Genomic DNA, 228,662 nt, shown 5'->3' with positions numbered 1-228,662 from the left:
AATTCATGTTTTTCAGCAAATTCCTCAGGCCTTCTCAGTCTGAGATCACCTTTGCTTCCCCGGGACCGCGTCCATCTGATACTGAGACGAACATACTAAAGACCTATTGGGAATTATTTCATTCATTTTCCTGCTTTCAAGAAAGGATCAGGCAAAGGCATTGGAGGCTGGCAATGCAGAGTCATAAAAAGTGGGAAATGCTGTCTAAATCCCCTTCCTTTACCTACAATTTTGCTTGAGGCTATTCTGACCCGGGCTTCTATTGAACAAAGATGGCGCCGGAAACAAGCCCCATACAACTCTCTCCCATATGGTTTAGGAGAGAAACACGGAGGCCAATAACCTCTAAAATGGCATGTCTTCTTCTTATTTGAATAAGATATTTATTGCTTACTTATCTTATCACAACCCACAACTTCTGTATCGATTATGCCGAGTCACATTGAACTCTCATGGTGAATTAAACGACTAGGGTGGGTTGGGTTCCCAGGAAAAAGCTAGATACACCCTCCCCATTGCCCAACACCCAAGTCGTTTCCAAGGAACTATTTTTAAGTAGTTGGATAAAGTATGGTCAGGTGGTGAAGAAGTTGGTAACTCATTATTTTATTTCACGAAGAAGTACTTGCACTTCCCCTCCCAGTGAGGTGAACATTAACTTTCTAGATGGAAAACTGCAGTCCTAATCATCTCTGCAGCACTCCGGTCACATGACATATCTGGGGGCAGCTCCAGATGGCAGCATGCAAAACAAATGGTATGAGCCTCAAGCAGTATTTGATTAAGAATTGTTCTCTTTGTGGGAGGCAATCAGCACTCAAACCAGCAAATGCTGGTGAACTCTCATGAGCCTGCTGCCCTGTTGGGATGTTTTGGGAAGTTGCAGAACAAAAAATACCCCTCACTGCGGTAGGTGAGAGGAGGTGAGCCAAAGAAATGGTCACAGGAGACTCTATATAGGGGGGAAAAAAAAAAGAGGACTTCAAACTGAGACCATGAAGTGCTCACCAAAGCGGCAGGACTAAGGAAGGAAGCATACCAAGTCTCTCCATCCCATTGTCACTCCCCTGCCCCAGGCCACCACCTTCCATCCCTCACTTAGAACCTACGACCGGCAGCAGTTTCCAAATGATTTCCTGCCTCCAATGGTCGCCCCTCCATTCCATGCCATGTTCTTGCGGCCATCAGGCTCTTTCTAAAAAGCTGTTCTGGTTTTATCACTCCCCTACCTGAGCCCATTACATGGCTGCTCATTTCACCCATTTCTCTGGATAAAGTACAACTCTGAGAATGCTGAAAAGGTCTACTAGGACTTGATTTCTGACTACCACTCCAATTTTAAAGCTTGTCACTCCTGGCTCTCATTCTTCACTATCTGAAACTTCTGGTTTGCTTAAACCAGTAGCTTCGCCTCTCTGGAAAGTGTCTTCCACTTCTTTTTCTGGCTAACTCATTCTTATTTATCAGGACTCAATTTAGATATCTATACAAGCACCCTAAGCTTCTCTACCATGAGTTATTACATCCCTTCGGCTGTTTAATTACCTGCCTTTCTTGCTGGCCGATATTAGCGCACATTGAGTGTTTAATATTCACCACATCCTATTAAGCATTTTCCTTAGCATATCTCTTGTGATTCCCACAACAATCCTGTGAAGGAGACACTTGATTACAAATAATTAAACTGAGGCTTATGTGAAGTCATTTGCTTAAGTCCTACAGCTAGAAAGCTCCATAGAGCAAGATGTTGGTCTTGCCTGTCATTTGATCCCTAGCAACAAATGTATATCTAGCCTTTAGTAACTAGCACTTACATTGCATTTAGGATGTACTGGGCATATTACAATCTTGTATATCAATAGCATGAGGAACCTGAGGGATAAAGGTTAAGTGATGTGCCCATGGTCACATAGCCAAGTAGCCAGGCTGGGATTTAAACCTAAGCAGCTGGCTTCAGAACCACTACACTCTTAACCACTGCCCTGTTTTTCCTTTGCATGAGCAGAAATATTAAGGAAATGAATGAAAGAGTCAATAAAGCAAAGCAAATTGAGGCCACCATTTAATAAGGCAGTTCGTTAGTCTTAGGACTGCTCCCATGAAGTATTTCACAGCACCAACAACTGAATGCACAGTTCCTACAAAATGAAAATAATTCTAAAAGAAAGAATTATTTTTTAACTGGCACCATCCTGATTTCACTGAGTAGTAATCAGTGATTTAAAAAAAAAATCAGCTAAAATTTCCTTTTTCTTTTGCACTGAAATATGTACTCAAATCACATTCTCTAGAGAAAATGGGGAGAGAAATCCAATGGAATTATGGTGAGAAGTTGAAGTCAACCAACTATACTGGAAGAGGACTGCTGTGGTCTAGGGAGGGGGAAAAAAAAAGAATGGAAAATCCTTGCAGTTCCTAACAAGGCAAAAAGTTTAGTTTGGCCTTGTCAAGTACAAATAGAACTTGGGTGGCAGAGAGAAAAAAAGCAAAGGAATGCTTTCCTACTTGTGCTTTTCTCCCTTCCCCAAATGGAAAATTTTATTGCTGTTTCTTCTGATTTCTGCATTGTTTTGGTGGTTTCTGCCACAGTGAATTGTTTTAAATGATCATCTCAGCATTTTTTTTTCCTCTTTATAAAATAGAAGAAATTTGAATTAATGGGAAAAATTTTTCTTTTTGGAGGATAATGACTTGGAGCATATGAAGGCAAGAGTGAGGGCCCCTCCCCCAATCATCAAAAGATATGTCCCTGCTGCTGTTGGTGGCCATGCAGGAGACCCCTAGTAATTGTCATGAATTTGATGCCAGAACTTTATTTGACTTGGTTGCTATCTTTTTTTTTAGAGACAAGAGACAATGGTTGTTGACTAGGGATGTCGGCCTGCAGAGATGAGGGGTAAGATTTGTGCGTGTGTGAGAGATATAAAATAGGCAGATGGATAGATGAGTCTGTAGATCAGAGGAGAGGTGAAGTCTGGAAATATTAATCTGGGAGTGGAAAATAGTTAAACCAATGAGAATTTGATGAAATTACCCAAGGGAAAGTCACGACTAGGAAAGAAAAGTTCTGATATTAACACCTGGGAAACTCCAACATTTTGTCCTCAAGTAGAGATGGAGGATGGAGAAACCAATAAAGGAGGCAGGTGATTAGAAGCAGTAATGTGGGAGAAAACCAGCAGATGTCTGAAGAGGAGTGCCGCGTGAAGGAGACAGGGATCAACAGTGTCATCTCCTACTGGGTAGCTCGGTAAGATACGTTGAGAAGAGCCTCCACCACACTGGCAATCATAGAGATATTTGCTGACCTTGGTAAGGACAATTTCTGGGGAGGGGCGCCTGGGTGGCTAAGTCGTTGAGCGTCTGCCTTCGGCTTGGGTCATGGTCCTGGGATCGAGCCCTGCATCGCGCTCCCTGCTCCACGGGAAGCCTGCTTCTCCCTCCCCCACTCCCCCTGCTTGTGTTCCCTCTCTCACTGTGTCTCTCTCTGTCAAATAAATAAATAAAATCTTTGAAAAAAAAAAAAGGACAGTTTCTGGGGAGATGGAAACTAAGGTGGAGTTTGCCAGAGGGCTTGAGGATATAAGGGGGGACTATATCTTAATACATTTCCACCAAATAAGAAAAGAGGAACAACAAGAGATAATAACCCACGAGGTCAAAATTAATGGGAAAGGAGGCAACAGCAAATAAGGCAATGTCAACACATTTTTGGAAGATGGAAAGCAAACGAAGTAAAGCTGACTTGACTTAAAGGGCATGTGGATATACACCTAGGTACCTGGGAGCAGTGGGAGGGTTGAGGAATTTTGATGAGAAACAAGTCAGTTTGTCCTGTAGAGCTCTTTAGATGTTCTGCATTTGGATCCAGCAGGTACTTCAGAAGGTGGACGTGAGTGCCTGGATGAAAACAGAGATGTTGGCTGAAAGTTTTTATACAATGATTGAGCTCCCTGATCCCCTTCCTTACATGACCCAGCCAGAGGACTATATTCCCACATGCCCCCACCCTGCTCAAGGATTTGTATTCTCTGGAGAAACCAGATTAGAGAGAGACTCTTGCCTTTAGGACACCCACTTCAGTGAAAGGACAGGACAAGGCATGGAGTTGTAAGCATGAGGACAGAATGAAAATTTTCATGCTGAATTATAGTCCTTGGACTCCCTTCCCCTACTACATTCCCAGAATTCTGTCAATAGACTGGAAAGCAGATTGGAGGATTCTTCTCTGGAGAACCTAAATTAACCCTAGGAAAAGACTGACAAATACTGATCTTTTCAGATTCACCCAGTGAAAAGGTACTGCCTTAGTTTTCTCAGACACTATAACCAAATGCCATAGACTGAGTGGCTTAAACATTTATTTATTTCTCACAGTTTTGGAAGCTGGGAAATCTGGTGAGAGCCCTCTTCCTGCTAGTTGTGTCCTCACATGGTAGAGAGAAGGATTTCTTTCTCTTCCTCTTCTTATGAGGTACCAAGCTTATCCAATTAGGACCCCACCCTTACCACCTCATTTAACCTTAATTACCTCCTAAAAGCCCTATCTCCAAATATAGTCTTTTAATACATTTTGGGATCTGTTTATCATGGTGGGATGACCATGATAAATTCAAGGGGATCCAACAGAAGAGAAGAGTGAAGAGGTTGTCATGCCCCGAGCCGTTCTAGGGGACAGCCAACCTCTCCCAACCAGAACAGAAGACAGAGGGCTTTGGGAGGGAGGTCTCTAGGTGGAAAAATGGAATGGATGTGTTCAAATGTTTGGGAAGAATTATTCAAAGAGATTCAGCAGATCTTTGGAAAGCATTTAGAACAAAATAAATGGTAGACATACGGGAAGCTAAGAAATGGCAGTTTTGACTCCAGGAAAAAAAGAAAATGTATGAAAAGGAAATATTCATTATGTGCAACTTGGGTTGAACAGTGAATATTTCCTGGTTATAGTAATGTAAATGACTGCTGACAGCCAAAAATTATAATAAAGCTATACTGAGAGGATGAAGAAGGAAAGGGATGGATATGTGTGTGTGTGTGTGTACATCTCTCATGACTTGCTTTAACTCCTGTAACAGGAAGTATATAGGAAATGCTTAAAATAGATCAATAAACAGTGGTGTAATCGTATAATTTTACAATACATAAATAATTACTAGTAGAAACAACATAAAAGTTGAACTTGGTTTCCACTGCGAGTGGGGTGGGGGGTAGGATTGTGGACTGGGCATTGGAGTGTTAGTTTTCACTAAAGCCTTTTAGTACTAGCTGGATATTTAAAAAACTGTATTATGTACTGGATAAAAATCAGTTATACATTATAACTTTTTAAAATACATTGAATGAAAGGTGAGAAGGGGGTTGGGAAGTGTGGAAAGCTCTTTAGGGAAACAAAGAGCCCCCAAAGGGGAACAAAGGTATGTTTGCTACAGCTCCAGTATTCAAGGGTGGACTTAAACATTTTTTAGAAATTAAAGTCATATTGTACGGTGACTAACATAACATAATAAAATTAAATTAAATTTAAAAAAGAAATTAAAGTAATAATAGTTCACAAATCAAATAGTGCAGGGTTTATAAGGAAAAGCAAAGTTTCCTGCCCCACCCTTCCCAGCTCATGGTTGTCCATTCACTTATAAACGTTCAAACATATGGCCTCGGGGCACCTGGGTGGCTCAGTCCTTGAGTGTCTCTCTTCGGCTCAGGTCATGATTCTGGGGTCCTGGGATGGAGCCCCGCATCGGGCTCCCTGCTCAGCAGGAAGCCTGCTTCTCCCTCTCCCACTCCCCCTGCTTGTGTTCCCTCTCTCGCTGTCTCTCTCTCTGTCAAATAAATATAAAATCTTAAAAAAAAAAAAAAAACAAGCTTATGGCCTCTTTCAGCGAAGTTTGCACGTACATTTTCCCACCCTGGGAGAGGGAGGCTCACACAAGATATCCACAAAGGGAGAGGGGGGTCTCACTAGCCTGTGAGCAGCCCCGCTCAGCTGCTCAGCCCAGGTCTCACCACCTGGGGCTGGGTGCCCCCTCGGAGGGAGGAATGCCCAGCGGGCAAGGTAAGAAGCAGTCAGGGCATTTCGGTGGCACTGCTCTGCGGAATCCTGTGATCTCTCAGAATCAGTGTCCTCACTAGGAAGATGCCTCGTGCAAGAGGAAAGAAAAACCAGTTCCGTGTGTCGCATAGCTTCAAGTGGTGAGGGCTGAATTCCACAGGGGAAGTAAAAAGAGTGATTTCCCAACTCTGTCCCTCTTGAGACAAAAGGTGAGGAGAGGCTCGCAAAAGCTTTCTGTTGGTATCTTTGTCCGGACCCTGTGTGGCCATACTTATGAAGAGGCAGAGAATACTTCTTGTGGTCACAGCTCCACAAGGGTACCTATGTAAGCATCCATTTTATTGCACTCCAGTGCCTATAACCATAACAGCATGTTGTAAACATACACTGTTTACTTTCTGAACATTAATGAAACTACCATACTACTTTAGAAGAACAATCAAAACTATAAAAGATTTCAAAACAAACCTAAAAAACCCCAAAGGGAAATGACTTCCCTGGCCTACAGATCATTATCTAATGATTTTTAAAGATTACATTTTCAATTATTTGGCATCCTATGCTTCTCCTGTTCCCAGCATATTTAAAAGAATGACAGATCTGCCGAGTTTAATGTAATATAATCCATTATAAAAATTACTGAACTCAAATGCCCTATAGGCAGGGCTAAGCACAGGTAGGTGCCACTGCCCGGGGGTGGGAATTCATTCTGGAGGGAGGTTGTGATAACCAACTTGGGAAGAATCAGCCAACCATTTCCAGAGGGATATTTCATAGGTATTGCCCAACAGAGACCCAGCTCTCAGGTTTTCCATGATTTTGTCATACTGACACGTTAGTAGAGGAGTAGAGGCCCTGCATCTTTTAGCTGTGACACGTGGCCACACCAGCCTAGAAGAAGGAGACTCAGACGACTTCAAGGACCAGGCAGGTAAGTAAAATGGATTGATGTTGGGACCCAAGAGTCCATGTATTAAATTGAACCTACTTTTCAATGATAATCCCCCTTATCCATGGGGGATACCTTCCAAGACCCCAAGTGGATGCCTGCAATCATGGATAGCACCGAGCCCGATATATACTATGTTTTCTCCTACACATACATACTTATGATAAAGTTTAATTTATAGATTAGGCACAGTAAGAGATTCACAACAGTAACTAATGATAAAATAGAACAATTACAACAACACACTGCTATAAAAGTTATGTGAATGTGGTCTCTCTCTCAAAATATCTTTACTTACCCTTCTTGTGATGACGTGAGATGATCAAACACCTATGTGATGAGATCAAGGGAGGTGAAGGATGTAGTTTGTGGTGACACAGCATTAGGCTACTATTGACCTTCTGATGATGTCAGAAGGAGGATCATCTCCTTTCAGACCACTGTTGAACGTGGGGAACTGGAACTCTGAACAGCGACACGATGGATAAGAGGGAGGAGTGCGTCCCTACATATATACCTACACATACCAGCCGCACTGTGCTTGTCAAACAAGAGCCCCTCTGAGGGGCTGCCAGTCTGTGATCTTTGCTTAGCTGTGGGAATACTGCCCCTGTACAAACTTTAGGATCATAACTGACCTCCAGAGTCTCCAGGGTTTCTGACCCCCTCCTGGAGTAGAACTGATTTAGGCCTAAAGTAGTTAATCCAAAATAATTGCCTATCCTTCAAGTCCTGCTCAAACTCCAACTCGTCCACGATCTCTCTCTCCCCCTCGGAGATGTAGCCTTGTCTTCTGCTGACCTTGCTTGGTTTCTTTGTTACAGCAGCTCCACTGTCCCTTACTGCAATGGCTTGGGTATGTGTCAGCTTCAGCCCCTGAGTGGCCCAGCCTTACCTATGAAAACTCATATATAACTCTTTGTAAAATTTAAGTGAAGGAATTTCTTAGTGTTTTCACTGATATATAGAAATTACAAAAAATCCTTTATCTGTATCCAAACCAAAGAGTATCTCCCCCACCAAAGTAGTCTCTCCATGTTTCCCAAACTGGTGTTCCTCAGAACATTAACCCCAAGAGATGCTTCTTGAAAATTCAGTGCTCTGTGGCCAAATGCTGAACTCCATATCCTGAAAAAGAGTCATAAAGCACATTGGCATTGTAAAAGCTCTGAGAAGATCAGGAGAGACTAAAGAAATGTTTACTTTTCTTTATCCAGAGTTCTCTTCATATAATCGACCACGAGATCCCTTTTTAATGGATTATTTAGTGGCTTACTCTCAGAATGTGGCCTTTGCAGAGGCAGAGAGGATATAGTCTGGCCCCAGGCTGCCTACAACCCAATCCTCAGCATTCATTGTCCTTGGTAAACTACTTGACTTCTTGTTGCCTAAACTTTCTCATCTATAAAATGGGCATAATAGGGGTGCCTGGGTGGCTCAGTCGGTTAAGCGTCTGCCTTCGGCTCAGGTCATGATCCCAGGGTCCTGGGATGGAGCCCTGCATCGGGCTCCTTGCTCAGCAGAGAGCCTGCTTCTCCCTCTCCCTCCGTGCTCCCCTGCTTGTGCTCTCTATCTGTGTCAAATAAATAAAAAAAAAACATAAAATAAAAAAAATAAAATGGGCATAATAATAGGACATACCCTTATAGGGCTGCTGTGAAGGTTAAGTGAGTTAATACATGCAAACTATGTGCCTCCGCCTAGATGTGGAATTTAGGTTAGAAAACCAGGCCTCTGTACTTCAAATCCAACAACTGAGAGATAAGATACTGATCTAACTGTTGGCTTTGCTACCAATAAAAGCCGTTTAGAGAAGGAGGCATGTTGATGGGTTTGCTAATATGATCCACCACCTCCCTGCCTTACCCACCCCACTTCACCCATTTTGATTCAAGCGTCTCAGTCAGAGGCCAGGATGGACAGGCAGTCTTTCTTTGTAGGGGCAGAGTGAGCAGGGAAAGTGCTTGTCTTGGTGTATTAGTTTGCTGGGGCTACTTAACAAAGTATCACAAATGAGCAACAGAGCAACAAAAATTTACATCTTACAGTTCTGGAGGCTAGAAGTCTAAAATCAAGGTATTGGCAGGACCACAGTCCCTCTGAAACCTATAGGGGGTAAGAATCCTTCCATGCATCCTCCAGTTTCTGGCAGCCCCGATGTTCCCTGGCTCGTGGCAACGTAATTCCCACCTCTGCCTTCATCCTCACATGGCATTCTCCGTTTCTCTTGCTGTGGACTTCCCTCTATGTGTGTCTGTCTCTGTGCCTAAATTTCCCCTTTTATAGAGACACGGTCATGCTGGGTTAGAAACCACACTAAGGCCCTCATTTTAACTAGATTATCTCTGTAACCTAGACCCTATTTCCTTTTTTTTTTAAAGATCTTATTTATTTGACAGAGGCACAGCGAGAGAGGGAACACAAGCAGGGGGAGTGGGAGAGGGAGAAGCAGGCTTCCCATGGAGCAGGGAGCCCGACATGGGGCTCAATCCCAGGACCCTGGGATCACGACCTGAGCTGAAGGCAGACGCTTATAATGACTGAGCCACCCAAGGTGCCCCAGACCCTATTTCCAAATAAGGTCACATTCTGAGGTGGTGGGGTTGGGGTGGGGTGGGGTTAGGACTTTGACGTATCTTTTTTATGGGGCATGATTCAACCCATAACATCCTGAGACCAGGTGTCTAAAATAGAGGAAAAGGGACTGAAGGTAAGTTCTGAGACTTCTTCTCCACATCACCAATCAGAGATATAATTTCTCCTTGTTTGGGAATCCAGAAGAGAATCCAGAAGTGATGCAAGTCCTTTCTCTCTTCCTAGGGCTGGAATTTAGAAATTTACCCTTATCCCAATAGGGAAAATGAAGAAGTAGGGAGGAAAATGTCCCTCCCACCCCCAAGATGTAGCTCAAGGATAACTTTGGGATTAAATAGGTCTTTTGGAACTGCTTGTGGTCCTGCCTTAAAATTTGTTAGTTCCATCTCTCCTGGGGCTCAAGAGTATACCTGTGTGTACTGAAGAAAACACTCGTTACCTAGACACTGGAAGACCTGAGTACTCCTTGGTGTTGCACTTGGGGCCACCTCAATTGGCTCTGCCCTTGGGACCTACGTTCTTTCAGGCCTGATTTTTTTTTTTTGGCAATATCCTCATTAGTCTTAGAAACAACCTTTAGCAGCTAATGCACAACAACAATATGTATTTAGATTTTTAATAAAGTTTTGGGGGAAGGGATGGCTATTCGATAATGGAAAAAAGTGGAGTTATACATGGGGCAGATAGTGTTTCAAATAGCAATGTATAGAACAAGCTAGGCATTTTATTTATTTATTTATTTTATTATTTATTTATTTATTTATTTTTAAAGATTTTATTCATGTATTTGACAGAGAGACACAGCGAGAGAGGGAACACAAGCAGGGGGAGTGGGAGAAGGAGAAGCAGGCTTCCCGTGGAGCGGGGAGCCCGATGTGGGGCTCGATCCCAGGACCCTGAGATCATGACCTGAGCCGAAGGCAGACGCATAATGACTGAGCCACCCAGGTGCCCCTATTTTTTATTTTTTTAAAGATTTTATTTATTTATTCGACAGATAGAGAGCACAAGTAGACAGAGTGGCAGGCAGAGGGAGAGGGAGAAGCAGGCTCTCCACTGAGCGGGGAGCCAGATGTGGGGCTCCATCCCAGGACCCCAGGATCATGACCTGAGCTGAAGGCAGCCGCTTAACTGACTGAGCCACCCAGGCGCCCTAAAACCAGGCATTTTAGTCCAGAGAGAGGAGCTGGCAAGTGGTAAATGCTTACAAAGTGCTTGACTCGTATTGACTCACTCAATTCTCATGCCCTGTGGGGCCTGATGGTGGGCTGTGGGTTGGGGCAATCTGTCTTCCAAGCTTGCACTTTTAAGAACTGAGCTATATATCCTCCTCTGCTTGAAACAGAGGACATTTGCTCTTATCCTTTTGCCCTGAGAGAGGTTTGTGTAAGTTCTTCCACAGTACTCGATTCATTTGGAATTATTCTCTCCCTTGTTGTGAGACCCTCTAGAACAGGAACTGGTCTGCACTCATCTAATTCGCTGTCACCTTGCAGATAAGTTTTTAGTTAAATAAATGAGTAATTTTTTGCCAAAGAATCCTTTGAGGATTTTTCTGATCCACACAGATATTACAGTCTTGAAAGTAAAATGATTTATGAATTGTAATTGCTTCACCCCCAGAAACAAAAACGTCTAGGCTAATGATCTATATTCAGAGAAGAGACATTATGTTGACAATTTTTTATCATTACCAAGAACTTTCCCCAGAGTTTAAACTGAGAAAGCCCAGTTTCTCCTTGGGTCTCTTCATAGAAGTGTCCAGGGCCAGGTGCTCAGTGCTGGTGCCTTAGTATCTTCAGGCAACCAGCTGAGTGATCACTTGCATGGGCTCTTTCTAGACTCAGTGGAATAAGGTGACTCTCAGTCATTGTCAGTAGAGAAACAGGCTATCTGGTGTCCCATTCAAACCTGAAGTTCCTTTATATAGTGGATTTTAGAATGCAAGGTGTTGACTGACCTTTGTGTTACATTCTACTTCCTATCAAGCACCTGATTCCTGGAGCCCCCGAAGCACAGGCTGGGTCTAATTAATTCACAGAAGGAAACTCACATATTAGAAGAATCTCAAATGAAAATCTAATGGCAACTGACCTTGTGACTTACTTTGGGAAATGGAAGGGGAAGGAAGCCCTGGCTAATTAGCTGTTTATAAACCCAACACCCTGGTCCTTCTGTTATTCTAGACAATTTGTTCCTATAGAGCAAGGGGAAACAACGTATTCATGGTAAAATAGGTACTGGAGGCTGGGTGGGGGCCAAATGGTAGGAATGGTGGCAAAGAGTATGTCTCTTCTGTTTTCTAAACTCAAGAGAGAAAAAATGGATATTCCTTCTTGTTCTGGTTTTCTTTCTTTCTTTTTTTAAGATTTTATTTATTCATCTGAGAATGAGAGAGAGAACACGAGAGGAGAGAGGGTCAGAAGCAGAAGCAGACTCCCCGCTGAGCAGGGAGCCCCTTGCGGGACTTGATCCTGGGACTCCAGGATCATGACCTGAGCCGAAGGGAGTCGCTTAACCAACTGAGCCACCCAGGCACCCCGGTCTGGTGGTTTCTGGCAGGCCTAGGGCTTCAAATATTTGTTCAGTAGCTTCTCTTTCTTAATTTAGTCATTCATTTATTTATTAGTTTATTCATTGAATAACTTGAATAACAAACATTATTGTCTACCTACTGTGTGCCAGGCACTCAGCGGCATACTTAGAATGTAGAGATGAATGAGACCTATTGCCCATCTTCCAGAGTTCGGGGAAGAATTTAAATATGGAAACAGAGTAGACAAGAAACACCTCGAAGGCAGGAATACGACTTATTCATTGGGTAACACCAATACCTGGCATGGTGACTGGCACATAGTAGGCATTTAATAAATGTTTATTGAATATCTCAACGAAGGTATTGGTCATCCAGTAAGAAAGCAATGATCACACTTTGGTGTTAAACTGCAAAGTACATATAATACAGTCAAAGACTTCAATAAATGTCAAAAAGTGATTTGCGTGGTAGTGATTTAATTAGGTTTGCTGGTTGGAAAAGTATCCCAACGTGAGCTATACGGTATACATTCGTTAATACATTGAAACTTCAACTGCTACAGTGTTGCTGGGTTCGAACTATGCTTTAAATGACTCATCCTGAGTTAAAAGTCTCAGGGCAGAGTGCTCTTCCTTAACACTAGCTGATACTTCATTCAGTGGTGGCTCAAACTGAGCGAAACACCTAATATAAAAAGGGCATCAACTGTCCTAGTTACCTCTGTGAGAAGAATAGCATGGCACGGGATGGCAGTTGCTGTGAGGACATTTATAACAGTGGTGTGTTTATATTCTTATTGATTTCTGATAGCACTTTTAAAATAGAAGCCATAAATTATGTATGGCCAAGACCTATTAGGGACTGCAAGGGAACTACACTTAAAACAAATGGCCCAAGAAATGTAAAGTCAGCTGGCTTAGAGCAAGAATTTCTAACGATAATTTATTCGTAACGGCTACTAGTCATGCTCATGGCCTTACTGGATGCCAAGGGCTGTCTCTGGTGTGGCTACAGCCAGGGGTCAGAGATCAGCTGTGGAGAGCATGCGTGTGACCCGGTGCCTGCCCAGCACTGGGAGTTATTACTACCAATGGCGGTAGGATTATGCTCATCTTCATAGATGACTGCCTAGAGAGGACCACCAAGTTCCCGTCATGAGACTGTGTCCTTTATAACTAAGCAGCAGTCTCTTCATATCATGATGTGGACAGAAGAGCATGAGATGGGGCTGCACATGTCCAATATCAGGGCCAGTGACATTGCTGGCTTGAACATGCTTCAGCCACGGCTTCCCCATGGTCTTGAGGCAATAGCTGTCCTGCAAACAAGTAGTGGCATGTACCTTAAGCTCCCCTAGTCACAGAACTCCGTGGATAAGGGATTAGACTTGGCACTTCTAGGAAGTGGTCTCCTTGGAGTTCAGGCTCGATAGCATGTGACCATTGGAGTTGAGGCATGCAAAAATAACATTCCTTAGCTTTCCCTAGCATTTGAAGACATACAAACAGCTGCTGGAAGTGATTGAATGTCTTCTAATTGTGCAAGTGGTGGAAGATGTCCAGGAGAAAGTGGGAAAGTGTACAATCTGTGTGGATTGTACCCGAGGGAAGCATGCAGATAGCCTCTGACTATCATGCACAGGGACTTTGTGGCCACCTGGACCCAGCGTCCTCCGGCTAGCACCAGTCAGGGAATGAGCTAGTTGTTCTTCTGAAGGATGATTGAATGACCAGGGCTGGATAACAATCTCTGGGCACGAGCTGGCTCTATGACAATTAAAAGGCATATCCTGGCCCTTTCCAATAGCTTCATCATAGGGCAGGGACCTAGAATCGGGAAAATGGTTGGCCAATGTTCTGAAACCTTTCTTCCTGGCATGTAATGTGGAAGCAAAGTGCATTCTTTCAAAGAATATTTATTTATTGTTTGCTACATGCTAGTTGCAAGGATTCCAGAGGAGAGAGACCCAGATTACCTTGATGGTGTTTGCTATTAGCCTAGTGAGAAAGAAAAAAAAAACAAAAACCCTTTAAAACCAAGTCATAAAAATAAATACATATTTTCAAATAGTGATATGTGATTTATTTATTTATTTATTTTTAAATTTTTAAAAAAGATTTTATTTATTTATTTGACAGAGAGAGAGAGCACAAGCAAGGGAAGTGGCAGAGGCAGAGGGAGAAGCAGGATCCCCACTGAGCAAGGAGCCCGATGTGGGACTCGATCCCAGGACCCTGAGATCATGACCTGAGCTGAAGGCAGATGCTTAATCGACTGAGCCACCCAGGTGTCCCATGATATGTGTTTTAAAAGAGAAGTATGGGATACTTTGAGGCATTGTTATAGAAGAGCCTAAATTAAATTTGGGGGTTGGGGAAGACCACCATATTTTGAGTACATTAATCTGAGAGTTGAAGGCTGGAGTTGAAGTTAGCAGAGACAGAGAGAGAGAAAGAGAGAGAGAGAGGACATGTGCTTACGTGTGTGTAAGGGATGGGAGATGAGTGCTGGGAAGATGGAAAGTACCCTGGGCTGAAAGAACAGCAAAGGTCTTGTGGGGAATGTCTGGCCCTTTTGAAGAACGAAAGCAAGCCAGGGTGGTTGTCATGTGGTGCCTGAGACAGAGATGGGTATGACTTGAAGCTGGAGATAGGCAGAGAACATGCCATTCATGATTTTGTAGGCCATGTTGAGCATTTGTGATTTTATCCTAAGGATGGAGTGTGGTTGTCAGTGACCTGCAGTGGGCAAATGGATTGGGGGATACTATAGCTACTGACCCAAATGATAGTGTTTCTTAGCAGTGTGTGTGTGTGTGTGTGTGTGTGTGTGTTATAGGGATTGGAGTGTGACCTTGGGTATGATACCAGAGAAACAATGTCACATTTCATAGCATATTACGTAGATTATCAATGATGGTGATAGTGCTTTATCAAGGTTGTGAGAAGGGTATGCAATCATGCAGGAAAATTCTTCATGTTGACTGGATCTCCCACAAAGCTCAAATGCCATGAGCACATGGGTAGACTTTCAGGAAGGAGGAGCCGGTAAACAGAGAGGGTCCCTGCTGAGAGGTGAGTCTGAAGGCAGTTGTTCCACCAACATCCTGCTCTAACAGAACCTCTCCTTGCAAGATGCTCCCTCCCACCTGTCAGCTCAAGAATTAAAAGGGAGTTTAAGTAACTCACTCACTGACCCTTCTCTTAAGCCTGAAAAAATTTTTTCCTGTATGTTTCTTAGGAAAGAGTAACCAAAAAATACCAAGCTGCAAATCTTTAACACTCCGAAGAATGCTTGTGATGCTGCCCACATTTGCAAAATCTGAGCTGGGATTTTTGTTTTTGATTAAGATCCCAACAATAATCCCAAGGAGCATGTACTTTATAAGATGTTTTTTGTAAGTATGTGATTCAACATGTTTTGCATTTCACCTGGGAAGTGATTGCTTTTTCTTTTCAATTTGGTGTGTGGGAAGCATATGTAAAATTATGTGTCAAAACCTACAACCCCAACGAATCAGGGAAAACCTATGGATTAGTAGAGGAAAGGATTATCATTTCAAGTTATGTTTTTATGAGTTCAACCATCAAATATTAAAAAAGGAAGCTGTTGTCTAAAAGCATTATTTATAAACTATCACATAAAATATATGACCTATTGTTTACAGATGTATTAGGTCAGAAGAATAATAAATTCTTGGTTTTAAGTAAATATTAGAGATGACAACCATGACTGCTACAGAATGAATCTGAATGGGTTGGAGAGGCAATGGACTAATTGTTTCAGAAGATTGAGAATAAGGACAAAAAAGTGCTAGGATTGCACAGTATGTATGAACTCCATACACTGCTCGATAGATGACCGACAGCCTCTAGTCCTAAGGCAGTAAACCTGAACCAATGCTTAGCTTATTATGTGCCTTACTCCATAGAAAAATAATTTCATGTTCCTGTTTCATTTGCATAATCTTAAGAGAAATGGGAAAGTGATAATAACCTACTTGACAACTAGAAGTATGGTCACAAAGAAAAATGATTCTAAAGCCTTTGGCAGATGGGGGCTGGATCCACAGAACTGAGCAGAATGAGGTTTGAACAAATATTTATCAAGTCCTATATGCCACAGGATTGTGCAGTTGGCCTTCGAGAAAACACAGCGGGCCAATCTTATTCCCAAGCTAGTCTTGGACCATGAAAAGTGGATATAGCCAGCTTGACTAGGCAGTCTACCCATAAAATGTGATATGCACAATACAGACTCAGTATTACATAAATGCTTCATCATTACTAATTCTTGATTGTCCATTAAGCCCCATTTTATTTTTTTAAAAGATTTATTTATTTGAGAGAGAGAACATGCACAGAAGTGGGGGGGGGACAGAGGGAGAGGGAGAGAGAGAATCCTCAAGCAGACTCCCCGCTGAGTGCAGAGCCTGACACGGGCTCCATCCCAGGACCCTGAGATCATGACCTGAGTGAAAGTAAGAGCTGGCTACTTAACTGAGCCACCCAGGCACCCCCATTGAGTTCCATTTTGAAACTCCAGAGATTCCATACTAGAGTGCAAGAGAAATGAGCACTTCTCAGCCGTGAACATGACTCAAAGGTGAAAGGGTAAAATTCAGATTACCATTTAGAGCCCAAGTGATTCCCAAAATTTATACCACAATTTAGTTGTTAGAAAATTAATTTTTCTTTGCAGTTACTTAGTTTTCAAGAAACTTAAGGACCCATTTAGGTAACATGCTAATATTTTAAGGAATGATTCCTAAAAGAGTTGGTCCAATGATTTATTAATTAGTATTTGAGAAGTGCTGGTAAAGAAGGAAAGTGTTCATCACTAATCACTGTTTTATTTAGCATTGCATAGAGATCCCTTCTGCTTTTACAATTTGTGTTGGTGCTTTGTTTGGTGTTATAGTTAAGGTATATTTAAGTATTATTAAAATGGAAAATGCTATTTAATTTCTTTGTTTTATTGTCTCACTTTATATGAAGATTCTTTTTTTTTTTTTTTAAATCTTATTTATTTTTTTGACAGAGAGAGACACAGTGAGAGAGGGAACACAAGCAAGGGGAGTGGGAGAGGGAGAAGCAGGTTTCCCACTGAGCAGGGAGCCCGATGCAGGGCTCGATCCCAGGTCCCCGGGACCGTGACCTGAGCCGAAGGCAGACACTTAATGACTGAGCCATGCAGGTGCCCCTATATGAAGATTCTTTATAATCTCCAAACAAGAAGTTGTGAAGTCCTTAAAAATAAAAATAAGTAAATGCTGAGAGCATCAACATATATAACTTCAATAAACTGAGAGTTTCTGAGATAGCCATAATCAAAAAAAGAAACTTCTACAATAGTAACTATAAATCTACTTTGTATATCCTACACGTTAATGTTTTACATATGTTAATAAATTGTAAATCCGATGAAATCCAAAATTCTTTTAGTTATTTAAAAGGGAAGGACTTGAAGAAAAAATCTGGAAGCTGATTTTTTAGCTATAGCAATTGAGCTATTCGTTTTACATGTACAATTGAGAGGCCCCGTCTTCCTGCCTTGCTCCCACCAGCTGCCTTTATTTGAACACCCTTCATGGGACACAGTGAAAACCGGAGGAAAGGGTATTCATCTGAAATGGTTTCTTTGGATTCTTTGGCAGAGGAACAAACTCACTGCTTAAAATATCATGAATTCTTGCAGTGAGGCAATAATAAACCTTTTTGATGTGAACCATGGTTATCTTCAGATACGTAATACATTTCATTTGCTGAAAGAGTAGGCCTCATTAACAAATTTTTTGTGTGTGTGTTTGTATTATGTTTATATTCTGATGCATAACAACATAAATTCTACTTGCTAACTGTAGGAATTAGCTTCAGTTAAGTAATTCTGTAAGACTGAAAAGGACTTAAGAGTTTCTTAACTTTAGATAAAGCACAGTAATGTTACTGCGAGGCTACAATTAATCTGCGAGGATTAATTTCAACACCTGAGATTATGTTTCCTGCAAAGATCTATGCTTGGACTTTGGATTGTAGCTTTTCCACACCCCTGCTTCTACATCATTCAGTACTCTGAAGGTCATTTCATAGATTGCTATAATCTATTAGAAGGAGGAAACTGAATCCGTTGTTTTATTTCAGGAGTTCTAGAAATTGAGGAGATAAGAACAGGAAACTCAGTAACAAGTTTCTTTCATTATACTATTTAAGGGGTTTCTTTTTTCCCTTGATTCTCAATATTATTTCTGCAAAAATTTGCAGGTTGCTCTGAGCAATAAAATAATAAAAGTCTAAAAATATGGTCTGTGTGTTCTGGGCAGTTTCTGTCTGAAGCAATTAGTAAGAATATCTGGGACTTGGCAGAGACTTTCAAATGGAATTTGCCTCAGCCATGCTTTAAGGAGCAAACTAGTGATCAATGGTTTATAAAATACTCTTGGGTTTGCACACTATTGAACAGCCTGGTCTACCTTCAGCCTGTAATTTACCTCTGGGACTCCAAAGTGGGTTTGGTTGTCATTCTGGACACAAATGAGTTGTGTAAATAACAGGTAAGGTGGAGACTATCAGCTGCTCACCAAATTCTGTTCCACCCTTTTCTAAACTATAGAGTTCTAGGTGGGCGCATAGCTTACAAGCGAAAAGTGCCATTTCCAAACCCCCATAGAGCTAGATATGACCATTAGCTAAGCCTCCCTAAGAAAATATAAATGGTAGTGATGTGTGCCATTTCTAGGTTCAGACCCTGAAACACTACATGCGCATGCCTCCTTAGACCATGGAGGAGAAACAAGAATCGTTCATTCTTGCAGCTACTCCTTGCAGGCAGCATTCTAAATGCTGAGGATATATCAGTGAATAAGAGACCAGAATCCCTGCCCCCTCCCACGCCTTGAGTTCAGATGGACAATAAAGAAAGGTAAATAAGTATTATGTACAGTTTGTTAGAAACAAAGGCAAAGGAGAAAAATAAGGCAAGGGGGCGCCTGGGTGGCTCAGTCGGTTAAGTGTCTGCCTTCAGCTCAGGTCATGATCCCAGGGTCCTGGAATCCAGTTCCACTTCAAGCTCCCTGCTCAGTGGGGAGTCTGCTTCTCCCTCATCCTCTGCCACTCCTCCTGCTTGTGCTCCCTCTGTCAAATAAAGAAATAAAATCTTAAAAAGAAAAGAAAAGAAAAGTAAGTCAGGGAAGGGAGATTTGAAATGTTGACTAGGTATTAGGCCATTATAGGAAATGAAAAGAAACCAGATACAGGTATAGACAAGGTAATGGGAGGAGAAGCTGCTGCATTCTGGATGTATGTTGAAGGCAGAGCCCAAAGGATTTACTGAGGGACTGGATATAGGGTATGAGATAGAAAAAAAGGAAGAGTCAAGGATGACATCAAGATTTTGGCTTGAGGAACTTGAAAAATGGTATTGTGATTAATTTAAGTTGAGAAGGCTATAGGAGAACTTGGAGGGAAATATCTGGAATTTGGTTTTGGACATTAGATTCCAACTGAGGTGTTAAGTGACCAGTAAAAATATGGTCAAAATAGACTAAGAGTATTTATTTGGGAATCATCAATATAGATGTTATTTAACATGGCAAGACTGGGTAAGATCACCCCGGCAGTGAGTGATATAGAGAAAAAAGATGGTCCAAGGACTGAACCTTGTACCCTAACCTTTAGATGTAGAGTTGATGAGGGAGAACTAGCCCTTCCAAAACTGAGGAAAAGAGGCAAAAAAGAGTAAGAAGTCTATCAGATAAGTGTGATGATCTGAAAGGCAAATGAAGTGAGTTAGAAATATGGAGAGAACTTGGATCCCTGAATGACTATGTAAAGCACAGATGCCCCCTTATTCACCCTGTGGGACTGTTAAATGAGAGAAAAATAGACTTCATTATTTTTAGTCCACTGAGGTGTTGAGTCTCTTTGATAAAAAAGATTTTAAACTTTTACCCTAACACCAGGTAAATAGCAAATAGTATCGCCAGATAGATCTTCAACGACAACAAAATCAACATTCATAAAAATCTCAGATACTCGGGGCACCTGGGTGGCTCAGTTGGTTAAGCGTCTGCCTTCGGCTCAGGTCATGATCCTGGAGTCCTTGGATTGAGTCCCGCATCGGGCTCCCTCCTTGGCAGGGAGTCTGCTTCTCCCTCTGACCCTCCCCCCTCTCATGTGCTTTCTCTCTCTCTCTCAGATAAATAAATAAAATCTTTGAAAAAAAAAAAGAAAAAAAATCTCAGATACTGACTTTGAAATGTGATGTATATACGTGTGTGCACGTGTGGGTGTATTTGGAAGGGTATGAACATTTCAATAATTAAAAAAAAAACCTCATATCATTTGGAGGTGACCCTACTACCACTTTTATGGTCTTAGAGAAGGACTTGTTTCTGGCTAAATAGAATCTACTTAAGTGTACATAGTAAGCACCACTAGCTTTGTTTTCTTCTGAACTATCCAGAGGGTAAATTGAGATAGTGAGAAATGATTTATTTGAAGAGCCCTTATCAAGAGCCCTTTTTGTGATCTTTGACCTTAGTTTTCCTATGGTTCGGTTATATTAATTCTCTTGACTTTTTTTTTTTTTTTTTTTTTTTAAAGATTTTATTTATTTTTTTGACAGAGAGAGACATAGCGAGAGCAGGAACACAAGCAGGGGGAGTGGGAGAGGGAGAAGCAGGCTTCCGCAGAGCAGGGAGCCCGATGCGGGACTCGATCCCAGGACCCTGGGATCATGACCTGAGCCGAAGGCAGACGCTTAACGACTGAGCCACCCAGGCGCCCAATTCTCTTGACTTTTAAGGGCCGAGAGGTATACCTCCTCAACCAACTTCTACTAATCATTCTGTCTGAAGGAAATAAACATAGAAAGATAAACTTATTTTGATACTCATGACTTTGTTACATAGTAAGCTTTCAAATTTTGCTTCTGTGCCTAGATACTTTTACAGTGGGCACATCTTCACAGCCCAATGACTAAATGTTTACATGAGGAAACGACTCCAAGACTTTTAGACAAAATCTGTTTGCTGTTATTCCTTTGCTCCCACATCCTGTTATCAACTCTTAACCTAGAGACGATGAGGATCTTTGCCACCATTTTCAAGCAGTGCTGATTTTATTACCCCATAATCTTCCCTTTCGCCAAAGAATTTCCAGCATGGTCCCAGTGTTTTGCAGGGTTCAAATGCTATAAGGTACTCCTTTTAAAAGATGACAGAGAGGGCGCCTGGGTGGCTCAGTTGGTTAAGCAACTGCCTTCGGCTCAGGTCACGATCCTGGAGTCCCTGGATCGAGTCCCGCATCGGGCTCCCTGTTCGGCGGGGAGTCTGCTTCTCCCTCTGACCATAACCCCTCTCATGTGCTCTCTCTCATTCTCTCTCTCTCTCTCTCAAATAAATAAATAAAATCTTTTAAAAAAAATAAAAAATAAATAAAAGATGACAGAGAACTCAACAACAGCAACGAGAACAAAACAGAGTACAGTTGCAAATGCAAAGCTGACTTTATCAAATGCATGCAAGTCAAACCTTGAATAGGAGCCACACCTTTAGATCTGGCCAAAATGGAAAGATCCTAGCTCAGAGAAATAAAGAGGAGAATAAATAGTACTCTGAGTAGTAGATTGCCAAATTTCCTAACCTTCTATCCAAGAACTGCAGATTGCTAGAGTCTAGATGGCATCACATCTTATGAGTCAGAAGACCTGGGTTCCCGAGTCAGCTGAAACACACACCAGCTGTGGACCTTGGAATTCAGGGAAATACCAAAATCAAGGGCAGAAGTAAAATTGAAGGCCAGAGAGGGAGCCCATTGAGAACGCTAGGAAGTGGTATCCGTGCAGGTTGCCAAGACTGAAGGAGCCAGAAGCATTTCTCAAAGCTCGGCTCGTGTAATCAGAAATGTGAAAGTCAGAAGAAGAGACCAAGGGCAGTCAATGGTGTGCTTTCAAGGAGGGAACGTTCCAGGGAAATGGTCTGGAATGGGTGTTCACGAGTGACCATTATGGGCCAGATGTGGGATGAGCCTTGGGTGGGTGCATCTTTCCATATGAAACAATAAAATCTGTCTCGGTTACATTGTTTGATTCTTCCTTCACTTGTACACTTATTCCTTCACTTGTTCAACAAACACTCGGATGCAAAAGACACAGAACTAGGCAGTGAACATAAAATGGTAAGCAGAGTAGACGTGATTTCTTATCCTCATGGAATTTACAGTCTAGTGGAGACCCACAGAATTTAATCGAATCATCCATTTAACTTACAAACATATAGCACTTTAGTACTTGCCAGTTCCATTGTTCTAACCACTTCACAAATATTAACTTATTTAATACTCAACAACCCATGAAGTAGGTACCATTACTATCCTTGTTTTATAGGTGAGGAAACTGAAGTATAAAAAAGCCTGCCCAAGGTCACACAGCTAGTGTGTGTTAGAGCAGGACTTGAATCCAGGCAGTCTGGCACAAGGTCCATGCTCCTACGCATTTATTTACAAAGCCTCGTAAGTGTTCTGGAGGAAAAGTATATGGTGCAATGTAATAGGTTATAACGAGGGGATCTGATCTAATTTGGGGGGAAGAACTGAAACTAGAACAGAAGTTCAAAAAAAAGGTGTGGTCATTAGTGTTAAGTGCTCCATGAAATTTATGACAGGACATTGATTTTTGCAAAAGGGAAGTCAGTGGCAAATGTAATAACAGTCTCAGAGGGACCCATTGCTGCCAGCTCATGGTTAATGGTTAGAGCTTCTCAAAGAAGGATGGGTTGCTTTGTAAGGTGGGGAGTTCCTCCTTTTGTAGATTCCTTCAGAATAGGCTAAAAACCACCGACAATGGGACTATCACATAGTATGTGCTCAACAAATGAATGCTTACTAACTGGTAGGGATGTTATAGAGTGTTGCATTGTTGGACCAGTTAAACTTGAAGATCTCTTCCAACCTTAAGATTCTAAAATTTCACTAATTCTGGATTTATGGTAACAGTGAATTTGGTTACGCTGAAGTTTCTCTTCAAGACCTATCAAAATGGCTTGATATAGAAATTTATAGTGGTGTAAGATTTACAAATTGTTTTCAAATCCTGGGGGTCCAATTTACATATAGTTAATGTGTTAATCTAAGACAAGATACTCTATATCTTTTATTAAAAATTTTGGCATGAATCTTGTGGTAGTTTCATATATATTACTATATGAAAATAATACAATTCTGTTTATTTAAAGTAAATATATAGTCTAGACATTGATTTTGCTCTTTCCCCATCATTCCCTAATTAGTTGCATTAATGAAAAAGGGTAGATAATTTCTAGAAAATGCACACAATGGCTGGCTATAATCCCATTCAAAGATTTACAGTAGATGTTGCTCAATTACTTTCCAAAAGATAATGTTTTGCTCACATTCTGAAATGTTTGCCGTTCATGGTATAACACACATTGTAACCCTTGTCCCTGGATCTCTCTGCTTGGGGACAGTGGCTATAAAGGACTTTCACTCTTTTCCACATGCCTCCCCAATTTCTGAAAACCATGGAAATTCTGGAAGGACCCCCGTGGTGGCTCTGGTGTTTTAAAATGTGATTTGGGGGCAACCCTCTCGGGTCCCCTCCCTCTTCGGGAGCTTTCTACTATCACTCAATGAACTTCGTTTTGCTGCCCCCCAAAAAATTTTTTTAAAAATTAATAAATAAAATGTGATTTGGATATCCAACTGCCACTGTCACACTGCACGAGAATCTGGAGGGCAAACAGAGAATGTGAATCCCTTGTCACTTTGGGGAAGAGAAAAGCATATTTTAAGAGTTGCAGTAGAAAGAAACATTAAGGGTGGATTAATTTTACGGCACTCTTGGAACATTTAAAGAAAACAAATAATGACCCAACCTAGCTGGTCGGTCCTCCATTTAGTTGTAGCAGCATTACAAAAAAGCTCATCTTACGATCTCTCAGTGATACTCTCTGAGGTAGCAATGGAGGGGTTCCAGAAGGCAAACTCACCGAACGTGCTTTAGGCTAAGACAGCTCCTACAAGGTAGTCAGACATCCAGTGGAATGAAACTCAACGAGGGTGGGCACCACTTCTATGTCCCCAACACCTGCAATAGTCCCTCACTGATGGACCTGTAAGTGGTTTCTAATTTTTCTCAATTACAAACACTGGGCTACAAATAGCCTTGTGCATACTTTTGTATTTCAGTAGGTCTAAAGAAAACGTCTCTCGAAATGAAACTGCTGATTAAAGATTCATTATATTTTACATTCCTACAGCTATTTCCAAAATGCCCTTCAAAGAAGTCATAGCAATCTATACTCCTGAAATTTGTGTTTCAGAAATATTGACCCAAGAAGAAAGGCCCTGGGAAGGCAGTTATAAGCTATGTCTGTGTGTCTGTGTGTGCTGATTAGAGATGAAAGCATCCTTCATTAGATTCCTCTTGAACTCAGCCTGGCATGCTGTCCATTCTCAGAGATCTGGGTTGATGGCAACTTTTAGCTCTACACTCAGACTTGAGACATGGTTTCCTGGTGATTTGTTATATTGTTTTGTGTGTTTTGAAGAAATGCTTGGTTTGTCTGGTCATTTGGGTTTTGCTGCTTTTGCCAGTTTTTTTTTTTTTTTTTAAGATTTTATTTATTCATTTGAGAGACAGAGAGACAGAGAGCACAAGCAGGGGGAGAGGCAGAGGGAGAGAGAGAAGCAGACTCCCCCCTGAGCTGGGAGCTTGACGCGGGGCTCGATCCCAGGACCAGGAGGTCATGACCTGAGGTGAAGGCAGCCGCTTAACAATCTGAACCACCCAGGCGTCCCTTGCCAGTTGTTTGTTTGTTTGTTTGTTTTTGACAAGGGGAAGACAGGGCAGAGAGAATGATAATCATGGGGGAGGTAGGGAAGGAGATGTAACTCCTTTGCTTTTGTGTGTACTTCTACCTAGAGCATTAGGTATGGGGCGCAGAGAATGACCAGAGAACCGCTAAAGGGGCAGATTTTGAGCCCACGAAGAAGGAAGCACAGTGGGGTTGCCGAGCTCAGTACTTGAGGTCACAGGCACTGTTGGACAGGTACCACAAAACGATGGAGGAAACATGCAGAAAATCCTTGTACAGTTATCTTTCACGGCTATGCCTTTTTATTCTTGCCGACTTTTTTATATTTTAGGATTTTCCTACAGTGTGCATGTGTTATTGGAATGTATTAGATTTCCAAACTGGAAAAGAAACAGGAAAAGGAAAGGAAAACTGAAGAACTTGGGTTTTAGTTCTGTTACATCCTAATTCTGTAAACTTGGGCAAATTTTAAAATCTTGGGTAGCCACAGTCCTCTCATTCTTAAAATATGAATAAATAAGTTAATCGTGAGGATTAAATGAGGTAATATAGAAAATGCTTAGTATGGACAAAGGACCTGGTATACAATAGGGCCCAATGAATGGTCTCATCATCAAAATCTCTATTATTACTAGCAGTGCGGATGGTAGTAAACATACATAGAAGTAGTGGACTATTCTAAAGATATCAGTTGATAAGAACTCCTTCAGATAACTCATAATTGAAAAAGCATTGTGATTCTCAGGAAATGAAGTACAAGGTGAGTAAAGATAAATTCTACAGTTTTCTCAAGAAAAAATGCTTTCTTACAGGTGGCTTTTGCATAGAGGTTAACTTTAAATCTGAGGAAAACTTGATGTATTTTTAATCAATATCTTCTAACAGGTGATATGTACTCACCAGATTTTCCTCACGAAACACAATTATTAGCTCTCGCTTTGGAATCAGACCAATATATGTTACACAGGTCATAATGCTTGCACTGATATTTATTGTTTGGGTGTTCAAATAAAGCCCAAGATATTGTTTATGCCTTTTAAGGTCACACTCTCAGCTTTTATGAAAGTGCCCCTTTATGGATCAAATTAAGGTTCTTAATTCATTTATTAATAATCTGCAGGTAATGTCACTTAACTTTGGAGTATCTTTTGCCTTTACAGTTGGATACGGATTGTTATGGGTTCCTTAGAATTTCTATACCAAGAAAAATAAAGCCACATTAAATTTCTGGTTGAGGAAGTTGGGCACTTTTCCTTAATTTTAATTGTTCCAAGTCATCTCATCACTTCAATTTTTCTCCTGATGGTAGGGAGCCTCCTCTCTCTACCAAAAAGCACTAGCCTGAATTGGTTTCTTTGCATTTTCTTGCTTTTCAGCATTTGTGATTTCCATTTCCTTTGTGTTATGAGAGGTCTCTTGGCTTATTCATAGTTAAATGATGGACATTTTTACTGTCCGGATTTTTCATTAAAACCTGATTGTGTATAAATCTGAGAGGAGGCTTTTTGGCCATCTACTTTCGACTCAGAACTCTAGTGATGACCCGAATCTTAGAGCCTCATTTCTTATTAGCATATATTTTAGCTGTTATTGCCATTTATGTTCTTACTTTTCAAAGTCTTTCATTTTCAAATATTCTTGGATTCTTAGAGCCTAACACAGTGCCTGGCATGTGCAGGCCTTTTGTGAGCATTTATTGGTGCTAAAGCAACCAGTTCCTTTGGTTAAAAATCTACCCAAGTATTTAATTGGTTAGATGTAGATCTGTGCTATCAGCCCTCTTGCACATTAAAACCATCTCGGTGATTTGAAAAATGCAGGGCGTAGGCCCCACTGCAGGACATTTTAGTCAAAGCCCCAGAGGGGTGGGACCCAGGCATTTCGTCGTATTTAAAAGCTTTCCAGGTGATTCTAATATGTACTGGGGCTGAGAACCACTCATGCAGGTCACATTGTTTTTTTGCCATTTATTTTAATGTTTACCTGATTACATTTTTCCTTTTGCAGTCATTACGTTAATATCCAATAATCTAGATTTCCTATGAGATTTAATGTAGGCATTTGCCCAGCCTTTTATAAGCCAAGAAGAAAATCATTTTTCCACCTTCTCCTCCTTTCCACTTTTATTTAGTACATTTAAAAATTCAATGTGAGAAGGGCACCTGGGTGGTGCAGTCAGTTGAGTGTCCAACTCTTGGTTTCGGCCCAGCTTGTGATCTTAAGGTTGTGATCTCAGGGTGGTAAGATGGAGCCCCATGCACTCAGTGCACGGGATCTGCTTAAGACTTTCTCTCCCTCTCCCTCTGCCCCTCCCTCTGCCCCCCCCCCCAATCTGCACTCTCTTTCTCCCCTCCTCAAATACATAAATAAATCTTTTTTAAAAAATTCAACATGAGAGGGCGCCTGGGTGGCTCAGTTGGTTAAGTGACTGCCTTCGGCTCAGGTTATGATCCTGGAGTCCCTGGATCGAGTCCCGCATCGGGCTCCCTGCTCAGCAGGGAGTCTGCTTCTCCCTCTGACCCTCCCAACCCTCCCCACTCTCATGCTCTCTCTCTCTCAGTCTCTCTCTCTCAAATAAGTAAATAAAAATCTTAAAAAAAAAAAATTCAACATGAGAAAGATAGAGATCTTGAAAGCAACAGGGTTGCTCTCATAGCCTTTGTTCTATCCACTGGTGTATTATGTCCTCCCCCTTTGGTCACTAGGATGGAAATGAGCTCTAGAAATGGTATTTGGTAGGTACACATACATGGTGAGGGGTGTCCCTTACAAATGTTGCTTGTAATCCAACAAATAGTGACTTTGGGACTTGAAAACTTCAATGAGAGACTAGAGTTAACATCTAAAAACCACTTAGAGTTCAAGGAGTTTTTGCCTTCAAAGGCAAAGCAAAGTTAAATTAAGGGGTTTGAAATCATAGTTCTGAGTGTGACGTTTTTAAAAGACTTATTTTTTTGTAGCTAGTTTAGGGCATAGTTTTGTCTACGATTATAAACACTGCCTTCTAATCTTTTTTTCCTCCATAATCCTAGGCTGTTTTTATGACACAGGGGCAAGAAGTTCCAGAATTAAAGGGCTTTTTGGTGTCCTTTTGTAGTAAAACACTGTATTCTTTCCATAGTAAATGAAGCAGCCACAAAAATTATGATCCCACTCATAAGATAAATATTCGGATAATTAGAGTAGTTTTTAAAATAACTATCCCACACAAGAATATAAACAAGAAAATGTTTATTTAGTGAATAAAAATATTCTATCAGGAGAGCACAAAATAGAAGGTATTTGTTCTATAGGAATTAGCATTTTTTGAAAATCATGAAAAATAGGTCACTTCAAATTATAAACAAGTACCTTTGTACTAAGTTTACCAGCTACAAAGTGAAGAGAAAAATTGACTAGTAAGGGAAAATTTAGGAGACCAAACTAGATCATTTAGATCATCCAAATTCATTCTAATTGAATTTAGTTAAATTAGCTGGATAATGACCAGTTTTTAATGTATTTTTACATTTTATTTTATTTTTTAAAGATTTTATTTATTTATTTGACAGAAAGAGAGAACAGGAGTGGGATGGGAAGGGGTAGAGGGAGAGGGAGAAGTAGACTTCCTGCTGAGCAGGGATCCCAATGCCGGGCTCGATCCCAGGACCCCAAGATCATGACCTGAGCTGGAGGCAGACGCTTAATTGACTGAGCCACCCAGGTGCCTCAATATTTTTACATTTTATAAAATTATTGTCATTCATTTTAATTACTGTGTATGATTATAATTTCACTACCCAGTAAATAACTGATTTCCAAAATTTTTTAAACATCTCAAACAGTACAACAATCTTATTATTTCTTTTAAGATTATAAAACTTCTAAATTAACAAATCAAACTACCTAATCGTTTGGTCAATACCTACCCATGGAAATGCTTTGAAGTAAGCAAGTCTAAAAACTAAACTGAATTAGCCTGTATACATGAATTGGTGCTTCATTCTATGTGTTCCCTCATATTTTTCATTGTTTGTATGTGAACTAAATGGATTCAATATTTTAAAAGTTTTGGAAAGCTAACCAGAAAGCATACCTGTAATGTAGTCAAACCATTGTGATTGTACATATATATCAAAAGTATTAAATAAGTAGATTTGGACGAACAATTAAGTTTTGTGAAACAAATAGGAGACTTCTACCCGCAAACATGAAGTTGTGGCATATTATGATCGTTGCTCTGCTCCTGACTATACATTTTCAGTTTTACTCCCTCTTTTCTTTTCTTTCCTCCATACCTGCCCTCCTGTCATCCTCCTCTTCTCTACTCCCTTCTCTTCTTCCTACTTCCCTCCTTCCTGTCTCTTTTCTTTCCTTCCCACACTCTTTTCTTCTAAGAAAAACGGAGCGAGTCCATGCTATGCGCCGCCTATCGTGCTAGCTGCGGGGACACGTAATGGCGATTTTATATTCTAAGTCAGAAGACTTACGTGGACAATTGGGAAACTAAATGAGGAATTACAGTAGCGTCAAATAACGATAATAATCAGCAAGTATTTTCTGTGCCAATGCTGTTCTAATCATTTTACTTGTATGGTCTAATTTATCCTCAACAACTCTATGAAACTAGTAGTACTGCCTGCCCTCTCCTACAGAAGGTGGAACTGAGGCTACGAGGAGGTTAAATAACTTGGCCAGGGGTGTGGAGCTAGGAAGTGGTGGAAATGCCAGTCAAATGCAGGGAGCCTGACTCCAGAACTGTAGTCTTAACTGTTAAACTGTACTACACAGTAGAGAAATTCTTTAGTTGGAGAGAAGGGAGGGATGCCTGGGTGGCTCAGTTGATTAAGCGTCTGCCTTTAGCTCAGGTCATGATCTCAGGATCCTCCTGAGACAGAGCCTTCGACCAGGCTCCCTGCTCAGCTGAGTCTGCTTCTCCTTCTCCCTCTGCCTGCGGCTCCCCCTGCTCATGCTCTCTATCAAGTAAAAAAATAAGTCTTAAAAAAATAAATAAATAAAGGCGATACCCATACCTTAAAAAAAAAAAAAAAGAAGAAGAAGAAGAGAAGGGAGAAAATGAAAGAGTTTGGTTGGTTTATTTTGACCATAAAAACAACAACAAAAAAATGTTTTTCTGTGACTTTTATATAGATATAATTTTAACCTAGCTCAGCAGTGAAACTTTCATCTTGATTATGTGGTTACTATGGATTGTTTTACTAGGGTTTAGTTCATAGTTATCTTTTTATATATGGGATCCTGTTGGGCTTGAAAACATGCTCCAAATTTTGACTGTAGGAGTGGAAGTTGTCTTGGCTGCAAACTAGATTGATCAACTAAACCTTCCAAATGAATTGTTTTTCAAACAGGTTTGGCAAAAGATATGTGTTTAGTGAGGATAAATGTCATGTCTTAGCATTGGTAGAGTGTTCCCTTAGGAGAGATGGTTAATATTGCACAACTAGCATTTCCCATGGCAATTCTGAGATAAATAAGGGAATCTTTCAGTTTGGGAATTGATGTGCTATCTACAATTATAGCCTTATCCAATAGCTCATATTTCAGATGCTAAAGATAGATGCTTCAGTTAGAGTGTGTGTGTTTTAGATGTATCAGATGGTTTCTAATTTTTTTCATATAGAAATGTGCCAAATAATTCTAGAGGGGAAAGAAAAAGAGCTCTTTGTATATTTTGGATAACAGTCCTCCGTCAGGTATGTGCTGTACCAGTATCTTCTTCCAGTGTGTGGCTTGTCTTCTTATTTTCCTGACATTGCCTTTCTCAGAGCTCAGGATTTTAATTTTAGTGAAGTCAGTTTATCGATTATTTCTTTCATAGATTGTGCTTTTGGTGTTGTATCTAAAAAGTCATCTCCGGGGCGCCTGGGTGGCTCAGTCAGTTAAAGGACCGACTCTTGATTTCAGCTCAGGTCATGATCTCAGGGTCGTGGGGTTGAGCCCCACGTCAAGCCCCGCGTCAAGCCCTGTGTCAAGCGCTGTGTTGAGCCCACATGGAGCCCTGCATGGGGCTCTGTGCTCAGTTGGGAGTCTGCTTCTCTCCCTCTCTCTCTGTCTGCCTCTCTCTCTGCTCATGCTCTCTCTCTCTCAAATAAATAAATCTTAAAAAAAAAAGTCTTCTCCATACCCAAAGTCAATTAGATTTCCTCCTATATTATCTCCTAGGAGTTTTACAGTTTTGCATTTTACATTTATGTCTAAGATCTATTTTTGGTGAATTTTTGTGAAGGGTGTAAGGTCTGTATCTAGATTTTTTGTTTTTTTTCGCATGTGGATGACCAGTTGTACCATTTGTTGAAAAGATTACCTTTGCTCCTTTGTCAAAGATCAGTTGACCTTACTCATGTAGGTCTATTTCTAGGTTCTATGTTCTGTTCCATTGAACTATTTGTCTATTCTTTCACCAATACCACCCTGTTTTGATTAATGTAGTTCTTGAGTACATAACATAATAAAAAAAAAATGTAGCTCTCTAGTAAGTGTTCAAGTCAAGTAGTGTCAGTCTTCTGACTCTGTTCTTCTCTTTCAAAATTGAGTTGGCTATTCTGGGTCTTTTGCCTCTCCATGTAAACTTTAGAATCAGTTTGTTAATGTCTACAAAATAACTTTCAGGGCTTTTGATTGCGATTGCACTGAATCTATAGTTCAAATTGGGAAGAACTGACATCTTGACAATAGTGAGTCTTCTTAATGCATGTATGTGGAACATCTCTCCATTTATTTAGTTCTTTGATATCTTTCATCAGAGTTTTGTAGTTTTTCTCACATAGATCTCGTACATATTTTGTTAGATTTATTTCATTTTTGGGGTGCTAATGTAAATGGTAATGTGTTTTAAATTCAAAATCCCACTTATTCATTTCTGGCTGATCTAATTAAGCCCCTCTGATACTTAGGGTGATAACACATCAAAATACGAAGTTGATTTTCATTACCTAATGAACATACTGATGATCCAAAATGAGTTCAACTCATTTTTAGGTAGAGAGGACTGACCAGCTTTGCCAAGCCTCCTGTTCCTTCTGGAGCAGTTAAAAAGAGCTGCTGGAGTGGACCATCTATGAAAATAAAGTAATAATTCCCTAATGAGTATTATTTAGATAATTTATATTTTATTTTTCAAAAATAACAAAAGCAATACATGTTTGTGGTAATTCAAATAATAGTGAAGGTTATAAAAAAAAGTAATAGTTTGTTACATAGTCTATATTAAGAGTTTGTTACATGGTCTATATCTATTTCTTATGTATGTGCAAACATCTATGTATATCTTCATTATAAATACACCCATACAACATTTTTCCCAAAACAATGAGCTCCAACAATTTACCTAAGCTCCTTTCCCACCCTCACCCCACTATTCATCAGTTTATCAACACAAGTCAACCCAAACAGATCTAACTCATTATTTTTAAACACCATATAATATGTTATATACAGGTATACCAAAATTTATTTAGCTATTACACTATTGTGGATCATTTAGATCATCTCCAGTTTTTGCCATTAGATAATGCAGCGAATAGCATATTTATGTTTGCACACTTTTATAATTATCTCTCAAGGATTGATTCCACAAGGTAGATTTATTAGGTTAGAGGATATGCACATTTATTAGGTTAGAGGATATGCACATTTTAAATTTGATAAGTATTGTCATTGCATACGATTGCCTATTTGCTCACAGCCTACTGAAAAAAACTGGAAAGAATTATAAATGATTAATGATAGAGACACAAATAACTATGGTATTGCAATAGATAAATTCTTATATGGATATTAATACATGGATTATTGTATTAATACTAAAATGTGAAGTGCAAAGAAGGATTTACAACATGAAAATGTTTACAATGCCAAGGGTAAAAAATAGAATGCTTTGTATGTAAAATTACGTATGCATGGGGTTGAGAAATGGAAGAGTACATGAACAAGTGAAAATAGAGTGATGGAAGTAGAGATAATTTTTTCCTTTCTTGTTCTTTGGTATTATTATGTTGTTTGTACAATAAATGCAATAAAAATGAGAACCTTTAAATAATTAACGGAAAAGATCAATATAAAAATTTTTTATCAGATTTATTGGCTTTTCTCAATCTAGCCTTAATTTGCTATTTATCCCTTCCAACAGGCAATGACAAATTATATGTGTGTTCGTGTTGTTGGGACTGGGTGCTTTAAAAAGATGATCATTCCTTCATATGCCATAGGATGGCATAATGCTGAAAAAAATCACTGGCACATCACATTTTGAAAATTACTGGTGTGTGCCAACCCAATAGATTGAGCACAATCTCTTGAATTTGGACAAGTGTTCATTTGTTTAAATTTTCTTTTGGCCCAAGTAGGTCATAAAAGGTATCTTTCATTCAATTTTTTTTCTTCTGTAAGTTTTAATGATAAAAACCAAAGTTTCAAAGATGATAAAATAGTAGAATTATGATAAGAAATGTCTTTGCTCCTCTTGAAGCAGGTTTTGAAGGACAGGAAAACCTTGGCCAAGTCCAGAAGAGATGGGACCAAGTATTCAAGCAAGCGCTTGACCTAAAAGATGAAAGCAAGCATGGCCCAGGGTATGTATGCCTGGTTCTGAGAGAGCCATCCAACTTTACAGGAGTTGCCCATTGTGATATAATGGAAAATAAGGTTAGGCAGGTAGAGTGCAGGGAAGGAGAAGAACAGGCGTGGAAAGCCAGAGAGAAGTTTGTATTGAATGCATTAAATTTGATTGATTGAAATAAGGAGACACTAAGATCCTTAGCCAGGAAACGAGAAAAAGTGAACAGTTGTTATCTTTGCAAGGATGGAGAGGCATGTTCTTATTTAATTCTGGAGTAGGGGCAAGAGGGGCATGTTCAGTTTGTAGGCAAAACAGCATTTTGTCTCATTGCTTTAAATTGTTTTTAGTCACAAAGTTTGTTGTATTCTAATCTCCAAATAATATTGAAAGAATACATGGATTTGGTGGTTGTTTTTTGTTTGTTTATCAAATGGAATCATAGGTTAAATTATGTTGAGAAACAGAGAATGTAAGCCCATGTATTAGTACTTTTCACTAATATAATTAAAATAAGGGAATATAATAGTTTATGAGTTTTTTTGACAGTTACAATTTTTCAGAAATGACCCACCTCTCCCTGTGCCTAGTCTCACCCATCAATTTCTGATCTTTACCCTATGTCTTCCAGTATTTATTTTTCTACATAAGAATTCTATATTATGATGCTATATCTTGATATAGCCATTTTATATGTGATCGACTGATCTTTTTACATTGGTAAATAAAGATTTAGCTCTTATACAACCATCCTGCTTCCCCTCCTTCCAACTTCCCAATATAATTAAACCACAGATTTGTCTGAGTTTTATCCCGTATTTACATTATTTTGACTGTCTACGTATTTTTCCCTGCTGAATCTAGTAGTGTACCATGATTACGCTACCTTCTTTTTCCCTGGTGTTAATAACTGTGTCAATTATTCATTTGGTAGTTATCTAAATAAGTTTTCATATAACCCAATACTTGTCAGATAATCTGAATTCCATTTTTAATTTATTTACAGAAATTTTGCTCTGCTGCTCCAATCTTGACTGATTGTTTTCTAGCCCCATTTTATGATTTGTCATTCTTCACTTTCTTTTGCTGTTATCCTGGGAAATTCCCCCACCCTCTTCTCTGTTGGATCCTTTGTTTTGAGAATCATGTTTTCTTCTTTACAGGTTTTCTCCCTATTTGTTTGAGACTCTGAGTGCCTAAGAATGGCTTTGAGTCTGCACAGAATGGCCATTCAGTTTCTGCACAGAAAGAGACTCAAGTCTTGTGCTTGGCTGCAGGTGTTTGGGGACCTGGATAGGGAAAGAGGGCTGGTGATGGGTGAGGATGTGTTTCTTTGATAAATACATGGACTTCTACTTAATTTAGCTATTTTTTAGCCCCTCAGCTCCCCTGGAGCTTTCTGTACCTACTGTCTTTAAGCTCAGAATCTTTTTGATTCATGCTCTATGGGAATCAATCTTAAGTCTGAGAATTTGGGAGGGAAAGTCACCAGGCTCTTTGAGATCTAAATGTCTCTTAGGCAGACTTTCAAATGATTCTCTTAATCCCAGATCTGCACCTCATATCCCCTTCTGCAAAACCCCATTCTCGAGCTTTTGCAGCTTGGTTCTCTTTCCTTTTGCTGAAGACATTCAGGTTCAGCTTCTCCTACTCTCCTAAGTCAACAGCTTTCTACCCTCCAAGGCATGTTGATATTTCCTACCCTCTGTGTCTTCGCTCTGGTTTTTTTTTTTTTAATCTTTTAGACCTATATATTTTAAACAGGATTATTGTCATTTTAATGGACTTTCAGGAGAGAATGGAAGTGATGCATTCTGTTCACCATATTGAATCAGAAATTCCCATTTCTATTTAAAATCCTGTGATAGCACGTTATTTTCTTTCTTTATCTTTCATTATGAAATTTGTTTTTCAACGATAATTTTCGCAGAAATGTAAGTAATGAATTGAGTCATCCTTTTTCTGATCATGAGGATTAAAATAAGAATAACATTATCATTCTTTGAGCTGCCTTTGAAAATGTGATTTTTAGTTGTTTAGTTTTATCTGTCTCGAAAATCTTTTCCTTTCCCCAGTGCCTCCCCATGATCAGTTTATCACATGGATTCAAATAGAATATTCTTAAGTCTTAATCCCTCCCCATATTTTCCAGTTACTCTAAAATTGCATTTCTCAGTATGTTTACATTAGTTATTGTAACTTCTCTCCTTAATTATATTTCTGGAGAATACAGTGACTGATATAAAACTGTCAAAGTAAAAACAAGGCAATGGTTGGGTTACTAATTCTAGTACATGTAACTCCAAGAATTTTATAATGAATTTCTTTTAAAATCCCCAAATTTAATATTATGTATGCCTGCTTTCATCTCTGGAATTATCTGTGTATTTATAGTATATGAAGCAAGGAAAGGAGAAATCATGGCTAAAACTGTGTTAATGAATATGTGTTATATCTATAAAAATAAGGTGGTAATAGTTGATATATAATTTAAATAATTAACATTTAAGAAATTAAACACCAAAGCAAGTAACCAAAAGCATCTCCTAGGTACCAGCAGCTAGGATAGTCATTCTTTGGCAATATCTCTAGTGACTTAGGGTAACAGATTATCTCTGTATGCTATCTAAATGGAAAAACAGTTGGGGTTTGAGATGGCCAACAATTGATACTATTGATTTCTTCACTGAATTGACTGTTAGGAATATATAAACATCATCAATTTTGATCTACAGTTCACACTTTATGATAAATGTTACATGTGTGATGAGCTTAAGTTAGCTGTGTGTATATACATATACTCATTTTTATAAAGCCATTAATATTGAAAAATTAAAATTTAAATCAACTGTAGACTGGCTTATAACAGCTCCTCTATGATATCCCTTACAGTAGAGCTACCCTTAAATGAAGTGGCTGCTCAATACATATTTGCTTGCTTTTTTGTTGTTTTTTGCAATTTGTTCAAGGTTTTTGGTATATAAAAAGTAGCTGAGCCATAAGGGAATTTGTCCAAACAGGGTGTACATATATCATGTAAGAGTTATTTTTTATGTGCTACAAAAAAAGGCAGGAATGGACTCACTTATTCTGCACTGGGAAAAGCATTTTTCTGCTAGGTGTGCTTTCATACAGAGCCTCTAATTAATCTACTAAATTATCAGCTCACTTTATATCTTCCACCTCCTATAAATAGTCTCCTTTCTCAGAATTTTAGATAAAAGAAAGCTTACTGCTTAGGCAGGATGCCCTGACCAGTTAAACCTGCCATACTCTCAACAGACTCTTCTGCTTCACTGACCTTCCTCTAGACCATCCAACATAAATATCTGTTTTTTTCCAAGTCTTACTTCCAGATAATGGAGGCAATTTGGAAAAAGATACACAAAACTCATTGGCTCTGTAATTATTTGGGGCATTTCCAACATGAGCTCAGTTTTATTCCCTAGATACCCTCCTTCCCAATTGGCCATATAGATGATGCGAAACCGCTATCACTTTAACCAAGCTTACGGCTATAGGTATACTCCCCCTATCTCTGCCCTATCAGAGAAAATGAAAAAGCACCTGCCACTTAATGAGCACTGACTGCCAAGCACTTTCAATCAAACTGCACAGTGGGTCTTTTATTCCCTTTTCGTAGGTGAGGAAAGTGAATTTCAGGGAGGAAAAGAAGCATGCTCAAGGGCATGTGGGTCATACATACACAAAGCTCACCAGATACCTCTGAATCATGTCTTATGTTTTTTCTTTGTTTTCCCTTTTATTATCTTCTCTTTTTTTTTTTTTAAAGATTTTATTTATTTATCTGAGAGAGAGAATGGGAGACAGAGAGCATGAGAGGGGAAGGGTTAGAGGGAGAAGCAGACCCCCCGCTGAGCAGGGAGCCCGATGTGGGACTCGATCCCGGGACTCCAGAATCATGACCTGAGCTGAAGGCAGTTGCTTAACCAACTGAGCCACCCAGGCGCCCCCCTTTTATTATCTTCTAAAAGATATTATTTGATCTGGACAAAAATATATACTATATATCATTGTTAAAGCTAAATAATAATATGAATGTCCATGACCCCATTGTTTAATTTAGGAACTGGAACATTGTCAGTACTGCTGCATCTACTTGGGTTCCTCACTCCTCCTTCCCCCACTCCCTGGCCTCCCCTCCCTCCTTTCCCTTGCTGTTTTTTCGCTTTTTATTTCAAAACAATTTAAAGCACAGAAAAGTTTTAAAAATCTTACAAAAAATTCCTGTGTAACCTTCAGCAGATTCAGCAGCAATCATTTTGCCATATTTGTTTTCTCGTTCTCTTTCTCTTACGCATATTGTTATCTCTGAAGCATTTGAGAATAAATTGCAGATAGCATGCCCCTTTGCCTCTAAGTACTTGAGTGTATGTTCTCTAAACACGAGGATTAAAAACATTCAGTTATCAAATCAGAAAATTTAACACTGCTTACATTACTCTATAATCTACAGTCCACTTTCACATTTCACCGGTTCCCCTGATAAAATATGCTTTATGCTCCACCCATCCCGTCCCTCAGCCCACACCTCCACCACACGATCCAGTCCAGGGTCACATATTACGTTGAGTTGTCTCTAGTCTCACTTGATCTGGAACAGTTCCTCAGTCTTGGTGATTTTTGACCTTCACATTTTTTAACAGTTCAGGCCAATGATTTTGTGACTGTCCCTCAGTGTGGGTTTTCTTCATAGAATGTTTCTTCATAATTAGATTTAGGTTGTGGATTTTTGGCAGGATCACTATGTAAGTGAGGTCGTGTCCTTTTCAGTGCAACACTCAGGAAGCCCATATGTCATTTTTCTCCATTTTTTGGCAATGGCAACTTGGATCAGTTGGTTAAGGTGATGTCTTCCAGGTTTATCCACTTTAAAAGCACTATTTTCCCCTTTGTAAGTAATAAGTAATTTGTGGAGAGATCTTGGAGACTGTGTAACTATCCTGTTCTTCATCAAATTTCAATTCAATAGTTTTGGCTTCCATTGACAATTTTGTCTGAGTCAATTATTACTACAGTGCTTGCCAAATGGGGATTTTCTACCTCCATCATTCCTTCTGCATGAGATTCTACTATAAGGGAAAGCTTTTCCCTCTTCTCTGTTTATTTATTTATTATCAGTAGAAACTCATCGGTTTATTTAATCTAAGCTTGAACTTTCATCACTGATCAGCATGGCCACGTCTGTCATATATCAACTTTCCATGTGTTCTTGGATCTTTCTGGGCTCTCTTGTTCAATTGGTCATTTGGTCTTCTCTTTGCCAAAGCAACACTATCATTTATCAGGACTTCACCATTAGTTTCAGTGTCTGGTTGGCCAAGTTCCCTCTTTTTATTAAGGAGTGCCTTGGATATTTCCCATTGCCATATAAAATATCAGCTGTCATGTTTCACAGAAACCTCTGTTGATATTTGGAACTATGTTAGCTCTGCAGGTCAATTTGGGGAGAATTGTATTATTTATATTTACATAAATATTAATAATATTTATCATTGTATTTGACCCAAAAATCACCCAGTAAGTACATTTTTGTAACTTAAGTTTTGTTGTGAGCATCTTCCGTTGTCAACACTTATTTAATACATCTAATTTAATATATTTAACTATGAAACTGAATACATTTATGTATTTAATTGACTTAATTTAATATATTCCACCATATAGAATACACCATATTCCCCTCAATAAATCACCTTCTAGTAGATATTTCAGGTAGGGTTTTTGTTTTGTTATTTTGTTTATTGCTGCTATTCTAAGCAATGCCTCAATGGTAATTCTTGCTAAATTTTGTGGACCTCCTTATTATGTCCACGTGAAGAAACTGGCTCCTCAGATTTAAGTGACCCACAAACTGCTGGTGGCTGGAAAAGCAGGAAGTAGCTGAATCGGGACCTATCCTGGGTCTGTGCTTGGCAGAGTGGGAGGCGCAGGGCCCCGGGGCCTTCCAATCCCACCTCCACAGCTCAGCGATGTGGGGCTCAGGGTAAGTTACTTCACCTCGGGTTCCTCATCTGCACAACAGGGTAGCACCTATATCAGAGGGATGTGTTGAAGACCACAGGGGCTAATGTAATAACATATCTGGCCCTGACCGTAGCACATAATTTTTTTTTAATTTAAATTTTAGTTAGTGAACATACAGTGCAATATTGGTTTCTGGAGTAGAATTCAGTGATTCATCACTTACATACAATACCCTCTGCCCAGTCACAGATGCCCTCTTTAATACCCATCTAGCCCATCCCCCAGCCTACCTCCCTCCATCAACTCTGGGTTTATTCTCTATCATTAAGAGTCTCTTAGGTTTGTTTCCCTCTCTCCTTTTTTTCTTCTCCCCCTTTCTGTATGTTCATCTGTTTTCTTTTTTAAACTCCACATATGAGTGATATCATATGGTATTTATCTTTCTCTGACTCACTTATTTCTTAGCATAATACATTCTAGCTCTATTCACATTGTTGCAAATGGCAAGATTTCATTCTTTTTTGGTGGCTGAGTAATATTCCATTGTATATGTATACACCACCTCTTCTTTATCCATTCATCAGTCAATGGACATTTGTGCTCTTCTCCAGAGTTCAGCTATTGTTGATAATGCTGCTGTAACATTGTGGTGCATGTAGGCCTTCAAATCTGTATTTTTGTACCCTTTGGGTAAACACCCAGGAGTGCAACTGCTGGGTCATAGTGTAGCTCTATTTTTAACTTTCTGAGCAACTGCCATACTGTTCTCCAGAGTGACTACACCAGTTTGCATCCTCACCAACAGCGTAAGAGGGTTCCTCTTTCTCTGCATCCTCATCAACATCTGTTGTTTCTTGCCTTTTTAATTTTAGCCATTCTGACAGGTGTGAGGTGGTATCGCATCATGGTTTTGATTTGTATTTCCCTGGTGCCGAGTGATGTTGAGCATTTTTTCATGTGTCTGTTGGCCATTTGTATGTCTTCTTTGGAAAAATGTCTATTCGTGTCTTCTGCCCATTTCTTAACTGGATTATTTGGTTTTTGGATGTTGAGTTTGTTAAGTTCTTTATAGATTTTAGATACTAATCCTTTATCAGATATGTCATTTGCAAATATCTTCTCCCATTCCGTAGACTGCCTTTTAGTTTTGTTGATTGTTTCCTTCACTGTGCAGAAGCTTTTTATCCTGATGAAGTCCCAATAGTTCATTTTTGCTTTTGTTTCCCTTGCCTTTGGAGATGTGTCTAGCAAGATGTTGCTGTGGCTGAGCTCAAAGAGGTTTCTCCTTGTGTTTGCCTCTAGGATTTTGATGGATTCCTGTCTCACATTTAGGTCTTTCATCCATTTTGAATTTATTTTTGTGTATGGTGTGAGAAAGTGTTCCAGTTTCATTCTCCTGCATGTTGCTGTCCAATTTTCCCCACACCATTTGTTGAAGAGATTGTCTTTTTTCCATTGGATATTCTTTCCTGCTTTGTCGAAGATTAGCTGACCGTATAGTTGTGGGTCCATTTCTTCCGGGTTTTCTATTCTGTTCCATTGATCTATGTGTCTGTTTTTGTGGCAGTACCATACTGTCTTGATGACTACAGCTTTGTAATATATCTTGAAGTCCAGAATCGTAATGCTTCCCACTTTGCTTTTCTTTTTCAGGATTTCTTTGGCTATTCAGGGTCTTTTGTGGTTCCATAAAAATTTTAGGATTGTTTGTTCTAGCTCTGTGAAAAATGCTGTTGATAGGGACTGCATTAAATGTGTAGATTGCTTTGGGTAGTATAGACATTTTTAAAATATTTGTTCTTCCAATCCATGGGCATGGAATTTTTTCCCGTTTCTTTGTATCCTCTTCAATTTCTTTCATAAGTGTTCTATACTTTTCAGAGTATGGATCTTTTACCTCTTGGTTAGGTTTACTCCTAGGTATCTTATTGTTTGGTGCAGTTGCAAATTGGATCAATTCCTTGAGTTCTTTTTCTGCTGCTTTGTTATTGGTGTATAGAAATGCAACAGATTTCTGCACATTGATGAAACTTCACTTTTTAAAAAAAATTGAACTTTCTTTTCCACAAACACAGCATATTTCTCCATTTACTTAGGTCTTCCAAGTGTCTTTTTATAATATTTCATAATTTTTTTTCTGTACAGGTCTTATATATCTTTTATTAGATAGAATTTTGAACATCTTATATTTGAGCTGTTTAAATGGAATATCTTTTTATGTTTTTTATGTAATTGTTGTTATAGAAATGTTTGCTGAGTACTTACCAGATTTTATAGAAATGCAACCGAGTTTTGCATATTGATCTCCTGGTAAACTTGTGTTATTGCTAGTAAGTTGTCTTTTGGATTTTTATGGAGACTATCATATCATTTGTGAAATAATGAAGTCCTTTGTCTTCTTTTCCAAACTTTTGTCTTTGATTTATTTTCTCCCTGTCTTTCAGTGTAAGATTAATAAAATGAGTAGGAGAACCTGCTCAGTCCTGGGGCTTTAGCTTCACTATTCACATCCATCCTGGTCCCCACTGCAGTTTGGCACCATCTGGTGGTGATTATCCACTCCAGTTTACGCATTGATGGGAGCGACTCCAGGTCTGTAGCTGACTGGACTTGAGGAAAACATCTATGATTCCAGGAAATTCCTGGCTCCAACATGCCAGTTTTTTGGGTCCACTTTGGGAATAATGAGTTGGGAGATTACTGAGTAAGTAGGATTCAAACTCCACCTCCCCTCTGGGTTTCATGTTATTTTTCTGCTTGGCTCCCCCCACTCTACCTGTCCCCTATACCATTTCCCAATCTCAGAAAGTAAGAACTTTATCCTCCTTCCTCCCTTTGTTTTATCTGTGGGGTTGGGTGGTAGATGGGAGCAAATATTCCATTTTATAATCTCAGAATTCATGAAATTTAGTGTATATTTTTACAAGGTTTTATTGTATTCATTTGTATATTTTGCTCTCTCCTTTCATTATAAAATAAGCTACAAAAGCTTGAGGATTTTTTTGTTTTATTCATAGCCATGTCACCAGTGAGTAGGACTTCCTAGCAGGTAGACACTCAAACATATTTACTGGATAAAATGAATGGATGGATATTGAAATCTTTGATTACATGGTAGATTTGTTAATATCTTCCTGTAAGTCTATTACTTATTGCTCTATATTTTTAATCCTGTCTTATCAGATGCATACAAAATTAAAAGTATTATATCTTCTTGATGAACTCAATCTTCCTTAATAATGTTTTGGGTTTTTTGATTTCCGTTTGGTTATAAAATCTATTTCAATGCTAACATGCCACCAAGCTTTCCTTTGGCTAGTACTTGCCAAGTATGTCTTTTCACTTACTTTTACTTTTAACTTTTATATGTCCTTATGTTTTATGTCCCTCTCTTCTAAACAGTATTTGGCTGGATTTTTAAATACAATTGAACAATCCATCATTTAACTGGTGAGTTTAGTTCATTTATGTTTATGATGATTAATGATGTCTCTGAATTTATTTCTATGTGTCTTAAAACCTGTTTAATTTGCTTATAGACTTTTTTCTAATTTTATTTTATTTTTTAAAAGATTTTATTTATTTATTTGACAGAGAGAGACACAGCGAGAGAGGGAACACAAGCAGGGGGAATGGGAGAGGGAGAAGCAGGCTTCCCTCTGAGCAGGGAACCAGGACCCTGGGATCATGATCTGAGCCAAAGGCAGATGCTTAACGACTGAGCCACCCAGGTGCCCCGACTTTTTTTTAATTTTAACATTACATTTCTAGAAAATACTTTGCTTCTTTTTCAGGTCAGATTATTCCTGTTAGTCTTGTTTTGCCTGCTTATCTTTAATTTCATTGTTTAATTCCATTGTAATTTAAATAATTTCATCGTTTATTTCAGTATTTTTTTAAAAAGATTTTATTTATTTATTTGTCAGAGAGACACAGCAAGAGAGGGAACACAAGCAGGGGGAGCGGGAGAGGGAGAAGCAGGCTTCCCGATGAGCAGGGAGCCCGGCACGGGGCTCATCCCAGGACCTAGGGATCATGACCTGAGCGAAGGCAGACGCTTAATGACTGAGCCACCCAGGCGCCCCTCTTTAAAAAAATTTTAGGGGCACCTGGGTGGCTCAGTCGTTAAATGTCTGCCTTCGGCTCAGGTCATGATCCCAGGGTCCTGGGATCTAGCCCCGCATCGGGCTCCCTGCTTGGCGGGAAGCCTGCTTCTCCCTCTCCCACTCTCCCTGCTTGTGTTCCCTCTCTCACTGTGTCTCTCTCTGTCAAATAAATAAATAAAATCTTAAAAAAAAAACCTTTTTTTAATAACATTTTATTTAACCCTGTATCCCCAAGGTATTATTTCAATGAAGTACTCTGTTAAGAACTTTATTTAAATGAACTCATTTAACCCTCATTTTCCTGATTAATCCTCTTTCACAGATCAGGAAATTGCAACAAAGAGGTCAAAAAATTTCATCCAGGTCACATAGCAGGCAGATTCTGAGCTGGGATTTAAACTCGAGCTGTCACTATATTCTCTCTAATACTCAGTATAAGAGGGAGGAAACCAAACATTCTTTTTAGATAAAGAAAATTTTACTTTTGCTTTTTTTAATGCTTGTGGTTTTCAACTTTCTTCATGTGGTAGTTGACATTTTGCATTTCTTCTTTAGTTCACTATTCATATCCATTTTTTCCTGGAGTCCTAAATGAACTTCATATTAAAAGCTCCTTTCTTTTAAAAACAATAAATGTATTTTTATTTAATAAATTTTACATTTTACAAGAGATGAAATCCCTTAATGTTTTAATTTCCTAAGGAAAATTAGAAGATTTATATAATAATATCCTTTTTTTTTTTAAAAGATTTTATTTATTTATTTGACAGAGAGACACAGTGAGAGAGGGAACACAAGCAGGGGGAGTGGGAGAGGGAGAAGCAGGCTTCCAGCTGAGCAGGAAGCCTGATGCGGGGCTCCATCCCAGGACCCCGGGATCATGACCTGAGCCGAAGGCAGACGCTTAAGTCTGCTTAACGACTGAGCCACCCAGGTGCCCCAGTAATTCCCTTTTCAAAGTACAAACTTTAGTACATATATATGTCTTTCATATAAAAATTCCAAAGTAATTCCCTTTTCCTCTCATCCTCACTATGAGGAAATTCACAGCTATTGTTTTCCTGTCCTGAAGCTCAACGTTCCATAAGAAAAACATAAAAAATGGAGAAAAATGTGTGTATCCTTCTGTTATGTCTATCATGTAAAATATTATTTCTGGATGCCTGTGAGATTAAATAAAAATTTATTAGTTATGTCAAAGAACTAAATTTGCCTAAAATTCCACAAACAGAATATGACATAACTAAAAAAATAGACACAACTTATATTTCTGTTATTTTAAGGAAAAAACCAAGCAAGATTCAAACTTTTTTTAAAAGGTAAAAATTAGTGATCATACAAGGTATAAATAGGAATAATTAATTCTCAAGAATGAGCCACTAGAGTTCCTTTATTGAGATATCCAAAGGCTTATTCTAGTTTTAAATTAGAGCCAAAATATTTAAGAAATTAAGAATTATACACTCCCATTTTGAGGCTTCAGAAACCAAGCCTTAGGAAAACAGCACAATTTAGGAATGTTGCCATCTAGTGTTCAGTTTTTGAATTGGCACCATAAAATTAGTGTAATCTGGACAGATTATTTCAAAATGTTAAGATCTTGACTCTTTGACATTGGAACCAGAGATCAAGAGAGAGTTTCCTGAGGTAACTGAGCAGTTTTTAAAATTAAGAAAGGAGGAGGTTACTAAAGATGTGTGTGTTACATACATGTGAGGACAGCAACGAATGAGGATAGACAATGGGAGGAGAAAATGGCAAATACACAGGATCCTTTAGGGAGAATAAAAAAACGTGAGGAGAAGGTTGAGGGTCAAATCTTTGAAGTGGTAGGAAAATAGTGCAATTGGCCATTGAAATATATTGGATGGGAAATTAAAAAATAAAATGTATTTTATGTTTATAACTTTTGAGGGATTTTTTTAGATAATAAAAGCTCCCACTTGTTGAGTATTTAGTGAGTGCCAGCTATTCTAAGTGCTTTGCATGTAATACATATTTGACTTCTATATTTACTCTGTTAGTAATCCCCACTTAAAGATGAAAAAATTGAGGTACAAGCTGTGCTTTGTCTAAACCAAGGGGCTGGCTCCAATGTCCATGCTCTTAATCCATGTGCTATTCTTCCTTTTAAAATAACTACAGGGATGCCTGGGTGGCTCAGTCAGTTAAGCGGTTGCCTTCGGCCTGGGTCATGATCCCAGGGTCCTGGGATCGAGTCCCACATCGGGCTCATTGCTCAGCAGGGAGCCTGCTTCTCCCTCTCTCTCCCTCTGCTTGTGTTCTCTCTGTCGAATAAATAAAATTTTTAAAAAATTAAATAAAATAACTACAGAACTTAGGCTGAAGTCACTATATAACATTAGATAGAAAGTTAAGTCAAATATCTAAATAATTTTGACAAAATTTTATTATTTTTATTATCTGGATCTGGGGTTAGCAGTGGTAAACTCATCCAACAAGTGCTCAATTTTTCCTTTTACATCTGTTATGCTCTCAACAAACTTTAGTACATATATATGTCTTTCATATAAAAATGTTACAGTGGGACGCCTGGGTGGCTTAGTCGGTTGAGCATCTGCCTTCGGCTCAGGTCATGATCCCAGGGTCCTGGGATGGAGTCCTGTGTCAGGCTCCCTGCTCAGCGGGGAGCCTGCTTCTCCCTCTCCCTCTGCCTGCTGCTCCCCCTGCTTGTGCTCCCTCTTTCTGACAAATAAATAAATAAAATCTTTAAAATATAAAATAAAATAAAAATGTTATAGTACTCTACTCTTGTTTGTAAAGTATGTATATTGGCTTCTTCTTTAGTAGCAGTGGTAAATTTCTTCTCCTCAACTCGATCCTCTTTCTGATCACCAGCCCACTATGGTGACTATGATGAGTTGAGTTGCGTCCCACCCCCAATTCATGTATTGAAGTCCTAACCCCCAATACCTCAGCAGGTGATTATATTTGGAGATAAGGTCTTTAAAGAGGTAATTAAGTTAATATGAGGTCATTCGGGTGGCCCTAATCCAGTATGACTGGTGTCCTCTTTTTTTTTTTTAAAGATTTTATTTATTTATTTGACAGAGAGAGACACAACAAGAGAGGGAACACAAGCAGGGGGAGTGGGAGAGGGAGAAGCAGGCTTCCTGCAGAGCAGGGAGCCCAACGCGGGGCTCGATCCCAGGACCCCAGGATCATGACCTGAGCCGAAGGCAGTCGCTTAACCAACTGAGCCACCCAGGTGCCCCAGAAAAGAGGCATTTCTCAAGGAAAAGTAGATGGCTCAGAGAATCTTTAGAGGACTAGAGAGCCAGGTTTGGAGGCTAGGCACTTCAGAAAAATAATGTCTAAATCACATTGTGAGATTGTGCCAGTAACCACCCCATGAAACCAGATGCTATAATGCATGCCACTCACTCTAGACATGAGATGCCAGAACATCTATCTTCTGATCATGATGTAATCAGGGCCCAAGGGTGCAAGAGCACCTGGCTCCGGGTGTCCCAAACAGACCAGGTTAGACCACTCGCAGCTGACAAAATACAAAGGCAGAGAGACCCAGTGGTGAGGGAACAAGAAAGGGATCATTTCTGTGAGGACAGCACCAGGAAGACAGGGGACAAATGTCTCAAAGGCTGTCTTCAAATACTTCTAAATTTATATAAGGAAAATGTGGGTCAAATATTGGTGGGTACATGCAGGTGGCCATGAAGGTCAGGTAGATCATTATTGGTCTTGGGGTCAATTCTGCAGAGTCTTACAAGGCAGTCATTATTGCTTGAGGGGTAGTTTGGGTTCCCATCAGGGGATGCTTTGCCCATGAGGTCTTTTGACTCAGTTAAAACATAAGCTGGGAAGAAGAACTTACTCAGTTAAAAAGTACAGACTGAGGTCAAAATGAAGGTAGTTAAAGGTAGGTAAAGTCCTCTTTCAGTGAAAGATGACATCTAAGCTGTCACCTTGGCAAAAACAAATAAACAACAACAAAGGATTTCCTGCAGTCCTTGCCTTGTCATGTAGCTCATTTCTGGTTTGATGTCCCACATGGGGGTGTGTGATTGGAGGAACCTAGGTTCCATGCCTGCAACCGAGCTGTGAGTTGAGTGTGGGAGAGTATTCTGGCTTCTGCCTTGGAGAAGTGGATCAAAAGGCAGGAAATTGCCCAGACAGAGAAAGGGTTCTCAAAGGGTGGTGGTATGCCAGAAAAGGCTCACAAAGGGAATCAACTTCAAAACCTCAGTGGTATGATTCTTTGACCAACTGCTCAGGTGGCACATTTCTCTGAGACCTAGTTGTCATTTCCATAGTCCTTAACCTTTTCTTGAATCTATTTTTATTGTCACTGGCAAAACGCTCCCTGGTCTAGAATTCAAATTACTATTAAGCACACATAGCTGGACCCCTTACCCCCCCACCTGTTACGTACCTTTGTAAGAAAGAAAAAAATCAGGCAGGTTAATATGAAGATGTTGGTGGCCAAGTGTTCATTCATTCCTCCTTACATTGGTAAAAGAACCCCCAACTTCCCTCAGTAAGTCGTTCCTTCCCCCCATCTTTCCCTGTGGTTTTTGTGGGATAACATCCCTACTCTGCTACTCCTGCCCAAGTTCCAGAAGACTTATGACTGAGTTTGGCCACAGAACGTACCATATAGCATCCCTCCTCCCAAGCCCTGTGATTAATTTAGAATAGGTAGGCACATTGTCCAGGACAGAAGAATGAGACTGAGTCCCAGGACACTTCCTAGGACTTCTCTCTGGCTCTCTGGCATCTCTCTGGCTCTTCTCTTTCATCTGTGGTTGCTAGGCTAGGACATCAGCTTTGAGTCGCTGCTGATCAAACTGATATTTCTTTTTTTTTTTAAGATTTTATTTACTTATTTGAGAGAGAGAGAATGAGAGACAGAGAGCACGAGAGGGAAGAGGATCAGAGGGAGAAGCAGACCCCCTGCTGAGCAGGGAGCCCGATGTGGGACTCGATCCCAGGACTCCAGGATCATGACCCGACCTGAAGGCAGTCACTTAACCAACTGAGCCACGCAGACTCCCCAAACTGATATTTCTTGATAAAGACTTTCTTGGGTGTAAAGCCGGCACAGAGGGAAGTAGAGCCAAGGGATAGACAGAAACAGTCCACACACCCTTGAGCACCTAGAACCAGCTGTGCCAACAGTCATTTTCAGCTTAAATCCATTTAGATGATTTTAGTCGCTTTCAACCAAAAGACTTGACTAGCTTTGTTGGTTAAAGAAAATAGTTAATTGGTAAGCACAGATTTTTCCTTAAAAATTCTGCTTTAACAAACATTTATATGTCCAAATGAAAAAACTTGGCCTTGTTTTTATACAGTATGTATATACCAGCCCCATCTCCCACCTCCACACCTCCCCACCACAGTCGAGTGTGCGCGCGCACGCACACACACACACACACAGTAAGGGAAAATGGAGTAAATATATCAAAGATTCTATTCATCTTGGTTTCCTTCTCTTCAGATAAAATGACCTTTTTAGGATTTGATGAGAAATAAAACATACTTATATATCTCTGTAATTTTTGCTTTATCTGGGTTTACTCTTGAATGTGACACAGAATTATTTTTCTCTTTCTTGCAGCCCAGTGTTTGGATGTCAGCATAGTGTTAACTGCATGTATTTTGTTTCTTTTTAGCATATGTGACTTCATTCTCTTCAGGTTTGACCTTTCAGTCTTTTTCCTACATTTTACTATTCCAAGGTAAATGCTGGGGTGTAAACACATATTTAATAGAGGAATATTACAATTTTGGGCAGACTTTCATCTCTTTATCTCCGGTAAGATTTCATGAGTTCTGTCAAGTAACAATAGTACCCTACTGTACTTTGTTTCATCTTTTAGCTTGCGGTACCTGGTTTAATTGTCCTTTGTCTTCTTTTCTTTTTCTTTTTTTTTTTTTAAGTAGCCTCCATGCCCAGCGTGGAGCCCAGCCTGGGGCTTGAACTCACAACCATGACATTGACACCCGAGCTGAGATCAAGAGTCGGATGCTTAACTGAGCCACCCCGGTGTCCCGTTGTCCTTTGTCTTCTAATCATAAATCAGATCCTACTATACTAATCTTAAGAGAAACCTTTGTATTGAAGGAAACAGATCACTATCACCAATTTATATCTTTGCAGGAAATATTTCATTAAAGGAACTATACCTGAATATTTATGGACTCTGGTTCTTGAGTTGTGTTTCTGCATAAATTACACACTGAGACATAAATGAGTGCCCTGGAGAAACAATAGAAATAAGCACTGTCTTAGTCCATTTGCACTGCTATAACAAAATACCACATACTGGGTGACTTATAAACAATAGACATTTATTTCTCACAGTTCTGGAGACTGTAGTCTAAGATCAAGTCACCCGCATGGTTTCCTTCTGGTGAGGGCCATGTGACTGGTTCATAGTTGGTGCTTTCTTGCTGTGCACTCACGTGTTGGAAAGGGCTAGGGATCTCTGTGGGGTCTTTTTTATAAGGCACTAATCTCATTCATGAGGGCTCTACTCTCATAACCTCAGCCCCCAAGAGCCCCACCTCCTAACACCATCACCTTTGGAATTTAGGATTCAATATGAGAATTTTGGGAGGACACAAACATAGAAAGCACTATGAAACATTAGTTTGAAGAGCTTTGTCTCTGATGCTCCACAATGCCTTCCTTTCTTCCAGTTTTTCCTTTAACAACATTAACTTTGTGTTTTATTGGACATACTGTCATTTAGTGTGTCTTTTCATATTATCTTGAAATGTGTTTCTGTAATTCCAAAATAAAAACTTAACTCCTAAATATTTAAATTCTTATTCTACAACCCTGCTTTCGTGAATTTCATTTACTCAAATACCTATATGGAATAATTTCCATGTGAATATCTGGGAGCTGTGTCCAATAAAGTCAGCCAAGAATACAACTTTTATGTACGGCGTGAAGAGCTCTGATATAGGATCCTATGCATTTAATGTTGCTACACTGCCCAACCTAGAAAGGGACAAATCCTAAAGTGGGGGATGATTTCTTGCTATTATAGTAACACAAGGTCTGGCCTTCTGAGCGGCTGGTTTGAAATGAATGCAGGGGTTTCTCAGAATCTTACCTCACAAACACTCAGGCCAGTGTGACCTACTCAGTATTCTGCACATTAAGGAAGAAAAGAATTAGGGATGAGGGGAAGGCAGAGCAGAAAGTAAGGGGAAAGGAGGAGGAGGAAAGAGGATTGTGTTTAACATTTTATCCTTTGTAAATAATTAGTAAGTAATTAGTATCCCCAAGCTTGAAATAAAGGATAATATTCCCTGACTGAAATTAGGATCTTGTTTTAATGTTAGGAATTTACAATTTCCTAATTGCTATTGATATTTGCAGGCTAAATGGAGCCGATGTGCTTTTAAATTAGATTTGCCAATTATAAACAAATGGATGCCTCAAGTTCAATTTTTTCTTAGTTCCTTATTGTATGAAGTATTTTAATTTTGTTTACTGCAAGAAGTATGCACAGTTAAATGGGCTTTTCTGTGATTAAATATTTCAAAACTTCCTTTATTTGATTTTTAATTTTTACTGATAAAGTGATTATTTCCAAAAATAAAAGAAGGTCAGTGATAAATACCTATATAGGTAGGTCTATAAATAAATACAGATAGATATATAGATAAATACCTATATTTCCTCTAAAATGGGTCATTTCTGAAACAGACACATGTAATCATGAACATAATTTAGACAAAATATATTAAGTTTATACAATAATTTCTTAAATTATTTTTTATATATTTTTGTTTACCTATTCCTTTCAAACAAACTATTTCAAAATAGTGGCTTAAAACAACCACCATTTAGGGGCACCTGGGTGGCTCAGTCGTTAAGCATCTGCTTTCGGCTCAGGTCATGATCCCCGGGTCCTGGGATCGAGCTCCGCATCGGGCTCCCTGCTCGGCGGGAAGCCTGCTTCTCCCTCTCCCACTCCCCCTGCTTGTGTTCCCTCTCTCGCTGTCTCTCTCTGTCAAATAAATAAATAAAATCTTAAAAAAAAAAAAACCAACCACCACCATTTATTATGCCTCACAGTTCTGTGGATTGGGATTTGGCCATGGCTTGTGGACCAGAATGTCCAGGATGATTTCTTCATACACACGTCTGCCATTTTAGTTAGGATGGATTGAACGATGAGGTTTGGCTGGTATAGTTCCCACTGGAGCCTGATATTTGGGGCTTTGGTCTTCCCTGTTGGTTGGATTCCTTGGTCTTTCCCATGTAGTATCAGAGCCTCTCTTTCTCCACGTGGCTTCTTCATGTAGAACTTTGGGCGAGGTAGCCAGGTTTCTTAAACTGTCAGGCTTACGCCTGGAACTGACACAGTGACTTCTACTACAATGTGTTCGCTATAGTAAGTCATAGGGTCAGCCTAGATTCAGTGTGAGAGAGGATGACACAAGGCGGTGAATACCAGGAGGGGTGGCTCATTAGGGGAGGGGAGGTACCTTGTGAAGACTGGCTACTACAGCACATGTGTCCTTGACAACATCACTTCCTGGGACCTCAGTCATACAATCAAGCATTTCTCAAGATGTATCTTTGATGTAATCTGAGGCTTAAGAAATGCTTTTCAGAAAAAAGAGAACCTGGTTTAAAAGATTTGGGAGACAGTGCAAACTATAGCCCTTCTCTTGAACTTATAATGGCATGCTAAAAACAGGATTTTGCAGTACAAAATTTATTTTGTTTAACCCACATTTCTCGCACATTTTTAAGTGCATAGAACTGTGCCTGGCACTTTGTAATCGCTTATAAATATTTGTTGAATCAGATTTATCACAGGACCCTTTTCCACAAAACACACTTTGACATTACAAAGAATGGGTATTTCCAACAGAAGGAACTTTGGGAAAATAGGTCTATTTTGTGAGAGGAGAGTATATGATTCTGAGTTTCTTCCAGACCTACAACCCTCATCTAGGTGCTTTCTAATGAATGAATTGCTGTACCTTAGACTACAGAACCCCATCTCCTGGTTGCAGGTGATTAGACTCCAGATGGACACCTGAGCTGGAGGCACATATCTGTAGGCTAGCCAGCAACTTAAAAGATATGCTGGCATGAGAGCTTTTACCAGAAGGGGTAGCCTAAGTTGGATTGTGATAGGCAGATCAAATTAGATCCTGTCACTTGGGTAGTTTGTGAGAAAAATCAGTTAGTTGGTAGAGGTAGAACTAGTAGAAGCAGAAGTGAAGAATAAAGGAGTTTCCACTCTATGGAGAACTATGGTGCTATTTCTTTTTCTTTTTTTTAAAGATTTTATTTCTTTGAGAGAGAGAGAGAGAGAGTGTACACATGGGTGGAGGCGGGGGAGAGGCAGAGGGAGAGGGAGAAGCAGGCTTCCTGCCGAGCAGGGAGCCCGATGCGGGGCTCGATCCCAGGACCCTGGGATCATGACCTGAGCCGAAGGCAGATGCTTAACCGACCGAGCCACCCACGTGCCCTTGGTGCTATTTCTTTATTATCCTATTTTGTGTGGCTGCTGAAAACTCCTCTTCTTTCCCTTTCTTCTCCCATCTTGAGAATAAAACCCCATTATCTAAGGTGGCCATCTGTGTTTCTATTTCTCACTATCTGAAAGAGTCTAATTAGTACATGATGTCAGGGAGTGAGACCTATGTTCTCTTATTCAGAATGAGAAAACACTCTCTTCAATTGTATAGTCAGGGGAGTAGTGTCACTCTGACATGGGCCCTCGCGAGCGTGCAAACACAGTACTAGTACTACTAGTGGGCCCGACAATAGATAAGACAGAGTCAGCTGGCAAATAAACTGCTCAGTGTTTCAACTGTTGTAGGAAACTCTTTGATCAATAGCTGCAGAAGAAACTGGCTATAGGTGAGGATGTTTCTTTAAAGGATCTCAGAAATATGTGATGAAAATTCTAGTTCTGGACATGTTATTTTTCCCCACTGACTACCAGAAAAAAATATGAAAAAATTAATTATAGGAGGAAGGTGCAGGCAGAAGGAAAGAGCACATGGACACCAGGGAAGCTGAAACTATGCAAATTTCACTACGTATTAAGCAGAGCTCTTCTAGGGAACGGTGGGAAAGAAGGAGTAAAGGATTGCTGGCCTTTGGTCTAAGCCTATGGTGGAGTCAAAATGCAACTACTCCCTAGGGTATTTATTAGGTGAGGGTGGTGAGCAGTGAACAGCACCAGAAAACTCAGATTAAGTCCACAGAAATGCATGTCTAGAATGTCAGTGAGAAGAGACAGAGTATTGACATCCAAACACCAAGTCAAACAGTGGGCACCGCTGCAATTTTCAGGAGGGAGAATTGGGTTGAGAGGCCAGGAGTAAACAGAACTTGCCTGCTATTGTCCGGACAGGCTCAGTGGATGCGAACCATTTGGGGATTGAGCATTTGGTGTCAAGATTCCTTTTTTAAAAATAGTCTTTATTCTTTAAAAAGTTTTATATTTACAGATGAATTAAGCAGATACCCCCACACTCAGTTTTCCCTATTGTTAGCATTTACCTTTGTATGAAACATTGTTACACTTAATGAATCAATACTGATACATTATTAACTAAAGTCCGGGGTTTATTTGGATTTCCTTAGTTTTTGAATTTCTACCTAATTTCTTTTTCTTTCCCAGGACGCCATCCAGGACACCACATTACATTTGGTTGTCATGTCTTCTTAGGCTCCTCTTGGCTGTGACAGTTTCTCAGACTTGCCTTGTTCTTGGTGACCTTGGCAGTTTTAAGGAATACTGGTGAGGTATTTTGTAGGTTATCTAATGGAATTTGTCTGATGTTTTCCTCATGATATGACTGGGCTTATGGGTTTTTGGAGGAAGATCACAGTGTAAAGTGTCATTTTCATCACATCATACCAAGACTACACACTATCAATGTGATTTATCACTGTTGATGTTGATCTTGCTTACCTGTCTGAGGTAGTATTTGTCAAGTTTCTTCACTGTGAAGTTATGGTTTGTTTTCCATTTCCATAATGTAGAGGAACTGAGCACAACCCATATTTAAGGAGTAGAAATTTATGCTCCCTCTCCTTGCGATTTGAGTATCTACATAAATTATTTGGAATCCTTCTGCATGGGATATTTGTCTCTTTTCCCCATTTGTACATTTATTCAGTCACTTATGTATCAATATGGACTCAGATATTTATTTTATACTTGTGATAATTCTATACTACTTTATTTTGTTCCTCAAATTTTTTCCAGCTTTGGCCATTGCGAGCTCTTCCACTTGGCTTCTGTGCTCCTTTGTCAGATCTACAGGAATGCGGTGTTTTGTTGTTTTGTTGTTTTTGTTTTTTATTTTTTGCACTTCAAAAACACTTGGGCACTCCAAGATGTTCCAGGCTCATCCTGTATATTTCTTCACTAGTCCTAGAATCAGCCATTTCTCCCAAAACCCTGGTTCCTTTGATTGGAAATGGTATTAGAAACCAAGATCTGGACTCACTCTACTGGGGTGCTGTTTCCTTTGAGTCCTCTCAGCAAACAGAGCAAAGAAACATGTATATCACTTACGTATATACACATATCTATAAATATTTCTGTACATAATCACCTGCATCTGTATTAAGCTAAACATGAGTTCTTACTAATGTGTCCAATTCAAATCCATTACCAAATCTATTACCTCTTCTCCCTGCCCTCCCCCCCGCCAGCTTATCTGACTCTCACTCCAATGGTGAGAAACTTGGCTCCTACTTTGTGCCATCCACTTACATAATTGTTTAATTCCATTACACTTGCATAGCAGTATCAGAATTGGTAAGCTGTCCCCTTATGGGAATGACTTTATCAACTAGCACAGCACTTACGTGCAGTTCCTTTTGCCTTTAGTTTCAGACTCCACCTATTTCCAAATTTACTTAGGTACACCCTACTCCCCTTTAGAGGCACTATAAGGAAATGAAAATGATGAAGAAGTACATATACAGATTAAAATCATTTTAAAGGGGGTACTTGGGTGGCTCAGTCAGTTAAGCGCCTGACTTCGGCTCAGGTCATGATCTCCGGGTTCTGGGATCAAGCCTCACGCTGGGCTCCCTGTTCAGCGGGGAGTCTGCTTGTCCCTCTCCCTTCTCTCTCCCTCCCTGCTCATGTTCTCTCTTGCGCTCACTCTCTCTCAAATAAATAAATAAAATCTTTTAAAAAATAAAATCATTTTAAGGACATAGCACACTTTTAAAATTGTCAAGACTAAATTATACCGTCTAGGGATATATGTTAAATGGTGAAGCTTAAAAAAAAAAAGCAAAGAAGTTATTACTCTACAAGTAGCCACATAAAAAAAGCAACTTCTACTTCTGGGAATATAAAGTATCAGTGATTGGATGTAACCTCCCACCAGAAACAATGAACAAAGCCCACTGCAATAATAAATGAAACAATGGCTTCCCGACATTGGATACAAGGCAGTTCAGGCCAGTGACCCCTGAGAGACCAGGAAACAAGGAGGTAAGCCTTACAACTGCCTCAGCTTACTATCTGGAGAGAGTTTCCTGGCCACAGTGCAGGGAGGGGAACCCAGGCAGAAATCTGTAGTCCTGTGGAGTGAAGAAGTTGAAGCTGGGACTCAGGGAAATAGAGGATAGAGTACTTGAGTGGACAGAGCTACCACAGAGAAAGCTCCAGAGAGGCAGAAAGTACACTGGGGCAAAGGCAAATGAGGAAACTAATGTAGGACAGAGAAAAATACCATCCAAAAGGAGCAAGGTTGGGGGGGCACCTGGGTGGCTCAGTCGTTAAGTGTCTGCCTTAGGCTCAGGTTATGGTCCCAGGGTACTGGAATCGAGCCCCACATCGGGCTCCCTGCTCGGCGGGAAGCCTGCTTCTCCCTCTCCCACTCCCCCTTCTTGTGATCCCTCTCTCACTATGTCTCTCTCTGTCAAATAAATAAAATCTTAAAAACAAAAAACAAAACAAAACAAAAAACCCAAAAAACAAAAGGAACAAAGGGGAAAATACCCTGAGCTCACAACCAGCAGAAAATAGGTCGTGTTCCCACTAGCCAGAGTAGAAAACTGTGGCTTTGGGCAAAGTACTCAAAATGGTATTCTGAGTGGTGGGGCACAATTAGTCATAGGCTAAGGCCTTGAAAGGACCAAACTATCTCTGAGTAACTTAACTGTGACCCAGAATAAAGCTGAAAAATATTTATAGGACTACAAAAATATGCAATATGCAACAAGGTAAAATTCGCAATATCAGGGGTCTGGTAAGGAGAAGGAAAGGGGCAGGGAAAGAGGAAGATATAACCTAGACTGAGAAAAATGAATTGATACAAAGAGATGTAAACACAGAAAACAGAATTAGTAGATAAGGACATTAACATGGTTATTTTACATATATATATATATATATTTTTTTTTTTTTTTTAAAGATTTTATTTATTTATTCATGAGAGACAGAGACAGAGAGAGAGAGAGGCAGGCTCCCAAGGAGCAGGGAGCCCGATGTGGGACTTGATCCCAGGACCCTGGGATCATGACCTGAGCCGAAGGCAGACGCTTAACCATCTGAGCCACCCAGGCGCCCTTATTTTACATATATTTAAACAGGTAGGAGAAAGATTGCTTATGTGAAATGGAGGCATGGAAGACACATTTTTAAAAAGAGGCCCATGTTGGGACACCTGGGAGGCTCAGCTGGTTAAGGGCCCCGCTCTCTATTTATTTCTGCTCAGGTCATGATTTCCAGGTCATGAGATCGAGCCCTGTGTCGGGCTCTGCACTGGACGTGGAGCCTGCTTGGGATTCTTTCTCTCCCTCTCCCTCTGTCTTTCCCACCCTCCCTCAAAAAATAAAAAAAAAAATAATAAAATGAAATAAAATAAAATAAAATAAAAGGAGACCCATGTTGAACCTGTAGAGATGAAAAATAAAATGTTTGAGATGGAATATATACAGAATTTTCAAAACTCAGTAATAAGAGAACAAACTATTCAATGAGAAAATGAGCAAAAGATCTGATCAGACCCTTAACCAAAGAAGCTATACAGATAGCAAATAAGCACATGAAAAGATGTCTAACATCATTAGTCATTAGGGAAGTGCAAATTAAAACTATAATGAGATACCACTGCATACTGTTACAATGACTAAATTAAAAAAGACCAACCATACCAACCTGTTGGCAAGAATGTGGAGCAACTACAATTCTCATACACTGCTAGCAGGAGTATAAAATTGTACCACCACTTTGGAAAATGGTTTCGGCTGTTTTTCAAAAAATTAAACATAGCCTACCATATGGTGCAGTCATTCCCCTGATATTGATATGCCTAGATTTTTTTCCCCTGGGGGTTGGGGGGGGGGAGTGGGGAAGAAAACATATACTCACACAAAGACTTGTATATGAATGTTCATGGCAATTTTATTTGCAAGTGCCCCAAACTGAAATTACCTCAATATCCTTCAGTAGATGAATAAACAAATCATGGCATATGCACATGTTTTGAGTTTAACTAAACCACTCCACAGTATTGCTGCCTTGGCCTCTATTTTGTTTGGCCAAGGGACCTGCAGGGACCTTACACTGACACCAGCCCCTCATGCAAGCACATACCCTAGATAACAGCCCACGGAGTCACACGCAAATGGAAGTTCCTGATACGACTTCCCCAACTGCCCTTGTGATCAACAGTCTCCCCTGCCTTCCAGGACTTTCCCCTATGTGCCCCTTAGATGAGACCCCCACAGGGGCGCCTGGGTGACTCAGTCAGTTAAGCATCTGCCTTCCGCTCATGTCCTGATCCTAGGGTCCTGGGATCGAGCCCCTCTTTGGGCTCCCTGCTCAGGAAGGAGCCTGCTTTTCCTCTTCCTCTGCCCCTCCCCCTGCTTGTACTCTCTCTCATGAATAAATAAAATCTTAAAAAAAAAAAAAGATGAGACCCCTGCAGAGCATATGAGAAATCCTGCTCTCTTTGATTTTAATTAATAAACCTGACCTTAGCCAGGGAACCCCAGAGGATTCCGCCTTGGGATCCTAATAAAGGCATTTGCCCCAGGTCCTGCCTCTTTCTCTGCCTGCACCCTGCCTTGTGTGGCCCCTCAAAGTGTGCCATGTACTTCCTCAAAGACCTATGAGTAAAAAACTTCTTCTTTTTTTTTTTTTTTAAAGATTTTATTTATTTATTTGACAGACAGAGAGGGAACACAAGCAGGGAGAGTGGGAGAGGCAGAAGCAGGAGCCTGATGTGGGGCTTGATCCCAGGACCCTGGGATCATGACCTGAGCCAAAGGCAGATGCTTAACAACTGAGCCACCCAGGTGCCCCTAAACTTCTTTATTTCTTTTGTGTTCTGTTGTTGAGCCACAATTTACCATCCAGCACCTGTGCTCTACTTAACAAATGTTAATTTAACAAAATCCTAACACCGTACAACAGCATACTAGTCATCAACAAAATAGAATAAACTATTGATATACACAACAACATGGATGAGTTTCATCATAATTATGCTGAAAGAATCTAGGGAAAAGAATATATGCTGTGTTGGGTGTTGCTTCCCATTACTTACTACTCAGCTACTTTAACATACAGAAATTATTAACACAATGTTTTAACCAGTAAGGTGCTTAAAGATAATTTGTGGGTTTGATTGAATTCTTGTTTTCAGGTACAGGTGACACCTAAATTAAGAACCTAGAATAATTTTAGAACTGAAAGAATTCCTTGAGATAAATTTATCCAACCGATGCCCCCACTTCACCCCAGAAGTTATATGATTTACCCAAAGTCTTTTAATTAGTAGAAAACCTAGAATTCTAGCAAGTTATTTCTACTCACTGTGAAAAAGATCTCCTTTGAATTATGAACAAACCATAATTCTAAAACATAACAATTTTTAGTAAACTGTCTTCTGAAATTCACTATTTGGGGGCTTTTTTTCTAAGGTAAAAAATGACAATAACCACCAGGGAAATGCTTCAGATGAAATTGGTGATGTTTCAAGGATTTTTTTTCAGTCCTATTTCTCTTGTTCTTTATTCAATCAAATCCCCCTGCTGGAGAAAATATATCTTTAGATACCCTCATGTATTTTCTCCACATAGCAAAATGTGAAGAAATGGAACTGCCTTGACCAGAGGGTGATTTTCTCTACAAACCAGCTTCTGGCAGGCCCAGAGACTTGAAGTGAGTAGGAGGAAGGGAATTTTCCAGAATCTTCAGTGATTCCTTCCAGAGGGAAATAAAATATCCCTGCTTGCCTCCAAGTCAGCCCACCAGTTTCTCAGTTGGTGGGGCTTGAACTAACAATAGGGAGGGTAGAGGGTGAATGGGATCCTCGTGCACATTACCTCTGGCTTGTGCAGCAACTTTTAAGTTCTGTCCATCCCAGACCATCTTCTGAGACTGATGCTCTGCTACTACCCAGGTGAGTGACTTACGATATGATATTACCAAGCTTTTACATAACTATCACCCTCTTCCCGAGAATACCTGTGTTCCTGAAAGGGTTAAGATACACTTTGCTCTGGGTTTCCTAATTTTTTTTTTTTTAAGATTTTATTTATTTATCAGAGAGAGAGAGACAGAGGCAGGCAGAGGGAGAAGCAGGCTCCTTGCTCAGCAAGGAGCCCGATATGGGACTCAATCTCAGGACCCTGGGATCATGACCTGAGCTGAAGGCAGATGCTTAACCGACTGAGCCACCCAGGCGTCCCTGGGTTTCCTAATTTTTATAGCTCCTTGGTTTAGCTTAAAATATTTAATTTGCTCTTTTCAGTTGTGATGACTGTTGGAATGTACAGTATGTTATGAGGGTAAGTTTCTCAGATATCTAGAGACGCCCATTCATTATTTAGAGCAGTAGTTCTCAAAGTATGGTCCTCTCTCATTAATGGCTTTGCCTCATACTTACATGAGAAAATAAAGATCCTCAGTAGAAAGTCTCTCATTTTCCCACCTCCTATACAAATGGGCTGGCATCTGTGCCTATCTTCTCTTTTCACTTTATTTTGCAGGGATTACCTACTCCGCGTCAAAGGCCCACCTTCACTTGTGCCTTGGATTCCAACCCTCAAGGACCTCCATCCATCAGTTAATTACCTTTGCTTTCTGTTGGGTCATTCTCATCAGCATATAATTTGCTCTAGTTTATCCTTTCTTTTTCAAATATCCTACCTTGATTCTGTATTGTTCTTCAGCTCTGTCTCATTTCTCTGCTCTTTTTTTCAGCCAACATCTTTTTTTTTAAGATTTTATTTATTTGAGAGAGAGAGAGAGAGCACAGGCAGGGGGAGCAGCAGAGGGAGAGGGAGAAGCAGGCTTCCCGCTGAGCAAGGAGTCCAATGTGGGACTCGATTCCAGGACCCTGGGATCATGACCTGAGCAGAAGGCAGATGCCCAACTGACTGAGCCACCCAGGCACCCCTAAGCCAAACATCTTAAGGGTTGTTCCCACATGCTCACTTCATTTGACCTTAATTCAGTCTTTTAAAAAAGTTTTTTGTATGTATGTGTCAAAATTATATATCCAAATAGTTTAGACTCAAATGATTCTATAAGGAATTTTAAGACAAAGAGCAAATCCCTGGTCATTTTCATCTCCTCCCCCAGTTTTCCCTCCCTAGAGGCAAGCACTCTAAAGTCTTTCAGGTAAATCTCTTGGTACATATCTCCATATCTTGAACTAATAGGTGTATCGTTACTCTTGGTCTTTATGTTTTAGGCAGTATCTATTGGTTTCTCACCTTGGAAAATGAAGATTTATCCCTCTTTCTTCTTCTGTCACCACCATACACATGCGTGCATGTGTTTACATTACTATGACCAAGTATGTGTGATTTAGAGCTGAGCCATGTAGTAAAACTATTACCATCCTTCCTTTCCACCATGATAGTTTTACCCTGAAGATAGTTTCTTTTTTTTTTCTTTTCTTTCCATATGTGTGTGTGTGGTTTTCTTTGTGGAGTTCTTTATTGTTTTTACTCTTCTTAAAAATAAGAAACTTCTTATGTAAAAAAAGAAAGAGTAGAGACATATGCCCTTGCTTTTTTTTTTTTTTTTTTGTCTTGTAAAGAATACTTCGTAAGTGGTTATAGCCAACACTTCTGATGCTGCATGCACATCCTCTCAGCCTTTACTATTGTGGAACATACCATCCTGACTTCCACTTGTGAATAAACCTCCATTTCTTTGCATGAACGCTTTCTTTGGGACCAGTGCCCTCTCTACTTACGTGCAATGCAATCCAAAATTACCAGGGAATGAACATTCCACTTCCTAGGAGTAGTCCTTGAAGAATGACGGAAGGGAGTGGTATAAATACACCAGCTCTCTCCTCTCAGGTAATATATTTTGAAGCACGTATTCAACACCGTTTCTCGGAGTTACTCAGTGGGATTAAGCTCCAGTTACCCACAATGGCTGCTTTATCGACTGCCTTCATGTTCCTATATCATGTTCCCCCTTTACTAATGGTGTTTCCTGGGCTCACCTCCTATATAAATGACTTGCACTCAAATCCTCCTTTCCATGCCCTGCTTCTTGAACAACACAAATTAAGACAATTAGTGCTGAGTATTTCTTATTATATCACATTTTAGGGTACATGATATCTGGTGTCCCAGTTTTAGAAGATGCTAAAATTGATTAAGTGGGTGCAGGTGGTATCAGCCTGATCCCTCCATTATAAAATTCCCTTTCCTACCTGTATTAGAGTTTTCCAGAGAAACAGAACCAATAATATAGATAGATGGAGATTTATTATAAGGAAATAGCTCACGTGATCATGGAGGCTGAGAAGTCTCAAGATCTGTAGTCAGCAAGCTGGAGATCCAGCAGAGCAGATGGTACAGTTCCACTCCAAGTCCCAAAGCCTGAGAATCAGAAGAGCTGATGGCCTAAGTTCCAGTCTGAAAGATAGCAGGCATGACCCCCAAGAGACCAATGTTTCAGTTCAAGTCTGAAGGCAGGAAAAGACCAATGTCTTAGCTCAAAGAAGTAAAGGAGGAGTTCCCTCTTACTTGCAGAAGAGTCATCTTTTTGTTCTAATTACATCTTCAACTGACTGGATGAGGCCCACCCACATTAGAGAGAGCAATCTACTTAGTCTACTGATTCAAATGTTAATCTCATCCAGCAGCACCCTCACAGACTTACCCAATATAACGTTTAACCAAATATCTGGGCACCCTGTCACCTATTCATGTTGATCCACAAAATTAACCATCACACTATCTTTCACTGAATACTTTTAGCAGACACTAATGATTATTGCCTATATTAATTACCTCATCAGGTGTTTAAAATGGTGATTTTTATTTCTTTTTTCTTTTCTTTTCTCTTTCTTTCATAATTTAAATTTTAGGTAGTTAACATAAAGTGCAAGATTCGTTTCTGCAGTAGAATTCAATGATTCATCACTTACATACAACACCCAGTGCTCATCATAACAAGTGCCCTCCTTACTACCCATCAAAAATGGTGGTTTTAAAATGCTAGCGTTCCTTCTGCATTTATTAGTTAAATTTTATCAGTATAAACTGTTCTTCATCAACTATTTGATTACCCTGAAATAGTTTGTGTGGAAAGGGTTTGATAGGGATGCCTGGTTGGCTCAGTCAGTTGAATGTCTGCCTTCAGCTCAGGTCATGATCCCAGGGTCCTGGGATCAAGTCCCGCATTGGGTTCCTCGCGCAGCGGGGAGCCTGCTTTTCCCTCTGCCTGCTGTTCTCTCTGACAAATAAATAAATAAAATCTAAGGGGGAAAAAAGGGTGTGATAAATGTGTCCTTTTTGATGACTTACATTTCTAAGTAGTTATCACTAATATACCCCCAAACTCCTTTTCAGTTGTCTGAATCATTTTCAGTATGATCATTTCCATCAGAAGCTCTATTAATTTTGTCTTCCTACACAAGGCTCTCCAAGGGCCTTCCGACTCCTTGGAGAGCCTTCTGACTGAGTATCCTCTAGACCCAGTACATGGCTAACATCCCTGGATCTTCCTTCACCATCAACCTGGGAATTCCCTTTGGGCAGTCTCCTGTGTGGAAACCTTTGTTCTCTGAATGCCATGTCTCCCTTTTTCCATTTAAGTGGAGCATATCTTCCACTATTTCCTTGAGAAAGGGTGTATAACTCCAAATTCTAGGTTGGAAATTATTTTCTTTCAGAACTCTGAAGGTATTGTTCTATTTGTCTTCTAGCTCTCAGTGTTTTTCTTGGTACCCTCAATTCATTTTCATTCCTGATTCTTTGTTTTTGAACTCTCCTTTTCCTTGGAAGCTTGTAGGGTTTCCAAACAACAGTGCTATGCTTTGTATGTTCAATTTTTATCCATTGAGCTGGACAGTCAGTGAAAGACTCAAGTCTTTCACTTCTAGGATATTTTGTTGAATAATTTCCTTGGTTATTTCTTCCTGTGATTTTTCTCTTTCTGGAATTCCTAATATTTGGATGTTGGGTTTCCTGGACTGTTCTTTCTTTTAAAAATTCTATTTCTATTTTAGAGGATTTTTGCTCTGCATTCTGCGAGATATCTTCACCTTTTCTTCCACTCCTGCTATCTTGTGTTTAATTTCCAAGAGCCCCATTTTGGTTCTGAATACTTATGGCATTGCCATTTTATCGATAAATCCTTCAATATGTAGCTTTAAAATCACTCCTTAAAAAATATAACAACAAAGCTATTATCACCAAAAAATGTAAGCTTTAATATCAAGAATCCAGGGACTCTTCAAATTTCCTCTCTTGCTATATACATTAAAAATTCTTCTCTACGTGAGTCAGTGGTCAAATAAATTCCATTTATTTTATTTAATTATATAATTAATTATTTTTTAGGATTTTATTTATTTGAGAGAGACAGAGAGGGTGACAGATATAGCAAGAGAGAGCACGAGCGAGGAGGAGAGGGAGAAGCAGGCTCCCCGCTGAGCAGAGAGCCCAACTTGGGGCTCAATCCCAGGACCCTGGGATCATGACCTGAGCCGAAGGCAGATGCTTAACTGAGCCACCCAAGCACCCCAAATTCCATTTATTTTAATTGCTTAATAGTTATCTTAGGTTTTCTTTTAATCTTCAGTTCTTTATTTGTTTTTTTTTTCCCTTTAATTGAATTATTTAAGAATCAGGTCATTATGATGTAGGGTTTTCCACAGTTTGGATTTGGTTGCTTGCATTTATGGTGATTTTACATCTTCCTCTTTCCTCTGCATTAACTGTAAACTGGTGATTAGGCCTGAAAGCTTGATTAGGATCAGGTTTGATTGCAAGGGGGCATTAATACTACAGGAGGCAAAAAAATCATCAGGAGGCAAAAAAGTTCTGATGTTCTTTATTTTCATGATGTTAGCAGCCATGAACATCATTGTCTTTAGCCATTATTTCATTAGAAGGTAAAAATGGTGATATCATAATCCTCTCTTTCCTTCTTCATTTATTAGCTATATTTCTATAAGGAGAACTTCCTTTCATCAATGTTCTAAAAAGATTTATCTATTTTAGAGAGAGAGAGTGCATGAGGGGCAGAGGGAGATGGAGACAGAATCTCAAGTGACTCCGTGCTCAGCACAGAGCCTGACATAGGGCTTGATTTCAAGACCCTAAGATCACGACCCAAGCCGAAACCAAGAGTTAGATGCTTAACCGACTGCACTACCCAGGTGCCCCTCTCATCAATTTTTTCATTACCTGACTTACAGTTAATGCAGAGAAGGCAGGGCAAATGTTTAATTCTTTCCCTTTATTTATCAATTTTCCAAAATAATGAGTTGGTTTCCTAGCATCCTCCAAAGATGACAATGGGTTCTCTTTGAATTATAATCATTATCAGCATATCAACATCTACATTTAAACATATTTTGTGTCAATACCTTATAGTTATTATCCCTTTGTTGCTCTAATCTAATTATGCCATCTTTGACTTGAGAAAACTACTTGAAGTTGGCTTCTGAGTCCTTTTGACATAATCCTGTGGTTTTTGTTGTTGTTTTTAATTCTAGTGTTTTTTGATAATTTCCTTGTTTCCAGTTTGACAAGATGTTACAGGCTCATTCGCATGACTGATGCTTGGAATCATGAATTTGAACTGAGACTATCAAAGTAAACTCATAATATATTTTAACCCTAAAAATGTCTTTCATTGGAAAATCTCAGAAATATGGACTGAGAAGCAATAAGCACAACTAGAAGCCCAGATTGTGATGTCTTTATATCATTTCCCTCTAAATATCATTTCGTAGGACTTGCTGGAAAAATGGCCGATTCCACATGTGGTGCTGTGTTCTCATTTGAACTTCCAAGTTCATTCCTGTTACTGGCAGAATTGAGAATTATATTGAAGTTCAGTTCTATATACAGACTTCAAATTGAACATCCCCTAGAAAAAGCTATAGGGAACCACTGACATTTTACATGGTCAAGTAAACAAAGTCAGATTTCCATTTTAGAAGTACCACTGGGACAGCAATTCAAGAATGGTGTGTGTGACAGGGGTGTGGGCAGCAGCCCACAGGTGGGAGGATGCCTAGTTAAGGGTACTAGTTGTGATTCGTCTTGGATATGGGCAAGGCCTAATAAAAGACAGTAACAGTGGGGGAAATAGAGAACTGATTTGCTAGCTGTTAAGAAGCAATAGCTTCAGGTCTTAGTGATTGAAGATGGTGTGTGTGTGTGGGGGCGGGGAGCCTGGAGGATGGGAGGTGGAGAGTACTGGGTTACCGAGAACTTCAAACAACTATTTTTGTGCCAGAGGTAAGCTGTGGAAAAGTCCTTAAGAGTAATGGGAGGGGGGCAAGAACTCGTGGAGGAAGCCCCCCCATACCCCAGCCCATTTTCCTATGAACTAGCCTTGTAATAATTAGGTAAATTTGAAAATGTCCTGCACAGGTGGGCATTCTAACCTGTGGTAACCAGCAGCCTTCAATAAGCCTGGGTTTCAGTCCTCTTAAGAATTTCCGGAAAAGCTAATAATATAGGGGCCCTTTTGGCCTACCCGGTGAGACTTACTGGACAGAAATCTCCTGATATGAAGAGAGAGGTCTCCCAAGTGGGGAAGGAGGCACCTTGCAGATAACCACGAATCCCAGTCAAGATACTAATCATTGATGACCAAGGATGGGGCATTGACTGTTTTTTGAAGTTGTGCGCCGCCGAGCAGAATTTTAAAGCCACCAAGAACGTGTGGCGACTGAGCTGTCCGGTAAATCATTTCTTCCCTTTGCGAGGCTGTAAAATCCCTTTTTTAAATGTGGCCAGGTGGGTAAAGGGGGGCCAGGGTGACAAGGATACAGATTGGGCAGACAGGAGACCGGTGGCCAGGATTAAGGAGGAAAAGCCACAGGGGCAAGAGACTACATCAATGTCTTCTCCCAACCAGCATCAGCTGCAAGGGAGCCAAGCACGCTAAGTGCCGAGAGCCAGGTATCTCCCTTGCCCTTTCGTAGGCGGCACACGCCTGGGACTCATGTCCAGCCTCAGCGCCTGCGCAGCACAAGACGGCGAGCTGGGGAGAAGCCAGGAAACTTCCACGACTACCTTCCCAGGCCCCGCCCCTTCCTCAGAATCAAGAGGGAGGAGCGTCGCGCGCGTTCCGAGCGCCAAAGCCCCGCCCCCAACTCCGGCCTAAGGTTCGCGCCCGCCGCTTCGCCCCTCCCCACATACCTCTGCTCCGGACCCATTTCGGAGGCGCGGCCGACGCGCCACGCAGGAGGCACGAGCACGAGCGCGTGCATACGTAAGCGCGTGCCGACCCCAGCGCGAGGAGGCCCCGCCTTCCCGTCCCGCCCCCTCCGGCCTCTCCTCCTGCTACCCTCCTAGAGCTGAGGATCCCCGCACCCGAGCGCACTCTGCGGCTATGGAGGTCCCTGGGAGCCTGTGCAAGAAAGTCAAGCTGAGCAATAATGCGCAGAACTGGGTGAGTCGGGGCAGAGGAGCGAAGGAGGCTCTGGGAGGCTGTGGCTGCAGCTCGTTCCGGAGCCGCTGCTTCCCTCCCGCCTCTTCTGCATCTTCCCTGGAGCTCGGGGATGGTACCCGAGGCCGTGGCGCCTCCCAGCTGGGGCGGTGTTGCGCGGGGGGGGGGGGGGTGGTGCCAGACGGGCTGGCGCGGCTGGGGTCTCCGGCTGGGCGTGGTGTGCGGTCCGACCCACCTTCTGGGGGGGAAGAATGCCCTCTTCCCCAGCTCCTCGGCTCAGAAGAGACCTGGAAGAGAATCTTTTGGGAGTGAGCTGGCGGCTGCTGAAGCGTGCACCCCCGACGGGGGATGCTGCCCGCATCCCTTGAAGTGGCCTGAAGGTCTGTGGAGGAGGCGAAGGCGGGCGCATTCGGTGCGTTCTAGTTTTTCTTGGCTCTGCCAGTGCGCTTAGCCCAGGTTTGGATCCATCTCCACGTCTTTCCATTTCTGAGTTTCAGTGTGAAGGGAGAGTACCCAACAATGTGGCCATTCATGAGTTGAGACTGCTCTGAACTGAGGTTCTTTGTGGCTCGGTATTAAATTGGAATGTCTAACAAATAACATGGAGTCTTAAGGACTCGATTTCCGGAGACAGTAAGGTATGGGTAAGACTAATGGTTTATAACGTTTAGCAAGAACTGCCAGTTGGATTTGATGGTCAAGTGCTGTGCCCTCAGAAGGTTGCTTCCTTCCTTAATTCTTTGATGATCAACAGCCTTAAGATTTTGTAAGTATAGAGCAGATTGCAGGGGGGAGAGGGGGAGGGGGGTGTCCAACTTCGGAGTCAGGAAACGGTTTTAAGATTAGATGGGTTTTTATTTCACAGTACAATACGATCACGAGGTTTAATTTTAAATGCAACCTTGCAAATCATCATTACCCTTGATGAGTCAAAGAAAAAAAAGCCATTTCAGGCAAATGTTCATTTGAAGTCGTGAATTTACCGTATCTGTTGTTACCAAGGATTCTCGTGTGATTCCTTTGTCCTTTTAACCTTATGTGATAAGGAGGGAAAGGAGATAAAAGGTGAATTACAACATTGGAAAGAGCATTGGACTACTGGCATGGTCGCTGGTTCCGGCTTTGCCATTTAGTAGCTGAGTGCTCTTGAGGAAAAACACTCTATGTCTTTAAACCTTAGCCGACTTAACAAGGGTGTAATAGTGTGCACTTCACTGGGCTGTTTTGAGGAGTAACGAAGATAATGAATTTGAAGGTGCGGTGAAACCAGTACCATGTAACTTAGTATTGTTCCTGTACCTTGAAGTATTTCCTAGTTAGGGAAATAAGGTTGGCTAAATTAGGGTATTTACAGATAATTTCAGTTATACCATCCATAATTTATTTATTAACTTTTGCCAAATAGATGTGTGTTCTTTGTAGAGACTTGTGCTGCTCTTGGAGAAGATGAAAAATGAGGGACTCCGTGTTTGCCTTCCAGTTGCTCATGGCCTGGTTGGGCTTGTAAGTGGCATTTGCCAGGTGATGAATATCGCACCACAGTGAGTGGTGTAAGACGCATTTTATTGCAATTTAGAGCAGAGGTTAGTTTATCCTGGGTGTTTGGAGAGGGTTTATGGAGGAGAAATGTGCTCAGATTTGTGAGTCAGAGAGGGACTGAATGAATAAGGGGGCTGGGAATAAGAATTAATATTATTTTTACTCCAGGAACAATGAAGAAACCTGTTTAACTACTCGGGAGATTTTTTTTTTTTTAAGATTTTTATTTATTTATTTGAGAGAGACGGGGAGAGGTCCAGGGAGAGCGAGTGGTGGGGAGGGGCAGAGGGAGAGACTCTTCAAGCAGACTTCCTGCTGAGCATGCCACCCACCGCAGGACTCAATCTCCTCACCCTGAGATCATGACCTTGGCCGAAGCCAATAGTTAAACACTTAACCGACAGAGCCACCCAGGCGCTCCTACTCTGGAGAATTTTTATTGAGGAGTGGAAATAAGTTTGAATGGGTAGGGTGGGGCTAGGTTGTGCAGTTGTTAACGTGTGGTTGCTGAGTTAAGACTTAATTCCATAGGAGATTTTTGAGGATGCTAGAATTTTTAATTTTATGGGCCTTAGAAGTCTTTTTTTTGCCCCAATAGAGACCATCCCTCGTATTTCCCTTTCACATACGTAAGTTAACTAATGGACATTAGTGTGAAGAACCCATACACCTTTAAAGTTTCCATCACATGACGAAATTGGATTTCCAGGAAGACTGGGCTACTGAGGAAATTAAATACTGCTAGAGTCCAGATGTCAAAGTCCTGGAGAACAGACAGGGTTATAGTGAGGTTTCAATGAATTAATAGATTTGAAGCATGCCTCTTGCCTGAGCACTATTTAAGTTATTCTTGGTATGAATTCAAGTGTGAGGGTACAAAGGGCTGGGCTAATGTGGTAGTGGGAATAGTGGAATAGGTGCATTAAAAACATTCAAAGAAGAGTAAGAAGGAGCTGACTAGAATTAGGGGATGAAAGAGAGAGGCGGGTTAAAAGTTGATACTGAGGATTTAATCCCGGGACATGGGGAGAAAGGTAGTGACATGCTGGGAAATGGGGAAGTAGATTGGGGGCTAGGGTAACAGTGATGATAGTTAAACACTGAAGGAGAGTTTACTCTGTGCACGGTACAGTTTGCAATGTTTACCTAAATTAACTTACTGAGTTTTTGCAACATTTCTGAAGTGGATGTCATGAGAGAGAGTTCTCTAAAGCTGCCTGGGCTCAGATTTGGGCTCCACTATTTACTAACCATGTAACCTTTGGCTAGTCACTGAATTTCTCTGTGCATCCATTTGCTCGTCTATAAAATGGAAATGCTAGTCTCACTGGGGTATTGTGAAGATTGAAAGCTAATACATGAAAAATGCTTAGAACAAAGTCAGCATATAGTAAATGTTGTGTCTGGTTCTTTTTTTTTTTTTTTTTTTTTTTTACAGTTACCCTCTTCATTACAATTAGTATTTCTACATTATGGATGAAGAAACTGAGGCACAGAGAAGTCATAGAGTTTGTTAGTGGTGGATCAAGTTTTCAGCATGCTGAGTGTGAGGGACAGCTTTAGTAGATATGCTATCCAGTAGAAATATAATGTGAGCCACATATATAGTTTAAAATTTTCTAGAGGGCCCTTTAAAGAAAGTAAAAAGAAACAGGTTGAAATAAATTTTAATAATATGTTTTATTTATCACAGTATATCTAAAACAGTCACTTCAATATAAATGTAACTTCAATACTACCATAATCAATATAAAATTACTAAGATATTTTACTTAAGTGTATATTTTACACGTACACATCTCAGTTCAGACCAGCCTCATTTCATATACTCAGTAGGGAGATGTGGACAACACAATGATTGGGACTGAATTAGGTTAAGGTTGGAAATAAAGATGTGATGGTTGATTTTGAGTTAGAGAATACAGAGAAAAAAGTAAGTCCTAGGCTTTGGATAGTATCTCCTGTGAAGGAGCAGGTAAAAGAAGTGGATTCATGGGGCGCCTGGGTGGCTCAGTTGGTTAAGCGACTGCCTTCGGCTCAGGTCATGATCCTGGAGTCCCGGGATCGAGTCCCGCATCGGGCTCCCTGCTCAGCAGGGAGTCTGCTTCTCCCTCTGACCCTCCCCCCTCTCATGCTCTCTCTATCTCATTCTCTCTCTCAAATAAATAAATAAAAATCTTTAAAAAAAAAAAAAGTGGATTCATGAGAGATAGGCAAAGACATGGGAAAATGTAATGTTACAGGATTGGGGAATGTTATTTAGTATTAACAGGAAGATGTCTCCATATATCTACAAGAATGGGAAAGAGAAATCAGGAGTGAAATTTCCCTGTTAGTTTCCTCTTAGCTCAGTCGGACAAAGCATCGGATGTAATGAATATCATTCTCCATCTGATAGAACCTTTCTCCAATGGGATCAGCTTTTATCTGCCCTTGGGAGTATGTTAGCTGGGTTGAGGGAAATGTGGGGCACTCAGTTCAGGCCCAGGTGTTATTCACCCATTGGGTAGAATCCTTTTGGGTTACTTAGAGCTGCCTTACAGTGGAGGTGAAGCCTACTGCCCACAGAGTGATCTGACATTCAGAAGCACATATAGTCTCACTCTGATTTGCCTTTCCATTCCCTTCTCTCCCACCACTCCCCAAATTTCCATAGCTCCCTATTTCCGCCCCCAACTTTCTCTCTGTACCTTCCATCCTCATGGTTTTACACAAGCCCTTTCCTTCTGCCTGGGATGCCTGGTAACCTTTATCACTTACTAAAATCTTCAGAGCTGTGGGCTGCTTTACCATACGGCGCGGCCTTCTGAGTGCACATACTCTTGCACGTTGCCGAATTGTTTGTGCACCCTGTATCATGTTGCATGCTGCTGTTACCATGTATTATGTAGTGAGATTTCATTACGGATGTTCTGTGTCTACACGCAGCTCATATAGCAGGATGGGGGTAAGGAGTGTGCTACAGAGTAAGCTTCAGTGCTTCAGATATTAAAAGCCTAGATAACATAAGTATCTCTGTACCGCTTAAGTTAGAGAATAAACTCCGTATGTGGTAGGATTCAAATTACAGTTTGGTCATTTACCACCTGTGTGATCTTGGGCACATTACCTAACGCCTCTCTGCCTCACTGTCCTCAAAGGTAATAATGTAGTTAATAAAACATAGCTTATAGTGGAGATAATAGTGCTTACCTTCCTAGGGTTATAGTAAGGTTTAAATAAGTCACTATATTTGAAGCACGACGGGGGTGCCTGGCACATGAGCACTATTTAAGGTGTTCTTGTTATTATTTATTAATCAAAAATATTTAACACCAACTTTGTGCAAGCCTTTGTTTAGGTGCTAGGGATGCAGTGGTAAAAAGACAGAGTCCTACCTGCTCTCGTGGATATTGCATTCTGTCTGGGAAAGAGTTAATTAAAAGGCAAACAAATGAATAAGATAATTTTCCCTTTTACCAGTTCTCCGTTTTTGAGCAGTTTGTTCCTTATACTGCTAGATGCCTTTCATAGAAGGCCAGTAGCCCACTCTGGATTTTGGGGAAGACCGAGGTGGAACAGAAAAGAAACAAGCATTTAGAAATGGAACATACAGCTGATGAAAAGCTGAGGAAGAGGCCAGTATATTCATTCTTCAGAACATTGGCCTGACTGTGTTCAGGGGCAGGTATTGATCTTCCAGGGAGATGCTGCTGGAAAAATTGCCCGAAGAAGAGGGAAAGCTGGACTTCTACTAAGAGCGGACTCTTAATGTTGACTAACAACAATAACAAGAAGAATGATGGCAAGGTCTGGATCTGTGTTGTCTAATCTGATAGCTGCCAGACACCTGTGGCAATTGAAATTTAGCTAAAACTAAGTAAAATAAAAAATTCTTTTCCTTTGCTGCATGTGCTACACTGCCATATGTAGTTAGTGGCCAGTGGAGTGGACAGTGGAGTAGAGAACATTTTCAGGGTCTTAGAGCACTGTATTGGACAGGGCAGGTCTAGAAAGTTCCTTTGGGATAGCTGCCAACACTTTTTTCTACTCTCTATGTATTTATGGATTCATTTTTACTTTCTTTCGGGGCAAGGAAATTTCGAGAGATAGTGGCTTCTTTGGAATCATGCTTCTGGGCGATTCTGCAGACCTGGCTTCTGGCAGGGTACCAGCAGTGTTAGCCTTCCCTTAGCAGAGTTGTGTCTCTAAATGTGAATTGTGAAATAAGCTTTGCCTGGCTCTGTTACATTTGAGTTTTGAGGGGTAGTTCTCTACTCCAACGGTTCTCAACCAGGTAAAATTTTGCCACTCCTAGGGGGGTGTTTGACAATGTCTGGAGACATTTTTGATTGTTAACGTGTGTGCACGCATGCACTGTGGGGCTTTTGGCATCTGTTGGATAGAGGATGCTGCTAAACATCCCACGGTACACAGAACAGCTTCCACAACAGAATTACCTGGTTCTAAAAGTTACTAATGCTGAAATTGAGAAACACTATTTTATTCTTTGCTTTGAGTAAGAAAAAGGGAAAAAACTGCATAACTGTGAAATGCAAAATTAGTAATTTAAAGTAAAATCTAGTTGATAATACCATTTTCTCATCCACCAGCCTGGAAGTCACCATCTTTTGCTCTGAGACAGATCAATTATTTATAGCATACCAGTGACGGAATAGTCAAACTCCAACCCTGAATTGTTTCGAAAGCAAGTTACTAAGTAAATTAAGTGAAGAGAAAAATTTTTCTTTTTGGTATTTACTTAAGTGGTAATTATTTCTGTGAAATATCGTTTAAGGGTACAGTTCTTTACCAAGTGAGTTTTAACAATAAAAATAGTGGGAATATTAGACATTATCTATAGAAGTCCAGTTTCTAATTTTTAGATGAATGTAGGCATTATTCAGTCTCTTCTCTCTAGTTTTTTTCATGCTTGCATCCCTTCCCTGTGTCTTTATTTCTCATATGTTTAAGTGTACAGTTCATTGTTTTTTTAGTATATTCATAGAGTTGTACAGCCATCACCAATATCTAATTTTAGAACATTTTCATTGCCCCGAAAAGAAATCCCATACCCATGAGCAGTCATTCCCCTTCCTACCCCTTCCTACCCCTTCCTCCTCTGTAGCTCCTGACAACCAGTAGTCTACATTCTGTCCCTGGACTTCTCTTCCAGACTTTCCTATAAATGGAATCATAAAATGTATGCCCTATTGTGTCTGGCTTTTTAAACTTAGCATGATGTTTTCAAGGTTCCTCCATGTTGTAGCATGTTATCAAACTTCATTCCTTTAGATCGTTGGATAATATTCCATTTTATGGATATATGCTACGTTTTGTTTATCCATTCGTCAGTTGATGGACGTTTGAGTTGTTTCTCTTCCTTGGCTATTATGGGTGATGTTGCCGTGAACATTCGTGCACACATTTTTGTGTGTACTCGCCTATGGTTTTAGTAGTTAATTTCAACTTCGAGGTAGATGTTAGTGTATTTTTGTCTGCCCAGCTTCTGAGCTGCGTCTTATGTGTAGTCACCCTGGTGGGAGGCGCAGGGGTCTGTCATGGTGTAATGATTTCTTTATCTGTTTATACTTTGTCTCTTCTCTGAAAAAATTTTTTTTAAGATTTTATTTATTCATTTGATAGAGAGACACAGCGAGAGAAGGAACATAAGCAGGGGGAGTGGGAGAGGGAGAAGCAGGCTTCCCAATGAGCAGGGAGCCCGATGTGGGGCTCAGTCCCAGGACCCTGGGATCATAACCTGAGCCGAAGGCAGACGCTTAATGACTGAGCCACCCAGGCGCCCCATTCCCTGAAATTTTTTTTAATTTAATTTTATTGTATCTAGAAGGGCTCGATCACCAGATAGTCTTAGGAATCTTCTAGGAATCTCTTAGAGCTGGGTTTTCCACCTGGAGGTCATCCAGGGGCCCTTCCATTAAAGGTATTGACTTTTTAAAAAATCTGCATTAATGTTTAAAGGTTACTTAACATTTAAAACAGACCCGTTGGAGAGCCGTCATGTATATACAGAGCACATGCATGATAGTTGACAGCAGTCAGGAAAGCCTGCCAGTAACTTAGTTTTGATTCAGGAGGCCTGGGGTAGTGATTCACTTTCTGACCAGAAACATCCTTCCAGTGTTGCTGTGCAACGTGTTTTGCAGTAGCAAGTTTTTAAGTATAGCATTTTCAGATTTTCTCAGCCTCCAGGAATGTATGATCTTCTCTTTTGCTGTTTGTCTTTAGCTTGTTCAAAAGGTTAACTTCAGTTATCAGTAACTGAACTAATTGATCAGTAACTCTGTGAAGTAAAGGCTTCTTCTCTTTGTATGTACTTGACCATCTCTTCAACTTATTCACATGATACTCTGCCATCTCTCCATAGTCTGTGTTGAGACATAAAAGAAACATGACTGGTAATCATTTCAGAGATTCTCTTGGAGGAGCACACTGTTTAGCAGTCAGTTTAAGGTGGGTGGTGGGGTGGGTGATGGGTGTTGAGTCCAGAATTATGCTTGATATTTGGTATATGCTCTGTGCTTTTACAGATTTCACTTAAAAAGGCAGAGTTGTTCATCAAATCATAGTGAACTCACAAGGCATTACAATTCTTTAAAAGACATCATAGGAGAAGTTAATTTCTCCCATAGGGAAGTGGATAAAATAAAACCACCCATGTGGAAATTAAGGTGGGTCAAAAAGGCACACAGGGCCACTTGTGTACGTCGTGACAGAAGTTTGTAGAATGTGTAGAAAATGTGCACCACAAATATCAGAGGCCTGGTGATGTTAGCCTAGTAACAGGACTGATGGTTGTTTAACCCCAAGTGTAGAAAGTGAGTAAATTCTCTTGAAATGAATTGTCCCACTTCTGCTAAACTTAAGGTTTCTGAATGTCAGTCATCATTTCATTTGCAAGTTATACAGAGAAAACAAATCATGCTTTAAAATAAATGCCTCACATCTAACTTTTACTGAGCACTGACTAGGCACAAGGAAAGAGGTTGGGTGCTGGGGAAGATAGAACTGTAACTCATGTGCTTGACCTACCCTCCCAAGGAAGTCAGAATATATATACATAGAAAGACAGCTGAAAGTATAAAATAGTCCCTAAAGAACAAATCATATAGGCAGTAAGTTATTACAGGGACTGCCTGGGTGTACGTACCAAGCCACATAAATATTTCTACAACCCACCCAGCCTCTTACGAAAGAAATTGTAAGCCTGATTTCTCCATCTTGTGGAAAGAAGCTAGGCCATTGAAGACCGAGAGTAGGAGTGTGGAATTGGAAGGAAATAACTCACTCGCCCTTCAGTGACTCACTAATGTCCTTTCTTTCGGGCGGAATTATAGGAAGGATTTGGCTAGCATGGGTGGAAAAGAAGGGAAGGGGGACTGAAAGAAGATTGCTTGTGGAAGTGGCCTTTAGATTCTCAGTAAAGTTCAGGCATAATCCCACCACTTTGCCTTTCCAGTAGTTTTAAAAAATGCTCTTTGATTTACTCTGAGAAACTGGGAGGTGGGAGGTTGTAGAAAATCTTTTTTTTTTTTTAAGATTGTTTTTTAATATGAAAAATCTCAGACATACACAAACAATAAGCCTCCTTAGATTGCCATATCTGCTACCAGAGTTTTTTAAAGGTAGGATGCAAGGAACCCTGAGGTAGCGTTCTTTTCTTGTGGTTAAAACAGACAACCTGTGCTTATCTTGTATTTTCTCCAAACCACATCCTCAGCCGTTTATAGCTTCTCAGATAATTTTATGCATTCTACTCAGTTTAAAAAGAAAAACAGGAGCTATTTTACAGGGCCAGAATGAATTAAAATTCATTAGATGCATGTTTCTTCTTGCCCCAAAGCAGAATAACTTGGAATAAACCCCAAAGCAAAATGACCCCAGTCAAACAGGTTCTGTCAGTGTAGGCAGCTAACTATCTAGCACCCTCCTCAAAACCACTCCCTCAACACCCCCTTCAGTCTCCACTCCCTTCTACCCAGACACCTGAGCTGGGAGCTGAAACTAGTGACCCATGGGAAGAGGTGTCCCTGATTCCCAAGAGGTGAGGATTTCCATGTGTGGAACCTTGTTTTTGTTTAAGATCTTGGAAATGTAGAGCTGGAAAGTAATGTTTGCTTCATTAGTTCATCGAAAAGAAATAGCTAGGGAGACCCGCGTTACAATTTTTCAGAAATGATTATTGAACATGTAGAGCATAATTTTATTGGAAATGCATTTGTTAATGCGATGATTAGCGGAGGAGGGGTACAGCTTTTGTCGTGCTCCTATTCAAAGAATTGTCAGATTGCCCTTTGGCCCCAGAGGATTTTCTGCAATGAGTGATAGTAGGACTCAGAAGGGCAGAGATGCTTTGTCCTGTACACTAGGAGGATCGGGGAGGGAGAGGTGGGCAAAGAGATCTGGCACCTCAGGCAGACCATTTTTAGAAAGGAGTACCATCCAGAAGTTGAAGATCTGGATAGAAATACATTCCTTTACAAAGTTCGTACTTCTAAAACAAAACACACACCCCCCAAAAAACCCCCCCACAGTTCATGCTTCTATAGCTGCAAGGCTGTTTATTCCCCATTTTGAAGACCCCTGGGCCAGACTACAGCTCTAGTTGGATCCACTCCAATTGCTCCTGCTTCATTTTGTGTCCCTGATGTGGCTGTGGAAAACATGGTCCTGGTGACTGGTTTTGCTTTGAATTGATGATTGTTGGCTTCACGTGAGTCGTTAGGACTGCCCAGCAACCATTCTAGGTTTCCCTAGTCACTTTTTCACTCTTCTTGTGCTCATTCTGCACACTGTGTGGAGATGCTTCCCCCAGAAGTCATCACAGGTGTTAAGTGCCCTCTTTTTTGGTGAAGCCTTGCCTGGCCACCCTGTCTGAACGTCACTTCTCTGAAATTTCTTCACAGTTTTGCTTTATTGACTTTTTCTCTTTTTGATACTTATTCCTACCTTAACTTATTTATCTTTTCCCCCAGCTCTCCCATTAATCCAGTGGCTTTCAAACTCGAGCTTGCTTCATAATCGATTGGAGGGCTTTTTTTTTTTTTAAAGATTTTATTTATTTATTTGACAGAGAGAGAGAGAGCACAGGTAGGCAGAGAGGCAGGCAGAGGGAGAGGGAGAAGCAGGCTCTCCACTGAGCAGGGAGCCCGACGCGGGGCTCGATCCGAGGACTCTGGGATCATGACTTGAGCCGAAAGCAGTTGCTTAACGACTGAGCCACCCAGGCGCCCCACGATTGGAGGGCTTTCAAATACAGATTGTTGGGGCTTACCCCAGAGTTTCTGATTCCCTTGGCCTGGGGGCAGGACCTGATAATTTGCATTTGTAACTGTTCCCTGGAGATGCAAAAGCTGCTTCTGCAGGGGCCACACCTTGAGAACCACTGCACTAGGCGGGAGGACTAGATAAGTCCCATGAGGACAGTGATTTTTATTGGTACTGTTCACTCTTGTTTCATCAGCACCTAGAAGAATTTCAGGCATGTAGTATGCATTCAGTAAATAGTTTTGAATGAATGTTGAATAATATAAGCAGTATCAAATACAAACACCTTTCAAAAAAATGCTGTCACATATCTATTTTATAAAGACATGCTGCTAAAAAGAACCTAAATTAGGGGCGCCTGGGTGGCTCAGTCGGTTAGGCGTCGGACTCTTGATTTCTGTTTAGGTCATAATCTTGGGATTGTGGGATAGAGTCCCATGTGGAGCTTGGTGCTCAGTAGGAGTCTGCTTGAGATTCTCTCCCTCTGCCCCCCCAACCCCCTGCCCCTGCCATGTGCACGGGTGTATGCTCTCTCACATAAATAAATAAATATAAAAAAAGAACCTGAATTACGTTTTTTCTCCATAGGAAGATAAAAGAGAGACTCTGTAATTCCTTTTTTTGTTTTTTGTAGAAAACAGCTTTATTGAGATATAATTTGCATACATTCATCTGCTTAAAGTGTATGGTTTAAATGGATTTTAGTATATTTACAGAGTTGTGCAGTTGTCATCACAAACAATTTTAGAGCATTTCTATCACCCCATAAAAGATCCCTGTACCCATTAGCAGTTACTCCCCCTGCCCCTTGGCCCCCAGTCTCCCAGCCTGAGGCGATTACTAATCTGCTTTCTGTCTCTCTAGATTTTCCTGTTTTGGACAGTTCAAATAAATGGAATTATACCATATGTGGTCTTGGTGACTGACTTCTTTCACTTAGCTTAATGTTTTTGAGGGTCATTCAAATTGTAATGAGTTTGAGAAATTCATTCCTTTTTACAGCCAGATAATATTCCATTGAATGGATATATAAATTTTAAAGTATTTTATCTAATTTTCAATTGATGGACGATTGGGTTGTTTCCACTTTTTGGCTTTTATGAATAATGCTGCTGTGAACTTGGTATATATGTTTTATGTGGATGTGTTTTCATTTCTTGTGAGTATACATCTATGAGTTTAATTATTTGGTCATATGGTAACTGTATATTTAACATTTTGCAAAAGTGCTGTTTTCCAAAGTGGCTCTACTATTTTACATTTTCACTAGCAAATGTATGAGGATTCTAAATTCTCAGTATTGTCACTAGCACTTGTTACTGTCTTTTTGATTATAGCCATTCTAGTGGGTTATAGAGGTATCTCCTTGTGGTTTTGATTTGATGTGCCGTTTTCTGATGGCTAATGATACTGAATTTTTTTTTTTTTTTTTTGAGAGAGAATGGGGGGCAGAGGAGAGAGAATTCCAAGCAGGCTCCACGCCTAGTGTGGAGACCCATGTCGGGCTCAATCTCACAACTCTGAGATCGTGACCTGAGCTCAAATCAAGAGTCAGATGCTCAACTGATTGAGCCACCCAAGTGCCCCTGAACATCTTTTAATCTGCCTAATTTGTCATTTGTATTTTTTCTTTGGAGAAATGGCTATTCAGATTCTTTGAGGCCTGTGTAAATTTATGTTCTTTTTGTTTAAGAAGATAATTTGGAAGAAAAATTGCATTCCACTTTTTTTGTGGAATAACCACAAATAAACAATGCATCTATTTTTTTTTTTCCCATCATGCATTTCATGATACCTACAGACCTTCCATACTTTGTTCAGGAGTCTGCTTAGATGCTACCTTCTTGGAGGCCTTTGTTGATCAGCCTGTCTAAAGAGGCACTCCTCCCTGATCCCTCTTTCCAGTCATACCCTGTTTTATTTTCTGTAATGCACTTGTCACTCTTTGATATTACAATAAAGTTTTATTGCTTTGTCTCCCCCAGTGGAATGTAAGCTCAGTAAGGGCAGGGACCCTGTGTTTAGTTCACTTGGTATACTGGTAGGGCCTCAGTAAATACTGGTTGAATGAATGATTCAGTGAGTGGAAGACTGGGCTCTGGAGAGCCTTCCCTTGTTATGGGAACTTTGGTCAAGCCATTTAACTTTTCTCAGGTTTAATATCTTCATTTGTAAAACCACAGTAGTAAGAGTCTTTACCGTCCTGGCTCTGAGGGTTAAATTCATGGGTGTATGTAAAGCATCAAAGGCCATACTAGGTGCTACAAAGAAAAGAAAGCTGTTAGTTTTAATCTCTTTCTTTGCTTATGGCATGTTATATAGAACAGTGACAGCGAAGAATGTGTGTTTACTTTTTAAAGGACTCAGGTGAATCAGAGTTTTGTTTCTTTTTTCCAGGGGATGCAGAGAGCAACTAATGTCACCTATCAAGCTCATCATGTCAGCAGGAACAAGAGAGGTCAGGTCGTGGGGACCCGAGGTGGTTTCCGTGGTTGCACAGTTTGGCTGACAGGTACGGTCAAGAGAGAGAAATTAGTTAATTTCAAAAGTAGCCTTGAACCAGGATGAAGCATATTTATTTAAATTCTGAGCTGTTCTTGTATTTGGAACATCACTACATGTAACTAACAATGTTGCTTAATTGTAACATATTTCCTTTTGGTAATTCCTTTTGTTCTTTACAGAATTGCTGTTGAAATAAAGGGAAAAACCCGAATGCATCTTATTTATTTATTTATTTTTTAAAGATTTTATTTATTTATTTGACAGAGAGAGACACAGCGAGAGAGGGAACACAAGCAGGGGGAGTGGGAGAGGGAGAAGCAGGCTTCCCGCAGAGCAGGGAGCCCGATGTGGGGCCCGATCCCAGGACCCTGGGATCATGACCTGAGCCGAAGGCAGAAGCTTAATGACTGAGCCACCCAAGCGCCCCCATAACACATTCTTAAATTTTCATAATTCTCAGTCTTAAATTTAAAATTTTCATAATTGTTTGTGTTTGAGTTCTGTAAGTAAATTGATTCTATATCCATCAACTCACCATTAGTTCTTTTATTATGGCGTTCAATCATGAGCTCTTTCTCTGGGTCCAGTTTTAAGTGTTTATATTTCATCATTAAATTGTTTTTGTAAGATAGTGCTCACTGGATTTTGAATTCTCTGAGTTTTTATATTTGAGAATGTCTGCCTGTCTTTTACGACGATTTGACTGGGTAAAATATATATTTGATTTGTACTTCATACTTTTTTTGTCTTGAAATTCTTAAAACATTATTCCACTGTCTTCTGGTATTAAATGATGTGAAGAAGTGTGAGACTAATTTGATTTTTTTTTTTTTTTTCCTTTTTAGGAGCTTTCCTTTTTTCATCTGGGTCCCAGAAAAATTGTTTCTTTTCCTTTATTTAGAAGTTTTACCTTTCTCATTTAGGCCCTTTATCCATCTGTAGTTGATTTTTGTGTGTATATGAGGGAGGGATCTATTTTCTTTTTTTTCCATGTGGATAATAGTTTGTCTCGAGCATATATTGATGAGGTCATCCTTTTTTTTGTGCAATGCCAGGTGTCATATGTCACATTTCCACTTATGTGTGGATTTGTTTCTGGGCTCTCTGATCTATCCTACTGGTCGATTCCTCTTTTATTGCCACATTGTCTTACTATATATTTATAAGTCTTGAAATCCAGTGAAGTAAGTCCTCTTACCTTATTCTTCATCAGGAATATCTTAACCTTTTTGGGGGGGGGGGCTCTTTACATTATTGTGTAAATTTTGTAATTGGTTTAACCAGTTCCTCGAAAATCTGGTAGGGATTTAGTTTGGGATTACATTGTATCTAAAGGTCAATTTTGGGGAAAATTGATCTTTACAATATTGGGTAATCCTTTCCTTGAACATGGTTTATTCCATTGATCTGACCACTTGTGATGCTTATAAATGCTGTTTTTCAGATTTTTTGGTGCTTGTTTTATGATCTCGTAGACAATCAGTTTTCGTAAATATATATTTGAAAAGAACATCTATTCCCTGACGTGTGCAATGTTCTACATATGTTCATTAGATCAAGCTTGTTAATTATGTTATCAAATCTTCCGTAGCCTTTGTTGATCTTTTTTTTTTTTTTTGACAATATTGTTGGAAATGGAAGTAAAGATTTCTTCCCTTTTCTTGCAATTCAGTAGCTTAACCAGGATCCGTCAAGCTATTTTGAGTTGTTTGCCATTTTCCTGGAATGCAGTTTGCTTTTTCTCAGATTTTTATTTCCGATAAACTTTCTTTTATATTTTTACATTGGTTGGTGTACTAGTTTCCCAGGGCTGCTGTAACAAATTATTTTACACAGCGGGGCGGCTTCAAACACCAGAGATTTATCCTCTTACAGTTCTGGAGGCTGGGAGTCTGAAATGAAGGTTTTGGGGGGGTTAGTTCCTTCTGTAAGCTCTGAGGGAGAATCTGCTGCTGCAGGCCGCTTGCCCAGCTTCTGGAGGTTGTTAGCAATCCTGTGTGCTGCCTGGGTTTGTAGATGGAGTGCTCCAGCCCCTGCTTTCATCCTCACATGGCCTGGTAGGGACACCCATCGCTGGATTTAGTGCGCATCCTAGTACTGTATGACCTCATTTTAATTTAACTAATTACATCCACAAAGACCCTGTTTACAACTAAGGCCACATTCTGAGCTTCCCGGTGTGTATGAATTTGGGGGGGTGGGGAATTAGTCAGTCCAGTACATTTGATTCCTTTTCTTCAGGTATACTAATTTTCCTTATCTCGTTTTGGATTATCTCTCTTGTAATTGTGTATTAATTTTCTCTAACTGCTTTAATTTCTTTGCCTTTTTGTCTGTGTTCCCTGTAATCATCATCAATGAAACTTCCTGTGTCAGTAATTAAATTTTCAGCAGTCTCTTTTTTTTTGTTTCTCTCTTTACTTTGTTTCAAACTAAATATATACATAAAATGAGTATATATACACGTATGTATAAATAGGTACTTTTGTTATCATTTAGGTTGTCTTGTATAAAGTCTAAGAGTTCAGGTTTCAGGGTTGTTTTTTTTTTTTTTTTTCTTCTCATACTTAGTGCTCAGCTGCTGGTTAAAAACAACAAAAGACAGAACCCCCTGCCTCCATCTCTTTGTTCAGTTATTGTTGCTGTGTAACAAATCACCCAAAACCTGGTGGCATAAACCAGCCGTTTCAATTTGCTTACCATGTTGTGGGTAAGGAATTCAGGAGGGCTCAGCGGGGTGATTTTCCCTGACGTCTAAGGCTCACCTGCTGGAGTCGGTGATCACTAACTCACTTGATGCTCCCTGTCAGCTGGGGGCTTAGCTGGCTGAACCACCTGCTCGTGATCTTGCTAGCATGGTGGCCTCGGGATATTTAATAGCGGGCTTCTCTCAAATGGAGGGTCCAAAGAGAAACTGCGTAACAGCTTTTTCTGACCCTGCCTTGGAAGTCACACACTGTCATTTTCACTGCATTCTTTTCATGATAGGTGAATCCTAAGGCCAGCCCAGATTCAAGGGCAGGGAATTAGACTCTACCTCTTGATGTCACCGTGGCGATGTTACATTGTCAAAGAGGTTGCAGGGTGGGAAATTCTGTTGCAGCCGTCTTTGGAAAATAAGATCCGCTATACAAGGTTTTTTATTTTTTATTTTTTTTTTTAGATTTAAAGAGCATGAGTGGGAGGGGCAGAGAGAGAGGGAGAGAGAAGCTCAAGCAGACCCCACACTGAGTGACCATGAGATCCTGACCTGAGTGGAAACCAAGAGTCAGATGCTCGACCTACTGTACCACCCAGGCTCCCCAACATACAAGTTTTTAATATATAAAGCAGTTAATACTATTGATCCTCCTAACACATAATCCACTTTTTTTTTTTTAGTTAGCCTTCTACCATCATGACTTCTTTCAAAGGAATCAGTACGTGAGACTTCCATTTTTATCTCTTGCCTCATCACTACCTTAGTTGTGAATTCTGTGCTTGCATACTCATCGAGATGGCATGTTCTAGTGCATACATACATGCTTTCCTTTTCCTTGTTGTTTAGTGAGTAAACGTCATTGGTAGAGGAAGGTGAGTTGAGGTAAGGATGTTCTTTCAAGGTTAATTATATTATAAATTGGACTCCCAGATACTTTTATCATGGTAGTCTGTGGAATGTATTGATTCTGGGATATAGAAATAACTTTATAATGTTTATTTTTACTTACTTTTGTCCTTTTTCTTACCTCCCTAGAAATAATTTGGGCATACTACTCTGTTTTTACTTTGGCATGTAGCATTGGAATAGTGGTAATGAGAACAAAGTGAATATCTACCCTCTGAAACTGAGTAATTTCTAGAATACCTTTGGGCACAGACAGGAGTTATTAAAAACATAAATGCTTGAGTAGGCAATGCTGTAGTCTTGGGTCAAAATGGCAAACAGGCCTTGCAGCAATAAGCTGGTGGCTAGAGGGTATTCAGAAATGGTATCACGATGCCACAGGGTCCAATAAACTGGAGTTAATGCGAGATGATACAGTATATGAGAATGATGATGTGAAAGAGGCCATAAGGCTTCCTGAGAACCTGTACACCCACAGGGTGTTTCACACTGAGAGAGCACTGGATCTGACTAGGAGGCAGCAGATCTTGCGTAATGAGCAGTGGACAAAATATGAGCAGGATCAATTCTACCTTGAACCCCATCTGAATGAAGTTGCTCGGCAAAGAAAATAGAGGAGTAGGAGAAGAAGTAATCATGGAGTTGAAATCTGTCGTTGCAGCTCTCCTCAAATATTTTTAAGAAGTTGGGTAGACCTGAAATGTGCAGTTTCGAACTATTTGAGCTGCAAATGTATTACTTTAAATAAATGTCTGTTGTAATTTAGAAAACCCAAAAAACATAAATGCTTATTTTATTTGAACTACAGATGTTTTTCTAGCTAAGATGTAAATCTTATAGAGAAATGTGGGAAAAGTGTTACTGAGAGATGGCTATGAATAATGAATGTAATTAAGGCTGTGATTTAAATTCTTTATTACTAAGTGGTTATCCTTCTAATGCTGCATCTGAACTGTGCTTGGACTGTTCACTTTCAGGCTTATCTGGAGCAGGAAAGACCACAGTGAGCATGGCTTTAGAGGAGTACTTGGTGTGCCATGGTATCCCATGCTACACTTTGGATGGTGACAACATTCGTCAGGGTCTCAATAAGAATCTTGGCTTCAGTCCTGAAGACAGAGAGGAGAATGTTCGACGCATTGCAGAAGTTGCTAAGCTGTTTGCAGATGCTGGCTTAGTATGCATCACAAGTTTTATATCACCTTATACTCAGGTATGTGGCTTTTGTGCTATTGCTGTTCTCATGTCATTGAGAGTATGCTATCAGGTAGAACAAACAGTTTAAAACTGACCTGTGCTTTGAAGCTCAATTCAAATACTTTATTTTATTTTAATTATTTTAAATCAACCTACGGCATTTCTGTGCTGTGACTTTCTGAGTAAATTCAGTTTTGATAAAACCTGCTGTGACCCTTCCCTTCCCAGTATAAGCAAACTTGTTGACCTCAAGCCAGTGGCCAAATTATTTCAAGCTTGACTTTTCAATTCAGTAAACACATAGTAAATACTCAACATGTGTCCGACACCAGGGAAAGTCTTCAGTTTTTTCACATGTGCCTGACTATGGCTACTTTGCTTCTAGATCTTCGGTCTCCTCTTTTATTACACTCTTCCTCTTATTTTAGCACCATTTCACTTTTTTCGTGTTTCTCTTAAAAAACCGTGTTGTTTCTCACCGTGAGATTTTTTTGTTCCCCTGCCTGAAAGTTGTTCTTCCACCGATCCTTCTCCACATCAGTTGACTCCTGTTTGTGCTTTGAGACTCAGGGTAGGTGTCTCCTCCTCCTGAGTACCTTCCCTTTGTCCTTTGGGCTTTGTGGGATACCTGTCTTTGGTGCCCTTATTGTGCCATAACGCATTGTTTTCCTGTAACACACCATCATTCTCATATGGTATCGTCGGTTGGTGGTGCTAATAGCAGCAGTAGTAGTAGTAGTAGTGATAAAAATCATAGCAGCTAACCTTTATTGAACACCGACTGTATACTATGAATTAACTCCTTTAGTGCTCACAGCCAGTGAAGAAGGCAGAGGTGGGGCTCCTGGGTGGCTCAGTCGGTTAAGCGTCTGACGCTTGGTTTTGTCTGAGGTCATGGTCTCAGGGTCCTGAGATTGAGTCCTGTGTCGGATTCTGCACTTAGTGTGGAGTGTGCTTGAGATTCTCTTTTCCTCTCCCTCCCCCTCTGCCCTGCCCCCGTTCACTCTCTCTTTCAAATAAATAAATAAAATCTTAAAAAAAAAAAAAAAAGGCAGTGGTGAGGAGACAGGTGTAAATTACCCAGGGTCACATACTGTACATGGTAGAGCAAGGATTTGCACCCCGACGGTGTCCCTGGAATCCATGCTTTCACCCACCATGCCTCGTAACCTCTAAAACCCACTGGCTCCTCGACGGCTGAAACTACATCTTATTTGTCTTTATAATCTTGTTGCCAAGTCCAGCTCCTGGAACACAGTAGATATTTAGTGTTTATTAAATGACGGCATAACTCAGATGTGAAAGAACAGGTGAATTACTATGTGGTTAGAGGCAGGAGCTTTGGGGCCAGAAACAGTGGGTTGGAAGTCAGCTCTGCCAGTTGTTATGACCTTGGCCAGTTGACTTGACTTTCATAAGCTCAGACAATGCCTACTTCATAGGGTTGCTCAGAGGATTAGGTAAATCATGCATCCAAAGCTCTCAGCGCAGTGCCTGGTGTGTGGTAAGTATTCAGTAAATATAACAAATAATAGCACAGTTCTAGTACTGTATTGTGAATTTGGATGGTTATGTAGACTTAAAAGCGACACCAAAATATGAGCTGTTAGAGTTATAGGTAAGTATCAGATGGAGTGTTAATTACAAAGATTCACTTAATTGAACCATGGCAGGAGTCCTGAAAGGTCCTGTGAGGACTAGTTACTTTTCATTTTCCTGAAACATTGGGAACAATGTTAGTATATCAGTTTAAAGTGTACTAGATAATGAAGTGTAGAAGAGAATGATAGTTTGAGTTCTTGAATCCTTGGATATGAAGTTTTCATAGTAATATAATAACTGATATTCTTGCACTTTGGGACTTTGTGCAACTCTTGGAAGAGGGGAGAGTAACACGGGATTTGGAGAGCTGTCAGCTGGGTCTCTAAAAGTATATGCTGATCTGCTTTTTGGCTCCCTTGTTTCCATAGTATGGAGTAAAATTGTGTTGATCTCATCTCTCAAAGCACTAAGAATGGGGTTTGGACTATGCTTAGGATGTGTCAAAATCTGTGATATTTGCATCAAACCATATAATAGAGGATATGTGTATTATTCCATGTCACCATTGAACTAGGGCATCTTGGTTCTCAAAGTAAACCTGATAGTTCCTAGCTAGTCTGGTGGGAACATAGAGGTGTGAACAGTTACAGTACGTTGCAGCCGGCGATGAGGTAAGTATGTATGAAAGATGCCGTGGAGGACTCACAGAGGAGGTGCTGCTTGGACTGAGTCGTGGAGGAGGAATCAGAGCATACCAGTGAGAGGGGAGGGAGAAAGCTATTTCGACAGAGGAGATGGTACAGTGTCTGCGGCAGCATGGAAATGTGAGGGAGTTGGAGCTTTTGGGGAACTGTAGGTAGATGTTATGACTGCGGTGCAGGATGACTGTGAGGGGAGATGAAGCTAGAGCGATTCGCAGAGGTCCAATGATAAACCTTCACTGCTCAGAACTTTGCCCCACAGGGGACTAAACAGTTTGAGATTGTACTAGGGAATGCTGTCTCTGGGTTTGCATTTCAGTAAGTTCCCCTTTGAAGCCCGGAATAAGAGTGGCCTGGAGATAGGAGATGAGTGAAGAGGCTTTTGGAGTGAATTCAAGCAGCAACAATGGGAATGGAAAAGAGGGGGTGCATTTGAGGGCTCTTGAGCCCATAGCATCAGTAGGACGTGGTGCCTGGTTGATTGCTGAATTTGGGGTGAACATGAAGGACGGTGCTTTCTGAATAGAAGATGGAATGATTGAGGTAGAAAATACAGGATGGGAAGGGAGGAGATGACTATTTCTTTTTAGGTGGGTTAGGTTTGAAATCCTAGTGGCGTATCTAAGTGGGTCATTGGAACATTGGTTCTGGAGCTCAGGAGAGTTGTGTAGAATTGAGATAGATTTAGGAATCATTAACTGTAAATTGAAACCTAGTTGAAATTGAGTATATGGAGGAGTTGTATAGAATGAGAAGAGAGCCATGGCTACAAACTTGGAAACACCTTCATTTAAAAGGACAGCTGGAATCAGTTAATAAGGTCACTACTTAGTCATTCTGCTACATGCTGTGGCTAATGAAAAGAGAATCAGAGTATCAGAATAGGATCTATGACAGGTATATAGTGGGTTCTCCAAGAAGCCAGAGGAAGCAAGGGCCCTCCATCATTCTGCGGATGCAGGGTGAGCTTCCTGGAGGACTTCACCACGGATCAGATCGGTGCTGTGAGATGCATATTGCTTTAGGCAGAAGAGAGGAGAGGAGGGTTTCTGGCAGGGGGGATGGCTAAGGCATAAGGCCCAAACAGCCTGGTAGACCAGGCAGGTATTAATTACTAATAGAACATCAAGTGCAAGACTGAGAATGGTGGGGCCAGGTATAGAAGGCCTGAAGCCTCCCGCTAAGAAGTTTGCGTTTTACCCTGACGGTGGTGGGGAATCTCTGAAAAGTTAGTGACATGGTTGAATTTGCATCGTCTGTCATCCAGGGGACAATGTTAGAGTATGGCTTTGAGTAGATCAAAGCTAGAAGCCAACAGACTTTTAAAAGGGTGTAGCATGACCAGATGAGGAATGAGGTGAACTAGGGAGTAGGGAAGCAATGCAAACTGGGTTGGTGTATTTAGAGGCAAAATCTGAAGGACTTTGTGACAGAATGCCAGGGGGTGGGGGTGTGGGGCAAAGGGAAGGAAGCAGAACAACTCTTGGGATTCTGGGTGAATAGTGTTGTCATCTTTGATTTGGTTAGTATAGGCGGGATTCCAGCTTGGGGGAAGAGAGAATGGACTCAATTATGGACATGCTAAGTTTGAGGTAGCTGTGGGATCTCCAGGTGGGTATATTTAGGAGGAAGTTGGAAACGTGTTTAATTTCAGGAGAGAGGGCAGGGCTCAGGCTTAAGTGTTGGTGTATATGTTGTAGTTGACATCGTGAAGGCAGCTGAGAAAAGTGCTCAAGGACTTAATGTGAGCAGTGGGTTCCTGATGGACTGTGGGCAACAGCAGTGTTGGAGGGATGGGAAAGTAGGAAGAGTCCAGGGGAGCCTGCATTAGGAATGGTCAGGGGGTAGCATCGTTGGCATACATAGGGTTAGTAGTGTGAGATACAGCAGAAAGTCCTGTCATTTAAGGGCTGAAAAGTACCCATGATTAAGGGATTTTGTGTGATTTGTTAGTTCTCTTGTTTTTCATGGATGAGTGACTTGTACTTGTTTGTTGCCCCGGGGAAAAAAGCTGGCCGAGAGGGCAGAGGCTGAAGATTTCAGATGGAGTAGGGATAACGGGTTGAGCAAGATCAGGGGATAGGGCTCTGGAATCTGAAGGGAGGAGTGGCAGGACTGAGCGAGACCAAGGTAGTGGGCATATAGACACGCTTATGTAGCGGAGAAGAGATGGGGCGTATTCGTGCTTCATTCGGAGCGATGAAGATGATTACCGGTTAGGGGCTTAAGGGCAGGGCAGAAAAGTAAAGTCTTGGGAATGCTTGAGATGAGAAGTGGCCATAGGAGCTTGTGTTTGGCAAGTGAATAAACCCCCCTCAGGGTTCTGAATGGACTTCTTGGGAAGTGAAGTTGCTTTCAAGCCAGCTCAGGCTGAGGTTGAACGTGTTATGAGAGAGAGGCCTGATGACTCCTGCATTCAGGCTGGGCTTTGGCTTTGGTTCCTCAAGAAATTTGGTGAAAAAAATTTTTTTTCTTAATTTTTTAAGATTTAATAATTTGTTTATTTGAGAGAGAGAGCTCATGTGAGAGAGAGCACAAGCAGGGGGCAGGGAGAGGGAGAAGCAGATTCCCCACCAAGCAGGGAGCCTGATGTGGGGCTCGATCCCAGGACCCTGGGATCATGACCCGAGCCAAAGGCAGACGCTTAACCGACTGAGCCACCCAGGTGCCCCTTGGTGAAATTTTTTATGGGACATCTATTGTTTTCCCTCCTGGAACTCCCCAATATCTTGGATTTTTAGAATAGTATACCCTTTAAAAGTGTTACAAAGAATGGGTATATTAACCTTATAATTTCCTGGATTTAATTTTTTTCAGTTTATGTATATATATATTTAAAGATTTTATTTATTAGAGCACAGCGAGGGGGGAGGGGCAGAGACAGAGTGAGAAGCAGACTCCCCGCTGAGCAGGGAGCCTGACTCGGGGCTCCATCCCAGGCCCCCCGGGACCATGACCCAAGCAGAAGGCAGATGCTTAACCAACTGAGCCACCCAGGCGCCCTACATATATATATATATATATATATATATTTTTTTTTTTTTTTTACATCTTTAGAGACACAGCGAGAGAGAGAACACAAGCAGGGGGAGTGGGAGAGGGAGAAGCAGGCTTCCCGGCAAGCAGGGAGCCCGATGCGGGGCTCGATCCCAGGACCTCTCTCAAATAAATTAATAAAATCTAAAAAAATATATATGGGGGTGCCTGGGTGGCTCAGTCGTTAGGCGTCTGCCTTGGGCTCAGGTCATGATCCCAGGGTCCTGGGATCGAGCCCCACATCAGGCTCCTTGCTCCGCGGGAAGCCTGCTTCTCCCTCTCCCACTCCCCCTGCTTGTGTTCCCTCTCTCGCTGTGTCTCTCTCTGTCAAATAAATAAAATCTTTAAAAAAAAAAAAATTTGAGAGAGAACACAAGCGTGTGTGCACAAGTGGAGGGTGGGACAGAGGGAGAGAGAGAGAGAATCCTCAAGCAGACTCCCTGCTGAGTGTGGAGCACGATGCTGGGCTTGATCCCAGGACCCCAAGATCATGACCTGAGTCAAAGTCGGTCAGAGGCTTAACTGACTGAGCCCCCAGGCGCCCCTCAGTTTATATTTTAAAATATAAATTGTTTTGTCTAGTATTTATTTTCCACTGACTCAGCTGTATGTCTTTTTTCTAAGGATCGCAACAATGCAAGGCAAATTCATGAGGGTGCAAGTTTACCTTTTTTTGAAGTATTTGTTGATGCTCCTCTGCACGTTTGTGAACAGAGGGATGTCAAGGGACTCTACAAAAAAGCACGGGCTGGAGAAATTAAAGGTAAGTACTATTTTTTTTCCAGTTTCTCTTTGCTTGCATTTTTTTTTTTTTTTTTAAATTCTATTTTTTAAGTAATCTCTACACCCAACGTGGGGCTTGAACTCAATCCTGAAATCAAGAGCTGCGTGTTCTGACTGAGCCAGCCAGGCGCCCCTTTGCTTGCATATTTTAGCCTATCATATTTGAGACGGATCATCTTTACTAAGAGATTGGCAGTATTCAAACAACTTGGAGCTCCTTGAGAAGAAAAAGTGGGTCTTACTACACTCTTGCGTCTCTGAGGCCTACCAGCACTACCTGGCGCTGTGTATACTCGGGTATTGTTGATCAGATTGGAATCCTACTCACAGGACAGAGTTTTAGAAGGTTGGGACCTCAGGGACTGCTGGAAACCTACTTGATATAATTAGGTGCCTAACTTTAGACTGAATATCAGTTGCTAGCTGCTGTCCCTTCTGCTTTTTGTTCCAGTGAAAATGAAGGAAATTCCATAGCTAATGGGAAAAATGCCTGAATTAGAAACATCTTGAGAGCAAAGACAGTGTCTTGTTCTTATTTATATCGTGGTGTTTGGAATGGTCCCTTATTCATTCTGTGTACAATTGTTGAATTAGGTTGAATTAATATTTTGATTCCATCAAAATAGAAGTACCTTGTTTTTTAGATTTTATGGTTTGCTTCTAGAGTTTCAACTGTGGTGAACATTTGGACATAAGAGACATTAAGAACCTGTCTGCTGTGGCCTTTGATACCAGTCGTATTTATCTTCAAGACATACTTGGATATTAGTACTGTTCTATTGTTAACAGAGGACATGCCAGCATTAAAAAAAAAAAAAAATCAAGGATCGATTACCCAGTCAGCACTGTGTAGGGATCAATGATTCATGCAGGTAACTTTGATGCGTTCCCAACAGAGGGAGTATGATAGCCTGGGACGATCACAGGAGCTGCCCGGGGCTCTGCAAATTTGAGATTTTGTCACTCAGCTTCTGGCCCTGCATAAGAAAAGGTGGAACAGGAAGGGCAATTCTTTTTATTCTGGGCTCTTCTCTAGTTGGACCTGGGGACACGTTAGCAGTTGGGGCAAGTGCCACCTGCCGTGTGAAATCTGGTTCCTTAGGCCAGCCTGACATCCAGTTGTGCCACCATGGAGACGCAGTTTCACCCATTAAGCCTGCAGTTTTTGACTCAACAGGTTGTCTGACCTGAATAATTTACGACATTGGGAGGGAAACCAGTTTAGCTCTTTTTATCATCTGTATCACCTCTGTTTGTTGATGGCCAGTTTTCACTTCAGTTTTTCATAGTAGAGATTTGGCAAAGAGAAACGAAGTGATGTGTCTGGGATCCTGAAGTCTAAATCTTATTTTAATTGTAGTTGGTTTTGTTGTTTTTGCAAGGATGGATTGGTGAGGGAGGTAGATTTGTCTCTCTGGCTCTGGAGTAAGCTACTGTGGACAGGGGTAACATCTTGACTGTTTTTCTATCATTAAGAGTTTAGCACAGTGTGAGGCCCAAAGCCTAATGCCTGACACACACATAGTAAATGCTTGTTGGATAGATTAGAAGAAGGAGTGGAAATTGGATGTTCAACACACATTGATCAGTGCTTTCTATTTCTGAGGTATATATTTGGTGCTGGGATGCAAAGATGAATAAGGTCACATGCAAAATACCTTGAGTCATTTACAATTTGCATTCTCTTTTTGGGAGTGTGATTGTATTAGCTTAGTTTTCTCTGTGTTACTTGTTTATTTTCCTGAGTGTTTTTAAATTCCTCCGACTAGGGGCACCTGGGTGGCTTAGTCAGTAAGCGTCCGAATCTTGGTTTTGGCCCGGGTCACGATCTCAGGGTCCTGGGATTGAGCCCCGTGGTTGGGCTCCATGCTCAGTGGGAGTTGGCTAGGGGATTCTTTCCCTCTTCCTCTGTCCCTACCCCTGCTGTGCACGTGCACGCACGAATTCTCTCTCTCAAATAAATCTTAAAAAACGAAAATCCTCTGAGTAGACATTGATAAAATGTTCCTTAGGTTAATATATATATGTGTGCCTGTGTACAAACATAATGTTTGCCATGGTGTTAGAGTTTCTGATTGTAGAGTTGTTTGTTTTTAAAAATCGTTTACTCATTGTCGGAATAGTGCTTGAAAGTTCCCTGTCAATGCAGTCTCAGAGCTGTGGTGGTAAATGTCTGAGGGCAGAAGAGATTGCATACATTCAGCGGACCTCAGGCTTTTGTACGCCTTTATGTGACATTTACTAAACTGTAAATGTATCCCTGTGTCAGCCATTCTAATGCTAGATTATTTTCATGATTACTACTCATAGTTATTATCTGCTTGAATATAAATGTTCTTACGTGTACATTTATTATAATCGCAGGATAAATTAGCTAGGAAGGGAATTCCTGGACTTCTAAAATGCTAAGCCAGGTCTTCTAACACAGTGGTTTTCAAGGTTTGCTGCACATTAGCATTACCTGGGGAAACGTTTAAAAATCCGATGCCAAAGCTGTACCAGTGAAATTGGAATCTCATGGGGGTGGGACCTGGCGATTCCATTGTGTGCATTTGAGAATTGGAGCTTAAGAACTAGTGTTCTAGGGGCACCTGGGTGGCTCAGTCAGTTAAGTGTCCAAGTCTTGATTTCGGCTCAGGTCATGATCGCAGGGTTGTGAGATCAAGCCTTGCATTGGGCTCTGCACTGGGCGTGGAGACTGCTTAAGATTCTCTCTCTCCCTCTGCCTCTCCCCCCTAGACACACACTCTCTCTTAAAAAAAACAAACAACTGGTGTTTTGTTTTGATCAGAATTATTTTTCCCCAAATATTTTACTGTGACTCTTTTAGGAATATTGGTAATGCAGACATCTCCTTCTTGGATTCAGGACTTCATGTGATACTTAGAAATATGAAATAGAAAAAAATAAGTGGGCTGTAGACTTGTAGTATATATTTTAGAACTCTCTTGGTGACTGCTCCTCTGAATAGTGATGATTTTAAATTAATGTTTACCATTCTACCCCAAGGTTGACCTAAGCACTCCAAGGCAGACTGGCCTTAAGTGACTTATGTATGAGGTGATGGAATGGCATATGTTCAGCTCAGCTAGCCCATTCTTGAGAAACATCATGTATTCTTTCTTGGCAGTTCCTTGGTAACACATATTTAAAGGGAAAATCTAAATAGGGGTTAATATCTAAACTAATTATGTTTGGTTGTGGAGTATATTTCGTGATACAACAGGATTACCGTTCTTATTTATGTTTTGCTAAAGCTAGTAGTAGTTAATTTGTCTTGCCTGAACACTTAATCCTGGTGGCAGAAGCAGCCTGCAGAGCTTCAATTTGGCCATAGATCATCCCTGTGAATATAATGGACAGATAAACTTTGGTGTCAGTTTTTGCATGGAGAGGAAGAAAACCTTGTTGAGTTTGGCTTATGCCCAGGGGTTAAGTACTATAATATCCTGTATTCCCCTGGAGAAATTGAGATGCTCTGGATCCCTTGGTATTCATTCCTATTTCTCCATTGGCAGTTTAGGCATTTAGGCGCAGAAGAAGAATCAGTCCTCATCCTTTGGAGAGTCCATACTTGCAAGTTTTTCTACTCACTAAAGTTTTTTAACCCCCACATCAGTACTCACGGTGCTTTGGCAGTCACTTGTGGACACATGCAGAGTGGCAAAAGTTTTAGCCACCCCAAGTATGTGTTCCCAGCGGAGGTTGAACAAAATGACACTCGGCCTTCGTGTTTCAGCTTTCGTACCACAAAGAAGGGTCAGAAAATTTTGTGATGACTGAAGCTTGCAGGAACCTAACCCCATGTTTCCCCTAGGAGCCTGTGATTCAGGATTCACTAATTTAGTGTTTGTGAAACGTTATTGAACTGCGAATGGGAATCGACTGTATGTGTTTAAAGGCGAAATGAAAGTTTAATCAGAAATCTTCTCCCAAGAAAGAAGTTTCAGTACCATAACCCTGTAACTCAGAAGGGACAGCATAAATACAAACTTTGATGGAGCAGAGACTTGCAATGAAGAAATAAGCCTGTCTCAATTTCCACCCCCCTCTCTCACCTGGTACCTTTCATAGGTTTCACTGGAATCGATTCTGAGTATGAAAAGCCAGAGGCTCCTGAATTGGTGCTGAAGACAGACTCTTGTGATGTGAACGACTGTGTCCAGCAGGTGGTGGAACTTCTACAAGAACGGGTAGGAGAAGGTCAAAGAGGGAATCCTCAATAAATGTATTTGTCTTGTACTCTTTCCCCTGCCAAAAAAACAGGTGGTGTTGATACGGAGTACCGTTTGTGTTTCAGGTTCTTTATGGTGCTGACAGTTTTCTGAGTGTGTGTATGTCCCTGTGTTAGGTGTTGTGGGGGCACCACTGTATACAACATGTGCAATATCCTGGTCAGCATAAACCACAGGAGGCTTGAGGGCCAGAGGTTCTTTTATCTATTCTGCCAGTAATTTTACCACGCAAATACCTAATACATTCAGCCGTGATTATTCAGCTCTACAACTTGACGTTATTATATTTTTTTAAGTTGAGGTACATAATCTGGCTAACTTTTTCTCGACTCTAAGAGAGTGCCCGGATTTTCCTTGTGCAACATGATGATAAGGATGGTTGAGTTTTAGGAAGGGAAAGGTTCCAGGACATAAAGATCTTTCTCTGGTTCCTTCCTGAGCATATATAAGCATAAAGAGGCTGGCTGTTTTCCCGAGCACTCAGGCCTCCGTGAGGTCCATGATTCTCCTAGAGTTTAGTCCAGTTACAGTTTTTAGAAATTGTTTTTCTTTTCTTCCCTGCTCCTATCTTCACACTTCCCTGGTCCCAACGGAGGGTCATGCAGTTTACTTAGTTGGGGAGGATCTGGCCTTTGTGTGGGTGTCGGTATTACTGCCTTCCCCTGGATGTCCTCACCTTTGCTGCCTAGTGTTGTGCGGGGACTCCTGATGTGGTACACAGTGATGCGTCGTTGTGTTCCATTCTGTCCTCTAACTGTGGCCTAGGCATCTGAACACCCTCTTGATTTTTGAAATCCTATTACCATAAACCTCTTTCATCTAGTATCTCTTACTGGATATATTAGACATACAACTTAAAAAAATTACCTGTGTCTGGATATATTAAAAATGTTTAGCCTTAGAATTTTTTTCATATTGTAAAATATCTGCCAGATGGTTAACCTGGGACTCACCTTCTTAATGTGAGTCCTCCCTTATCTAAACATTTTAGCTGAGTGAAATGACGTGCTTGTGAGTGAGTATAGAACTCCTGGTGACGGGTTCCCAGGTATGTGAACCTGTCACACTAGTCCTCACTCAGCCTTGAAGAGTGCTAAAAACATTTAGCTGTTTTTTTCTTTCCTGCTTTTATTGCAGCCACTTCTTCCTCCCATGCGCACCTGAAGGGCACGTTCATAGGTCTTGTCTTTTCTTGCTGGGACTTGTCGCTCTTTGGAAGCAGTTCTTGGTACTGCTGTCTGTAATTTATTCTGCCACTTTATTCTCAGCTCTGTGATGGGCTCGGGAACGTTCACGATTCCATAGATTAGCTGGCCTTCCTCCTGTTACGTGGTGTTCTATTCTGGAATCTCTGTTTAATTTTCAGCCAGCCGTCTATTCTTGCTCTGCTTTTACTCTTCGGGGTTGTCTATGTTTCCAGTATTTTTCCTTTTTATTTGGATTGTAATTTTGTTTGCATTTTTTTGTACATTGAGCCTATCTTTTTTTTTTTTTTTTTTAAAGCTGGAGATTTGTCTTATCAATGTTGGGAAGCTATACAGAATTTTACTTTCTGTTAGTTTGGGTTCCCTAGTTTTCATATCGAATTAGTGATTTTTAAGTGTTTTATAGAACCTCAGGAAAATATACAGATATTCTCATATATAGCGTAGGGGGCTCAGGAATCTCTGAAGCCATTTTAGGGACTACAGATAATTCCAGGTGCTCAGACACTTATATGGGGTTATTAAACATAATGTGTGGTGGGTGCTTCACGTAGCTCCTTCTGTTACATCTTCCCTTTTATTCCCAACCACTTCTTTGGGGCCTGGGGTAGAATAGCGTCCTTTGGGTTTGATACTTCACCTATATAGAGTGGTTTTTTTTTTTTTTTTTTTTTTTTTGTAGTGAGCAGATGATTTTGCTGTTCTTGTTTTAAAAAACTATTTTTAAAAAATTTCGCAACTCTTCTGTAAGTCTAATAATAGTACAGAGAGTGCCTATATATCCTTCACCCGGCTTCCTCTTACTTTAATGTTTCACATGACCGTAGAACATTTCTCAAAACTAAGAAATGAACCCCAGGAAGATACTGTAAACTAAAGCACACACTTATGTGGCTTTCACAAGTTTTTCCTGTCCTGTACTAGGATTTGACCCAGGATCCCACACTGTATTTAGTCAGAAATCGGGTTTTAACCATGATTCTGTGAAATGAAAATACAGACTTCACATAGTGTCTGTCGTGCCTGGGACTTTGCAGTTCCCCCTCCCCCCCAGTGCTTAAAACTTGAGGGCAAACTGTCCCTGTACGATTTTAGGCTCACACTACCTGATATTCCCTTAACTGGCTACCCTGCTTCCAGTTCCATATGCCTTTTATGCCATCCTGTATTGTTCAGAGAATCCTCTTTCTCAAGTGTAGTCTAGTTGTTTTGGTTTTTGTATTTTTTTTACTCTAAAGAATTTATTGATTTTCCCATGGTTTATAGAATTAAGGTGATTTGTGTTCAGGGTTCCCCATAGTTTGGCTCCAAGCTGCATATTTTCATATTATTGTCCTTAATTTATTCTGCCACTTTATTCATTCATTCATTCATTCTGTTGCTTTCCTTAGTCTCTGTAACTTTATTTTTTTAATTTTTATTTTTTAAAAAATATTTATTTATTTGACACAGAGAGAGAGCACAAGCAGGGGAAGCGGCAGGCAGAGGGAGAGGGAGAAGCAGGCTCTCTGTGGAGCAAGGAGCCTGATGCGGGGCTCGATCCCAGGACCCTGGGATCATGACCTGAGCCACCCAGGCGCCCCTGTCTCTGTGACTTTAATTAAAGCCTTGCTTCTGATGTTTGCCCCTAATTAATGATTATACTAATTGCTTTTTTATATGGATGTACTCTATATTATGCCTGCTAGACAGTCTGATAATTGGACAGTTTCCTTCAAGGTTTGAAAAAGAGGGATAGATAAAAAAACTAACATTTACTGAGTACTTACTATAAAGGTCATATATGTGGAGCCTTGTGGCTTTTAAAATATTTGTTTTGATTGTTAGAATCTGAGGGCAAGTGGCCTTTCTCCTAGTTTAGCTTCTAACCACTTCTCACTCTAATTACTGTGACAGCTTCCAAGTGGTCTTTGTGCTGAGTACTTTATATGTGTTTTCTGATTTTATTCACAGAGTAAACCTCTGAAGTATTTTAGAGATATTAAGTAACTTGCTCATGGACATACTGGATTCTATACCTAGGATTCCAGGTGTATGATTTCCTAGGATTCATTTCCAAATGCCTCTGGCTTTTACTTTGAGCAGTGTTCTCATTATACCTAAAGTGCAATGTAATTAAATCTACAACCAGAAAGGCGTTCTGGTTATATTTGTTTAACGTGGAGAAATTTTCTTTTGAAAAATTATTTATTTTTATTGTAAAGCTCAATGATGACAGAAGAGATGCAAACGGCTCCTTAATGCAGTTGCTTTTTTGTTTTGAGAGAGAGAAAAGGGGCAGAGGGGGACGGTGAGGGAGAGAGAGAATCTCAAGCAGACACCATACCCAGAGTGTAGCCTGATATGGGGCTTGATCATATGACCCTGAGATCATGACCTAAGCCGAAATCAAGAGTCAGATCCTTAAGTAACTGAGCCACCCAGGCACCCCTTTTTCTTTTCTTTCTTCCTTCATTTTTTTTAGTGAGAGGAGGGGCAGAATGCAATTGCTTTCTTTTGGTACCACCCTCCTTTGGGGTTTTCTCATTGAAAGTATGTATTTCTGTGTTTTACTTGGTTGATTCCATTAGTTAATTTAACAAATACTTAGTGCCTTACATGCTAGGTACTGTTGTAAAACACTGGGGATGTGGCAGTGAATTAAACAGTAAAAATTCCTGCATCATGGACCTTAATTTTTGGTCCTTATCACCATTATTTATCGTTGTAGACTCGAATGACAGTATAAATTAATCCAATTTTTTCTTTTAAAGCATGAAAAAAAATTTAGGAACACAGTTGAAAGAAGACATACATACACACAGCCATTGTACAGAACATTAAAAACATATTTTTCTTGGACAGTGAAACTTAAAGAACATGACTACTCCTGTTCTGGCATTTATTCTCCTTTGATTGTTGAGGGTTGAATCTCAAATGAGCATTAGGGCATGTAGGTAAGCCGGTGAATACCTGACATTCAGCTCGGAGTTGATGGTTAGCTGGTGATACAAGGGGTCTTTGCCCGCCGCACCCTGATCGCAAGGGAACTTAGTGCAGTGTGCACCTTCTGGAGCAGCCTGTCCCTGGGGACCCAGGGTGGCACATACCGTGCAACTTCATTGTCATCACAGCGGCATTTGTGAGGCTTCCACAGGTGGGTTATGGGAGCTCACAGAGTAGAGCTAAGCTCACAAAGCTAGATGGGGAGGTGAAGGGGCTAACGATGCAGAGTGCAGGAGTGAAAGCGAGGAGTGAGGATATGAAGGTTAGAGGTCCTGCCCTAACCAGCATTACGTGTAAGACTATAATTGTGTGCGCTAGAAGGCAATGTCGCGGGCAGAGATGGAAAACAGCAAGAACTCCCACGGAGGCAAGGCCTTTAGTAGCTGTTTTAGTAGCATTCATACATGTAGTGTGTTAAAATACTCTGAAAAGTAGTTACAGTTGTCCTCAGTTTACTGATGGGAGATGACTCAGAGAGGTGAAGTTGTGTGTCCCAGGACAGCGCCGTGGGGGTAGAGTCGGATTTGAACACAGCGAGATGGATGCTGCGGCTCACTCTCTCCTACACTGCCCTTCCTTATACCTGGATTCCTTCCATTTCCAGTTTGTTTATGAAACCTCAGTCTTTCCTGTGGCTCTCTTGCGCATGCCTTGACCATTTCTTTCCGAAGTGTAGTTGGGATTGAGAACTTGAGAGTATTGGGTCTTAGAAGGAGTTAATATTTTTAGAATACTTTCAAAGGACTTCAGAGCAGTTCAGGCAGCACCGTCTGGGTGGGAAGGAATGTTGACCTTGTAAAGAAGTAAACTGCCTGTGCCTGTCTCCGGTCAGTGTGAAATGTTTATTCTGTGTAGTGCGAATTAGGAAGTGACTGTCGGTTACCTGATATACCTTGCAGAGCTGGGGCCCGTCGTGCCAGATGGATTAATCTACTTAGGTCCTGAAACCTAAATCTAAGTGGTAAATGCGTGCCTTGGGTTATTAAGCCATATAAAACAAAATCTTATTTTAAGTACATTTTATTTCCTCGGGCTCCATTTGTTAGACTTTTGAGGGTTTTTTTTTTTTTTCCTCCAACTAATTGTCTGATCCTCTGACGCTAACTGGGTGTTCAGCAATTTGATTCTGTGCTGACACCAAGTGTCCACAGTTAGCTCAGACACTGCAGATTAGGGCTCAGTCTCACGGGATTGCTTCTACGTCAGATGCCCACTGTGAGTAGGGTGCCCAGATACCTGCATTTCTGCCTGGCTGGCTGCCCATTCACGGGCGACCCAGACCCCCCACAGCCTGGTTCAGTAATTTGACTCACAGAACTCACGAAAGCACTTTACTTACCATTACCAGTTTATTGTAAAGGATACAACTCAGGAACAGGCAAATGGACGAGGCATATAGGACAAGGTAATGGGGCAGGGAGAGCCATGATGCCTGCTGCACTCTGTGGGCACTGTCACCAACTCAGAAGCTCTCTGAACTTGTCCTTTAGGGGTTTCTACGGAGGTTCCATCACAGAGGCATGATTAAGTCTTTGGCCATTGGTGACTGAACTCAGTTTCCAGCTTCTACCCCAGCCCAGAGTTCTGGGGATGGAGTTGAAAGTTCCAACCTACTCACCTAAGTATGGCGTGGTCTTTCTTGAGGAGCCCCTTAGCCTGGAGTCATCACATCATCACACCACACACCCCCCTTAACCACTCAGGAGATTCCAAGGGTTTTAAGAGCTCTGTGCCAGGAACCAGGGACAAAGACTAAATCTGTATTTCCCATTGTAATATATGGGAAACTTTTTTTTTTTTTTTTTTTTTAAATAGGAAACTTTTTAAGCAGAGAGGGTAGCCTGGTTTCGGGCTTTCTAGAGAACACAGATGTTTGAGAAGTGCTGTGTCCATGATAGGCAAGGAATTTTTCTATCTGATGCTTTGGTATTGCTTTGGAGAGACTCTCCTGAAATGAATTCTACCAGGTATTGCTTTTTTAATGTTCTTTACTCTAAGTTTCACTGTCCAAGAAAAATATGTTTTTAATGTTCTGTACAATGGGTATTTTGGGATGATGGGTATTTTGGTTAGTGTAATGTTATGTATCCTCAGTCATCTTTGCATTGTCTGTCTTCTTGTTCGATCTGGCCTGTGTAATATAATTGGGATAAGGAAATGTGTTTGTCTATATAAATACTTAATTTCTCAGTGTTTGGTCAGAGCATCTTCATTTTCTTAACGTGCTTCAGTTGGCATATTTTTGTATTTTTATTCAAGAAAATAGAAGACACTGAAAAATATTGAGGATTTTTGGATTTAAGTTTTTTCCCCGAACCCTTAGATGGTCACTAGATGGCCTGCTGGTATTGCATTTTAACTTGGTGTGTTATGACATAAGGACGTAGGCTTCTTGCTGCTGGTTTTAATCTAAAGTGATATTTTAAATACTGTTTTTAAATCTACTAAGAACTTGAGATTTACTAGTGCTATAAATTATTTAAAGGTTTGTCTTTTTATGAAATGGTGCTCTAAATGGATTTTATACTGCACATAAAAACCTGACTTCGCAGCTCAGTTTTAAAGTGTTGCCAGAATGTCGTTTGGTGTTCATGCTTTGGATGCACGTAGTTTAGATAATAGAAATTTAATAGTTACATAAAATATGAATGAGCTCTTGCCTTGAAATCTGGTGAGCAGATTTGGCTCAGGAAAAAAGTGCAGAAAAATACTTAAAGGCAAAACTTAGAATGTGGAATCATTGTGTTTATTAACATGTTCACAGTTCTTTAGGAAGATTCGAAAGGGAAGACAAGAACATTATTATTTTCAGGTAGTGAATGTTTGTTCCATCTGTCGGTTTCCAGATAAAAACTAACAACTGTCCTTTTGAACAAAGATTACAGATACAGTATATGTTAGCTCTTAGATTGTGTTTCATCAGTCAAGCAAAAAAAAAGTTTTGAGTACCTACGTAACATTTTAGAATTAATATTTACACATTCATAATATTTAAATATTTCTTGACCTCCGTGATTAATGGTAGCATGTGAATTGTTTACTGGCCCCCGACTCAGGACCCCCCCCTGTATTCCTTTCACCCATAAATGCTGGGTGACTGCAGTGCTCTCAAGATTGGTGGTGAGGGGTTTAGGTATATAAACACTTGCTCCAGGCCCGACTTGTGGTCTATTTTTGCTTTAAAGGAAATTCTGTGAAATAAAAGGTTTTATATGTACACGTTGAAGAAGAACACATTGTTTTCTAATAGCTGACTGTGTCTCTGGAAATCTTAATGAATCCCAAATAAAATGGACCGCTCATGTGGCTGGGACTTCACATTATGTTGTCCAGATATCTTGTCTCACTTTGAGGTGGGTTTTGCTCCTTTTAGATGCTTAATAGTGGTTTTGGGAACTGAAAGATTTGTCGGTAGAATGTGCTAGAAACTGGCTGTGTGTATATTTAAAAAGTTCTTTTTTTGTATTCCTGATAGAGAGTTCTCTTCTCTCTACACATAGAATCTATATAGAACTCCTTTCCTTTGAGCAAATGTTCTGTGTGCCTCTTGATTCATGCTGTTATGTCCCTTGATGTATTTTTTTTTTAGAAGAGAAACAGTAGCAACCTCTTGAACTTTAGTTTTGACTTTAGTTAGGCATCAGAAGAATTTTGTATTTAAGTTTTGAGGCTAAAATTCATTTAAAAATATTGCTGGATGTGAATTTTGAAAAGGGAACAATTGTGTGTAATGCTTATAATGAAAAAATTATTTTGACTCAAAATAAAAAAATTCACCCTTTCTTGAAAGGAAAGTGATTATAGCCTCTATGTTCATGCGTATAAAGCAGCACATTAACTAAAAATGTCTTCATCCCAGATGGGTTCATGGCTTATATGAGTGCACAAAACAGAAAAATATTTTGGTTGAACTCATAGTATAGATAATATTCTTTCTTGTTCAAACTGGTTCTCTTGGAGACACAGATTTGCTCACAAATTATTTGTGTATTTGTTTTCTTAACTTAGGATATGGTTGGAAGGAAGAGATGATATATGGAAACATTTGTTAGTTCTCCGTTCTTCGAACACGTCTTCAGAGGGAGTAGGTTGACATACCTGGGTGTACGCTCCAATGTGGTTCTGGAGAGGGGTGATTCCAGGGTAGAGACAAGGAGCACAGCCCCAGCCATGTGCCTGGAACATCACAGTGGGCCGTGGTCCCTACTGCTGTTGATCAGTATTTGTGAGCTGAATCTAGTGGTGCCGGCTTAGGAAACCAGCTAAAAATGCCCTGTTGTATCCAACAAAGATCAAAAGATTAGTCTGTCAGATGCTCTCCTCTGGCCCTCCAAAACTGTTGACAATGATCAGCGGTAAATGTAGTGGAAGAGGAGAATAGTCAACCCCTACAACATTTAGATCTCTTATCCTTACAGTAAGGTAGGCTCCAGGGATGGCAAAGAAAACTTTATGTAGAATTGTTGGTGTCAGTGAAATTCTTATCTTCCCTGGAGTCCCTCTTTCATTTGTTACCCGGCTTTGGATTCTGGATTTTGAAGTTCTGAGGGGTCCAACATAGTGGAAATGGAGGTTTTCAATGTATTTACAATGATGCGGTTTGAAAAGTTGTTTGAAAATCGCTCACTTACCCTTCCTAGAAATGTGTAGGCCTAATTGAAATATTGAGTATCTTTACTTTTTGTCTAGAACCTTATCAACACACAAAGATCACATACCAACAACCCTGGGAATTGTAAATGTTTAATAAAATCATGAAGATAAACTAAGGACAATTTGTGTGACAAAATGTGTCATAGCTTGTTTTCATGGGAGAAACAGTAATGGTTATTTTTTATTTTTTTGGAGGAGAATAGTATTGGGACCTCAGTTGGAATCCCAGCTCTAACATTTATCAATTAACTACATGACCTTGGAAAAAAATACCGAATTTCTCTGGCTTCGGTTCTCTTGTATGTGCAATGGGAAGTAATAATAGTGCCTGTCTTAGAATTTTACTGAGGATTCTCTGAGTTAATACATGTAGAGTGCTTAGAACAGCTTCTGGAATGTGGTACACATGCTGTTTTGAGTATTTATTGTGTGTTAAGTGCATTGGAAGACAGAATAGCAGGGATCCAGGGCCAGTTATTAACCTCTTCTGAGCCTCAATTTCCAAATCTGTTCAAGGAAAATACTTCTATCTTCCTAGGTAGGATTGTATGAAGATTAAATGAATTCGTTCCTAGGAAGCCCTTGGGACAACGCTGGTTTTGTCATTAAGCATCCAGCTAATGTTAGTCCCTGCAGTTCAGGTATTTTAATTTACTGAATTTCACAACAGACCTGTAACGTATGTGCATATATATCTGTTTTAATCAGCTGAGAAAGAGATCGGTTCAGAGATGTGGTAACCTGCTCAAGGTTGCAGTGGTAGAGTTTGAACTCAAATCTTAGGTGTAAACATCAGAAATAACTAACCTATAGACCCCTGTTGCTTTCTCTTGCCCTGTTTTGGTTGAAGATGTGCCCCTAATGTTTTGTGATTAATGTATTTAATTTTAAGTCTGTTTTGTGGAACTTTATCACACTCTTCCTCATGAAAGTCCTAATAATGTCTAACTTTTTGTGTAATTTAAGTTTAGCATTTGTTCCAAGTGTGGAGGATTTCAGTTCTTTATTTTACAGCTGGAAAAATGGGTATGTCTCAAGAGGTCTTTGAGAGCTTTACATATCCAAGAAGCTAATTGAACAGATAGGGTGCGTTCAGTTCTTTTAATGCATGTCATATTGTTCTTGTAGGAAAAGTTGATTCTGAATTTTTATTTTCAAGTCGATGAAATAATAGGTTTTGTATGGACTCCTGAAACCACCAATGCCCTGTAATGGGAAGGGAATATATAAAAATGACAATGATAACCATATGTGGGATGATTTGTTTTTCTCAATTCAAAATTCTCTTTACTGCTCTAATTTAAAATAAATGTATTAACAACCATTCCTGGAATTGTTCCTTGTTATTGCACAGAATGGACTACCTTAAGCTATTTCTTTTGCTAGATTATAAGAAGAGTCTTTTTTTCTTTCCAGTTTTATTGAGATAAAAGTGACATACAAAGAAAACAAGGGACTTTTCTATATGTGATTTCCTCTTCAGGTACACAGTGAAATCAAGCATTATGTATAAATTGTGTATATATATTTACCACTTCTTTGAGTCTGTTGGCAAATTGAAGACATGACCTCTTTAGCCTGGTGTTACTAGAAATAATATGCCTCGGGGTGCCTGGGTAGTTTAGTCGGTTGAGCGTCTCACTCTTGGTTTTGGTTCAGTTCATGATCTCAGGGTCCTGAGATCAAGCCTTACGTTGGGCTCTGCGTTCAGCAGGGAGTTGGCTTAAGGATTTCTCTCTCTCAAGCCCCCCCGGTGCTCATGCTCTGGAGAGAGAGAGAAAAAAAAAAGGGAATAATCTACCTCATTAATACAAAGTTGTATAGTATTTATATCTACAGGAAGAGGAAATAGAGGCAGCTGGTGGAAGGTGTCATTCTTCCTTCACCATTGTCTTAAATACCCTCATGTAGTATTTGCCCTGTAAACACAGTGGATACCCTTCAGTTGTGGGTGCCTGCTGGAAGCTTCACTGCAGAAAGCAGGGAAGGTATGTGAAGTGCTGTGCATGGTTTATGTTTTAGACACTCCCTTTTCCACTTTCCTCCTCCTCTGAGCAGTGGAATGCTCGAGGGACAAAGGGGGCCCCCAGAAAGTACCCTTCATGTCTGTACACCAGAACAATTAGCTAAACTTAGTATTGTAGCAAGCAGTGTTTCTTTCCTGTATTTAAGTTTTATTAGTTCTTTTCTCTTTTCCTTCATGTTTACTCTCTTTATTCTTGGGTTTATCATGATCGGAAGCCTTGAATTTACCAATGGGAGCAGACTGATTTTGACACATGATTTAACTGATGCCGAACTGTGTCTCTTTTGTTCCATTTTGGAGGAGAAATGTGGGAGAATCAATCTTTCTAGATTTTCAGAACCCATAGGGGCTGCTTGAGTAGTGGCACCAGGCCCTTCATGAGATCATCTAGCTTTGATACACATATATGACTGCTTTTTCCCTCTAATATGAAGATATTAATATAAGTCCAAATATAAGTTGGAAGTTTCTTCTCACACTTGGTCGGGAAAATAGCAAGGTGTGTCTTCGAAAATCTGGTTCTTCCATTGATATTCATTTTGAATTGCTTTTGTTGTTGTTTTGCATTTTTTTTTTTAAGATTTTATTATTTGACAGAGGGAGACATAGCGAGAGAGGGAACACAAGCAGGGGGAGTGGGAGAGGGAGAAGCAGGCTTCCCGTGGAGCAGGGAGCCCGATATGGGGCTCGATCCTAGGACCCTGGGATCATGACCTGAGTCGAAGGCAGACACTTAACGACTGAGCCACCCAGGTGCCCCTGTTTCGCGTTTTTTTTAATGGACTATTTTTGAGAACAGTTTTAGGTTCACAGCAAAACTGAGTGGAAAGTAGAGTGAGTTCCCATATACCCCCTGCTCCCCTCCCCAACAAGCACAGCCTTTCTTATCAATACTCCTCACCAGAGTGGTACATTTGTTACAGTGGATACACCTACTATGACACGTTGTCACCCCAAAATCATAGGTTACCGTAGGGTTGTACTTCTGTGGGTTTTGACGGATGTATAATGACATTTACCACTGTCATAGTATTATATTGTTTCACTGCCCTAAAAATCCCCTCTTCCCTTCATTTCCCTGCAGCCCATCCTCGCCCGTAACTCCTGGCAACACTGATGTTTTTATTGTCTCCATAGTTTTTCCTTTTCCAGAACGTCATATAGTTGAATCATACAGTAGGTAGCCTTTTCAGATTGGCTTCTTTTACTTAGTAATATGCATTTAAGGTTCTTCCATGTCTTTTCATGGCTTGATAAATTTATTCCTTTTTAAAAGTGCATTCATTGTCTGGATGTACCAGTTTATCCCTTCATCTACTGAAGGACATCTGGGTTGTTTCCAAGTCTTGGCAATTATGAATAAGGCTGCTTTAAATATCTGTGCAGGTTTTTGTGCGGACATAGGTTTCAGCTCATTTGGGTAAATACCAAGGAACACAATTGCTGGATCGTATGGTGTGTGTTTAGTTTTGTAAGAAACTGCCAAACTGTCTTCCAAAATGTCTGTACCATTTGCGTTCCCATCAGCAGTGAGTGCGAGTTCCTGTTGCTCCACATCCTCACCTACATTTGGCATTGTCAGTATTTTGGATTTTAGCCATTCTAATAGGTGTGTCGTGGTATCTTGTTGTTTTAATTTGCATTTCCCTGATGACATGATGTGGAGTATCATTTCATATGCTTATTGGTCATTTGTATATCTTCTTTGGTAAGGTTTCTGTTCAGGTCTTTGGCCCATTTTTAAAAAAAATCGGGCTGTTTGTTTTCTTATTGCTGAGTTAGGAGTCCTTCATGTGTTTTAGAAAACAGTCCTTTTTCAGATATGCCTTTTGCAAATATTTTCTCCCAGTCTGTGGCTTATCTACTCATTCCCTTGAGAATTACTTATTTTGAATAACAAAGTATTGCTTGGATGAGTACATGTATGAAAAGCCCTTAATCATTGCCAATTTTGTGTGCTTATAAAGGTGACCTAATAGATTTGGCTTAAAAAAAAAGTTGAAGTAATTAAACACATTATTCCTCGGGGTCTGACAAGTGTGAGCAAGCCTTGTAAAGATCACCTAAGGAGCTGTGTTGTGGTAATCAGAAATACATTCTTTCTTGTATGTTCTTAGAGATAAGCACTGTCCCAATGTTGTGTAAATGAGCACTCAGAGGTCAGATAAAAAACTTCTAGACTGCATTTCACATGGGATCAAAAAGTGCTGTTTCTCAAACCACAGCAGTGGGAGTAAAGTTGACACATTCAGGAGTCCCATGTGGCATGACTGAGAAGGTGGTGTTAGTGACAGTAGGGATAAAGACGCATACGAAAGCTGAAATAAAAGGGTTTTGTGATGTGTTAAAGATGAAAATGATTATATTTAGAGTGATTTTTGTTTGTTCCCAAATTCTTTTTATTGGAGGTCATCTGTTCTTTGCAGTTGCTTGATTTTGACATATGTGGCACATTCTCGGAATTTATTCTTTGTTACTAGGTAATGGGACATGATGCTTAAGGACTTCTTGTACGTGGGATATTATGTGTTGAGAGTAGACCAACCGACATTAGGAAAGTTGACTGGGGAGGCACAGCATTCAGAGCTCTCTTTTATACTTCGTTTTTGAAGTCTCGTTTTAAAATGTTAAATTTTCTTCATTAAGACATCCTTTGGAGAACTTTAAATTGTTGAATCATTTAATTGTACTTTTTTTGTTGTATAGGATATTGTACCTGTGGATGCCTCTTATGAAGTAAAAGAATTATATGTGCCAGAAAATAAACTCCATCTGGCAAAAACAGATGCAGAGACATTACCAGCATTGCAGATTAATAAAGTAAGTGCTTTGTTGCTTTTCATACCAAGTGACTTAGCCTTATATATGGTCAGTATCTGTAAATTTTGTTTGATAACTATGTTTGAGGGTGTGGGTTGTGGGTGGTAGGGGGGATAGTTGTAGTTTATGTCACAATTTCCAGGGATGGGAAATGTATTTAATTTGTGAAGCCATATTTCCAAAATGTCATGGCTTTGATTTGGTTTTAGTCATAATATTTACCTTTTTTTTTTAAGTGGGGAGGGGAGGGAGAGGGAGAGTGAGAATCCTCAAGCAGGCTCCACGTCCAGCATGTAGCCCGATGCCTGGCTCCATCTCACGACTCAGATCCTGACCTGACCCGAAATCAAGAGTCGGAAGCTTACCTGACTGAGCCACCCAGACGCCCCAATAATTTTGAAATAGCAAAGACCAAAGATTGTGTAAAAGTTTTCGGCTTATCAGAAAGAATGGGTTCTTAATGCTTCAAAATGCTATAAATATAATAATTAAAATGAACATTTTCTCTCCTCCAAACAAGTTTCATAATCCTTTGCCAAAACCCTGAATTTCTTTCTTATTTTGTTAAGAGTAATTCTGTGTATGTCTTAGCTCTAGTATCATTGAGTGCCACCTCCAGAGGCCCCGCACCCCCCCAAAAAAACTACTGAGCTAAACTGGATATGATGACAATGGAAACTATAATTTATCATTTTCAAATATTAGGGGATTTTAAACTGTATCATTTAGATGTACTTTAAAAATGGGGAGATTAAGGGCTAAGAACCTGGATCAGAAGTTGAATTTCCCAGCATTTATTTTAGTTAGTAAAAATCCAGAACACCCAGGGAAGTGCCAAAATCTTAAAGTGGAAAAAAAAAAACCAAAACAATGCCCACCAACAAACTTCTGGGCTTAGAGAAAGCCTCTTTAAGTAGTTATTCAAATCCCCCATGAGGAGTAGACTACTTGATGCACTCTGTGTGATTGGGTCTCTGACCAGAAGCTAAGACATGCTGGGGGAGCAGAGAGGGAGGGTCAGAGAGCAGAGCCACTCAGGAAGGTGATCGTTGCAAAGGAACAGATGTTGTTGCCGACATACTTTGCGTGGAATGAACACACACACAGGGAGAGAGAGACTATGAGAATGAGAATGAACGAATATGAATCCAGGTCAGTTAGACTCTACAACCCGGAAACACAGTAGCTCCTTTAATATAGTGGTTTGTTCTTTGCATGGCAGGATGGAAAGTAATTAATTGCAAAATCCGTCTTAAGTCAGTAGAGTATTAGCCTGGCGTGCCATCACCAAGACGTTAGACCGGATGGGGTACGTTCTGGTCCTCTCACCGTTCTGGGGGTTGGAAAGTCTAAGATCAGGTTGCTGGCTGATGCGGTCGCTGGTGAGCCTGTCTTCCTGGCTTGCTGACAGCCCTCACTGCCTGTGTCCTCACCGTCCTCACCGTCCCCACCGAGTGGAGAGAGCGAGCCCTGGCGGCATCTCTTCCTCTACCTGTGAGGGCACCGGACCTGTTGGAGAAGGGCCCCAGCTTTAGGACTTCGTTTAACCGTATCCCGTCCCCGTGGGCCACGTCTCCAAATAGAGTCACACTGGGGACTAGGTCTTCAACATCGGACTTTGAGGGGGACACAGACATTCGGTTTGTAACACATACCATCTAGAATTGGATGTCGGTGGAGACAAATAATGGCCCCTGTCCGCGGTTTAGGAATAACTGATGAGAGGAAAGCTTGAAAGTAAGTGACACAATTGGGTCTGTGCAGATGATCTTTCCTGTGACTTGAAGGAGGGGGGGAATACCTGTTACTTGATTGTAAAGTGGGACACATTGACCAACATACTTTGGGAACAAAGAGTAAGCTACATCTTACTGCACACCGGTTGGCCAGTTGCTTTATCCTTTCTCATCTGAGAGCCACGGCTGTGTGCTCGTGCGCGTGCGCGCGCGCGCACACACACACACACACACACACACACACACAGAGTACATGCGCACACACTCGGTTAAATGAGCATGTCCAGCTTACGTTAACGATACATAGTCCATCAGTTCCTCAACGTTCTGGTAGGAGATGCTAGAGATCTTAAAGAGCAAAAAATAATACAGTCTTTGTAAAATGAAGGGTGCTGTGCCATTGGTGAGGCACTTGTTTTGATAAATATTTTTATGTAAAGTTTGTTCTAGTTTAAGGCAGCAGTTATCAAAGTCTAATTTCCAGACCATCACTGTTCGGATTTTCTGGGAACCTATTAAAAATACAAATTCTTGGGCCCCACAGCAAAGTGATTGAAATAGAATCTCTGGAGGTCGAACAATCTTTATTTTAATAAAGGCCTTCCGAGGGTTTCTTATAACATATTAAAGCTTGAGAACCACTAGTGGAGGAGATGCTGTCCTTATTAGAAATGCTTTGAAGCCTGATGTTATTTACATTTGTTAGGAGAAATGCACATTTTCCTAGTGCCCTTAATCTTTATTAGATTTGTATGATCTATAATCATTCTTGAGGTATTTGTTTCCATTGCTTTCAAAATTAAACTCCTAAGGGTTATTACTGCTTTTGTTCCTAAGCATATGGAGTAGAAAACGTTCCCGTCTCGTTTACCAGGTGGATATGCAGTGGGTGCAGGTCTTGGCGGAAGGGTGGGCAACCCCACTGAACGGCTTTATGAGAGAGAGGGAGTATCTGCAGTGCCTTCACTTTGATTGTCTTCTGGATGGTAAGACCACTTACTTCTATAGTAGACATCGAGCATGGAAGAGAAATGACGCAGATTTATCACTATGTATAAAAAATAGTGGTGATGTCTAATGGAGGTAGCATTTTAAGACTAAGTTATATCAGTACTAAATACTTCAAGCAAACCGTGAGATCTTTTCTTTCCCCTGCTTCGTTTTCCTGAATGTCATTTATTGAGAGAGAAGAAAAACCTGGGGTTGGGGCTGAAAATGGATTTAAAAAGCAAATATAGTTTCCCTATGCTATATCCACCTGAGCACCGTGGAAAGTCTGTCTCTGAAAAGTGCACATTTATACTGAATTTTGCTCTACTGAAATCCATGCTTGAGTGTTCTAATAAGGAATCAGGAAGTCCAAGTTAAGGAGTCCTGAAATAGATGGTTAAAGGGATGGTTCTTCCTCCTCTTTTAAAACACTAAAAAAAGAACAATTGCCAAAGAAATTGTACATTGTAATGACAATTCAGCTATCTGAAACTTTATATACTGTTGAAATTAATTTATTACATTAAAGAAAATATTTTTGAATGTCACAGAGCCCTACTAAATTGCTACCGTGTTCTTCTGTGTTGTGACTTCTTTTACTTAAGGAGTGAGGTCGATACTAGAAATTATAACTCCTAGTCATTTTTCTCAAACTTTATCACATAAAAGTGTTAAATACTGCTCTTTGATTTTTCTTCTTTGGAACCAGTGGCAGAGTCTTTGTGGACTGCCTCCTTAGTAATGATTTAGTCTGGGTTTGGTGCAAATCTACCTGTTAATTTTCCCTTTTAAACTGTACCTAGTGGTGGTAACTTTAAAGCAGCCAAGCAGTTATCATTGATTTTGTTGACATCTTTTGTAAGAGGCATGCTATGATTTCCAAAAGAATATGCTTTTACTAGGTATGTAAATAAGATCCACATATGAACTTGAGAGTGCATTTTATTTTTCTAACCTGGGCACAATGAACAGAAAAGAAAACGTTTAGAGCTTGAAAGGTTGGAAACTGAGAATGTGCTTTTTGTCTCACTGACCATACATTTTGGTTGAAATAGAGGCACTGATGACTTCCTTTGTTTCTTGGCCAGTAATTGCTGACATTGGTTCAATTCTGATTAAAAACCAAGAAATAAAAATACCTTTTGGGTGTTTTTGTCTTCTTATCTCAAGGAAATCCAAGTATCCCAAGTATACTCAAGTATACCTAACTTGCCACTCAAAATATAGTTATCAGAAAGGTTTCAGTTTTCCTGGAAAGGCCCTGAAGCATCATTCTTTGTCTTATTCATATATTGGAGGTGCTCATTATATTTTGGGTGACATTAGGCGTAACTAGCTGAGTCTTCCTTGTTAAACAGTTTCTTTTACTTCTGTGATTTTTATGCCCATTTTTTTCTCCCCAAAGACAGTTTCATGAATTGTTGTAAGAAGTATATTGCTACACAGTGTTGCTGCTCTTAATGTTTGCTGTTTTGTTTTTTTTTTTTAACCTCTGGAAGTTGTTTGTTCTCTCTCCTGATTTTCTGTGCCAGATACTGTCACTGGACCCATAAATCTATTATTTGAAGAGTGTCCGCTGGAGCGTCAGGTGGATGTGAGGCCTGCTGAGTAATCCAAGCTGTGTGCTTCATGTTCTTTTGTGCCCTGCAGGGGGGGTCATTAACTTGTCAGTGCCTATAGTTCTGCCGGCTACTCATGAAGATAAGGAGAGGCTGGACGGCTGTACGGCGTTTGCTCTGATGTACGAGGGCCGCCGTGTGGCTATTCTTCGCAACCCGGAGTTTTTTGAGCACCGGAAGGAGGAGCGCTGTGCCAGACAGTGGGGAACAACATGCAAGAACCACCCCTACATCAAGGTCCTGAGCAAACCTTGCTGCATTTTATCTCGATGTGCCAATAATGTTTGTGCCGAAGTGTGGGCATTACCTGTATGTTGACGATTCCACTGGAATTGTTAATATTTGGCAGAATGGACACTGGATCTTAGATTAGTGTGATGAACACATGATCTTGTCATTTTGGTCCGGATAATATTTGTTCAGTAAATCTTTTTTAGAGGTAAAAAGGGGGTGGCTGTGGGAGAGGGAGAGAAAATCCCAAGCAGGTTCCACGCCCAGTGCAGAGTCCAACATGGGGCTCGATCTCACTACCCCGAGATCATGACTTGAGCTGAAATCAAGAGCTGGATGCTTAACTGATTGAGCCACCCAGGTGCCCCTAGTAAATCTTTTTTAAACATCTTCTGTACATTAGGCACTGCGTTAGGTGCTGGTTCTGGGAATATAGGGCTGATGTAATGGTGGGCACAGTCTTTGTATGGTTGGAGCTTACTGTCTGGTGGGGAGCAGACATCATGTACTTACAGGTAGGCTGTGAGGGCAGGGTGCTTTGGGAGCCTATGGCAGGGTGATTTTGTCTTGTCTGGGCCTTTAATTGAATGCTGTGTGTCTGGTATGAAAGCAGTGAAACCCAGTTTGTCTTTCCAAAGGGCCTCATATATCTTATGTGTTGTATGTGAAATGTCATCACTGAAGTAAAATTTCTGTCACTTGTTTTAAAGTGTACTTTGAGCTTTAAAAGAAATGAAATTTTAGTAGCTTTATCTAGAAAATATTTATGACATCTGTTTAGATCATGTCAATATGCTAAATCTCATCTCATAAAGGATTAAAAAGTGATAAACTTTTTAAAATAGGGAGATATATTGTTTTAGAAAATAAGGAGTTTGAATTAGTGATAGTGTCAGACATTCTTTCGACGTTAAAATTCTACAGTTATTAATAACAAATAGTAGTTTACAAAACATGCTTATGTAAATTCTTTGAACCACAAAGCAAACCTATAAGGATGGGTGGCATTTCCATCCTACATATGGAGAAATTACAGGGGATAAATGTCTTGACCAAATTATACAGCTAAAGGGTGGGATGAGGGTTTGATTTGCATTTAGGACTTTGGGCTTCAAAGCCATCTTCGATAATCTGTAGCAGAGAGCAGTTATTGGTGTATGTGCTACTTTTATTTAGAGTAATCTGCAAAACTTCTTAGGATAGTTAGTACTTGGTATGCAACCTTGAGGAGCCAGTAGGATTTTGATAGGAGAAACTGTGAGAAACGGAATTTCAGTTTTAGGGAGCAGGAGGAGCAAAGACTCCATGCCTTCGAGAGATGACTGGTTGGTAAGCAGGAGAGAGGACCTTGAGAAGACAGAGGGGCTTAGCATTCTACCCTGAGATATTAAAATCTTGTTTAGTCATAATAGGGGTTTACATGTATTTATGCTTTGTGCTTTTCCAACCACATTTCTGTCGTTTGGTCCTTAGTGATCCTTGGAGGTAGAATCCTGAGGAGTCTTAGGCTGGGTTCAACTTGCCCAGAGCTACAGAGGCGCCTGTTAGGAGTCAGGGTTAGACTCTGTCTTAGGTCTTTTGTGCCTTGCTAGGAGTGGAGAGGTCACAGGCAGCCTCGGAGCATGAGTGAGTCACAAACGAAGTGGTGCTTTAAGAACCTTGGCCTTGTGGTATTGTGTAGGATGTCCCCAGCCCACCTCCACTTGCACTGGTACTGGCCACGCTCTCCAGGTCTCCAGCCTAGACGGTCACGGCCGTGCCCTGGCTGTAGTCTGCTTCCTCCATGTCCACTGCAGTGTGTTCTCCTCAGAACAGCCAGAGCGAGCCTTTATTTTTTTTATTTTTTATTTTTTCCTTTTGATCATGGAGTTATTTAATATATACCCCCCCATATATATCCAAAAAGGACAATTTTTGTTTGTTTTCTGAATATGTTTTCTTTGTTTGTTTGTTTCTTTTCTTTTTTTTTTTTTTTACCAAATTAGCTTTATTTTTTATTAACATATAATGTATTATTTGTTTCAGGGGTACAGGTATGTGATTGATTCATCAGTCTTACACAGTTCACAGTGCTCACCATAGTACATACCCTCCTCAGTGTCCATCACGCAGCCACCCCATCCCTCCCACCCCCCTCCACTCCAGCAACCCTCAGTTTGTTTCCTGAGATTAAGAGTCTCTTATGGTTTGTCTCCCTCCCTGGTTTCGTCTTGTTACATTTTTCCCTCCCTTCCCCTATGATCCTGTGTCTTGTTTCTCAAATTCTTCATATCTGTGAGATCATATGATACTTGTCTTTCTCTGATTGACTTATTTCACTTAGCATAATACCCTCTAGTTCTATCCGCATCGTTGCAAATGGCAAGATATTGGTTTTTTTGATGGCTGCATAATATTCCATTGTGTATATATACACACATCTTCTTTATCCATTCATCTTTCGATGGATATCTAGGCTCTTTACATAGTTTGGCTATTGTGGACATTGCTGCTATAAACATTGGGGTGCAGGTGCCCCTTTGGATCACTACATTTGTATCTTTGGGGTAAATACCCAGTAGTGCAATTGCTGGGTCGTAGGGTAGCTCTATTTTCAACTTTTTGAGGAACCTCCATACTGTTTTCCAGAGTGGCTGCACCAGTTTGCATTCCCACCAACAGTGTAGCAGGATTCCCCTTTCTTGACATCCTCGCCAACATCTGTCGTTTCCTGACTTATTAATTTTAGCCATTCCAACTGGTGTGAGATGGTATCTCACTGAGATTTTGATTTGTATTTCCCTGATGCTGAGTGATGTTGAGCACTTTTTCATGTGTCTGTTGGCCATTTGGATGTCTTCTTTGCAGAAATGTCTGTTTATGTCTTCTGCCCATTTCTTGATTTTATTTTTTTTTTCTTTGGGTGTTGAGTTTGAGAAGTTCTTTATAGATTTTGGATACTAGCCCTTTATATGATATGTCATTTGCAAATTTCTTCTCCCATTCTGTCATTTGTCTTTTGGTTTTGTTGACTGTTTCCTTTGCTCTGCAGAAGCTTTTTATCTTGATGAAGTCCCAATAGTTCATTTTGCCCTTGCTTCCCATGCCTTTGGCGATGTGTCTAGGAAGAGGTTGCTGCGGCTGAGGTCGAAGAGGTTTTGCTGACTGTGTTCTCCTCAAGGATTTTGATGGATTCCTGCCTCACATTTAGGTCTTTCATCCATTTTGAGTTTATCTTGTGTGTGGTGTAAGGAAATGGTTCAGTTTCATTCTTTGGTATGTGGCTGTCCAATTTTCCCAACAGCATTTGTTGAAGAGACTTTTTTCCATTGGACATTCTTTCCTGCTTTGTCGAAGATTAGTTGGCCGTAGAGTTGAGGGTCCATTTCTGGGCTCTCTATTCTGTTCCATTGATCTATGTGTCTGTTTTTGTGCCAGTACCATACTGTTTTGATGATGACAGCTTTGTAATAGAGCTTGAAGTCCGGAATTGTGATGCCACCAGCTTTGCTTTTCTTTTTCAACATTCTTCTGGCTATTCGGGGTCTTTTCTGGTTCCATACAAATTTTAGGATTATTTGTTTCATTTCTGTGAAAAAAGTGGCTGGTATTTTGATAGGGATTGCATTAAATGTGTAGATTGCTCTAGGTAGCATAGACATTTTCACAATATTTGTTCTTCCAATCCATGAGCATGGAACCGTTCTCCATTTCTTTGTGTCTTCCTCAATTTCTTTCACGAGTATTCTATAGTTTTCTGAGTATAGATTCTTTGCCTCTTTGGTTAGATTTGTTCCTAGGTATCTTACGGTTTTGGGTGCAATTATAAATGGGATCGACTCCTTAATTTCTCTTTCTTCTATCTTATTGTTGATGTATAGAAATGCAACTGATTTCTGTGCATTGATTTTATATCCTGCCACTTTACTGAATTCCTGTATGAGTTCTAGCAGTTTTGGGGTGGAGTCTTTTGGGTTTTCCACATAAAGTATCATATCATCTGCAAAAAGTGAGAGTTTCACTTCTTCTTTGCCAATTCAGATGCCGTTCTTTTTGTTGTCTGCTGAGGCTAGGACTTCTAGTACTGTGCAGTGGTGATAGTGGACATCCCTGCTGTGTTCCTGACCTTAAGGGAAAAGCTCTCAGTTTTCCCCCATTGAGAATGATATTTGCTGTGGGTTTTTCATAGATGGCTTTTATGATATTGAGGTATGTACCTTCTATCCCTATACTGTGAAGAGTTTTAATCAAGAAAGGATGCTGTACTTTGTCAAATGCTTTTTCTGCATCTATTGAGAGGATCATATGGTTCTTGTTCTTTCTCTTGTTAATGTATTGTATCACATTGATTTGTGGTTGTTGAACCAACCTTGCAGCCCAGGAATAAATCCCACTTGGGCGTGGTGAATAATCCTTAAATGTTGGGTCCTCTTGGCTAGTATTTTGGTGAGAATTTTTGCATCCATGTTCATCAGGGGTAATGGTCTGTAATTCTCCTTTTTGATGGGGTCTTTGTCTGGTTTTGGGATCAAGGTAGTGCTGGCCTCATAAAATGAGTTTGGAAGTTTTTCTTCCATTTCTATTCTTTGAAACAGCTTCAGAAGAATAGGTAATAATTCTTCTTTCAATGTTTGGTAGAATTCCCCTGGGAAGCCATCTGGCCCTGGGCTCTTGTTTTTGGGGAGATTTTTGATTACTGCTTCAATTTCCTTGCTGGTTATGCATCTGTTCAGGTTTTCTTTTTCTTCCTGGTTCAGTTTTGGTAGTTTATATGTCTCTAGGAATGCATCCATTTCTTCTAGATTGTCTAATTTGCTGGCATATAGTTGCTCATAATATGTTCTTATAATTGTATTTCTTTGGTGTTGGTTGTGATCTCTCCTCTTTCATTCATGATTTTATTTATTTGGGTCCTTTCTCTCTTCTTTTTGGTAAGTCTGGCCAGGGGTTTATCAATCTTATTAATTCTTGCAAAGAACCAGCTCCTAGTTTCGTTGATCTCGTCTATTGTTCTTTTGGTTTCTATTTCATTGATTTCTGCTCTGGTCTTTATTATTTCTCTTCTCCTGCTGGGTTTAGGCTTTATTTGCTGTTCTTTCTCCAGCTCCTTTAGGTGTAGGGTTAGGTTGTGTATTTGAGACCTTTCTCCTTTCTTGAGAAAGGCTTGTATTGCTATATACTTTCCTCTTAGGACTGCCTTTGCTGCATCCCAAAAATTTTGAACAGTTGTGTTTTCATTTTCATTTGTTTCCATGAATTTTTTTAATTATTCTTTGATTTCCTGGTTGACCCATTCATTCTTTAGTAGGATGTTCCTTAGTCTCCATGTATTTGAGTTCTTGCCAACTTTCCTCTTGTGATTAAGTTCGAGTTTCAAAGCACTGTGGTCTGAAAATATGCAGGGAATAATCCCAATCTTTTGGTACCAGGTTGAGACCTGATTTGTGACCCAGGATGTGGTCTATTCTGGAGAATGTTCCATGGGCACTAGAGAAGAATGTGTATTCTGTCGCTTTGGGATAGAATGTTCTGAATATATCGGTGAAGTCCATCTGGTCCAGTGTGTCATTTAGAGCCCTTATGTCCTTGTTGATCTTTTGCTTAGATGATCTGTCCATTTCAGTGAGGGGGGTGTTCAAGTCCTCTACTATTTTTGTATTATTGTCGATGTGTTTCTTTGATTTTGTTATTAGTTGGCTTATACAATTGGCTGCTCCCATGTTAGGGGCATAAATATTTACAATTGTTAGATCTTCTTGTTGGATAGACCCTTTAAGTATGATATAGTGTCCTTCCTCATTAGAGCGAGCCTTTAAAAATCTATATCTGAACATATCACACCACCTTTTGAAATTCTCCAATGGTTGCTCATTGTAATTAGAATAAAACCCAAGTGCCTGTGAGGCCCAGTGGGGTCCGGCCCTGGCCTTACTCGTGGTCTCTCTCACTCTATCTCTGTTCCTCCCCCTGCTCTGACTTTCCTGGCCTTGGGCCACATTCGCCTTCTTTCCACTCCTCAAGGACTTAAAGCTCCAGGACTTCGTTTCTGCTTCGGACTCTGTACTTGCGCTGCCCCTCCGCCTGAACTATTTGATCTCCATGGCTGGTTCCTTTTAGTCATCTCGGGTTCAATGCCACCCTCCTCAGAGAGACCTTCACTGACTCTGTTCTCTGAAATGTCATTGAGTCTAATCCCTGGGAGCTGTGCTCCATTGCCCTGGTTGTTTTCTCTGTAATGCTCTTCATTAGCCCACACTTGTGTGGTTTCTGCTCGGTCTGTCCCACTAGAATGCAAGCTCTGTTCGAGTGAGGCCTTTCTCTGTCCTGTTTGCTGCTGCATTCTGCAGTGCCTAGCGCACGTACCAGCGCACGTACCAGCGAACGTACCAGTTACTCGATGAATACTGAATGAATGAATGGTTTGATGGATGGGGAAGGACTTTCTAGCGAACAAGGCCAGGTAGGAAGGGACCATAGCAGTCTAGGTGCATTATTAGCCCATAAGCTGAAGCGAGGGGGTGGGGGAGGAAGGGTGAGCTTTAGCTGTGCTGTGGAAATGGACAGGTCCCAGAGGTAGCATCCTTCCTCACAGATGGCAGGGAAAGAGCATGAGTGAAGCTGTGAGAAATTTGAAGTGGTGTGGAGATGGGAAGGTATGCGTTTGTGTCCAGCTCTATCATCATTACTTGGATTGCTCAAAAGTTTAGGATTGGAGAACACAGAGGCTGGGGTGACCCAGGGTTACAAATGTTTCTGTTCATCAGCATGCAACAACAGTGAAGAGAATGTTTTTGTTACTTAACAAGTCATAATTACTCATTTTGGTTTTATTGGCCTTTCATATGTAAATATCATAGTTGTGTCACAGAGCCCTCTGAGAAGTTATAAAATACATTGTGATTTTATTTTTTATTTTATTTTTTAAACTTAAGATCTTTTTTTTTTTTAAGATTTTATTTATTTATTTGACAGAGAGAGACACAGCGAGAGAGGGAACACAAGCAGGGGGAGTGGGAGAGGGAGAAGCAGGCTCCCTGCTTAGCACGGAACCCGATGCGGGGCTCGATCCCAGGACTCTGAGATCATGACCTGAGCCCAAGGCACACACTTAACGACTGAGCCTCTCAGGCACCCCTACATTCTAATTTTAAAGCGTCTCTAATCCCAATTCAGTTGATACAGCAAACAGATTTACCATTGGCCTTAAGATGAGGGTAACTTGCAACTATATGTAGCTCGTGTGAGAAATGTTCTTACTTATTTTGATCTTGGTTTCTGTTTAAAAAATTTCTTTCTTTTCTATTAGATGGTTATGGAACAAGGAGATTGGCTGATTGGAGGAGATCTTCAAGTCTTGGACCGAATTTACTGGAATGATGGTCTTGATCAGTATCGTTTCACTCCTACTGAGCTAAAGCAGAAGTTTAAAGATATGAATGCTGGTAAGACATGGATCTCATTATCTAACATGGGACTACTTGAAGTCTCTGCCTGATGGGGAATTTCCAGAAGAATTTTTCCATTGCTTACTAAAGTGTAAAAGAGAATGTTGAGTAAAGATAAATGCAGGATGAAATATGTTGGAGAGGTAGTCTATCTAAACCTGTCTGGGTAGTTTTGTTATATTGGTGCAATTTGATCTAATGTTATTTTGTATACTGTATGGGAGATGGTTGCCAATAACAAATTGACCTTTTATTTGTGTATTATAAAACTTACATGCTAAAGCTGAATAGAACTATGGAAGAGAAATTATTTGAGTAATTCACTCATATCATTGTGCTTTATATTTCAGAATATCTTATGAGTCTAATATGTCACTCTAGAAGTAATAGAACAACAATATCATGCTGGCTGTTCATTCAGCAGATGTTTGTTGTGCATCTTTATGCCAGGGTGCCAAGTGCTGGGGATCCATAAGTAAGTAAGACAGGAGCCTGTGGTGTAGAAGAGAAGGACTTTAAACGGATAACAGGAAAAGTTGTTGAAGAGTAGGTTAGTAGTGGTTTCAGAGTTCTGGATTAGCATGAAATGGAGTAGTAGGAGAAGAGTCTGTAGATGCTGTTCTTTATAAGGTACTCCAGGACAGGGATTTTTATACCTGACAGCTTGCGATTAGCAGGTCTTTTACACAGAGGTAGGTGAATGATGTGTTTATACCGGTGCACCCGTACTCACAAATCCAAGCTCCCATGTCAGGCACCCACATTACTATAGAGCTTGGGAGGCTTTTTTAAGATCTGAAGAATTTGAAAGATCCACTACAGAAGAGGTTAAGCCCTAAACCTTGGTGCCGCTTTTTAAAAATATTTTCTGTGTAGAAAGGGAGTGGGCAGGGCTGAGAAAAGTTAATGTGGTGGCTTTTTAAGGAGCTAGCCGGCTACCCAGCCATATTTGTTAATCAGAAGCCCTCTTTCGAGTGGCTACAGAAGCTGGGCAAGAGCACTTATTTCAGGAGTTGTGTCTAGCTTCTGTGAACTCTGGTTGCTGCTTCACTTCCTAGAAGTCATGTGGTTGTGAAGAAATTACTCTCTTCTCCAAGTCTCACTTCCTTCGGTTGTAAAGATGAGGACAGTAGTAGTACTTAATGCATAACATTTTATTTTATTTTATTTATTTTTTTGAAAGATTTTATTTATTTGACAGAGCGAGAGAGCACAAGCCGGGGGGACAGTAGAGGGAGATGGAGAAGCAGGCTCCCCGCCAAGCAGGGAGCCCGATGCAGGGCTCGATCCCAGGACCCTGGGATCATGACCTGAGCCGAAGGCAGACGCTTAACCATCTGAGCCACCCAGGCGCCCCTGCATAACATTTTATTTTAAAAAGCAAAATGAGGGGCGCCTGGGTGGTTTAGTCGGTTAAGCATCTGTCTCTTGATTTCGACTCATGATCTCAGGGTGGTGAGATTGAGCCCCATGTCGGGCTCTGTGCTGAGCATGGAGCCTGCTTAGGATTCTCTTCTCTCCCTCTCTCTCTTTGCTCCTTCCACCCCCATACTCACTGTCTTTCTCTCTCTCTGAAAAAAAAAAAGAAAAAAAAAAAGAAAAAAGTGAAATGAGATCATTGTGTAAGGCACTGTAGATAGTACCTGGCCCATGGTAAGAGGTTAACGTGTCATAATTTCTGAGTCTGAAGCTAGGCTGACCTGTATTTGTGTAAAGGTTAAAGAAAGAATATCTGTTTATTCTTAAACTCTCCTGTACTTTGCTGATGTTTGAAATGAGAGCTTAAAATAGATCAGGAACTGGAGGCCACAAACTGTTCAGAGCTGTGCAGTTCCCACTCGGCCCGCCTGCTCGGCCCGCCTGTTTCATTCACAGTTTCTGCCTGGCCCCTGTACGGTGTCTGAGCATAGGACCCCAGGCCCCCTGCCCCTCCTTAACTTCACTATCTCTGGATTTGAAGCATGGCTTAAACTACTTGTGCAGGAGTTTCTCTGAATGCTACACTTGATGCCTGCCCATACTATAGTGTTTGCTTCTTTTTTGCTAACATGTTTTGGGCCCAGTCATAGGGGAATATATCGTGATTGCTCTAAGTCAGTGAGGGCACCTCATTCACTGAAAAGAGAATTTAAGGGTCCTTGTGTAAGTCTCTTCTGCCATTGAGATGTAAGAGCTAGGGGCTTCTAGAAAAGGGTTTTCTTCTTTTTTTTTTTTTTTTTAAAGATTTTATTTATGAGAGCGAGAGAGAGCGCGTGTGTGCATGAGTGGGAAAGGGGCATAAGGAAAAGCAGACTTGCCTTTGAACGCAGAGCTGCCACCATGGGGCTCGATCCCAGGACCCGGAGACCGAAGGCAGATGCTTAACTGACTGAGCCACCCAGGTGCCCCAAGAGTTTTCTTCTTGATGAGAAACTGGCTTAGGACAAAAAGTCGTCTTTCCCTGTCTTTTTTCTTCCTGCTTCAGATGCTGTCAGGGAAGGGGACAGTGTTTCGAGCTCTGGTAACTATTTTCTATCTGTGAGAATCCATGAGAATCTTAGACTGTCTGAGTTTCTGATCCAGTCCTAGTGTCCTCTGTATCCAGATTTCTAATTCAAAGACTTAATGTATGTTTGAATTATTTAAGACACTTCTAGTTGGATCTTCTTTAATTTGCAACCAGAATTATCTGAAGGTTTAGTACATACAGGCTTTTGCTTTTTTTTTCTGGTGAACAAGAATATGTTTAATGGAAGATGTGCTGAGCCCACCTCATTTACTTTAATTTTTTGCCAAAATTTGAATTCATAACTGTAATTCATGTTAGTAAATTAGTTGTTGGCACTGGTGAGGGGTCTTATCAAGGAATTATTCATAATTGGAGTCTTCAGTATTACATCTGTTTTTCACTCTTCTTTCGGAGCCAAACATTTTAAATCATTTAGAGAATTTGTTGCATAATGAGTGATTGCAACTTTGTTTAAAGTAGCTGAGAGCCAGTTATCCTTACATCAGACAACAAAGATTGTGGGTATTATTTTGTTTACTTTTCCATTTTAGACTAAGGCAAATAAGCAACAGACCCAGGAGTTTCCTTTGTAGTTCTTGTTCCCTCTTAAATTTAGGAGCCGTTAACAAGTCCTCTGCTGGGTGTCTGTGTCACGTACATAGTGCAAGGAGAGAAAACGGAATCTTTATTTTTTCTTTTACCAGGGGTTTCTTTTCCTACCTCTTCCTCTTCTCCCCTCATCTTTGAAGAAGAATTTTGATATCGGACTTGGGCTGTTGTCTTGTGTTCATTAGTGTGATCGCTTTTGCTGTTCTGAGACCATTCTGTAGCTGGAAGGTTTGAGTGGTCTTTAATAGCCACATCAGTGATTGCAAGGTGATGCTGTTCCAGAGGGCAGGTTCTTTGAATCACTGATGGTTGACCACTGTCCTGGAAAGGAAGAACGGATTTCACTTAAGCCAAGTAAGAGCCAGTTAGTGTTTATTGCACACAGAATATTGCTCTCTTGCTGGATTACCAAGGGAAAAGTTGACCTAACTTCTTTCAGGCTAGTACTGGTATCACAGTGTTGAAGAAATCTTTGAGAAGGCTTTGTAGAGTTGTTGAACTTACAAACACATTTTATTTTTTATTTTATTTATTTTTTAAAGATTTTATTTATTAGAGAGAGAGAGCACAAGCAAGGGGAATGGCAGGCAGAGGGAGAAGCAGGCTCCCCGCTGAGCAGGGAGCCCAATGTGGGCTCCATCCCAGGACCCTAGGATCATGACCTGAGCTGAAGGCAGACGCTTAACCGACTGAGCCACCCAGGTGCCCCCAAACTAATACTCTTACACCCCAAAGTATGGCAGCAATAAATTGTTTTCCATTCTCAAGCTTAGAAATGCTTTCAAATTGTAGTAAAAAGGAGTTGAATATAAAGCTTTTTGTCAACTGGGCTCTGTGCTTGCTTATTCTCCATTCCCTTTCCTGTCTGTTCTGTCTTATGTCTGTGTGTTGGGGTTGGGGGGAGGTATCCTGGGGGGGGGGGGGCGACTGTATCCTGCCTCCATCGTGTGGGAAACATTAGCAGGTAACCAAAGAATACAGAAAGTTTGGGGGAGCTCTTGCCCCAGTAGCATCCTGCTTCAGCACTGTGATTCTGGCCATGCCTCCATGCCCCTACAGCCAGCTTCCAGTCACTGCCCCTCCTCACGGCTTCAGAAACACTGTCTCCTTCCAGTGCCCTCAGGAGTGGTAACAGGATGCAAAGCTGCTAGTCCCCAGAGGTCTCAGCAGTCCTTTTGGGTTCCCTTAACCCTGACCAGCACTCTTGAAACACTCGCTTTGTTAACTTATGTTGAGAACCTCATCTGAGTATGCCTTGACCAGACTGATGGAGGCTCCCCACACTTTGGATTATAGTATCTCCAGCTCACTGCCATTTATGGTCAAGAAAGTCTAGTGCCTTCAGAGACTTTCTGCTTCTGCCTCAGCCTTCTCATGTATCATTCCCAGCTTTACCTAAAATATCCTTCTAATGTCTCCATCCATTCATTAAAATGTAGTTTGTTGGGATCGCCTGGGTGGTTCAGTCGGTTAAGCGTCTGATTCTTGATTTTGGCTCAGGTCCTGCATGAATCCAGGGGACTCCGTGCTCATCCTCTTCCCACCACCAGGAACAACTCGTGGTTGCCATTTCCTTCCCCTGTCCCAAATCAGCACATGCTCAGGAGAGCCACCTTCTGTTCTTCTTCCCCTCCCATCTTCTGGAAGGAAAGAGATCAGACCATACTGGTTTCCATAGTGTATTGGCTGCTGGACTGGAGGGAAAGGGATAGAACCTGCTATCCCTGGGCTATCCCTTTCCTTAGACATGAAATATAGAAGGGATAGGTTTTGGGGGTTAGACCTGCGTTTGGCTTGAGTAATGGTGAAGGTGGAAGGATTGAGGGAATGGGGACAGTAATGAGCAGTATATATTGAAATGCTTTCAGTCATAAGTTGCTCTAACTGATGAATTGGACCGTCCGGATTAGAGATGCAGCTAACAGAAGCCATCTGTGTGTGCACAGTAATTGAATCCAGGTGAACGGGTAAGTTTCCAGAGTGAGTCCATGAGGAACTTCATAGGACCTAGCAAATGAACCTATTGCTCCAAGAGGGACCACAAGATGTCAGAAACAGGTGATTGACCCAAAGTGGCCAAGCAGAGTATAAAATGTCATACATATATGATTACAAGTGTGTAAAAACAAATATATGAGGAGAAAACTAGGAGATTGAGCAAAACAACCAGGAACAGCTATAGGAGGATGGTGCATTTATGGGTGATCCCCACCCCCTCCCAAATGTCTTCAGTGTTTCATAGTTTTTACTTAAAAGGATAAAGAAAAGGCTGGTGTCACGGTTAGCAGGCCCTGAGGCTATGAAGATGTGGGGTTGGGTGCGTTGTCAGAGGCAGTGGGGAGGACAGGAAGGTGTCTCTTGGATTTGGCAGGGGTCTCATACTCATGAAGTAACAGCAGGAAGGAATTGGTTGAGTGAATCCAGTCCTGTTCTTCCATCACTTGATCCTTCACCTTGTCACCAAACTTATCTTCTGAAAACAAAGATGCAGTCCTGTGCTGTTCGAGTTGAAGGACATATGTTGCTTTTATCACACATTTATTCTCTGATGAGTGGATGCTTGCTTCTCCTCTCTGACTGGATTGTAAGCTCCTGGGCCCAGGACCGGTTTCACCGTTGTTACCTTAGGATGGCATATCTAACACGGGATTTCCATCCTGTCCCAAACTGGTTTCTTCCCTGCCCCTGCCTGCTCTGGGGGCTGCATGGAGTCTGGATGGAAGAGGGGACCGGTTTGTAGCTGAGTCTGGTGAAGAGGCGATGAAGTTTGACGCAGGGATACGGGGATAGTAGAGCCCGTGTGGCTGAGATGCAGGGACAGGGTGACTCACTGCTCATGGAGGTTGAGGGAGGGAAGGGACTCCGAGGCCCTGGGCTGGATAATGGTGCTGTGCTCTGCGAGCGGGGTAGAGGGGGCCTGGAGGCCCACAGGGAGGCCGGCAGGGAGGCCGGCAGGGGTGGAGACACAGGTGGCCATGGTGTGCTAGGAGGCAGGTGGGGAGACCGTGTGGGGCTTAGGGGAGAGTTTTGGTCAGAGGACGCATATTGGAGCCACTAACATAGAGCCGTGCTTGGTGACCTCAGGCGTGGGGGGCGTGGGATGGGGAGAGGGCTCGGAGGGGTACGCCTGTCTTCATTGTTGCCGCACTGTGACCCCCATTCACCAGCGTGTAGGTTGTGGTCCATCCGATGAGCCTGTCTGTATCCTGGGCGGGGGGAATAAATGAGTGTGTGGAATGGATGGTAGAGTTGGTGGAAGTTTTATTTTATGTGGAAACGTGGGAACATGTTCCTCAGCCACAGTCTTCCGATTTTGCTGTCTCTCTACTTGCTCTGCCCTCCCCCACGTCAATCCTGCACGGTCCTGTGCAGACTGATTTTCTGTAAAACATGACTGATTCGCTTATAGCCCCTGTTTGGTACACAGTATCCTTCCTTAAGCTGGCATTCAAATTTCTCCATAAGAATCTTGTGCCAGGTTTTGGATCCATCTTTGACAAAATGGGTGATTGTCTGTTCTCCAGATGCGTCTCTGCTTTCCTGTCTTCACGCTTTTGCTCACACCAATCTGCTTGGTTGCAGTGCTCTTTTGACTTCTATCAGCCACATTTCATTTGTCTTGCAGAGGTCAATAAACAACAGCCTCCAAGCCAAATCTGGCCTGCTGCCAGTTTTTATAAATAAAGTTTTATTGGGAAAGGGCCAGACTCACCGGTTATCCATCGTCTGTGGCTGTTTTTGCACCCCTACTGCAGGGTTGGTATAGTTGTAGCGGAAACCCCCATGGCCTGCAAAGCCTAAAATATTCACTCTGGCTCTTTATGGAAAAGGTTTACTTTATACATGGTGTCAGCAGCTTCGCAGTGTACCCTCCAGAAGTCAAGATAATAGAATTCCTGGTCTTTTCCCAGGAACATGGGGACAGAGGGCCTAGAAAGAGATGGAAATCATAAATGTCAGTATTAAATTCCAGTCATCTTGTAGATCATCTCCCATATTCAAGCACAGTTGAAACCATGGACTTAGGTAGAACAGTCTTAAACTAAGCCTAAGGAATTATAAGTGGAAAGGCAAATATTTGATACCGAGAGTCGTGTGACAATGTGGAAATCACCATCCTTTAGAAAAAGAGGATGAGGATGTGAGGCTATAAGTATCAGTGGCCCCAGGTCCATTGTGACCCATAATTTTTTTTTCCATCCTTGATGGAAAATTGATGGATGAAAATTTAATAGTGATGCATATTGGGTTGTGTTAGTTGGGACAGCACCCTGGGAATGTACGCTTCCAGTGGATCAGGTACTCTTATTACATCGTTCATCCACGTAGGTTCTCTAGTGGAGAAACCAGATGGTAGGGATGAAAATACAGTCTGGACCTAACAGACAGTTAAAACCATTTGTGCAATTCATTGATAAATAGTTAAAAGGGATTGAATAGAAGTTTAGGAAAGACCTGGTAATATTGGCAAGAAAAAAATGGGCAGACAGATCAAATGGTCATTGGATTTCTGAGTAGAACTGATATTAAGGAAATAATTCTACCTGGAAGAAATTTTGGCAGTAAAATCCTTTATATGCTGCTAATGTGAACTTTTACTAAGTCATCCATCTTCACTTTATCTGTTAAATGTCCAGTGTGAAGCTAGATTAATTCTTTTTGGAAAGAAAGCCTACATAGATAAATTATTAGGATCTGTGAAATATGTGTATTTGAGACCATTTATTTTATATGTTTCCTTTTGCACATCCTGTCATATAAATAATCCTGCCAAATGGTGATTTTACAAAATCAGATTTGACCTGATTGAAGTCTAGGCATGTAGTCCTCATATACCTGAGATGTAACACCCAGGGGTCCTATGCAAAGACGGACGCCTGTTCCTGATTAAGGAGGACAAAAGCTAATGAGCACAGAGCTAATACATCCTCACTTTGGAGACATTAGCTGAGAGTGTTAGTTTGTACCAGAGTGGACCTTCAGCCACTGGTAGAACAGTGGGTTCAGTTTCTTGCCAGGAATATTTAGATGTGTTTTTTTCTCTTTTCTTTTCCTTTTTCCTTTTTTTTTTTTTAGGATTTTATTTATTTATTTGACAGAGAGAGAGAGACAGCGAGAACACAAGCAGAGGGAGTGGGAGAGGGAGAAGCAGGCTTCCCGCTGAGCAGGGAGCCCAATGTGGGGCTCGATCCCAGGACCCTGGGATCATGACCCGAGCTGAAGGCAGATGCTTAACGAATGAGCCACCCAGGCGCCCCTCTTTTCTTTTCTTTTCTCTTCTTCTCTTTTCTTTTCTTTTTTTAAAGAATGAATTAAGGAACTTAGATTTACAAGGGACTGCAGTATGCATCTCACCATGCTGGGTACTTTATATTATTTTGTCTTCATAACAATAACCTTAGTATCATCCCCATTTCAAAAATGTGGGAAGTGAAATTCAGTCCTTAAAGGCCACAGTCCATGGCTAGAAACTGGTGTACTTATGATATGAACCCATAAATAACCCTGTTCTAAAGTAATGCTTCTTTTGGTACCCTGCATATATCTTCTCTTTTAGAACTTGTTATGGAAAATTTCAAACTTAGCTACTTGTAAGTAGAGGTCATAGTATAATGAATCCCTGTGTGCCTCTAGCCCCGCTTCAGTAGTTATCAACTCTCAACTAATCTTGTTGCATCTTTACCCCCCTCCCTACCTCACCCCTGCATGTGATTCTGAAGCAGAGCTCATATCCCCTTTATTTCATCTGTTTGAGTACTTATCTCTTAAAGGTAAGGACTTTAAAAAGGACAGCCATGATACCACTTTTGCAGCTAAATAATAACAATAATAATAATAGTTAATAGTCTTAATATAGTCAAATATCCACTCAATGTTCAAATTTCTAATAATTTCATAGTAGTCACTTTTTTTAATAGTTTGTTTGAATCAGGATCTAAATAAGGACTCTGCATTGTATTTGCTTCATATGTTTCTTGTCAAATTTTTTTACTTTGTTTTTTAACTTTTTATTTTGAAATAATTTTAAATTTACAGAAAAATTAGGATACAGAATAGGACCAAGAACTCCTATATATTCATACAGAATCCATAGTTACTAACATTATACTTTATTTGCTTTCTGGTTCTTACTCTCTTTGAAAGTTGTGGACATGATAGAATGCCTCATTATCCCTTAGTATGTCCACATGCATTTCCTAAAAATACCAGTCTCTTATCTAACCGTAGCGTGCTCATCCACATCCAGAAGATAACATTGGTGTAGCACTGTCTAACCCCTATACTCCGTTCAAATCATGCCATTGTCCTAATAAGGTCCAGTATGGCAAAACCAACAGCAATCAGGTTTTTTCTTTGCCACCTTTCCTTTCTGGTTCAGGACTCAGTCATGTCTCTTTATAGTCTGCTTCAGTTTATTTAGTCTTTATTGTGTCTTTTACGACCTTGACATTTTTTAAGAGTACATATCATTTACTTTGTTGAATGTCAGTTTGGATTTATCTGCTGTTTCCTCACGATTAGGTTCAGATTACACATTTTGTCAGAGATACTATCAAAGCAGTTGTGAGTTGTCAGTGCATCATATTTGGTGGCTCACAATTTCGATTCATCCTGAACTTTTGTTTTAAGGTTAACTTCTTTAAAAAAGTTTACTTTTGGGGCACCTGAGTGGCTCAGTCAGTTAAGCGTCTGCCTTTGGCTCAGGCCATGATCCCAGCGTCCTGGGATTGAGCCCCTCACCGGGCTCCGTGCTCAGCAGGGAGCCTGCTTCTCCCTCTCCCTCTGCCTGCCTGACTACCTACTTGTGATCTCTCTCTCTCTCTCTCTCCCCCTGTCAAATAAATAAATAAAATCTTTAAAAAAAAAAAAAAGTTTACTTTTGTCTCTTGTTTAAGATTGTGTTTGCCAGAATTTTCTGCTATAAAGTTAACAAGTTATTTTGTACTTAATAACTAAAAAGTATTTTGGGGGAGAGATTTTGAAACTATAAATATCCTGTTGTTACCAAACTTTTACCCACTAGCTTTTTTAGCACATTACAAATATGGCCAAATGGTGATTTTTCTAATTGTCATTCTTCCTATGTTTATTAGTTGACCTTCTACCAAAAGGTAGAGTTTCCCCTTCTCTCCATGGTTTATTGATTTATTTTATTCTTTATGGACTCACAGATTCCTATATTACTCAGTAGGTTACAATTCATTACTATTATTATTTATGTTGATGTTTAACTTGGCCTGGGTTGGCCGTTGGGGTTAGTCACTGGGTCAGACTGGTTGCTATAAACTTTTGACATGTCCCCATCATTTTTTGAGCACTTCCTTTCTTTATGACACACAAGATGTCCCAGCTCATGTTGTAAATTCCTTGCCCTAGCCCTAGAATCAGCCATTTCGCCCTCGGTATTTAGAATGTAAGATTTGTGCTTTTGTTTGCTCATCGTCATTGGGTAGTGGTTGCTTATAGGACCTTTCAGTGGATAGAGCTAAGAAATGTACATTATGTATAGGCATACAGGCACTTAGGTACCAACACACATTTATATTTATTCCTGTCTCCTCAGTGTAACTGAAAACCCTGAGCTCGCGCTGATACTTTCAGTCTTAATCTGGCACCACATAGTCTATTCTAACCTTTCTCCTTTCTGTATTTATGCCTTCCATCTCCTGCAGTTGAGAATCCTGGCTCCCATTATCCTCGCTTACGTATTTGCTCTACCTCACTGTGTGTAAGTGGTCTCTCAAACAGGCTGTCTCCTGGGGCCCTGGGGCTTGCAGGCTTGTGCTGGGCCAGAGTCCTCTCTCTCCGGTGTGAGTCTGGAGTCTGTCCCCCACCCCCATCAGTGCAGTGACTCACATTGGCCTAGGAGGAGGATACATTGATGCTCAGTAAGTGTGTCTATTGTGAGCAGGCTGTTTATTTAAAGTATTTATTTTATTTTTGCGAGAGAGAATGAGAGAGAGAGGGAGAGAGAAAATGAGTGGGGGGGAGGGGCAGAGAGAGAAGCAGGCTCCCCGATGAGCTGGGAGCCTGATGCGGGACTCCATCCCAGGACCTCAGGATCATGACCCGAGCTGAAGGCAGACGCTTAACCGACTGACCACCCAGGCGCCTGTGAGCAGGCTGTTTATAAAAAAATGGGTAGCATAAAGTGAAGGGAAGAGAGGAGAGAGCTAAGTGAGTGACAACACTTAGGCCAGAATCAGAGTGGATAAGTAAGGTCAGGCAGTAATCTCCTAAATGGGGAATTATACCTTCTTCATTTGTACTTTTGTGAAGGACTGGAGTATATACAATAGAGTCAGGAAATAAAATTGCTTCTTGCTCCCAGGGGTGGGGGAGCTCTGGAATTTTACTTAAAGATCAAAAGGGATGTTTGAGGATTTTTTTTTTTTTTTTTTAAAGTAGACTCCATGCCCAGCGTGGAGCCAGCACGGGTCTTGAACTCATGGCCCTGAGATCAAGACCTGAGCTGAGATTAAGAGCGGGATGCCCAACCAGCTGAGCTACCCAGGCACGCCCTGTTTGGGGATCTTTTTATATCCATATATAAAACAAAATTTGAAGTAAATTCAGGGTAGAAAAATTTTCAGGTTTGTACCCCTCTTCCCATCTCCTTAAAGCAGAATAATTTTAAATGCTCATATATTTGTATCAGGACTTTCTTTGTACCTTATATCAGCTATTTCTTGGGTGAAAACCAGCCTTGTTCATGTATAAAAGGTAACTTGAGAACTTCAAAGCATAACAGTAATGCTGTAAATCTTGGAATATCACAGGATGTGGTTCCCCCCCCAAGAAACCCCCAAACCCCTGGTAAGTAGGGTGCTACAGATTTCGTCCTGTGGCCTTTTGTCATCATGATAGAAGAGGGTCAGAACTGACAACAGATTGGGGAAGACGTTTATACTATTTGGCTTAAAATTGTTAGGAGAGGGGAAGATATTCTTCTGTCTGAGTCAGGCTGGATCAGCATGGCTTGATGCTATACCAGATGTTGGCAGGGCAATAAAATACAGAGCTCTTCTAACTGGGTTACCACTCTGTTCTGTGAAATTTCTCTGTGACCCCAAAGAACCATGCTTTCTGAGAACGTCTCCTGATAGCAGGCCCCATGCAGAGTAGAGCCAGGGTTGTAAGCAGAAGATACAGAGTTAACCAGTTTAATTCATCTAGTAGTTTTCATTGTTCGGGTAATAGCAGTGGCTCTTGTAAGGGATAGTGTTGTTGCTAAACTGTAACCCAAAATCCAGACCTGGCATCACAAAACAACGTTGGGTTCCAGTCAAACAAAGTAATCAGTATAAATGAGCATATTTGGATAGTAAGTAAATTTTTAAAACTATAAATTTCTCTATCTTTCTGTCTCTCTCTTTTTTTTTTTTAAGATTTATTTGTGAGAGAGAGAATGAGAGACAGAGAGCATGAGAGGGAGGAGGGTCAGAGGGAGAAGCAGACCCCCTGCTGAGCAGGGAGCCCGATGTGGGACTCGATCCCGGGACTCCAGGATCATGACCTGAGCCGAAGGCAGTCGCTTAACCAACTGAGCCACCCAGGCGCCCCATCTGTCTCCCTTTAATAAAGCAGTGTCTTAGGTCCTATGGAGGGATTGACCTGGTGTGTAATTAAGGCACAGGTCAAGCACTTACATCCATTGTAAGCACTTAAACCAGGAAGTTGGGACCAGAAAGTCTGGTGGTTATTCTCGCATGCCACGAATGCAGAAAACAGTTGTTGCAAATCCATGACCATTCTGTTAACACATCCTCAGGCATGTAAGATTTGTAAAGTAAAAACATGGCAGAAGGATAGGTCAAGTTGGCCTTGGAGTAAATGGTCAAAGCAGGACATGTTTTTTACCAGTCTCTGATTGTGGGCTCGTCTGTTTGCTTAATCCCATCAGACTTCAGGAAGAATTGCTTGTCCTTTGGAAGGTAAGACGTTATATTCTTGACTCTGGAAATTCTCTTTTCAGATGCTGTCTTTGCCTTTCAATTACGCAATCCAGTGCACAATGGACATGCTCTGTTAATGCAAGATACCCATAAGCAACTTCTAGAGAGGGGCTATCGGCGCCCTGTCCTTCTCCTTCACCCTCTTGGTGGCTGGACAAAGGATGATGATGTTCCTTTGATGTGGCGTATGAAGCAGCATGCCGCAGTGCTGGAGGAAGGAGTCCTGAATCCTGAAACAACAGTGGTGGCCATCTTCCCATCTCCCATGATGTATGCTGGGCCAACTGAGGTAGACTGCTTTTAAGATTTTCAGTGCAGCAGAAACCACATTTACTAACACAACTAGTGTTGATTCTCCTCTGACCTGTTGGTCTGTTCCAGACATTGAGCATGCCTGGAGTACTCTCATGCTCCTATCGGGAACGTTCTTTATTTATTTTATTTTTTTTTAAAGATTTTATTTATTTATTTGACAGAGAGACAGTGAGAGAGGGAACACAAGCAGGGGGAGTGGGAGGGAGAAGCAGACTCCCCACTGAGCAGGGAGCCCGATGCGGGGCTCGATCCCAGGACCCTGGGATCATGACCTGAGCCGAAGGCAGACGCTTAACGACTGAGCCACCCAGGCGCCCCTCGGGAACGTTCTTTAGAGGTGACCCCCCAAAAGCAGTCTTCTTGGGAACAGGAAGACAGGGAGAGGCTTCTCTTGCTGGTTTTGTGGTTCTTGGTCCCAGTTTTGTGAAGGAGGGAACGCTCCCTGCAGACAGAGGGCTGGGTGAGCTTGGGAAGGTGTGACAGAGGCGCCTCTGAAAACTTTTGGCCCCGTTTACAGGCAGAGCTCTGATAATACCCATCTCAGCTCTTTAACAAAGTACTGTCATTCTTCCCCAGAGACAGATTGGGTCTGATTTTTGCTGCTTCTGAATTTTGGAAGGGCCAAAGGTATTTCAGTGGGAAGGTAAGCATGGTACCCTTTAAATAACGTTCAGAAGACATTCTTCGTCTTTTGTTTTGTGAGACTGGTGCATGGTAGAGTCAGGAAGTAAAATTACTTCTTGATACTGTGTGCAGAGAGGGTTCTGGAGTTCTATTTAGTGGTCAAAAAGAATGTTGTGAGATCTTTTTATGGCCGTACATATAGACAAGGACTTAATCGGGTTTTTGCTTCAAGGCAGGATAGGCATCCAAAAATGAATGACTCAACAACAGTGTGTGGGGAATTCCTAGCCAGCTTCTTGGTGAATTTTCAAGATAAAGAATGGAATGCACATTATTATTGCATTCTTTTTCAGCCCTTGAAGGGAGATGGATTTATTTAGATTTATTTGGGAGGCAGACCCTCTTAAAAAGGATCTAAATAGTTTTTATATATTCTGTGATGTCTTTCTCCAAAAAAGTTTAGGAAATCCAAGCGTGTTTGGCTATTCTTTAGGCTCACGCCTAAAAATTTTCACTGGAGCTTAGCTGTGGGTTTGTATGCTCTTACTGTCTCTTTATCCAAGAAAAACAAAGGAAAAATAATAATAATAAAAAACCCTGAAAGATTAAAATGTATTTGACTCTTCTCTTAGATCCAGTCTAAATAATGCATTGGAACTTCAGTAGGTCAAGCTCCTCATACTCTTCTTCCCTCTTTGTTGGTATCAAAGGTTCAGGAGAATTAGGCAGGGGATCACCCTTTAAGTTTCCTATAGACCATCACGACTTCTTCAAAGAGGAACTACATTGTCTTGGAGATAAAGTGACAAATTTTCTTCCGGTAGTTCTCCAACCGTTCCTTTGGTGCTGTCTTCATCATCATCATCATTTTAAAGGAATCATTTGGTCTCAAATTCTCCAGAGTTATAGGATGAATGGTTTTTAAAGTGGGAGTGACCCAAGCAAGTTCAGGGTCAGGAATAGGCCACTTAGGAAAGGAAAGGGATTTACCTTCCCAATTCAGGACATATTTTGTCCCCTTTGTGTTTCGTTTCTTACTCCCTATCTAAAAGGGGAAGAGAGATGACATTTTAACTAAACTGAAAATTGTTTTCAGAAAGGTGAAGATGAGAGGATAGATAAATAATAAAGGTAGCCAAGCTGTGCTAAAACAGATAATTCTTTCCTGAGAGAACACCACAAAGAATTAAAGCATGCTGTTTTGTCTACATTGGAAAGATTCTTACGTCTTCTGATTTCAGAAGCAGGTGTGTTTCTTAAGAAAGATTCAAAGGTGAAGGTACACAAAGGTACCTTTGGGGTGCTGCTAGCATTTTGGCTTCCCTGAGAGCTGTGTTTTTTGCAAGCATCGCTGACTGGTCAGTGAGCTGGCTGCAGCAGGCCCTTCCATGGCTCAGAGTTGCTGCCTGTTGCTTCCCACCAGGGTGTGGTCTGGTGAAGACAGTCCAGCCCTGCCATCGAGGAGTGGCAGCATGGTTCTCGTTTGCCCCCAGATGGTTTGTAATCTGAGGCTAGGCTTCTTTAGACTTCTCTGGGTTATGTTTGAGTGCACCATAAATGGTTATTTAACCGGTGCACAAGGAGGTTGGACTAAATATTGTTGAAAGGTCTGTTCCAGGGCATTTTCTAGTTTGTCTCACTTTCTTTTAACTTCATATTTAAGTATAGTATACATGGGAAACAGCACACATTTCATAGATGTACAGTGAAATGGATTTCTCCCATTTGAACAGTCATACAACCAGCATCCAGACTTTTAAAAAAAAAAAAGACTCTTATCTGCATCCTAGAAGCTGTCCTTCCTGTTTTTCTGTTCCCTCCCTGTTCTCCCCCAGTGGTCCCCGGTATCCTCATTTCTCACCTCATGGATCCAGTTTGCTTGTGCCAAAGCTTGGATACTCTGAGAGTGAGATTAGCCTTAGGGAAATTTATTGGCGAGAGCCCTTGGGATCAACGCCAGTGAAGAGGAAAGAGAGGAAGGGAGTGGGATTGGGCAGAGGGAAGAGTGAAGCTGTGGTTCAGCCTTAGTGGAAGCCTCAGTTGCCCATGTGGAGTTCTGGAAAGGCCTGCAGAGATGTTCCATGTTGCACAAGAACTAGGCATTCATGCCCTGGTGTGGAGCAGCGATTGGCCGCCCAGGGAAGGGGTGTGCCCTCGGGCCCGGCTGCTGTCTGCGCGGAGGCCGTTTCTGAAGAGGGCTGACAGCTGCTGAGTGTGTGCTGGCCCCTCTCCCAGATGCTGGGGAATAGTCCTCTTTTACTCCGGGGGGGTGGGGGGGGTGGGGGCGGACACCTGAGGGTTGCCTCAGTGTCCGGTCCAGCCTTTGTGTAACTGAAATCCTGCAGCATATACTTTTTTGTGTCTGGCTTCTTTCACTTTACATTGTGTTTCTGGAACTCAGCCTTCGTTGTGTATCGTTGGTTGTAGGTCGGTCGTTCTCAGTACTCGTCATGTGACTCCACCCAGTACTGTGGGTGGGCGTGTGGGCAGTTTCCAGTGCTTTGCTAGTAAGAGTAGCGCTGGGATGGAGATTTTAGTGCATGTCTTCTAGTGGACGTTTATGTCGTTGTATACCGAGCGGTCGCATTGCTGGGTCGTGGGGTATGCGTTTGTTCAGCTTAGTAAATGCTCGCAGTGGATTTTCCAATGTGGTTGTGCCATTTTACTCTCCCAAACGAGAAAATAAGTATTTCCTCATACTTGATTATCTTTTTTTTTTTTTTTTAAAGGATTTATTTATTTATTTGAGAGAGGGAGGGAGAGTCGCAAGCCAACTCTCGGCGGAGCGGAGCCCAACCCTGGGCTGGATCTCACCGCCCCGAGCTCACGACCTGGGCCGGAACCGAGAGTCAGACGCTTAACCAGCTGTGCCACCGAGGCGCCCCTTGATGATCTTTTTCATTTTAGTTAGTTTATTCCTTTAGCCTGACTCTTCAGCCACGCATTTTCTAATAATTTACTATTTCTTAACCAGCCTCAAAAATGTTTTCATTGAACCGGCTTCACTGAAGAGGAAATGGAGAAGCAGTAAATGAGTTGTATTTATATATAGTGATTGAGAAATAGAATATAAAAATAGCTCATTTTCAGTGAGCTTTTACTGTATCTGCCTGGCAATATGTCAAGGGTTTTACTTGTATTAGCTAACTTAATCCTTACAATAACACTAAGACGGTAGGTATGATTATTATTCTCAGCTTACAGATGAGGAAGCGGAGGTAGAGCTGTTAAAAAACTTGTTTGAGGGGCACCTGGGTGGCTCAGTCGGTTAAGTGTCTGCCTTCAGTTCAGGTCATGATCCCAGGGTTCTGGGATCGAGCCCCGCATCGGGCTCCCTACTCAGCGGGGAGTTTGCTTCTCCCTTCGCGTGCTGCTCCCCCTGCTTGTGTTCCCTCTCTCGCTGTCAAATAAATAAAATCTTAAAAAAAAAAAACAAAAACGAAAAAACAAAAAAAAACTTAGTCCACATCACAGGTAGTCTACAGATAATCTGGTTCCAGGTCCATGTACTATAACTTCCACAGAATGTTTTTTGTGTCTTGTGGTATATTGTTAAAATAGGTTTTAAAATAAGTGGCCACATATGTTTTGAAAGCAGACTGGAAATAAATTCTTAAAATACCCCATAGGAGTTCCAAAGCAGTGAGGTAGGACGGCCCTGGCTGGCGTTCCATTAGAGGAGGAACCTCTGTACAGTGGCTTCCAAACTTGTGTTTTATCACAGCCTGGAATTGGGAGTTGTGATATTCTGTGTTCGTCTGTATTCTTGCTCTTTGTATTCTTATGATACCTACCTCATGGTATTAGTAATATCTGCCAGTGCTTTTGTTGTTGTTATGAGGGGTGAATAGGATGATGTAAATCATTTAACGCGTTGCCTAGTTGGTGACAGCACAAGGTGATGAATATCAACTGCTTTTACTAAAAAACAATAACAAACCCCTTTGCTGCAAGTTCTCAACACCCCTGGGGTTCTGTCCCCACATCGAGGGAGCTGCCTACACCTCAGGGCTCTTGTCAGTCTGTGTGAAGACCTAGAATTTCAGCTTTGGCAGAGAGCCTGGGGTGACCTCCTCCAGAACAGACTTCATGTCACAGCATGCATCCTTTGATTTGGAATGTCCTTCGGTGTTTGAGATAATACATAAAGAACATGAAAATAAATAATAAAAAGACAATAAAAATAACCACATTTTGAGCACGTGGGTATGTGTCACACACTGAATAGATTCTTTTCCTCCATTGTATAACCTCATCCCCACAACAACTCGGTGAGACAGCTTTATTCCCATTTTGCAGATGAGGTTGCTGAAGCTCAGAGAGGCCAAGTGGCAACAGTAGGCCATCAGAGAACATCAGAACTGGGAATAGTTAAAGTGGTAAAAGCAGATTTTATTCAGGAACTATTGCAGTGGGGGAAAAGAGACTTCAGTGTAGAACTGGGCTCAATCCTGAAGAGGATGTAGACAAGTGGGGATTGATAGGCAAGGGGCAGAGTGGGTGGTGGTGGTAGGGGGGTGTTCAGTGGATTGAAAATCACCAAGAGGAAAACATCAGAAATTACAGGCAAGAGATGATTGTGGTTAAATAGACCTTGCAGGATTCTTGCTGAAAGCAAGCCAGCTGATCAAATATCACTTAGGGGATGGTGGGGAAGAAGGATTTGAACACGTGTCGAGGATAGGGAGTTTCTGCTAGCAAGAGTTTTGCTAAAACTGGGTAACACAGGCCCTACATGGATGGACACTGAAGGTCATCAGGCTTTGAGGGCTTGGAGGAATCTCACTAGAGTTAGGTCAAGCAGAGAGACCCTAGAGTCACTAAGCATGACTGCAGAGCTGGGACCGAAACTCAGGCCAGTCTAACTCGATGGCCTGCTGTTTTCTCCAGATCTCTGTGCCGCCTGGAAGTCTCTAAGGGGCCTGTGGTGGGTAGTGGGTGGGAGGGCAAAGAAGTCAGGTGTCTGCACAGAGCCCTCAGGTTTTCTAGAAGGGTGTGAAAGCACCTTAAAGTTGCATCTGCCTGTAGATCTCTATTTGGAGTTAGGAGCTAAGAGGTGTAGTTCTTGTCGGGAAGCACTGGATCTGGTACCTGAGCAAAAGGCAGATTTTCACTTCTGAACTTTTAAAGAGCAAACTAGAAACTCTAGTAAACCTCTCTGTATTTTAAACCCTTCAATGTTTTACTGATTTATGACCTGGCAGGATGTAAACGGTTAGATTGAGTGGCTTGTGAAAACTATCCATTTCTTTTTCTCAAGTACCCCCCTTGAGTGTTTGACTTATTTGGCTTATTCACAGCCTTAAGTGAAGAATTTTTTTGTAATTAAAAAAACATTCATTTTTGTAGCTTTTCCAGTGACATCAGGAAAAAGTCTGCCAGTAATGCTTATTTGCCAACTAATAATAATAAAATAAAAACAATGACTCTCCTTTCATCATTTTCTGTAGGTCATTTAGAAGGCGTTGGTACCAGATTTGTTTCCCCAGCACAAATGCTTTTCAGAGCAATGAGCAGCTGTGAAGCCTGTCTGGTTATCAACACGATGCCCCTGATTTTCCAGTCTGTAAAGATTTAATAGCTTTGATTCCTAAATTCCATTTTAGAAATTGGGTGGGTGGGGGGCAGCATGTGGAGGGAGAGTTACTTTTCTAATGCTAAAAAGGTGTTCTATTGTGAGGTATTCATCGACTGTAGGAGATTGTGGTTGTCCCATCTTGCAAAATGCTAAGTCCGTTTTTGTAAAGGATAAATAATGCGTGAACGTGCTGAAAGTATGATGCATTTTGGAATGTGACTATGTGCCACTAAAAGCCTTATCCTCGGGTTAAGACATTTGAATAAGGATAACCCGTTGAACTTTGGAGGAAACATAGAGTTGGACGTAGGGATTTCTCTGCCGTGAAAGTTAGGCATGCATTAGTAAATGACTCCTTAATAGAAACTGTTTCTGTGCAGATGAGCAGATGCCCTACACTGGGACAGCAGGAATATACTGCCCCCCGGATGATAGTGTATTTGTTTAATTAGTCTGTGCTTTATACCAGTATCTGCAGCTTAAATAGGATGTCTGTTAGGATATAAATCTGTTCCTCCCTGTAAGCACTTCTAAGAGTTCCAGCAACCTAAAGGGACATTACTTCTGGAGATTTAAGCCTAATTGTAAGAGCCATAGACTCCCCAGTTTTAATTGTTAACTTTGGTCTTCTTTGGGGCCTTTGATAATTTTGTCTTCTCATTTATCTTATTCGTGTTTCTGGAGTCGTGTGACACAGGCCCTTCTCCAGGATCTTTGGGGTCACGTATTACCTAATTCTCCTGGGAGATAAAGCACATTAATATTTCTGTGGCACAGTGAATGATTTTTCACACCAAGTGGGATCAGTAGAGCCCACAACTAACTTCGTGTCAGTCTTGATCAGGTTTTGCTACTAAATTAGTTTTAAAAACTAGGTACATAGAGGTTTTTAAATTTCAGATGCATGTGTTACCTGATTGTGGTAAGTTCACAAAATGTACATAGGTTCTGTTTTATACCTTAAACTCACACAAGGTCGTATGTCAATTATATCTGAAGAAAGCTGGAAAAAATTGGATTTCAGGTTTTTCAATAAGCAGTTGTGGGTCTGTACCACAAAAGCATTTAGAGTCTGTTGATGTATTTTGAAAGTAATTTTGGGGGTCTGTGTAGTCTGATATTTTATATATTTGTAGCTTATATCTAGTTTCTTGATAACCGAAATTACTAATTTAATTCAGAGGCATTAGATTTTACAGATGTTTTAGGATGCTTTTCACGGGGGAAAATGCCCTTTTCTTCCTCCTGATTTTTCTATAGATTTTCTGCTCAGCATCTGTTCTTGTTTCTTAGTGAAGCAGCATCATGTTCCAATATCGTCTGTTAGTCTGGTTTTCCTGCAGTTAGGTAATCTATACTGTTCCTTCCCTAAGTGTAGTGCTAACCAGGATTTGTCCTCCTGACGTCCTGTCTTGCTGTAGGGCTTGACACAGCGTGAGGGGCTCAGTAAGAATAGGTATGCATGAATTTGGGGGTTGGAGATACCCAGGAGTAATACTTGCTCTTTCAGTTGTTCATTTTGCACCTTAGACATGTTACTGAAACTTGCCAGGTCTCAGTTTTCTTATTTGTGAAATAGGAATAGTAACTGATCAATTTGCTGAAACCATTAAATGAGATAATATTTATAAAATACTTTGTACAGTGACTAGCATATTAGGAGCTCAGTCATTGGTACCTATTTTGATCTTCTCTCACCCTAGTAAAGAACTTCATGAAATGTTTTCCAATGCCTTACCACCTTTGGTTCCTTAAGATAATAACTGGTGAGAGGGTGGAGAGGCAGAACAAAATCAAGCACTTCTTTCTTTTATCAAAAGCAAATTTGGGGGCCCCTGGGCTTGAGAGGCAGGAGTGAGATGGGGGGCTGGGCCATGGTGGATTTACTCTCTTTCCCCTCGATCCTCCTAATCTGCAAAGCTGGGCTCAGCCAAGGAAGCATAATTTATGAGAAAAAAATTAGTTTGGGTGCTGATGGTTCTGAACAAATACATCTCTTACATTTGAGTTGTGTTATTTCAAAGACTCAGACAGTTGAGATTTCTTGCACATAAAGGGAATCTTTGGGACAACTTGTAATTTGAATGTCACATCTCAATTTCTTGATTTGCAGAATGAAGGATTTGGGTTCCACAGTCTAGACTCCCTTTCAACTCTTAAGATTGTGTGATGAGAGTAATTGTAAATTGTAATTCTCTTCTACAAGCTGGAGAATGAAACATCTAAGTAGAATTTGTAATTTTTGCATTGCACATCATCAGTGTGACTCTTATGAGGACTGAATACTGTTCAGTGCCCGTACAGAGTAATAGAAATTGGTAGAAGCATTCAGAGTACTAGTTGCACAATTAAGATAGAAAGCCATAAGGACCCAGAATCTAATGATGGGAAGGATGAACCTCCTTTTTCATTTGCCTCTCTAGATTTTCCCAGTCACTTGAAGAGTGTAAAATGATTCCTACTGTTGAGACATCAGGAGACAGGCCATTATGATTTGGGAATTTCCGGAAAATAGATTAATATTAGAAAGATGTGATAGTGTACAAAGAAGAGAGAGGGGTATTTTAATATGGAATTTGTGAGATGAATGAAGGTATAGGTTTTTTACCCAACAAAAATAGGTCATGGATTTGACTTTGTAAAGGATTTTTGTACATTAAAATAAGTACACTTTTGATAGTTTGGAAAGGAAAACTTGCACATTTATGTAAGAAAATAGTTTCTGTGCCTAAATTCTTTTATAAATCAGTTATTTGAGTTTTGCCATATGGAATGTTGAATTTAATAAAATTTACTACACTTACATAAAAGCAAATTTCAGAGTGAATATATAAAGAAATAGGTCACCTAAGCTGGACTTAAATTGTTCTATTTATTATCCTCAGTTTTTCTCTCTCTCTCTCTTTCTTTCTTTCTCTCTTTCTCTCTTTCTTTTTCTTTTCCTTTTTTTTTCTTTCTTTCTTTCTTTTTCTCTTTCTTTCTTTCTTTCTTTCTCTCTTTCTTTCTTTCTTTCTTTCTTTCTTTCTTTCTTTCTTTCTTTCTTTCTTTCTAAGAGAGCGTGCAAGGGGTGGGGGGAGGAGGTAGGGGCAGAGGGAAAGAGAGAATCCCAAGCAGGCTCCATGCAGCCCCAACATGGGGCTCGATCTCATGACCTTGAGATCATGACCTGAGCTGAAATTGAGAGTTGGAAGCCTAACCAACTGAGCCATCCAGGTGCCCCCCTCAGTATTTGTAATTAAGAAAAATTGAGGATATATACTTACTCTGCCAGGCTTCTGGGATAGTGGAATTTCTCAATTGGAGCAGGAGAAGATGGTGTAGTAGTCACAGTATTTTATGTAAGTAGTATAGTCCAGTTATATGTTTTTGTAATATAATTTTAAATTGGAAAGTTTGTTCATTTTTTGTTTCAGAGATTGTTGAAAATAAAATTTACCAAAATATTTGGGAGTAGGGGGATAGATGATGGATACCATTTTTCTAATGGAGTCAGGGAGCAAATGAGACTTTATGTTTATCAAAAGAGATGTCAATTAAAAATAGGTAAGAGGAAAAAAAATGAGTAAGAGACACTCTTCTAGGTAAGATGGCCATATTGGGACAAATCAAGAGCAATTCTAATTCTAAGGAATTTACATTTTAAATATTGTGTATGGAGATGTATAATTTGGGTTCCTAACAGTAATCTTTTGGTTCAGTAGTCACACAATATCTTAATAAATCTGTGATGGGTGGTAGGGAGTAGGCATTATAGGATTAATATTTGCATAGATAAATTACATTTCTTTAAGAGGTAATTATAATTTGAATTATAAACTACTTCTCTTTTATCACTATTGGACAGCAAAACTTAAGTAAATCTGATTTGTATTACAATATGGAAATAAGAGATTTGAATAAACCTTAGCCCCCAAAATGTACTTTGGGAGGAAATTCTAAACAAATATCTATTTTAACTCGAGTTACTGATTCTAAGTAGTCCATATTCTGTGTAACATTTTGATAAGACAGTTCTCAAACCTTATTTAAAAGTGAGGTAATTGTTGAACCTCCATTTTAGTTAGAATTTAAACAGGGGAAGTTTAAAGAATTACTAAACTTCAAAAGGAGAGTGATTATAAAAATGTAAAGTGAACTCTAATCTAAAGATTACCCTAGGGTTGAGGGAGATTACCAAAGGAAAGATAAACTTGGAAAAGGGATCCCCCTCCCTAAGACTGGGCTGCAGACCTCATTGGAAAAGACATAGTTTCCTCCCACCAGATGGTGGAGAAATTCAGTGGACTGTCTGGACCACAAGTGGGCTCACAGAAACCAGAAAGCAGGAAATACCCTCTGGTGAACAGGCTAGCTGAGGCTGGCAGACTGGTGCTCAGAGTGGGTCGGGGCATTGGGAGGGAGCCTGCTTGCTGCCAGAGCAGTGCACAGTGTGATACCTGTATTGAGGTGGATGCAAGAAACAACCCTCTGGGACACAGGTGAGCACAGGCTGGTGGGTGGGTGAACTGTGGGAATCAGGGAGCTGCTGCTGGTGGGAGGCTTGGAATGCACCAGTATCTGCACTAGAAGGGCAGCAGTGGGGTGGGCCTTGCGCTCAGGCTTAGGCTTTGGGGTCGTTGAAGGCTTGTGTACTTTGGGCTTGTCCATGGAGCAGAGTGCCACTCAATATCACCATACACAGGGATCTTTGACACCCCCTTCCTCCTACAATGCCCCTATGATGCCCTCTACTGATAAAACTTAACACTGTGCTCACTGTAAAGGGAGAAATACTTAAAGAGTTCAGTTCATTATCTCAGAGCGAGTACTAAAGGGTGAATTTGGAGTTAAGGGACAATAGATTGATAATTGGCACAAAAAGCTATAGAATTATGGGGCACCTGGGTGGCTCAGTCAGTTAAATGTTGGACTCTTGGTTTCAGCTTGGGTTGTGATCATGGGGTCATTGGGGTAGAGCCCCACATGGGGCTCTGCCCTCAGTGGGGCGCTGCGTTCAGCAGAGAGTCTGCTTGGGATCCTCTCCCTCTGCCCCTCCCCACGCTTGTGCTCTTGCTCGCTGTCAAATAAATATCTTTTTTTTTTTTTTAAGATTTTATTTATTTATTTGACAGAGACATAGTGAGGGAGGGAACACAAGCAGGGGGAGTGGGATAGGGAGAAGCAGGCTTCCTGCCGAGCAGGGAGCCCGATGCGGGGCTTGATCCCAGGACCCTGGGATCATGACCTGAGCTGAAGGCAATATGCTTAATGATTGAGCCACCCAGGTGCCCCTCAAATAAATATCTTAAAAAAAAAATGCTAGAGTGACATCCCCAACAAGGAAGAAATAAACCTCAAAAAAAAAAAGGTGCCAGTAAATTACCTGCCAGCTAGAATGAAGCTGTTGACACTCTAAAGGAAAACAACACAATTCAGACTCCTTAGAAGAAATCATGCACAGGTCCAGTATACAGTAACAATGAATAATTACAAATATGAAGAAGCAGGAAAGGGTGATCAATAATCCAGAATAAAAGCTGTCACTAGAAACATACCTTGAGATGATGCTGATGTAGGAATTAGCAGTTAAGAGCATTAAAGCTTCTTAAAAGCAAATATGGTCTTATGGATGAGGAATCTCAAAAATATGGAAACTATTTCAGAAAGTGTGCAAGCGGGGGGCAGGGGGGGCAATCAAATGGAAAGTCAAGGGCTAAAAAAGTAGATCTGAAATGAAAACATTTATTGGATGGATGTAAATGCAGACTAGAGTTAGTAGAAGAAAAGGTCAGTGAGAGAGAAGTCAGATCAATCAAAGTAACTTGAAAAGAAAAGGAAAATAGATGGGAAAATGAGCAGAGCCTCAGTGACCTGTGGGCAGTATCAGGCCATCTAACATATATTTAATTGGAGTTCTGAAAAGAGGAGAGGGGGAAAAAATGTGGCAGAAAAGGTTTTTGAAAAAATGGTTAAAAGTTTTCCAAAGTCAACCTACAAATTCAAGAAGCCTAATAAATCTTAGAATAAATCCAAAGAAAACTACACTTAGTCATAGTCAGTCTCCTGAAATTTCATGATATAAAGAGGACCCTTAAAAGCAAAGCTATAGGGGTTCCTGGGTGGCTCAGTTGGTTAAGTGGGGGTTAAGGGTCTGACTCTTGGTTTCAGCTCAGGTCATGATCTCAGGGTCATGAGATCGAGCCCCCTGTCTGGCTCCGTGCTCAGTGGGGGAGTCTGCTGCCCCCCCCGCCCCCCCGCTTGCACACTTTCTCAAATAAAATCTTAAAAAAAAAAAAGGCAAAGCAATAGGGGAGGGAGGGAGGAAGAGGAAACAGTAGGGAAATAGGAATGACGGCTGACTTCTCAGGAGCAATACAAACCAGAAACATGGAGTAACATCTTTAAGAGAAAAACAAAAAGAAATGTCTGTTAATCTAGAATTCTATATTCAAGCAAAAATAAAGGTGAAGTAAAGACATTTTCAGATAAATGAGGGTTGAGAATTTTATTAGGGAAAAGGCTTTCCGGGTTCTTCCAGCAGACTTCCTCAGAGGTCCCATTATTTGCTCAGAGGCCCACACTGTATGGCCGTATGGCTGTACAGCAGGGAAGGCTGCAGAAACAAGGACCTGACATTTTCATCTTCTAGACTGGTTTCTGTCATCAAGAAATAGATCAGGGCAAAGAAAAATCAGTTGTTTGTATAGGCAACCAACACTATTTGCCACATAGGAGTTAAATTACTTTTGTAATCAGAAAAAAAGCCAATCTGTTATTTGGCACGCAGATGCAAGTAAAGTAGAAAGTAAGTCACTTGTTAGGTTGGCCATTTACAGATCCTTAGAAGACTTTATAGGAAAGCTGTGGACATCACTGTTTTCCTTCTTCATATGCATTCAGTATTCCAAACCTGCTTGCCACTGGGCATAAAAAGATAGTACATCTTGACCTCATGTGCTGGAGAGAGAAACAGGCAGCGCTCACAGGGTTTTAGTGACCACCTTCTAGGCAGCATGTCATCTTTTTCATAGAGCAAATGAATCTTCTTTAAAAACACTGGCTAGGAAGCAATTAAATGCAACCGGAATTGTCATGGACTGTTTCACAGAGTAATAGTAACAGTGGCAGTGTTTGTGACTGTCCTTTGTTGAGGGCTAAGTGCTGTCTTGAGTGTTTTCAAATCTCCCACCAGTCTGATGTGTTAAACATTACCCTTGCCATTTTATAAATTTGGAAACCGAGGCTTCAGTTTCAAGTCCAAACTTGACTAAGGGCATTCTGACATTAAAGTGCAAAACCAGGATTTAAATCTAGGACAGTCTGATTCAAAAGCCTGTGTTCCTAAACCAGATACGGGGGATGGCTATGGGCTGACTTGCATTTCTTTTGATTAAAGCATATTATCTTTTCAGTAGGTTGTAAGTTGATTCACACCAGGCATTCTTGGAAGAGTTACATGTGATTTGCTTATTCCTGGTTGTTCCAGTTTTAAAAAGTATTCTCATAGGGAAACCATTTCCTAGAATGTAAATTAAAATTATTCAGTCACTTGCAGGAGAATGTTGACTCTGCCCGTGTTTGTTGTGTTTACCTTTAATTTACTCATTTAACCTCTAGAAGAAATTAAAGAGGCAATTAAATTTCCTGGCTATTTTATAAGCCAAAGTTAGAACTGGCCACTGCCAGTTGCTTTGTGATCCTGTAAGGTACTAATTTTTCTGGCTTTGGTTTCCTCTCCTTTTAAAAGGGCAGAGAGGGTTGGATTAAATGATCTGAGCTTCCTTCCATGTTAAAATTAAGCCATACATCCTTGGTTCATTGACCATTTGGTACTTGAATGAATTAAGTATATAGATATAAATATTTAATGAGCAGAGTAAGTTCACCTAAATTCAGAGAACTTCGATTGCCCTTTTTAATTTGACTCTGAAAGCAGCAGCTAATTTGCATGAGGCTGAAATGATTTTCCACTTAAGTGAAGTTGCAAAGTAGTTAATTGATGATTGATTTTGACTGACCCTTTGATAAAAATTCTGAGTCTGGACTAGCAAAGGTCTTGTGTGTCTACAGTGAAGGGGCAGAGGGGAATGAGCAGAATTTTCATGAAGCGCTGAATCTGAAGGTGGTGGGAGGAAGAGGTGGCATATATGAGGAACAAAGGTCTTCTATCATTGTGTTTTGCCATCTTGTTCATACAGAACTATTACAGCTCATTGCAAACAGTGGTAATGCTGCATAGTAGAAAACATAGAGTGATAGGACCTTGGGGTCCTCTTTATTTAGCTAACATATGGGGAAAGAGAACTAGGATAGTACTCAGGAGGTTTTTAAATGTTCCATGTTTGGAACTGGCACATACCATTTGGGCTGTCATTCTTTCGGCCAAAACTCTGCCACATGGCTACACTGCAAGGAGTAGTAGGGATCATATTAAACTGTGTTCTCAGGAAGAAAGGTAGTATAAGGTCCTTAGAAATACAGGTATATGGAAAAATAGGTGAGTGAAAAAAAAAGTCAAGACAATTATTAACTCTAGGAAGAACAAACAGTTGTACAAGGAGGGGAATAAAGTAAAGATGGTAATGGCTGACATTTTTTATGTACTTTATACCAAGTACTATTCTAAGCCCTTACATTTCATATATTAATTTTCTTACAAGTTTTATGAGATAAATACAATTGTAATTCCCCTTTTACAGACAAATGTTGATTTCACCAACAGTGGTGATATCACTGTATTTATTGGATAAATGGGATAGGGAATGAGGAGAATGGAGTAAGAGTCAAGCATCTTCATACTAGGTAATATAAATAATGTAGAAGTAATATAATATCTAAAATTAAATAGTCAAATCAGCAGTATACACATGCCATTTAGAAACACAGGGGCGCCTGACTGGCTCAGTCAGTGGAGCACAGAACTCTTGATCTCGGGGTTGTGAGTTCAAGCCCCATGTTGGGTGTAGAGATTACTTAAAAATAAAATCTTAAAAACACACACACACACACACACACACAGGTAAATATCACTAGAAACAACTGAAAAAGCTGCAGCTCCTCAGGGTGATCAGTTTGAGTGTGGGGTCTGGGATTGTCCTTATGCTATTGCACTTTCTAAACTATGTCAATAAAAATATGTCTTGGTATAAGACAAACTGTCAAGAGAGAGCAAATGACAATGGTGTGTGGGTGGTCATCATTTATACCTTATTTTCACCTAGACCAGAAGTGGTTTTGTAGGTTACTACGTGGTAGAGCTTAACACCGAAAGGGAGGTGAGGCCAGATTTCTAGACCTGGGTTTCCTCTACACTTTCTTGGCCAAGTCGCTTAACCTTTGGGCCATTAGTTTCTTCATGTTAATGAGAATGATGATCTCTGTACGGTTACTTTAACTTCTAAAGTACTACAATTCTGGATGTTAAATGAATAATTTTTTTTTATTTTTCAACAAGTGCTAGTGTGACTGCATCAGCTTCAGAGCTAGTTCTGGATGCAGCGTAGCTGAGGAGTCACGACCAACACCCGGTTTTCTTCTTACCGGGTGTCTTGGGTAGGAGTCACTTAGCTATAGGGTTTTCTCAGTGCCAGTGTATGTAAGGATTCATAAAATTGCAATCCTTTTCCTCCGGTAGCTTTTTTTTTTTAATCTATTCAAATATAGCATAGAGAAGAGTGTGTACCTTACAAGTTTATGTACAGTTCAATGAATTTTTATAGTGAACATACTCTAATTACCAGCACCCAGATCCTGGATCGAGAAACAGAACATTACCAGGGATTCTTAGAGGTAACATCAAAATGGATTAGGTACAAGCTCTTACTTGTCGAAGTTTGTCGAAGGATCCATCTTGTAATTTTCAATTCAAAGCATAGTTTTCAATTATGAGATGAGTAAGTTCTGAGGGTCGAATGTTGCACTTGGTGATTATAGTTAATAATACTATATTATATACTTGAAATTTGCTGAGAGTAGATCCTAATTGTTCTCACCACACACATACACACAAAGGTAACTGTGAGGTGATAGATGTGTTAATTAACTTCATTGTGGTGAATATTTATCAATATCTATCAAATCATGTTGTATGCTTCAGATATATACCGTTTTATTTGTCAATTATACTCAGTAAATCTGGGGGGCAAAAAAGAACATTACCATTATCCTGGAAGCACCTTCCAGTTGCTTCCCTCAAAGGATCAACTGCTAGCCTGACTTCTAATAGACTAGATTTTGAACTATATATAAATGACATGTGGTTACGTACAATCATACATATAGACACATGTACATTTACATATCTCTTAAAGAGCCAAAAATATTTATAAATACATACACATAAACATCTATACACATTTATGCTTTTAGGTTTTGGTGGGGAGGGCTTGCCAGTTTTGTTTCTGGCTTCCCAAGATGACATATTTAAACTTGTTGAGATTTCGTACTGATATTCATTCTATAAGTAGTCCAAGTCCTTCTCAACATATGATGATGTTATGTCCTGATAAACCCATCATAAGTTGAAAATACATTAAGTCAAAAATGCAATTAATACACCTAACCTACCAAACATCTAGCTTAGCCTAGCCTACCTTAAATGTGCTCAGAACACTCATGTTAGCGCAGTTGGGCAAATTGACCTAACACAAAGCCTATTTTATAGTGAAGTGTTAAATAATTCATTGAATGCTGTATTGAGTGTGAAAAAACAAGAGTGGTCGTGAAAAACAGATCGTATGGGTGCAGAATGGTTGTAAGTGTGTGGGTTGTTTACCCTCGTGATTGTGTGGCTGATAGAGAGCTGTGGCTCACTGCCCCTGCCCAGCATCATCAGAGAGGATTCTACTGCATATTGCTAGCCTGGGAAAATACCAGAATTTGAAGTTAGAGGTATGGTTTCTACTGAATGTGTGTATTACTTTTGCACCATCATAAAGTTGGGGGCCTTAAGTTTGGGGCCGTCTGTATACATGCATTTATTATCCATTTACTACTTCTAAGTACTGGCATAAAAGCATAGTTATCAAATATGAAAACTTTTATTCTAGGTCCAATGGCATTGCCGAGCACGGATGGTTGCAGGAGCCAATTTTTACATTGTTGGACGAGACCCTGCTGGCATGCCTCATCCAGAAACAGGGAAGGATCTTTATGAGCCAACTCATGGTGCCAAAGTGCTGACAATGGCCCCTGGCCTAATCACCTTGGAAATAGTTCCCTTTCGAGTTGCAGCTTACAACAAGAAAAAGAAGCGTATGGACTACTATGACTCTGAACAGTAAGTTTTATATTCACAGATCTGTGAAACACCTTATGCTCTAAGCTGCTCCCAGGGCATATTGTCTCAGCTTTATAGTAACTTGACTGATGGCAGGCTTTGTTGTACCCATTTCAGAGAAAGGCCAAACCTAGGAAGCTAACTTCTCAATATGCTAGCAGTTAGAAGTAGAAATAAAAATTGAATCTGGTTTCATGGTTCATGATTTCAGGAATTTTGTTGTGGAGCTCTTTGGGGCAGTATGGACATTTCTGTGTCTGCCGTATCTATGTATCTATGTATTATGTACAGAGCACGTAGAAGGAGTCCAGGGACTTAGTGATGATTACTCCGGTAAGCCCAGAAAAATCTATGTAGTGAGAGAGAATTTCATATTTTGGAATCCCTATGTGACAGGCACTGTCCTAATTGCTTTATAGGTATCAAATTATTCCCCACAATATCCTATGGTATTGTTATTATCCCTGTTTTATAGATTAGTAGTAAGCTGAGGCATACAGAATTCAAATGCCTTGTATAAGGCCACAGAGTAGTAAATGGCAGCCCAGCAGTTGAACCCAAGGAGTGTGTTTCTGGAGCCTGTGCTCTTGACCGCTAAGAGCGCAACTTCTTTCTTCAAAAATCTTAGGAGGGGCAAAAAACGAACAAACTTTTAGTACAGGTTATTGGTAGTGTCAAACATGTATCTATGGCCCTTCTGTATTAATCTTTATCTATAGACAATGTCAATCTAAATGTAGAGTGGCAGTGTAAGGCTCTAGAATAGGAAGTTAGGGGTTCTAGCCCTGTCCTCGACTGGTGACTTGAGAGTCCTGTGCCTGTCTAGCCTTGTTTCTTCTCTAAAATGTTGGCAGTGGATGAGTTGATTCCATCTTAGCTTAAAATCTGTACTTCTTTCCATGATCTGTAGCACCTAGTTATTTTTACATTTTAGCAGATACTTGTTTTGTTGATTGATGCTTATTTAGTACAAATTACATCTCCTTATATAGTATACCTACTTTTTTTTAGCACAAATTACAATTCATGTTCAGCAAGTAGAACATGTATTTTTATATATGTTTTCTTACATTTACTTCTACTGACAGGTACTAACTGAAAATTGACCGTGGTCTAATGACCTTTAATCTGAGAGCCCTCATCCTTTCTTCTATGATACTTTACAGTTAATTCTGTATTCAGGAATAATGCTGATCTTGACCCTGTGTCTTCATTTGGTGTGGCCCATTTTGTAATGATGGGGACAAGAAAGAAAAAGAAACCTTTTATAGATCAAAACATTTTCTTGTTTCTAAAAGCAACATAAAGTTCGGTGTCATTGAATTTCTTTGTGATAAATGATAGATTGTCTGGGTAAAGAAATACTATTATTTACAGTAGACTTTAAGGGATTTTTTTGGCTTCTTGTTTAATGGTCTAAATAATTCTGGAGAAAAACAAATGCACAATTTTAGGTGATTGCAGGCTTTTCAGAGTGATGAACTATAGCTAAAATATGGGAAAATCTTAGGAGTCAATGAACAGAAGAGGCTTATATAACTGCAGGCAACTCCCAGCTGTACCTGTGGCCTAGGTGTGGACTTCAGGACAGGAGCTCTTCTAGACTATTCTTTCCTGAAGATCTGAAATATGGCCCACATTCCAGTGTACTTCTGAACCACACGAAGAGAAGAATTTACAATAATCCAGACCATTTTTACTTTTTTTTTTTTTTTTTTAATGTTTTTTTTTTATTTATTTATTCATGAGAGTGAGAGAGAGAGAGAGGCAGAGGCAGAGGGAGAAGCAGGCTCCCCGCCTAGCAGGGAGCCCGATGCGGGACTCGATCCCAGGACCCTGGGATCATGACCTGAGCCGAAGGCAGACGCTTAACCATCTGAGCCACCCAGGCGCCCCAGACCATTTTTACTTTTATAAAAGACCAGCGTTTGTCAACACATAGAAATAGTTCTAAATCGTGACCATGTTGTGTTTTGTTTTGTTCTGAGAATATATATGTTTGTGTATGTTGTTTGTATGTGTGTATATATACATATGAGTGTGTACATACACTTACATGCACACACACGGTGCAATTTCACAGTCTTACCAACAATGCAGCTATAAGAGGGGTGTGCTGAGAGTTGCAAATGGGCCTTTTCTTCCAAAGGGATGCCTCGGAAGCTTTAACAAGAGAATTTTAAGAAAAATAAAAGCAATTTTAGTAAACCTTGGACTATATTATCACAAAAGGTGATTGAAGCTAAAAATATAAATTAAATATTAAGGAAAGTAAAAAAAAAAAGTTTCTAATACAGTCCTGTCCTTTTGTGGTTAAAATTATATAGGGTCATCATCAGAGATTCTAATTTACTTATTCTGGGGAGAGGCCTACACACCGGCAGTTCTTTTGAAAGGCTCCCCAGCCGAGAACCCTCGATGGAGGGTAGCATTGCTTTCTACAAATTTATAACATATAGAGTGTCCGAGGTGAAACGCTGGGCTGGCAAACCTTTGAGTTCTCATCCAGCATGCAGTTGATCAGTTTGTGTACAAGACGTTATGAACATAATCTTGTTCTGAAAGTAATGATTAATTACAGAGTGAGAAAAGAGAAATAGAATCATTCTGCTAGTGGCCAAGTAGTTAAAACTTAGGTGAGTTTCCATGCTGATGAGTTAAGGAAACAAAACTAACTAGAGTTGAGCTTTTCTTTTACACTTCTTGTTTTGATGTCTCATGACTGTGGTTTCTTTCCATGCATGATCAGGTGATTCAGTCACCTGCAAGACCCAGAACCCATCTGTGTATCATTGACTGATGTGCTGGGAAGCCCTTGATAACTTTCGTGTTTTGTTAAATCTGTGTAGTATGGCTTTAAATCTCTCTTTTAATCATTCAAAAGCTAAATAATTACATCAGTTCTCATAAGATTTTCCAATGATGAATTCTATATTAGTTGCATGAGTGGCTCATTTTCTTGGAATTTTTTTGAGTTACCAAATCTTAATAAATTGTAACTTGGGAAGCCTTAAAACTGCCTTAGTTTTCTTATTTTTTTATATTTGTGTTCAAATATAATTAAGTTGATGGGAATATGTTGGGAAGTGATTAAAATTTTGTGGAAAGGCGATAGTCTTTGATGTAGTGAGAAAACACAGTTATTAATTATGCACATATGAGGTTGTCTTATGTTTGATTAATGGATGTTATTCAATGCCAGCTTTTATGTAATTAATGATTTTGTAGCTTTTGATTTAATTAAATACTAGTGTAAAACAAGGCTTAGGGAGAAAAAAAAACTTCATGAAGATTTCAAGCAAGATATTGATAGGAATTATGATAAAAATCATCTGTTTTTACTTAGGAAGTTAAGTGGGTTCATATTTGCTATAATAGTGACTCAAGGAAATTCAGTTTTCTAGGACTACAAGATTAAACCCCATTCTTTCAGATATTACAAACAAACTTTAAGAATTCAGTTATTTTTTTATTTTTATTTATTTATTTTTTTAAGATTTTATTTATTTATTTGACAGAGAGAGAGACAGCGAGAGAGGGAACACAAGCAGTGGGAGTGGGAGAGGGAGAAGCAGGCCTCCCGCAGAGCAGGGAGCCTGATGCGGGGCTCGATCCCAGGACCCTGGGATCATGACCCGAGCCCAAGGCAGACACTTAACAACTGAGCCACCCAGGCGCCCCAAGAATTCAGTTATTTGTAATGTTTTCTCCTTTATGCAGTAAATCTTTGTATGTGGGTAGAAAAATGCAAAATTATGGTTCAGTTATTGAAATAACGACTCAACAAAAAGAGCACACATGAGTGAGAGTGTCTTGTGGAAGTGGGTAAATGAAGAGACAGGTGGATGAAAGTGTTTGCGGTCTGGTTATTTTCACATTATCAATAGAGTATTTTCATAGTTTTAATGCTGGAGTAGATCTTAATCCATATATTATCGGTATCATTTAAAAAAATACTCCTAATTGTAGGCATCTCTCAAGGCTTTTTCATACAGCCTTCCCTTTTGTATACCTTCCACAGGAAAGCTCATCTTTTCTAGTGGTTTCTGTGTGATTACTCTTAAAGCTATACTTCAGTGTTTCCAAGTTGCTAATTGTGTTAGCTTTCTAATGCTGCATAACACATGGCCGCAAATTTAGTGGCTTAGAAGTCTGGGTGGATTACATTGGATTCTCCGGCCAGGCTGGGCTCTTATCTGAAAGTTCTGGAAAGAATCCACTTCCAAGATGACCCTTGCTGGCAGAATTCAGTTCCTTGCAGCTGTGGGGCTGAGGTCCCCATCTTCTTACTGGCTATTGGCTAAGGATTGCTCTCTGCTCCTAGAAGCCATTTTAGGTCCTTTGTTGTGGACACCTCCATCCCAGCAAGAGAACCTCCTTCATGGTGAATCTTTCTCATACTTCAGATCTCTCTGACTTTCCCTTCTGCTATCAGCTGAGAAAAGTCTTTGCTTTCAAAAGGCTTCAGTAATTAGGTTAGATCCACTCAGATAATTTCACTATTTTAGATCATTTGATTAGTGTAACTCATTGCATCTGCAAAATCCCTTTTGTGGTACAAATGACCTCTAATGGTAGTAACATTATTTGTCTTCATTTTTTCATAGACCCCTCTTTGGAAAACATTCTGGAGAAGTGAGAAGCTTATGTTTTCTAGAAGTAAAATAAAAGTAATTTTTTTTCTCTCATTGTTAATACTAGGAATAAATAGATAGAATATCCTAAGGAGATGTTGTGGTATTTTCATTATAAAACCCAGTAGTACTCATGTCCTGCTTTTAATCAGTTGTAACCTCTGAAAGAGAGAAGAGGTAGGGGCAAGGAGAGAGAGCCACGCATTGAAGGGTAACCAACAATGTAAGGTCCCAATTAGAACTCTGCTGTGCTGGAATAGACTATATGAAAGATTTATTTTTTTTTTTAATGCCAGGGACGCCAAAGTAGCCTTGAACCAAAAAAGGCCAAAGATCTGCTCCTTCTCTCTACCCCAAAGCCCTGACCAGTTTTGACTACTCTTAGGAGATAAATGGACATAACTATAAGTACTAGAGAAAAAGTAGGAAGAGCAAACGGGACAGACCTTGGGAAAGTATTTTCCTTAGTGCTTAGGATAGAGTAATCTGGGTTTCCCAGTAGAGCAATACAAGGTGCTCTTAATACCCCAGCCTGGTGGAAGGAAAATAGGCTTCAGTCACGTGTGCTCACTTTTTCAAACCTTTGTTCCTAGAAAGTTGCTTCTTTCTGGGTGAGTGGGCTACCCTGATTTTGATGCATTTTTGGGTGGTAACAAATGAAAAGGATGAGTTCCAGCAGTGGTCAACCAATTAAAAACACCAAACAAACCAATGTTTTTTTAAAAAAATTATAAAAGCATTTAAAAGGAGAAAAAAACAATATTAACAATTTAAAAATAACACTCATGCCATCACTGGTTTTTTTTTCCCGTGCTTTGATTTTACTCTTTTTCTGTGCATTCATTTAACATAGTTGAGTTTATAACAGAATTTTTTTTATCCTGCTTTTAATTATTTACTTTTCATGAGCATCTTTTCACGCGATTAGAAGCTCTCTGTACACATTGCAGTGGCTCCTTACTGTTCATTCTGGTACCAGACTGAACCACAAGTCCCCGTGGTTGTGTGCACAGCACAGGGCTGAGCAAGGAAGTGCCGAAGGCCCCTCTGTGCTGCAGAGCAAGATTGGCCTAGAGGCTTCCTTATAGCTCACTCGTGTCCTTAGGTAGCATCTTCTTGTCGTACCTGGTCCCACCTCTTGCACCTGTTGTCCAGCACACATGGAGTATAGTGTTTCTACATCTGGACCTTCAGACCCTGCACTGTTGAGGCCTGGCTGTGATCTCCCCTTAGACTGTAGAGCGGTGCCGTGTCATCCCTGATCTCGCTTACTGCAGGGAGTTCCGGGAGGAAAGAGCCACAAGTATTGTGTTTGGTGTCTTGATTTTTTTTTTTTTTTCTATCTGCTTTTCTTTTTCCTGTGACTTCGGGATCTTCTCATTTTTCTTAAGTTTTCTGCCTTTTTGGAGGTAGGACTGAGATTTCCTTATTATAACAATATCAAATCAGTTTCTTTCCTAACAACATGCCGTTTAGTAGGCTTTCTTAATCTTGGCATTATTGACGTATGGGGCCGGATAATTTGTTGGTTGGGTGGGGGGGTCTGGTGCATTCTAGGATGCTTGCCCTGGGGAGGGAGAGGTGAGGTTGCAAAATTACCTCTGTTGAGAATCAAAGATTTGTAATAATATTGGCATATTTGGGTACTTATTTTCTTTTTAATTATTTCATCATTAGTCACAAGTCCAAAATACGCTCCTTTTTTTTTTTTTTAATCTCTCCAGACTTTTTACTTTCATATTTGGAGCTGATGTAATAGAAGTCCTGGTTTCTAAATAAATGAGGATAGTCACATGTGTCTCAAAAGTAGAAAGCAAATCACAAGACGAAGTGACAAGTATAAATGAAATTAATATGGTCAAAGCACTGTCCTTATTATCTCGCAATGTCCTGGGTTTACCTGATTTTCTGGTTAACTCATGGATGCTTAAGCTGTTTGGGTCACTAATTTTGAAAAACCCCTTGAAAATGTATTAATTCTCTCTCTATAACCTCCTACAACTAAGTAGGCTATATACTGGAAGCAGGACCCAGGGACATCAATGTGCTGCTCAGAAGAGGCCAGGGCAGTCTGCTGAAAGGAAGTTTTCATATAACCAGAGTTCAGCCATGTACTTCTTACCAGATAAGTTCATTTGGATGATGGGTATCTGAGAGCGTCTGAGTTTAGCTCTCTGAAAATTGGAATCCACTGTTGAGTAATCAGAGGCTTCTTTCAGAAGCAGGTGAAAATGGATATGCTCTTGTTCCCAGTTGAAAGCACAAAAACCCCATTTTGCCCATTAAGATATTTTTGGGTCCTTTTGAAACCTGTCCTTTGGTACTCAGTTAAAGACCTCCATTTGCCTTCTGTGGTAGATTATAGGTTTCATGACCGTCTTTGGTAACGAAAACTGAGTTGACTTCAGTACGCTTTTTAGGACAATCCTGGAAATTTGTTATTTGACTCAATGTCTGATAGGAGCTGTTCTCTAGCTTTTACTTATAAGATAGTGGTGCTGGGAGGAAAACATGATGAATTAAGGATTTTGGTATAAGTAGGTTCTAGATAATTAAATTTTTTGTGTATTTCAGTTGGTCTTTGGTTTGAAACTAAAAATTGTTAAATTTGTCATGTACTATGCTAGCTGGTGCTTTTTAGTTCCTGGAAAGAAAGCCGTTAAGTAACTGTTTATCTGGTTTTGAAGAGATGACTTTTGACCTCATGCCTAAGAATTCTTAGTGTTTTGATCTACATAGTATCATATATGAGCTGCTTTCAAGTTGGATGAAAAGTTAATTAGACCCAAAATAGTTCTTAGATTCATTTGTAAGTTACCACTATTATTTTTAGTTCTATCAGAGAAGAAATTCCCCTTTGCTTCTCTGCTTATTGTCCAGTTAGCATTTTTTAAAAAGCCGATCTAATTGAATATGAACCTTCAAAAGATACACTTGATGGGCTGTCTGCTGACCCCAGCTCTTGTCCGTTTGAGCAACTCGTGCTGGTGGCTCTGATGGCCACATATGTGGACTAAGAGACAGCAGATGGTTGTAAGGATAAAATCTTCAACAAGTGGCCAAGAGTCATTGTACTTTGGAGTCAGTCAAGATGCTGGCCACATGTGGTTAGTACATCCCACGTGGGACAAGAGGCTGGTCCGACCCACAGGGTCCCATGTAGCTTGCTAGATGGTGTGCTTTTCCCCCCCTCCCTGCCATTCGAACCCCTTTGTTTCTTGAAGAGCTGTGGATTGTAAGAATCTATGACCAAGTGGTTTTGAGAAGGAAAAAAATCCAACATACTTGTGTTTTCTTTTTTCAGGTGCCATGGGAGATTGGTTAACTAGTGTAATTAGATGGCTTATTAGAATTGCTTTGTAGTGAAAGCCCCAGCCGGGGTCATTTATTTAGTAGCCTTTTCTGCTTCTGGCAGATTCCTGATTACTCACAGGTAAAGTGGAGAGCTAATTTTAGATTATTCCCAGATATCTGAGTTTTTACTTGATTTAATTATTTCTGTAAGGTGATGTCTAATTAAAGATGAACTGTGAAAAATACGATTTGATTATGGGTAATGTGACTCTTGTGCCAAGTCCTTGCACCTGACTTCTGGTAAAAAGCAAAATCCTTCTGTGACAGTACAAGTGTGAGGCGGAGGAAAATAAATGTGTTTTCTGTAGCCAGGGTGGAGTGGAACCACCACCCTGTGGGAGCAGAAACTCCCATTTCATGTGATGAAGAAATGTTTGTGGCATGCAGGGCAGATGGAGTGTGAAAGAGCGTCCGGAAAAGAGGTACCCAGGGACCTTGGTTTTAAAATGCAATTTCAGAAGGAATGCAAACAAACTTCTGGATTCCAGACAGTTTGGCATTGGTGGGGGGTGGGGTGGGGGGGGAAGAAATGGCTGTAATTGGTCTGGCTTTTTTCCTTTCATCAAATAGGACAGAGTCATCCCGCAAGCTGAGCTCTCACTTCTTTCTCATTGCCTTCTAGAACGAGCACTTGAGGCATGGGACACAAGGTTTCCTTTGTTGAAATCAAACTTTAAAATTTACGTGGCCATAAAGCTCTAGGGTCATAATTTTCCTCAGCGAAGCTCATTTTAGGGTGCTGATAAGTGAACCTCCGGAGCTAAACGAACTGATTTGATATCGGGTTGGAGTGAGGATGTTTAGATACAGTTGGATAGCTCTCTGGACTGCTCTGCCCTCTTGGCTTCCTTTCTGATCTGGGCTTTGCTAAGCCCTGCCCTCAGGGGTAACCTGGCTGGCCTGGAGTCAAAGTCAGGAGTGTTGATGGATTCTATTATTATTCCATTCCCACACAGCTTCTTGTTACCCTTGAAGGCAGTCTTCACAGCTTTATTGAGGAGGTTAAGACCATCCTGCATTAACTGCCTCGTCTTTTTCTAACCCCACATCATCACTGTTTCTTCTTTCCTTCATTCCTGATGCTCCTCCTTGTCAAAGCCCCCCTTCCTATGTCCTTCATGCCAGACTTCCTTCTCCATCTTTCATTTCTCTCCTGGCTTTCATCCTCCCTTTTCTCAGTCTTTTTCCCACCTGTATACTTGCTTAAAGCCCCCCCTTTTCCTTTTTTTTTTTTAAAGATTTTTATTTATTTTATTGAGAGAGAGAATGATAGAGAGCATGAGTAGGGAAGAGGGTCAGAGGGAGAAGCAGACTCCCCGCTGAGCAGGGAGCCCGATGTGGGACTCGATCCCGGGACTCCAGGATCATGACCTGAGCCGAAGGCAGTCGCTTAACCAACTGAGCCACCCAGGCGCCGCCCCCCTTTTCCTTTTAAAAAAAAAACAAGTCTCCTCTTTTTTCCACTCTGTATCTCTGCCAATTTACTACTCTGTCTCTCTTCTTCACCATCTACTAAAACTCTTCATTTAAGATTTAAATTCTGATTTGTAAGTCCAGTAGGGTTTTTTTCCTCATGGTCATTTTTCTCATCCTCTCTGTGGCCTTAACACTTTAGAACTTCTCTTCTTCTGTGACCTCCGTATCATCTTGATTTTCCTCCTACTCCTTTGACAAATGCTTTTCCTTTTGCTGAGTCTTTCTTTGGAGAACTTACCTAACGTTTTCTCCAACTCAGTTTTCATTTTAGTGTTGATAAATTTACAGATTGTTTCTAACCCCAACCTTACTGAATGTTTTGAAATCTCCTCTTGCAGTCTTGCTTCTTTTCTAGGCCCATCTCACATACAGTCAATTTCCTTTTCTCCCCTTAGGTTGTCATTTGTATAAGAGAAAGATGTTGTCTTACTTCCCATGTCAGCTGGGGGAACCAGCCATCTGCATGGGCCCGCATGTTATAAAAGATCTCACTTGTCTTGCACATTGAACAGATGAGAGAAGTGAGAGATAGTCCCTAGATTGAAACTGTTTGGATCCATCTTTTAAGCAATATCTGTTAACCTTTCATTTTTATTGAACATCACTGAAAATTTATATAACATTTGAAAGAGTAAGTTTTAGTTTTACTTAAGCAGATGAGAGCTGTTGAAATGTTGAGCTGAATGCGTATGTATATCTTCCTGTCCTTTTGGTAGTTGAGGATTCGAATAGGAAGAGCAGGCAGGGTGACTAGGGGAAGATGTTGCATGCCTAAATTTAAGTACGGCTTTTCTGCTTAATGGTAAGAGATGATTTTCCTGTGACTGATGAAATGAGTCACGCTATTTTGTATTCCTATCCTCCATGTATAGTATTCCAGAATAAAATTTTCAGATATGTTTCAAAGAGGGTTGGGGCATTCACTAAAGTCAGGTATCTCACTGGGGAGTGGGGCCAACAGCGAATCGAAGAGGTAGAACTTGATTCAGGACCAAGAGTCATGTGGATCTTAGGAACTAACAGTTGTGGGCAGGCATAGGGCCAGGCCAGATGAAAGAGGTACACAGAGCCTGGTGGTAATACCACCAGTTGCAAGGTTTAGAAGCCCCACGAGCAGTGGGGTCATTGAGCACACAGACAAAATCAGAAAAGCAGAAAGAGCGACCAGAGACCGGTACACAGTTTGGATCATGAGGAAATCACAATACTTGGTCTTTCTTGGTTTGGAGCCCACAGTCTGAGAGCTCCTAGGTAGATTAAGTGAACCAGGTTAGGAAGGTGGTATGTGGGTTCCCCTGCTTAAAGTGGAGGTGAGCAAGGTCAGAGAGAAGACAGATCTGAAGATGATTATGGAAGAGCTCATTATGAAGGTCACGTGGAAATCGCTAACGTGAGTAATCTAGATTTAGATAAAAGGGAATATACAAGTAGCTCAGATTCACCACAGCAATAAAAAATCCTGTATTCCCCCCCTTTTTTTTGCCAGAAGATGAAGAGTAGTGACTCATTTAAGACTATATGTGGTTCTGTATTGAACCACATAGAATTTTTCTATACAGACACCTTTTCATTCTTTTATATTTCACCAAATATTTATTGAGTTCCTGAAATGAAAGCTAATAAAGTATTCGAGCACTGGTTAGTAAATATTTCTTTGTCCTTAGCGCCATTCAGATATACTCTTTATTGTTGATCAATGCCTGCTGTGTAAGTATGGATCACTAGCCATTATAACTACTGTGAGACCAGAATAGGAAGCATAATGCTGTAGCAGCGCCTCATGTAGCTGCTTTCCTCAGGGGCAGTATTCCAAATGATGGAGGCTTCAGGTTGATTTAAGGTTAAATTTTTAAAAATTATTTAAAGTCACTTTGGGGAGAGATTTTTTGAAAATAAACTTTTAAAAATAAAACTCATTATAAAATTTCTGATATTTTATATTTTTTATTTAATTTTGATATTGATAATTGATAAAAATCATTGTAGAAAACTACAGAAAACATGAGCAAAATTAAAAGCACTTGTGATAATACTGTGTAGAAATAACCACTATTTGGGTGTATTTCTTTGTAGCCTTCTCTCCACACACTCTATTTTAACAAAATTGCATTTGTATTGCACATAAAGTTTTGTGTCCCGATTATTTTACTCAGCGCTGTACCATAATTTATTTAGAACCTTCAACCTTCAGGTCATTTACAATATTTTACTATCCTGAAACGACTTTCAGATAGCTCCCTTTATGCATAACATTTGTGTGCATCTGGTTATTTCCTTAGTGTAGATTCCTGGCAGTGTGATTATTAGTTAAAAAAACATACTTGGCATCTGTCTAGAAGCATGTGGCAGTTTATGATTTACGATCCCCAAGTTAACTCCACAAATAATGAAGTGGGGAAGGAACATAGAGCTCCTAACGAGGAGTAAACACAGCCTGTGATCTGGTAACCTAAGTGATCCAGAGCTCTTGATGGGTCCTGGTCTGCTATGTAGGTTGGTTCTCCTTGTTTGAAGGAAGAGGATGAAATTACTGGTAGACAGTATGTGCCATGGCCATAGGTGCTCAGTGCTTACTGGTTTAAGGGCCTTTGTGTTTTTGTTTTTTTTTAATTTATTTGACACAGCGAGAGCAGGAACACAAGCAGGGGGAGTGAGAGAGGGAGAAGCTGGGATGCGGGGCTTGGTCCCAGAACTCTGGGATCATGACCTGAGCCAAAGGCAGATCATGACTTAATGATCTGAGCCACCCAGGTGCCCCCTTTGTGTGTTTTTGAATATAAGAAGATGAGAAAAACTAACACAACTTTTATGGTATCTTACCAGTGGGATAGTACCCATTATTGCTACTTAACTTGCTTTTGCTGTAAAACAATTGTAATTTTTCTCTTAATGTCCCATTATGCATTTAACCTTTCAGATTCAAATTTCCTAAAAAGTTTTCAATCTGTGATAGCTAAATTGGATTTAATACCTTTTTGTTTTTGTGACTTTCTAGTTCTAAGTTAATAGTTGGCATGGGCTGGGGAGGAGGACGTAAGCGGGGAGAGGTGGGTATGGCTAGAACAGGGCAAGCCAAGGGATGGTCGTGGTTTTGGAATTGTTAATACATCTTGACTATGGTGGATACATGAACCAACATATGTGATAAAATTGTATAGAACTAAATACACAGAGCGTAGATAGAACTAGAGAAGTCTGAATCAGATTGGTAGGTTGTGTCCATACTGATAACCTGATTGTGATATTATGCTATAGTTTTGCAACGTATGCTACCATTGGGGAAACTGGGTAAAGGACACGTGAGCTCTCACTGTGAATATTGCATGTGAATATACAATGATCTCAGTAAAAATTTCAATTAAAATTTGTCTCCTAGTTCAAAAAATGGGTAATTTTTGAGAACATGTTGTTTTTTGTTCAGTGGCAAATCTGAAATCAGATCGATCATTCATTTTACAAAAGTACTATGTTTTATTCAGATTTTTTTTTCCATTAAGCTTATCTACCATGAACAGAAGAACAAAAGCTTTTTAAAGTTTCACTAAGATTCTAAAAATGGGAAATAATTTTCTTTTTTTTTTCTCTTTCAGCCATGAAGACTATGAATTTATTTCAGGAACACGAATGCGCAAACTTGCACGAGAAGGCCAGAAACCTCCAGAAGGTTTCATGGCTCCCAAAGCCTGGACTGTGCTGATGGAATACTACAAATCCTTGGAGAAAGCTTAAGCTGTTGACCCAGTCACTCCACCTTTGACACCTCACTGAGTAACAAGAGGGGACCATGTAATTACTGTTGGCATTTCTTTGTGGTGGTTTCTGTCTGGATACACTTCCTAAAAACAGACCACTTTCCTTAACTAGCATCAGTTTTGGTCTGCCTTGTGAGTTTTGTTTTGAACTAGTGTAACAGTAAAAACTGCTGGTTTTAATGTACTTTTCCACTTGTTATAGTTAATATTCCTACAGTACAATTTTAAAATCTTGTCTTTTTATATTATATTTATGCTTCTGTCTTATGATTTTTTCAAGCTGTTATATTAGTTGTAACCAATAGTATACACATTGAATCTCATTTTTCATCCCTTGAAAAAAGGAAAAAAAAATCCACTAAACAATAACCTTGGCTAGACTTTGTTTTGGGAATTTTACAAGACATCTGTAGCAATTAGATTTTCTTTTTCTACATTGAAAATATAAACTGCTTTCTTCTTTCCTTCCAATAAGCTATTGATCTCTCAGCTGTTGTAATCTATTCTTACGATCTGTGTAAGCCCTGAATGAACTTTCTTTATTCAGAAACATTAAACTTTTGGCTTCTTATTTATGTGATACTTTTTGTTTTGTTTACATATAACCTTTCCTTCTTGTGAAATGTTTCTGATGGAGGAGGGAAAATACAGGCATCCTTTTTATTATTATTATTATTATTATTATTATTATTATTATTTGACAGAGCAAAGCAGAGGGAGCAGCAGGCTTCACAACGAGCAGGGAGCCTGATGTAGGGCTCGATCCCAGGACCCTGAGATCATGACCTGAGCCGAAGGCAGACATTTAACAGATTGAGCCACCCAGGTGCCCCAATACAGTCATCTTTCATTACTGGAATCTAATAGTTTCTACACTGTGTTTCATAGTGAATTTTTAAGTGGGAAAATGATAATGCATTCTCAGTCTGTCCAGAAACTCAACCAGTTTTCCCAAATAGCTCTCATATTCTTAAACACCTAATGTGGTGGTACCAGTAATAGAGACCTGATAGAGGGAGCTAGGGGGATGACAGTTAGTCCATTTGGGGAGGGGGCAGCATGTCAAGTTTGCTTTTGTAGAATATCCTCAAGTAGACTATTCAAGTGGAGATGTTTATTGAGGAGCAGGATATACAATTTTGGTTGGAATGCCAGCATTTTTTTTTTTTTTTTTTTTTAGGTAGCATGGAGCCCAATGCAGGGCTTGAACTCATGACCCTGAGATCACGAGTTGGACATTTAACTGACTGAGCCACCCAGGCACCCTGGGGATGCCAGTATTTTTTATTTTTAATCATACTTTCTATGAAATAATCATGATCTGGTCTTAAAAATTTAGCATTAAAAAGAGATGGCAGAGTATACATGGAGATAGTATATTGTCATTAAGGTGAATGGGAGTAAAATACCACTAGGCAAAGAAATAGAAGGAGAAATGCAAAAAAAAGTAAAAATGGATTACACAGGGATTCAATTAGTGAGAAAGTTGATAAATAGAATGGATACCATGAGTAGATATTTTCTAGTGAATAGGTTTTTTCACTTGTGGATACTGAATAAAAATATTCATTAGCGGGTGATGTAGAGTATATGGATGGATATGTTTATGGGAGCAATTAGAGGTGACAGTTGATATGTTTTTGGTGCCACATTATCTAGATCTCTTTATTTAGGGAGAACTCCTTTATATAAGTCTACAAAGGTTGAAGGGCACCATAGATTTTTCCCTCTCCAACCACAAACAGCTAAGGAAGGGTATAACATAGCACCTCGGCTGATTTAGAAATTCCTTCCTAAAATGTTCACTGTGTAGGAAGTAATGCCAAGATAATAGAGACCAAACGAGTCATAGTTTCATGGTGGCAGTGGTAAAGTTGAGATTCTGGGGGCTGTTAGTGTCAAGTGGAACCCCTGGGGATGGGGTCTCCTGTGCAAAAGTAGTATCCTATCTACAATATTCCAGTGTTGTGACCTTGGATGAGTCCTCCATACCAGCCTCCTGTCATTCCTGACCATTTCCTAAGCATCATTCTCTTGCATTTTCCATCAATTCTATAAGATACCCAATAGCCTTCCTATAAATTCCTTTGCTACCAAAATTAATCTGGAGTTTCTATTGTTTGCCACCAAGAACCCTGATTATAATATAAGCACATGTAAGAAAAATGTGTATTTCATGTAAAAATCTTGATACTGTTAAAATTTCAGCAGCATATTTTAAGAGTTAAAAATATAGAAGAAAACATTTTTTTAAATGACTTGGCATTTTGGAAACTTGTCCTTTCAAAACTACAAAAATGTACTCATAAAATCAAGATGAAAACATGAAGAAAAGTTAATATTAACAACATTAGAGTGAAATGTGGTCTAAAAAGGAACTTTCTGTTCTATCATGTAATTGTCCTTTCTGAATCTAGTCCCCACTGTGCCCCATGGCCTCCAGCCCACCAAAGAGGGACATGATGAAAATGTGATTCTAGGCTCCTGGGCCATTGGGATTGGCCACCCACTTGTGTGTTCCAGAGAGATGGGAAGAAAATAAAAGCGCCCAATGATTTCCGCTAGTCCACAGGTTGGTATGTGTGTCTTTAATCTACAACTCTGATATATGCAGACATTTAATTTAATTTTTCCTCTTCCCACTTCATAAAAAAGAGTCCAAACCAATCTTTAAAACGTTCAACTCTTCTACCAAACCTCTTCTGCCAACTGGTCTTGGAAGTCTCTGTGCCATTTTTATCTATCCATCAGCTGGAAAAGGATATGGAAAAAGACTTTTTTTTTTTTTTTTTTAAAGAAAGGAGGAAAAGAAAGTGCAATTGTCTTGGCAGAAATATAATGTTTTAAATCTGTCAATTCTCTGTTCTACTCTGGTAATCAAGACCACATATTTGAGTTTCATTTTCATCCAAGAGAAGAGCAATTATGTCTATCTCTTGGAAGTCAGCATTCAAATACTTTATCAAGAAAAATTCAGAAGTCGTGCTCCCCACATATGGTCTATTTTTATGAGCACATATGTATCCAGGCATGGGTTGGCTCACAAAGTAAGGAAGTATTTGCCACTGGGCCTCTTACGTGTGTGGTATATTTCTTAGAGGGCCTACAAACCTCTTTGGTTATGTTTCTGCTGGATTCCATTCCCTGCTCCACACATTCTTGTCTTGAATATAATTGTATATAAATTGCACAAAGAACATCCTACCCACTTCACTCCCAGTCAGTCTTCTCTGGACTGAGGTAAGAGCCAGCCTCCCTAAAGATATGTACCTGAGGGCTGATTAAGCAGGCTGTAAGATCGAAGCCACCTCCTTGTCCTGACTTTCTGCTTCCCCAGATTCCCAGGGAATTTAGGGCCTAGATTTGAGGAAGTGAAATAGAAAATATGGAAAACTTTGTCAGGGACCTTTACCTCCCAGACCTGCACCAACACTGAACATCTAGAATGATCTGCCTTTGTCAAGAAAAGGAAAACATCCCCACTGAAATGAGCTAGAACATGGGCTTCCTCTGCATTTCTCACAACAGCTCCGGCTTACCCTCTTTGAAAAGTGTTTGTTCTCCCCCAAGAGCACAACCACTCCAATTGCCTAAAAGAACATAGGCATCTGTTAAACGTGCTGGGGTCTTGCTGCACAATCAGCTCCTCAAGAAAAACCAACCGAGTTTGAGGAATTCAAGAGAAAGACGAGTTATGTCTGACACCTCTGGATTCACCACCTGGGTACCCAAAACTTGCCGTAAAAGACTTTCAACCTCAGAGTTGGCTGGTGCTATTTCGTGTGATCTAGGGGCACGTATATGTGTACTACTTCGGTGCAGATGGAGGAATTGAACTTTTGATATGTTGTGAGCTAATTCCAATGGGCTACTCACATGGACCCCTTAAAGAATTTTGAGTGAGAAAAAAGTTAAAAACTTAGATATCTAGATATTTTGGCTTAAGCCGAAGAACAAGCTTAAGGGAGAGTACAGTTTTGTGATTAAGAATTCAGGCTTGGAAATAAAATTTGACCAATTCCTTGTTGGTTTTGTGACCTGCAGCTTATGAGGCCCCAATTTTCTTATCTGTAGAGTGAAGGTTATAGTCAGGAATTATATGAGGCAATGCACTGCTCCTTTATTATTATTATTATATGTAAAGATGTAGTCTTTTGGCCAAGAAACACAGTGATACTAGTATCTTTGAGAGGAGACCTTGTAATCTTTGCTTCATAATACCGTTTTCTAGCCCACTGAACAAAGTGACTAAATACACATATATGTCACATACAAATCTAAGGCAGTCAAAACTGTTCCTGGTTCAGCCATGCTTTTTTCCCCTCACTTTTTCCTTGTGTCCAACTTCTCCTGTGTTTCCTAGATTAAGAAAACAAGTACATTTTTGCAGAGAGAAAAGAAAAATACACACATTTGTCTAAAACAAGCATAGACTCATTCAAATGCAAAAGAAAGAAAATCATTGAAAAAATAGCACTTTGGGAAACAGAATTGAAAGATATGTCTTAATGAGTGGGGGGCACCTGGGTGGCTCAGTTAAGTGTCTGCCTTCGGCTCGGGTCATGATCCCGAGGTCCTGGGATTGAGTCCCATGTTGAGCTCCCTGCTCAGCGGGGAGTCTGCTTTCTTCCTCTCCCTCTGTCCCTGCTCCATGCGTGCTCTCTCTCTCTGACAAAGAAAATCTTTAAAAAAAATAATGAGTGTGAGATTGGGATTAGAAAGGGAGTTTACTCTCAACATGAATGAGGAAGGTCTGCTTTAATCAATGTGGTCGTTAGTTATATTAAAGCTGCATTTACAAGCGTTACACTTTTCATATAAAAGCTGAGTTCAGCTTGTTTGACACCTCTGATCAAAGCACAAAATCTTAAATATATTTGACTTTTAGAATTACCCTACAAATGGTGCGTCATGTACTAGCTAATTATTTTCATCTTCTGGGGATATAACGTATTAGGGTATTAGGAATACGAAGTCCAAAATTGTATACTGTTACCCAGAGTTTTCCACATAGGGATTCTTTTCCTGTTCATATAGTCAAAAGATCTCAAGGGGTGCCTGTGTGGCTCAGTCAGTTAAGAGCCTGCCTTCAGCTCAGGTCATGATCTCAGTCAGGGTCCTGGGATCATGCCCTAAATCGGGCTCTCTGCTCTGCTCAGTGGGGAGTCTGCTTCTCCCTCCCACTCTCCCTCTGTACTCCCTCTCTCTCTCAAATAAATAAAATCTTAAAAAAAAAATAGATCTCATAGCTAAGAGTAGGATGATGAATAAAAACTAGCATAAAATTTAAATTTATCTTATAGAAACATCATCAAAATCTTAATAGCAAATGTTTCCTGAGTGCTTACTATTTTATTTGCCAGACACTGCTAAGTGCTTTATATGTATTATTTTGTTTAGGGCTTATAACAATAACTGGCATGCAAAGAATATTAAGAAAGTAGAAGGGAGCGGGGCGCCTGGGTGGCTCAGTCATTAAGCGTCTGCCTTCCACTCAAGTCATGATCCCAGGGTCCTGGGATCAAGCCCCACATCAGGCTCCTTGCTCAGTGGGAAGCCTGCTTTTCCCTCTCCCTTTGCTGCTCCCCCTGCTTGTGCTCTCTCTCTCTCAAATAAATAAATAAAATCTTAAAAAAAAAAAGGTACTAAGTTTAAAAAAAAAAAGGAAAAACAAAAATTTAAAAATGAGAATTGAAATAAAAATCCAGTAAACATTTTGCTAGAAGAGAAATTAAAAGATAACTTTGATAAAGAGGTTGGGTGTAAGATAAATGTGCAAAAACAAGAATCTCTATATTAATAATAATTGATAACAGATGATAACGTCTGTTGGAGGAGGTTGTTGGGAGACCGTGACCTCCTGAACCAGGAACTGACCCCGGGGCAACTGGAGGCTCCTCACCCCTCCCCTCTGCTTTGAAATGTACTTTTGTGGCCTGCCCTTCCAGAGTGGGAGCCGTTTTCAAGGATGCAGACTTGAGGGAGCCGCTTGTTTGGGGACTATTTGGACAGTATATGTGAGTGTATCCTGTTAAGGCCTCTGTATAATCGTTTAAGATTTTGGTGGGCTGATGCGGAGATCTACTTGTCTTTGGGCAGCAAAGACAAGCCTCCTCGGTAAGTTCCCTTGCTCCTTAAACTTGCCACCCCCACTCTGGGGGGGCCTGCCTCTTTGTTCCTCCTCTCCTCGCCCTCCCGATATGGGGGCTGGGTTCCGATTTCTCCGGGAAATTCCCATGTTCGTGAACCCAAAATGTCCCAGTGATGATAGCCACACAACCTGTAAAATACTTAGCAACAAATTAAGAAGAAAAGAACAGGGTCTAGTTGAATAAAACTATAAAATGTTATGAAAAGATATAAAGCAAGTTCTAAAAAAATTGGAGCGGTTTACTATGGTACTCGGTGAAAAGACAATACCATAGGAATGTCAATCTTCCTAAGATTAATACGTGTTTGAGGCAATTAAAACCTCAATAAATTTTTGGGTTTTAGATGAAATAATTTTACTAGTTCCCTTGGAATAATAACTACCAAGAATAAGCAGGAAAATTATGAGAAAGAAGTGAGAGGAGACTTAACTCACCAGCTGACCCAAAGATTTATGAAAGATAATAAGTGGTTGTTTTAAGCCACTGAGTTTTGGGGTGCTCTGTTATACAGCAATCACTAATTAATACAGGTATTGCAGCTCATATATGCTGACTCAGTTGTACTCTCCAGCGGATGACGGCTGGGGAAATGGGGATTGTGGTTGAAGGTAAAGAGAAAAGAATTTGGAGTAGGGACTAGAAGCTTTACGATTAGAAGGGTAAATTATAGAATCAACTAGAATAGTGGTGACAAGATAGAAAATAGAATTAGGCGACAGGGTATATTAAAAAAAAAAAAACAGTTTGAGTTACTGAGCTATAAAATGGACGGTATTCTTGATAAAATACAAAAAAAAGAAAAAATAAGCTGGTTTCCCCAGATCAGGAGCTGGCCAACGAGGACCTGGCTCGCCGCCTGTCTTTGTTAATCAAGTTGTGTGGGAACATGGCGACGCACCTTTGTTTAAGTATTGTCTGTGGCTACTAATGTGCTCCAAGAGCAGAGCTGAGTAGTTGAGTCAGAGACCTTTTGGCTTGAAAAGCTGGAAATACTTGCTGGCCCTTTACAGGAAGACTTAGTCAACCCCTGCTCTAGCCTGACCATTATTTCTACAGCATGGAGTTCCGACAGCAGAGCTCCTGCTAGAGGAGGGGACAGGCTTGGCGAGTGGAGCGAGCCCCCCCATAGCTGGTCTGTATCTCACCCTTTCATTCCCTTCTCTGACTTGGAGGGCAATGGGACGGCAGGGGGAGATGGCTAAGGGGAGGAGGCCCAGACCCTACAGCTGATTTAACCCCACGGGGTCAAAGAAATCAGGGTGATGTATGCTCAGTTGCCTCCTATTATGGGAGATCGGTTGTTTATGACGCTAAAACGTCCAAATAATTCAACTGTCAGACATTCAGTCTGACTCAGGGCTGTGTTGACTGAACCGTTCACTGAATAGACCAGAGTTTTTAGCTTCATGTCGATTCAGCAACATTTCTTCTGGTCATTGGAACTAAAAATTTGTAAATACAAAGAATTATATTCTGAAAGCAGATAAAATGCAGAGAATACAAATAAATATGAATTTTAAAAAGCAATAATTCCAATAGTAGTTTGTTCACTTCTGCACTTATAATGACTGTCCAGGCAATTACAGATTCACAAAGGTTGGTGGCCAGAATGTCAGCTTTATTGGCAGGAACACCAAATGTGTCGTGCTGACAGATCCTCATGCATGGGGTCAGTGTCCTCGAGCTAAGGTTCCTCTGAGATCATTCACCTTTGCATTTCCTGACTTGCGTGTTTTAATTTGTATCCTGTGCATTGTATTAACATTTTTCTTTGCATTTAGTTTCCTTTTAAAAAATGAGAACAAAAGAAACATTTTAATGTCCCAATCTCTCAAGGCAATCACCATATACCAAATAATAGCTGTACTGGGAGTCCTAAGTTCCTTATATTTTTAAATCTTCAGAACAATAGGGAAGGGATTTGGTTCCTTTTGTTCATATCTCTAATGGATTAAAAGTATTGTGCTCAAGGTTTTCATAAAAAGTTTTCTCTTACTGCTAGAAATAAAAGAGAACAAAGAACCTCAATAAAGAAAAGATAATATAGCTTAGAGACGAACTTGAAAACTCAGTTTTGAGTGATTAAAATTACATTAAATGGAAACTTTTAAAAGTCAATCTTTTTGGAAAGGGGTCTAGAATGAGGACTTATACTGTGATAACTCTGAAAGGCAGCAGAGGGGATATGGTGAAAGTAAAGAGCTCTGTTTACAGGGGAGTTTGGGGTATGATGTTAAATGAGATTTAAAAAAATGAGTACTTGTTCCAGAACTTTCCATGTAGTAGGTATTCGACATATGTTTGCTTCCCTCCCTTTCGAGGTGGACACTAGGAGTTGTCTGGTCTTCATTCCACCTTCTTTATAGACAGGGTCCTGATTGTGTTGAGGGTGGCAATGTGCCGAGCCCCAGGGGACGGGTCATTAAGCACTTAGATTGATCATGACAGTCTTGTTGTCAGCTTTTCCAGCCTCCCTTGTAGCGTTCATCAGCCAAGGGAACCAATTTGGGTCAAGGAGACCTAAGAGGAGTTCTGTTGGGGTGGGGGCTTTGCTTTCCTCTTAAGAGAGAGAGGACACAGCTAGCCACACAAAATTTCCTTTCTTTCTGTCCAGTAGGCAAACAGGAATGGTTCCTTGACAAGCTCTATAACAAGATAGGATGGATGGTATTTAGCAATTTCTGTTCAGTTGTCTAAAGTCTAAAGAAATGTTTTTTGTAGATTGTAGCCTTGACCCATCTGTATTGAAGTCATCTGGGTTGGTATCTCTGGGTTGAAGCCAGGGATTTGCATTTTAAATATGTACTTTGTGTCCTTCTTATGTACCCTCCAGGTTGATATCTGGTTCCATAAAAGCTATGGTGGAAAGTTCTTTTGAATTGGTTTGTTTAAAAGGTTAAATGTTTTGATTTGGATATGCATTCCAACTAAAGACTTTAATAAGCTTTGGAACTGATTATCAGCTCCAGAAGTGTGGTTTATGGAGAAGTTATTGTTTAGAATCACAGAGTAAAGCCCTGATCCTTTGGACATTTTAAGAAATATTTAAGTTGAAAGTAACTGCCATATTTTCCGCTAGAGGCAGAGGAGGAACAAGGATGATCCTCTCCTGAACGAGGGCTTTGATACGTTTCTCTCCTTTGCTAAAAGGTTAAAACATATTTGCTTTCCCATAAATAATTCTCAGGGATTCCTGAAATACGGAGGGCCCATGTAATCTTTTTAAGGAACAGAACAAGACCACCACTAACAATAAGAACTTTTTTTTTTTTTAAAGATTTTATTTATTTGTTTGACAGAGAGAGAGAGACAGCGAGAGAGGGAACACAAGCAGGGGGAGTGGGAGAGGGAGAAGCAGGCTTCCTGCCGAGCAGGGAGCCCGATGCGGGGCTTGATCCCAGGACCCTGGGATCATGACTTGAGCCAAAGGCAGACGCTTAACGACTGAGCCACCCAGGCGCCCCAGTAAGAACATTTTTTTAAGGCTTTTTTTTTCTTTTGGATCCTACATTACCTCCTCAAGTGTTCGCAGTTTGCTTGGTGCAAGACTCCATCTGGGAATTGACAAGACACTCTCTTAGATGGCCCTATCTGTCTTAGTTGAAAGCTTTGTAATCAATTAAATGAGATTTTATCTTTAAAAAGGAAAAGTTAGGGCACCTGGGTGGCTCAGTTAAGCATCTGCCTTCAGCTCAGGTCATGATCCTGGGGTCCTGGGATCAAGCCCCACATCGGGCTCCCTGCTCTGCCGGGAGTCTGCTTCTCCGTCTGCCTGCCACTCCCCCCTGCTTGTGCTCTCTCTCTCTCTGTGTCAAATAAATAAATAAAATCTTTTTTTAAAAAAAAAGGAAAAATTAACAGGCATTATGAGGTATCTGTAGACATCTCCAGGTTCCCCCAACGTTGATCTTGCCATAGAGGACCCTCCAACGCTAGGGAAATAAGCCGTGCGGCCCCACATAGTGTAATGTTTCCTGTTGCACTTTCAGCTAGGGTGTCAGGGACACAACACAGGCATTTTTCTCCTCAGAGCCAAGTCATTCTCCTATTCTCTCAGTATTTCTCTCTTTCTCCATGGCAATTCTACCACAGTGGAAAGGTTATAAAATATGAGAAGAAGGAATACTTCAGTCTCAGAAAAATGCTCACACGTGAGGCAGGTAGGCAAGCTTTTCAGTGTTATAGTTTTGTCTTTTGGGTTTGTTGTCGTCATCGTTGTTTGTTTGTTGTTGTTGTTTTGAGTTTTCCTCAGGCTCTGGGAAAATGCAAGGCAACTTTGTCACACTTCATGGAGTCTGGACATCCCTTTACCTCTAGAGACAGCTCACTGCCTCTTTTTGGCTGCCAAGAATCACTTGTGGAAGAGTCCCACCCTCCATTCCTGAAGTAAGACACAGGATATGATTATGGAGAATCTCTCCCCAAGCAAGTGACTTTTGATAATAACCAGGGCTTCTGGTTTGGGGAACTTCCTTAAAAAATGAAATCGATTTAAAAGTGTTAGAAAAAATCTTGTCACAAAAAGTCACTGGTTATACACTAGTGAAAAAACCCAAAATATTGGAAGATGATCAGCTACATCGGATTTATTATTAATACATATTAAAACATCCTAAAGGATCTTGTTTTATTCTAGCTAGAATGCAATGAGATTAGATGTAAGGTGTCAGGGTACGCGTGCATTTTGCTGGACTCCAAGCTGTCTAACTTGGGCTACCTGAATGTTGGGAGAGCATCACCTTCGCTTGCCTCTGGCAGTTGGGGAATTGCTGATGTTCTTAATAAGAGTCATTTCATACACGTGGAGGGTCGAGGCCTAGTGCAGTAAGAACGAAACTTTTACATCGGACCCAATAGGAGCAGTCACTATAGGTTTTTACCCACGAGTGTAAAAGAAGGCAGTCGGGGTTTGGTAAATACCTCTGGCCACAGTGTGCTGAATGGAAAGGGGGAACCGAAGAGCGAGGGGCAGAAGGACCAGGTAAAGGGCTGTGCTTTTTCCCACAGCGGGCCTGGAGGCTCGGCTTAGGTGTTGAGAGCAGTAATGGAGAAGGGAGGATGCCTTTACCATCGACCCAAACGACTCCCTGGGCCTTGCAGCTGTGACCTGTTTTTGCTGGCCACAAACACTTTACCTTCACTGTTCTCACAGGTGAGCTTTGGACAATGCAAGTCCAGCAAGACCAAGTTTGTTCCTTTTGTGGCAGCTCCAAATACCAGAGGTGTCTGCTTTCAGAGTTGGTGCCTCAGGAAAACCTCTAGGAGGTCCCTCTTTTTCCTCTTCCCTGGGGGTCCTGCTTCTGATTGGTCTAACCCTGCCATGTTACAGGATACTCCCATCAGATTCTAAGAACACCTGGGATGCAGCCTTACCACTGAGTTTCTAGGTTGTTTCTTGGAAAACTGCAGGTGTCTTTTCTTTCTTTGTTTCTTTTTTTAAGCTTTTATTTATTTATTTGAGAGAAAAAGAGAGCACAAGGGGGGTTGAGGGGCAGAGGGAGAAGCAGACTCCCCGCTGAGCAGGGAGCCTGATATGGGACTTGATCCCAGGATCCCTGGATCATGACCTGAGCTGAAGGCAGACGCTTAACCTTCGGAGCCACCCAGGCGCCCCTGCAGGTGTCTTTTCTTGATTGGAATTTCAGGATGTCTGAGGATAAGCCCTGAGGAAATAACCCTAACAGGCAGTATTTGCTGTGGGTTACAATGTGCCAGGCACTGGGTGAGGGCTTTTCATACATTAACTCTTCTAATCTTCATAGCCCTGTGGTATGAGGTAACACCTTTGTCCCAGTTTCAAAAACTGACATTTGGGTTAAGTCTTAAGGTCACATGCTAATAGGTGTGGGGTTTGGAACAGGAACCAGGGTGTGACTGATCCCAGAGCCTAACTTTGTGTGAGACAGGGTTTCTGTTGAGGGGTTTGGAGGTGTCCAGAAATGCAAATGAACCCTTTGAGAGGAGTAGGTACTTAAAGATAACAATATAAGACTGAGATAAGAATAATAAATAGTTGAACATCTACTGTGCACCAGGTTCTGTGTTGAGTGCTTATCTCGTTTCATTCTTGCAACTAACTTAAGAGCTAAATAAAATTCCCACTTTATAAATAGGAAAACTGAAGCTTAGAGAGGTTCGGGAAATTATTCAAGATCAGGGAGCTAGTAAAATGCAAAGTCAGATTTGAACTCAGGAATTTTGCCAAGATGGCACACATTTTAGGCTAGGAGTGAACCTTAGTTCATAGGTATTTTTTGATTCTTATAATATGCTTAGAGTTGAGGCTGTTCCATAATCAAGACTCACAGGTTTTTCTGAAGTGTTATCTGAAGACCTCCTGATCAGAATTGCTTCTGAGGCTTGATAAAAATGTGCATTCCTAGACCCACTGAAGCAGAATCTCTAGGGGAAGGGGAGGAGAGATTTGCATTTCTAAGAAGCCCCTGCTTGATCACCTGGTGGCAGAGTTCCAGGGGCAAGAGCAGAAGCATTCAGTGTCTAGGGGCCCAGACCTGAAACTTGCACCCTGGTGCTCCTGCCGTAGTCCGTAGTCCGTCGGCCAAAACAAGTCACAGGGCTGCCCAGATTCAAGGGGAGGGGAAATACAGTTGATCCTTGAACAACATGGTTTTAAACTGTGCAGGGTTTTTTATTTTGTTTTGTTTTGATAAATACAACACAGTACCATAAATGTATTTTCCCTTCCTTATGATTTTTTTAAAATAACATTTTCTTTTCTCTAGTTTACTTTGTGGTAAAAATACAATATATAATGCATATAACATAAAAAATGTTTTTTAATTTTTTAATTTTTTAAAGATTTTATTTATTTATTTGAGAGAGAGTGAGTGAGAGAGAGCGCACGAGAGGGGTGGAGAGGCAGAGGGAGAGAGAGAAGGAGACTCCCTGCTGGGCAGGGAGCCCGACATGGGACGTGATCCCAGGACCCTGAGATCGTGACCTGAGCTGAAATCAACAGTTGGTTGTTTAAACAACTGAGCCACTCAGACGTCCCCCAAAATGTATTAACTACTTATGTTATTAGTAAGGCTTCCAGTCAACAGCAGGCTATTACTAGTTAAGTTCTGGGGAAGTCCAAAGTTGTAGGTGGATTTTTGGCTGCGCAGGGGTGGCCACCCCTAATCTCCAGTGTTGTTCTGGGGTCCACTGTAGTCTCTATCTCCTGATGGAAGGAGCTGCAAAGTCAAATTGCAAGGTCAATTGCAAAGGCTAGGAGGGAGATATTTTGTGGTCATTTTTGCACTTTATTAAAGCAGGAATCCCACCAAGGAGTGGGCTAGACATTGCCCCCTGTCTCTTTGATTTACTACAATCCTGTCCTGAAGTATTGCCTTTTCCATGACACAGAGAATGCTGGTACACTTAGTTTTACAGAAACAAAATAAAATAGTGGATTTTGTAATGAGATGGGAAAAGACTACCTTAACAGTTACATTACATTGCTCATGGCAAAGTACTAAAACATTGTTTACTTAAAGATGTATTTTGCATTTTTTAAAACACAATGACAAGTGTTCCGAATTTGCTGTCCTCTTCTGTGCTGACAAGTGGTTGTCAATAGTATGCTACCCAACAGACATTTCTTGAAAATATAAACACACTTAATCTATCCTCCAAGTTTAAAATGATGTTTTAACAATGAAAAAGAAAGTAATTGCTTTTCAAAAGAAACTCCTGCTATGAACAAAGCATTTTGAAATTGGGTGTTTGGAAATGTTCCCGCTGTTATGTGATTTTATTGTCAAAAACAATGTAAATGTGTCACGTACAAATTTTCCTCTCTCAAACTTAAAAAATTCGAATCTAAACTTTCTGTTTAAAAATATCTTTCAAATAGAGAGTGTGAGTGAGTTTTGAAACTATTTGGTAATAATAAGAAAATGCGATATTTTCTGATTCATTCACAAAGAAACAGACTGATATCAGAAAGATGAAAATTTGCTAGTGGTATTTTAACAGAAAAACACTGAAAATTAAACTCCCAGATTTACAACCAATTACATAGTTTCTCCATGTGGATCTAAATATCTGCATAAAGAGCTTTTTTCAGATAATAGCCATTAAAACTCAGCAACATCACAAAAATGTTCAACTGAGTTTTAAAAACATAACAAGTTCTATTTCATCATTTATGTTCACTAAAATCATTGATGTTAAATTTTAAGCATAAACAATGTTCCGAGAAGCATTAATAAAATTTAAATTTACTTAAAAATATAGATTATATATATCTTTTTCAAGTTTAAAATTCAGATTTTCTATTTTTATATTTCATAATTAACAATGACTTATAGTACAATGGATACATGTATTAAAAATAAATGATCACACCCATTAAGTTGGCTCTTACGAAAGAGCACAAAGTAAGTGTTGCTGAGGATGTAGAGAAACTGCCAACCGGGGGTGGGGGGGAGGTGGGGAGGGTGGGGAGGCTGGGGGGGTGATGCTGGCGGTTCCTCACAAAGTTACACGTAGAGTTACCATATGACCTAGCCCTCACCTTCTAAGCATACCTCCCAAAGAGCTGAAAATGTGCACCGATACTGATAGCAGCATTACTCACGGTTAGACAGAAGGTGGAAATAGTCAAATGTCCATCAGCAGATGAATGTTAATATTCTGCCTTAAAAAAGGAATGAAATTCCGATACATGCTACACCGTGGGTGAACGTGGAAAACATGCTGAGTGAAATAAGCCAGACACAAAAGGACAAATACTGTACGACTCCGCGTTTATCGGGTCCTAGAACAGACAAATGCAGAGGCAGAAAGTATAGAAGTTACCAGAGGCTGGGTGGAATGGAGAATGGAGAGTTATAGCTTAATGGTTATAGAATTTCTCTTTGGGATGATGAAAAAGTTCTGGAAGTGGTTGCACCATAGTGTGAATGTACTTGATGCCACCCAGTTGTACACCTAAGGATAGTGAAAATGGTAAAGTTTACGTTACGTATGTTTTATAATAATAAAAACGTAAACAAAGGCACACATTTTATGGGGATGTGTGTTCAAAGTACTACCAGTAAATACAAGCATATGGTAAGAAAAATTTGGAGATCACTGAGGGAAGGGGCTATTTGGTGAGCTTGACTCATAAATAAATGTAGAAAGTAGAGGTTCACCCAGGCTTCTGGGTGCCATATAATCAGATTTCAGAGAACACAGAGCTTTTTAAGGATTTCTTTGTAATTTCTCCAGGTTACTACTTTTGGTTGTCCCTGGCTTATTTCCAATAGTCATTAACGGTAAAAACCATTAGGACAAAAGAGCCCATGAGATTTTCCTTAGAAGAAGGTCAGGGGCAACTGGGGATGCTGCATTATACTCTCCGGTCACTCTCTAGGGGAAGGTGAACTCTGTATTAGTTTTCTAAGGCTGCCATAACAAATGACCGCAAACTCGGAAGTTTAAAACAGCTAAATAGTATCCTTTCACAGTTCTGGAGGCCGGAAGTCTGAAATCAAGATGTTGGCAGGACCATGCTCCCGCAGAAGGTCTAAGGGAAAATCCTTCTCTGCCTCCTCCAGCTTCTGGTGGCTCCCGGTGTTCCTTGGCTTATAGATGCCTAACTCCAATGTCTGCCTCCCTCTTCCCATGGCCTTCTCTATATATCTTTTACATCTCTTACGAGGATACTCGTCATCGGATTTAGTATCCACTTGGGTAATCCAGGAAGATCTTATCTCAAGATCTTTAATTTAGTGACATCTACAAAGACCCCCTTTCCAAGTAAGGTCCCATTCACAGGTTCTGGGGATTGGGTTGTGAACATGCCTTTTTTGGGGGGTGGGGTGGGGAATAGGTACCATTCAACCAGCTAAAGAACTCAGGATATTAAAAGGATGTTGGCGGCTTCTCAAAAGAAAAAGCCAAATGTACGGAACCAGAAACGAGTAACAGAGAGTCATATCAGGAATTCTGCCAGAACCTGAAATATGCCCTGGCACTTCATGGGCTATAAATTTGTATAATTCTTTGCTAAGGTTTCAAAATTATTTTTACTACCTTTTGTTTTGCCAGTATTAAAAGGTAGAACAATCAGAACTTTCTTAGCACATAAGCACGATAAGCAATACTAACTGCTATAGCAATCTCAAAATGTTGGAGGCTTAATACAAAAACAGTTTATTTCCTGCACTTATTACAGTCTGCAGGTACATGTAGATCATTCTGTTTTTTTTTTAGATTTTATTTATTTGAGAGCGAGCGAGAGAGAGAGAGAGCGCAAGCCTGCACAAAAGCCGGGGGGCGGGGGGAAGGGGCGGAGGGACAGAGGGGAGAGGGAGAAGCAGACTCCCCACTGAGCAGGGAGCCCATGTGGGGCTCAATCCCAGGACCCTGAGGTCATGACCTGAGCGGAAGGCAAATGCTTAACCCACTGGGCCACCCAGGAGCCCCTAGTTCATTCAATTTTTTGGCATTATTACTTTCAACCTGTGATTTCCTTGATCACTGTGGAAGAGAAGAGAGAGCAGAGATGATCATGCAAAGTTTTAGGACCACACCTGCAAGTGGCCTTACTGGCTTCCTTTATGCATTTCATTGACCAGGATTGGTTACATGGCTCCAAATTTAACTGCATGGGAGGTTGGGGAATGTAATTTCCGTGAATTCCTGGGAATAATTAAAGAGATTACTTAGCTAGTATCTGTCACAACTTTAAAAAAAATTCTTTTTAAGTATAGTTGACACACAATGTTACATTAGCTTTCAAGCGTACAACATAATGATTTGACAAGTCCATATATTATGCTACGTTCACCCCAAGTGTAGCTACCATCTGTCACTATATAACATTATTAAAATACCATTGACTATATTCCGAATGCTGTGCCTTTTATTCCTGTGGCTTATTCATTCTGTAACTGGAAGCCTGTATCTCCCCCTCCCCTTAACCCATTGTGCTCGTCCCCATCCTCTTCCCTTTGGCACCCATCAGTTCTCTGTATTTATGTGTCTGATTCTGCTTTTTATTCATTTGTTTGGCTTTTTGTTCATTTGTTTTGTTTTTTAGATTCCACATATAAGTGAAATCATGTGGTATTTGTCTTTCTCTGTCTGACTTATTTCACTTAACGTAACACCCTCTAGGTCCATCCATTGTTGCAAATGGCAAGATCTCATTATTTTTATGGCTGAGTAATATTCCATTATATATATATATATATATATATATATATATATATATCTCACATCTTCTTTTTTCCATTTATCTACTGATGGACATTTGGGTTGCTTCCATATTGTAGCTATTGTAAATAATGCTGCAATAAACACAGGGGGTCCGTATCTTTTTGAATTAGCGTTTCATTTCCTATGGGTAAATACCCAGTAGTGGAATTATTGGATCATATGATATTTCTATTTTTAAATTTTTGAGGAAGTTTTAATAGTGTTTTCCACAGTGGTTACACCAATTTACATTTCCACCAACAGTGCACGAGAGTTCCTTTTTCTCTACATCCTTGTCAACACTTGTTTCTTATCTTTTTGATTCTAGCCATTCTTACAGTGGTAATATATCTCATGTGGTTTGGATTTGCATTTCCCTAATGATTAGTGATAGTGAGCATCTTTTCATGTGTCTGTTGGCCATCGGGATGTCATCTTTGGAAAAATGTCTATTTAAGTCCTCTGCCCATTTTTTTTTAAAGACTTTATTTATTCATTTCTTTGAGTGGGAAAGGAGCAGAGGGAGAAGGGCAAGCAGACTCCACACTGAGCACAGAGCCTCACGTGGGGCTTGATCCCACAACCCTGACGCTCAATCGACTAAGCCACCCAGGTGCCTCCTTTGCCCATTTTTTTAACAAAGAAAAAAATTTTTTTGGTGTTATGTAAGTTACTTATATATTTTGGTTGTTAACCCTTTATTAGATATATCATTTGCAAATATCTTCTCCCATTCAGTAAGTTGCTTTTCATTTTGTTGACGGTTTTTTGTTTTTGTTTTGTTTTGTTTTTTGCTGTGCAAAAGCTTTTTATTTTGATGTAGTCCCAATAGTTTATTTTTACTTTTGTTTTTCTTGTCTTAGGAGACATATCTAGAAAAATGTTGCTACAGCCAATGTCAAAGAAATTCTTGCCTATATTTTCTTCTAGGAGTTTTATGGTTTCAGGTCTCACATTTAGATGTTTAATCCGTTTTGAATTTATATTTGTGTATGGTGTAAGAAAGTGGTCCATTGTCATTCTTTTGCATGTAGCTGTCCAGTTTTTCCAGCACCATTTATTGAAGAAACTGTTTTTTCCCCATTGTATATTCTTGCCTCCTCTGTCATAGATTAACTGACCACAAAATGTGGGTTTATTTCTGGGCTCTCTGTTCTGTTCCATTGATCTATGTGTCTGTTTTTGTGCCAGTACCATACTGATTTTGATTACTACAGATTTGTAGCATATCTTGAAATCTGGGATTGTGATACCTCCAGCTTTGTTCTTCTTTTTCAAGATTGCTTTGACTATTTTGGGGTCTTTTATGATTCCATACAAATTTTAGTATTATTTGTTCTAGTTCTGTGAAAAATGCTATTGGTATCTTGATAGGGATTGCACTGAATCTGTAGGTTGCTTTGGGTAATATGGACAGTTGAGTGTCCAATTCTTGTTTTCTGCTCAGGTCATGATCTCAGGGTTTTGATATCAAGGCTCTGCACCCTACCCCCAGCCCTGCTGGGTTCCACACTCAGCAGGGAGTCTGCTTGAGATTCTCTCTCTCCCTCTGCCCCTCCCCGCACTTGTGTGTTCGCTCTCTCTAAATAAATAAATAAAAATCTTTAAAAAAAATTTCTTGATTTTTTTTCTTAAGATATATCATGAGGATTTGTATGAAAAAACATGATAAAATAATAACTGAATAATAACTGAATGAGGAAATTAGGACAATAAGAAAATGAAAGTGAGAGATATCTTATACTAGGTATTTATGTTCTATGAGCTTGAATCCCTTTCCTTATTTACATATCATATCAGCTTTGGTCAAAGTTGCTGTTCCTTCCCTCATTGTACCTGCTCAGGGTTCATACTTCAAATCAACGTCTCTGTCCCTGAATCAAATAAGGCATCAAAGTGGAAATTCTGTTTAATTAGCCTCACCCACAAAACTTATTTTTGCTCTTGATATTTGCCTAGGAAGTAGGAAAGAGTCTATTGCAACTTCCCCATTTTATATAAAACGGAAGCATAGAAACCTTAGGTAAGGTTGTCATGCAAGGAATTGTTACAATGTTTAAGTTCCCAAGACAGATTGAGGGTAGCTCTGGGAGGGATCCCTTAGCAAAGGGTTGTTGAGGGATCTTGGTTTTAAGCTCATAAACTGACAGTGTCCTTGATTTCAGCCCATGGTTGGTTATGGTTAAAAAGATTTCAGTATGACTCTGAGCCAAATGTTCTGTTTCTCTGACAAGAGTCAAAGCCAAGTATGTCTTTGGGGAAGTTACTTCACTTCTCTGAGCCTTAGTTTTCTCACCTATAAAATGAGAATCTCACAGGGATTTGGGGTTTGATAAGATAAAATATTTGAAAGCGGGCTAACTCAAAATTCCTGGTACATAGTAAGGGATTCATAAATGTTCATTCGGTATTTTATTCTGGTCTCCCCATACTTTCTAGTCAGAGCCTGGGTCCCACTGCGATGGGGCACTTGGGTGGGCAATGGGCGTACAGATCACGGCAGCAGAGGGAACGAACACCAGGCCGTGTAAGTCCTACAGCCTGGTCCCCCAACTCTGCTACAGCCGGTGGTAGTCAGCTTGTTCTGGAACATACGGGATTCTAGATATTCATATTTATAACCTTAAACATCATCAAATTTTAAGTGAGCTTTTCAGTCTTGTGGGGGACAAACAGAGTGGTGCGTTAAGGGGCAGCATCAATAGGCTTATCGTCAAAACCCAATGAGTATATTTTGGGATAAGGAGCTAAGATGAGAGAATATGGCCACACGTCTATGAATTATGATCTGGCCCAGTGTGATGTGCTGGGGGCTTCTTGGCAAGCACAGCACAGAGCATGTCAGGGCTCTGAGGGTCTCCTTTGTTCTCTTTCTCCTTCAAGTATCTCAGATCCATTTGCCAGGGAATATCTGAGCAAGAGAGTTTGGTCCCATGCCTGGAGCTGTCTCATCAGCTTTGTTTTACTACATTTCTATTTTTGTCCATCTGGGTCCAGGGCTATGCATAGGGAAGAAGTAATTGCAAAGGAAGCCCTCAGCTTCTCTTCTTTATATTATAGAGGGGAAGTAGGGATTGTACATTGGTCTTGAGGAGTTCTTCATAAGACTACTGTTTTTCTGGATATGGGAAAGAAAGATTAACAGCCTCCATCCTTGAAAACTTCACAGTGAACAACCAATGGTACATTTTTTTACTGTCTTTGTTGTAGAGTTTTACTGAAGCTTGAGGAGAAAAAAAACATCTGTTCTGGCTCCTTTCTGTGTAATTAAGCTGTATTTTTTCCTGCCGGTCAGATAGTCAATACTAGTCTATTGCCCTCTGGAATTCAGGTTCATGTAGGTAGGGGTTTAAAACCAGTTCACAGATTTCATGAATCCCCTGAAACTTACATTGCCATTGCTCCAAAGATGCCCTGACTGTCCCCTTCCAGTTATTATTTCTCCTTTCTCCACGGAGGAAACCACACTCCTCTTTTGGGAGGTCACTTCCTTGCTTTATTTATAGTTTTATCATTGAAGTATATATCGTAAATACCAGAGTTTGGTTTTGCCTGCTTTTAAAATTTTATATATATGCTCTCATCCAGTATGCATTCTTTTGCCTGGATTGTAATGTTTGGTTTTATGTTCGTGAGATTCATTTCTTATTGTTACCTGTGCCTGGTAAATCTGGGTAACAATTATGAGCTGTGGTCTACCCTCATCATGTCACAATACCTGGAGGGATTTTATTTTATATTTTTATATTTCTTTATAAAGAAAGGAAAGAAACAAAAATCTGAGTATCTACTTTAGGTTAGACACCATAAATCTGAATGTTTGTGGAAGAAGAAAGCAAATGTTATGTCGTGTGCTTTGGTTTTTATTTGTGGAGTGTTCAATGAGGGAAATAACTAATATACAACATATGGAAGATAATCTAGGATCTAAATGCTTGCTCCTTAGTTTGAAAAAAGAAAGTCATACAGGTATGTGTGTGTGCATTTGCTTGGGTATCTATGAAAACCTCTATTTTGTGCATGGAGAGAGAAAAAAAGGTTTCTTTCAAACAGTAGGTTATCAGCCCCTTTTGAAAGTGTGATGAATGTTTCTGTATTCAGATACCTTAATGCACTGATGGCATTAAGAGGAATTTACTTTGCTTCCTTACAAACTCAGACCAACAGTTACAATCTTTCCTCGCCAAGAACAGCGATAATGGAAGATAAGATTATTGATAAAAATCCATCCAATTCTATATATTTGATTCAAAACCAGAGACACACAAAACTTCTACATTTATAAAATACAGAGATTATGAAGCACATGTCTGCCGTATCTTCTACAGGCCTTCAGCAGATCCATCTTTATGTCTTGATTCATTTAAAATAGACCTTCAGTTCATGCTTTTGCAAATGAGGAAAGACCTGGTGGATTTTAAGAAAAAGCAGCACCCCCACTACCCTCCTCTCTCTGCCTGTCAAGGATGACGTCTTATATGTTCAACAGCATCAAGGTCTAAGTCAGAAGCATCACGAGACGGGGTCCCGGCACCTCTGCGCACGTTTCCACGCTCGTCGTTCACAAAAGGGAATTGACTCATTTACAGAGTGGTGCGTACGCCCTTTGTGGTGAAACAAAGAAGGTCTCGCGGGCTCTGCATCACGGACTTCAGCCACGTGTGAAAAGGTGACTGTGTGTGTCCATTTTTGACTCCAAGGGAAGAGGGATCAGAACTTTCTGTGTATTACCTGTATTTAAACAATGACTAAGCTCAGTTCATGGTGAACGCTCAGGACAAATATTTGGAAGTTGTTACTCTAGCTACGGAGGTCTGGCAGCCAACATCTTTGCAAACATTTGTTCGGGCATCCACAACCTTTGATAGGAGTTCTGGCAACATTCCAAAGGCCTTTCTGCCACCAAGGTATTTGCTGACATGGAAGAAAAGCAAGCAATCTTCTGACCTTGTTTATACAATGAACAAGTCCCACAGTGAGGAAGCAGTTAAAGCTTGCTCATTTCCAGAGTATATGGACATGGATACTTAATGTTCCCCTTAAGACAGGGTGATTGATAAATCCTCACTGCCACCCGAGTTACTGAAATAAATTACACGTAACTTTCTCAACATCAGAAATTCATTTTTGAAATTCTGATGTTCTGTACAACAAATGCTGACTTGGCGCTCATTCCTTATTTCTTTAAATAGGAAATACAGGTATGATATACCACTCCCTCCCCACCAATTTCCTTAAATGGAACGAAACCAGTGATTATGTATATTACTTATGTATATAAGTAACAGTGTAAAATGCTTACGATATTGAGTCGCGATCACCAAACAATAAAAATAATCCTTGATAAAGAGTTGCTTTGCATGCAGTACACATTGAGTTTCCCCCGTGTTCTCACTCTTCGGCTTTCAAAAAGTCTGTGAAGAGTCTGACATTTTAACGATTGTACTTGGAATTGCAGAATTTTCCTATACATCATTTTGTTTAATATGTTGTAATTTGTTGTAATATGTTGTAATTTTAATTTGTTTAATATGTTGTAATGAATGTGATGGGAGGGTATGTGCTATGGTCAGCTTGACTGGGCTAAGGGATGCCCAGATAGCTGGTAAAACATTATTTCTGGGTGTGTCTGTGAGCTCATTTCTGGAAGAAATTAGCATTTGAATTGGTGGCCTGAGTAAAGAAGATCGATCTTACCAAGGCAGCTGGGCATCGTCCACTCCCTTAAGGGCCTGAATAGAACAAAAAGGCAGAGGAAGGGCAAATTTGCTGTTTGAGCTGAGACATCCATTTTCTTCTGCCCTCTGACCTCAGCGGTCCCGGTTCTCTGACCTTTGGACTTGACTAAGACTTACACCATCGACTCTCTGATTCTTGAGTCTGGACTGGGACTGACACCAGTGGTTCCCCTTGGGTCTTGGGCTTTCAGACTCAGACTGAACACCACCAGCTTTCCTGGGTCTATCAGGCTGACAGCTGGTCAGGGCATTTCTTGGCTGACATAATCACGTGAGCCAACTCCTGTAATAAATTTCTTCTTATGGAATGAATCTGTATATATCCTATTAGTTCTCTTTCTATGGAGAACCCTGATAGAATGAGTTTTAGAGATATAAATATAAATCTTTTTTGTATAAACATCAGCCAAAATAAGTTGTGCTGAAAGATACATATAAACTTAGGTATTGAAAACCAAAAGATGTTCCACCACAAAACATTAGCCAATGAGATGTTCTGCGGTGTACGACTACACGACTCTATTTTAAGTGCAGAGCCATTAATCTATTAGATCCCGATATGCGAGTGTTTACTATCATTGAGCGGTCCGTAGGAATAGCCATTTTACATTGCAGGTGTGCAGGTGGGGTTTCATAAGCTGTTCGTTCCATTTCTATTTCTGTTTTCCCTAATCTCCAGAGGCCTCTAGTCTACCCCAAAATAGGAGTAGTACACGTTGAGCTTTTGTTACTTACACCCACCTATGGGTATGTGGGGAGAACCGAGCATGTAACTCTAAGGAGGAAGGAGGGACCGAGGAACTGGCCCTGAAGAGCGTTTCTTACGGGTTTACAGGAGCACATCTCTACGTGACTGCTGTTAGCATAGCAGACACCAGCAAGGGACATTTACCGGTGTGGGTACATTAGAGAAAAGCATTGTCTTGGAGGGCAAACAGACCTGGTTTCAAATCCCGGTTTCCTCACTAGCTGTGTGTGACCTTCAGCAAGTTTCTGAACCGCTAAGGTTCATTTTCTTCATGTGTTAAAAGAGAATGGTTAGTCTTTCAATTTCGTTCTTTTTTAAAGTTGTCTTAGTTATTCTAAGACATTAACTTGGTGGCTAGGATTTTGATTGTGTTGATTCTATAGATCTGAGAAGAGCTGGTATCTTAACAGTATTGTGTCTCTGACTGGTAGTGTTATTTCCAATCCCTTCCCCTGGTTGGGGTAGTTTCCTCACAGGCATGAGCTGACTGGTACTCAGCTGGAGACTCAAGGGAACCTCCTGCTAGTATCTGGAGTTACGGGCATCTGTCCCCTCTGAGTTACTCTGTCCTGCACATGCAGGTACTTTGTCCCTCAGGTACAGCCCCTCAATACAGAGACTCTGCCAGGCCCCATGGAGTGCCCTCCACCTGCACTGTACTCTGAAACTCTTTCAAAGAAGAAAATCACCTTATTTCTTTCTGGTCTGTTGGTGGTCATTGTCCATGGTTTGAGATCCAGTGCCTAAAACCATCATGTCATATTCTGTGCTCATATGAAACATTTCTTTTGTTCATCTGGACACTGTTACTCCATCTGGAGGGTGTTATGCTGAGTGAAATAAGTCAATCAGAGAAAGACATGTATCATATGACCTCACTGATATGAGGAATTCTTAATCTCAGGAAACAAACTGAGGGTTGCTGGAGTGGTGGGGGGTAGGAGGGATGGGGTGGCTGGGTAATGGACATTGGGGAGGGTATGTGCTATGGTGAGCGCTGTGAATTGTGCAAGACTGTTGAATCACAGACCTGTACTTCTGAAACAAATAATACAATATATGTTTAAAAAAAAAAGAACAAGATAGGAGGGGAAGAATGAAGCGGGGGGGGAAATCAGAGGGGGAGACAAACCATGAGAGAGGATGGACTCTGAAAAACAAACTGAGGGTTCTGGAGGGGAGGGGGGTGGGAGGATGGGTAGCCTGGTGATGGGTATTAAAGAGGGCACGTTCTGCATGGAGCACTGGGTGTTATACACAAACAATGAATCATGGAACACTACATCAAAAACTAATGATGTAATGTATGGGGATTAACATAACAAAAAATTTAAAAAAAAAGAGAATGGTTAACCTCAGAGGGTTATGATAAGGACTAAATAACACAGAAGTCTATAAAAACCCATAATATAATAGACTGTGGTGGTTAATTTTATGTCAATTTGGTGGGTGTTTTGGATGAAATTAATATTTAAATCGTGAATTTCGGGGAAGCAGATTGTCCTCCATAATGTGGGTGGGCCTTATCCAATCAGTTAAAGGACTGAAGAGAACAAAAAGACCAGCCCACCTAAGCAAGAGAGAATTCTCCAACAAACAGCTTTTGGACTTCATCTGTATCATTGGCTCTCCTGGGTCTCTAGCCTGCTGACCCACACTGAGGATTTAACTTGCCAGTCTCCGTAATTGCATGAGTGAATTCCTTACAATGAATCTCTTTCTTTATATGCATTCTATTGATTCTGTTTTTCTAGGGAACTCTGACTAAAACAGAGACCCGTTATAAACTAAGGACTCAAAGATGGGACTTATCTGAGCTTAGCATCTGCATGTCTGACATAAAACCACCAACCAAATCAACCAACACCCACTAGTTTGAGATTATAAATACCCTTGAACAGGAATAAATTCCAAAAATTCATACACCACTAAATTAACACCCAGGTGACTTAAAATACTTTCTTTTCCACTTACTGCAATTTTTCTTTAGATTACAACAGATAATAATGTTCTCTGCAAAGTCAGAGATCTGAGTGACTCTGCACTTTTTTAAAGAGTGGATACTTTTTATTATGTTTAATGTCATTCTTTTATTTATTTTTTATTTTATTTTTATTTATTTATTTATTTATTTTTAAAGATTTTATTTATTTGACAGAGAGAGAGACAGCAAGAGCAGGAACACAAGCAAGGGGAGTGGGAGAGGGAGAAGCAAGCTTCCCGTGGACTAGGGAGCCCGATGCGGGGCTCAATCCCAGGGCCCTGAGATCATGACCTGAGCCAAAGGCAGATGCTTAACGACTAAGCCACCCAGGCACCCCATTTTATTTTTATTTTTTATATTAAAAATAGTGTATTATTTGTTTCAGGGGTACAAGTCTGTGATTCATCAGTCTTATATAATACCCAATGCTCATTACAAAACACACCCTCCCCCATGTCCATCACCCAGTTACCCTATCCCCCCACCCGCCTCCCCTCCAGCAACCCTCCGTTTGTTTCCTAAGATTAAGAGTCTCTTAAGGTTTGTCTCACTCTCTAGTTTCATCTTGTTTCACTTTTTCCTCTCTTCCTGTATGATCCTCTGCCTTGTAAAAGTGGATACTTTTGATGTATTGGGACTTAGCCTTTCTTTCTTTCTTTGGAGTTAACATTTCTTGATAGACTCCGCTGAACAACTTGGGGCTGAAGACTATCATATCATCTTTGCAACCTCAGAGGTTGATGACAATGTCTGATGCACAGAATCTATCTCCTGAATCTTTTTTTTTTTTTAAGATTTTATTTATTTATTTGAGAGAGAGTGAGAGAACACAGAGGGAGAGTGAGAGGGAGAAGCAGACTCCCCGCTGAGCAGAGAGCCGGACATGGGACTCCATCCCAGGATCCTGGGATCATGACCTGAGCCAAAGGCAGACGCTTAACCGACTGAGCCACTCAGGCGTTCTATCTCTTAAATCTTTAAAACATTAATAAAAGAAGATCTAGGAGGAGTGCAGATTACTGGCCCAATGATGTTTGATAGACCTTGAATCTCATTTTATCTACAGTAGATGGAACTACCTACCTAGTGAAAGCCTGGATCTCAGAGTCAAAAATGTGTTCCCTAGGAATGGGGTTGCTATAGTAAAATTTTGCATATTTGGGAGCAGTGGGATGGGGAGTTCTGAATTGCAAAAAGTTGGCCTTACAGAATTAAAAGAGAAATGACTTTCTTATGTTCATGAATAGCCTGGGTTAGGAAGCATCCCTAACCCTTGTTTCTGTCTCATAGGAAGATCCCTGCTAATAAGTGGTGGTAGGGAGTGTAACTCAGGAGTTTTGATGTTTCTGTGGTCCCTTTGCTGCTGCTGGTCATCATGGGAAACTCTGCCAGGTAATTCACAGTGGGAGGGCAATGTCCCTTTTCCTCCTTAATCTCCATCAGAGTCTTCCCAGAATGGGACCATTACCCTCTGTTTTCCCAATGCCTTTCAACTTGCTAGTCTTCCCCATACCAAACAGCCAATGGACTATAAGGAAGATATAAAGAGTGATTTTATTAAAGGGTCAACTGTACCTCAAAAAAGGTGGTTCAGTGAAGAGTGAACCATGCCTGTAATTTATTGAGCACCCCTGTACCACACAAGGCCTTACAGATTCAGGCATTCAATAGAAGAGTGACCCTTTTGAGCACCCCTTCCTGCCCCCTTGCTCTCTCTTTTGCTCTGTCTCTCTGATCTCTGCTCCTTTTTCTGCAGACTCTAGTTTCAGACCTCAAATCCTGATATGTTTTCTTTGCTCTGGGAAACTTCTTGCATTTTTACAGGGTTTTGCGAACTCCAATGGCTTTGGTTTTGAATTTTTGATACTCTCCCTTGGCCAAACTTGGCTGATGTTGAAAGAGAAGAGGAAGATCTAGGGGATGTGAGCAGAGGGGGACCCTGGACTAAGCTTCGTGCTCTGGAAGACACTGTTTATCATAAATATACACACATGAAGTAGATTTATTTATTTATTTATTTATTTATTTATTTATTTAGAGTGGATGGGCACCTCTGCCCCTCCGAGTTCTGGAGCTCAGTGCAATTATAGCACCACCCAGGGCCCATGGCTCGTGAAACGCTTTTCTCATCTCTTGCCCTCTATCCTTGAAACCAAAGGTGACCATATCTGTATGCCACATGGATTGTGCTGCTATCATTATCAGAGATATAAAGTACTCAGCATGCAGGAAGGAAGGATTTGAAGGGCAAAGATGCCTAGTTAAAAGACAAATTAATTAACGCACCAAACCCTTCCTCCTCAAAATCGGCTTTTCAGATAGCATAAATGTAATAGTTTCTTTGCATAGTGAGGTATCATTTCCCAGTAGTGCCTAGAGTCCATTTTCTTCTCTTTATGCTTCAATTTGTGGATCCAGAGATGCTTATGAAATTAGCAAGCTATTCCCAACAGTCTGTATCTGGTTACTGAAGATCACTTTCCAACATCGCAATTCCTGTCGCTTACATTTTATACATGTAGGTATAGATGTAATATTGGTGAAGAGTGATAGCAATTCTTTACACTGGCAATTGGATGGACATTGAGTGCTAGAATCACAAATGATTTGATTTTTATAAATATATTTAATAAGATTTACTTATATTTTTAAAGTATTAAAATTTATATTGATTTATATAATTTTATTTGATATTTTAATATTCCACAATAATAATTTTTATTTTGCCTTTTGATTTCTGTATTAATTTTGAGTATATTAGAAGAAAATCATTGTTTTTCAAAAAATATACAGATAATTTGAATTTAAAATTTTAATTTTATTTCTTATTTTTGATGATGGTATAGCCAAATTTTATATATTTTAAATATCATTACATTTTATTTTATATTTGTTAGATTATTATTGCTGGTAGAACACACATGTAAAAATCTTCATTCTAACAACATAATTAATGATTTTCTGAAATGTAGGTAAGAACATTTTATGAAATACATAATAATTTGTGAAAAATATAGATCTTTTATTAGTCATACAGACATCACTGACTCATTAATGGAACATTCAGACATGTAGTATAGTGAGTAAATTCTGTCTTTCGAAATCTTTTGCCAACTTTAAGTCATATAAAAACCAAAGCTTAGGGCGCCTGGGTGGCTCAGTCGTTGGGCGTCTGCCTTCGGCTCAGGTCATGATCCCAGGATCCTGCGATCGAGCCCCGCATCCGGCTCCCTGCTCCGCGGGAAGCCTGCTTCTCCCTCTCCCACTCCCCCTGCTTGTGTTCCCTCTCTCACTGTGTCTCTCTCTGTCAAATAAATAAATAAAATCTTTTATAAAACAAAAAAACAAAAAAACAAAAAAACCCCATAGCTTTACACAATCTTTTCAGTTTTGTTTGTTAATGAATTTATTTGTCAAGGTAGGAGGATAAAACATACTTCATTCAACAGGTTGAGTTTTAACTTTTAAACACTTGGCTAAATGCTGTATGGCCTGCATGCATTTTTCCTGAGAAAGGGAAAAGCAGCCGGGACATCTGAGAGCTAGCTTCCGGTGTCCAGGAGCCTGACTTGTTACGGTCAGGCTGTGGTGTTCTCAGTGGGAGAGACGATTTCACAGAACACCAACATCAGATCAGGTCACTGCCTGTGATGGCAAGACAGAAACACGACCACTTTGGAATCATGTTCTGGGTACAAGAATATTTTCCAGTGTCAACTACACTTAAGTTAAAAAAAAAAAAAAAGAATATTTTCCAAGCTGAAAAATGACCGAACATTCCCTTCTCCTAGTTATCATGAGAGACTGCTACTTCTTTACCCCTAGAACCCAGTTTCTACCCTCTTCTCATTTTCTAGATAAGAATATTAAGATCCTCAAACATAAAATTGCACCCATTTCCTGCCAGCCTCCAATCCTGAGTAAAGTCCCAATGCCTTAAATCTCCCCAAAGTCACTTAATACAAGCCCAAATCCTGTAGGTCCCTTCCAATACCCTCTTCCTAAGAAGGCCCACATTCCCCATGATGAACATTCTCCCTTGTTGCAATGAGTCAGAGTTCTGACGCGTTACTGAGCCCTTCCTGGTGGTCTTTGGCTGGAGGGCTTTACCAATACTCTTGCTTCAGGTCCTGCAAATATTTAAGGAAGGTCCTTCCTGGAATGTGGATTCCAATTCCAGTTCAGCTCCCCCACCCGTTGGAGTTGTTGCTGCTTCCTCACTAGTTACCAAGGACTAAACACATTTCTAAGGTCATGATTAATTCTACCCCAGACAGCACAAGAGGAAAGGAAATTCCTTCTGTTAAAAGAACGTCAGTCCTGTTTCTTGTGAAATGATAAAGCTGGTGTCATTTCGTTATTCATGGAAGAATTCAATAAATATTTATCAAGCACCAGTTATGTGCTCGTCACTATTATAGTTGATGAGGACACGGCAGTGAATAAATAGACAAAAGTCCCTGTGTTCATGGCACTTACATACTATGGAGCATTTTGACTTCTTCCTACGTTTGGTTTGTATTAACAGGGTCTCTATATTAGATGCAAATGGCTTTTTCTTAGTCATTCAGGATGGATAACACCAATGGAATGAAGCTTTTTGATGACCAGTCTTTCTCTTCTCTGTCCCATCTTTCTTCCCTTCTGTGCCCCACCCGCTTATTGAATTGGGGGAGGAGGGTTTAAGTTTCAAATCACACAAAATTGAGGGCTAGATTCTCTGAAAGTTGGTCTGTTTTGGTAGTGTAAAGTTATTAGCTATCAGTAGCATGTATTTGCACAATAACGTATTAAATTTAAAGAATTGGTTTCAAATTAAATATGTCCACTTTCATCTCTAGCATCTTGCTGGCGCTATTTAAGGAAATCGGAGCTTGACTTTGTAGTTACAAAAGATAACCTCAATTCTAGCACTGATGAAGTTATCACAAAATCAAAAATAATGAAATGCAAACTTAATTCAATGCCACAAATTTGTATTGAATACTTTTTATGGGAAAGGATAGTATCTTTCTTTTATGAAGGTTAGAACGCTTTGCAAACATTAGTGGACATTTTCAAGATAATGCCTAGATCTGATCTCAATGAATTTGTAGCATGCAGTCTATATATATAGCTTATTGTATATACAAAGCAACATTTTTAGTAATGACTCATATATAATAGTGTCTGCAATATGGTTTCCATTATAGCTTAAGTCCTCATCTGCCAGTAACTTTCTCCAAATTTAATCTTTTGGGTTGAAATTTTCCATGCCTCGTTTAAACTCAAAGGTATTTAAAAAATTATTTTTTTAAAGTTGCAGGGCTATTGCTTTGGCTATCATATATACCTCTTCTAATTTCAATGTAGGCAAGAGGGGGGCAAAAGGGAAAGATTTTAGTATATGGGTATGGTATTTGTGTGTTCAGCTAGAACCATAAAAAGGCCTTTATAGCCTAGACCTAAGATCATTTCGCTCAGCTCATTTCCTGAAGTAACTGGAGCAGGCTCACTGTTATCTGGTATGCTTTGCTGTTGCCGGAACTATTCCTCTATATAGAAACAGTGGATAAAAAGACCCTTAGAGATTCAATTCCCATGGCATTTAAATATGTATGGTTAGCTGATTACTGTGATGACTTGCACACTATGCCTTGTCTCTGAGGCTCTTGGGATGGGAGTTCAAGCCTCCATCATACCCTCTCCCCCCATTCCCTGCTCCATGTAGCAAATATGGAATTGAGGAAATCAAAAGTGGTTTCTCATAGAAAATATGGACAATTCGGTATTTATATTGAAAAAGATAAATCTCTTTAGTTTTAGTTTTGGTAGTCACATTGCCAAACTTGGAACTGTTCTGCAGACATTATTTTTGTCCTAGGATATCTATAAATGAGCTGTAAGTACACCCTCACTCTTCATCCCAAAATAAAGAAAAAGCATGCGGCCCTCATAGAGGGTGATGGTTGAAGCTTATTGGTGTATGCAGATAAACAGCAGTCTTGAGGACATAAAAAGGAGAAGGAGCTCAGGCAGGAATTCTTTCTGGGCCCACACAAGATAAAATGAAATACCCCGTATCTTGCATTCTCATGTGTCTTGAATCTTCACCTCACACTGGATTTAAACTTTATTCTCATCTTAAATGTCATTAGAAAGTCATCACTTTTGAAACTGTGTAGCTTGATCTTTACCTAAAAAAACATCAAATTGCCCCAAGGGCATTTAAAAAGATGACATCTTAAGTATCCTCTTTCTAGAGACTTAGCCGTGCACGTATATTTGCATAACTGGTCTGCGTGCCTAGCTGTCTATTCTCTCTCTGTAGCTCTCCCATGTAGACATATACATATACATCCGTATAGATTCAGAATTTTCCACAGGGAACAAAGGGAATCTCATAATGAAAAGCAACATTTTTTATGGATCCATGCCAAGGTACCGGATCCTTGTTCTTTTCCAGTTGATTTATCTTAATGATTCTATGTCAGGCAAAAGCCTTTATGAATTCTGCATAACGTCCTATTCAATTACAGCAGCATGCTTGCCTCGGCTCTGCAAGGCTAAACTTGAGATGATTCTTTCCTCTAAGAATCTCTCCCATATTCAGTGACAAAATGAGACCCGTTAACTGCTGGAGGAATGCCATTCACAAATAGTTTTTTTGTTTTGTATTGTTTTCTTTGTTTTAGGACTCATGCTTTGAAAAATTAAACCTGGTCAAGTTTTATCAACCTTACTCTATATTTAAATCTGGCTTTTCGTTTCTTTCCTCAGTTCAGTTAGATCTAGGTCTTAGAACTGTGCTTTGAATTAGTTTTATGTATATGTAGACAGAATGCATTGTCAAAGTGGTCCCTCTCAGCCTCATCCTTCTACAGAGGAGCATGGGCATAGCTCTGGGTTGTTCTGTAATAATACTGTCTGATAGAACTTTCTATGATAATGGAAATGTTCTATAATCTACTCTGTGCAATAAGATAACCACCAGCCACTTGTGGCTGTTGAGTATTGGAAATGTGGCTAGTGTGACTGAGAAACTGAATTTTAAATGCTATTTAAATTTAATTAATTCAAATTTAAATAGCTTCCTATGGCTAGGGGCTACTCTCACAACACAAGTCTGTAGAATTTAACTCTTGAAAATTGCACCAAGATTTTGACAAAAGGCGATTCCTGTAATGAACCACGCCAAACTTAGTACCTTAAACAATGATTTAATATTATTGCTTATGATTCAGTGGGTTGACTGCTCAGCTGAGTAATTCTCAGGGGGTTTCTCAGATGGTTACTGTCAGATGACACATGGGGCTGGAGTCCTCTGAAGGCTCAACTGGACTAACGTCCAACATGGCTTCCCACTCATGCCTGGGTGCCTAGATTGGTTTGTCTAAAACAGGTGGGGACTGGCCAGGCATCTGTCTCTCCATGAAGTCTCTCCAAGTGACAAGCTGGGGTTTTCTCACAGCATGGCAGTCTCATGTAGTTAAATTTTTACATTGTATCTGGTTCTCCTGGGGTGAGTGTTTGAAGAGACAGAAATAGGAGCTGTAGGGGCACCTGGGTGGCTCAGCCGGTTAAGCGGCCACCTTCCGCTCAGGTCACGATCCCAGGGTCCTGGGATCGAGCCCCGCATCGGGCTCCCTGCTCAGCGGGGAGCCTGCTTCTCCCTCTCCCTCTGCCTGTCTCTCTGCCTACTTGTTCTCTCTCTCTCTCTGTCAGATAAATAAATAAAATCTTTTAAAAAAAAAGAAAAGAAATAGGAGCTGCAATGTTCCTCTGGCATGGAAACTGGCTCAGCATTCCTTGTCCTATGGTCTATTGGTCAGAGTAATCCCAGAGATTGTACACATTGTGGTGAAGGTGTCTTAGATCCTACCTCTGGAGGGGAAGGGGGTAAAAAAAAAATTGTACCCATTTTTAGTTCTCCAGAGCTATTCTGTAGAGTGGTAAATTCTCCGAAGTTCAACTGGTAGAAAAATGTGAAGGCAAATGCTTTCCCTTTCCTTCTTTACCTGACCAGTAAAGTAATTTTAGGGGGGGCACGTGGGTGGTGCAGTCGTTAAGTGTCTGCCTTCAGCTCAGGTCATGATCTTGGGATCCTGGGATCAAGCCTCCCATCAGGCTCCCTGCTCACTGGGGAGTCTGCTTCTCCCTCTGCCTCTCCCCTTGCTCGTGAGCTCTCTTTCTCTCAAATAAATAAATAAAATCTTAAAAAAAAAATTTCAGTTGCTTATCTTAAGGCCCCAAAAATGACAAGAGCAAAGAATTTTGTGTGGTTTTTTTTTTAAGATTTTATTTATTTATTTGACATAGAGAGAGAGAAGGGGAGAGAGAGAGAGAGAGAGAGAGAGAGAACAGCGGGGGTGGGGGGAGTGGGAGAGGGAAAAGCAGACTCCCTGCTGAGCAGGGAGCCTGATGTGGGACTTGATCCCAGGACCTTGGGATCATGACCTGAGCCAAAGGCAGACGCTTAACTGACAGAGCCACCCAGATGCCCGGAGTTTTGTGCTTTCGCTGGGGCTTTTGATGATGTCTAAACAGAATTAGGGACCTCAGATATGGGGAGAAACTTAGTGTTTTTATTTTAATTCAGGATTCAGCTTCATGCGAGGAGCAAACACCATCGGCTGAGGTCATTTTCATGGTTCTAAAATGATTGAGAACACCAGATTCTGGTCAAAAGTCCTCTCCACACTGCATGCATGTAAGTGTTGTTTTTTTTTAAATTTGTGAATATGTGATGAGCGTTTAAATTTTTTGTTTTGTTGATGCAGCTTCAGTGGTTGTGTTGTCTTTTTATTAAAATCTTTTTCTGTCACATTCAGCATCAAGTTGATCTTTTTTTTTAAAATTAATATTCTGAGGTTAGCCAAACTCCTCACTTTCTGTAAGTACATAAGTGTGGCTATCTCATGTTGTTCTACAGATACGTTTGCTTATTTGATTTGTATTTCATTATACATTCAAAACATTTCTTCAGTTTAGCATCAACTTTCTTCCACTTTAAAACATCTGCCTGGATATCCTGTTGTCAGCCGGCTTCCACCTGTCTTGTCCAAGAAAATTATATTCAGGTGAACATTGTTTCTCTCCTGCAAGGCTGACTGCATTCCGAGATTGGTGTTAATAATTTTGTCTTGCCAATCAGCATTAATCAGTAATGTCCACATGACACCATGTGATGGCCTGGGTCTAGATCTCTGAGTCATAACGGAGGGTAAGCCATTCCACCAAATGGAAAGTTGAGTCTTGGGATCTCACCCACATCCAGCCGCCACCGTGTGAAATGGCCTCCAAAAACATCTGCTGATAATTGCTTTTATTTGGTTTTCTGCTCTTTGTTTCTTAGATCTTCATGGCAGACAGTGTTTTTAGGTAATCGAATTCAGCAAGGCTTTAAGATCTATCTTGCAGAAGGAAACCTGGCTGGATAGGGCTTCCTTGGTGCACACCCCACACTTATCAAAGGAGTGCATCACTGTTTGGAGGACAGATGAAGGAGTAACTGGTGATTCCTTTTTCCATCCACTCCTTTTTCTCTTCCCTGCTGTCACCTCCATTCTGATGCCACAGTAAGTCTCATAACCCCGTCCCCAGAGGCCCTGCATCGGTGTGCTTTAGTTTCATCTGTCTGGCGGCTCTAGCTGAAGTTCTGGCCCTATTTATTATCAACAGCCGTGGCTTCTGATACCTGGCAGGGCCTTCTTAGCACAGAGAGAATGGATAAACAACGTGTGTGGCTTTGAGGTTGGAGATGTTCGGCAGAATGGGGAAGCCAGTGCTTGGGGCCTGAAACTCAATTTGTCCCTCCTGTACCTCAGGGGTTTGCAACTTCTCTCCAACCTTACTACCATCTAGTCCAGACCACCAGCAACTCATCCATTCCTCCCCTCCCCAGCAACTGCCAGAGTGATTGCTTGAAAATGTGTGTCTGATCATGTCTGTCCCCTGCTCTCATTACTTCCTGTCGCCCTTGGCATAAAGTCAAACATCCTTACCATGATCGGAACGGTGTCCACGTGTGCTGACTTGTCTCTCACCATATCTCACGCACTCGTTTAGCTTGGACCATCCCAAACATTTGCAAGTAACTCGAAGAATACACATCCTCTTTGCTACTCAGGGCTTTTGCTCATGTACCTGAGCCCTCTTCCAGTACAATCCTTCTCCCGACTGTTCAGCTAACTCCGACACTTCTGTCCCCAGTAGGTCTTAATTTAAATGTCACTTTCTCCAGGACACCATCGTCTCTGGCTCCGCAGACTAGACCTGGCCCACCTGTTACATACACCCTCTTCTCTGCCTCGTCACATGCAGTGCACTCACATCACTGGTGCTGTGTTTGTTTTGTGCGGGTAGGGACCATGTCTAACTTACTCCCATCATGTCCTCAGCACATACTATGCCTGGACCAGACTAGGCACTTAGTTACTGAAAAGCTGAAGAAGTTCCTCAATAGAAATATCTCCGATAAAACATTATTGTTGAGCATGACTCTCAAATAAGAAATTATAATGCAAATGACTGTCAACCCGAAACAGCTTTGTGACAAGAGATTTTCTTATTATCAAAAGAGTGATCACAGCCCCTGCCTTTGGGTTTAATGCTTGCAATAAGGAGTACTCTGGAACACAGTTGGTACATTCACAGTGGTGACACTGCCTGAGATATTTTTAGACCATTTTAGTACCTGGGTACCAAGAAGGTCGTAAGTCAAAAGTGACAAAGAGAAAAGAACTCTTCTTCTGTAGGGAGCCGTGGTCCTCATTTCACTTCCCTGGACGTTGCTGTGTGCACATCGTGCTTGGCCAACTCCAGCTTTACATGAAAGGGTTTCATCGGCTTTGAAAAAACCATATGGTAAAAACATCGACACATATTTCTTCTGATACCCTCAGGCACTGCGAAGCAGCTGGTATTAATGAATAAGTGAAATCATGGTATGTTGTTGCTAGGAAGGACTAGTTTATAGCCAGGAGAATTATAGATTACTAGGCAAGAACACACAGGAATGGAAGGGATGTGTGATTTCTGCATTTCATCTAGATTTGGCCACCTGTCCTGCTGGAGGCAATACAATGCCGGGCTGATTAGCAAGTATTAATTCTATTCCTACTGATGGTGGTCCTGGGAGATGGAACCAATACCTTCAGTACTTACCAAAGTACTTTGGAGCCAATGTCCCTAACTGAAGCCACGGGGGGAACTATGGAAAGAGACCCAGGTTTTAAAGAGCAACATTTTGTAATGTTGTTTCTCTAGATTTTCCATCTTTCCATACAGAAAACATATTTATTTCCTCCCACTATATACATTAAAATTTTTTATTATGTTGAGACATAATTCCGACTATAACCTTTTAAGAGACTCAATTCCTACCATAACCCAGATGTAGGAATTTCCCCATCTGCCTGGGATCCTTTCCAGCTTCATACAAACTTTGATGCAAAACTCAGCCCTTTCACCAGGTTCCACAACAAAAAAATCCTAGCATACTTTTTGGTAGTTTTTGGTAGTTTTCATGTTATTTTGCATTTCACTTTGCAACAACCTGACTGACATAGCTCAGGTGTTTCCTTCAGAGCCCTGGCTGCCAGCTTCATCTTCTACCTTATCCTTTGCCCAGTCTGTGTTCAGTCCCTCTGACTCCACTTTTTCTCTTCTAAGATTATTCACAGCAGGGTACCTTTTTAGCAGGAAACCTGGCTGGCTTTAACCCATACGCTTAAAAAAAGTTTTTTACAGAAAAGTTTGTTGACCAACAATAGATACGATAAAACTTTCTCTAAGCCTTACCCGAGAATATGTTGGATTTGGTGTCTCCTCTTCCTTTCCTTACTCTGCTTTTTGCCCCTCTTATCTCCTAATTGCTGCCAATTAAAGGAAATTATTATTTGTCTTGGATGCTTTGTTTTCATGTTTTAGAAGTAATAAAATAAATTCCCGAGGGAATTGGGGTGTGAAACTTTTCCTTCTTAACACATTTATTTTTGTATAGTTGGCAAAAATTATAGTGTAAAACAATTATACTCAAAGTACTTGAGCTGTTTCTATACACATATGGGTGTGGGAGTGTTCTCCCATTCCCCCCCATGCAGCTGACTGACAAGAGCTTCACCTTCTTCTTTGGAATATAGACTATTCTAGCTTATTGCAACAAGATTAATCCAAAATGGAAAGACAGGAACCAAACACATTCTTAGCATTTGCATAGATATAAATTCCAACGGGCAGCTTTCAACCTAAGTCCTTAGTGTTACTGCAAGGAATTTCTTATCAGATGTGGCTGGAAAGGTAGTTATCTTGGCTTTTGAATGGAACCTATGAAGAGTCCTATAAATGCTTTACTTAAAAAAAAAAAAATATTATTATAAAATACAATAAGGGGGGCGCCTGGGTGGCTCAGTTGGTTAAGCAACTGCCTTCGGCTCAGGTCATGATCCTGGAGTCCCGGGATCGAGTCCCGCATCGGGCTCCCTGCTCAGCGAGGAGCCTGCTTCTCCCTCTGACACTCCCCCCTCTCATGTACTCTCTCTCATTCTCGCTCTCTCAAATAAATAAATAAAAATCTTTAAAAAAAAAAAATACAATAAGGGAACTTTGGGCACGCAACCAAGCCAGAATCCAAAGGAGGTTTCAGAAAGTTCGAGTGATGTGTAGAAGCTGAAATCATATTGAATGATGGAGTTATGGAAAGTAGATAAAGTAGATAAAGGTCTAAATATCTGGTGCTTGGGATTTTGATGTCTGCAGAGGAAGGGAAGTCTTGGTTGAAGGTCCTATTGGGAATGAGACCTAAAGTTCAGTATTCTTCTTCTTCTTTTTTTTTTTTTTTAAAGATTTTTATTAATTTATTTTACAGAGACACAGCAAGAGAGGGAACACAAGCAGGGGGAGTGGGAGAAGGAGAAGCAGGCTTCCCAAGGAGCCGGGCGCCCGATGTGGGGCTCGATCCCAGGACACTGGGATCATGACCTGAGCTGAAGGCAGACGCTTAACGCCTGAGCCACCCAGGCACCCCTCTTCTTCTTTTTATTATATTTTTTGAAATTTTATTTATTTATTTGAAAATTTTATTTATTTATTGAGAGAGAGAGAGAGAGCAGGGGTAGGGGCAGAGGGAGAGGGAGAAGCAGACTCCCCACTCAGCAGGGAGCCTGATGCAGGGCTTGATCCCAGGACCCTGAGATCATGGCCTGAGCGAAAGGCAGACACTTAACTGACTGAGTCACCCAGGTGCCCCTTTAGAATTCTATATATATTATATATTTAGAATCCCGTATTCTAAATATATAATAATAGCTGACATTTAATGTGTACCTACCATGTACCAGGAACTGTTGAAGCACTATATATAACCTTTTAAAACTCTTAATACTTTCAAGCAAATGGAGAAAAGGGATTTTCCCTGAAGAAGTAGCAGAGAAGGAAAAGAAGAAAGTAAGAGGGAAGAACTAAGAATCATCCAGAAATGAAAAGAAAAAGAAAATGCGCCCACGCCTCCTTACCAACTATGCCATTCTTTTAAAGAAACTGCACTTCACTCTGCTGACAGAAGAGGGTGATCTTGAACTAGAAATCCTAATGCATAACAGGAAAAATCAGACTAACTCAATTGGAGGGTACTGGAAGAAGAAAATAAAAGTGAAAATAAAAATATTTTGACTGGTGAAAACTCCATCCAGAGAATCAATCAAAGAGTAGAAGAAAGTTATAACACAATACCCCACACTGAATTTAATATCAGACAAGTATTTGGAGCTATTAAAAAATCAACTTAGAATAAAAAGTCAAGTAATAATAACAGAAATAGTGAAAAGTGTGAGAAATGTACTGAGGGTTGATTGAAATTGGGAAAGAAGTTGAAGGAAAAATTAATATCAGAAATGAAGATTAAATTACAAGGTGCCTGGTGGAGAATAGACTTATGTGACAATTTAATAAAAGGCATTTTTAATTTTTAATTTTATTTTAAAAATATTTTTAGTTTTTTAAAAGATTTTATTTATTAATTTGAGAGATAGAGAAAGAGAGAGAGAGCAAGCACGAGCAGGGGGGAAGGAGCAGAGGCAGAGGGAGAAGCAGACTCCCTGCTGAGCAGGGAGCCTGATGCGGGACTTGATCCCAGGATCCTGGGATCATGACCTGAGCCGAGGGCAGATGTTTAACCAACTGAGCCACCCAGGTGCCCTAAAAAGCATTTTTAAAAGATAGGAAAATAGTCAAGAGAAAATAATATAAAGAATGAAGTAGAAGGGCCAACAAAGATGATTAAAAGACAATGAAAATCCAAATCAAGTACAATTGGAGTCACTGGAAAAAATAAGATAAAGCATAGCAATGAAACAGAATTAATATTTAAAACTATAATCCAAGAAAACTTTATGGAAATGAGAGAAAACCTAAATCTAACTATTGAAAAAGCCCATGGTAAATGTGGGAATATTGATTCAAAACAATGAACTCTGTGACTTATTCTAATAAAATTAAGAGACTGTAAAGACAAATTAAAAATTGTTAGGTTTAAATTATTTATAAGCATAAGAAAATTAAATTAACATTAGATTTATCAGGACAAATCAGGATATAATTGGGCAGCATTTTCACGAAACTCAAGGAAAAAAAAACGAGAGACAAGTATTTTCTATCCATCCAAGTTATATATTAAATGATATATTGGTTGCATATGGATGCATTAATAAATTACTGCAACTTGTTGGTTTAAAGTATCAGAAGTTTATTCTCTGACAGTTCTGGAGGCCTGAAATCAATGTGTGGCAGACCATGCTCCCTTTGAAGTTTCTAGAGAGGGGTCCTTCCTATCTCTTTTTCTGGTGGTTCTTGGTAATTCTTGGCATTCCTTGGTTTATAGCTATGGCATTTCAATCTCTGCCTCTGTCTTCATCTGGCCTTCTTCCTTCTGTCTCTCTTCATCCGTATCCAAATGTCCTTCTTCTTTCTCTTATAAAGACACTAGTTATTGGATTTAGAGCCCACCCTAAATGTAGGATGATTCATCTGGAGATTTTTAACTAGTTACATCTACAAAGACCTTATTTCCAAATTGGGTTATATTGACAGGTACAGGACTTGAACTTATCTTTCTGGGGGACACAGTTCAATCTGCTACAAGTGCCAAGGCAAAAAAAATAATTAGAAACTTCAACACATCATTCACAATACAAGACAAATCAAAGTGGACAAAAAAATGTAAGAATATAGAAGACCTAAAGAACATAACCAGTGAGGCAGATCTATTGGATATATATTAAACATTAAACACTGACAATAGAGAATAATCAGATTTACTAAATTTGATCCCAGTAGAAAAAAAATCTTTTAGAAAAAAAATCTTTTCTTAAAATTTTGTATTTAAATTCAATTTAGTTAACATATAGTGTATTATTAGTTTCAGGAATAGAATTTAGTGATTCATCAGTTGCATATAACACCCAGCACTCATTACATCAAGTACCTTCCTTAATGCCCAGCACCAATCCCACAACCCACCTCCCCTCCAGCAACCCTCAGTTTGTTTCCTATAGTTGAGTCTCTTGTGGTTTGCCTTCCTCCCTGTTTTAATCTTACTTTATTTTTTCTTCCCTTCCCCTGTGTTCATCTGTCTTGTTTCTTAAATTCCACATATGAGTGAAATCATATGGTATTTGTCTTTCTCTGACTGACATATTTCGCATAGCATAATACCCTATAGTTCTATCCACGTTGTTTCAAAATGCAAGATTTCATTCTTTTTGATGGCTGAGTAATATTCCTCTGTGTGTGTGTGTGTGTGTGTGTGTGTGTGTGTGTGTACCATATCTTCTTTACCCATTCATCTGCTGATGGACATCTGGACCCTTTCCCTATTTTGGCTATTGTGGACATTGCTGCTATAAACATTGGGGCACATGTGCCCCTTTGAATCACTATGTTTGTATCCTGGGGATAAATAACTCATAGTGCAATTGCTAGGTCATAGGGTAGTTCTATTTTTAACTTTTTGAGGAACATCCATACTGTTTTCCAGAGTGGCCACACCAGCTTGCATTCCCCCCAACAGTGTAAGAGGGTTCCTCTTTCTCTGCATCCTTGCCAATATCTGTTGTTTCCTGAGTTGTTAATTTTAGTCATTCTGATATTGGTGTGAGGTGGTATCTCATTGTGGTTTTGATTTGTATTTTCCTGATGTTGAGTAATGTTGAGCATTTATTCAAGTTTCTGTTACCCATTATATGTATTCTTTGGACAAGTGTCTGTTCATGTCTTCTGCCCATTTCTTGACTGGATTTTTTGTTTTTTGGGTGTTGAGTTTGATAAGTTCATTATAGGTTCTGGATACTAGCCCTTTATCTGGTAAGTCATTTGCAAATATCTTCTCCTGTTCTGTAGGTTGCCTTTTAGTTTTGTGGACTGTTTCCTTTGCTGTGCAAAAGCTTTTTATCTTGATGAAGTCCCAATAGTTCATTTTTGCCCTTGCTTCCCTTGCCTTTGGAGATTTGTCTAGCAAGAAGTTGCTGTGACTGAGCTCAAAGAGGTTTCTGCCTGTGTTCTCCTCTAGGATTTTGATGGATTCCTGTCTCACATTGAGGTCTTTCATCCATTTTGAGTCTATTTTTGTGTATGGTGTATGAAAGTGATCCAGTTTCATTCTTCTGCAGGTGGCTGTCCAATTTTCCCAACACCATTTGTTGAAGAGACTGTCTTTTTTCCATTGAATATTCTTTCCTGCATTATCGAAGATCAGTTGACCATAGAGTTGAGGGTCCATTTCTGGGCTCTCTATTCTGTTCCATTGATCTGTGTGTCTGTTTCTGTGCCAGTACCATACTGTCTTGATGATGACAGCTTTGTAATAGAGCTTGAAGTGTGGAATTGTGATGCCACTGGTTTGGTTTTCTTTTTCAACATTACTTTGGCTATTCAGGCTCTTTTTTGGTTATGTACAATTTTAGAATTGTTTGTTTCAGCTCTGTGAAAAATGCTGATGGTATTTTGATAGGGATTGCATTGGATGTGTAGATTGCTCTAGGTAGCATAGACATTTTAATGATATTTGTTCTTCCAATCCATGAGCATGGAATGTTTTTCCATTTCTTTGTGTCTTCCTCAATTTCTTCCATAAATGTTCTATAGTTTTCAGAGTACAGATCTTTTACCTCTTTGGTTAGGTTTGTCCCTAGGTATTTTATTGTTTTTGGTGCAATTGTAAATGGGATCGATTCGTTGATTTCTCCTTCTGCTGCTTCATTTTTAGTGTATAGAAATGCAACTGACTTCTGTGTGTTGATTTTATATCCTGCAACTTTGCTGAATTCCTGTATCAGTTCTAGCAATTTTTTGGTGGAGTCTTTTGGGTTTTCTACATAAAATATTATGTTGTCTGCAAAGAGTTAAAGTTTGACTTCTTTGCCAATTTGGATGCCTTTTATTTCTTTTTGTTGTCTGCTGAGGCTAGGACTTCCAATACTATGTTGAACAGCAGTGGTGAAAGTGGACATCCCTGTCGTGTTCCTGACCTTAGGGGAAAAGCTCTCAGTTTTGAGGATGATACTCGTTGTGGGTCTTTTGTATGTGGCTTTTAAGATATTGAGGTATGTTCCTTCTATCCCTACATGGTGGAGGATTTTATCAAGAAAGGATGCTGTAGGGGCTCCTGGGTAGCTCAGTCGTTAAGCGTCTGCCTTCGGCTCAGGTCATGATCCCAGGATCCTGAGATCGAGGCCCGCATCAGGCTGCCTGCTCCATGGGAAGCCTGCTTCTCCCTCTCCCACTCCCCCTGCTTGTGTTCCCTCTCTCGCTGTGTCCCTGCCTGCCAAATAAATAAATAAAAGTCTTAAAAAAAAAAAAAAAAGAAAGGATGCTGTATTTTGTCAAATGTTTTTTCTGCATCTATTCAGAGGGTCATATGGTTCTTGTCCTTTCTTTTATTAATGTGGTGTATCACTTTGATTGATTTGCAGATGTTGAACCACCCTTGTAGCCCAGGAATAAATCCCACTTGGTCGTGGTGAATAATCCTTTTAATGTACTATTGGATCCTATTAGCAAGTATCTTGGTGAGAATTTTAGCATCCATATTTATCAGGGATATTGGTCTGTAATTCTCCTTTTTAGTGGGGTCTTTGGTTGTTGTTGGTGGGGAGGGACTACAATGGCTCTGTGTAAAAAATGGTTTTCAATAATTAAGGTAATCAGTAATTAAAACAATGAGGTTTTGGTGCATGTACATTCAAATCAATGAAATAGAATAGAAAGTTCAAAATAGGTCCAAGTACATACAGAAATTTATCATAGGATAAAGGTAGTGTCTAAAATTGCTGGGACGGGGCGCCTGAGTGGCTCAGTCAGTTAAGCGACTGCCTTTGGCTCAGGTCATGATCCCAGGGTCCTTGGATCCAGCCCCACGTCAGGCTCCCTGCTCAGCAGGGAGTCTGATTCTCCCTCTGCCTGCTGCTCCCCCTGCTTGTGCTTTGTCTCTCTCAAATAAATAAATAAAATCTTAAAAAAAAATTGCTGGGACCAAGGTGGAATTTTACATAAATGGTGTTGGGACTACTAGATAGTTATTTGGAAAAAATTTTTGTTAGATCTATTCCTCATACTATACACAAGAATAAGCATCAAACAGATCAGAGATCTAAATGTAAAAAATGAAACTAGAAGAAAACATTGGTGAATTCCTTTATAACCTACATTTGGGGAAAGTCTTCTAAATATGACTTAAGTCTTGATTCAATAAAAGAAAAGATTGATGCATTTTACAAAATTAAAAAAAACTTTTCCATGGAAAAAAAGCACCAAGTGACAAGTTATGAAAAATATCTACAATATGTACTATAGATAAAAGTGCTTACATCTTACATATATTAGAAAAAAATTAACATTTGAGGAGAAAAGACCAAATATTCAATTGAAAAATGAGCAAGACACATGAACTGACAATTCACAAAAATGATATAAAATGGCTCTCAAGCATGAAAACACATTCAACTTTACTCATAATAAGGGAAATGCAAATCAAAAGTATAATATTTCTCACCTATTAGGTTGGCAAAAATGTAAAAGCTTAATAACATACTCTATGGTCCAGACTTTGAGGAAGTACCAGGCCGCACTCTCATTCATTGCAGATGGGAAGGCCAAGATGTTACATCTTCTGTGGAAGGGCATTTGGCAATATCTAATAAAACTACATATGCATTTCCCCTTTGACTTCCCCAACCCCACTTTAGGAATTTATCCTAAAGATGTACCTCCCCAAATATGAAAATATATGTACAAAATTATTCATTGAAGCATTAACTGTAACTGCAAGATATTGTAATCAATCTAGATGCTCATACATGATAGACTGGTACATTGTGACTGAATTATGGTACATTTACACAATGGAGTACTATGGAGCTGTAGAAAAGGATAAAGAGCAAACCTGTCAATTCATATGGGGCGCTTTTTTTTTTAAATTGAAGAAAATTGACAAAATATTTTATTAGTTTCAGGTGTACAACATAGTGATTTGATATTTATATATGTTACAAAATGGTCACCATAAGTCTAGTTATCATCTTTCACCATACGGAGTTGTTACAGTATTATTTTCCCTATGCTGTGCATTACATACCCGTCTTATTTATTTATTTAGTAACTGGAAGACTATCTCTTAATCCCCTTTACCTATTTCACCTATTGCCCTACCTCTGTCCCCTCTGACAACCATCAGTTTGTTCTCTGTATCTGAGTCTGTTTCTATTTTGTTTTGTTTGTTTCGTTTTTTAGATTCTACATGTAAGTGATGTCATATGGTATTTGTTTGTCTTATTTCATTTATAATAATACCCTCTAGGTTCATCCATGTTGTTGCAAATGGCAAGATTTCATTCCTTCTTATGGCTGAGTAACATTCCACTATATATATATAATAAGTTATATGTATATGTGTCCCATTATATACATACATATCCCATTATATACATACATATATATTCCATTATATACATACATATATATTCCATTATATACATACATATATATTCCATTATATATACATACACACACACACACACACACACACACACACACACACATCTTCTTTATCCATTTATCTACTGATGGACATTTAGGTTGCTTCCAAATCTTGACTGTTGTAATCAATGCTGCAATGAATATAAGGATGCAAATGTCTTTTTGAATTAGTGTTTTTGTTTCCTTTGGATAAATGCCTAGAAGTGGAATTGCTAGATCATATTGTAGTTCTATTTTTAATTTTTGAAGAAACTCTGTGCTGCACTAATTTACATTCCCACCAACAGTGCACAAGGGTTGCCTTTTCTCCACATCCTTGCCAACACTTATTTCTTGTCCTTATGATGTTAGTCATTCTGATTGGTATGAGCCGATATCTCATTGTGGTTTTGATTTGCTTTTCTCTAATGATTAGTGATATTGAGTGTCTTTTCCTGTTGACCATCTGTATGTCTTCTTTGGAAAAATGTCTATTCAGGTCCTCTGCCCATTTTTAAATCAGATTTTGTTTTTTGCTATTGAATTGTAGGAGTTCTTTATATATTTTGGGTGCTAACCCCTTATTGATATATCATTTGTGAATATCTTATTTCATTGAGTAGATTGCCCTTTGGTTTTGTGGATAGTTTCCTTTCCTGTGCAAAAGCTTTATAGTTTGATGTGGTTTCATTTGTTTATTTTTGCTTTTGTTGTCTTTGCTTGAGGAGACAGTTCCAAAAAGAAATCACTAGGACTCATGTTAAAGAGCTTACTGCGTATGTTTTCTTCTAAGGGTTTATGGTTTCAGGTCTTATATTTAAGTCTTTAAGCCATTTTGAGTTTATATTTGTGTATGGTAAGAAAATGGTTCAGTTTCATTCTTGTGCATGTTGCTGCCCAGTTTTCACCACATCATTTATTGAGGACAGTGTCTCTTTTCCATTGTATATTCTGCCTCCTTTGTTGCAGATTAATTGACCACATAAATGTGAGTTTATTTCTGGGCTCTCTATTTTGTTCCATGGATTCTATGTGTACCAGTACCTTACAGTTTTGATTACTATAGCTTTGTGGGATAGGTTGAAATCTGGGAGTGTGAAATTTTCATCCTTGTTCTTTCTGAAGATAATTTGGCTAGTTGGGGTATTTTTAGGATATATTTTTAAGTGAAAAAAATTAAAGCACAAAAAAGTATATATAGTATGCTATCTTTTGTGTAAGAGAAAAGGGAAATAAAACATATATGTATCTGCCTGTGCATGCAAAAAAGAAATATAGGAGAGATGAGGCAGAAATTAATAAAATTTTTTATATATAGGATGTATGGGGTATCACAAATAATAGATCAGTAAAACAAAATTTAATAACTATATAGAAAATTTTAATGACATGATTCACAAGCTTGATTTAGATACCACTAAACTCAAAAATTAGAGAACACACGTTTTTCTTCCAGGAACATCATGGAACATATAAAAATTGCTCAACGAATTGATTTCATAAAGACCATATTTCCTGTCAAAAATACCCTTAGATTATAAATTGACAATAAAATAAATTCTTATACATTTGGAACTTAGCAAACATAATTCTAAGTAAACTAAGGGTTAAAAGGGAAATATAAATTGGAATTTTGAAATAATTATAATAACTGACAATAAAACTAGTGCATATAAAAATTAGTGAGATGCAGCTATAGCAGCACTCAGAGGGTGATTTATAGTTTACAATGTATTTCTTTAAAAAAATGACATAAAAATATTAAGCATTCAACTCACAAAGACAGGAAAAGAATACAGAAGAAACACAAAATAGTAGAGGAAAAGGAATAATAAAAACGATATAAAAAGCAAGCAAGCAAACAAACAAAATAAAAACCAACAGAGATGATTATCAAAACTGAAATCTGGTTCTTTGAAAACTTTAATAGCATGATAACTTTAATAACATAGACAAATTTCTGGAAAGATTGACCATGAAAAATAAGCAGAAGGAATAAATCAGTAATGTAAGCCCCAACAAAAGGGCTCCAACTGCTGTCCAGGAAGGGATGACATGGTAACAGAGCAAAAGTCGTGGTTTGCATTCACTCAAGTGCAGCCCAGATGTTGATTTTGCTTTCATGATAGGTGCTGCACTTCTGTCTCTGGGTCTTTTAGGTCCAGCCTCTTAGTCTGGCCATTCTCCTCACTAATTACATAGCTTCCATTTCTTTTTCCCCAGCCATAGAAACCACCTGTTCAAACCCCTAACCCTCAAACCCTTTTTCTTTTTCTCTCAGTTGTCTTAAATTCATTGGTTCTGAAACATAAATCTGAGTAGATCCTGCCTCTGAATCTCTTGTGCTGTGCCTTATCCCTTCACTCTGCAGTAAGCATAGGAAAACGTTATTCTAGAGTGCAGTCTGGGAGGAGGAAAAGTAAATCTCTAAGAGAAAAAATATTAAAGATTTAAAAATATTCTTTACCACATATGTTGTATATGTGTATAATTCCCTAATGGTAATAACAATAGCTATCTTAGGTGCCGAATCTCAGGGATGGTCAGAAGGCAAAATATTATTTATCTCATCTGAAACTCCTATTTTAGAATAGAATTTATTATATTTGGGCATTGGGGTGGTTGCCTTAAACTGGAATACTCTAAGAGAATATATTAGATCCTTTGCAAAAATGATAAATGCAGATGTTTAATAGTGATGATCAAATTCTTAACAGATAGATATTTACATATGTTTGTTATCCTTTCAGTTAGAGTAAAATCAGCTTGCTTTCCTCTATCCTGTGACTTTTTCTTTCAAACATTTGAATTTGGTAAACTCTCAATGTGTCTCGTTAGACACTTTTGTAACTCTTTAAAACCATGTGTGACTTAATCCATATGCTTTTCATTCATTTACAATCAAATCATCAAAATACAGCCTTTAAAGAGCTATTTGATTTCAAAGAACATTTTTTAATAAGCATTTAAAGCCCTTTGAGAATAAAAACGGGATGCCACATTTTTTCTAAGAGTAAACACAACCAAAAACACGCTCATGCCCAGAGAAATCTGAGCTTCTGCATTTTAATTCTTTTCTGTTCTTGACTAAATGAGCCATCCCTTATCTCCCTTTCACTCCTGGTGAAGTGCAGTGTGAAATTTCTTGCGATGGGGAAGTAGTATTTTTCAAATTACTCTTTGAAAATCTGCTTACCTATGATTTGAGCAGCTTCTGTTGACACCTTCTGCTTCAGTTTGTCTTTGTTCTACAGCAGCAATTCTTAAAGGGTAATCTAGAGACCAACAACATCAGCAACATTTAGGAACTTTCTGGAAATGAAAATTCTCTCATCCCATGGCAGACATACTGAATCAGTGATGGAGGGCAGAGCCCAAGTCTGTTTTTACACTCTCTCTGGGTGATTCGGATAGACGTCAAGTTTGAGAACTACTGTCCGAGGGCCCTGCTTCACTCTTCCACTTCAGACGTGATTTCAGGAATGATTGTGAGCTCTGCCCTTCACATCTTAGTTTGAACTATATATAAATGTTACCTGTTTTGCAGCTATCTTAAGGATTAAAGAAATCTCAAGTATCATGAAGGTTTTCCTTTTTTTTTTGTTAGTTTTTAAAGATTTTATTTATTTATTTGTCAGAGAGACAGAGAGGAGAGAGCACAAGCAGGGGGAGCGGCAGGCAGAGGGAGAAGCAGGCTCCCTGCTGAGCAGGGAGCCCGATGTGGGGCTTGATCCCAGGACCCTGGGATCATGACCTGAGCTAAAGGCAGACGCTTAACCGACTGAGCCACCCAGGCGCCCCATTTGCTTGGTTTTTAAAAAAGGAAATAAAGGAAATAGATAATCTTTCTGCTACCTCTGAAACTCAGCTACTTGAAATGGCATCTCTTGCCTTAAAATCAGAAACATCCTTAAAGATTTTTTGGTGAAGAAATCGGAAGTTACAAGATTGTGTGGCACATTAGGACTCACAGTTCATGGTTTGTGGATGCTAATTCACGTTATTGTATTTTGAGCATTTTAAACAATGCTATTTTTTGGCTCACACCTTTTTTGGTGATGGAGTATTAATATAAGAAACTATAAAAAGTGAAGTATGATGTTGTAGGGTTTTACTAGATATTTGTTCCTTATATTAGACCTAATTGTAGTTAGAGGTAGCTGTGGAACCAGAAACACCTGGGCCCAAATCTCACTTTTACAATTTACTACCTGCAAACTTGGGTGAGTTGCTCAACCTCTCTGAAACTCCACTTCTGTGTTCCTCATCTATGCAGGAAGTGAAAAATGTTTACCTTTTGGGGTGTCATGAGATTTAAATGAAATAACATATGGGAAGCATGTAGCTTGGTGCTCACTGTGTGATAGTGATGATTCTTTGGTAGAATAAGATAGCTGGTGACTTGAAAAAATGTGTGTGTGCAGGGGGTGGGGTGGGGTGGGTAGGAATGGGGCTGATTATTTGGTACTTTAAAAAGAGAAACAGGTTTGGTTTAGAAAGGGATTTGCCAGGAAGCCATTTTGCTCATCATCACCAACTTCCTTTAGGGCTATGGCACTTGTCTCTATTTCCTTTTAACTGAGAAGTGCCTCGCACGGCTCCTGAAATAAATTCTCAGTCTTCATACTCTATTTCTTTACCCTTTAAGAAGGATTATCAATGAGACGGGCAGGCCAGCTGGTTGACCAAGTGTGTGTTTACAGAGTGAGATGCCTAGAAACCTGATGCCTCACAAGATTACAAGGAAGTTTTTCCCTCGGCTTTCCTACAGATGCCCCTGTAAGGCTTCTGGGCTCTTGGGGCTCCAGCTGGATGGAGGTGACTTCTAAACTCCTGTGATTTTTATTATGCAATCAGTAATAGTGATTGACTTGATTGTCAACCATCTGGTTGCATTAGTGGCTAAATTTAGTCATGTACATAAAGCAGAAAGTTCAGAGAGTTTATCAGAGTTAAAATTATAAAGTAATACACCTGTCTTGAGTTTCTTTCGGGAGAAGAAAACAGCTTTGGCTGGGTGTCTTCCAGATTGAGCCTTATTGCTGCCTCCTAGCCCATGTTTGGGATCGTTAGGTCCTGGGAGCTTCTTGGGAAGAGAGCCCTAAATTGTGCTAATCTGTCTTCCTCCTCCTGAAGGCCTGACCTGGGGGAAAGCACCCTGCCGAGAATCCTCTCAAGTTTCCAGCTTGCCTTCAGAATACTGCAGAGTGCCACTCTGTAAGGGGAGTTAATCAAAGGAAAGTTCTTCAGACATGAAAGGCAAAAGTAATGCAAAAGAATTATGATTCCGGGACTATTTTGGCAGGGAACTGGCTGACTGAGCACCCTGGTTACAGGCTTCACATTTTAGCTTATTTTGTCTTTCAACTTGTTTCAAGAGGTGGTGCCAAAATTTTTTTTTAAATAGTTAAAAAAAACCCTAGTGTTCATAATGACCTAAAAACTCGGAAATTCACTTTGTACTAGTTTTGTCCTTTTCAATTTGGCAAAGAAGGCTTTGCATGCTTCTAATGGAAATTTTAATTACAATATTTTTAAAAGGCTCTATTAACGATCTCCATAGTAATGGAGACCTTGCTTTCAGTACAGCGTTTATCTGCTTTTGCTGAGGGCATGTCGGTCCACTGTGCTTATACTTGAGTGACAATTTTGTCTAATGGAGGCACATAATGGAGAGGTTGTGGTACTGATCAGAAAGTATGGCTATTAAAATATTGCTCAGAAATAAGGGCTCTTTGGGAGTCTGTGTAAACTTGAGACCAACCCCCAAATTTGAATCTTTGAATAACTTGGAGAAGGAATGTCTCAAAATAATATATAATTTTTAGGAGTATGCAGAGAGAAAGCAGACTGTAAAGGGCTTTGAGGTCATGTGACCCACTTTCAGGCTTTGCATCATGCAGATGTACAAAATTGATATTGAGAACTTCATTAAGCTTCCTGTTCTTTGGGATTTTTCAGATACTTCTGATGTCAAGTTCAAATAGAAAGTCCCATGTAGTACTGATGAGAAGTGGATACCATTGAATAGATGGAGAGGAGAGATTGTACCAAGGCTACTTGGTGGGCCTGGGATATATTAAAATAGAAGTATAATTTAAGGATTATAAGTCACACGTGCATGTGGTAGAAGGACTTATAAAAGACATTGAGGCTGAATTCTTAATTTTGGTTTCATGTTGAATTAATAATAACAAAGTATGTAGGGCTGGGGATTTTGAGTGGAAATACCTTTAAGAATGAGATAAATCTGGCTAGTGAGATATAGAGGAAGGATTCTGCCTTGTTTCTGAATACTTGCTTCCTAGGAGTGGGGAGAGTGGATATTTGGGGTTCAACCAAGTTGAGTCCAGATTTCTGCAAAGACTTAACTGTGCATGCACCACTCAGAATTGGCTTGGTATGAGGGCATTTTCCTTCTGTAAATGATATTATAAAGAGATTATTCTTATGTAAATCACTACATTAATATTCAGGAAAGATGTGAAAACCAACATAGGTTAACTCTATGTTGAAGGAAACTTGGCAAAGGCATCTTAGAGAGTTTTATGTAGCTGAGGAAGATGAGAAATCATCGAGCATAGACGTGGGTTGTGTGTTCAAGGATTTGTTGGGTCTGTGTGCTAAAGTGCTTCTGGGAACTGTCTGCTGCCTGTCTCACCCACTGCTGGGTTTTTAAGTCTTTGTTGTCTCACTTGTTCCCTGGAAGGGGCTTCACATGGCAAAACAGAGTTCACTTTCCTGGTGCTCTGTGTAAATTGGCACATGACTGGAGCCATTATAGCTGCTTACTGTTTAGATTGAGTTGTCTATCCCTTGCAATTAGCCAGGAGAGGTGAACCTAGATAGGACTTGTGGGAGGAGGAGCAAGTATTTGTTTGAAAGAAGCCAACACCTATAAAATGTGTATTAGAGAGATTAATCTTTTTTTTTTTAAAGTTATTTATTTTTATATATATAGAGAGAGATTGTGTGCGTACATGCGCAAGTGGGGGGAAGGGGCAGTGGGAAAAAGAGAGAGAATCTTCAAGCCGACTCTTTGCCAAGCATGGAGCCTATTGCAGGGCTCCATCCCACTACCCATGAGATCATGACCTGAGCTGAAACCAAGAATTGGATGCTCAACCGACTGAGCCACTAGGGTGCTCCAGGGAGATAAATCTTATTAGAGTCCCAGTCCTGTGTTTTATTATCTATGTGACCTTGGGTAAGTAAGTTTACCAAACCTAATTGCCTTACCTATAAAATGATAATAATAATACTATCTAATACTTACTCTTACTATGTTAAGTACTTGCCTAATATTATTACCGTAAAGTAAGGACTATGTTATCCCCTTTTACAAATGAGGAAGAAAATATTGGGAAAGTTAAATAACTTGGTCATGCTGCTAGTAGATTTTAGATACCTGGGGCCTGGATTTGAACCCAGATGCTTAGATTCTGATGTGGGTTCTCTTGACCACAACAATCTCTAAGACTGTTGTCTACAAGTTTATATCTTAAAATATATAGATATGCAAATTGTGTAAGCCCAGTGTGTCATGCATGGTAAACATGCAACAAATATTAACCATTATTACTATTGCATATTAAGTGCCATATATATTTTAATGTACACAGTCCTCACTCTGAAATTAAAATGATCAGATAAGGGAGCTGGCAATCAGATAGGATAAGTTCATGTAGTTGTGAAGAGGCACACCTGTGATTTAAAGCAGGTTTTCTGACTCCAGAGACCATGCACTTTCTCCTCTACAAGTAGTTTGAAGATGTAGTGCGAGGATTTCTGGAGGGCCCAGAGTTAGTATGCAGGCTTTACAAATCCATGGTTGTGCTAAGCTTGTCTGTAGATTGAATGTATGATATATTTCACACATATGTACTATTTTCAGATGTATGTTGTGATTATCATACATAAACCTACTCTATAATTAAGAAAGCATAGGTTCAATATTAAGACTTTATAATCTGTAACGTCTTCTTGCCATTGTGTGTTTTCTCAATGTTCAGATACCAGAAGTGCAATTACTCTTAGGAGGAAATCCATGAATATGTTTGAAGTTCAAAGAGATTTCACATTTGAAAGGTTTTCGACATAACAGATTACATGAGTTCATAGCCTCCATGATAAGTGGAACTATGCGTGTTATACATGAATTGACTAGTACATAATTCTCATAGCAAGTAGAAGATTATTGGGGTGAACAAACTATGGGGCTATGGACAGGCACAATGGGAGGAGCAAAGGGAGGCTCTACCGAGTATCTTGTGCATGGATGCGCATCATAAATAGCTAACAACAGGTTTAATGGAGGAAAAGAACACCCAGAGGAAATTAAAAGCAACAGCTTTGGCTATGGAAATGTGAATACCTAAATTGCTAAAGTCTTTTGTAGGGTTTGAGAAGTGTGATTTCCATTAAGATGATGGGAATCACATGGCCCTCACCCTGAAAAAGTTGTGAGAATTTCTCCCTCAAGGGTTAGATGAGTTATAAGCATTTGAAAAGAGGAAATTTAGAGTTAATTTTCCAACTCACCATTACACTAGGGACTATTGAAGAGGAGAAAATCCTATTACTGACTGTATGGGATAGTGTACAAGACGTAAAGCTAAGCAAGTTTTTACTTGTGTCTTCAATGATGTGGTATTTCATGAATAAACAATTTGAGATATCTAGCAACTCTCTCTTTAATGCCACTCATTTAATTTTAAGCCTCACTTAAATTATGTACTGTGTTTGTAATTTAATTTTATGTCTGGTTTTAGTCATTACTTACATCACATTTGTTGACTCACAGAATTAGAGTGAAAGGACTTGAGTGAGTAGTGAATCACTGTGACCTCCTAGGCCAAGGATTTCAAATGTTCTTTTAGCTTAAGAGTGTTTCTTCAAATGAACTCTGATGGAGAGTCCAATGTCTACACAAATGGCACTGCAAGTTCTCTGATTGAAGCAGAGCGAACCTCCACCCCCTACTGAACATCCTCTCTCCAGTCCTGCCCCAACTGTGGCCTTTGAGACACCTTGACGAACTCATAGGTCTGGGAACCAGTTTAAAAACTACTCCTATAGAATCTTTTAATTCTTTTACAGGATAAATTTCCTGTGTAAACATTTCCCAAACAGATTTCATTCTAGTAGAAAGTTTAATGTGCCCTTTACTTTTCTGCCTTTTTTTTTTAAAGATTTTATTTATTTATTATTTCAGAGAAGAGAGAGCGAGCACAAGCAGGGGGAACAGCAGAGGGAGAGGGAGAAGCAGACATCCCACTGAGCAGGGAGCCCCATGTGGGACTCGATCTCAAGACCCTGGGATCATGACCTGAGCTGAAGGCAGACGCTTAACCGACTGAGCCACCCAGGTGCCTCTGCTTTTTTTTTTTTTTTAAAGGAATTGTTATCACTCAAGACATAACAGCTTTCTAATGGTCTATCAGCTCCAACTGATTGTGGGAAACTAATTTCTAAGGATTTAATGCCTTACTGTACATCATTGTGCTTTTATGCAATGAAAGAATATTGGAGGTTGGAAATATTATAGTAGTAAAAATTAAACCTAATTGAATTGATAATAAAAATCAATGCTACCATTTATTGAGCACACCAGGCACTCCACCTACATTTTTTTTTTTTCATTTATTTCCTATAGCATTGCTATGAGCTGGACGTTATTACATCGTCTTTACAAATGAGGGCATTGAGGCGGAGGGAGACCAAGGTAACAACAGGCTAGTAGCTGGCAGGGCTGGGCTGCCATCTCGCTTCTCTCTGATGTCTTACCTGTACTCTTTCCATAAATCCACTTGTCTTCATATATGTGCTGATTATATATCCTGCCAGTGTCCTTCAGGTCTGTTCGTGTGTGTTTGGAAGGCACACATATCTTATCCAAAATAGTGCTCAGAATAAAAAGGTTATATTTTCATGATCTTAATGGATCTCAAAAAGTGAACAATCATATGCAGTTTGTGACTGATGGATAATTTTTAACTTATTTTGGTGTGCTCCTGAAGGTGGCATTTTTGAGAATCTCTATAGTAATTTATGTTGTTAATTATATATTATATTCACTATCCCTGGGAAGCAAATTAACTCTATAGGTTTGGGTGCAGGGTGAAGAGAAATACAGACAGAAAGTTAAAGATCTGACAGCATTATTAAACAAGTCAGTGTTTGGGAATTTGTGTGTGTGTGTGTGTGATATTTGCACACTAATGCAGTGTGAGAAATAGTGCAAGATTTATCTTTGTTATTGTTGTTGAACTTACATTGGCCATTTATCATATCGTAGTGTCTCTCATCTTTGAAAACACCTCTCGATCCCATGTTCCACGGAAGCAAAATATTCTTATTTCCCTGCTCACAAAACTCTTGGTAAGGATCTCTTACTTCTCTACTGAAACAACTGCAGCTTGCCAGATCTTATGGTGAATTCTCAGTCCTCATTTTCCTAGGTCTCTTGGCACCATTTGACACAGTGTATCACTTTTTCCTTCTGGAAACCTTTTTTTTCTCTTGCCTTCCATCATACCACACACTCGTACTTCGTGGGCCCCTCCTTCTCCTTTGCTGCTGCTTCCTCCTCTTTCTGAGAAGACATCATCCAGTTCTTGCCTAATTCTCCTATCTCACTATTTACCTCTCTTTTCACACTCTCCTCCATCCAAACTGGCCTTGCTGATTCTTGAACACACCGTGTTTTTGCTGCCTTAAATCTTTGGTACTTGCTTTCCCCTTCATCTGACACTTCTCGCTCCTCCATATGTATTGCTAACTCTCACTTCATTCAGGTCTCTGCTCAAATATCATTACCCTGTCCTTCCCTTCAGAGTAATTCTGAAGTCCCCCACTTTGCTTTATTTTTCTTTAAAGAAATTATCATGATCTGAAGTTATGTAATTATTTGTTTACTCATTTTGTCTGTCTAGCCTGCTAGACTGTAAGCTTCGTGGGAGCAGGGGCTTGGTCCATCTTGTGCATCACTCTATCCCTAATGACCAAATAGTGCCTGGCATTTAGGAAGAGCTCAAAGACATATATATTTTAAAGATTTTATTTATTTATTTGACAGAGAGAGAGAGAGGGACAGAGCACAAGCAGTGGGGAGTGGTAGGCAGAGGGGGAGGGAGAAGCAGGTTCCCTGCAGAGCAAGGGAAGCCTGATGCGGGACTCGATCCCAGGACCCCGGGATCATGACCTGAGCTGAAGGCAGTCTGCTAAACCAACTGAGCCACCCAGGTGCCCGAACTCAGAGATATTTAATAAAGTAATATATGTATATGCTAAGCAGCTCCATGTGAAATGACAGTGCTTTAGTATTAATTTTTATGCAGATTAGCCACACTTGCTTTTCTAATTTTCACTTTGCTCGTTGTGTAGTGGTGCTTTAGACCTAATATATGGAATTTGTAAACTCAATCCTGATTTTATAACCTTATACATTGTGTCTTCAGGTTTCAATTTCCTCCCATTCCTGTGTGTATGTACTAATACTAATGACAGTTTTACTTTGAGACAATGTGGATGTATATTCATACATATATGAATCCACAGTGATATGTTTGGGTTACTTGTGTATGAGTTTTACCCAAGCACATATACACATACTCACTGGGGCATGAATCCCATGAAGAAATTGAAACCAGATGATATACAAAGAATTCCCCAAAGGTAAAGCACCAAATCCTTCTTTCAGGAGAAATAGTTTCCATACTGAACAATGGATACACATATTGGCTTCCACAGTAGCCCAAAGATAGATTTTGCTGTTCTAAATTATAGCTAGGAAGGCACTCACCCAGTAACAGTGTTTTCAATTAGACAAGTAACCAAATCAGGACTATCTGTTTAATTAGTAATACTATACCATGTGCTCCTAACTAATTTAGTAGGTAGTTTCTTTTATAACATAGTGGGAAACTTGTATATATTTTCTTTTTAGTAAGAAAGCCAAAGTCAATCATCAGAGCTTTCTTTAGAGCAAGAACATAAAGAATTTATTGATTCCACTCCATGGAGGCTTTAGTAAAGCAATTGAATAAAAGATGCAAAAGGAGTATACAAGAGAAAGATGTGTCTTCAATACTTTGGAGAAGAGGACTTAGGTGTGACCATATGTAGGCATTTCTCCAAATCAGACATGTTGATGCAGCCTTTCTGAAAGAGCTGGGTTCAGATGGTCCTTTGGACGTCTCCTCTTTGACATGGTGGTAGTAACATTTCTCTTTTAGAATGTTAAATCACTTGTTACTGTGTAACGTTGCCATGGATAACCCGGCCATCGATCCCTTCTCCTCTCTTTTTATCTTACCTAATTCGGGAAATTCTTTAAGTATGCATTACTTTTGTAAATAAAAAACATATCATTGAGAATTGAGAGAACTGCTAGAAATTAGATTGAACTTCTGTGTGGGAATCATGGTAATTCCAAGATCCCCTCCCAGCTCAGTGTGCAGTATACATCCAATCCAATCAAATGTGCGTAATTAGGGTATCTCCAGACTCAGAGGTATCCACAGTTGAGTTCTCTAAATGTTCAACTGTAAAACAGCTGAAGGAGCATTTTTACACACTGTCTGTTTATTCATGAACGTAAAGGAGTATACCCATTGTAAATTTAGCACGCTGTTTAAGATATAAGCAAATTCTCAGGGAATGAGCAAGCACTTTAAGAATGATGGATGGCCTGGGCACCTGGGTGGCTCAGTCGTTAAGCGTCTGCCTTCGGCTCAGGTCATGATCCCAGGGTCCTGGGATCGAGCCCCGCATCGGGCTCCCTGCTCGGCGGGAAGCCTGCTTCTCCCTCTCCCACTCCCCCGCTTGTGTTCCTGCTCTCGCTAACTCCCTCTCTCTGTCAAATAAATAAATAAAATCTTTAAAAAAAAAAAAAAAAGAATGATGGATGGCCTTCTCTGAGATGAGTAAGTGTGGTAAACATATAACTTCTGGTCTCATATAATTTGTCTGCCAGACAATGCCTAACCTCACCCCATCCCTCATCCTCAACCCATCTCTGACCCCACCTCATTCCAGCTCCCCATTTAATCCTTGTGTTCTACCCCAGGGGGTGGGGATCTACAACAGGCTGAGGTGCAAGGCTGTGGAGAGATTTTAGAATTGGAAGAATATGTCTGTTTCACACATTATTTGTTAATAGAAACAGCTGAAGGTTTAATGGCTTGTTTTTTGGGCAGTATTTAAAAATCCCCTGCATGGAAACAGCTGCATCAGTGCACAGCTGTGTCAAACAGCCTTGTCAGAAATGACATGTATGCACATATTTTTTTTTATGCTATTTTGGACAAATCATACTTTTCTATGTATTTCTTTTCTCCACCAGAATACATCTATGTATATTTTATAACATATGCCTGGTAGGCAAGTTTATAAAGTATAAGGATAAAAATTTGATACGCACTTGATACATTACCATTCAAAATAAATCATATTATCACTTTTGGGACTCCATCCACCTGGGATATCGAGGCCATAGTCTGTGTTTCTGGGCTTCATGGCTTTAATATTTAGAATGTATGATGGAAATCTGAAAAATTATCTTTGCCTTGAAAAAGAATCCCTTTGATGAATTTAGGAGATGAGAGAGCAAATGCCTGCACAAGATAAAAAAAAAAGTTTTGTTTTGTATGCAACCATAAATTCAATAACCAGTAACCACCCTCTGCCCCACCCCATGTGCAATATGATGAATTTTAAAATCTCTGTTGCTTTTTTTACATTATAAAATGGAAATGAGTGCATCACACTTTAATCTTATATTTTAAAATTGGAGTGACAGGGGTCAGATGGAACTTAGTTGTTACATACCAATTTTTTGAAGATTGGTCTTGGCCATGATTTAGACACTTAGGATGGAATTTGGATATTTACATTTAATGTTACTTCTAAATTTTTGACTGTACACAAAGCTGTGTAGGTAGGTACTTAATAATTCTGTGACCTTGGGTGAGTCACTTAACTTTTTGAGGATCAATCTCCCCATCTTCAAAATGAGAATAATAGTATTTGTTATCCAGCACTGTGGGGAGGATTAAACTTGTAAACAGGTAAAGCATTGAGTCCAGGGTAAGTACTCAATCCTCCATATCATCTAATTCATCAAGCTTGATGGTCCCTGAAGCTCTGTCTTTCTCATTCATGGCCTTGAGTTGAGACTTCCTGTAGCTTTCAGTCTTGATCCTTGGTTTGTCTTGGAGTGATCTGAGAGAGAGTGTGCTTGTGAGCAAGCAGGGGGAGGGGCAGAGGGAGAGGGAGAGAGAGAATCTCCAGCAGACTCCCCACTGAGCGCAGAGCCTGAGATCATGACCTGAGCTGAAACCACGAGTTGGATGCTCAACTGACTGAACTACCCAGGTGTCCCTCTTCAAGAGATTAAAAGAGAGGTCCTGGGTCTTCCACACTCCTTGTCCTCAGCTGATAATAGGAAAGTTGGAAAGCAACAAACATCTCATTAACTCTGGGAAATCTCAGACCATCACTTCAGCCCCTCTTCTCCAGGCATTTCCCCAAACCCACTAGAACAGACTTGAGATCTTGATGGATGCACAAACTGAGTCCCACTATCACAACCCCCTATGCATCCTGATGCCAGCCCACACTCCATTTGTAAACATGTTGGGTGAGAGCCTGCAGTTAGACAATTAAAAATAGAAGCCTAAAATGCAAGGTAGATAACACTTTGGTGTGAATGACATACAGGAGGAAAAGAAACAAAATTCGGAATTCTGCCTGTTCCCTTACAGAGGGTCATCTTAGGCAGTGGGGCTGGGGTAGAGTGAGGTGGGAAGGTGACATTTGATTTGATTTGGAGAAAGGCAAGAAACAGGAAAGACTGGAAGTCCTTTGCAAATTCTACAACTTTACCATGACCAGCCCTATTTATCTTCAACTAAAATGCAGCCCACGGAGGGAGCTATTTCATATCATGTACAGGAAAATGGAAAATTTGCTTGCATACCCTTTACACTTGGAGCTCTGTATAGCACATTCAGGTCGTACTAAATATTCTAGAATTTTTGACTAACTCAGTGAAAAGTCTCACTGAGAGATTAATAGTTACTCTATTTGATATATAAAATGGATGAATGCACTTCAGTTGAATAAACTTTCTCATTTTTGATGGCTTATACATCAGATGGTCCCATATCAGAGTTCTCAACATTGTCTATTGGAGGGCTTAAAAAAAAAACGCACAAAACACTGATGCCTGTCTCTCAACCCCAGAGATTCTAATTTGATTGGTCTGAGTCCTGCCTTGAGGAGCAAGAGTTTTACAGTTCCCCGGTGATTCTAACACTTAGGCAAAGTTTAGAACTACTGGTCTAGATTAAGGATTAAACTGCTTGGTCAAAGCCTGTAATTTATATAACCTGGTGAAACTCAAATTCCACCCATTTCGGTGAAGGCTTCTTGAGAAGCCACTCTCTCCAAGTCCCTTTTAACTCTGAGTGTTCTGTTTTATGAAAAGGTATCATTGAAAGAAAATAGCCAGAATCTTACAATTTTATTGTTTGAACTGTGGTTATAAGCAATCTATTCCAAATCTTTTCTACAGAGAAGCACCAATCGGTGAGAGCACTCAGAAATGTTAGTACAAACCCACCTTTACAACTGGAAAAAAAAAAAAAGACAGTGACACACACCAAAATACAAAAAGTTGGGGAACTTCCCTTAGAACGTCACTAGAGAGCATTACAATTTTCTTTTTTTTTCATTTAAGTCTAGTTGACACACAATGTCACGTTGAGTTTCAGGTGTCCAACACAGTGATTCAGTGTCTGTCTACATCATGCTACACTCCACCACAAATGGAGCTCCTGTCTGTCACCATACAATGTTATTCCAATATCACTGGCTGTATTTCCTACACTGTGCCTTTTATTCCCGTGAATTCTTCATTCAATCCCTGGAAGCCTGTATCTCCCGTTCCCCCTTTTGCCCACTCCCCATCCCCTTCCCTTCTGGCACCTATCAGTTTGTTATCTGTATTTATAAGTCTGATTCTGCTTTTTGCTTATTCATTTGTTTTGTTTTTTAGATTCCACACATGAGTGGAATCATATGGTATTTATCTTTCTCAGTAGATAGCATTTATTTATTTATTTATTTATTTTTTAAAGATTTTATTTATTTATTTGAGAGAGAGAAACAGAGAGAGAGAGAGAGCACATGAGAGGGGGGAGGGTCGGGAGGGTCAGAGGGAGAAGCAGACTCCCTGCCGAGCAGGGAGCCCGATGCAGGACTCGATCCAGGGACTCCAGGATCATGACCTGAGCTGAAGGCAGTCGCTTAACCGACTGAGCCACCCAGGCGCCCCCCGTAGCATTTTTTTTTTTAATGTGGCGAAAAACACAACATAAATTTACCATCTTAACCATTTTTACGTGTACAGTGCGGTAGTGCTAACTATATGCACATGTACAATAGATGTCTAGAAATTTTTCATCGTTTATGACTGAAATTCTATACCCATTGAACAACACCCACCATTCCCTAAACCCCATCCCCTGTCAACCATCATTCTACTTTCTGTTTCTATGAGTTTGATTACTTTAGGTACCACATATAAGTAGAATCATGCAGTATTTGTCTTTTTGTGATTGGCTTATTTCATTTATCATAATGTCCTCAAAGTCCATCCGCATTGCATGTGACAGGATTTCCTTCTTTTTAAAGGTTTACTAATATTCTATTGTGTGTATATACCACATTTTCTTTATCCATTCATCTGCCAATGAACATTTAGGTTGCTTCCACATCTTGGCTATCATGAATAATGCTACAGTGAATGTGGGTGTGCAAATATCTCTTCCAGACTAGATAGCATTTTATACTTATTAAACAGTGAATCATTCTTTTTTTTTTTTTTAACTTTATTTATTTGACAGAGAGAGACACAGCAAGAGAGGGAACACAAGCGGGGGAGTGGGAGAGGGAGAAGCAGGCTTCCTGCTGAGCAGGGAGCCCGATGTGGGACTCGATCCCAGGACCCCAGGATCATGACCTGAGCCGAAGGCAGACACTTAAGGACTGAGCCACCCAGGCGCCCCAACAGTGAATCATTCTAAGCACATAAATGACTAAATCTTTCCTAAGCAGGACTCAGAACAACTTGACTTCAAACTGATGTGCAAATGAAAATCAATATGGTGTCATTTGTCAATTTAGAAGGCATGTGAGGAAGCT

The 228,662-nt window shown here is 40.2% G+C and overlaps 1 protein-coding gene and 1 long non-coding RNA gene across 4 annotated transcripts; one reads left to right on the top strand and one right to left on the bottom strand.

The window, feature by feature from the left end:
- Positions 1-2,248: 2,248 nt before the first annotated feature.
- On the bottom strand, positions 2,249-67,318 carry LOC118553040 (uncharacterized). Of its 2 annotated transcripts, XR_004925793.2 has the most exons (6): positions 67,260-67,318; positions 62,378-62,507; positions 49,781-49,853; positions 31,894-32,016; positions 7,297-7,461; positions 2,249-3,900 (listed from the first exon to the last, which is right to left on the bottom strand). It is a non-coding gene; the product is annotated as an uncharacterized LOC118553040 (long non-coding RNA). The 2 variants fall into 2 exon arrangements; XR_013446426.1 differs by lacking the exons at positions 31,894-32,016; positions 49,781-49,853.
- A 38-nt stretch (positions 67,319-67,356) lies between these two features.
- PAPSS1 (3'-phosphoadenosine 5'-phosphosulfate synthase 1) lies at positions 67,357-166,224 on the top strand. Of its 2 annotated transcripts, none has more exons than XM_036119912.2 (12): positions 67,357-67,512; positions 80,713-80,827; positions 85,405-85,640; positions 91,528-91,666; positions 95,761-95,879; positions 109,497-109,610; positions 112,221-112,332; positions 113,987-114,192; positions 121,472-121,607; positions 134,684-134,952; positions 152,208-152,437; positions 165,492-166,224. In XM_036119912.2, exons 1-12 carry the CDS (start codon positions 67,453-67,455, stop codon positions 165,628-165,630), a joined length of 1,875 nt encoding a protein of 624 aa, XP_035975805.1. In that variant the 5' UTR covers positions 67,357-67,452; the 3' UTR covers positions 165,631-166,224. The 2 variants fall into 2 exon arrangements, with proteins under 2 accessions (XP_035975805.1, XP_035975806.1); XM_036119913.2 differs by lacking the exon at positions 67,357-67,512 and adding an exon at positions 67,732-67,921.
- The last annotated feature ends 62,438 nt before the right edge of the window (positions 166,225-228,662 follow it).

The sequence above is a fragment of the Halichoerus grypus genome, chromosome 3 (genome assembly GCF_964656455.1).
Source record: "Halichoerus grypus chromosome 3, mHalGry1.hap1.1, whole genome shotgun sequence".
NCBI lineage: Eukaryota > Metazoa > Chordata > Mammalia > Carnivora > Phocidae > Halichoerus > Halichoerus grypus.
Note: the sequence above shows the minus strand (reverse complement) of the source record. Positions and strands in the feature narration are given on the sequence as shown.

Coding starts and splice junctions, on each gene's coding strand:
- PAPSS1 (XM_036119912.2), top strand. CDS start 67,453: ATGGAGGTCCCTGGGAGCCTGTGCAAGAAAGTCAAGCTGAGCAATAAT. Junction 134,953..152,207: donor TGTATGCTGGGCCAACTGAG/GTAGACTGCTTT, acceptor CTTTTATTCTAG/GTCCAATGGCATTGCCGAGC. Junction 152,438..165,491: donor GACTACTATGACTCTGAACA/GTAAGTTTTATA, acceptor TTTCTCTTTCAG/CCATGAAGACTATGAATTTA.